Genomic DNA, 288,358 nt, shown 5'->3' on the forward strand with positions numbered 1-288,358 from the left:
TCTTTGTAGGTCAGCCGAAACCGGATTTCTCCAGATGCTGGCAGAGGCGATCCCTGAAAAGGCCGTCAGCTATTGTCTTGGCAGATCACTGAAACACAAAAACCTGTTGGGCATTCACAATACTATTAGCTATTAATTGGGAGCCTTCTTCAATCGTCCCGCATGGATCCACTGTGGAAAGAGATCAGTTAGCACAGCCGTGCGGGTTACAGCAACTACCTCTGCGGGCTCACTGTAGGGTGTTTCCCCCAAGGGGGTGTTCAATTTTGCAAACTTTTTGACCAGAACCCGATCCCCAACCTCAAAAGGGTGTGTGTTTTCTTTTGGAATGGGTGGCTTTTTTGAATTGACACGTGTCCAATATTCATCCAATGCCCTGACGAGACCCGCAGAGTACTCACTGAGGTGCACATCGAGGTCGCTCGTTCCCACAGCCTGCATCCCCCGGCGCCAGGGTAAGGGAAACAGCCGTCCCATAACTACTTCGTACGGCGAGAGGTGATCGAGGGCAGTTTGTGACGTCATACACATGTCAGCGAGCACTAGAGGTAAGACCTGCAGCCAGTTCTTGGAACCGGTATCCTGCATGGCTTTTCGGATTTTTCCCTTAATCGTACGGTTAGCTCTTTCCACGATCCCTGAAGACTGTGGGTGGTATGGAATATGGAAGCGCCAATTTATTTTCAGTTCTCTGCACAGCAACTGAGTCACTTTAGCTGTGAAAGGCGTTCCTTTACCTGAATCGATTCCTACAGGGAGACCATACCGTGGGATAATTTCGTCTGTCAATTTTAACACCACTGTCCGAGCATCTTCCTTGCTGCAGGGAAAAGCTTCTATCCAGCGTGAAAATTTGTCAACCATGACCAAAAGGTATTTGAACGGTCCCTGTTTTGGCATGTGGGTGAAATCTACCTGCCATTCTTGGAAAGGCGTGTCGGGCGTAGGAAGGTGCTGATGTACCGCGCCTGGTTTAGATAGATTATTCTGGGCGCACGTCAAACATTTATCCAAGATTTTGTGTACGTCTTTGTGCAAATTATTGATACAAAATGTTTTTTCCAGATCCTCTACTACCCCTCTTCGGCCGCGATGAGTGGGACCATGAAATTCGCGGACGAGGAAAGGGATGCAGTGTCGTGGCAAACAGAGACGGCCCTGCGCATCAATCCAGAAACCATCTTTTTCCTGTGCCTGTTGGGAATCCCAAAACTGGTTATCTGAGACGGAGGCGGAAGCCTGCACAGTTTTTAGATCTATGTCGGGCAAAATGGCACTGACCATATGACTGGTAGAGACGAGAGCCATATTTAAAAAAGGTGGAAGCGGAAGAGAGGCCGCAGCCTGTTTGGCGGTACGATCGGCTAAGGAATTTCCCCTTATCTCAAACGTATCCCCGGTGGAGTGTGCGCGCGTCTTGACTATAGCTAATGTTTTGGGCAGATGACACGCCGTGATCAAGCCCTGAACCAAGGATGAATGAGAGATAGGTTTTCCATCAGCTGCTGTGAAACCACGGGATTCCCAGATGCGCCCAAAATCATGCGCCACGCCAAAGGCGTAACGAGAGTCAGTGTAAATAGTGACATCTAAGTCTTGAGCTAGGATGCATGCGCGCATTAGGGCATACAACTCGGCAGCCTGTGCTGAGGAAAAAGGAAGGGAGTAGGCCTCAACTATTTCATCAGGCAGGCGGCATACGGCATAACCACAGAGGAACACACCGTCGGACGGTTTAGAACATGAGCCGTCGACAAACAGAGAATCACCAGACACAAGAGGAGTGGAACGCAAATCAGGACGAATACTAGTGTCATGTAGAATAGTAGACAGACAATCATGAGAGTCGACAGGTTCGCAATCGTCCTGAGCGTTGAGAAAGCGTTGAAGAGCATGAGCAACAGAGTCAAGAGAAGAGGTAGGCTTAATCGTGAGGTTCTCAGTAGCCAATAAAATGGTCTCGTAACCAGAACGGCGTTGGGAGGACATGTGTTGTGTGTTAAGATTGCGGAGAATCTGAGAGACCTGATGGGACGAGTGAAGAATGAGAGGGTGTGAGAGAACGATTTTTTCTGCATCTGTGACCATCAGCGCACAAGCGGCCACAGCCCGTAGACAAGCAGGCAAACCCTGTGCCACAGTGTCAAGAGTTTTAGAGAGAAACGCACAAGGCCGCATACCTCCCCCATGTTCCTGGGCCAGGACCACTGAAGCGGTTCCGGCCTGGTGAGAGACGTAGAGATGGAAGGGCAGTTCATAGTTAGGCAGGCCCAGGGCGGGAGCAGCGCAGAGGGCCTGTTTGAGCACAGCAAAGGCAGACAGCATCTCTTCAGTCCAGACCAGCGGCTGAGTGAGAGGATCATTGTGACGCAGCGCAGAGCGGAGGCACTTATCATAGATAGAACAGTCAGGGATCCATTGTCTGCAATAGTTGATGAGGCCAAGAAACGACATCAGAGCATGCTTTGTGGCCGGGCGTTGCGTGTCCAGAATGACCTTGATGCGGTCCTGGGTAAGCTTCCTAGAGCCCTGAGAGAGTTCATGACCAAGGTAACAGACAGTAGACAGACAGTATTGCAGTTTAGTGCGTGATACCTTGAAACCCTTGGATGCCAGCAGCAGTAAGAGGGCATTCGTCGCCTCCTGGCAGAGAGTTTGGCTCTCGGCGGACACCAGCAGATCGTCCGCATACTGGAGGACCATGGAACCCGGGGGAAGGCAGAGGTTGTCAAGTGCGTTTCTGACCACGGCCGCAAAGACCGCGGGGGAGTCAATGAAACCCTGTGGCAGCCTTGTCCACGTGTACTGCTGGCCCCTGTGTGTGAAAGCGAACAGAGGCTGGGTGCGTGATTCAACTGGGACACTAAAAAAGGCTGAGCAAAGGTCAACAACAGAGAAATGTGTGTGATGGTGTGGGATAGAAGCCATAAGGGAAGGAACATCCGGCACCAGCGGCGCCACAGGGACGATAAGTTCATTTATTTTCCGGAGATCCTGAGTGAACCTCCAGGTGCCATCAGGTTTGGGCACTGGATTGACGGGTGTATTGTAAGAGCTTACACACGGAACCACGACGCCCTGCTGTAAAAGGGAGGAGAGAACAGAGTCAATACCATTCATTTTGGCCGGTGAGAGAGCATACTGTTTAATGTATACTGGGTTAAGGTGTTTAACAGTAGCTTCATAAGGTGCGCAGGTGACACAGCCTACATCGTTCTTGTGCTCTGCCCACAGAGAGGAAGGGAGAGAATCTAGGGAGGAGGGAAGAGACACAGACACACAGGCAGAGTTAAAAATATTATGAGGCACTTTCAGGCTAGATAGAGCCACAACATCCGGGGGGGAGTCATCAGCTGTTTGTACAGTCATGCATGAGCCACTAAAAGAGATACAGAAACCAAGAGAGCTCATGAGATCGCGACCCAAGAGGTTGAAGGGGCATTCAGGCATGAAAACAAAAGAGTGAGAGAAACAGAGTGAGGAGTCAGAGGGACACGACACAGACAGAAGCGGAGTGAATTTGGAAGCGAAGGGAACCCCATCAATTCCCACAGAGTTAGCAGACCGTGAAGAAAGGGGACCCTCATAATCTTTCCCCATGGAGGACAGGGTAGCCCCTGTGTCCAGTAGAAATGAGTATTCCACCCCATCTACATTTAAAACCACAATGGGAAGGTCCTCATTATCAGGGGAATGGAAAGAGAGGTGCAACATAGAAACGGTCGGGGGTTCCATGCTCTGCGGGCACCCCTATTGTCGCGATTGGTAGGGGGCCTGTCCACCATTAGGAGGGCCACGATAAGGCTCCACTACCTGCTCCTGATACTGCAAGCCCCGTGAACCTTCGACTGCACCCCTATCCCGCCCTTGTTCGTCCCGCTGCTTCTTGTGACATTCCCTTATCCAATGACCTTCTTTTCCACAATAATGACACCTGCCTTTCTTCCTTCGAATCTGGCCCCCAGCCGGGCCCTCACGCCTTCCTCCACCCCGCCTCTGATCAGAAACCTGATGCGGGGCGACAGACAAACAAGCCTTATTAATTTTAACATCCAGAAGACCATCTCCTTCCAACGTGCGCAGCTTTTCTCCGGCAGCGCGGACGGTTAAATTATTCCTGTCACTCCAATGGTGTTTTAACACACCCTGGATCTCGGGGCGGCAGTTGACCAAAAAGGTTGACAAGAAGAGAGGGTTAGCACCGTCTCTATTTAGGTCCAATCCTCCCAGATGTTGCCATACTTCACAAAAACGGTTCCAAAACACAGAGGTGGACTCATTCCGTTCCTGTTTACAATTCGTCACTTGTGAAAGATCTCGATTTGCCTGTTTAAGTGACAGTAGATACGCAGTCAATTCCTTACGCAACCTGTCGAGTGCCCCCTCATTGTCCTTCCAGAAAAAGGTGGAAATCACTCGCCTAACCTTTTTCTTCCTTTCACCCTCTCTCACTTCAGGTTCGGTAATTTCTTCTAGGTTGATTACCTTGTCATTATCCGTGCTCAAAACCTGGACGGCTTCCAGGAGACGCTCTTCATCATACATATCGCCTAATTTGCTCTGAAGGATAAAATGGTAGTCTGCCCCTGTCAATTGGCAATTCCGAGATGCCTTAACTAGCATATCCACAAAGAGGAGAGGCTTATCCGGGGAGGGCAACAGACTAATAATATCCCTTAGGGCAGAGGGCGATGGGGGAGTTATGTCGATGCCGTTACGCTTAGCCACCCAGACGCATGCAGTATTGACTGGTGGCGGAGGGCGCGATCCCCCGTCCGGACCTACATCATCAGGGTTATCCCAATCATCGTCCCCTTCCTCCCCTTCCTCCTCCTCATCGTCGTCGTTTTCCGCAGCACCATTCTTCCCCGACCCTCTAGAGTTTTTCTTACTGGAAGTCGATTTTACACTAGCCTTCTTTTTCTCAGTCCCTGTATCTGCTCCGGGCTCTACGGAAATCCTCATCTCAGCTAGAGAAGGATAGAGCGACGGGACAGGCGCAGGTTGAGGGTTAAAGCTAGTGCTCGTGGGCAGTGTCTTTTTACCCTCGTCTGTATAGGGCGGTGGGCCAATGGGAGAATCTGGAAGGGAATTAGAACTAGTGCAATATGGTGTTTTAGTTTTAGATCTAGGTTTAGGGATGGCTTTTAGCACAGGCCCAGGTGTATATATCTTTTTTAGTTGATCCCACACCTCCTTCATTCCATACCATTTTTCATAGCTTTCTCGCATATAAGGATAATCCCAGTCAGGGTCGCCCTGCCCTTCATAAATCATACGGTGGGCAGAGGCTAAGTATCCAGGATCAAAGGTCCCACTACGGGGATAGGGCGGGATCTGAGGATTTGCCTCAGTCCATCCCCCGAGGTTGTCCAGGTATGGGACAACATAATAGGTTAAACCACAGCGTTGCATCCAGTCTTTGGGCGTTTCGCCTAGTGCTGGCTTAGGGAACGAGCTGCCCATAATTAAAATACCCTTATTTTGATAAGGCCACAAGAGACACAGAGGAGCATACGACAAAACCTTAATTTGTATAGCGCGCTCTGCCCAGTACCATTACTGGGGTTCCACTCTCCCCTCTAAGGGGCTACTCGACGTCCAATGATACTGCCAACCAGGTAGTCAATCAAATCTTGTCTTACCTGATCAGGAGTATCACGTCGGGGTCACCAAATTGTAAGAAACGGGACTTCTTACGGCCCGTCTGTGTCCTGATGTGTCAATGTCATAGGAGCGCTCCGGAGCATAGAGGAACAAACCACACGAGTGAAATCAAATCTGGTTTATTCGAAGCAATGCTCAGAAGGGGAAGAACAGAGGTTACATTTTTATAGGCGACAGGATACAGATGTCGCAAATATCACATAGCTGGGTTTAGCCTTATATGGAAAGGTTTTGAGCATTCTATATATTGTGCAATAGGTTACTTATGACACTGTCAGCTGGATTGGGCTAGCACTTCCTCCAGCAAAACAGGAACAGTTGTGCAGACATAGTTGTCAGCAAGTTCATCAAAAGGTTACAGCAGTTAAAAAAAAGGTTAGTACACAGGCTCGAGAACATAGCAGCTTATGCATATATTCTAACAAGCAGCTTTTAGCTACTTTGCAGTACAGCTATGGAACCAACTCCCAGAGGACATCAAAAATGCTCCTGCTGTTGGCAGCTTCAAATCTAGGTTAAAGACCAAGCTGTTTTCAGATGCTTTCTGCTAAATTATTAATATTGTCATCTCTATATGTTTTAAACTCTTTACTTTTACAGTCTCTGCATGTTTTAAATTTTACTTAACTTTTATTCTATTTTATTCTGATGTTTTTTTTAATTGAACTTTTACTTCATTTTATTATTTTATTTCTACTATTGTTTAATTCTTATTACTTTTCTTCCCCATTTATTTTATGTAATTTTATTTTCTATTGCTTACTGTTTTGCTTTTACTTCTGTAAAGCACATTGAACTGCCACTGTGTATGAAATGTGCTATATAAATAAACTTGCCTTGCCTTGCCTTGCCTTGCACCATTGTATATGTCTAGCTTTTCAGCTGACTCACTCCCACACATGTGCACACACATGCATTCTGGTCTGGAGAGTTCCTTTTTTCTGCTCTCCCCCTCCTTTTATGCTTCATCCCTATAACACACACACACACACACACACACACACACATTAATTGAACAACTTAGCCACTTACCTTCCCCAACCCTGCCCTCGATTCACAAACTGCTGCTTGGCCACGCCCCTGCTGCCACATATATATATAGCTCTACAACTGCAACATTTTTCAAGTTGAAGCTTCCTTACCTTTTCAGTAAACAGGTCTCAAGTCGAATCCCCTTAGACAGCTAGAACCATTCCCCACCAAAACAGGTGGTATAAATAGGCTAGCAGAGCTAAGCCACACTGTCTTTCACAGATAGAAAAGACACCAGAATATGTTTTAGTTTTTTGGCATCAGTATCTCATTTGCTGTTAAATGTCCAGTAGTTGTAAGAATATATAAATACACAGAATAGCATGAAGAAGTAGGGATGGGGCTGACTTCTTTCTTGCCTAGACTGTAGATTCATGCAGCCGATCAGTGACCGTCATAGCAGGTTATTGCAAAGATTGAAATGCCGCTTGATTTGAGCTGCATTTGAACCTGTGTTACTGACACATCCATAGTGCATCATCAGCAGTGATTGAGAAGGCACATGTGCAATACAGCTATGTGGATTATTTTCTCTATAATCGTTTTCCTGACCAAATGTCTGTAAGTAGACACACTGTCCAATCAAAGTACAAAAAAGGTTTGCAACTTTTCTGTTTAGCACAGTTGGTATTCAAAGGAAACTCAACAGAAATCACAAATGTCTGTCTGGTTTTAAGTATGTGTGTAATAGTTTGCCCCATTCTTATTGTCAGTCCGAATTGTTTCATTGTGGAGCTATTAAAAGTGGTTTGGGGTTTTTTTGTTTGTTTGTTTGTTTGTTTGTTTTGGGGGGTGTTTTTTTTATTCTCCCATCTAATATCATAACCATTGGTTACCTTTTTGAAGAAATATTCAAGTTTTTTTTATTTTTAAGAATGTAGCAGCAACATCTTCCTAACAACCAAATAACCTGCATGTTACATAATGGAGATGTCAACTGTGCACATCATTTCATGAGCAAAGTTAGCTAACTAGACATAACATTCTACCACTCTGAAGACTGGCGGTATGAAGCATTTACATCAAAAGCATTCTGGTTTGCTGAGATAAATGGCTATATGTTACATTTTGTCATGTTTTTGATCGTCAGATCCACCAACTGCTGTTGTATAGAAGAAGAGGTCGGTGAAATCACCATTTATTTGAACACACACACACCTTTTACTTTTTTTCTAGCCTTCAGCACTATTAGTTGCATGATTCAGGATGTTGGTATCCCCCATTTTGTCCCCTCCTCATCACATTTCCCAGGCATATTCTGGCTCCAATGCTTTGGGGATGGATGGTGTTTTGCTCAGTGGTTCACACCATTTAATTAGAAATGCGTTCTACATGGCCAATGCAATAAACCAAGTCATCAAACATCCTTTGTCTCATTGCTTATGCACTGAATTAAAATGACTAGCAGTAAGCACTACGTGAATCAGAACAGATGACTCAGTATGAAATACCCTTTATGCCACAATGAACTGATTTTTTTAAAAAGTAACTCTGAAATAAAGATTCTCACAAAATATGTACAAAAATGCATATTTTAAATCATGAAGGTCATCTAATTATGAAATACATTTTATTCATTTTTCAACAATGCAGTTTTTTTATTTACTTCCTGCTGATATTGATTTCCAAACACCATTTTTTTTTCCTGAAGTCTTGTTACTTGTTTTCTCTCTAATTTAAAACCAACCCTGTTTAATACTCATTCTTTTCACAATGGTTTTATAATGAATTGCTTGCATGTTTGCTCTCATAAACCATTCTATTTGTCCATGAGTAATGCTCTGTGCTAGTGACTATATTTCTAGTAAAATGTGAATGTGGAAGGATAGCTATTTATCATCACCTTGAAAATGTCACTGGATAAGGTTGAGCACGTGATTCACAAAACTTTATTGCTGGAGCAGTGTAGAGCTTTAGCCTAATAAAAACATTTATTGTAGTATAAGCAACAGAAATGACTACCATTACTACCATCCATGAACATTTCAGAAGAGAAGGAGAGGCAATAGGATGACAGGAGGACATTGTTTTTATGAGTAACTACATGATCCTGGTTGGGGTTTTGATGGATCCGGAGCTTCCCTTGGGGCACAAGGTAGCAACACTGGATGGGATGTCAGTCATTTGCAAGGCATCACACATCCACATAGTCACACTTTTATTTTAGACAATCTATGTTCCAGCATGTTTGTGGGAGGTAGTAGAAAGCTGGAGAACTTGGAGGAGATCTACTGGGAGAATATGTGAAACTACTACTGCATAGTTAATAACCATAGCTCAGAATCAAACCAGAGACTTTGGAGCTAGGTTTGTATTATAATGATTTTATCATCCGGAAGTCATTTCATATTGATACAATGTTCAGTGGCTTTTACTTTATATTATATTATATTATATTATATTATATTATATTATATTATATTATATTATATTATATTATATTATATTATATTACTGGGTGGCATGGTAGTGTAGTGTTTAGCACTGTCCCCTCACAGCAAGAAGTTTCTGGGTTCGAGCCCAGTGGCCAACGGGGGCCTTTCTGTATGGAGTTTGCATGTTCTCCCCGTGTCTGCATGGGTTTCCTATAGGTGGTTTCCCCCACATTTCAAATACATGTGGTTAGGTTAACATGGGGTGGCCTTGGGCTGAAGTACCCTTGAGCAAAGTACCTAACCCCCAACTACTCCCCGGGCACTATAGTATAGCTGCCCACTGCTCTGGGTATGTGTATGTGCTCATTGCTCACTTGTATGTGTGCATGCGTGTGTTCACTGCTTCAGATGGGTTAAATGCAGAGGAGGAACTTCACTGTGCTTGAGTGTGCATGTGGCAAATAAAGGCTTCTTCTATTCTATTCTATTCTATTCTATTCTCTTGCAATCCTGGAGGACAGGATAAGCGGCTACAGCTAACGGATGGATGGATGGATGGATGGATTATATTATCAGTTCTCCCATAGGACCACTGCAATTTCACATCAAAGGTATCATTCAAAATGAACAAACAAAAACACAAAAAGAGGAGCATTCTTTTTTGCCACAATAAAACAGGAGAGAAGCCAATAAGCATGCATATCTGGAATGATTTGTGGAAGTGTTTTGAACTCTCTGATATTCACTAATCCTTCCTGAAAGCCCCACCTCCTTCCCCCAGTTTCACATTATGTTGTGTTACTGGCATTTAGCAAATTATCTTATCCAGAGCAACATACAACATACCCAGAGCAGCCTGGTGAGCAGTTGGGGGTTAGATGCCTTGCTCAGCCATTCTTATTAGTCCAGGGAATCAAACCACTTCGCTTTTGGTCCCAAAACTGCTTCTCTAACCATTAAGCCATGGCTTCCCTCAAATACTCTTGACTGGATTCAACAGATACCTCAATTTCTCTCAAGGTAAATGCCAAATGTTTTAATATGAAATAAAATCTATAAGGGTATGTTCAACTTAGCTGAGACCATCAATGACGGTGTAGCTCACTCCAGCTCCATCTAGTCCAGAAGAAATGATCGAAAGTGGGCCACCTTGCACAATAAATGTTGCAAGCTATATACACTATATACAAGCTATATATAGAAGCTCTATACACCCTAGGAATACCCACCTACAGTATTTGCCAGAAAGAATCCAAAACAGCCAGGAATTGACAGAGAAGTGATTTTTGTTGAACTGCTCATTAAAGTGCATATCACGGGTAAATTCAGGAGCAAGATCAATGTAATTTTCCTATTTTATATTAAACTTTGGTCAAATATCTGTAACATTCTGCATTCTCTGCAATTTTTTTACCTTGCGCAATACCAGAAGAATTCAGCTGAAATCAAGCCATTTGAGGCGAATTGGTCTGCCTCTGAAAAAACTTGGCATTTGAATTTCCTGGCAAACATTGATTTTCATGACGTCATCTGTGGGACGCCTCCCTCTGAATCCTATGTCAGCGCTGGTTTGTTTATGAGAAAACAACCTGGTGGTTTTCTGCAAATTTCTTCAATGTTATCACGTAATTATTAAAATGGTTAACAGATGTATCATTAACCATTGGTTAACCATTGGTGTTGTAGCAACACCAATCTTGATGGGATTAGTATTCATCATTTTCCAAAAGACCGGACAATGAGAGAGAAATGGGAGCCCTTGGTCTACACAGGCTGTGCACTGAAACCGTGCAAAGCTCGCGCAGCCTGCTAGCGCTTCCCTAGATCACACCACAAATCTGGCTCCAGACTCCCTTGGGATTTTCCCAGATGCATTTTGTTATTTTATTTTTTTCTGCTGTAGACAGATGGCCTTGTTCAAAATTACCCTTCTGGATAAGTGTGTAAAGGGACATACTTTCTCATATATATATATATATATATATATATATATATATATATATATATATATATATCTCGTCTCGTCTCGTCTTCTTCCGCTTTATCCGGGACCGGGTCGCGGAGGCAGCAGTCTAAGCAGGGAAGCCCAAACTTCCCTTTCCCCAGACACCTCGGCCAGCTCCTCGGGAAGAACACCGAGGCGTTCCCAGGCCAGCCGAGAGACATAGTCCCTCCAGCGTGTCCTGGGTCTTCCCCGGGGCCTCCTCCCGGGGGGACATGCCTGGAACACCTCCCCAGGGAGGCGTCCAGGAGGCATCCGAAAAAGATGCCCGAGCCACCTCAGCTGATTCCTCTCGATGTGGAGCAGCAGCGGCTCTACTCCGAGCTCCTCCCGAGTGACTGTGCTTCTCACCCTATCTCTAAGGGAGCGCCCAGCCACCCTGCGAAGGAAACTCATTTCGGCCGCTTGTATCCGCGATCTTGTCCTTTCGGTCATTACCCAAAGCTCATGACCATAGGTGAGAGTCGGAACGTAGATCGACCGGTAAATTGAGAGCTTCGTCTTTTGGCTCAGCTCCTTCTTCACCACAACGGACCGGTAAAGCGACCGCATCACTGCGGAGGCTGCACCGATCCGCCTGTCGATCTCACGCTCCATCCTTCCCTCACTCGTGAACAAGATCCCGAGATACTTAAACTCCTCCACTTGAGGCAGAACTTCTCCACCAACCTGGAGAGGGCAAGCCACCCTTTTCCGGTCGAGAACCATGGCCTCGGACTTGGAGGTGCTGATTCTCATCCCAGCCGCTTCACACTCGACTGCAAACCGCCCCAGTGCATGCTGAAGGTCCTGGTTTGAAGAAGCCAACAGGACAACATCATCCGCAAAAAGCAGAGATGAAATCCTGTGGTTCCCAAACAGGATTCCTTCTGGCCCCTGGCTGCGCCTAGAAATTCTGTCCATAAAAATTATGAACAGAACCGGTGACAAAGGGCAGCCCTGCCGGAGTCCAACATGCACTGGGAACAGGTCTGACTTACTGCCGGCAATGCGAACCAGACTCCTGCTCCGTTCGTACAGGGACCGGACAGCCCTTAGCAAAGAGCCCCGAACCCCATACTCCCGAAGCACCCCCCACAGAATACTACGGGGGACACGGTCGAATGCCTTCTCCAGATCCACAAAGCACATGTGGACTGGTTGGGCAAACTCCCATGAACCCTCGAGCACCCTATGAAGGGTATAGAGCTGGTCCAGTGTTCCGCGACCAGGACGAAAACCGCATTGTTCCTCCTGGATCCGAGGTTCGACTATTGGTCGAATTCTCCTCTCCAGTACCCTGGAGTAAACCTTCCCTGGGAGGCTGAGAAGTGTGATTCCCCTATAATTGGGGCACACTCTCCGGTCCCCTTTCTTAAAAAGAGGGACCACCACCCCAGTCTGCCACTCCAGAGGCACTGTCCCTGACCGCCACGCGATGTTGCAGAGGTGTGTCAACCAAGACAGCCCCACAACATCCAGAGACTTGAGATACTCAGGGCGGATCTCATCCACCCCCGGTGCCTTGCCACCGAGGAGCTTGCAAACCACCTCAGTGACTTCGGCTTGGGTAATGGACGAGTCCACCTCTGAGTCATCAGCCTCAGTCTCCTCAGTGGAAGACATGACGGTGGGATTGAGGAGATCCTCAAAGTATTCCTTCCACCGCCCGACAATGTCCCCAGTCGAGGTCAACAGCTCCCCACCCGCACTGTAAACAGTGATAGCAGAGTACTGCTTCCCCCTCCTGAGGCGCCGGACGGTTTGCCAGAATTTCTTCGAGGCCGACCGATAGTCCTTCTCCATGGCCTCCCCGAACTCCTCCCAGTTCCGAGTTTTTGCCTCCGCAACTGCCCGAGCTGCAGCACGCCTGGCCTGCCGATACCCGTCAGCTGCCTCGGGAGTCCTGGAGGTTAACATGGCCCGATAGGACTCCTTCTTCAGCTTGACGGCATCCTTTACTTCTGGTGTCCACCACCGGGTTCGGGGATTGCCGCCACGACAGGCACCGGAGACCTTGCGGCCACAGCTCCGAACAGCTGCGTCCACAATGGAGGTAGAGAACATGGTCCACTCAGACTCAATGTCCCCCACCTCCCTCGGAAGCTGGGAAAAGCTCTCCCGGAGGTGGGAGTTAAAGACCTCCCCGACAGAGTGCTCGGCCAGACGTTCCCAGCAGACCCTCACCATACGTTTGGGCCTGCCAGGTCTGTCCAGCTTCCTCCTCCGCCAGTGGATCCAACTCACCACCAGGTGGTGATCAGTTGACAGCTCAGCCCCTCTCTTCACCCGAGTGTCCAAGACATAGGGCCGGAGATCAGATGAAACGACTACAAAGTCTATCATTGACCTCCGACCTAAGGTGTCCTGGTGCCACGTGCACTTATGGACACCCCTATGCTCGAACATGGTGTTCGTTATGGACAAACCGTGACTAGCACAGAAGTCCAATAACAAAACACCACTCGGGTTCAGATCGGGGAGGCCGTTCCTCCCAACCACGCCCCTCCAGGTGTCACTGTCATCTCCCACGTGAGCATTGAAGTCCCCCAGTAACACAATGGAGTCCCCAGTCTGAGCACTCCTCTGTACCTCTCCCAGGGACTCCAAGAAGGCCGGATACTCTATACTGCTATTTGGGCCATAGGCACAAACAACAGCAAGAGCCCTCTCCCCAATCCGAAGGCGCAGCGAGGCGACCCTCTCGTTCACTGGGGTAAACTCCAACACATGGCGGCTGAGCTGGGGAGCTATAAGCAAGCCCACACCAGCCCGCCGCCGCTCACCACGGGCGACTCCAGAGAAGTGGAGAGTCCAGCCCCTCTCGAGGAGCTGGGTTCCAGAGCCCAAGCTGTGCGTGGAGGTGAGCCCGACTATCTCTAGCCGGTACCTCTCAACCTCCCGCACAAGCTCAGGCTCTTTCCCCCCCAGCGAAGTGACATTCCATGTCCCAACAGCCAGCCGCTGTGTCCGGGGATCAGGTCGTCGAGGCCCCTGCCTTCGACTGCCACCCAATCCACATTGCACCAGTCCCCTACTGCTACCTCTGTGGGTGGTGAACCCACAGGAGGTCGGGCCCACGTCACCTCTTCGGGCTGAGCCCGGCCGGGCCCCATGGGCAAAGGCCCGGCCACCAAGCGCTCGCATACGAGCCCCAACCCCGGGCCTGGCTCCAGGGTGGGGCCCCGGCTGCGTCCTACCGGGCGACGTCACGGTCCTCGGATTTTTCTCCATAGGGGTTTTGGTGAACTGCTCTTAGTCTGGCCTGTCACCTAGGACCTGTCTGCCTTGGGAAACCCTGACAGGGGCATAATGCCCCCGACAACATAGCTCCTAGGATCATTCAAGCACACAAACCCCTCCACCACAATAAGGTGGCAGTTCAAGGAGGGGATATATATATATATATATATATATATATATATATATATATATATATATATATATATATATAAAACACGAAATTGGTCCAGAATATGCACTTTAAGGCTTAATTAGTCCATAACTTCATTAATAATTGTAATTAAGCAAATCTGGGTAGAAGTTACATGCACCCCAGGCAGACCTACCTTTCTGCCAAAAAGAATAAAAATCGGTGAAGTGAGAGAGAAGAAGCGATTTTCGTGAAATGTGGACGACTTCAGATGGACAACACATGATGGCATAAGCTTATCACCTGTCGGCCGGATGAGCTAACAAGTCAGACCCTCCAGGATTTCGTGATGTTGCGATTTGCAACTTCAATGCAAATTCAACCAATCCCTGCAAATTCAGGGCGCTGTTGCAATTATATCCAATCACCGCAACTTTCCCGCAAATTTGACCAATCGTTGGCATCGTCTTGAGGTGACGTCGACAAACTACCTTCCGCCTTACTTCCAGTGTTGCCAGATTGGGCGGTTTCCCGCCCAGTTGGGGGGAGTTTCAAGTGCATTTTGGCGGGTTTTGAATATATTTTGGGATGGAAAACGTCAGCAGTATCTGGCAACACTGCTTACTTCCGTGTTTCCGTTCAAGAGAAGCAGCATGTGCGAGTCAGTGTTTATGTAGGCTTAAATTCTGTTAAGGCCAATTTATGCTGACAACCCAGTCCTCGCAGATGGCGTCGCAGATGGCGTCTGCGAAGCCCACCCCCTTCGCAGACGCTCTGCGCGCACCTCCCAAAAATTGTGACCACCGCAGACAGCCTCGCAGACAGCGTCGCAGACAAGAGGGCTCTGATTGGTCCACTCTACATCCGCTGTACACACACTTCCGCTTCCCTACTTTCCCAGTTTGGTTTGTTTTTCACGACCGTCATTTTTAAAAACACAAGCAAAGATGGAGCAGCACGAAGAGCGGTTGATCGAGGAAGTGAGGAAGTACGTACATCTATACGACTCCAGTTCTAGTCATTATAAGTAACCGGAGGATAAACACTCCACTAACCACACCCACCAACTACTCCTAGCGATTTCGCGACTTCGCGCCCCCTTGCGTTGTGGCGGTGAATAACATCGCGCACGCCTATTACTCCCCGCTCAACGATAAATTACAACTGTCTGCGAAAAGCTGTCTGCGAAAGCCTTGTCGTAAGAGCATGCAGAGGCCATTACTGAAAGTGTGTTGTGTTTACAGTGAAGGACTGTGTGCACTTTACATTATTTTTTTTTACTTAATACAATAAATTAATGGATGCCAACATTTTTGCCAAAATGGTATTTTATTTTCCATTGTTTAGGCAGCTTCAGCATCATACTGTGAGATTCTGTTCAAATTGTTTTTTTTCTTCTATGAAGCCTGAGCCATTTATTTTATTAGTTTATAATTATTGTTTAATTTAGTCTTCAGGAGAGACTGCCTGCACACAGTACTAGTATTAATAGTTCTTTTTTTCTTAGATGAAAGCTGAGGCATTTATATTATATTTTAAGGTAACTAACTTCATGTTGTGCTGTGAGGTTCTGTGCACTTTAACTTTTGAACCAACAGGTGCATTTGGATAAGTAAAGCCTATTTTTCTGCATTTTTGTAGTCCTGGTAATCTTTTATATTGGTAAAGTTGTTTATAGGACCATTTCTCAGTGTGCTTTGTTTTTTTTTAATCAATAGTTTTTCAGCAATAACTTAATATTTAACATATCACTCAATTTTAATCACAAGAAGAGAAAATTACAACAATTTCTCGCAACTTTCACTTCCTCCTGCAATGTAATCGCAACAAAAACCTAAAAAACACTGCAACTTTCATCACAATTTTTTGGAAAACCCCCCGCAACATCAGACATTTTAGCCCACAACAATCACAAAAAAGGCCCGCAAAATCCTGGGGGGACTGACAAGTACATGGTTACCACTAGTTAACTCTATTTATTTGGGATGCCACTGAAAATCATTGGTCTGAAAATGTGTGGTTTTTTTTAAATGTCATGAAGACTTAATTGACCGTAGGTGTGAATGTGAGTGTGAATGGTTGTCTGTGTCTATGTGTCAGCCCTGTGATGACCTGGCGACTTGTCCATGGTGTACCCCGCCTTTCGCCCGTAGTCAACTGGGATAGGCTCCAGCTTGCCTGCGACCCTGTAGATAAAGCGGCAAGAGATAATGAGATGAGATGAGACGAGACATGAAGACTTTGACCTGAAAAGATTCAACTTGCCTTCAACAAAGTCTCCGATCTAACACATTACAAATCATCTTAATGGTAATGAAAATTAAACAGTAATTAAATATACTGGGTTTTTCTGCTCTTCAGCACTCAGACAAGTTCAAACACTTATAGCAGCAGATCAAAAGCAAAAATGTCAGCCATGTGGACATTAGACAACCTATTTGGAAAAGGATTCAATATTAGATTATGCAGTCATATTATCACACCCTCACATGTTCTCCTTAAACCTGACATAGTGGAAATGCTAATTTTCCTGTCCTTTTCTAGATGATCAGTTCCAAATGATAAAACCATTAATTATGATATTTTATTGGTAAATTGTGAGCAGGGAAAAATATATATCATACAAGCCTAGCTGGAGGTGTGAGGTGGCAACACTACAGTGCTCAGCGTAAATGAGTACACCCCCTTTGAAAAGTAACATTTTAAACAATATCTCAGTGAACACAAACAATTTCCAAAATGTTGAAAAGACAAAGTTTAATATAGCATCTGTTTAACTTATAACGTGAAAGTAAGGTTAATAATATAAACTTAGATTACACATTTTTCAGTTTTACTCAAATTAGGGTGGTGCAAAAATGAGTACACCCCACAACAAAAACTACTACATCTAGTATTTTGTATGGCCTCCATGATTTTTAATGACAGCACCAAGTCTTCTAGGCATGGCGACATTTTGCAACATCGGTCTTTTTCCATTCTTCAACAATGACCTCTTTTAGTGACTGGATGCTGGATGGAGAGTGATGCTCAATTGTCTCTTCAGAATTGCCCAAAGAAAATAATTTCTTTATACCACAAAGGTGAAGGCTACAAGAAGATCAGCAAAGCTTTACTTATCAATCAGAATACTGTAGCAAAGTGGTACAAAAATTGAAGAAAGATGGAACTGTAACCATCTCACAGAGACGTCCAGGTCGTCCACGGAAGTTAACACCTCGACAGGAGCGTCTTCTGATGAGAAGGGTTGAAGAAAATCGGCATGCAAGTTCACTGCAGTTATCTAAAGAAGTAGAAAGCCAAACTGGGGTGACTATTTCCTGTGACGGAATACGGCGTACACTGCAGAGGAATGGCATGCATGGATGCCGTCCACGAAAGAAGCCTCTCCTAAAGCCCAGGCACAAAAAAGCCTGCCTAGAATTTGCCAGGGCCCATGCTGACAAAGATGAAGACTACTGGGACTCTATATTCTGGAATGATGAGACCAAGATAAATGTTTTTGGAACTGATGGCTTCAAAACTGTATGGTATCACAAAGGTGAGGAATACAACGAAAAATGCATGGTGCCTACAGTGAAACATGGTGGTGGTAGTGTCCTTATGTGAGGCTGCATGAGTGCTGCTGGTGTTGGGGAGCTGCATTTCATTGGTGGCATCATGAATTCACAGATGTATTGCTCTATACTGAAAGAGAAGATGCTACCATCACTCCATGCCCTTCGTCGTCGTTCACTTTTTCAACATGACAATGATCCTAAACACACATCTAAGGCCACTGTTGGATTTCTAAAGAACAGGGTGAAAGTGATTCAGTGGCCAAGCACGTCTCCTGATCTGAACCCATTCAAACACCTATGGGGAATTCTGAAGAGACAAGTTGAGCATCACTCTCCATCCAGCATCCAGTCATTACAGAGGTCATTGTTGAAGAATGGAAAAAGATTGATGTTGCAAAATGTTGCCAACTTGTTCATTCCATGCCTAGAAGAATTGATGCCATCTGTGACAGTTTGTATGGGTGGGTGGAGCACAGAAGGACAGCAGGTCAGAACTGAGTTCACAAAACTCTTTATTTTCACTTTTCAGAGCAAACTTTGACTCTCCCAGCCACACACGCACGCACACACACAAGTCGTCTGGTTGGGGAGAGAGCTCCCTCTGCTCTCGCTCTCTCTCCTTAAATAGGGCGCGGTCACTGGGGAAGACACACAAACACATTAATTAACATCAGGTGCAGTGATTCTGCCACTTACCTTCCCTGACTCCGCCCTTCGGTCACAGACCGATGCTTGACCACGCCCCCGCTGCCACATACCCCCACCGCCCGACTCAGGCTGGGCGGCCATCCGGCCTACAGCCGACTCCCCCCCCCCCCCCCCCCCCCCCTTGACGGGAGAGGAAGTCTGCCATGACCATCTGCGCCCCCGGCCTGTGGATCACCTTGAAGTTAAAGGGTTGGAGTGCCAGATACCAACGGGTGATCCGTGCGTTGGCATCCTTCATGTGGTGGAGCCACTGGAGGGGCACGTGGCCCGAACAGAGGGTGAAAGGGCATCCCAGCAGGTAGTAACAGAGGGCGAGGACCGCCCACTTGATCGCCAGGCACTCTTTCTCAATGGTGCTGTAGCGCCCCTCACGCACCGACAGCTTCCTACTGATATACAGTACTGGGCGATACTCCCCCTCCACCTCCTGGGACAAAACAGCCCCCAGCCCTCTGTCTGACGTTATGTCTGTAACATAAAGGGGAGAGAAAAGTCAGGGGAGTGTAAAAGTGGCCCCCCACACAGTGCAGCCTTTACCTCAGAAAAAGCCCGCTGGCATTGCTCCATCCACTGGACTGGATCTGGTGCCCCCTTTTTAGTGAGATCAGTCAGTGTGCTGGTGACGTCCGAATAATTAGGTATAAACCTATGATAATAGCCAAAATAGCCAGCCCCAGGAACTGTCTCACCCCCTTTTTGGTCTTGGGCCTCGGGCAGGCCACAATTGCTGCTGTCTTGTTAATTTGGGGACGCACCTGCCCATTGCCCAAGTGGAAGCCCAGATACCGTACTTCCACCCGCCCAATCGCACACTTCTTCGGGTTGGCTGTGAGACCCGCTCGCCTCAGCGACCTAAGGATGGCCCTCAGATGTTGGAGGTGCCTCGGCCAGTCATTACTATAGATAATGATGTAGGCGGCTGCATAGGTGGCGTGGGGGCGGAGGACCCTATCCATCAGCCGCTGAAACGTAGCGGGTGCCCCAAACAGCCCAAAAGGAAGTGTGACAAATTGGTGTAAGCCGAACGGTGTGGAAAAGGCCATTTTTTCTCGGGATAATGGAGTCAAGGGGATCTGCCAATAACCCTTTGTTAAATCCAGTGTCGAGTAAAAGCAAGCCGTGCCTAGTCGATCGAGCAACTCATCAATATGAGGCATTGGGTATGCGTTGAATTTAGACACCGTGTTGACTTTTCTATAGTCTACACAGAACCAGACCGACCCGTCGGCCTTGGGTACCAAGACCACCGGGCTGCTCCAGTCACTGTGGGACTCCTCGACGATGCCCATTTCAAGCATGGCCTCGAGTTCTTCCCGAACCACTTTTTTCTTGTGTTCGGGTAACCTGTAAGGGCGGCTACGCACTACCACCCCCGGGGGCGTCTCAATGTGGTGCTCTATGAGGTTGGTGCGGCCAGTCAAGGGTGAGAACACGTCCGAAAACTTGGTCTGCAACTGGGCAACCTCCGCGAGTTGGGTCAGGGAGAGGTGGTCTCCACAGGGGACTGGAGAGGTACGTGATGCCAATGTTCCCTTTTGAACCTCCGGCCCCAGCTCCGCCTTCTCCGGAACCACCGACACCAACACCACGGGGACCTCCTCATTCCAGAGTTTGAGCAGATTGAGGTGGTAAATCTGTAGCACCCCACCCCTATCCGTTCGCCTCACCTCATAGTCAACGTCCCCGACTCGCCGTGTGACCTCAAAGGGTCCTTGCCACTTGGCGACCAATTTGGAGCTCGATGTGGGCAACAGTACGAGTACTTTATCTCCCGGTGCGAACTCCCTAAGGCGCGTACCCTTGTCGTACAAGGGGGTTTGTCATTCTTGGGCCTGCCGCAAATTCTCCTGAGTTAGGTGTTTGAGTGTGTGGAGTTTTGCGTGCAGGTCAATAACGTATTGGATTTCATTTTTACTTGGTGAAGGTCCCTCCTCCCAATTTTCCCACAGCACATCTAGAATGCCGCGAGGCTTACGCCCATATAACAATTCAAATGGGGAGAACCCCGTGGAGGCTTGTGGGACCTCTCGCACTGCAAATAGCAAGGGTTCGAGCCATTTATCCCAATTACGTGCATCCTCACTTACGAATTTTTTAATCATGTTCTTGAGGGTGCGATTGAACCATTCAACTAAACTGCCCGTTTGTGGGTGATGCATGCTGGTGCGGATCGGCTTAATACCCAACAACCCATACGGTTCGTTCAGTGTACGTGACATAAACGAGGTGCCTTGGTCAGTCAGAATCTCTTTCGGGATTCCAACTCGGGAGATGACACGGAAGAGTGCTTCCGCAATACTGTGTGCTGAGATTATTGCGAATAGGCACCGCTTCCGGGTATCGCGTTGCATAGTCCACCAGAACTAATATAAAGCGGTACCCTCGTGTTGACCGATCTAATGGCCCGACGAGATCCATCCCAATTCTTTCGAACGGGGTCTCGATTAATGGGAGAGGGCGCAAAGGCGCTTTTGGAATGGCCGCTGGATTTACTGACTGGCATTCGCGGCACACCGTACGCCACTTACAGACATCGCCGCGAATCCTTGGCCAATAAAATCGGGCCATTATTCGGGCTAGTGTTTTATCCTGCCCTAAGTGTCCAGCCATGGGATTAAAGTGAGCCGCCTGGAATACCAATTCCCGGCGGCTTTTTGGAATTAAAAGCTGCATGACTCGCTCTTTAGTTTGAGTGTCCTGCGTCACTCGGTATAATCTATCCTTCATAATTGCGAAGTAGGGGAAGGACAGGGTGGCGTTTGGCTGGAGCGTTTGACCATCGATTACTCTCACTTGGTCAAACGCATGCCACAGAGTCTCGTCTCGCAACTGCTCTAATGAAAAATCCGCAAGGGATTCCCCAATAGAGAGAGGAGGAGCCGGCGGCTCCTCACTCTGACGCGGAGATGATGTAGACGGCTCTGTGACAGCTGCTCCCGCCAATGCGACACCGGGACCTCCCCTTGTTAAACTATGGCAGGACCCACTCTTCACTAGATGACTCATTAACTCCCCAAATCCCGGCCAATCTGTCCCCAAAATTATCGAGTGGGTAAGGCGAGGATTAACCGCCACCTTTACTATAAATTTTTCCCCTCGAAAAAGAATGTGGACCGACACTAGAGGGTAGTTGTGAACATCCCCGTGCACACACAACACCTTCACCAATTGTACTCCCCCCAATGCCTTGTTTTGCACCAGGCTTTGGTGGATTGAGGTCTGATTACAACCAGAATCCATCAACGCCTGATATGTATCCCCTTGGATACTCACCGGTATGCGATACACTCCGGCCCAATCGAGGGTGGCTCCTGGTGCGTCGGGGATCCGAACCACCACGTCCACCTCCATTACCAAGCACTGCTGTTGGAGGTGGCCCGGCTCCCCGCAGCGCCAGCAAACCGGCCCGGGCTTCCTCTCTGCACTAGTGCTCTGGGGCTCACTCACCTGGGGGGGGCGGGGGGAGACAGACACAGAAGGGAGCAACGGGAGGGCACTGCAGGTGCGGCAGGCCGGCTGGGGTGGAGCCGGCCCCCGCCTCCGCGGTGGGAGAATGGGGCGAGGACGAGACACAGGAGGAGGGGGAGAGAGAGAGGAGAGAAGAGGTTGTCTGCTGTCCTGCCATTGGAACAGCCGCCAAATGGTCCTCCGCCAGCTCGATTGCCTCATCCAGCAACGCCGGGCGGTGTCACTGGACCCACTCTGCGGTTCCTGCTGGTAAACGTGCAATGAACTGCTCCAGTACCACCTGGTCGATGAGTCCCTCGGCGTCGCGGTTGTCGGCCCTCAACCACTGCCAGCAGGCGTCCCGGAGTTGCTGACCAAATGCGAACGGCCGGCCAACTTCCTCCAAGCACAAAGCGCGGAAGTGCTGACGTTGTTGCTCGGGGGTGCACCCCACATGCTGGAGGACGGCCCGGCGAAGGTCCGCATAGGCCAGCCGGAGGTCGGCGGGGAGCTGTAGCGCGGCCAGCTGCGCCTCTCCCGTTAGCAGGGGGAGGAGGCGCACCGCGCGCTGTTCCACCGGCCACCCCGAGGTCTCTGCTATCTGCTCAAAGAGCGTGAGGAAGGCCTTGGGGTCGTCCTGCGGGCCCATCTTTGTTAGGGTGAGGGGGGACGGGCCCATGGCAGTGGAGTTGGTGGACCCTGCCGACGCTAGGAGGTGCCGGAACACCCGACGAGCTTCCTGTTGCGCCAGTACCAGGGCCTCAAACCGTTGTTCTTGCTCCTTGTTCCCTTGTTCTTGTTCTTGCTCCAGGTCTGCGAAGGGGGAGGACTCCATGGGGCTGTTCTCTTCTGTGCTCGGATTCCCGGGTTTCGGCACCACTGTGACAGTTCGTATGGGTGGGTGGAGCACAGAAGGACGGCAAGCCAGAACTGAGTTCACAAAACTCTTTTTATTTTCACTTTTCAGTGCAAACTTTGACTCTCCCAGCCACACATGCACGCACGCACACACACAAGTCGTCTGGTTGGGGAGAGAGCTCCCTCTGCTCTCCTCTCTCTCCTTAAATAGGGCGCGGTCACTGGGGAAGACACACAAACACATTAATTAACATCAGGTGCAGTGATTCTGCCACTTACCTTCCCTGACTCCGCCCTCCGGTCACAGACTGACGCTTGACCACGCCCCCGCTGCCACACCGTCATTAAAAATCATGGAGGCCATACAAAGTACTAGATGTAGTAGTTTTTGTTGTGGGGTGTACTCATTTTTGCACCACCTTAATTTGAGTAAAACTGAAAAATGTGTAATCTAAATTTATATTATTAACCTTACTTTCACGTTATAAGTTAAACAGATGTTATATTAAACTTTGTCTTTTCATCATTTTGGAAATTGTTTGTGTTCATTGAGATATTGTTTAAAATGTTACTTTTCAAAGGGGGTGTACTCATTTACGCTGAGCACTGTACCTGCTGAGACACCATGCCATCCCAGTTCGAGTGAAACATATTTATGTTTTCTTAAAGTAGCCACTGATCTCCGACGAGTTTTCATAGGCTATCACACATATAGGCAAATAATGTTTCAAGTAAACACAAGATCAATACACAAAGCCACACATCAGCAAACATCAACATGAAGCCTGTTGCATGACTAATATTACAATACAATACTGACACCTTGTGGCGATAATCTATAAGAACGTTTGAGAAGAAACCTATATTTTGTATGAATGACAGATTCTGCCAAAAAAAATTGAACTGAGAAGAATACATTTCACGATAAACCTAACAAATACACACACACACACACACACACACACACACAGAGTGGTGCTTGAAAGTTTGTGAACCCTTTAGAATTTTCTATATTTCTGCATAAATATGACCTAAAACATCATCACAAATCCTAAAAGTAGACAAAGAGAACCCAGTTAAACAAATGAGACAAAAATATTATACTTGGCCATTTATTTATTGAGGAAAATTATCCAATATTACATATCTGTGAGTGGCAAAAATATGTGAACCTTTGCTTTCAGTATCTGGTGTGACCCCCTTGTGTAGCAATAACTGCAACTAAACATTTCCGGTAACTGTTGGTCAGTCCTGCACACTGGCTTGGAGGTATTTTAGCCCATTCCTCTGTACAGAACAGCTTCAACTCTGGGATGTTGTTGGGTTTCCTCACATGAACTGCTCACTTCAGGTCCTTCCACAACATTTCGATTGGATTAAGATCAGGACTTTGACTTGGCCATTCCAAAACATTAACTTTATTCTTCTTTAACCATTCTTTGGTAGAACAACTTGTGTGCTTAGGGTTGTTGTCTTGCTGCATGACCCACCTTCTCTTGAGATTCAGTTCATGGACAGATGTCCTGACATTTTCCTTTAGAATTTGCTGGTATAATTCAGAATTTATTGCTCCATCAATGATGGCAAGCTCCCTAAGCCAGGACGTGATCCCCTATTAGCTTCCTCATATCGTCCAATCTCACTGCTACCTGCAGAAACCAAGATCTTGGGGAAGATTCTTGCAGATAGACTGAAGAAGTTTATATGTAGTATTGTGCACCCAGATCAGACTGGCTTTATGCCAGGGAGGCAATTACATTTTAACCTGCGCCGCCTTTTCAATATTATGTACAGTAAACACCCCACAGAGGCAGCCATCATCTCTCTAGATGCACAATGTGCGTTTGACCAAGTGGGATGGCCCTACATGCATGAGACTTTAGAACAATTTGGGTTTGGAACTACGTTCAGACAGTGGATACAGATAATCTACGCTCAACCCTCAGCTTCCGTTATAACCAACCAGACAGCCTCTCTTCCATTCTCAATATACAAGGGAACCCGACAGGGATGCCCCCTGTCACCATTTCTTTTTGCCATTCTCATAGAGCCGCTAGCTATCAGTATTAGACATGACGCCAACATAGCTCCTATAGTTGTCAGTGGAACTAAACACCACCTTTCCCTATATGCCGATGACATGCTTTTGTACATCTCTATGCCACAGACGTCAATTCCACCACTTTTGCAATTGGGTCTTTCTCTGGATTTACAGTAAACCTTGATAAAAGTGAATTGATGCCTATCACAGATCACTACAGTAAAGAGTTTTTTGAAAGTATTCTCTTCAAAAAAGCTTATACTAGTTTTACTTACCTGGGTATTGTTGTCACAAAAAAACCAAATGATTTAATGAAAATCAATTGGCAGAAGTGAACTGATAAACTTAAACAAAACATAGATTTCTGGAAATCTCTCCCTATCTCTTTGGTTGGGAGAATCAATGCAATTAAAATGGTTGTGTTGCCTCAATTCCTTTTCTTTTTCCAAGGTATCCCATTTTATATTCCTCAATCATATTTTAAGCAGCTTGATTCGATAATAACACCCTTCATATGGAGCTATAAAACAGTGCGCATAGCAAAAAAGCATTTGTGTAAACCCAAACAGGAGGGAGGTTTTGGCCTTCCTTTTTTCAAACTTTATCACTGGGCCACTACACTTTCCACTATAGCTTGGTGGAAAAGTTGCCTCCCAGATAGCTCAGAGGATTGCCCAGCCTGGTTAACACTGGAGCGCTCTTTATGCAAGGGCACCTCACTCCCTGCCCTGTTAAACAGCCCTGCCAAAGTCAACAAAGCATTATTCAGTGGTAGTTCCATCATAGCTGATACCTTGAAAATATGGAGTCACATTAAACGGTACATAAAAGCACCTAGCACTTATTTGGACAGCCCAATATGCAATAATCATGCCTTCACCCCTGGCAGGACCGATGCGGTTTTTGCAATGTGGCTAGAGAAAGGGATAAGTGACTTGAATTCTCTGTATATAGATGGCATTTTTGCCTCTTTTGCTCAGCTTCAAAGCTTGTATAGCATTCCAGCGTCTAATCTCTTTAGATACTTTCAAATACGTGAATTCACAAAGAAACATATACCCAGTTTCCACATCAAACCCTGCCATGAAACCCTAAACACAATCAACAGATTCAACCCCCTTGATAAAGGGGCAGTCTCATATTTCTATCACTCTCTACTAAAGATGACTCCCAAAGAATCCTCTACCCATAGACAGGCATGGGCTGATGAGTTAAATGAAGAGATAGAAGTGTTCTGGGAACAATGTTTAGAAAATATAAATGATTGCTCAGTTAATGTCAGACATAACCTGATACAATTCAAGACATTGCATCGTCTGTATTACTGTAAGACCAAAATCCATAAGTTTGACCCATTAACATCACCACTTTGTAACAGATGTAAAATTACCGATGGAACACTTGCCCATACTCTTTGGTCTTGTATTAAGCTGTCATCTTACTGGTCTGATATTTTCCAATGCTTTTCTAAAGCCTTTAAGAAGACATTTAAACCAGACCCACTGGTTGCCATCTTGGGAGGGACAGGGGCTCTTCTTTTGACTAACACATTTGAGGCTCAAGCTGTCTCTTTAGGGATGGTTGTGGCGAAGAAAATGATCCTGCAGATGTGGAAAAGTGACTTTGCACCAAGCTACGAAATGTGGCTAAGGGAAATGGGGAATGTGTTGAGCCTGGAGAAGATCAGATATCACAACATGGACAAAATGAAATACTATCATAAGATCTGGGACCCTCTACTGCCCTACATAAGAGGAAAAGACTGACTCCTGTACTGCAAGACCTGAATGCCTCCCATGCTCGGTATTGACATACTCTACATCAATGACTGTGATAAATGTTTGTCAATATGTGCTATGTTCTGTTTATAAGAAAAATAAAAAATATCTCCCATCTCATCTCATTATCTCTAGCCGCTTTATCCTTCTACAGGGTCGCAGGCAAGCTGGAGCCTATCCCAGCTGACTACAGGCAAAAGGCAGGGTACACCCTGGACAAGTCGCCAGGTCATCACAGGGCTGACACATAGACACAGACAACCATTCACACTCACATTCACACCTACGGTCAATTTAGAGTCACCAGTTAACCTAACCTGCATGTCTTTGGACTGTGGGGGAAACCGGAGCACCCGGAGGAAACCCACGCGGACACGGGGAGAACATGCAAACTCTACACAGAAAGGCCCTCGCCGGCCCCGGGGCTCGAACCCAGAACCTTCTTGCTGTGAGGTGACAGCGCTAACCACTACACCACCGTGCCGCCCAATAAAAAATATATATTAAAAAAAAAAATGATGGCAAGCTGTCCTGGCCCAGATGCAGCAAAACAGGCCCAAACCATGATACTACCACCACCATGTTTCACAGATGGGATGTCACCCAGGAAGGAAATGCGATTTTGATGGAACTCGCACTTCTCGGCCTTGACGTAGAGGTGATTTTCAAGAAGACATTGTAGAACTGTTCTGATGTGCTTTCGGTGGCTCTCCTCATCAGGGGAGTAGATCAGGATGTCATCTATATAAGCGATGGCATACTTGCCCAGCATGTCCCATAAAACGTCATTAATCAGACCTTGGAACACGCTGGGCACTGAAGAAAGACCATACGGCATTACCCAGTATTCAAAATGGCTGGTGGTAGTGCTGAATGCGGTCTTCCACCCATTGCCTTCTTTGATCCTGATCAGGTTGTAAGCACTTCGCAGATCCAGTTTTGAGAATATCTTGGCAGATCTCAACTGTTCAAGGGCTGCAGGAACAAGAGGAAGAGGATATGGTTACTTGACAGAAACTTGGTTCAGGCCTCTATAATCAGTGCAGGGCTGAAGTCCACTTCCCCGTTTCTCGATGAAGAAGAAGCCCGCAGAAGCTGGAGATTTGGATGGCTGGATGCATCCCTGCTTCAGTGCCTCCTGAATGTATTCTTTCATGGCGGCGTGTTCTTTCTGGGACAAGGGATATATGCATCCCTGAGATGGTGATATGCCAGACAGTAGGTCTATAGCACAGTCATAGGGTCGGTGTGGTGGTAATCCGCAAGCTTGCTGAAGGTCTTCCCTTGCTGAAGACCTTGTATAGGTCCATGTAACACTCTGGAACCTTGTCCAAGGAGTCTGGTTGAGGGCTGTCCACAGAAATGGAGAAGAGTTTGACTTCCAGGCATGAAATGCAATTTTGAAAGCAGGTAGAAGACCATTGGAGGATTTCTTTGTTCTGCCATGATATCAATGGATCATGGATCTGAAGCCACGGGTAGCCAAGAATAAGATTGTGATTTACTGTGGTGGTGACATAAAGGGAGATATGCTCCGAATGGAGAATTCCCACCTGAATATGAATAGGTGCAGTCCGTGTGGTGATGAGGCCGTCTCCTATGGGTCCTCCATCGATGGTCCTGATGTTAAGCACGCTTTGTAGAAGGGTTGTGAGCAGGTTGAATTTCTGCACAACCGCACTGCTGATAAAGTTTCCTTCAGCCCCTGAATCAGTGAAAGCACAGAGGGTGTGCATGGTGTCTGTGAGCTTTAATAATACAGGAACCTTAAAGGACTTAGAATTACATTTTCTCACCGGACTCGCTGTGTGTGTAGCATTTTCTGCTGGAGCCTTACGGAGAGGACGAATGGGACAGTTGTTTAGTTGATGTTCTGAATCCCCACAGTAGAAACATACCCTCTCCCTTCTCTTCCTCTCGCACTCGGAACGAGAGAGCCTTGTATGTGAAACTTCCATGTGCGCACGGTCATCAGAAGTAGAGTTAAGTTTAGTGCTTTCCTGAATGGAGGGTCTGTGAGCCATCAGATGATCCAGGAGAATAGCCAGATCGATAAGAGAGTCCAAGGTGAGCTGTTCATCATGGCAGGTGAGTTCACTCAGAACTGCGGGGCGTAGACCTTGGCGAAAAACAGCCTTCAAGGCGGGTTCGTTCCATCCACTGGCTGCCACTAATGTTCTGAAGTCAAGTGCATATTCAGCCACACTACGGGAACCTTGTGAAATGGTTAGCAGACTCTGCCCGATTTTAATTCCTGCTGGTTCATGGTTAAAAACCCTTTTAAACATGGCTAGGAACTGCTCATAAGAAGGTGTCTGTTCCTGTTCCTGGTTCCAAATCATGCTGGCCCAGTGCAGCGCTTTACCTGTGAGAAAGGAAATAAACTTAGCAATTTTGTGCTTATCAGAAAGGTTAGGCATGGTAGCGAAATACATGGAGCACTGAAGCAAGAAACCTTTGCAATCAGCAGCGTCTCCAGTGAATCTCTCCGGAGGCGGAAGTTGTAGCACGGAGCTGGGAAGGGACTCAGGGCGCGGTAGGAGGGCCTGCAACATCATGGTTGCTAGCTGTGACATACAGGTGTTGAGATCTGCTAGCATCTGTTGATGTTCTCCCAGTAGGCGTGCCTGAGCATTCAAAGCTGTCTGCTTCGCCTCTTCTGCTACATCCATAATGGCGAAGTATCCTGTCAGAGTGCAGGCACTTACGGATGTAGGCACAGAGGAGAGCGGGGAAGATGACGGTTGACAAAGCCAAAATGATAGACAGAAGCGAGGTCAGGAAACAAGTGAGGGTTGGGCGATCGGCGAACAATGTAGAATGGGCGAGACAAAAAGCATAATAGAAATAAGCAAGCAAAGGTCAGAAACTAGAGAGTCAAACAGAGAATACAAGGCTTGGTATGTACTGGGCAAACAGAATGATACTTCACACTGGAGTGTTGTGTGAGAGTGGTTTAAATAGGTGGAGTGCTGATTGGGGAATGCATAATAGCTGTAATTAATACTTAGGTAACAGAGGGCTCTGTGGTTCTTGGGGATTGTAGTTCTGAGTGTCCATGTTTGTAGTTTGTGTGTTGTCAGCAGATTTACTGACATTATGATCATAACATTTAACTTCCTCAGCATGTTTAGAGGGAACAATCCATTTCTGTGCCAACATCCATCAAATATGCTCAGACGGTTTCTGAATTAAATGTTCTTTACATCACAACTTTCCATAATTCTGAGTGGTTTAACAACTCCACTTGACATCTGCAAACCCATATGTAAATAAATAAAGCTGAAGTACAAGCTAAGTAGAGCTGACACTGATTTTTCCCCAAAAAACAAAAATAAGCTATATTTACAATTTAAAATCCAGTGGCACATCACTTTCACTTTTCCGTCCAATAACAAGAGATCATCTGCATTGTTAACTGTAAATTAGGCTAATTACAACAATTGCTATGAGTCAATGAAGTGTTTTAGGCACCAGAGTTGGCAGAAGCTCATCACTACCACTAATTGCATAGTTTAACTAAAAGTACCATTTGTATATAAACAAATTTCAACATAGAACACGGAAATATTTAAATATAAATCAGTTTGGGTTCATAGTAGTTGGTACTACAGTATTTACCTGGAGAATGGAGGAGATAGGGGACATTAGGCCCCCTATGAGATGAGATTTCACTGCGTTCAGTTATCAAGCATTCCGATTGGCTGTTGAGTAATCTGCAATAATGTCTGAGCTGAAAACCCTACAGGACCTAATGTCCCTGTAGGGTATTCAGCTCAGACGTTATTGCAGATTACTCAACAGTCAATCAGAATGCTTGATAACTGAACGCAGTGAAATCTCATCTCATTATCTCTAGCAGGGACGCAGATAGGATTTTTGAACTGGGGGGGACTGAGCTGTCAGCAAATGATTCCATTTTGTGTGTGTGTGTGTGTGTGTGTGTGTGTGTGTGTGTGTGTGTGTGTATATATATATATATATATATATATATATACACACACACACACAGACTACCGTTCAAAAGTTTGGGGGCACTTTGAAATGTCCTTATTTTTGAAAGAAAAGCACTGTTCTTTTCAATGAAGATCGCTTTAAACTAATCAGAAATACACTCTATACATTGCTAATGTGGTAAATGACTATTCTAGCTGCAAATGTCTGGTTTTTGGTGCAATATCTACATAGGTGTATAGAGGCCCATTTCCAGCAACTATCACTCCAGTGTTCTAATGGTACAATGTGTTTGCTCATTGCCTCAGAAGGCTAATGGATGATTAGAAAACCCTTGTACAATCATGTTAGCACAGCTGAAAACAGTTTAGCTCTTTAGAGAAGCTATAAAACTGACCTTCCTTTGAGCAGATTGAGTTTCTGGAGCTTCACATTTGTGGGGTCGATTAAATGCTCAAAATGGCCAGAAAAATGTCTTGACTATATTTTCTATTCATTTTACAACTTATGGTGGTAAATAAAAGTCTGACTTTTCATGGAAAACACAAAATTGTCTGGGTGACCCCAAACTTTTGAACAGTAGTGTGTATACATGTTATTTCACCTCCCTCACTGCCATCACCAGGAACTACCTGCAGGCCAGGACAATGATAACATTTTAACATAGCCTATGGAAATCCAAAGTTTACACATTATCATCACGCAGAGAAATTGCAAAACTGCAAAACTAGTTTTAAAACCGCTAAGTTCCAACTGTTAAACATAACGAGAGGCTGGGCTATGTGTGTGTAAAGTGTAAACCAGTGCATCCTGACTTTCTAACTATGCCTGTGTGTTGCGTGAGCGGCAGTCAGTCAACAACTCTTCGCAAAGTTTCCTTATGAAACAATATGCTCGCTGAAATTATGGCAGGGAACGCCAGATTAAACATTAAAACTGCCTTCTGAGCACTGTATCTACAGGCTACCACCGAAAGAAGGAGGCTACCACCGAAAGAAGGAGGCTACCAGAAAGGCATCTCTACTCCATACGATTTTACTTTCACTACGACATTACTTTGAACAGACTATCAAAAAATTGCAAGGTGATATGATAAAGTAAGGCACAGTTTACTTACAGTCGTTTTTTTTTTTTTGAAAAAACGATGCAATTGTTTTCTGCCTTTTGGCACCCTTCATCATGCCGTGTTGGGGTCCTGAACTAGGAGGAGCTGTCCCCGATATGCCTGTCAAACTTGTTGTGGGTAACCATAGCAACCAAGCTCGAGCTCGCAATCTGTGCAGTCTGCGCAGTTGCAACTATGTATGTACTGCTGTGCACCTCAATAAACCGAATGGTAATTAGTCTTTTGATTTTTACATGAGGTTTGCCTTATGCAAAGAAAGACAGCATAGACATTTTTTCCTCCCTATAAGTGGGGGGGGGACCGAACGAGGTGAATTTAAATCTGGGTGGGACGAATCCCCCCCGTCCCCCCCTCTATCTGCGCCCGTGATCTCTAGCCACTTTATCCTGTTCTACAGGGTCGCAGGCAAGCTGGAGCCTATCCCAGCTGACTACAGGCGAAAGGCGGGGTACACCCTGGACAAGTCGCCAGGTCATCACAGAGGTGACACATAGACACAGACAACCATTCACACTCACACCTACGGTCAATTTAGAGTCACCAGTTAACCTAACCTGCATGTCTTTGGACTGTGGGGGAAACCAGAGCACCCGGAGTGTACCCAAAGCAGCCCTGGGAGCAGTTGGGGGTTAGGTGCCTTGCTCAAGGGAACTTCAGCCATTCCTGCTGGACCAGGGAATCAAACTGGCACCCTCTAACCATTAGGCAATGCCTTCCCAGGGTTCCCGCTGGTGCTTGTCACCCTTATCATTGACAAACATAATCCATCAGTGACAAAGAGAAAATTACTCACAGTCGTCACAGTGACAAATGTATTTGTCATCTTTATCATAAGTCATCTTTTATAGAAATCCCTCCACAAATCCCTTTGTTTGCTGAAATCTAACCCCAGTAAAGAGATGGCAGGAAGCCAGAGTGTAAACAATGATCATGTACTTGTGACCAATAAAAATCGACTATACATAATGACCAAATGAGCGCCAAGCTTTTGACTAATCACAGTGCGTCTTAATCAGCTTGTTGAGGTGGTGTAATTATCTCTGCGTGAACCAAACAATGGTGCAGTCTAAGCTGACGAAGTTTTTTGGGTGAGCTTCTTCAAGCAATGAAGATGATTTAAGGGCCGAAACAGCCACAGGGAAGGCACACTCAGAGCCCCGACCATCCCCGAACACATCGGACAGTGTCATTAATACAGGGGTTAGTTACAAAAACCAAAAAAACAAAGTGAAAGTACTGTCAGCCAGCAAGTGACTGAAGTGCTCTATGTTTCGAGTGACATGGCGTGTTGAGTTCCCGTGGCTAACATGGTGGCGTCAGGCCCCATCACTCAGGGCTATAGCCCCTGCGTATTTTCACCCTCAAAAAAAAAGGTAAGAGATTAATAGAAAACAACTGACTTGAATGTCATCTGGGATTTGGAATGTTGTAATATAATAATTTAGTTTAGAATTGGTGTCTTTGTGGTCTGAAAGGAGAGATATATGAGTGATAAATTATATTTTTTATTAAACTGGTGATGGGCGGCACAGTGGTGTAGTGGTTAGCGCTGCCGCCTCACAGCAAGAAGGTCCGGGTTCGAGCCCCATGGCCGGCGAGGGCCTTTCTGTGCGGAGTTTGCATGTTCTCCCCGTGTCTGCGTGGGTTTCCTCCGGGTGCTCCGGTTTCCCCCACAGTCCGAAGACATGCAGGTTAGGTTAACTGGTGACTCTAAATTGACTGTAGGTATGAATGGTTGTCTGTGTCTATGTGTCAGCCCTGTGATGACCTGGCGACTTGTCCAGGGTGTACCCCGCCTTTCGCCCGTAGTCAGCTGGGATAGGCTCCAGCTTGCCTGTGACCCTGTAGAACAGGATAAAGCGGCTTGAGATAATGAGATGAGATTAAACTGATGATAAATTTTACTAGTGATATTTAAATCAATTGACACATACTTCAGTTTCCTGAGACGTGATGGGTGTTGATAATAATAATAATGAGACAGAAACTGAAGTGAAATACATAAATTTAAAAAGAGCAGTGCAAAAATCACTAATAAAGATGTCATAACTGTTGAATGTGTGTGGGTGATAATATTATCTTGGAAAGTTAGATATAACTTCCCCAACCTATTGATGCCGACTTGTCCAGGGTGTACCCTGCCTCTTGCCCATAGTCAGCTGGGATAGGCTCCAGCTTGCCTGCAACCCTGTAGAACAGGATAAGCGGCTACAGATAATGGATGGATGGAACCTATCAATGCTAATCTCCCTTAAAAATATAAGCCCCAGGAAAACCTGACTTAGCCCCTGCGCTTTTCAATAGCTAGAATAGCTGTCTGCAGTTTGCGTACCGGGCAGGTGTTGGTGTGGAAGACGCCATCCTCTACCTGCTACACCGAGCCCACTCACATCTGGATAAGGGAAATGGCACAGTGAGAATCCTCTTCTTGGACTTCTCGAGTGCCTTCAACACTATCCAGCCCCTATTGCTTCAGGTCAAACTGAACAGGATGCAAGTGGACCCCTGCCTGGTCACCTGGATCTCCAGCTACCTCACTGACAGGGCACAGTACGTCAGGCTGAAGGACATCATGTCTGACACTGTGATTAGCAGCACCAGAGCACCCCAGGGCACGGTGCTGGCCCCTCTTCTCTTCACTCTGTACACTGCAGACTTCTGCTACAACTTGGAGCTGTGTCATATTCAGAAGTTTGCCGATGACACATTCATCATTGGGTGTATCAGTGATGACAGAGAGGAGGAGTATAGGAGCCTGGTGAGAGACTTTGCTGTGTGGTGCAACATGAACCATCTGTAGCTCAACACCTCGAAGACCAAGGAGCTGGTCATTGACTTTGGAAGGTCCAGACCAAGGTCATGACCAGTTCTGATCGAGGGAGTCGAGGTGGAGGCTGTGAATTCCTACAAGTACCTCGGGCTGTGGCTGGACAGCAAGCTGGACTGGACTTGCAACACCAAACACTTATACAGGAAGGGACAGAGTAGGCTATACTTCCTTAGGAGGCTGCGGTCCTTTAACATCTGCAGGAAACTCCTGTGGATGTTCTATCAGTCCGTGGTCGCCAGTGTCCTGTTTTACACCGTGGGGGCAGCACATCCAAGAAGGACACATCCAGGCTGGACAAACTGATCAGGTGGGCCAGCTCTGTGGTCAGCATGAAGCTGGACTCTCTGGTGATGGTGGCAGAGAAGAGGTCTATGGACAAACTACTGAACATCATGGACGATGCCAGTCACACTCTGCACACCGTCATCAGCAACCAGAGGAGCCTGTTCAGTGACAGAATGCTCCTTCCCAAGTGCAGGACGAACAGACTCAAACTAAAGAGGTTTATTTTAGCTTGATGGTGCTCAGGGTGCCCAAAATCAAGTCTTTCTTATTAGACGCTGGAGTGGAGCCCAAATTTTATTCAGTGTCTTTCAAAAGTATTCATCCCCCTTGGTGTTTGTCTTGTTTTGTTGCATTACAAGCTGGAATTAAAATGGATTTTTGGAGGGTTAGCACCATTAGATTTACAGAATATGCCTATCACTTTAAAGGTGAAAAGTGTTGTTTTATTGTGACAATTACAAACAATAATTAAGATGAAAAAACAGAAATCTGGAGTATGCATAGGTATTCACCCCCCAAAGTCAATACTTTGTAGAGCCACCTTTTGCTGCAATTACAACTGCAAGTCTCTTGGGGTCTCTATTAGCTTAGCACATCTAGCTACTGGGATTTTTGCCCCTTCCTCAAGGCAAAACTGCTTCAACTCCTTCAAGTTACATGGGTTGCGTTGGTGTACAGCAATCTTCAAGTTATGCCACAGATTCTCAACTGGATTGAGGTCTGGACTTTAATTAGGCCACTCCAATATATTTAAATGTTTCCATTTAAACCACTCCAGTGTAGCTTTAGCAGTATGTTTAGGGTCATTGTCCTGCTGGAACGTGAACCTTCGTCCCAGTCTCAAACCTCTGGCCGACTCAAACAGGATTTCCTCCAGAATTGCCCTGTTTTTAGTGCTAGCCATCTTTCCTTCAGTCCTGACCAGCTTTCCTGTCCCTGCAGATGAAAAATATCCCCACAGCACGATACTGCCACCACCATGCTTTACTGTAGGAATGGTGTTCCCAGGGTGTTGGTTTTGCACCACACATGGCATTTCCCATGATGGCCAAAAAAATCAATTTTAGTCTCATTTGACCAGAGAATTTTCTTCCATGTGTTTGAGGATTCTGCCACATGCTGTTGGGCAAACTCCAAACATGTTTTCTTAAGCAATGACTTTTTTCTGGCCACTCTTCCATAAAGCCCTGCTCTGTGGACTGTATGGCTTAAAGTGATCATATAGACAGATACTCCCATCTCCACTGTGAATCTTTGCAGCTCCTTTAGTGTTATCTATGTTGCATCTCTGATTAATGCCCTCCTTGCCCGGTCTGCGAGTTATGGTGGGCGGCCTTCTCTTGTCAGGTTTGTAGTGGTGCCATATTCTTTCCATTTTGCTCTAACGGATTTAATGGTGGGGGCGGCACAGTGGTGTAGTGGTTAGCACTGTCCGCCTCACAGCAAGAAGGTCCTGGGTTTGAGCCCAGCGGCTGATGAGGGCCTTTCTGTGTGGAGTTTGTGTGTTCTCCCCGTGTCTGCGTGGGTTTCCTCCGGGTGCTCTGGTTTCTCCCACAGTCCAAAGACTTGCAGGTTAGGCGAATTGGTGGCTCTAAATTGACCCTAGGTGTGAATGTGAGTGTGAATGGTTGTTTGTCTCTGTGGTGTATTAATGACGAGATGGTTGCAAGCATTTAACACCTTTACTGATAACTTGCATAACTGATACAACATGCCATGCTGGTAATGGCTCTCGTTCTCTGGCGCATCTGTCTAGGCATGCGCATATCACATGAACACACATGAAACTACGGTGAGCCCATAAGCTCAATATACCACATCACCTCCCCCTTTACTTTAAGGTTAGCTTAATGTATTATTCTAACCAAACACTGTAACATAAAATATATCATTACTATGCGCATTAAGATTAGAAATGTCAACATTACCCATACTGCATAATAAAGTTAACTGAATGCTTAACTGAATAAACTGAATGCTTTAACTATAACTTTTACTAAACATCAGCACTCAGTCTCTTATCACCACACTCAGTCCTGGTAACTTTGAGGCACTTTTGGGGTACGCTGGGAGTGCCTCAGGGTCACCGCTACAGGATCAGACGGCTCAGCTGGCTCTGACAGTTCAGGTGCTGGGGATGCTCTGAAACTGCTCTCCATTGGCCCGGTCTCCTCAGCTATTTCCTCAGGTTGCTGATCTGGAAGCCCCGCAGAATGACAAGGTCTCAGCTGGTCTCCATGGCGCCGGTATTCTTGATCCGTCGCTTCACCGCGGACCTTGTATGACACAGGCCCTGACTGCTGGGTGATGACTCCTGGGATCCACCTTGGGGTTTCGCCAGCAGTGTTTCGCAGGTAGACTTGCTCCTCGACGTCGAACTGTCTGTCCAACGCCTTTCTGTCATGTCCTTCCTTCTGCAGATACTGCTTTCTCCTCACCATTTCTTGGATGTTTGGTTTCAAAAAGTCCAGTCTGGTTCTGACATGTCTTTTCAAAAACACATCAGCAGGCGTCTCACCTGTTGTGCTGTTGGGAGTGGTGCGATACTGTAGCAGGACATGAGAGATTTTGTCTTCAATGCTCGAATCTTCTCTCGCCAGCTTTTTCATGCCAGCCTTGAACGTTGAGACGTATCTCTCGGCTAGGCCATTTGTGGCTGGGTGCCTCGGGGCACCGGTCGTGTGGAGGATTCCATTTCTCCTCGCGAACTGCTGGAACTCATCAGACATAAAGGTTGTTGCATTGTCTGTGACAATCTGTTCAGGGACTCCATATGATGCGAACAGTCTCTTTAGTCTGGTGATGGTTGCAGTGGAGGTTATTTGTGTCATTTTGTAAACCTCCAGCCATTTTGAGAATGTGTCAACTACAATCATGAACATGTGGCCCATGAAAGGCCCTTCCAAACATCTCCTGGAAATTCCCAGGGATGCAGTGGCACGTGGCATGGCATGCTTTGCTCTAGCTGGCACGTTTCACATCCTTTGCACACTTTCTCAATGTCCATATCAATATGTGGCCACCAGACATATTGCCGTGCGATTGCCTTCATTTTCACAATGCCAGGGTACCCACTGTGGATTTCTTTAAGCATGGCAGCTCTGAGCTTAGTTGGTGCAATCACTCTCGTGCCCCACAGCACACACCCCTGCTCCACAGAGAGTTCAGCACGCTTTTTGTGGTATACTTTCAGTTCTTCAGGAATTTCCTTTGGCCACCCTTCCATGATGAATCTGTGCAGCCTTGACAGCTCTGTGTCAGTTCTCATTACCTTGGCAATCTGCTTTGCAGTCAGCAGCACGCCCTCTAGGTGTTCACATATCAGTGCACCGACGTAGGTGGAGATTGCCTCTGTTCCCGCATCCTTGGTCTCTGACAGCAGCACACGAGACAACCCATCAGCATTGCCATGCTTCTCTGACTGACCGTAAACAATGTGGTAGTTGTATGCCGACAGTACGATGGCCCACCTCTGGATCCGGGCTGCTGCCATTGTGGGGAGCCCTTTGTGTTCTCCGAACAAAGTCAATAATGGCCTATGGTCTGTGACCAGGTTGAATTGACGTCCCCAGAGGTATTGGTGAAACTTCTTAACACCATACACAAGGCTTAAGGCCTCTTTCTCAATTTGCGAATACTTCTTCTCTGCTGGAGAGAGTGTACATGAAGCATAAGCTATTGGATGCTCTTCTCCATCTGGTGTTGTGTGTTGGATTACAGCTCCAATGCCATAAGCTGAAGTGTCACAGGCAAGGGTCAACGGCAGGCTCGGATCATAATGTACTAACACTTTGTCACTTGTCAGGAGCTCTTTACATTTGTTGAACGTGTCTTGCTCGGCTTTCTTCCATTTCCATGCGACTTGTTCTTTCAGCAGTCTGTAAAGTGACACTAACACAGTGCTTTGCTGTGGCACAAAACAGCCATAGTAGTTCACTAGGCCTAGGAAAGCCCGTAGGTCTTTGACGTTTGTGGGTGTGGGTGCATCGTGTATTGCTCTCACCTTGTCTTCAGATGGGTACACCCCCTTTTCATCCAGGACATGGCCCAGGTATTCGATTTGGGTCTTTCCGAACTCGCACTTTGACTTTTTCACTCTGAGTCCGTTCTCTTGCAAGCGTTGCAGGACTCTGTCGAGGTTCTTCAGATGTTCTGCCTCATCTCTTCCCATTATGAGCAGGTCATCGAGGTAAACAACCACGTTCAGGTCCTTCATCAGACTCTCCATCACTCTCTGGAAAATGCTGACGGCAGAGTTAATGCCAAAGCAAAGATGATTATACACAAACAAGCCCTTGTGAGTGTTGATTGTTGTGTATTTTTTTGATTCTTCATCAAGGAACACTTGTTGGTAAGCTGAGGCTAGGTCTATTTTTGAAAACAACTTTCCACCACTTAGTGTTACCAGCACTTCTTCAATGCACGGTAGTGGGTATATGTCTGTGTTGGTTGCCTGGTTCACCGTCACCTTGTAGTCACCGCACAAACGAATCGTGCCATCTCGCTTGACCACAGGAACGACAGGAGCGGCCCACTCACTGTGCTTCACTGGACTGATGATGTTTCCTTTTCCAGTCGCTGTAGTTCCTCTTCGACTCTTGCTTTCATTGCAAACGGCAAGGGCCGGCTTTTGTGGAACTTGGGCGTGGCATCGGGTTTGACAGAAATTGTTGCTTTAATTTCCTTTAATGTTCCCAACTCCTCTTTGAAGACTTGACTGTACTTTTCTAGCACCTCAGGAATTGACTTGGGCGCTGAGGGCTGTTTTGCGTTTTCACTGACCATTTTAATTGTTTTCCAGTCCAACTTAATGCTTTCAAGCCAGTTCCTACCACAGAGTGCAGGTCCATTGCCTTTCACTATGATTAATGGTAAGTCAGCAGTCTGATCTCCATAAGCAACTTTTGCCACGAACTGCCCTCTGACTGGAATGGCCTGGCCAGTGTAGGTCTTCAGTGTGACGTTGCTGCCCCCTAGTGGCACATCCGCGAACGACTCTTTGTACATTGCCTCAGATATTATGCTAACTGCGGCTCCAGTGTCAATTTCCATTCGAACATTTCTTTGGTTTACGGCAAAGTTCGCTTTGAATGCCTGTTTGTCTGTTTCATTTACACAGAACACTTCCTCCTCTTCTTCTGCTTGCACATAACTTGCCACTCTTTGCTGATTTTTATTTTGCTTCCCTTTCTTCTCCCTCCTGGCAGCCTGCCCCCCCCCCCGCATGCTTTCTGGATATGGCCAACTTTGTCACATTTATGGCATTTAGCGCTTTTAAAGTAGCAGTCACTTGTGCTATGATTCTTCCCTTTGCATCTATAGCACGCTGTCTATGCTGACTGAGAAGACTTTTGTTTTTCAGTTACCTTGTGAACAGACGATGTAGACGGTGGCTCGCTTTGCCTTAGCTGTCGTGTGTCTCGGTGGGCTGCTTCCATGTTGAGACCGATCTCCTGGGCTCTGGAAAATGTTAGCTCATCCATGGAAAGCATCTTGCGTTGTCACGCTTCATCATGAATTCCACTGACAAAGCCGTCTCGGAGAGCCTCGTCCAGTCTATCCCCGAAATCACATCTTGCAGCTAGCTGTTTCAGTTCAGCAGCAAATTGAGCTACCGTGGCACCATTTTTCTGAACATATCGTCAGAATCTGAATCGTTCAGCTATGACCAGTGGCTTAGGTTCATAGTAATCTGACAGAATTTCCACGATCTCATCAAAAGTCTTGTCTTTAGGTTTCAGAGGCTGAACTAAATTTCGTAGCAGTCCGTATGTAGAAGCACCAACAGAGCTTAGCAGAGTAGCTACCTGTTTTCCATCCTCGACATCATGTGCTTCAAAAAAAGTTCCATTCACTCGACGTAGGCTGTCCACTGTTTATTTCCGGGATTGAACTTGTCCGGTTTAGGAAAGTTTGCCATCTTCACTGCTCACTACAGTTAGGCTACTTCGTTTTACCTCGTCGCCAATTATGTGGTGTATTAATGATGAGATGGTTGCACGCATTTAACACCTTTACTGATAACTTGCATAACTGATACAACATGCCATGCTGGTAATGGCTCGCGTTCTCTGGCGCATCTGTCTAGGCATGCGCATATCACATGAACACACATGAAACTACGGTGAGCCCATAAGCTCAATATACCACAGTCTCTATGCATTAGCCCTAGAATGACCTAGCAACTTGTCCAGGGTGTACCCTGCCTCTCGCCCATAGTCAGCTGGGATAGGCTCCAGCTTGCCCTGTACAGGATGAGTGGCTACAGATAATGGATAGATGGATTTCATGGTGCTCCCTGGGATATTCAAATCATAGGATATTTTTTAATAACCCAACCCTGATCCATATTTCGTCTCTGACATATTTGAAGTGCTCCTTGGTTTTCATGTTCCTTGCCTAGTAGTGTTGCAGAGTCAGGCCCTGTGTCCGAAATCACTCACTTTCATTCGCCATTTTGTAGTGCTGTCCAAATGTATAGTGAGAATTATTACACCCTATATAGTGCACTCAATGTATCCCACAATGCACCATGAAAAGTAATGTACAACTGATAGTCACTAACCAAGCAATGTATACCATCATGCATCGCAGTCACGCTGAAAAAAAAAAGTGTGTTGGGGTCAATGGATGGAGGAAGAAACACATTATAAATGGACATTCAAGTACAATTAAAAAGAGTAGGAGAATAGAAAATAAGCTAAAATAGAATAAGACAGATAAAATACAAGAATAAAAGTTACAGTGCAGAGTGAGGAATTAATCAAAAGCCTCAAATTTAATTTAATAAAAGGCAGCAGCAAAGAAGAAAGTATTCAGCCTTGATTTAAAAGAACTGAAAAATGCAACAGACACAAAGTACCTTGCATTTATTAATGTGGGAAATACGCTTGGTATAATATGTATTTATCACACAAATACATGCACGTATTTATTACTTTGAAAACCTACCAGCTGACTGATCTGACACAATTTAATTGTGCAACGGTAATGACGTAAATAATGGCGCAGTGGAGTAGTGTCCGGAAGTGTTTTTTGTTTCCATTTTACCAATGAGCTCACTATATAGTCTTCTATATTAGTAATTCCCTATAAAGTGAGTAGGGAGTAGTGAACGAGTGAATGATTTCAGACATAGGGACGGTCCTTCCAGAACAGGTTGATCTACACAGATATCATGTGACAGATCATGTGACACTTTGATTGCACACAGGTGGAGCTTAATCAGCTGTGACTTATGAAGTGAATTGGTTGGACCAGCTCTTATTTAGGGGTTTCATACGAAAGGGGGTGAATACCTATGCACACGCCAGATTTCTGTTTTTTCCATCTTAATTATTGTTTGTATCACAATAAAACAATTTTTACCTTTAAAGTGATAGGCATGTTGTGTAAATTATGGCGCTAACCTCCCAAAAATCCATTTTAAACCCCCATTTGTGTTTGTCGTGTTTTGTTGCTTGTAATGCAACAAAACGGGACAAACACAAAGGGGGATGAATACTTTTGCAAGACACTGTATGTAATGGAGAGGCCTAGCTGTATCTGTATAAATATTTGAATTGTGCCCGTTTGGTTGGTATAAAGCTGTATTAAGCCCACTTTGATAAGTCGGTAAATAAGAAAAAAAATAGGTACAGACTAAGAAAAAGTGAAGAATACTTATTTGATATTATTTTTCAAGGGAAAAAAACTGGAGAATAATTTTCAGAACCCAGACTTCCCCATATTTTAAACCATATAATTAAAAAAACAAAAAGGTGTGCAGCCTCATGCCCCCCCCCCCCCCCCCCCCATTATTGTTCATTTGTTAAAGATAGCATGTAAATCATATATAAATCATGATGTTTATAAAACACAATGGGGTGTTTTATTCCTCTTGTACCACAGAAATTTGTTAATGATTACACTTTTTTAACTTATTAATGAACAACACACTGTGCTTTTTATCCATTTATATTTTCATTTAATGTTGTGGAACGTCCGCAAGACAAGTTAGTTTGTTGTCACTTACATTGTATTGATTGATTGATTTATTCGGTATAAACATGTAAAAATTTTACATAAATAAATATATGATATATTGACATAATCATACCAGGATAACACAATAAAGCGCACAGCGCTTGTTTCCATTGTGGTCTTTGGGTCAAGTGACTAGCATGTAACAAGTGACTAAAAATGAAAATAGAATATTATACAAATTGTTAAAATAAATTAAACAAAATAAAGAGTATAAAATCAAAATGACTAGTAATATACATAAGGACTGTGTTCCTGGTTAATAAGTTCACTGAATAAAAACTGTTTGACTAGCAACTTGAAGAGAGACCTGCTTTGTGTACATTGAATATGAGATGGAAGCTCATTCCAGGCTAAAGTACCGGTATAAAAAAAGAGGTGTTACCAAAAGATTTGACATGAGGAACATGGAGAGAAGAGGTGTTGGATCTTGTATCAATGCCGTGAATATTACGGGTAAGGGTAAGGGACTGAGAAAGATAAGAAGGGGCGTTTCCATTAACAATTTTATGTACTAAATTTAATTTAAGTTGTTTAATACGAAGTTCCACCGGCAACATCCTAACCAGGCAAAATTCATCAGCTCCAACATGGCTCCTTGACGGTGCATTCAAAAGGTATCTAATGATTTTGTTCTGAGAAATCTGTAACCGAGACCTATGTTTCTTGGTTAATCCAGAATACCATGATGCACTGGCATAGTCATAGTGACTTTGGATTAAGGCTGACACAAGCAGCTTTTTAGTTTCAAGGTTGACATTTTTAGTCTGTCTATACAGAAACTTTAGTTTAGCATTGGATTTCTTAACTATTTTATCCACAATGCATTCCCCAGCCAGGGATTGGTCCAATTCGACCCCCAAATACTTAACACTGGATTGACATGTCAAAGTACTGCCAGCACATTGCACCTGAATGGAACTAATTTTGTTGAGTTTTCTCTTAGATCCGAAGAGAATTGACTCCGTTTTGCCAAGATGTAAGGAGAGCTTATTGTCAATCAGCCATTCCCTGATTGACTCTAACTCCCTTGATAATCTATGTTGAATTTCCTCCGGATTGCTGCCTGGTACAATTATTGCCGAGTCATCTGCATAAAGCAGAAGTTCATACTTAACAGCTGAGGAAATGTCATTAACATAGATGAGGAAAAGTAAAGGGCCTAATATTGATCCTTGTGGCACTCCACAAGTAATTTTAGAAGCCCTTGACATTGTGCCACCTATTTCCACAACTTGTTGGCGCTCACTCAAGTAGGAATTAAACCAATTGATGGCAGATCTATGAAGACCGATTGCTTCTAATTTATGTAGAAGTATTTGATGGTTAACTGTATCAAAGGCTTTCTGCAGGTCAAGGAGCACCATACCTACAGTGGTGCTTGAAAGTTTGTGAACCCTTTAGAATTTTCTATATTTCAACATAAATATGACCTAAAACATCATCAGATTTTCACACAAGTCCTAAAAGTAGATAAAGAGAACCCAGTTAAACAAATGAGACAAAAATATTATACTTGGTCATTTATTTATTGAGGAAAATTATCCAATATTGCATATCTGTGAGTGACAAAAGTATGTGAACCTTTGCTTTCAGTATCTGGTGTGACCCCCTTGTGCAGCAATAACTGCAACTAAACGTTTCCGGTAACTGTTGATCAGTCCTGCACACCGGCTTGGAGGAATTTTAGCCCATTCCTCCATACAGAACAGCTTCAACTCTGGGATGTTGGTGGGTTTCCTCACATGAACTGCTCGCTTCAGGTCCTTCCACAGCATTTCGATTGGATTAAGGTCAGGACTTTGACTTGGCCATTCCAAAACATTAACTTTATTCTTCTTTAACCATTTTTTGGTAGAATGACTTGTGTGCTTAGGGTCGTTGTCTTGCTGCATGACCCACCTTCTCTTGAGATTCAGTTCATGGACAGATGTCCTGACATTTTCCTTTAGAATTTGCTGGTATAATTCAGAATTCATTGTTCCATCAATGATGGCAAGCCATCCTGGCCCAGATGCAGCAAAACAGGCCCAAACCATGATACTACCACCACCATGTTTCACAGATGGGATAAGGTTCTTGTGCTAGAATGCAGTGTTTTCCTTTCTCCAAACATAACATTTCTCATTTAAACCAAAAAGTTCTAATTTGGTCTCATCCATCCACAAAACACTTTCCAATAACCTTCTGGCTTGTCCACATGATCTTTAGCAAACTGAAGATGAGCAGCAATGTTCTTTTTGGAAAGCAGTGGCTTTCTCCTTGCAACCCTGCCATGCACACCATTTGTTGTTCAGTGTTCTCCTGATGGTGGACTCATGAACATTAACATTAGCCAATGTGAGAGAGGCCTTCAGTTGCTTAGAAGTTACCCTGGGGTCCTTTGTGACCTTGCCGACTATCACACGCCTTGCTCTTGGAGTGATCTTTGTTGGTCGACCACTCCTGGCGAGGGTAACAATGGTCTTGATTTTCCTCCATTTGTACACAATCTGTCTGACTGTGGATTGGTGGAGTCCAAACTCTTTAGAGATGCTTTTGTATCCTTTTCCAGCCTGATGAGCATCAACAATGCTTTTTCTGAGGTCCTCAGAAATCTCCTTTGTTCGTGCCATGACACACTTCCACAAACATGTGTTGTGAAGATCAGATTTTGATAGATCCCTGTTCTTTAAATAAAACAGGGTGCCCACTCACGCCTGATTGTCATCCCATTGATTGCCAACACCGGACTCTAATTTCACCTTCAAATTACCTGCTAATCCTAAAGGTTCACATACTTTTGCCACTCACAGATATGTAATATTGGATCATTTTCCTCACTAAATAAATGACCAAGTATAATATTTTTGTCTCATTTGTTTAAATGGGTTCTCTTTATCTACTTTTAGGACTTGTGTGAAAATCTGATGATGTTTTAGGTCATATTTATGCAGAAATATAGAAAATTCTAAAGGGTTCACAAACTTTCAAGCGCCACTGTACATAATTGCCTTTGTCCTATTCCAACTTGATAAAGTCTGTAAGATGTACCAAGCAGGTGTCAGTTGAATGTGATGTCCAAAAACCGGATTGAAACTCAAATAGGAGTTTGTGGTTGGAGAGATATAGATCTAGTTGATTGTAGACTATCCTCTCAAATAATTTTGAGATGGTGCTCAGAATAGAGACTGGTCGGTAGTTGCCGGGTTCTAATTTGCTGTTCTTTTTATGGATAGGCGTCACCCTTGCTAATTTAAGATCATCCGGAATAATACCAGAAGTGAAGGACAAATTTACAATATGTGCAAGGGGAGACGCAATGAGCTTGGCACCATCTTTAAGAAACTTGGGGGATAATTGATCCAATCCAGTTGCCTTGCTCGAATTTAGATTGGACAAAATCCTGCATACTTCTTCCTCCGTGACCTCGGCTAAGCGGAAACTGTTACCCTGCAGATTAAAGGAACTGTAGAACTGATGGATATATGACAGACCGAATCTCTCAGTACAAGGAGGGAGTTTATTCACAAGACTAGAAGATACAGTGGTAAAAAAAATATTGAACTTGTCTGACACCTTTTGTTTGTCAAAACAGATTTCATTGTCTATATTTAGACCAATATTACCAGGCTTAGTTTTACTTTGAGAAGTTGTACCAAGACCTTTAAGTATTTGCCACAGTTTCTTCGGTTGCTGTTTGTATTCGTTGATCTTATTATTGATGTACTCTGATTTAGCCACCTTTTTCTTTTGATGCACCTGGTTATGAAGATAAACATATTTATCATAAAAACTATGGTCTTTACTTGTCTTAAATTTACGGAAGGCAAGATTCCGTTCGCTGATGAGATGCATGATCTCACCAGTCATCCAGGGCGCAGTGTTAGGCTTGACACGTACATTTTTCAGCGGAGCAATAGCATCAACAATAGACAGAAATTTACATTTAAAGATACACCAGGCATTACACACTGAGTCACAATCATAAACATCTTGCCAGTTAACTTCTTGAAGTTTATATTCTAAAACTTCTTTTGAATAGTTTTTATGTGATCTCACCTTAACACAGTTATGCCGGTTAACAGGTACCTTTCTGATTTTACGAGTACAATACACTAGCATGTGGTCACTCACACAAAAATTTAAAACACCGCTGTTTTTGATTTTGATTGGGTCAGACACAATGATAAGGTCAAGTATTGTAGATGTAGTCTTAGTGATATGAGTAGGATTGGTGATGAGTTGAGACATACTAAACAAGGACATAAAATGTTGAAGATCTTGACATAAGACATTCATTCTATCCTTAATTTGAGTACAGTCAACATTAAAATCATCAAGCAAAATACACTCACAACTGGAGAAGTTATCACAATCCATACAGGATCTTTGAAGACAGTTAAAGAATTCCAGTTGTTTTGGCAGTCTGTAACACACACCCACCAGGATAGGCTTCGTCTTGGGGATATACAGTTCCGTCCACACAATCTCTAGATTGTCACTGATGTCACATCTAGGATTGAACACGATGTCACCGCGGATGTACATGCAGACTCCACCACCATTGCGGGTCCGATCGCGACGAACAATCAGGTAGCCCGTGATTTCCAACTCGGAATCGGTGACGAAATCGTCCAACCATGTCTCTGTGATACCGATGACTGTTACCTTCGTGTTGGCCGCGAATACCCTCAATTCGTCCAGCTTCGGGAGCAGGCTACGAGCGTTCAGGTGGACAAAGTTCAAACCTTTTGATCTCAGGCAATCAAAGTCAGCGTTCTCGTATGATCCTTGAGCCATTGTAGATTTTGTCCTGTTGTTGGTCACTTCCGGGCCCGGATGCGTGTGTACGTCACCGGACAGGAGAATCATCAACGTAAAGAAGTATCTCATCGCGTTTGTTGTTGTTATGGCGGTTTGTTTACGTTTTGCGCGGTCACTGCTGCAAGTTGCACTTCCGCCCAGCATTAGCGTCCATGTCAACCAGCGTTTCGATAGAGAAATCGCCGCAATCCTGTCTTGTGTGCACTTAAAAATCTTCTCTGAGCCATCTATATACCCTCTTACACATTGTAGCTACTATAAATAGTTAGTAACTTGTCTTTTTTATTCCGCCATCAATATATAAAAATCCACAGCACAGTGGTTAAACGTGGTTAGAAATCTTTAGCAGTTTGAACTGAACTGAAACAACAAAGCACAGTTTGTACCTCTAAACATTTCTAAGCATATGTAGTAGTGTTGCCAATATTTTCCCACTAAAACAAAATAGACACACATCGAAAAATACAACGTATTGACTTAACATCCCTATTATTTAATGATGGGTAATATAAATATTATAACATAAACAGAAGGAAAACAACAAAAAAAAAACCTACAAAGAAAGGGTTACAGTCGAGACTTCCTTGTTCCTGCCACGTGACACGCCTCGGCTCCCCATAGGTGGATTGCTTGGTCGGTATTCCTCCGCGTTGTGGAGAGAAAATGGCGGCGCGTGGCGGTTTTCAGCAAGCGGCATCTGGAGGCGGCGGTGGCGGTATGGGACCAGGACCTCCGGTACCGGGTGGAGGAGGACCAGGAATGGCTCCTGGAACGCCTGCAGGAAGGATGGGACCTACAGGGCCGCAGAATCCAATGTATCGTTCACCGATGCCTGGGCCTGGATACCCGGTAAGAGCGAGAACAAAGAGGGCTGGACAGGCGGGTCATGGCAGAGTCCCAAATGCCTCCGTGCGACCTACATTAATTTGATCCATGACGTATAAAATTATGGTATTCTACAGTGCAGTGGACTATAAGTTTGACAGGAAACCATTCGGTATTCAGCCGAAGATTCAGTTTTGTAGCCAGCGAGCTAACTGATGAGCTAGTTAGCACTGCAGTATGCTTATTATTATTATTATTATTATTATTATTATTATTGCTATGGTTTTGCTTTTCAGTTGTTTTGTTTTCTTACTGCTGAATAATAATAGCAAAAAGACAATATAAATTCGACTTTGAAAAAGTTTAAATAAAACATGAAATAATAGATATATATGGTTGGCTATATATACTGTTGCATAGAACTGTAGTTTTTTTAAAAGTTATATTTACTTGCTCATTCTCTACAATAACGTTCAATAACGTTTTATTTATATATATATATATATATATATATATATATATATATATATATATATATATATAAATATAAAACGTTATTGTAGAGAATGAGCAAGTAAATATAACTTCTGGTGCCGTCCCAGGTGGCAGCTTGCCAGAGTCACTCTTTGTTGTCTAGTGTGTGTCTTTTTACTTTTTCTTTAGATTTGAGTATTTATAACCTATAGCTGTAACTACGTTTTTGGTCTTAGTGGTACGATGTGGTTTCACATGTTCTTTTTCATTTTAATTGCTTGTGGAGTACTTTTACCCTGTCGGATCCCTGTCCTGGCAGAGATGCACCAGGGCTCTATTGTTTACACCAGGGATCAGCTGATGAGCCTCCGAAAAAGCAGCGTGGCTGGTGAGAGACCTGAAATCCCCAAGGAGCCAAGGAAGAAATACCGGGGCTGCAGAGACAGGAGGAGATGATGGCTAAGGAAGAGGAGATACTGACCGTATCTTCCCTCTATTGTTATGGGGAACGCAAGATCACTGGTGAATAAAATGGATGAGTTAACATCACTTACAAAGAGCAAGAGTGTGCTTCACTGAGACATAGCTGCATGAGAACATACTGGACTCCTATTGTGAGTTTAGCCAGCTTTCAATTGGTGCAGGCGGACAAGGGTTGCAGCCAGAGCGGCAAGAAGAAAGGAGCGGATGTCGCTGTCTATGTGAACAAGTAGTGGTGCAACCCTGGACACATTACAGTGAAAGATTGCGTGTGCAGCCTGGACATTGAACTGTTAGCAGTACGTCTCCATCCATATTACTTGCCCAGAGAGTTTTCCCAGGCCATTGTTATTGTTTACGTTCCCCCCACAGCTGATGCGTCGTGGGCTTCTGACGTCATCAACACTGTGACTGAGAGACTTCAGACCCTGCACCCCAGTGCCTTCATAGCAATCTCGGGAGATTTTAACCATGCAACCCTGACAACATCCCTGCCCGCTTTCAAACAGTTTTTTGACTGTAAGACCAGAGATGATAAAACACTAGACCTGCTGTATGCTAATGAAGCATAGAGCTCTGAAACTCTCCCTCCCCTGGGCAGATAAAATCACAACCTAGTCTATCTCAAGCCCCTCTATATACCTGGAGTCCAAAGGCAACCAGTGATCACTAGAACTGTCCGGATGTGGTCACAGGAAGCTGAGGTGACTTTACAGGGCTGTTTTGAGGCGACTGACTGGGGCTTTCTCTGTAATGTGCATGAGGGGGACATAGATGGACTTACTGACTGCATAACAGACTATAGACCCTTCCCACTGACGTCACCGGAAACCGTAAGTAAACAGACCCTGCGCCATATTGGAAGACCAACAAACTCGTGATCAGGGGGAAATAACGGCAGCGCGCAGAATTTAAACCCACGAGGCACTTGATTCATCATAAACCTACAATGGTAAACTTTTGTGCTGTGTTAGGGTGTTCCAACAAAGCTGATGGGAAAGGTGAAAAGAAGTCGTTCTTCAGAATACCAGCTGTGATTGAGACACAAGGGGAGCAAACTAAGGAGCTTTCTGCCAGGAGACAGAGAATAAGTGCATTACTGAGTGTCTGTGAGCAAAGGAGAGCCTGAACGTTGCAATCTCCCTATTGGCTGTTTGTAAAAATGTATCAATTGTTGCCCTTCATCGCGGACTCGAGAGACGAGACCTGACGAGTTAGTTCGTTGGTAGCAGAACAAAATGTCTGGACACAAATCGGGTTTTTAGAAAAGGAAAGAAAATAAACGCAGGGTCGAAAATACAAAAAAGGAGGCAGAAAATGCAAAATGAGTTTTAAGGTAGGACAAATGGTTACTTTTCTGAGGCAGCCCGCCGTGGCTGCAGGCTTTCAGTTGTCATTGAATGGTTACTTTTCTGAGGTAGCCCGCCGTGGCTGCCTGCAGGCTTATTTATTATAGCCCATTTAGTTAAAATAGTTGATCTAAAATGTTTATAGTTATAGTTATGTGATGGTTGTCCTCAGTGTTCGAACTATGCCGATATTTTCGGGGGGTCCCTTTTTTTTCCCTGGGGGGTGCTTGCGCTCGTCTCGGAGCGCGGATCTCCAAACACATGAGAAGCCTATCTTACGCACATCACGCGGACTCCACACGCGCATCGCATCTGAAGTCATAACTCATCAGGGGAAATCGTGTCCGCATTGGCATGTTCAAAAAAACAACCTCGCGTCAACAATGATACCACACGCAAGAAAAAAAAGTCAGGCTACTCAACAACCAACCTGGCAGCAGCAGTCGTTGTCATATCGGTTTATTTTATCTTTGATGTAAACACAACACTTCAGATATGCAAATGCTTCCCGTTACACACGATTGCTATGTCAATAAACATCATTTTGCCAATATTTTAGAGACCCCCCCCCCCCCCCCCAACATTTCCCAAATCATGTTTTCAAGGGATCTCATGTCTGTTTCAGGGGATCTCGGATCCCCTGAGTACCCCCGTAGTTCGAACACTGGTTGTCCTGATTTAGACTTTTTTTTGGGGGGGGGGTTGCGCGATGTTGCACCCGGGTCCAGATTAGGGCAGAACCGGCCCTGGCTACATTTCAGGTGTAGTTTGTTTTATGTATGTATGTACTTGCATAGATGTGTACTTGGTCTTCCAATATGGCGACTACCGAAATCTCGCGGCGTGGTGACGTCATGCGGGATCCCTCTATATTAATTTTTGCACGGACAGTATTGTCCCCACCAAGACTGTATGCTGTTTTCCCAATAATAAACCCCCCTCACCATCATTTACCCCACTCACTGACTCTCCTGGCCATTCACCTCAGCCCTCCTCCAACCCTCTTCCATCAGGACTCCAGAACGCCTCTCCAATCAACATCATAGTGGAGGAGGTGAGAAGGCAGCTCGGTCATCTCCACCCAGGTAAGGCTGCAGGCCCGAACAGCCTTAGGCCCTGTCCACACGGCAACGGATTCAGGTGAATCCGATACAATTGTTTATCGTTTTGGCCTGGCGTCCACACGGCACCGGCGTTTTGGGTGCCCCAAAACGCAATCTTTTGAGAACGGGTTCCAGAGTGGAAAGATCTGGCAACATTGCCGTTGTGAAGTCGTCTGGATGAGTAGAACGGATTTGTTTACGATGACGTCACAACCACATGACTGTGAGTGCTTCATGCCGGGTAGAAGTGTAACGAACTCAATGCGAGTTGTCAACAAATCCTATAACTTGGTTCATGAAACGCGCTTACAAAATATTTTCACTGTGAATATTTATTGTGTAATGGTGCAGAGAGAGAGAGAGAGAGAATAATAGTCAATCCCGCCAGCAAAAATAGAGAAAAAAAGGAGCGATCTCACCTCTTCAGATGTTGGTTTAAGTCCTACAATACATTCCTCAAAAAGGGTGTAGAACAACAAATTAATCCATCAACGTGTAGCATTCAATTTATTCCGGACCATTAAAGACGCCGCCTTTCGCGTAGAATCATACGTCATCCTCGCCGCCATATTGGATGGGTCAAAGCGGAGAATAAAGATGCCTCGTTCATGTGCTGCGTTTAACTGTACCAACAGGTTTGCCGTCCAAACGAGATCACATGGGATTACCTTTCACAGGTGAGACTGGAAAAATACTTTTCATTGTATTTGGTCATTATCATGTAATTTTACAAACAGATTTTTCTGACTTTGTGGCTAATATGAAGTCTCGTGCATAATAGTTTATGCGCATGCATCCTTACTACTTCTATTGTTCTGGTGTCTCCGAAGGGACCGTCTTACAGCGCCCCTAGAGGTGTGGCATGTGTATTGCATCGTTTTCAGCAAGGGTTGCGTTGCCATATGGACCTGATATTTTACTGATCGTTGCCCATTTGGACGCGATTTTTTTTTTTAAAATAACATCTCGTTGCCGTTGTCATATGGATGTAGCCTTAGAGTGCTGAAAGGATGTGCTACTCAGCTGTGTGGGGTTTTTCAGCACATATTCAGCCTGAGCAGGATGATTGTCCTGGCCCTTTGGAAAACATCATGCCTTGTTCCTGTGCCCAAAAAGAAACATCCAAGCAGATACAATGACTACAGACCAGTGGTTCTGAATTCATGTCATGAAGTCACTGGAGAGGCTGGTTTTGAAGCACCTCCATTCAGTAGTAGAACCATCACTGGATCCCCTGCAGTTCGCCTACCAGCCCCATATTGGAATGGACAACACCATCGTCTTTTTTTTTTTTTGCTGCACATGGCTTATACCCATCAAGGGGAGACAGGCAGGATTGTGAGAGTCATGTTTTTTTTTTTTATTTTTATTTTTTTTTAAAACTTCCAGTGCTTTTAACACAAAACCTGCCCTGCTTAGTGATAAGCTGCTGAAGATGCAGGTGGATGCTCCTGTAGTGGCCTGGATCACCAACTACCTCACAGGAAGGTATGTGAGGCTGGAAAACATGTTGGACCTTATAGTGGGCAGCATGGGGGTACCTCAGGGGACGGTCCTGTCTCCTTTCCTGTTCACACACTATACTTCTGACTTCAGATTCTGCTCACAGTCCTGCCACTTGCAGAAGTTTTTGGATGACTCTGCCTTTGTGGGCTGTATCAGCAGGGAACAGGAGGCTGTTCCCTGCTGATACAGGGATGTGGTGGACAGGTTTGTGGAGTGGTGCAGACTAAACCACCTGCAACTCAACGTTGCTAAGACAAAGGCGTTGGTGGTGGACTTTAGGAAGCAAAGGGCCAGTCTGAGCCCAGTCAACATCGAGAGAACAGAGGTGGACATTAGAGGAATACAGGTACGTCCATATAGACAAACTGGACTGGACAAAAAACACAACTGCACTATACAATAACAGTCAGAGCCACCTGTTTTTCCTTAGACTCAGATCTTTTAATGTCTGCAGAACCATGCTGCAGATATTTTATCACTCCGTGGTGGCCAGCATCATTGTCTACGCTGTGGTGTGCTGGGGCAGCAGGGTGAAAGTAGCTGATGCTAACAGACTCAACAAGCTCATCGGGAAAGCTGGGTTTGTCCTGGGAGTGGAACTGGAATCATTGGTGGTGTCCGAGAGGAGTATGCTGAGGAAATTTTCTCAATATTATGGACAATCCTTCCCACCCCTGCATGACACAGTGTCACATCTGAGCACTTTCAGTGGGAGACTGAGGCCTTCAAAGAGCACCACCGAATGCCACAGTGGCCATCAGATTGTAGAACTCCTCTTCCCCCTTTTGCAGGATGGACAGCTGATCAATCAAGACAATAATACCTATATCATGTGCAGTATTCTGAGTAGTTATATACAATGATGTTTTTCACAACTGTGTGTGTGAGATATATATACACACATAGGGATGTCCCGATCAGGTTTTTTTGCCCTCCGATCCGATACCGATCATTTGATTTTGAGTATCTGCCGATACCGAGTCCCGATCCGAAACTTCTTATAATCCATAAAAAATAATAAAGACGAGGAAAGAAATGGATCCAGGATGTTCCTCATTTTTTTTTTTTTTTTTTTTATTTAACACCTTATTTTAACATCCAACAACTCCGTTAGCAAACAGAGCACTTACGTGAGGTAGTTTGAACAATAAATAAATTAAAAACATAACCTTAAAATACCTGGCAGGAATGTAAACAAATTTAAAAAAAAAAAAAAACCTGCCACAGTGCCAGTAATTTGCTTTTAAGAACGCATCTCACAGTGGTATACAGTAATTTCAATTAAGGAAATGAACGTTTTTCTTGATGAAAACAAGCATTTCTACCCTTTCAGGTTTGAGCCTGTTTTTGTCATCCAACACGTTTGCAACAGCACTAAAAACTCGCTGTATTGTGTCGGGTGTTTGTTTTTCAGGTGCCGTATCAGGTTTGTTGTATTAAATGCGGCCCTTTCCTGTCCACCCCTTGAAATTCCAACTTTACATATTTCACAGTTTGCTATGGCAATGTTGTCATCAACTTTGAAATACTGCCACACCGCAGACATGCTTTGCTTTCCGCTTCGAACTGCTTCCGTGTTCAACTTTGCCGGCAACGGGCAGCCAATAACCAATAGCGTCTCTGCTACAAAGTGACGTCATGCCGCACGTGTTGAGGTTGCGGTGTTGAGACAAGAGGTCTGGTCTCACTCTGTGCCAACGTATAGCTATTGATGTGTTAAAAATGAGAATATATTATATAGATATATATCCGATCCCTGATCGGGAGGTAATGCCCGATTCCGATCGAGTCTGAAACCACGTGATCGGGCCCGATTTCCGATCACGTGATCGGATCGGGACATCCCTATATATACAGTCCATGAAAAAGCCGTGAAAAAGTCGGCATCTGCGCCTTTAGTTTGTGTGGAGAGATATGATCTGCAATAACATGCATTGTTGGCTACAGACCGAAACATACTTTCAGAATGCACTGGCCAAGGCAGGACTAAACTCGATGTGCCTTCTAATAATAATTTAAAAAAAAAACAGAATAGTAATTTGTAAGCTAAAAAGCCTGTGTCTACACTTCTTTCTTTCGCCGAGTGGCAGCTGTTTTCAACTGGGGCGGGACATGACTGAATGGGTGTTTCTGATTTGTCAGCTGTCGTCCTTACACCGCATGGCATGGCCCAAGCGTTTACAACACAGAATTCCAGGTTCTCTGCTCCAAAATCTGCAGCTTCAAAACGATATATATAATATAATTTTTTTTTTTTTTTTTTCACCGACAACCCAAAAAAAATTAACCGGTTGACGTTGATTCGGTCAACCACCGGTCAAACGGTCATTGGTTAACATCCCTAGTTAAAGGTGCAAAAAAGGAACAGCTGGAGGACCAAATTGCAACTCATTAGGTCAATTGGCAATAGGTCATTTAACATGACTGGGTATAAAAAGAGCATCTTGGAGTGGCAGCTGCTCTCAGAAGTAGAGATGGGAAGAGGATCACCAATCCCCCTAATTCTGCGCCGACAAATAGTGGAGCAATATCAGGAAGGAGTTCGAGAGTGTAAAATTGCAAAGAGTTTGAACATATCATCTACAGTGCATAATACAGCGCTCGACATTAACGGTTGTCCGCTTGTCCGTGACAAGTGATCCTTTATGTCGGACAAGTTCATCGTCTCAGTTACTTGTCCGATTGGGCAAGTGCCAAAATACACCAATATTCGGGTTACATATCAAATTTATCAGTTTATTCACGATTTCCGAAGCATCTCACTCGACATATTGTTTTGATGACTCGCCGGATGTTTCTCTTCGGAAAGAGTGATGTGTGCATGCGCAATATTCCGCTTGCGAAACCGGCCAATACCGCTTCGTGTATTTGAGCTGAAAAGTAAACGGTTGTTTACCAGACCCTCCAGGATTTCGCGATGTTGCGATTTGCAACATCAACACAAATTCAACCAATCCCCATGAATTCAGGGTGGTGTTACAATTATATCCAATCCCCGCAACTTTCCCGCAAATTTGACCAATCGTTGATGACGTCAACAAACTACCTTTCGCCGTACTTCCGTGTATACGTTCAAGAGAAGTAGCATGTGCAGGTCAGTGTTTATATAGGCTCAAATTCTGTTACTGAAAGTGTGTTATGTTTACAGTGAAGGACTGTGTGCACTTAACATTATTTTTTACTTAATACAAGAAATTAATGGCTGCCAACATTTTTGCCAAAATGGTATTTTATTTTCCATTGTTTAGGCAGCTTCAGCATCATACTGAGAGATTCTGTTCAAATTGTTTTTTTTTCTTCTATGAAGCCTGAGCCGTTTAATTTAGTCTTCAGGAGAGGCTGCCTGCACACAGTACTAGTATTACGTTCTTTTTTGTTGTTTTTTTCTTTCATGAAAGCTGAGGTATTTTATATTTTAAGGTAACTTCCTGTTGTGCTGTGAGGTTCTATGCACTTCAACTTTTGAACCAGCAGGTGCATTTGGATAAGTAAAGCCTATTTTTCTGCATTTTTGTAGTCCTGGTAATCTTTTATATTGGTTAAGTTGTTTATAGGACCGTTTCTCAGTGTCTCTTGTTTTTTTAATCAATAGTTTTTCAGTAATAACTTACTCAATTTTAATCACAAAAAGAGAAAATCGCAACAATTTCTCGCAACTTTCACTTCCTCCCGCAATGTAATCGCAACAAAAACCTAAAAAACACCACAACCTTCATTGCAACCATTAAATACCATACAGGAGCCACACTGAATAATTAAACAATTATTAATCAGTGGAGGATATATATTAAAAATGAAAAAAATATATAACTTAAATTTTCTGGTTTTCAATTTCTCATAAATAATGATTGATTGGAGTCCAATTTTTTTTTTCTGCAGTGAATAGATTTGTGTTGAAGTAATTCTGGTGAAATTTAGTTTATTACAAACTTTTTTTTTTCTTCTCTCAAATTTTCCTTTGGACAAGTCAACTTCACATTCGGGCAAGTACATTTCCTTTCAACTTGCCTGACAGGACAAGTGGTTTCAAAAGTTAATATAGAGCCCTGTAATATCATCAAAAGATTCAGAGAATCTGGAAGAATCTCTGTGCGTAAGGGTCGAGGCCGGAAAACCATACTGGGTGCCCGTGATCTTCGGGCCCTTAGACAGCACTGCATCACATACAGGCATGCTTCTGTATTGGAAATCACAAAATGGGCTCAGGAATATTTCCAGAGAACATTATCTCTGAACACAATTCACTGTGCCATCCACTGTTGCCAGCTAAAACTCTATAGTTCAAAGACGAAGCCGTATCTAAACATGATCCAGAAGCGCAGACGTCTTCTCTGGGCCAAGGCTCATTTAAAATGGACTGTGGCAAAGTGGAAAACTGTTCTGTGGTCAGACGAATCAAAATTTGAAGTTCTTTATGGAAATCAGGGACGCCGTGTCATTCGGACTAAAGAGGAGAAGGACGACCCGAGTTATCAGCGCTCAGTTCAGAAGCCCACATCTCTGATGGTATGGGGTTGCATTAGTGCGCGTGGCATGGGCAGCTTACACATCTGGAAAGACACCATCAATGCTGAAAGGTATATCCAGGTTCTAGAGCAACATATGCTCCCATCCAGACGACGTCTCTTTCAGGGAAGACCTTGCATTTTCCAACATGACACTGCCAAACCACATGCTGTATCAGTTACAGCATCATGGCTGCATAGAAGAAGGGTCTGGGTACTGAACTGGCCAGCCTGCAGTCCAGATCTAGTTCTTCAGCACATCAAGGACCACCTCCCCCCAGACTTCGACCCCTACCAGTTTGCATATCGCACAAACAGATCCACAGAGGACGCCATCGCCGTAGCTCTCCAATCTGCGCTAAATCACCTGGAGCAGCAGCAGAGCTACGTCCGCATACTCTTTGTGGATTACAGTTCAGCTTTTAATACAATAATCCTGGACATCCTTATTAGAAAACCGGACACTCTCAGCCTCCCCGCTCTCACATGTGCCTGGTTAAAGGACTTTCTTACTAACCGGCCCCAGACTGTGAGACTTGGCCCCCACTTCTCCACCCACACGTTGAGCACCGGCTCTCCACAGGGCTGTGTGCTGAGCCCCCTCCTGTACTGCCTCTACACCCATGACTGTAGTCCGACTCACAACAACCTCATCGTCAAGTTTGCTGATGACACCACAGTGGTCGGACTCATCTCAAAGGGAGATGAGGCAGCCTACAGAGAGGAAGTCCTGAAGTTGGCAGCCTGATGTTCAGAAAATAACCTTGCTCTGAACACCAAGAAAACCAAAGAGCTCATTGTTGACTTCAGGAAGCACAGCACCGACCTAGCCCCCCTCTACATCAACAACGTGTATGTGGAGAGGGTCCACACCTTCTGGTTTCTCGGCGTCCTCATCTCTGCCGACATCTCCTGGTCAGCAAATGTTACAGCAGCCATTAAGAAGGCTCAGCAGTGGCTACACTTCCTGAGAGTCCTCAGGAAGTACAACTTAAGCTCCAACCTGCTGCTGACCTTCTACCGCTCATCCATCGAGAGCATACTGACGTACTGTAATACAGTATGGTACGGCAGCTGCACTGCTGTAGACAGGGAGAGGCTCCAGAGGGTAGTTAAGGCAGCACAGATCATCAATGGCTGCCCTCTCCCCTCCCTGATGGACATTTACACCTCCCGTTGCCTTAGCAGAGCTAAGAATATTATCAAGGACAACTCCCACCCTGGCTTTGATCTGTTCGACCTGTTGCCCTCAGGAAGGCGCTACAGGTGCATCAGGACAAAGACAAATAAATTAAATAGCTTCTTTCCAAAAGCTATAACTGCCCTGAACTCGGATATGTTCTGACTTTTATTTTACTAATTTATAAACGTGCAGTACTTTTATAAGGTGACTCACTATGTAATACTTTTATAATGTGCAATACCACACTCCATAATGTGAAACGTAACACATACACCTCAGGACTGTGCACCTTACACACAGCACATATACCTCAAGTCTGTTCACTAGGACTGGGTATCACCAGATACCTCACGATACGATACTATGGTGATATTTTGCCCACGATAATGATATCACGGTACAGCGATTCTGCGATAATCGATATATTGCAAGAAATTTCAACCACATCACGATATCTGTGTCACTGAAGAAAATCAGAATTTATTGACCACTGTAAAATTACATTTCACATACATAACTACACACTCTTGCCAGACATATATTTGTCTCTATTCCACTGCTGGCAAAACCAAGAGTTGCTTCACTACAACATACAGAAAATTCCCATTTCTGTGCTAGTATTATCAACTTTTCTGTAAGCATGGACACATCAGTGCTGCTTAACAAGCAGAATCAAATTGTTTTATGAAAACTTAAAACTTGCACTGCAGACTGCACATACATTTCAGTGCTAACACTAATATCAATTTGTTCTTTGTAAACTTGAGAACATATACCTGAGAACATTTAACTTGTGCTTATTTTGCAGGAACAACACACTGTCTGAAACACATTGAAAAGTGCAGTGGGCATCTTAGGCCAAGTTTACATTAGACCGTATCTGTCTCGTTTTCTTCGCGGATGCACTGTCCGTTTACATTAAAACGCCGGGAAACGGGAATCCGCCAGGGTCCACGTATTCAATCCAGATCGTGTCTGATCCGGTGCTGTGTAAACATTGAGGATACGCTGTGCTGAGCTCTAGCTGGCGTCGTCATTGGACAACGTCACTGTGACATCCACCTTCCTGATTCGCTGGCGTTGGTCATGTGACGCGACTGCTGAAAAACGGCGCGGACTTCCGCCTTGTATCACCTTTCATTAAAGAGTATAAAAGTATGAAAATACTGCAAATACTGATGCAAATACTGCCCATTGTGTAGTTATGATGGTCTTTAGGCCTGCCATCCTTCCACTTGCAAGTGGTAAGTGACTTGCGCACAGCGGCTCAGTCCCAAATCACTGCTTGTGCACTACACTCGCGCGCTCTGTGAGCTGCGCAGGGCCGGAGTGCGCACCCTCCAGAGGGCACTCGCTGTTCAGGGCGGAGTGATTTGGAGCGCAGCCGCTGAGGAGGAAGCGCTGAGCTGCACTGACACATTTCACCTTGCGTGCCGAATTAGTCATGTGATTAGCGTATCCGTGTATTGGCGTTGCTGTGTGCACGCTAATCGTTTTTAAAAACGTTAATCTGATGATCCGCTGATACGGTCTAATGTAAACCCCACCTTAGTCTCCCTGAGCACATATGAAACAAAGTGCAGTGTGGGTCAGTGTCCACACACTGAAACTGAACTGAAACCTCAGTGAATCATGTTTCTTCTGAACTTAGAGTAAATACTCAAAATAAAATGCAGTGTCTCTCACACACTAAAATTGAAAATGCAAGATAAAGTGCAGCTTCTTGCCTTTGGCCTTAAATGACAAAATTAAGTTCACAGTTACAGTAAGTCACACATCACTGAAGTAGACGGGAGGACTTTGGCGCTGTCCAGTGTAGTTTGCTTCGTGTCGGGTTTCAGCGGCTCCAGCTGAGCTAATATGTCGGGGTGGTGTCGTGCTAAGTAAGTTCGCAAGTTTGTTGTGTTACCTGAATATCTAATTGGAGCGAAACAGGTTTTGCAGAGTGCATACTCTTTGTCCGGTTTGTAGCGATTTCCATCGCATGCACAACATTCCGGACGAGATAGCGAGACCAGCGGGGTCTCCGTGGATTGTTATCGGAGGCAAAGCGAAGGAGGCGGCGCCGGGAGCGGAAGCAAAAGCGAGGCTGCAGGCAGAGCCGGCCTGTTGACTAAGCTCAGAAAACAGCCACTCAAATCTCCACTACCAAGCCTCTATCTCTCCAACGCCAGATCGATGGTAAACAAGACGGACGATTTGGAATTACAGCTGGAATTACCTTATTGTATTCTATAATCGGCTGGTCAGTGCTATACTCAATACTTAAGTGACTTACCCATCCAATGAGGATTATTTTCTTGTTTACAAGATGCCACATCCGAGTCGCTGACAAATCCTGAATTTCTGTAAAGATAACTGTCCAGAGATTTATAAGCACGCAGTGCTTCACCACTGAACAGCGAGGGGAAAGTTAATGACGTAATTATACACGTCTGGGTATTCCACCTCTGGCAGTTCAATATCCACTGACACGGTCGTGAAAACTACGTCCGGTAAGCCATAAGGGTCACTAATCTGTAGATCGTTTATTTTAGACACATAGTTTTCTGTTCATTAGAAAAATGAGCCGTGTAGTCCATCGGTTGAAATTGATCCATTCTGTACACGAGTGCAGCAGTATTCAGCTGTTTTTTACCGACAAGATGGCGGCTGTTAACTTTCCGGTCACGTGACTGCAAGATCTCTATAGTGACAATAAAAGCATTCTATTCTATCTATCTAAAACCTCTCGGAGACCCTGAAAATGCACCCGAGAGCATCTATTTTCAAAAAAATTTCCGGGGAAGCATGCCCCCGGACCCCCCTAGTTTCGCTTTGCACCTTTGGTGCTTGCTTTCACACCATTTGCCACTCAATTGTCTGTGTATTATCATGCCAGAAATTAGGGCTTTAATTTTTTGGGGGGGAAAACGCTGCACGTCAGTCGTGTGCACTGAAACTGAGCTATAGGGGCTTGACCCCAGGTGTGTCCAGGGGACTTCATAACGCCCTCATGTGTCATTGAGACTCCTGCCTGGTATATAGTTTCACCTATCCGTGTCAAAATTTGGTAGGTGTTTGGAGTGCCCCGAGATGAACAAATTTGCATGGTTCATTGCATCAGCCATACTCAACAGGAAGTGAGATTTTTGGTTTTGTGTGTTTTGATGTTACGTTTTAACGAACTCCTCCGAGGCAGTTTGTTGGATTCATGCCATATTTGTTACACATCATGTCAAGATGTTGCTGATGTTAAATTGCGAAGGGATTTGCGATATCTTGCAAGATGCTGAAATGGTGAATCAATAAATTTGTTACGCCATGCAAAGAGGAAGTGAGTCATAAACTCACCATTTGAGCCTGATATGGCTCAAATTTCACAGATTATAGGATATTGTAGTTCTGAAGATATCCACATGTCCAAAGACGCTTTCGGGTATAATGCCATCATTTGGACATGGATAGTAATAACTCCATTGCCAAAACGTTACGTTTTGTTGTACTCTTCCTAGGCGTTTTTGTTGGATTCATGCCATATTTGGTATACGTCATCTCAAGATGTTGCTGATTTTAAATTGCAAAGGGATTGGGCAGTTTTGTTTTTGGCACTTTTTTTTTTCTCTCTTTCTGTAATTACAGATTTGATACCTTGGAACTATTTGAAAACTCAGGACATTTTGTGAAAATAAGGCAAAAGTTTTCTCACATTATTTGCTTTGGGTGAGGCTAAAAGACAACATGGCGCCCCTTAACATTTTGGATTCAAATTTATAGCTTTGGATGCCCCAGCATTTATCCAATGTTCATGAGTTTTGGAGGGCACATTGTCTTCACTAAGGCAAACATATTTCCCATTGGCTTGTGTTTGCTCTGCCTAACAGGAAGTTGGCTATTTTGGAATCTGTGATGTTTTAACTTATTTTTTGCATACTTTTTCGCACTTCTACATACAGTGGGGCAAAAAAGTATTTAGTCAGCCACCAATTGTGCAAGTTCTCCCACTTAAAAAGATGAGAGGCCTGTAATTTTCATCATAGGTACACTTCAACTATGGCAGACAGAATGGGAGGAAAGAATCCAGGAATCACATTGTAGGATTTTTAATGAATTAATTGGTAAATTCCTCGGTAAAATAAGTATTTGGTCACCTACAAACAAGCAAGATTTCTGGCTCTCACAGACCTGTAACAACTTCTTTAAGAGGCTCCTCTGTCCTCCACTCGTTGCCTGTATTAATGGCACCTGTTTGAACTTATCAGTATAAAAGACGCCTGTCCACAACCTCAAACAGTCACACTCCAAACTCCACTATGGCCAAGACCAAAGAGCTGGCAAAGGACACCAGAAACAAAATTGTAGACCTGCACCAGGCTGGGAAGACTGAATCTGCAATGGAGCACTTGCATGTGACGTCACAGCCGATCCAGATTGTGACAGACGCCATCTTGTCGGTCAAACGCCATATTCCGCCTTCTTCTACTTCTGGTTCTACTTCTACCTTTTCTTCTGGAAAACCCTACTATATACAATTCTACTACAACAACTGCAGCTACAAGCTCTCTCTACCTGTGCACGGTTTTTATGTTTTTTGTGTGTATTTTTGCGTGTTGTTCGTCTGTACCGGACTTCAATATCCACTACAACCGTATGGACTTATTGGACATTGGTTTCCAGCAGAAAATGACGGTTTGTAGCGGTTTTCCATCGCATGCACAACATTCCGGACGAGATAGCGAGACCAGCGGGGTCTCCGTGGATTGTTATCGGAAGCAAAAGCGAGGCTGCAGAGCCGGCCTGTTGACTAGGCTCAGAAAACAGCCACTCAAACCTCCACTACTAAGCCTCTACCTCTCCAATGCCAGATCCATGTAAACAAGACGGACGATTTGGAGTTACAGCTGGAATTACCTTATTCTATTCTATAATCGGCTGGTCAGTGCTATACTCAATACTTAAGTGACTTACCCATCCAATGAGGATTCTTGTTTACAAGATGCCACATCTGAGTCGCTGACAAATCCTGAATTTCTGTAAAGATGACTGTCCAGAGATTTATAGGCACGCAGTGCTTCACCACTGAACAGCGAGGGAAAGTTAATGAGGTAATTATACACGTCTGGGTATTCCGCTGGCAGTTCAAAATCCGGTCGTGAAAACTCCGTCCGGTAAGCCATAAGGGTCACTAATCTGTAGATCGTTTATTTTAGACATATATCTAGTTATCTGTTCATTAGAAAAATGAGCCGTGTAGTCCGTCGGTTGAAATTGATCCATTCTGTACACGAGTGCAGCAGTATTCAGCGGTGTTTTTGACCGACAAGATGGCGGTTGTGTACTTTCCGGTCACGTGACTGCAAGATCTCTATAGGTAAGCAGCTTGGTGTGAAGAAATCAACTGTGGGAGTAGGGCTGTGCAATATGGGAAAAAATGAATATCCCGATACATTTTCTTCATTTCACGATATACGATATATATCTCGATATATTTAAATCTCCTCTAAAGGACCCCATGAAATCTAACTTTTACTCTTTATTGTTTTCACTACAGTCCCTGCAGATTTAATAACATTCTTGGTTAACTTTACAGGTGGTTTTCAACAACACATTTTAAATTTTCATGTTAGTGATTAATCACAATTGAGTTGAAATAAGACTATTTTTATTCAACAAAGATGTGACACAAACTGCAAAAACAATCTTGAAAATTGCAACAAAGGGGCAATACAATACAGAGCTGCTCAGAGCTCAAATCAATAAAGTGCAAGCTCAACACTGAGAGACATTTAGCCTAAATAAGAAAAGTGCTCATTCATTAAATTATTTTAAAAAATAGATCTCCAAGCTATTAACCTGACTACTGAGAACAACTGGAACATTCACAATAGAGAGAGAGATTGAGGGAGAGAAGAGAGAGATCTGCAAAACATAATTTTCTTCTTTGCACACTTTTGAACTGAATGTTTTCTGGCTCTGCATCTCAGATGTGTATAATTCCGGTATTGCCTTCTCTGTAAAATGTCTGTGACCAGGCAACTCATGTTTGGGATCGAGTGTGTTTAGTAATTTTTGGAAGCCTGGTTTTTCCACTATACTAACTGGGATCATGTCTTTGGCAATGAAGTTAGTGATCGCATCCGTTATAGCTCTCCATCTCTGACTCGTTTTCTCATATGGGGTGGCTTTGGAGAACGAGGCCGCTATGGTCATTTGTTTAGCTTGTGGGGGGTTTTAGCTCGTGGGCAAGTAGTTCGGAGTTTAAGAGACTCTTCATACTGTACCGGGTGAGTTTCAGGTGATGGAATATATTTGTAGTGCTGCTGCCTTTTGTGATGACAGTTTTTTTTTTTTTTTTTTGCACACTTTTTACAAACTGGCATTTGCTGTTCCACGTCCTCCTCGCGATATCCAAAAAATGCCAGTTGACTGACCCCTTACTAGTTCTTTTAGGAAGTAATTTGTCGCTGAAATTGCCAGAGCTTACACGGTAGCCTATGCAACACCAGCGATTGCACGAACTGAGTCAGCGCTGTAAACCGGAACCAGGAAATCTTCCCGCCGGCAGTGTTGCCAGATACTGCTAACGTTTTCCAGCTCAAAATATGTTCAAAACCTGCCAAAATGCACTTAAAACCGCCCAATCTGGCAACACAACTAGAAAATCTTCCCGGAAGTTCCTTTCAGCACCGAGATGTCGCCTGGGATTGGTTGGCGAGTGCGTGACGTTATTGTTTTCTTTACCCTTAGGCAGCCTTTCACGTTACTGCCTGACGGACAGGGAGAAAACCACCGGGAAAGGTTTTAAACAAACACGAAACAAACGCAAGTCGGAAGATGACCATAAAATACTCGATAGTTACGATATAATAATTTTATGTATCGCGCACAGAATTTTCGCGATATATCGAGTATATTCGATATATCGCACAGCCCTATGTGGGAGCAATTATTAGAAAATGGAACACATACAAGACCACTGATAATCTCCCTCAATCTGGGGCTCCACGCAAGATCTCACCCCATGGGGTCAAAATGATCACAAGAACGGTGAGCAAAAATCCCAGAACCACATGGGGGGACCTAGTGAATGACCTGCAGAGAGCTGGGACCAAAGTAACAAAGGCTACCATCAGTAACACACTATGCCGCCAGGGACTCAAATTCTGCAGTGCCAGACGTGTCCCCCTGCTTAAGCCAGTACATGTCCAGGCCCATCTGAAGTTTACTAGAGAGCATTTGGATGATCCAGAAGAGGACTGGGAGAATGTCAGATAAAACCAAAATAGAACTTTTTGGTAAAAACTCAACTTGTGTTTGGAGGAGAAAGAATGCCGAGTTGCATCCAAAGAACACCATACCTACTGTGAAGCATGGGGGTGGAAACATCATGCTTTGGGGCTGTTTTTCTGCAAAGGGACCAGGATGACTGATCCATGTAAAGGAAAGAATGAATGGGGCCATGTATCGTGAGATTTTGAGTGAAAACCTCCTTCCATCAGCAAGGGCATTGAAGATGAAATGTGGCTGGGTCTTTCAGCATGACAATGATCCCAAACACACCACCCGGGCAATGAAGGAGTGGCTTCGTAAGAAGCATTTCAAGGTCCTGGAGTGGCCTAGCCAGTCTCCAGATCTCAACCCCATAGAAAATCTTTGGAGGGAGTTGAGAGTCCGTGTTGCCCAGCGACAGCCCCAAAACATCACTGCTCTAGAGGAGATCTGCATGGAGGAATGGGCCAAAATATCAGCAACAGTGTGTGAAAACCTTGTGAAGACTTACAGAAAATGTTTGATCTCTGTCATTGCCAACAAAGGGTATATAACAAAGTATTGAGATTAAACTTTTTGTTATTGACCAAATACTTATTTTCCACCATAATTTGCAAATAAATTCTTTAAAAATCAGACAATGTGATTTTTCTGGATTTTTTTTTCTCATTTTGTCTCTCATAGTTGAGGTATATCTATGATGAAAATTACAGGCCTCTCTCATCTTTTTAAGTGGGAGAACTTGCACAATTGGTGACTGACTAAATACTTTTTTGCCCCACTGTAGTTAATCAGTTTTCATTGAAAGTTGGTAGGTACAAACTTCAGACATATGGGATGATAAATTAAGAAGGAATAACTCACACGAGAACATAATGGCAACCAGTGTTGGATGGAATGTGGATATTCAAATTTTCCCACCCTATTTTGAGGGGCTTATGATGGCTAAAAACGCATGGAATCTTCCTCTGACATTTTGTTCTGGGATATCTTTTTGAGATGATATTGTAAGTTAGCCTAGGTTGGCCTCATGAACTACATGGTGCCCCTGTTTCAAATTTTTTTAACTTTGGTTCCTACACAGCTCATTCGATGTTAATGAGTTTTGGAGGGAGCATTGTCCTCACCATGGCAGAGGAGTTTGCGCATGGAGGGGGAAAAAAAAAATAACGAGGAAAAATATGCTGAAAACAATAGGCCTCGAGTGTGAGGGCCCTTTATTGCCATTACTTGCTATATTTATAATTGGGACTGATTCACTGGCATGTATCTGCCTTCAGTTACACATCATAAACAAATTTCACTTGTAGAAGAATAGAAAACCATGTGTCTGTGTTTTGAAATTAAAATCTAAATCGGAAATGCCACCCTAATTTGCAAGGAAAAGAGTGTTGTGTAGAAAAGGATCTGGGCCTAAACCAGGGATGTCAACTTTTTTTTTTTTTTCAAAGGTGGCAGGTTAGAGCTCATCAGAATACAAGGGCTGCTCATGAAGACCTGAATTTCATTCTGAATTTCAGTGTAGCTTCTCAAGTCTGCTGCCACCACCAGGTGAAAGGAAGAATAACAGCTTGACATTTCCTCTCATATCATTACATAGAGAATATTATATGTTGGCGCAAGGATATGAAGTTTATCTTCGAGTGGTGAATCAATATTTCACAAGTATGTGAACCAAATAAGTGAAGTATTTTTCAACACAAGATGATAAACTTCATATCTTCCTGTCTCTGTGTAATGTTCTTTATACAGACACATCCACAAAATATACAAGTTAATTGTGGAAGCTGCCCGGATGTGGGTGGAGCACGGAAGTACAGCAGGCTGTTTGTTTTAGTGTTGTGCTGAAAAGCCAAATACTTTCCCCAACTGGGACGGTCACTCAGACGCACACGCACACCGTCGTATTCTGGTCCCAGTCTCTCCTCCTCTACTGTCTTGCTCCTTTTATGGAGTGCTGTCACTGCAAGAGACACACATTGACAACAGGTGTAGCGATTTGGCCACTCACCTTCCCTGACTCCGCCCTCCATTCACAAACCAGTGCTTGGCCACGCCCCCACTGCCACATAACCCCACCGCCCGACTCAGGCTGTGGAGCCGTCCAGCCTGCAGCGCCCCCCCCCCCCCCCCCCCCCCAAACGGGACAGGAAGTCCACCACCACCACCACCATCTGTGCCCCTGGCCTGTGGACCACCTCGAATTTGAACGGCTGGACGGAGAGATACCAACGGGTGATCCGCGTATTGGCATCCTTCATGCAGTGGAGCCACTGGAGAGGCACGTGGTCCGAACAGAGGGTGAAAGGGCGTCCCAGTAGGTAGTACTGGAGGGCGAGGACCACCCACTTGATAGCCAGGCACTCTTTCTCTATTGTGCTGTACTTTGCTTTAAGCATTTGACAACTTTCGGCTAACGTACAGCACGGGACATTCCCCCCCCCCCCCCCCCCCCCCCCCCACCTTCTGGGATAGAACGGCCCCGAGCCCCCTGTCCAATGCGTCTGCCTGTAAAACGAAGGGGAGAGAAAAGTCAGGGGATGGTAAAAGTGCCCCCACCACCACCACCCACCCACTGCATGCCTAGACATAATGGTCAAGATTGACAGCGTCTAGTACTGGAAGATGATGATAATGGTGCAGCCTTTTACCCTAGAGAAAGCCTGTTGGCATTGCTCCATCCACTGGACTGGATCTGGTGCTCCCTTTTTAGTGAGATCAGTCAGCAGGCTGGTGAAGTCCAAATAATTAGGAATGAACCTACAGTAGTAGCCAGCCCCAGGAACTATCTCGCCCCCCTTTTTGGTCTTGGGCAGGCTGCAATCGCTGCAGTCTTGTTAATTTGGGGATGCACCTGCCCATGACCCAAGTGGAAACCCAGACGCCATACTTCTACCTGCCTAATTGCATACTTTTTCGGGCTAGCTGTGAGATCTGCACGTCTGAGCAACTTTAGGACGGCCATAAGGTGTTCGAGGTGCTGTGGCCGTGTAGGCGACGTGAGGATGGAGAACCCTGTCCATGAGCCGCTGGAACGTCGCGGGAGCCCCAAACAACCCAAAAAGAAGTGTGATGAATTGGTGTAACCCAAAAGGTGTGGAAAAGGCTATTTTCTCTTGGGATAGAGGAGTCAAGTTAAATCCAGTGTTGAGTAAAAACGAGCAGTGCCTAATTGATCGAGCAGCTCGTCAATGCAAAGCATTGAGTATGCATTGAATTTAGATACCGTGTTAACCTTTTTCTATAGTCCACACAGAACCGGACCAACCTTGGGAACCAGGACCACTGGGTCTTGGGAACTAGGACCACCGGGCTGCTCCGGTCACCGTGGGACTCCTCGATTATGCCTTTATCGAGCATGGCCTTGAGTTCATCCTGGACCACTCCCCCCCCCCGTATGTGTGTTTGGGCAGACGGTAAGGGTGGCTATGCACTACCACCCCTGGGGGCGTCTCAATGTGGTGTTCTATGAGGTGGGTGCAGCTGGGCAGGGGCGAAAACGCGTCAGAAAATTCCTTCTACAACTGGGCCACCTCCATGAGTTGGGCCAGGGAGAGGTGGTCTCCACAAGGGAGCGGGGTGGTGGGAGATGTCAATTGGTGGGTTTTTTTTTTTTTTTTGGTACCTCTGGCCCCAGCTCTGCCTTCTCCGGGACTACTGACACCAACGCCACGGGGACCTCCTCGTTCCAGCATTTTAACAGATTGAGGTGGTAAATTTGCAATGCCCCACCCCTGTCCATTTGCCTCACCTCATAGCGTCCCCGATTTGCCATGTGACCTTGAAGGGCCCTTGCCACTTGGCGATTAATTTGGAGCTCGACGTGGGCAATAATACGAGCATGGTGTTTCCCAGTGTGAACACTCTAAGGCGTGTGCCTCTGTCATGCAGTCGGACTTGACATTCTTGTGCCTGCCACAAATTCTCCTGGGTTAAGTGCGTGTGTGTGAAGTTTGGCGTGCAGGTCGAGAACGTATTGAATTTCGTTCTTACTAGGTGAAGGTTCCTCCTCCCAATTTTCACGTAGCACATCCAAAATGCCATGCGGCTTACGCCCATATAATAATTTGAATGGTGAAAAACCCGTGGAGGCTTGTGGGACCTCTTGTATTGCAAATAACAGAGGCTCGAGCCATTTATCCCAATTACGTGCATCCTCATTTACGAACTTCCTAATTGTTTGAGCGTTTGATTAAAACGCTCCACTAAGCCATCTGTTTGTGGGTGATAGACACTCATGCAGATAGACTTAATCCCCAATAGCCCATCCAGTTTGTGTAGTGTGCGTGACAATGTCGTGCCTTGGTCCATCAGGATTTCTTTTGGAATCCCGACTTGGGATATAATACAGAAGAGCACTTCTACAATACTGCGTGTGGAGAGGCACTGCTTCTGGATATTGCATTGCATAGTCCACCAGGACTAAAATAAAGCAATCTTCCCCGTGCTGACCGATTTAATGGCCCGACGAGGTTCATCCCAATTCTTTCAAAAGGGCTCGCGATCAGAGGGAGGGGGCGCAAAGGCACTTTTGGAGTGGTTGTGGGTACTAATTGGTATTCATGGCACGCCACACACCGCCGACGGACATCTCCACGAATCCCTGGCCAGTTGATTATTTGGGCTAGTGTTTTATCCTGCCCCAAGTATCTGGCTATGGGATTAAAGTGAGCCGCATGGAATACGAGTTCCCTGCCGCTCTTTGGAATTAATAACTGTGTTTATCCTCACCGGTCAGTAGGGGAAGGAGGCGCGCTGCTCAACCGGCCAACCCCACACTTCAGCTGCTTGCTCAAAGAGCGCGAGGAAGGCTTCTGGATCGTCGTGCGGACCCATTTTTGTTCGGGTGAGGTTGGGGAGGGTCCACTGCAGTGGCGTCGAGGACCCCGCCGACGCGAGTAGGTGCCGGAATGCCTGGCGATCTTCTTGTTGGGCCAGCATCAAGGCTTTGAAGCGTTGTTGCTGCTCCTTTCGGAGGGTGATCAGTGCTTGATGCTGGTTCTGCCATGCCGAGGGCCTGGATGAGGTCTTTGTAGGGCGAGGACTCCATGGGGGGGGCTCCCTTCTGCACTCCCGGGTTTCAGCACCACTGTCGAAGCTGCCCGGATGTGTATGGAGCACAGAAGTACGGTAGACTGTTAGCGTTCAGATTTTTTTTTTGGGGGGGGGGTTAGCACATTTTCCTAATTGGGACAGTCTCGCACGCTCGCTCGCTCGCTCTCTCACTCACACACCATTGTGTTCTGGTTCTAGTCTCTCCTCCTCTGCTCTCTTATGGTGATGATACACGGGGCAACTTTTTGGGCAATGTTGCCGAGCAATGTTGCTGGGCAATTGCGTTTTGACTCTTTTTTCTATTGAGATTGGGCAACATTGCTTCTTTCTGAATGGTTTTGATAATCTCTGGCAACTTTTTGAGATAAGCCAATCAGAACGCGAGTATCGAGTCATGTGACCTCCGGTGAGGTTCGGATCAGAAATTTCAAACAAATATGGCGGCCGCTCAGTGTCAGTGGAGTGAAGAGATGGAGAGACTCCTCATCTGTTTTTACGCCGGTAAGTTATTTTAATATTCTATATGGAGGAATTTACTTCACCAAAGCTCTAAAAAACAACAGACAGCTTGATTAAATGGTCACAGCAAAAATTAAGACATCGATTTTTTTTTTTTTTTTTTTTTTTTTAAGCTAACTGTAAACTGCCGTTGCTAACTGTTGTTGCCCTGAAAAGTTGCCCTGTGTCTCACCTAGTTGCCCGTTGCCAGCAACTTTGCTCGGCAACATTGCCCAAAAAGTTGCCCCGTGTATCATCACCATTACTCCTTTTATGGAGCGCCATCACTGCAAGAGACACACACACATTGACAACAAGTGTAGCAATTTGGCCACTCACCTTCCCCGACTCTGCCCTTCATTCACAAACCGATGCTTGGCCACACCCCTGCTGCCACATTAATCAAAAGAATTTTAATTTTGAACTGGTTCACCATTTTGAGTGTGCATCCAATCAGCGGGAAAACGCTGTGACAGACGTCATCAGGGTGAAATATCAGGAACTATGCATACAGGATACTTTTTCGATGGAATAAAAGCATGTGTTCTATTGTTTTCTAGTAGGTTTCATTTATTTGGCTTGACAGCATGCAATATTGTTAGCATATCGCTTATCCTACATGTAATGAAAAAAATGTCATGGCGCCCCTCGAGGCAGACGTGTTTGCTCGCTCCACTCTTGAATGCCGGCTTTTTTTTCTTTTTTGTGTGTTTTCTGTTTTTTTCCGCCATGCACAAATGTCATGCACTGCTAACACAGACAGGCACTGCTGGACATCGCTAACACACAGCCATTTGGAATTTACTGGTTTTATACCACTGGAGCTACAACTCTTTTTTTTTTTTTTTTTTCCCTTTTTTTTTCTTTTTCTCTCGCAACCACCGGAAGGCCCTGAAGCACCAGGCCCGAGTGAGCATGCTGACCCCAGGGGAGTGCTCCAGAGACAGCGCCGCAAGGGGGGGCTTCATGCTAGGCTAAAAGTTTGCGTTAGCTGACCGTTACCCAGCCTCCTGCTAGCCAATGTGCGGTCTCTAGAAAACAAACTGGACAAATTAAGAGCCAGAATCACAGCTCCGCGGGAAATAATAGAGTGCTACACTCTAATTTTCACCAAGACCTGGCTCTCGGACAAAATCTCAGAATGCGCCATTCAGCTACAGACTCTCTTCCCCCTTTAGCCTCCGGTAAGGCTAAAGGGGGAGGTGTGTGTGTGTGTGTGTTTTAACAACTCTTGGTGTGGAGATATACAGACTGTGTTTATTAGCACTGTTCACCAGATGTGGAGCTGTTATTGCTGAAATGCCACCCCTATTATCTCCCAAGGGAATTCACTACTATGTTTTTGGCCACCGTTTACATCCCCCTCCGCAAGCTAACTCCACGATGACATCAGCGTGTTAGAGACAGCTCATCCCAACGCTGTTTTTATCATTGTTGGTGACTCTTTAATCAGTGCAATTTACGGACTGTGTTCCCTAAATGTTATCAACATGTGGACATCCCCACCCGTGATAAGAACACACTGGACCACGTTTACAGCAACATACGCGGTGCATACAGGGCCGCCCCCCCCACCCCCACTTCGGACACTCGGACCACATCTTTGTTCCTGTATCCAGCCTACAGACAAAGACTAAAACAACACATCCTGTCACCAAACAAGTCACACTCTGGAGCCCAGAGACTGAGAACACCCTTCAGGACTGTTTTGCTTGGACGGACTGGGATGTGTTTAAAACTGCAGCCACTTTGGAGGACTCTTCTGTCAGTATACAGGACTGTGCTGAGTATGTGACTGGGTACATCAGCACATGTGTCTGTAATATCATGCCCACCATACAGATCAGGAAGTTCCCCAACCAAAAGCTCTGGGTAAACAGTCAGGTACGACGCATGCTGTGTGCTCGCTCTCTTGTGTTTAGATCAGGCAATGAGAGTACAAAGCGGCAAAGTATGGACTGAGGAAGGCTATTACAGCGGCAAAGAGGCAGTACAGAGAGAAGCTGGATGGCTTCTATTCTACTGCTGACCCCGGACAGATGTAGCAAGGCCTGCAGCTCATCACAGACTACAGGACCAGCACCATCAGCTCCACAGACAGCCTGCTGGATGACCTCAACACTTTTTCTGCACCTGCTTTGAGACTTCCAGCTACAGCACAGAGAGGAGGCACACACACACACACACACACACACCTGGACCATCCAACCCCCTCCCCCCCACCAACAGTCTTATCAGGCTAGGTACACAAAGCTCTGAGGAGGATCAACCCCAGGAAGGCTGCGGGACCAGACAACGTCCCTGGGCGTTATTGGCACATACACCCTCAGAGTATGTGCCAATGAGCTGCCTGTCTTCTTCACCATCTTCAATCTTTCCCTCAGCCAGAGCACTGTTCCCTCCTGCTTCAAGACCACAACCATCGTCCCTCTTCCAAAGAAGAGCCCGCCCACCTGCCTGAATGAGTACAGGCCAATAGCACTCACTCCAATCATCTCAAAGTGCTTTGAGAGAGTGGTACTGGCCCACATTTAGAACAGCATACCGGAAACCCTGGACCCCCTGCAGTATGCCTACAGGCCCAACAGGTCCACCTCAGATGCCATCGCTGCTGCCCTCTATTATGCCCTCTCTCACCTGGAAAACAAAGACTCTTACATCAGGATGCTCTTTGTTGACTACAGCTCTGCCTTCAACACGGTCATCCCCCACAAACTCATCTGTAAACTGTCCACACTTGGTTTGCACCACACCTTCTGTGACTGGCTCATCAACTTCCTGACGGGCAGGCTCCAGACTGTCCGGATTGGTAATAGGACTTCATCCAGCATCATCACAAACATTGGCACCCCACAGGAATGTGTCCTCAGCCCCATCCTCTACACCAGGGGTATTCAACTAAAATTTAAAGAGGTCCAGTTGGAGAATTTCTTGAAGCAAAGGTCCGGAAGATCATTATGTCTAACTATTTAATGTGGCATATATTTAAGTAGCCTGGTAGTTGTATCAATATCTGCATGTATTCAATATCCGACTGTCTAATCAAATGAATTCAGGACAATTCGAAAACTTTCTGACAATATTTTGTCAAGTAACATAGAACTGAACATGTGTATGATTGCCGATATGTATAATGTTCTCTCGTTTACTAAATAAAAGTAGGGCTGCATTTCAAAATAAGAGAAAATAAAATGTGAAAATTGTGCATGTTCAAATGAAGTGCTTAACTTCAGAAAAATAAAATAAAGGGAGGAAAGGCCTGAATGCCCCCTTTTCTGTTTCACATCTTGACTCAACAGTCTCAACCAATTTTACAGACAATAAATCTCAACACATCTTGGCAAATGAACAGTTTTAGAGGTTCTTTCATCCCCTCTTATATTCAACTCCCCCACTTTTTTGCTCAGTGAGAAAATTAAGCTCTAGCTTGCTTACTTAGAAACTTTAATGTCCTTAATAAGGCAATTTGTCTTACAGCACAACACAAGACGAGACACCAACCACCATCATATCTAACATCCCAACACAAACACACGTAAAACACAAACACACCACGTCCATTGCACCAGCTAAAAAAAAAAGCTTGTCCTGCCAGGATTTTAAACCTGGGCTTGAATGGAGTCAGGGCCATTCTCATACACATGTGGAGGTGCTCATTGGTGAGCCTGTAACGATATTTAGTTTTGATTATGTTCATTGTGGAGAAAGCTGCCTCGTGGTTGTGTGTGGGGAGCCAAACATGGTCAAAATATATAGGGCTACTTACCTCAGACCTGGGAAAGCTGTCTCAGGCACCATTTGGAGCCAGAAAGTAGAAGGGTCAGTTCTTACAAAATGCTCTTTCAGGGCCACATCTGCTTGGAGATCAACCAGTTGCATCTGCAGAGGCCCAGCATTTACCCATTTAAAGTGCTGTCACTTCCTTTGAGAACCCCCTGATATGTGATGAGAAATGGGTTCTGAATGAACATGGTGAGCTGCTGTCCAAAGCTGAAGCTGCCATAATGGTTGCTGAAGTTTACAATCAGCTTATCAATAAAGTCAGCAAAAGAAGACACATCTCTGTCCCTGAACCTGTTCCTGCACTGCTGGGAAGTGTGCACAGTCTCCCTGCAGGTCTTCCTTGAACACCAAGTTTCCTCTGAAAGGAGCAGACAGCTGTCATCAATTCACAAATTGAATTGTCCTTGCCCTGTAGCCTCAAATTCAGTTCATTCAGATATGAAGTGATCTCAACCAAAAAGGCCACGTTGTCCATCTGTTTCTCATTTTCTAAAAAGAGAGAAAACTGTGTTGCCTTCTGACTTCTTATGTCTGTGAAGATTCTCAGTAATCCAGGTCATAGTAACTGGGTGGTAAGAGAGCAACTGGACTTGCTTGAAGATTCTTGAAAACATTTCACCTCTCATACAAAAGGCTTCTTCAGTTCTGTCTGACTAGTAGGGAGTATCAGGTATTTATTCTCTCATGGATGAAAAGCTCATCTAAGGTGTCGTCATCCTGTTGGTGTGGGTCACTGGGGGCTGGATGTGAACAGCCTCGAGAGTCGTTAGAGTGATCAATGGATTGCCCGTTAAGGTGATCAATGGAATGCCGATTCTCTCTGTCCTCCTGTGAGTCACTGAAAACAGCTGGGTTTTGGTGTGCATTCAGTTGTCTGGGAAGTGTGCCAAGGACTGCATTGTAGGTGGCTGATAAATGATGTCTTAGACCCCCACCTCTGTTCAGTGATGGCCGTTCCAGGTTGACAAAAATGGCTTCTTTAACTCCTCGTTCATACCAACGAGCCTCTCTGGCTAAAATGCGTACGTTGCAATCCTGAAAAGAGTGTCCTTTGTTGTTAAGATGAAGGTAGACAGCAGAGTCCTGGCCTGAGGAACTGGCTCTCCTGTGTTGAGCCATATGCCTGTGAAGCGGTTGTTTTGTTTCCCCAATATACGAGTCCGTGCATTCCTCACTGCACTGAATTGCATACACTACATTATCCTGTTTGTGTCTGGCTATTCTGTCCTTAGGGTGGACCAGTTTCTGCTTCAGGGTGTTACTGGGTCTGAACTGTACCGGAATGTTGTTTTGTGGAAGATCCTCCTGAGTTTCTCAGATAGACCAGAAATGTAGGGAATGACAATGTTCTTGCGTTTGTTCCTGTTATCCTCGTTGTCTGTTATGTTCCTTTTTCTGCTCTTGAAAAAGACCAGTTGGGATATCCGCAGTTCTGAAGTGCTTTCTTGTTGTGATTCTGCTCCTTCTCTTTTCCCTCTACTGTTGTAGGGATGTTCTGAGCCCTGTGTTGCAAGGTCCTAATGACCCCCAATTTGTGTTCCAGTGGGTGGTGAGAGTCGAAGAGTAGGTACTGGTCTGTGTGTGTGGGTTTCCGGTAGACTTCAATGCTAAGGCTTCTGTTTTGTCTAATGTGTACATCACAATCTAAGAAGGCTAGATTATTCCCACTGACGTCCTCCCGAGTGAAATTGATGTTGATATCTACTGCATTGATGTGCTTAGAGAAGGCTTCCACTTCATGGGTTTTGATTTTAACCCAGGTGTCATCCACATATCTGAACCAGTGGCTGGGAGCAACTCCTGATGCAGTAGATATCAACATCAGTTTCACTCGGGAGGACGTCAGTGGGAATAATCTAGGATTGTGATAATCTTGGATTGTGATGTACACATTAGACAAGACATTAGCCTTAGCATCGAGGTCTACCAGAAACCCACACACACAGACCAGTACCTACTCTTCGACTCTCACCACCCACTGGAACACAAATTGGGGGTCATTAGGACCTTGCAACACAGGGCTCAGAATATCCCTACAACGATAGAGGGAAAAGAGAAGGAGCAGAATCGCATCAAGAAAGCACTTCAGAACTGTGGGTATCCCAACTGGTCTTTTTCAAGAGCAGAAAAAGGAACATAACGGACAACGAGGATAACAGGAACAAACGCAAGAACATTTGTCATTCCCTACATTTCTGGTCTATCTGAGAAACTCAGGAGGATCTTCTACAAACACAACATTCCGGTACAGTTCAGACCCAGTAACACCCTGAAGCAGAAACTGGTCCACCCTAAGGACAGAATAGCCAGACACAAACAGGATAATGTAGTGTATGCAATTCAGTGCAGTGAGGAATGCACAAACTCGTATATTGGGGAAACAAAACAACCGCTTCACAGGCGTATGGCTCAACACAGGAGAGCCAATTCCTCAGGCCAGGACTCTGCTGTCTACCTTCATCTTAACAACAAAGGACACTCATTTCAGGATTGCAACGTACGCATTTTAGCCAGAGAGGCTCGTTGGTATGAGCGAGGAGTTAAAGAAGCCATTTTTGTCAACCTGGAACGGCCATCACTGAACAGAGGTTGGGTTCTAAGACATCATTTATCAGCCACCTACAATGCAGTCCTTGGCACACTTCCCAGACAACTGAATGCACACCAAAACCCAGCTGTTTTCAGTGACTCACAGGAGGACAGAGAGAATCGGCATTCCATTGATCACCTTGACGGGCAATCCATTGATCACTCTAACGACTCTCGAGGCCGTTCACATCCAGCCCCCAGTGACCCACACCAACAGGATGACTCAATGACACATTAGATGCGCTTTTCATCCGTGAGAGGATAAATACCTGATACTCCCTACTAGTCAGACAGAACTGAAGAAGCCTTTCGGATGAGAGGTGAAACATTTTCAAGAATCTTCAAGCAAGTCCAGTTGCTCTTTTACCACCCACAACTTCTGACTTCTTAGCTCTGCCAAAAAAGATGCTACTTCCCTCCTAATGGACCAAAAGCATGCTAACATTCTGCCTTTGCTGAGCCATCTCACCTTGTTGTGCAGCAAAAGATCATCAGCATTGGCATCAACTTCTCTGAGGAATTCCCTAAGCATGCTATGCTGGTAGGGGGAGGATGCCCTGAGAAAATTGATCATTTTCATCATTGTATTCATCACCTCAGCATGCTCATCTGACAGGGAGGCACAGAGGACGGATTGATGAATGATGCAATGGTAAGCTATGAGCTCGGGATTGTCCTCTTTCAGTCTTGTTACAGCTCCTTTCTCTCTCCTTATCATAGCAGGGGTCCACCTGTGGTTATTGAAACCACTTTTTTTGGCACTATTCCTCTCTTTGTTAACATCTCCTTAATGGCCAGATAGATGTCTTCTCCTCTTGTACTGGTCTGAAGGGGAGTGATACCTAACAGGTCTTCACAGAATGCTTTCTGGTCTGTGTTGAAAAACCTGACATACGCTAACAGCTGAGCACTGTCGCACATGTCAGTGGACTCATCCACAGCTAAGCCTACACATGGTGCCTTGTGCATGGCTTCATCTAGCTGGGTTAGCACATCCTGAGTCAATATTTCACTTTTCTTTGTGGCAGATGATGCGGACATGGGTATTTGCTTTTATTTTATCACAAAGCTCTTGCTTTTGTTTTCCCTCAAGTAGTGTTTCAGCTACTGCACTCATGCATTCTTTGACAACCCCTCCATCGGTAAATGGCTTTTTGTGTTGACCCAAAATCCAAGCAACTCTGAGGGAACACTCATGAGCACGTTGTTGGGCAGTGATTGTGTGGCTCAGGATCCTGGTGGACTGGTCTTATTGGACTCTGAGACTACTTATTTTCTGTGATCTCACTTCAGATTTGAGTGGGTATGTTTGTTCAAAGCCTTTGTTTTGTCTCATAATGGCGTTTCACATTGGCACTTTTAATAAGTGCCACGGTTTCTGAACATATGAGACACACTGGTTTAGTGCTCCCAGAAGGAAGTATGAACAGAAATGAGTCTGTCTATTCTGGATTAAATGCTCCATTTTCGCTGTCCGCTTTTTTTTTTTTTGGAGAGCGCCATTTGTTCCTTATTTTTCTTCTCCCTTTCTCCGTCTCACTCGTCTTTTTCCTCAACTTTCTCCGGCTCAGTCATCTGTATCTTTCCCTTTGTTTTCTACATGTATCGCTGTCTTTCTTTTTCTTTCTACCATCTTTTCATGTGTAACTTGCCTCTAACTCTCTCATCTGTCTGCACTGTAGAGTCGCAGTTACCGCCTGGAATGTTGCAGACTTGATTGGCTGAGTTTTATCACATTGAATGGCTTAACTCGCATGTCTGTGCGTTTCCTCATCCACTAAACCACTACCGTAAAGACTACAAAAGCTGCGCCGGGTTAAAATAGAAGCGACCCGTCAGGTTTTAAATCATAACCTTCTGTTTTGGTTGTAGGTCTGGGTCCGTATGGGACAGCTTCTGGGTCCGGACCCGGACCACCTGTTAGTGACCCCTGCTCTACACTCTGTTCACCCATGACTGTGTCGCCTCCCACAAGGACATCATCCTGAAGTTCGCGGACGACACCGTAGTGATCGGACGCATCATTGGCGATGACGAAATGGCCTACAGGAGGGTGGTGGCCAGTCTGGTATCACTGTGTGAGGACAACAACCTCACCCTCAACACGGACAAGATGATAGTGGACGTGAGAAAGGAGAGGAGACCTCATTGGCCACTGTTCATCCGGGAGCTTGAGGTGGAGAGGGTGGGCAGCTTCAAATACCTGGGTGTTCACATCAGTGAGGACCTCACATGGACACTTAACACCACACAGCTGGTTAGGAAGGCTCAACAGTGGCTGTACTTTGTGAGGAAGTTTGGTATGTCACCCAAGATCCTCAGCAACTTCTACAGCTGCATGTTTGAGAGCATCCTGACCAACTGCATCACTGTGTGGTACAGCAGCACTACAGCAGTGGACCGGTGAAGACTGCTGAGAGGATCACCAAAACTCCACTGCCCTCTCTGCAGAGCATCTACTACCGCAGAGTCCACAGGAGAGCTGCCTCCATCCTCAAAGACCCCACCCACCCCCAGCATGGACTATTCACGCTCCTACCCTCAGACCGGAGGTGCAGAATTGTGAAATATCAGCCTAAAGAACTCTCTTTCCCACTGCCATCAGACTCCTGAACAGCTGACAGGAGTCTAACCATGGATTACCTCCCTGTAAATTGTCCTTGACTGTTTACATCTGTTTACATTTATTTGCACATTACTGCCCTTATTGCTGCTGTTCCTTGACTGTTTATATCTGGTTACATTGTTTGCACATTTGTATATTACTGCCCTTCTGCTGCTACATCTGATCATTGCCTTATTTTTGTATTACACTACCTATTTTGCACTACATTTAACTTTATTTTGTACTATACTGGGTGTTTTTGTTGCTTTTGCTTTTCTTTGCTTTTATTTTTGCACTATATTGCCTTTACTTTGTATTACTACTTCCACCTCTTTATTTATTTGTAACTGGCATTCATGGTGGACAGCAAATTAAGAATTTCATTGTGCAAGTGGACATGTCCTTTCTGTGCACACTTTGAACTTGAATTTGTAATGTCCCTCTACCCAATGCAGAATGAGCGTTGAATGTTTTTTGATATTGCATGGTTAACATGACATCACATGTCTGAGCTGATGCAAATATCCAGTGAGAATTTTCTGCTGTGCAGATGTATTTCTTTGTTTGCCGGTGGCACCCGCAGTAAACGCAGTGAATTGAAAATGCTGTAAGATGCGTATTGCACAAAAAACTTCCATGTTAGTGAGAGATTGTGACAATTCATCAACAATCTTTTTATAAAATCTATAATTGTTCCATTGAATGTGTACGTATAATAATATTGGCTGGCTTTTTTTGTGGTATATCAGATATATACACTACCGTTCAAAAGTTTGGGGTCACCCAGACACTTCTGTTTTCTCCATGAAAAGTCACACTTTTATTTACCTCCATAAGTTGTAAAATGAATAGAAAATATAGTCAAGACATTTTTCTGGCCATTTTGAGCATTTAATCGACCCCACAAATGTGAAGCTCCAGAAACTCAATCTGCTCAAAGGAAGGTCAGTTTTATAGCTTCTCTAAAGAGCTAAACTGTTTTCAGCTGTGCAAACATGATTGTACAAGGGTTTTCTAATCATCCATTAGCCTTCTGAGGCAATGAGCAAACACATTGTACCATTAGAACACTGGAGTGATAGTTGCTGGAAATGGGCCTCTATACACCTATGTAGAGATTGCACCAAAAACCAGACATTTGCAGCTAGAATAGTCATTTACCACATTAGCAATGTATAGAGTGTATTTCTGATTAGTTAAAAGTGATCTTCATTGAAAAGAACAGTGCTTTTCTTTCAAAAATAAGGAAATTTCAAAGTGACCCCAAACTTTTGAACAGTAGTGTACCATTCAGCTAGCATGATATTGAACTTGTCTTCGACTCATTCAGTATCATGCCTGAATGGACTACATCTGATATACCACTCAGTGCCAACCAACATTATTTAAATATGTCCCTCAGATCTGTGATGTATTTCATATGAAAAATGTTTTTCAACACAAGAAGATAAACTTCACATTCTCAAGCCAATGTGTGATTTTTCTTTTTATTATATAGACACAAAAAGTACCCAAATTTGTCAAAACAATTCACTGATTTCCTCACGAGTGAGGATATTGAAAAATATTTCATGGTTGTAGTTTGTATTTAAAAATACAAGTGCTGTATTTCCCACTAAAACACTCGTGTCTACGTAATGTATTCGAATAGAGAAGCCATGAAAAATAGGGTTAGTTAATGTCTGTGGGTTGCATTGGCCCCAAGGCCTGAACTCTGTCTTGAATGGGGACCCAAATCAAACAGATATTTGTATTTTCCTCCAAATTATTTGATGTTTAATTTGCATGTTTTTGTTTTTAAGCTGCAACATTGAGGATAATTGCCTGCAAGTTATGGAAGTCTATGTCAGGTAAAACCAGTTTGGAAGTACTTCTGAGGAGCACTCACAACAGCCCTCTGAAAACCTGGAATGTGTCTGGTGCTCCAAAGCAGTATATGATCAGAAAATAGGTGAAATAGCATTTTACTTTGAACAAGAAAAATGACCAAGTAGAAAACTTGACGCAGCCATGGTGAAGTAATACTATGGTGCTGTTCAATTCTCAAATCTATTCAGAAGGAAGTGTTTATGGAAGGAATCTCTAGGACTTTGGTTTTTACAGCTTCTTGTTCTTATTCATGAGAAAGGGAAAAAAAGATTGGTGAAAGAACATGTTTATAGCAGTTATAACACAAGCTAACTTGTTCATGGATGTTCCACGGCATTAAATGGAACAACTACATCAGTGTGATAAGTTGTTCTTTAATTGATACACTACAGTGCTTTGCCTATATTTAGGAGGAACAACACTTCATGAAGTCCTGTGATAGGAAAATCAACTTTATGGAGTTAACAGCAACTTTGTTTCATTTCAGACTGCAGCACACAGTGTTATTGATTTATTGTCCTATTATAATCATCTTTGTTTTTGTCTACATACAGCAATAACCTTTTACTGTGCTATTTTAATTGCTGAGCTCCCACACAAGCTAGTTAGTTTTTTTTAATGATTATTTGTAAGATGCTAAAGTGTAATAAAAGTATGTGATAAATGTAATGCTCATTTTAGCATTTTGTTTTGAGCCAAGCTAACTTCAGGACTTTCTTGTTCTGGCTCATTGGCCTTCAAACATTTTTGTTGTTTACTTGTAAGCAAAAGTATAAAACGGGTATGTGATGATTCACCCAATTCACGATTTGATTTTCCCGCAATGTTTTTGAGAAAGTTAAATGTAAAAATTTTATTACCAAAAAAATCAATATATGTTTTCCTATTTTTTTAAATTGACTTAAATATTCCCTTTAAGTTAAAAAAAAAGTTTTTGCTTCACTTTCTTAATAACCAGCAATAATGATTTACACATTTGTAAAGGTTGGAGTAAAATATAGTATATTAACTAAAATAATCCTTTTATTAAAAATAAAAATTACAAATGGTCATTTCATAAACTTTTATGAACATTTGTATTACCTCCATTTGTTTCTCTCTTGAACTTTTAACAATCTGTAAAAAGAGAGCTCTGATTTCTAGTTAAATCTATTTGTACAATCACACAACACCTCTTTCCCATTTTATATCCCCCCCCCCCCCCCCCCCCCCATGGCATTAGAACTGTTACTTCCACTGAGGGTGAAGCCACACGCATTCCTGCTATTATGTTATTGTGCCCTCTAGGGCTGGGTATCACAGTCAATTTCCTAGATCGATTCGATTTCGATTCTTAGGGTTTTAAATTGATTAATCACGATTCGATTCGATCTGAATCAATTCAATCTGCTCTTAAATGATGAAAATATCTCCATACAATACGTTGCAAAATACACGTCTTTATTTTGTAAATTTGACAGTTCACACGTAACTGTAAACAAAACTGTCTTATCTTCCTGTAATTAAAAAAGTGCAAATAAAAGTGCAAATGTAAAAAGTGCAAATGAACGTTGCAGCAAATTGTATTGTTTAAGTGAAAAAATATTAACAAAAATATTAAAAGTATTAATATTAACAAAACGAAGACAGTAAATTTAAACTGTCACACTTAAGAGACAGAGATTCTTGTTGAGGAAAAGGAGCTCATTGACGTGTTCTGGGGTGATGCAGCTCCTTTTGGCGGTGACAATATCACCCGCAGTGGAAAACACCCTCTCCGATAGGACTGCGTTGACAGCAATGTCCAGGTGTCACACGTGATAGCGACTCTGTTTGCTGACTGCATTTTCATTCATATCGCGTCTTTCACAGATGTATACATCATGGGTATCACAGTTTCAGTCAGATGTTTACGTTGCACCATAACGTAGTGTGGTTCGAGTACCTGAATGAGCTGCCTGAATCCTTCATTTTCCACTACCGAGTATGGGCGTAAATCTCTGCAAACAAAAGATGCGATGGCCTCTGTTATCTTTAGGGCCTGCGGAGACTCTGATGGTAATGCTAGCAGGTCCTTCAGTTTCTTTTGTTTTGCTCCGGGCAGCTTGTTGATGGAAGCTAAGGTTAGCGTAGTGTGGTACCTTGTCAGGTGGTTTCTGAGGTTTGTAGTATTCCTACAATAACTGAGCTCTGCTTGGCATATCTTGCAAACTACCTTGGTTTTATCAAGCTCTTCGTCCTTTGTCGTTTTAAATTTGAAATGATTCCACGTCAGATTTCATTTGAGACGGCTTGCCGAGTGGTGTTTTCCCTGCCTCAGCCATGGCTCTGGCCTCAGCCATTTTGTGTGCGTGCTTGAACGTCATGACGTGCAGCTGCGTCATCACGCACGAGATGGCTGAGGGAGGAAAATCACACAACACACGAGATTGTGTTGTGGGGAAAAAAAAAAAACTCGATCTCATGCCCTGTGAATCGATAGTGCGAAATTTAAATGAAATCGATCCAAAATCGATTAAATTGCCTTTTTTTTTTTTTTTTTACCCAGCCCTAGTGCCCTCTGCTATCCAAATTATGCAATTACCGCCAGAAAAAATGAAGAAATTATGCAGCCTGATAACGGTGGCTTTTTTTTTTTTTTTTAATTTCATCGATTTGAAGTGCCAAATTTTGTATCATTTATCTTCACACGATATATCATGACATGCTTTATATAAAGCATGTCATTTTTTTCCCCATCTCATTTTCAGCTCTGTAGTGACTTTTCGAGATGTATGGTTTTAACTTTTATACTCATACAGTGGCAAGTAAGTGAACCCTTTGGAATTACCTGCATTTATGAATACATTTCTTAAAATATGGTCTGATCTTTAAGTTACAATAATGAGCAAACATGATCTGTTTTAAAATGCAGTTATAATCTTTCATGTCTCTATTGAACACATCCATTAAATATTCATAGTGCTGGTGGAAAAAGTAATGCCGCTTTTCCACTACAAACGCGGCTGAGCCGTGCCGGGCTGAGCGGGGCTGTTGGAGTTGCATTTCGACTACAACCGCGCTGAACCGTGCTGGCTGGAAGTAGGTGGACACATTGGGTGGAGTTAGCGAAAGTGGGTGGACGTCACATGATGTCGTTAAGCAGCGCAAACAGTGACATCAGTGACAGTGGCGGAACAAGTCAGAGCCGGGCCGGGGGCGGGGCAAATGACCGGGCCCTTTATTAAAGCTTATCATAACATCATTTTAGGCTACAAAATGTCCGCAACTGCGGTGTTTACCAATTTCAACACTACCGGGTGCAACTATGTTATTTAGTACATCAAGTCCTTCAAACGAACATGTAACTCAGAAACAAAAAACATTAGGATACTGTACATGGCTCATAATAAAACATCAATAGCCTACTGCGCACATTATTTGAAGGGCATACGAATGAGCGCTCAGAGGTTGCAACGGTGACAGGAAGAGTCAGAAATAAAAGGAGGGCGGTGCAAACCTCACTGAATGCACTGTGTTTACCAATTTCAACACTACAGGGTGCAACTATGTTATTTTGTACATTAAGTCCTTCAAACGAACATGTAACTCAGAAACAAAAAAACATTAGGTGACATACTGTACATGGCTCATAATAAAACATCAATAGCCTACTGCGCGCATTATTTGAAGGGCATACGACGAGCCTTGCGCTCCGCGAACTCGTCCACGATGCTCTGTATGTCACTGATTCAGTGATCTTTTAAGCGGTAGTCTCACGACCCGGAGAGTAAACAATAAACATGGAGGACATGGAGTCGTTAGTGTTGCTGGTCTTGGTGCTGTGGCTTGTTGTCACCGACAACGCGGACAGATACTGGCAAGAGCGTATAGATGAGGCGAGGCGCATAAGGCTTCAGAAATTCTCGTAATTCGTAATTATTCTCCTTCCGGGTTTGCGGTGTTTACAGATCCCAGCGCGCTCGCGGGGCGTGTGTGGGCATGTGAGGACACTCCTCCTCACCAATCAGTGCACAGGGGAGTGTCTGCTCACGCCCCCAACCTCACTCGGCACGGCTTGGCTCGCTTCAGCCCCACTCCAAAACGGTGCGAGTTTTAGGGGCTAAGCAGGGCTGAAACGAGCTGAGTCGTGCTGGTTTTTGGTAGTCGAAACGCGAGCCGTGTCGGGCTGAAGTGAGCTGAAGCGAGCTGAAGTGAGCTGAAAAAGGGTAGTGGAAAAGGGCCATAAGTGAACTCTTGAATTTTATAACTGGTCAAGCCTCCTTTGGCAGCAATAACTTCAAGCAGGTGCTTCCGTTAACCTCGGATCAGACCAGCACAATGCTCAGGAGGAATTTTGGACCATCCTTCTTTATAGAATTGCTTCAGCTCAGCCATAATCTTGGCGTGTCTGGTGTGAATGGCTCTCTATTGGGTTAAGGTCTGGGCTCTGACTGGGCCACTCCAAAAGGTGGATTTTCCTTTTTATAAACCATTCTGTCATGGATTTACTTCAATGTTTAAGGTCATTGTCCTGCTGCATGTCCAACTTTTACTGAGCTTCACCTGGCAGACAGCCGCCCTGACTTTATCCTGTAGGATACTTTGATCAACTTGGGAATTCGTTTTCACATCACTGATGACTCTCCAGGCCTTGAGGCAGCAAAGCCACCCTAAATCATGATGCTCCATTGTACTTCACCACTGGGGTGAAGTTTTCATATGCACACTTTTTTGCCATATGTACTGCTATGTATTCTTGCTGAGTAATTCAAACTTTGTTTCATCAGTCCACAAAATGTTTTCCCAGTCATGTTGTGGAGTGTCATGTTGCTTTTTGGAAAACATCAGACACTCAAAAATGCTTTTTTGGAGAGTAGCAGTTTCATCTATGGTGTCCTGCCGTGGACACTCTGCCTGTTCGATGTTTTGCGTATGATAGACTCATGAACAGTTACAATGATATCTTCCAATCTTTGTTATTCTAGAGTTCTTCTTTACCTTATTGAGGATTTTGTGTTGAGCCTTTGGCGTAATCTTTGCTTGGAACCCACTTCTAGAGAGATTAGCCACAGTACAAAATCATCTCATTTATCTAACTATGGACTGATGAATATCTAAACTCTTTTTGAGATTACTTTATAACCCATTCCTGCTTTATGCAAATCAACAATTTTTGATCTTGGATCTTCTGAATCTCTCTTGTGATGCATGGTTCCCATCAGCAGATGCTTCTTGTGAAAAGCAAACTCAAAATTGAATGTTGAAGTATCTCTAACCCATATCTCCAAACTTTTTTTTTCATTGATTTGGACTCCAGGTTTGCTAACTTCTGACTTCAACAAAATTTAGCATTTGTTGAAGTCATTAGCTTTGGGGTTCACTTACTTTTTCCAACATACACTGTGACTGTTTGCTGTATAAAGTATGGATGAGAACAAAGCAATAATTTGTGTTATTAGTTGACAGATTGTTCATTATTGTAACTTGGATGAAGACAATATTTTAAGATAAATGTATACAAAAATGCAGGTCATTCCAAAGGGTTCACTTACTTTTTCTTGCCACTGTATGCAACTAGGCTCCATTTTTTCTTCCCCTCTCCTCTATCACTAGTTTATCCTGCTAATTCCTGTCATGCGACAGCTACCAAATAGAGATCTTGCAGTCACGTGACCGGAAAGTACACAACCGCCATCTTGTCGGTCAAAAACACCGCTGAATACTGCTGCACTCGTGTACAGAATGGATCAATTTCAACCAACGGACTACACGGCTCATTTTTCTAATGAACAGATAACTAGATATATGTCTAAAATAAACGATCTACAGATTAGTGACCCTTATGGCTTACCGGACGGAGTTTTCACGACCGGATTTTGAACTGCCAGCGGAATACCCGGACGTGTATAATTACCTCATTAACTTTCCCTCGCTGTTCAGTGATGAAGCACTGCGTGCCTATAAATCTCTGGACAGTTATCTTTACAGAAATTCAGGATTTGTCAGCGACTCAGATGTGGCATCTTGTAAACAAGAATCCTCATTGGATGGGTAAGTCACTTAAGTATTGAGTATAGCACTGACCAGCCGATTATAGAATAGAATAAGGTAATTCCAGCTGTAATTCCAAATCGTCCGTGTTGTTTACATGGATCTGGCGTTGGAGAGAGAGAAGCTTAGCAGTGGAGGTTTGAGTGGCTGTTTTCTGAGCTTAGTCAACAGGCCGGCTCTGCCTGCAGCCTCGCTTTTGCTTCCGCTCCTGGCGCCGCCTCCTTCGCTTTGCCTCCGATAACAATCCACGGAGACCCCGCTGGTCTCGCTATCTCGTCCGGAATGTTTTTTTTTTTTTTTTTCTCGTCCGGAATGTTGTGCATGCGATGGAAATCGCTACAAACCGTCATTTTCTGCTGGAACCCAATGTCCAGTAAGTCCATACGGTTGTAGTGGATATTGAAGTCCGGTACAGACGAACAACACGCAAAAATACACACAAAAAACATAAAAAACGTGCACAGGTAGGGAGAGCTTGTAGCCGCAGCCGTTGTAGTAGAATTGTATATAGTAGGGTTTTCCAGAAGAAAAGGCAGAAGTAGAACCAGAAGTAGAAGGCGGAAATATGGCGTTTGACCGACAAGATGGTGTCTCACAATCTGGATCGGCTGTGACGTCACATGCAAGTGCTCCATAGGGAAGGTTAATACATGCTTCCTCTGAGACATATGTATAGCCAGCTAACTGCATCTTTTCAAACTGCTGCTCATGCTGCATCACAGGGCAGTGCAAAACACACTGGGGATAGAGCTATTTACCCTCTTCTGCATACATGAGTTCACATATGCTCATGATTGGCTAGTGCTGCTGCGATTGGCAAAAAGTGTAAGCCATCTCTCCTAACCAGAAAGCATGGTCAATATGATCCCAGCCACAGATGGTCAGGATTCAAACTTCTGATGTACCAGTGATTTGAGCAAATGCCGGCTTTTTTTTTTTTTTTTTTTGAGCGCACGCGCAAGCTCACAGGTTTTGTGATTAACTTCTGGCATTTGACTGCTTTTAGTACAGTCATGTTTAGTAAGCACGTCTAAACAAGCACCTCAGTCGTCCTACACTGTAGACACTAACTGAATAATTTTGTGCTCCTGCAGTCTGATTGGTAACTAGCAGGCTGTCAGTTTGCAAAAGACCCATGAACAGAGTAGAACGATTCCATGAACTGTTGAGGAAAGTATGAAAGGATATTAGTCACTCTTCATCACACAGGGACACTTTTTTTCTCTAAAGCCATGTTCTGTGCTTTTCTCTCTGTGGCCTTGACGACTTTCACAGAATGTGCGTGTACTCGTACGTCAATGTGTTCAGCATGTCCATGGTCTCCATGCTCGCTTTGAGCTTCAAGATCAAGTTCACACTGTGCTGTGAACAGTGTCCGTCTCTGTGGGAAAAATGAGTTTTGTCATGTAACACCAAATATACAGCCTTGTTTGTTTCACTGCAGTTACAAAACCTATTTGAGTTGATGGAATGCTGTTATATTGTACAGCAGTACTCTGAGAGATGCATGTTCAGGTCGGGTAGAATGTGATTTAAGTTCTGTGTACCAGTACTTGGCCTACACATCAGGTGGAGTGAAGTGTGTGTGTGTGTGTGTGTGTGTGTGTTGCAGCTGGATAGTTGGTTTCTCAGCTAGTGTGAGAGACAGTATGCAGGTGCTTTACCGCTTGTGTATGCAGACAATTTTACTATTTTAAATTGTACTTTAATGTCCATTTATAAGGTGTTTCTTCCTCCATCTATTCATCCCCAACACATTACATCATTGCCATTTTCATGCCACAGCTTATAAATTTGTGATGTCCGTTGTCATAAGGAAAAACAGAACTACTGCTATACTCAATCTAAAAATACTTAATGGTCCTTATGAAAAACAGCTTTTACAGCTCCGTGAAAATGCGCAACCGCAATGCATGATGGTATATATTGCTTGGTTAGTGACCATCAGTTATACATTACTTTTCACGATGCATTGTGGGATACTAGGAGTCCACGATATAGAAAAGCCATGTTAAACATGTGGTCTGAAAGGCGAAGCCGCTTGTTTGAGTTCCTGGCTCATGGCTTGGTGAGTATCAGGAAAATTATTATTGTTATTGATTTGGAGTCCTTTTGTGTGGCAGTGGCCACTACATTTCACCATCACCTATACATGTTATGGTTATGTCAGTAATACTGCATTTTTGTTTGTGTGGCAAATCATTTTATGCATGTGAGGCAGAATCCAACAGTCTACACTACAAAATGTACATCCATGCAAGGTTACAGCTACACTATTATACAAAGTACTTATTCTGCTAGACTGATGGGTATCAGCAGGGTTTAAACTTGGCGGTTGCACGGTCGCCAGTGGCGACTAAAAACTGACCAGGGTGACTAAAAGTTGAGGTTTGGTCGCCCAAAGGGTGACTATGATTTGAGAAATATGAAAAAAAAAATTACAATAAAAATTAAATAAAATGTTCCTTCCTTGGAGTACCTTTTCTTTTCTTTGCTTTCCTTTCATTAACTCCAAGTTCATGAGTTCTAATAAAAGTTTAAAGTGCAAAATTCAAATCCATTCGTGAGTTTTAAGATCGCTCCACGAAATCCACTGCTGTGTCCGAAATCACTCGCTTCACGACATAGTGGACTATATAGTGAATTTGCCATTTTGTAGTGTGGTCCGAATGTATAGTGAGAATTATTACACCCTATATCGTGGACTCCTAGTATCCCACAATGCATTGTGAAAAGTAATGTACAACTGATGGTCACTAACCAAGCAATATATACCATCATGCATTGTGGTTGCGCATTTTCACGGAGCTGTAAAAGCTGTTTTTCATAAGGACCATTAAGTATTTTTAGATTGAGTATAGCAGTAGTTCTGTTTTTCCTTATGACAACGGACATCACAAATTTATAAGCTGTGGCATGAAAATGGCAATGATGTAATGTGTTGGGGATGAATAGATGGAGGAAGAAACACCTTATAAATGGACATTAAAGTACAATTTAAAATAGTAAGAGAATAGGAAAAAAAAGCTAAAATGGAATAAGACAGATGAAATACAAGAATAAAATTTACAGTGCAGAGCAAGGAATTAATCAAAAGCCTCAAATTTTATTTAATAAAGGGCAGTGGCAACGAAGAAAGTATTCAGCTTTGATTAAAATAACTGAAAGATGCAGCAGATACAAAGTACTTTGTATTTATTAATGTAGGAAATACGCTCAGTATATGTATTGATCACAAAGAATAAACTAAACTGGCCAACACGCATATTTTTATTTTGAAAACCCACCAGCCAACTGATCTAGCACGTTTTAATTGTGCAACAGTAATGACGTAAATAACGGTGCAGCAGAGTAGTGTCAAAGGTTTGGTTTTATTTTTTTTAACTATTTATTTTACCAATGAGCTCACTATATAATCCTTTTAAATAGAATTCCCCAGATAGTGCGTAGTGAATGAGTGTGTGATTTCGGACACAGCACGCAACTTTCCCGATCTCTGACTTTTCCCATGATTCATTACTGCGTCATAGTGGAAGCCGGGAGCTTTCTCCTGATTCACTGTGTTGACGCTTGTAGCTAACGCTAACTGCAAGATAGTTAAGCTCAAGGATGACTAAAAGATGGTTACATGGGTCCAATTTTCTGATGTGCTCTGGGCATAATATGATCAAAGTGCCCCATCCGTCTACCTTCATGGAATGGATAAACGACAAAGCTGACATCGTCGTTTAGTTTATTCTTTGTGAGGGTGTTGATGGCGAGGAGCTAAGGAACTACAAAAGCACGGTGGCGTACAATTATCTACACAGTAATACAATTGGCAAAATTATGTATAAAAGAGAAGGCGAGTTTGTTTGCGCTGAGGTTGAGCTGAGCCAGAGCACGCAAAAAAAAAGGGAAATCCTGTAGTTATGCAGCGGCTATCTTCTGGAAGGTAGGCTATATCAGAGTAGAGTGATTTGTATTATTGTATTGGTTTACTAATAATGTCGTGTTTCTAGGCCATTATTAAAAAATGTTCTGTTTCCGGTCCACCGGCCGGGTGAGTGCCGTTTGTGCGGGTGAAATTTTTTTTTTAACGCTGGTTTTCCAACATTTTTTTTCGGGTTCGTAAATCTAAAATCGAACTTGACATTTACGCATTCCCAGGGCTTTCCACTAAGGCTCATACTAGCCAGCCATGACAAATAAGTAGCCAGCCCGGGGGGGGTGTTTGAGAGAGAGAGCAGCCCCTCCCCTCTCTGCTCCCTGAGTGGAGCTCGGCGCCTTGGTAACGGTGGTCAGGTGCAGGGAAGAGACACAATATGACAAGCAAAGAGCGCTTTTTCTCAGAGTTCCCTCTCCTCGAACAACGGTGATTTACACGGAAACGAAAGGAGCTATTCACAAAATTCTTTCACATTGAGTGCTACAAGGCTCCCATGAACACACTGATGTAATTTTTTTGTCCCTAGTGTAAAAAATGTGGACAATAGAGCGAGTTAAAAACAAGTGACTTTTCTGATCTTGCAGACAAAGCGCTCCCACTTTTATAATGGGAGTCTATGGGGCAGCGCGCCTGTCCTCTCCTCACTTTCAGGCTTCTCATTCAAAAACCGTAAGTCCTATCGTTCAGGTAGACACATTGTGTGAATCAAGACAAGTGTGACTACAACTTTTGAGAAAATTGTGTGTAGAGTGAAAATTGTGGCTGAAAACACAGTTTAAATGAGAAAGTTTGAGCTTTTTTTTCAGGCTGCCTGCACTCTAAATTCCTGAGCCCCACTGGTGTGTAACGCAATAGACACCCATTATAAAGTCTGAATTTCTCCAGATTTGCTCATGGTGTTTGATCTGTGACTGATCAAAAAGTATAGAACCCAGCAAAAAAGTTGAATGCCAGATCCACACAGGAGAAGTTTGTCTACATTTTAAAGTTTGAATCGTCTCTAGGTGAAAGCATGGCAGAGCAGCGGATGTTTGAAAAACATTGAAAATGTGCGATTTTTTTCAGTTAATTCCATAGAAAATAAATGGGGAAATTTTGTGTGATTTTTTTTTTTTTCGCGACTATGTCGCGAAAAAAATCGTAGAATGCTGAACAAAGTAATAGCATAGCGAGTCCGATCAAGCCGCATGTTTTGATGTATTGTTTGTCTGTGTGCGATGTACGGTTATTGGTTTATTCGAAATCGAAATTTGTACGGAAGATGAAAAACGGAAGAACAAGAGTTTGCTGTGCTTTGCACTGCAAACTATTGACTCCCTATATGGGAGTCAATAGTTTGCAATGCATAGCACTGCATCACTAATAGTAAACTCCTGTGCTTAATGTTCCCAGGATTAAATGTATTTTCCACAGACCATTTATTTATTCACTTTACTCAAATACAAAGTAAAATGGCAGTAAATCATCTTTCTTTTCTTGCGTATTGCATCATGAGGCGTTCCTGGCTTGTAAATCTCTTATTTTCGGTGCATGACACATTCACGCAACTGAGCATGCTATGAATTAACGACGACAACGGTCTGCAGTGGTGGCTACACAAACACTCAGCGAACATTTCTCCATTTGTGTATGCAAATACACTCCAACGACTCAGTTTGGTTTCATTTACAACCAACGGTGTCTTTTGATGCCAGCACGTAATTGAACGAGAGAAGACTGGTTTACCGGAGACAAAATAAGCATTATCTCTGCTTCTGTTCCCTCCGATGTCGCCTCCGACAGCCCTGACACACTACTGCCTCCGCCGAGTGCGCGCTCGCACACTCACACCGCATGTAGGGGCCGCGGATGAGTTACTCTCCCTTGATCAACGAAGTCGGCGGGGAATTTGTGGTTATTATCGGTACAAACAGCGCGAATCACAACTTAAATGAGTGCGGTTCAGTTTGACATTATTGTCAGTCCGTTAGATAAACATTTAATTTTATTAAAATCGAAAATTAATATTTATAGCCTGTGGGCTACAAAAATAATAGTCATTAAAGTAGCCGGCTGGACTTAATTGTGTAGTCGGCTGTATGGCCGGCAGCTGGCGCTTGTGGAAAGCCCTGTCGAATCAGCTCCGCGCATGCGCCGTGCGGCACAAAAAAATGGCAGCTACCATGAAGGAAGGAGATCCGGAGTTTTCAAGCATTTGCTTAAGTGTGAAATCACAAAATGCTATTCTAGCGAACAACAAAATAGTAAAGATTCAGAAAAACAAATCATTCAGTGATCATTTTAATAGTGTAATTTCATCCGAACTAGGCCTAACGGTCGACTTAGAACTACAAAAAGTCCGTGTGTCGGACATTTTAAGTACCTTTGTAAAAGTTTTGCAAATGTTGCAGTCAGCATTTAAAATGCTAACTTAAAGTTTTTGTACAAGTTTCAGTTGATTAAACTGTCATTTTATTAAATGTGTCTGCTTTTGTAATAAAAAAGTACTGAAAGAAAAAGCAAACACAGCATTGCGATTTCTTACCCATCCATTAAAAAAAAAAAAAATCCCTCCCTCCCTACTGAAAATTGTTTTGCTCACCCGGTGGGCAGGAAACGGATTTTTTTTTAAGGATGGCCCTATGTTGTAAGTAACTTTGGACAAAAGTGTCTGCCAAATATTATAACTATATTAACCATAAGCATCTAGCTCTAGTCTAACAGAACTCTACCAACTTACTGTACCGTGATGTGTCTTGTATCGGCTCAAGAAGCAAAAGCTAAGAGAGAAGCATAGGCTAACAATTTTAATGCAAATGCTGTCAAACTTGGGAAACAATAAACACACCATACTTAAATAATTCCTTGTCTATGTATTTGTTCAAGCTCCTTCAACTTAACTACCCTGATCATTCCAGATATTGGATGGTATTTGTAGACTATTTGTTTACACTAGTACTTCAGCACTGGTTGCTCTTGGATTCTCTTGGCTACATGCACTTATTGTTAAGCACTTTGAATAAAAACATCAGCTAAATGACTAATGTAGTGTAATGTTTGAATAATGTTCAATATCTAAATACAACCCCGATTCCAAAAAAGTTGGGACAAAGTACAAATTGTAAATAACGGAATGCAATAATTTACAAATCTCAAAAACTGATATTGTATTCACAATAGAACATAGACAACATATCAAATGTTGAAAGTGAGACATTTTGAAATTTCATGCCAAATATTGGCTCATTTGAAATTTCATGACAGCAACACATCTCAAAAAAGTTGGGACGGGGCAATAAGAGGCTGGAAAAGTTAAAGGTACAAAAAAAGGAACAGCTGGAGGACCAAATTGCAACTCCATTAGGTCAATTGGCAATAGGCCATTAACATGACTGGGTATAAAAAGAGCATCTTGGAGTGGCAGTGGCTCTCAGAAGTAAAGCTGGGAAGAGGATCACCAATCCCCCTAATTCTGTGCCGACAAATAGTGGAGCAATATCAGAAAGGAGTTCGACAGTGTAAAATTGCAAAGAGTTTGAACATATCATCTACAGTGCATAATATCATCAAAAGATTCAGAGAATCTGGAAGAATCTCTGTGCGTAAGGGTCAAGGCCGGAAAAACCACATTGGGTGCCTGTGATCTTCGGGCTCTTAGACGGCACTGCATCACATACAGGCATGCTTCTGTATTGGAAATCACAAAATGGGCTCAGGAATATTTCCAGAGAACATTATCTGTGAACACGATTCACCATGCCATCCGCCGTTACCAGCTAAAACTCTATAGTTCAAAGAAGAAGCCGTATCTAAACATGATCCAGAAGCGCAGACGTCTTCTCTGGGCCAAGGCTCATTTAAAATGGACTGTGGCAAAGTGGAAAACTGTTCTGTGGTCAGACGAATCAAAATTTGAAGTTCTTTATGGAAATCAGGGACGCCGTGTCATTCGGACTAAAGAGGAGATGGACGACCCAAGTTATCAGCGCTCAGTTCAGAAGCCTGCATCTCTGATGGTATGGGGTTGCATTAGTGTGTGTGGCATGGGCAGCTTACACATCTGGAAAGACACCATCAATGCTGAAAGGTATATCCAGGTTCTAGAGCAACATATGCTCCCATCCAGACGACGTCTCTTTCAGGGAAGACCTTGCATTTTCCAGCATGACAATGCCAAACCACATACTGCATCAATTACAGCATCATGGCTGCGTAGAAGAAGGGTCCGAGTACTGAACTGGCCAGCCTGCAGTCCTGATCTTTCACCCATAGAAAACATTTGGCGCATCATAAAACGGAAGATACGACAAAAAAGACCCAAGACAGTTGAGCAACTAGAATCCTACATTAGACAAGAATGGGTTAACATTCCTATCCCTAAACTTGAGCAATTGTCCAGTGTTGTTTTTGATGACGATGGCACTGATTTCGTTAATGCACCTTTTTTCATGACTAAAACGAGACAGTGACGAGCTAAACATCACTCTTTGATCACGAAAATATGACGAGACGTATCTGTTGTTTTCGTAGACGAGACGAAAACGTTAGTGGGTTGGCTATAGGACTATCAAAATGCATGGCGTTTCCTCCAACGGCACGTGCAACCTGTCTGCCAAATGCTGAAAATATCAGCAATGCACTGCATCCTGTCCTTGTTTGGTCACGCCCACCACCAGGCATGTCCGGGCACAGTTCATGGACCATGGCGGCGGCAAGGCCAGCACAAGGGCTTGGTGAGCGGAAAAGACATGGTGATTTATGGACAGACTTTACAAATAATCCAGCAGAAAATAAAACAGAATGCCTTGTAGTGGGAGACAGAGGTACACGCTGTGGCTATAAACTACGTGGCAAGAATATGACCGACCTCAAGAGCCATCTAAAGGCTCACCATGCTGCTATTTCTGCGGTGGTAAGTTAAAGTTACAAGAAGTCCTTAACAGATCATGTATACGTTTGCTAGCTTTGGTTAATGTCACTCAACAATCGGTATGTGATGAATTTCCTATGACGTTTTCCAAAACACCGTGACCTGGCGAAAATGAATGGGACCACTAGCTTCATGCTAAAGTTGGCTTGGTTAAGCTAACTTAAATTCAATTAACATGTCATGAGTAAAACTTGTCCTGCAGGGATTATTGGTGGGACAGCAACTAAATGCTTTGTCATATATTGACCCATATTTGAGTTACTGTGAAACATACGGGGGGAAATGTAGCTTTTCAGACCTGTTGCTGTGCCTTAATATGTCTAAATGAGCAGCAGCACACCTGGCTACTCTAACATTAGCAGCATGTTTAGCCATCATATTTACATTAATGGACAGCGTGATCATCTTCTAGTTATATGTTCATTATGACATGTTTGTGCTCTATCAGCGCATTGCGACATGTTAAACGGAGGCAGAAACACGAGTCTGTGAACAATGGAGTATGCACACTAGACAGCGTTTATGTAGACAGACATCCTAATTCTCCCGGAAGTTCCGGGAGTCTCCCGCATATTGATAGTGGCTCCCTGATGCCTGCAAATTGGATAATATCTCCCGGAATCTAGAGCAAGTGAGCAAGAGCGTGCACGCAAAACATTAATGTCTGCATTGCGCATATGACCGAGTGCGCGAAGGAGAGCGAGAGAGACTGCATGTGTGCCTGTTCATGTAGCGCAGCGGTTCCCAAACTTTTTTGGCCGTGCACCCCCTTCTATATCCAACCAGGTTGACGTTCCCCCAGTTTCAAAAAACACATGCTTTCTTATAAAGGCAGCATCTTTAATCGTGCTAAAATGATAAGAAACATCGTTTGCCACACCTGCAGGAAACCACAAAAGTGAAAAAAAAAAAACACCAAAGCTTTCTAAGGCAGCACATTGTGCTCGAATGAGAACATCGAATCACATTAACATAATATGCGCGCTCGTATTTGAATTAGATAGAATTTGATTGAAATGTAACAGTTTTAAAACGTTGCAACACGGTAAATGCGCAAATTCATTACAAAGGGAGATCACATCGAGGCATGTAGTCTACCAGCCAGATATGGGGAAAATATATGACTTTCATCCGTGTTTAAAACACTAGCAACACAACCCTGTCATTAAAGTTATGAAAATGAATTGAGAATGAATTTAATTTGCAAAAAAGTTAACATATAATAACAGTAAAAATAGCAATGATAATTATGAACATATGCATTTTAAAGAGATACAACAATTAAGGAGCATATCAGGAATAGATAAAGAGGAGGATCCATCTGATTGTGAAGTGCAGCGCTGGCGGCTCAGTCTGCAGCACGCGAGAGAGAGAGAGACAGACAGACGGTGGGTGGGTTCCTCCCTATCTGTTGGGGTTTCTCCTCCTTCATCCCTGATTTGTGGTGGCACATTTAGTTTTGCCGATTTCAACCAGTTGAGCATCGCGAAGGAATGAATGAAGCCACAAACTACTGCAGAACCGTTACGGCGTAGAAGAGTTAAAAATCGCCATTACATTTTTTTATCTTGCGCACCCCCTAGTGGCAGCTCGCGCACCCCCTAGTGGCAGCTCGCGCACCCCCGGGGGTGCGCGCACCACACTTTGGGAACCGCTGATGTAGCACATGCTAGACAAAGAGCATCCTGATTGGTTTACAGACATCCAAACTCATTTCAGGGAGGTGTCGTGTCTCTCTCTCTCACACACACACACACACACACGATGGGGAAAAAGTCATGCGTCACGACACCTCCCTGAAATGAGTTTCTGCAGGTTGGGATGTCTGCAGTGTTGCCAGATTGGGCGGTTTTGAATTCTATTTTGCGGGCAAAAAATGGCTTGGGCTGGTTGACAAAAATTGGGCGGGTTTGACGTTAGTTCGGCGGGTTTTTATCAGATGTTTATAAATATTTCGCACCAACGTTCTGTGTGAGAATGCAGCCAGAGACACTTATATAGCCTTAGAAGGACTTTGATCCAGCACATTCTATGTACTATCTACGTCCACTAGTCTACATCCAATCCATATTAAACACTTCTGTGACCCAATCAGAGATCGTGGGCATCACATGACACAGAGTGCAGTTAGTGAATGACGGCTAGTCAAGATGCCAAAGTGGGCAAAATACAAAAAAAAAAAAGTACAGAAAGGAGTGGGAATGCACTAAGAATGACGCAATCCATTCTCCATTTTCTCTTCTCATGTTACATTCAGCCATGCATCGTAGCCTAACTTTTTTTTTTTTAAATTGAAGTATATAAAACGATACAATCTAACAAATCCACAAAAATCAGGATAACAGATGAAGAAAATACATGGATGTAGACGAAAAAAATTAAGCAGAATAACTAGGCCTATAAAATTAATAAAACAGGATAAATAAAAAGATAAATAAATAAAAAATAAATAAACTCAGCAATGCAGATGTTAGATATGCATTGTAGCCTAACATGGCCTACATAATAATATGCATGTGTGTCACCTACTGGTGCATGTAGGATTCAGAACACAGCAGATGATTGCAAAGTTATAATCTGATTCAACCATACGTAGCCTAGTACCAGACAGCAGATTTTTCACTTCCAGCACTGACAGTCTCATGTTGCCATTTAGAAGTTGTTTGCATTGTTCGATTTACAAATAGTATACTGGTCTTTAGCTGCATGTTTTTACTTTACAAGAAATAGCATCAAGTACATTTTACATTTTGGGTGGTTTTAAGTGCATTTAGGTGGGTTTTGAACATATTTTGGGCTGGAAAACGTCAGCAGTATCTGGCAACACTGGATGTCTGTGTAGAGAGCATGCACACTAGGCAGCGTTTATGTAGAGAGCATGCACACGACAGCGTTTATGTAGAGAGTATGTTATGCACAACCTGTCAACCTCGATTACAGTTTCCTATCTCTGCATTGGCCTAATTTAATGTTTTAAAGTAATTATTTTTTCGACTAAAATTAATGACTAAAACCCTTTGTTTTCGTCGACTAAAACTAGACCAAAACAATCAAGGATAGAATTGACTAAAATGTGACTAAAACTAATAAGCATTTTGTCCAAAAGACTAAGACTAAAACTAAATCAAAAATGGCTGCCAAAAACATCACTGAACTTGTCTCCTCAGTCCCCAGACGTTTACAGACTGTTGTAAAGAGTCTGTAACTTCAGTGCTTGGCCACCAAGCACTGAAGTTAATTTTTAGCCCTGGTATCAGGACTGGGCGATATGATTTAAATACCATGATGTGATATTTTAAGGCTGTTTCAGTGATGCGATGTATGTCCAGTGTCTTGCAAAAGTATTCATCCCCCTTGGTATTTGTCCTGTTTTGTTGCATTACAAGCTGAAATTAAAAGGGGATGTCTCATAGTGGTAAACATGGCCTTGTCCCAACTTTTTTGAGATGTGTTGTTGTCATGAAATTTAAAATAACCTAATTTTTCTCTTTAAATGATACATTTTCTCAGTTTAAACATTTGATATGTCATCTATGTTCTATTCTGAATAAAATATGGAATTTTGAAACTTCCACATCATTGCATTCCGTTTTTATTTACAATTTGTACTTTATCCCAACTTTTTTTGGAATCGGAGTTGTAATTAAGAATTAATGTTGTTGATTTAATCCATTTCTGGGCGCATAAGTTAAACACCATGGGGTTGAACTTATTAAAAATGGTTTAAATTTTTTTTTGCGTTCAACTAGAGGAAATTTAAGGTCCATTTTTATTTTGGCCTGGGCCACTAAGAATTCAGGGATACTGGCCTGAGTGGCCAACAAGCACTGAAGTTAATTTTTAGCCCTGGTATCAGGACTGGGTGATATGATTTAAATACCATGATGTGATATTTTAAGGCTGTTTCAGTGATGCAATGTATGTCCAGTGTCTTGCAAAAGTATTCATCCCCCTTGGTATTTGTCCTGTTTTGTTGCATTACAAGCTGAAATTAAAATGGATTTTTTTTGGGGGGTAGCACCATTTGATTTACACAACATACCTGCCACTTTAAAGGTGCACTTTTTTAAATTGTGACACACAATTAAGATGAAAAACAGAAATCTGGAGTGTGCACAGGTATTCACCCCCTTTTGTTTGAAACCTCTAAATAAAAGCTGGTCCAACCAGTTCACTTCATAAGTCCACCTGTGTGTAATCAGTGTCACATGATGTCTGTATAAATCAACCTGTTCTGGAAGGACCCTGACTCTGCAACACTACTAAGCAAGCAACATGAAAACCAAGGCGCACTCTAAACAGGTCAGAGACAAAGTTGTGAAGTATACTGTAGATCAGTGTTAGTTTATTTAAAAAAAAAAAACTTAGAATATCCCAGGGAGCACTCTTACAGTAATGCTTTTCTGGCTGAGGACTACAGTTGACTTGCTAACTTTAGGACTGTAGTTGTCAAGAACAGTTTTGCACTCAAGTTTCCATCAATGAAGAGTTTATAACATCAACGAAACTGACTTCATGTTAACACTGTTAATATTAGTCATGCTGTCTGTTGTTGCCCAAATGAGGATGGGTTCCCTTTTGAGTCTGGTTCCTCTCGAGGTTTCTTCCTCATGTTGTCTGAGGGAGTTTTTCCTTGCCACCGTCGCCACAGGCTTGCTCATTGGGGATAGATTAGGGATAAAATTAGCTCATGTTTTAAGTCGTTCAAATTTTGTAAAGCTGCTTTGTGACAATGTTTATTGTTAAAAGCGCTATACAAATAAACTTGACATTAAATCCATTATAGCAAAATGGAAAGAATTTGCACCAGTACAAACCTGCCAAGAGAAGGCCACCCACCAAAACACTCAGACCAGGCAAAGAGGGCATTAATCAGAGATGCAACAAAGACGCCAAAGATAACACTGAAGGTGCTGCAAAGATCCACAGCGGAGATGGGAGTATCTGCTCATAGGACCACTAAGTTGTACACTCCACAGAGCGGGGCTTTATGGAAGAGTGGCCAGAAAAAGCCATTGCTTAAGAAAACACAATTGAAGTTTGCCCAACAGTATGTGGCAGACTCCCCAAACACATGGAAGAAGATTGTCTGGTCAAATGAGACTAAAATTGATCTTTTTTTTTTAAGCCATCATGGGAAATGCCATGTGTGGCGCAAACCCAACATCCAATAGCCAACGGTCATGAGTTCTGTAGGTCACCAACCTCATAACGATCCTTCACTAACTTTTCTACCAAGTTAGAGAACAAAAGAAATGCCTTGTCCAATAAAAAAAAAGCTGAAACGCCATTGGTCTTGAATTTCTTTTCCTAGTATCCTATTGATTTGCTTTTCACTTATAGTCTCCTATTTGGTTAGTTTTCTGAGGCTTTATCTCTTCTGATTGGCTTCCTGTCACTATCGAGTTTAGCTTTTGTGCCTGAACTTGGGGTGTGATTACGTTTGACGCATCTAAGCTATCCAAGTTTGTCATTTTACTTATCAAAGTATTGGTGCAATTGATTTATATTGATCCATCGTTGCAGCCCTACAGCAATGGTCCTATTCCTTTTTTATTCGATGTGTATCTTGAACACCAGAAGACAGGGATCCCAGACGTCCGCTATTTAGCGGAATTCCGCAATTTTTCTAGCCAAAGTGGTGTTTTTTTTTTTTTTAAATCTCTTGTATATCCGTAAAAAATATGTTTGTTTAAGTAAAATGACCAGCAGAATATGTTCTGATTTGGTTTGCTTGTTTAGCGATGTTTTTGTCAGCTTCGTTTGTTCTCGTTGATATTCGGGAACACTCGGAAGTTAAATTGATGTAAATACCGCGAGACTGTACGCCAGGCCTATTCAATTGGCGGCCCGCGGCCCAGATGCGGCCGACGTGATGCTTCACCTTTAAAAGTAAAATACCATTCACCAGTCTCCAAAACTTAATATATGTATTTTAATTTACCGAATATCAATAAATAGATGATGTTATAATAGTTATTTTGCACTTTTATTATTTCCCAGCTACTGTTAACTCAGTAAAATGCAAATAGTTAGCAAATATGCTGTGGCAGCGGGGGCGTGGTCAAGCACCGGTCTGTGACAGGAGGGCGGAGTCAGGGAAGGTACAGTAAGTGGCAGAATCACTGCACCTGTCGTTAATTCATGTGTTTAAGGAGGGAGAGAGAGCGAGCAGAGGGAGCTCTCTCCACAACTAGACGACTGATGTGTGCGCGTGTCTGAGTGTGTATGAGAGAGTGCAGATATACGCTGAAAAGCTAAATGAAAGCGAGTTTTGTCCTGCCGTCCTTCTGTGCTCCACCCACCTACACGAACTGTCACAGTGGTGCCGAAACCCGGGACGAGCACACCACTGTGACAGTTCGTGTAGGTGGGTGGAGCACAGAAGGACAACAGGACAGAACTCAGTTCACAAAACTCGCTTTTATTTAGCTTTTCAGCGTATATCTGCACTCTCTCTCACGCACTCAGCCACACGCACACACATCAGCCGTCTAGTTGTGGAGAGAGCTCCCTCTGCTCGCTCTCTCTCTCCTTAAACACATGAATTAACGACAGGTGTAGTGATTCTGTCACTTACACAGCAAATTCCTCAGTGTTTAACACTTTCAGAGTTAATTTGGGTCCAATTGGACCTATATAAACACACTGGGTGTTAATTCAACACTGGGGATTTTGCTGTGTACCTTCCCTGACTCCGCCCTCCTGTCACAGACCGGCGCTTGACCACGCCCCCGCTGCCACATATGCATTCTCAATCAACGTGTCGCGATTGCATTGACATCTTATGAACCAAACATCACAGATCTTGTGAAAAACAAGAAATGTCACTTCTCTCACTAAAGTCAACGGCAGCTGTGGGCTAAAGCTGTGTTCTGTTTAGTATCAGTAGTCTGACAAGCATATCAATAAGAAATGTTGAGATAAATGTTCTATTTTTTTGTTTCTTTGTTTTAAATAAAGGAGATGGGAAAGAGAGTTGTGTGCATTTTGAATATTCAATGTTAAGTTGAAGGCTAAAAATGAAATATAATATAATAGACCTTGTAGGCTACTTGAAAACTGAAAAATTACCACTTGTTCGTGACCACGGAAAATTTGTGGCCCACCTCAAGTTCTTGGATTCGAAATGTGGCCCAAATGGAAAACTAATTGAATAGCCCTGCTGAACGAGAAAACAATATGGCTGCGCCCATTTGCTAGAAAATGTGTTTTAACTCCGTTCGTGCTTTTGTTTTTAATGCGTTAAACTTAATTCAATATGTCGTGGAAAAAAGATATCGTCCATAAGAGATAGCGGAACAGTGTCCGGGTTAGAAGTATATTCTTCAAAGCTACATTTTCATCTAATTTTTATAAATAACAATTTTTTTGCCACTTATGTCATTGATTACGAAATATGGCATCAAATAGATACACATTATTGTTAAATTCTGTTGCTTTTCTATGTTAAATCTATGTAAAAAATGTGTTCTATAGCATCTTTTAAATGTTAAAATCTCAACAGCTTCAGGGGGCTTGCAGCCCCCTTGACCCCTGCTGATAGTTTCTTACATTCCTCTATTTTTTTTTTTCAATTACTGCTGGGATCCCTGAGAAGACTGATTTGTCTGCTGTTGAATTGGCTAACTGTGACCCTACCTTTGTGTACACACAGAGACCCGGGATGCCCCCAGCAAATCGGATGACTCCTCAAGGCCCCCCCATGGGTCCTCCAGGCTACGGTGCTAGTCCAGTACCTCGCCCTGGAATGCCAGTCATGGACCCGTCTCGTAAGAGACCTGCACCACCTCAGATTCCACAGCAGGTCCAGCAACAGAACCGCAACCAACAGTAAGTATTTGAAAATCAGAAAATGTGTAACTGTACAACTACTCCATGTCCAGATCAAAAAAACTTTTTCTCCTCTTTTAGTGCCAAGAAGAAGAAGATGGCTGACAAAATTCTACCTCAGAGAGTAAGTGGCTTTTTTCCCAAATTGAGTAAAGGTGAACTGGTTCTTTTTTTTTAAAAAATAAATAAATAAAAAACAGCTGCTATTGCATTGAAGTACTGAACCGTTTACATGGTGTGCAAATAGGCCATGCCTCTTTTAGAATGGTCTGACGGGCACAGTGTCCTACATTATTGACTTGTTTGATGTTTCTAAATAATAGCCCACTAAAGAGACAAGCGCATGATGCATCTGCCTGTCTATGAAGAGATGTTTATTCAGTCCTGATCTTGTACAACATTTTTTAATTTTTTTTTTAAATCTCTTCAAGTCAAATACAACACAATCCTGTAACTTTGGGTCAGTCTGATTTTCCTGTTTCCCTGCAGATCAGAGAACTAGTCCCAGAGTCTCAGGCTTACATGGACCTGCTGGCCTTTGAGAGGAAGCTGGATCAAACCATCATGCGCAAGAGACTCGATATTCAGGAGGCACTGAAGAGACCCATCAAGGTTAAACATCATTACTTGTCTTCAGTTAAAAACAGAACTTGGAATTTAATAGTAGAATGTGAAGTAGAAATGTATGAGAGAATGTCACAATGAACAAACTTCCGATATACAGGGTGTTTTCAAAAGGTTTGATATTGGAGATGTAAATATCCAAGAAACTACATAGTCTAGGCAGATGAAACCAAACAGGCTTAATGTTGAGCAATATAACATTTATTCCTCAAAATCTGAATGAGAAATTCAAAGGTATGTGGATTCCATGAATGATTTCACAAATTTTCAATATGCTCGCTGCCTGAGACACGGCACGCGTCAAGTCGGTAGTCCAGCTCCTGCCAAACATGCTGCAGCATGTCTTTGGTAACAGTCTTTTCTGGTAATAGTGCATTTTTAGAGAATTCTCTCATAAATGCACGCTATACAGTCTTGTTGGATTGTTTTTGAGTGTACTGTAACACACAACACCTTTTCCAGTGAATGGCATTTCTATACCTAAAAAGATGAAAACAAACATTACCCATAAAACTTTGACCTGTTTCCACACATGCTGTTAAAATTTGAGGTCAATTGAACGAGAATTGGCCAAGTTATTAGATTGTGAAATGATATATAAAAAATTGTTAAACATCCTATATGATGTGTTATATATATATTTGTATTGGCATTGGGAAGAAAGTAAGTCTGCTTGGCTAGAGCAGGGTTCCCCAGCGAGGAAATTATGGTGACTTTGCAGCGGGTTAATGAGATTTTGAACATGGAAATGTCAATAACAACATATTAAGCTAAATTTTACCAATATATGCTTTTTAAAGTAAAAAAAAAATTGACACCATTAATACTGTAATGTTTTTGTTGTAACCTTGTAAGTCAAATTGGATGGAATATGATTTGAAATACTTTTGGTTCATTCTTAGAATGTGAGAGATGATTGTAAATTATGGTGTAAGCTAGCTCTTTTAATATTGGACTTGTGTGCATGGACACTGAGGCCGAACCACAAGTATGTGTTATGTTTAAAGCAGCTTTCTAAATCTATGGTTACACTACAGCTTGCGATGCTTTGCATTGGGTTATCGATGAAAATGAGGCATTTTGGTGGTGATGCATGGCAATATACAGGTGAGCTAAAAGTTGTGGTCACAGCCGGTGAACACTTGACTATAATGCCTTCACGCGCTTGAATCTGGTACAGCTCGAGTGGTCATGTGTGCTCATTGAGTGTGTTGTGCACGCTCTTGGGACCCAGTCATTGTGGAAAACACCTGATGATTTGAGCACAGTCAGCACACGCATATAAGGGTGCTGTTTTCAGAGGCTTGGCGAAGTATTATCATTATCACTTCATTCTCATCTCATTATCTCTAGCCGCTTTATCCTTCTACAGGGTCGCAGGCAAGCTGGAGCCTATCCCAGCTGACTACGGGCGAAAGTCATTATCACTTGCCTCACATTTTATTTTTGTAAATATCATGCCTCCTAATAAATGCTCTTCCTGTACTTACATCCATCTACTGCTGCATACCTGACAAAATACTTGCAAAGTCTCTGTGAAAACAGCATGCGTGTGCTGATTGCACTCAAATCAGCATCAGGTGTTTCCCATAACAACAAGGTCCCAAGCGCACGCACATCGCGGTCCGAAGGATCCCCAAATGTAAATACACTTAAGTCTCTATATTGAACCGCTGTGTTGATGAGGCTCCCGCAAGCATCGGGGACATGGATTCTAGACAAATGCATCTCAAAAGGCTCGACGAAGGTTGCCCGAGCTTCAGGAAGTGAAGTGAGTATTCTGTGAGTATTCACTGCTTAGTTTGCTGATGAAAACATCACCACCAAATGTCAATGCATGCATCGACATTTTTTGTGATGTTTTTGGCCAATCATGAGATGGAGACACACCAAAAAACAACTTGCAAAGCTCGGAGAACAATCGCCGTGAATTACACAGTTGGTGGTGATGCTAGCAATTTTTCAATGCCAAGTATTCGCAAACCCATCACGAGCTGTAGTGTGACCAGGGCCTGATGACGTTTGGATGCAAAATATGAAAACTTAGCCATAACGCCAAGCAAGGCAAAGTTGCCTAGAGCAACAAAAGGTGGTAAATGAGTGAAATGACTCTCTTAACATTACTTGAGGTGAAGTTGTTCAGCTGATGTAAAAGGTTGGGGACTGCTGGGCTAGAGCAATAGACATTCAGACTTTCTCAAGAGTTTGTGTAGTAAGGAGAATTACAGAGTTGCTTTTTGTGCTGCTTTTGAACACCTAAGTGACCTTGTTCTAAGTGGAGTTCAGTGCTAGTGATTCATTTCTTCTGTTCATAAAAACACTATTGAGTGTTAAATAAGATGCATTACATATAAATGATTGACCTCTGCCTAGTTTAACAGTTTTTTAGGCTAAGGGGTAATAACTAAAATGTTGATTTAAATACAGTAAATGAGCTAAATAGTGTAATTCAGTCATTAGGTGTAATTAAGTACATAAATGGGTCTCATCCAGTGCTTTATGTAATTGAGTAGTAAGGTGGGAAATTGGAAAGAATTTTCTACTGAAATTACTGAGGGACAAGTCCATGTTTGTGCTAAACTGTGTGTGTGTGTACACCATCTCTGAGTGAAAATCAGATTAGTGGATGGATAAGTGAAATCATTTAGACATTAAAATGGTTGAATTGTGTTCTTTACCCAGCAAAAACGAAAGCTACGAATTTTTATCTCCAACACTTTCAACCCTGCCAAGCCTGACGCTGAGGATGGCGAGGGAACTGTAGCTTCATGGGAGCTGCGAGTGGAAGGCCGGCTGCTCGAGGACGTAAGTATTGACGTATCTTCTCGTATTGTAGACATCCTGGGATTATAACGAGCACCTTGGTGAAGGGATACTGCCTTTTTGGTTATTTTAGTTCTAAAGACATTTTGTTCATAATGGAATAGTGTGGGCCTGCAGTATAACAGATACACAGTTGGACATCAGCTTTGCCAGAGAATTGCTGTATCTTGGAAACCACACATGTACATAAACCATCTCCGTAGACAATGGGGGAAAGACCAGACAATGTTTTTCCAGTCTTCAGTTGTCTAGCATTAGTGAGCATGTACCCAGTGTATCCTCAAATTCATGTTCTTGAAGAATAGAACCTGATGTGGTCTTTCGCTGCTGTATCCAATCTGCCTCATGCTTTTCTGCTCACCACCATTGTAAAGAGTGATCGAGTTACTCTGGCCTTCCTGTCAGCTTGACCCAGTCTGGCCATTCTCCTCTGACCTTTACCATAAACAAGACATTTCTACGAGCACAACAGCAGCTCACTAAATGTTTGGTTTGTTTGTTTTTTGCACCATTCAGTGCAAATTTTAGAGCTGCTTGTGCATTAAAATTCCAAGACCTCAGCAGTTTCTGAAATACTCAACCCAGCTCATGTGGCACCAGCAACCAAATCACAGTCAAAGTCATTCCTGTTAACTGAAGTTCCTGATGTGTATCTGCATGATTTTAAGCTTGGTGCTACAATACAATTCTCAAACTTTTGAAAAATCCTTAGGTTTGTAAATCTGGCACCTTGCTTGATTTAAAGTATTAGGTCAAAAGAGTCCTAAGAGTATTTTTAAATCACATTTCTGTGTGTATACTTTTCCATATCAAACTGTTTTAATATTTTAATGAAAAAGGTGCTTATGTTGTCCATGATACTTGGTAAGAATTTATGCTCAAAGTTAAAACGTAGCATCTTAATCATTGGCACTCGGATGTCACATTTTTGCCTTGGATTTTAGTCTTGAAATTGGGCACGTAATGACTCTAAATCTCATTAGAAATTTATGACCATTTGAATCAAATTTTAAAAATGAAATAAAAATCGGCTGTGTCATCTTAGTTTTTCCTACTGGTAATTGTGTTGTCTAGACACCGGAGGGTGCAATAATTAACAATTATTCACAGAAGGTGAAGTGAATATCCGTGAATAATAACAAAGACAAAGTCAAGGTTATTTTTCACCGATATTCACTGAGCCTGAGGCAGATACTTTTAGTATTGTTTAGTTACAGAGGCGATATTTTAAAAAAAATAATTTTTAAAAATAATTTTTCAGTCTTCAAAAGCAGCATGCAAATGCAATAATGGCTTGGTGCAGACTTGTCACTTACAGTTAGGTCCATATATATTTGGACACTGACACAAATTTGCTTTTTTTACCTGTTTACTGAAACATATTCAAGTTATAGTTATATAATGGACATGGGCATAAAGTCCAGACTTTCAGCTTTCATTTGAGGGTATCCACATTAAAACTGGATGAAGGGTTTAGGAGTTTCAGCTTCTTAACATGTGCCACCCTGTTTTTAAAGGGACCAAAAGTAATTGGACAATTGACTCAAATGCTATTTCATGGACAGGGCAATTCCTTCGTTATGTCATTCTCAATTAAGCAGATAAAAGGCCTGAAGTTGATTTGAGGTGTGGTGCTTGCATTTGGAAGATTTTGCTGTGAAGAAAACATACAGTCAAAGGAGCTCTCCATGCAGGTGAAACAAGCCATCCTTAAGTTGCGAAAACAGAAAAAAAACCATCCGAGAAATTGCTACAATATTAGGAGTGGCAAAATCTACAGTTTGGTACATCCTGAGAAAGAAAGAAAGAAAGAAAGAAAGCACTGGTGAACTCATCAATGCAAAAAGACCTGGACGCCCACAGAAGACAACAGTGGTGGATGATCGCAGAATAATTTCCATGGTGAAGAGAAACCCCTTCACAACAGCCAACCAAGTGAACAACACTCTCCAGGAAGTAGGCGTATCAATATCCAAATCTACCATAAAGAGAAGACTGCATGAAAGTAAATACAGGGGGTTCACTGCATGGTGCAAGCCACTCATAAGCCTCAAGAATAAAAAGGCTAGATTGGACTTTGCTAAAAAACATCTAAAAAAGCCAGCACAGTTCTAGAAGAACATTCTTTGGACAGATGAAACCAAGATCAACCTCTGCCAGAATGATGGAAAGAAAAAAGTATGGCGAAGACATGGTACAGCTCATGATCCAAAGCATACCACATCTGTAAAACACGGTGTGATGGCTTGGGCATGCATGGCTGCCAGTGGCACTGGGTCACTAGTGTTTATTGACAGGACAGAAGCAGCCGGGTGAATTCTGAGGTATTCAGAGACATACTGTGTGCTCAAATCCAGCCAAATGCAGCCAAACTGATTGGTCGGCGTTTCATAATACAGATGGACAATGACCCAAAACATAAAGCCAAAGCAACCCAGGAGTTTATTAAAACAAAGAAGTGGAATATTCTTGAATGGCCAAGTCAGTCACCTGATCTCAACCCAATTGAGCATGCATTTCTCTTGTTAAAGATTAAACTTCAGACAGAAAAGGCCCACAAACAAACAGCAACTGAAAACCGCTGCAGTAAAGGCCTGGCAGAGCATTAAAAAGGAGGAAACGCAGCGTCTGGTGATGTCCATGAGTTCAAGACTTCAGGCAGTCATTGCCAACAAAGGGTTTTCAACCAAGTATTAGAAATGAACATTTTATTTACAATTATTTAATTTGTCCAATTACTTTTGAGCCCCTGAAATGAAGGGATTGTGCTTAAAAAATGCTTTAGTTCCTCACATTTTTATGCAATCATTTTGTTCAACCCACTGAATTAAAACTGAAAGTCTGAACTTCAACTGCATCTGAATTGTTTTGTTCAAAATTCATTGTGGTAATGTACAGAACCAAAATTAGAAAAATGTTGTCCCTGTCCAAATATTTATGGACCTAACTGTATCTACACCAAGTCACAGAAAATACTTAGTTTTGAAATGGATAAAATAAATCCCAATTCCACCTTACCTTTGGATAGTTTTAGACCAAACTTCGTAGCATTTTTAGTGCTTTTAAGAACAGTGTTTTCTTTGGTAATTTGTAATTCTTCCTCACTTATGGTGACAAAGCAATTGGCTGCCGTTTTGCCGAGTCACTCAAGGTGATTTGGTCAAGAAATTCAGACTTTCTCGATAATCAGCACACGTGATTTTATATAATCACTTCGTATTTATACTAATGTACGATAGCTCAGGGGTTCTCAACCTTTTTCTACTTTAAGGCTGTTTACACTTGTAATAAGTCGGGGCCCATTAAAAAGATCCCCAATTATTTTGGCATATCTATTCTGTTAGAATCTAATGATCTATTGTAAAGTGTATTAATGGAATGCAACATCACTCCCTGTTACAGATGGGAGCCCAGGAATTAAATAAATGCAATAAACTTTTTTTTTTTTTTTTAATATAAACTGTATGGATGTGCCAACATAAAACTATGCATGCCGGGCATTCTCAGTCAAAAGGGATTAATGATCCAAAAGTGGAGTCTGGTCAATTAACAGAAGAACTTCTTGCCATGTTTGTGTACAGCAAACAAGCAAGTTATTAAAACCAAGAAGTACACTCAAATAGATAGATATAGAAACCACTCAATGGGATAGATCCTTACACCCTAACAAAGAAGGATTTTTCCTATGAAAGAAAAATTTACTAGCTAAATTTGACATTTAGTAGAATAAATTTTGATCCTATTGTAGCTGTAACTAAAGACAATAGTTATGCATACTATTAATTAACTTAATGTGAAGATAACAGATAACAGATTTTAAGGTTTTTTGGGTTTTTTTTTTTAAAGATTGTGTATATTTTTAGTCTTTTGTATTTTATAATTATTTCTTTCTATACATGCATGACTCCACCAGCTCTACTGATCAGCTTATCGTGTTTTAAATAAAGTCATTCATTCATTCATTCATTATGAGTTGGAAAATTATCCACCTGTTGAGTTCCCTGAAATCTCAAACTACCTGGTGCTGCAGACATCATTCTACATGGGGACACATATATGAAAACCTGGAAGAGCATGGAGGCGTACAACTTTTTATATGTGGCTAGGTTCAAGATCTGGGGATTGGGACACTACAAGATTGGATTGGATTGTTTACTCCCATGTAAGGAGGCATTTCTGAGCTTTTTGTATGCGTCTTTGCGATGGTTTCTAGGACGCTACAGGTTTTAGTATCCGGTGTAAACAAACCCTGCGGTCTCAAAAGTAGCCGGCCACCGGCGGCAAATCGCCATCTGTGGCTTGTTATGCCGCCGGCTATTGTCAGTCGAGTCACAAAATTTAATATTAAATATTTCTGACGGCAAAAAAAGTTGTGAACGTAAATTACATCCACTATGTCATGTATGTCCGTTGCCGCGTCAACTTTGTTTTCATCCTCGACATGAGTGCAGCCATTACTGCTCCTTGTGCCATATGTACGGTAAGCCGTACTCTGATTGGCTTAGAGTGTTCCATGGACTGTGAATGGTTCATACCATCATGTGACTCACAAATGGCGACGAAGAGAGTTGCAAGCGGCTCCATGCTGGATGCGTGGCTAAAAAGCTCTAGAGGGAAAGGTAAGTACGCTTTGAACGCAAATTTATTCTGTCATTGTTTTGATATAGAAAAATAAATACGTCTTAGTCCACCGTTTCTCAGCCTTGCGACATTATAATCGCAGATCGTAAAGTTGACTCTGCGTTTGACAGCTGCTCGAAAAAACAAACTGCGTGCGTAACAACGCTAATCAAGCTTTAAGCTAGACGACCCGCCTCAAATACCCGTCCCGGGTAAATGTTATCCCAATTTTAGATGACCTGTTCCAAACCATCCCGCCCCATGAAAAATTCGTACTTGCGTCTCTCTCTCTCTCTCATATATATATATATATATATATATATATATATATATATATATATATACACTCATAATATTTTTTGTGCCTAACCCGCACTAAATAACTAGATTTATATAATTTCTATTCAGTAGGCCCCTACATGATTAGGTTGATGAGATTTGGATAAAAGTTATTTTCAATAGAAATGCTGAGACTGTCAATGAGTGCTGCTAGCTGCTGTTTTTTAATAACTATGAAGTCAGCTGATGAAGTACATGTAGCTGCATTTTATGTAACAGTTTATTGACTGCCAAAAAAATTAACATTTTAATTATAATTGAAGTTGTTTTGTTCATCTGTATTCAAGATTTCACCATATTCTTCAATAGTATTAGAGAATCTGGAGAAACTTGTCACCTTAGCTTAGTCAAAGTGCACATCAGACTTAAAATTATTATATCATCCATATGTGGATTTCAATTCAAACAATTTTGTTTGTTTGCAAATATTTCTGAAATTTGATAAAATGACTGAGGTATGGTTTCATATTTCAAGTTTCCAAATAGTATTGATTACCCTTTATTTTCACTGTTAAAAGTTACCAGAGGCCACCATTTCTCAGTGCATTTCATAAAATTTTCCGTGCCAAAAAGGGGGGCGCACCCCCCTTTGAAACCCCCCCCTGTACGCTTTGCGTGCATTATGTCTGCCACTGGCAGACATTTTACCATTTTGCACCCTGATGTAAATTATTTGTACCCTGCTATTCTCCCAAACTTTGAAGCCCCTGCAAACCACAGCTGTTTGATTCTCAATCCTCCCTGCTCTTCCAGCAGGCATCACAGATCCATATAATTTACCCACAAACAGATTTATTTATTCTGCCCACTGCATGCTCTCTCTCTCGGTGTGTTTGTGTGCGCGCACACAGGTTAAATGTAGAGGACAAATGTGACAAAAATAAAGACTTGTTCTTAATTTACCCACAAATAATAGATTAGGGATAAAATTAGCTCATGTTTTAAATCATTCAAATTCTGTAAAGCTGGTTTGCGACAATGTTTTTTGTTAAAAGCGCTATACAAATAAACTTGACTTGACAAATGTATTTATTCCACTTGAAAAGTGTTTGGCAAACCAAACTTGAAGAAAAATTTGCAGCCCACTAGATGGCACTTTGCGGCCCACTAATGAGCCTCGGCCCAGTGGTTGAGAAACACCGCAATAGCGGGAATGCATGTGACTTCACCCTAGGTGGAAGTAACACAGCTCTCATGTCACAAAAATGCACAAAAAACAGATTGAAAATGGGAAAGAGCTGTTGTGTGATTGTACAAGAAATCGGAGCTCTTGCTTTCTACAGACTGCTGAAGCTGAAGAAAAATGGAAGTAGTACAAATGTTTATAAGTTTATTTAGAAAAAGCTAATTTGTTATTAAAGGTAGACTGCCTTTCAGATTTTTAGTGTAAGTCATAAATGTGGCCCTAAAAGAAAATGGCCCCTGCTATTTTTTTTTTTTGCTGCTTCAACATGACCCAATTCAAGATGCTGTGTCATGCATCACATGGTGGGCTTTCCCCGTTCACGCAAGGCATTGTGGGATATACAGTGCCATGAGAAAGTTTGGGCACCCCGTCTGAGGTTGTACAATAATTGACTCTGTCTCCACAGAAAAACACCCTAGTGGCATGTCCTTCCTTTGCCCATCAGAGCCAAGTGCTGGGTTGTTTTGCAGACACTGATTTTAATTATTGGTGTATTCCTTTGTATGAAATTAAATCAAATGTGAAAAATAGGCTGTGCAAAAGTATGGGAACCCTTGACATTTTGTTGCTTTGAAAACCTGTAACTAATCATCACAGAGTAATTGAAAACATCAAGTTGGTTAAGTGAGCTCATTAAGCCTTGAACTTAATAGGCAGGTGCATCCAATCATGACAAAGGCTATTTAAGGTGGCCAAATGCCAGTTCTCTTTCTCTTTGACTGTCCTCTGAAGAGCTGCAAGATGGGGGCCTCAAAACAACTTTCTCATGACCTCAAAACGAAGATTATAGAGCAGTATGGACTAGGGGAAGGCTACAAAAAACTTTCCAAAAGATTTCAGCTGTCAGTGTCTACCGTGAGGAACATTGTAAGAAAATGGAAAGCCACAGGCACAGTCCTTGTCAAGGCCAGAAGTGGTAGGCCAAGAAAAATTTCAGGGAGGCAAAGACGAAGGATGCTGAGAATTGTTAAAAACAACCCACAGACCACCACCAGAGACTTGCAAAGGGATCTAGCTGCAGATGGGGTCACTGTGCATAGGGCAACAATACAGCGCAATTTGCATGAGGAAAGACTGTACGGGAGAGTGATGAGGAAGAAGCCCTTTCTTCGCAGTCGCCACAAATTGAGTCGCTTGAACTATGCAAAAGCACATTTGGACAAGCCAGTATCCTTTTGGAATAAGATCTTGTGGACTGACGAAACAAAAATCGAGTTATTTGGTCACAACAAGAGGCAATACACATGGCGTAAAAAGAACACAGAATTCCAAGAGAAACATCTGCTACCCACAGTGAAATTTGGTGGAGGTTCCATCATGCTGTGGGGCTGTGTGGTGAGTACTGGTACTGGGAACCTTGTTAAAGTTGACGGTCGCATGGATTCCACTCAATACCAGCAGATTCTTGAGGATAATGTGCTAGAGTCTGTAACAAAGTTGAAGTTGCGCCGGGGATGGATGTTTCAACAAGACAATGACCCGAAACATTGCTCAAAATCCACTCGGGCATACATGCAGAGGAACAAGTACAATGTCTTGGAATGGCCATCCCAGTCCCCAGATTTGAATATCATTGAAAATCTGTGGGATGAATTGAAGCAAGCTGTCCATGCTCGTAGACCTTCAAACCTCAAGGAATTAGAGATGTTTTGCAAGGAGGAGTGGGCCAAGATGCCTTCGTCCAAGATCCATACACTCATTGGTGGCTATAGAAAGCGTCTAGAGGCTGTAATTTTTGCAAAAGGAGGCTCCACTAAATATTGATGGAATGTTTCTGTTAGGGTGCCCAAATTTATGCACGGGCCTATTTTTGTTTTGCTGCATATTGCACTTTTTCTGTTAGCCCAATAAACTTCTCTTCAATGCTGAAATATGTCTGTGTCTTTTATTTATTTCATATGTCAAGACTAAGTTGTAGAATCAAACACCCAATTATATATGAATGAAAAATACTGGGATTTGTCAAGGGTGCCCAAACTTTCTCATGGCACTGTAAATTTGAAACAGGAGAGAACAATGGAGGACAGGAGTGTGCAAATGAAATGAGAGACCGACTGCAGTAACAGAAAGCAAGAAGAAAAGATGTTATTTCGCGAATGAAAGGAAACGCAGGACTAATCTAATAAATATCGGCGGTCAGGGAGCGCCTCTGTGTGATTGACTGTTCGTTTAGTGACAGAATGATGTAACTGTCAGTGCATGGTCAAGATAAATCTGTAGATGGCAGTAATGCAACACTGTGGATGCCAGCTGCCATAAAACCCAAAAGAAGGTAAATCTGTGCATCCACATATGGACTTCCTCTGTCTGCTTGACTGCGCGAAGCTAGTGATTTCATGCACATTATTTGTTAGGGATTCCCATCACCTTAAATAATTTCCCAGCCACAGAATGGCCTGATATTGTGTGAAATATTACAGAACTAAACATGTATCACAGTGACCAAATTTCAGAGGGAACTAAATTTCGCCGATTTTTATGAAATCGTAAGGCTGTCTAGCTTTAACTTTTCATTTTTAATAAAAGGGATATTTAATATTTTACTCCAACCTTTACAAATGTGGGTAAATAATTGTTCTTTAAGAAAATTAAATGTTTTTTTTGTTAACAAAAGTAACAAAAGTTACTTTTGTTAAAAGTTGATAAAGACTTCTAATTTTTCATTTAATATTTTTTTTCCAAAAAATATGTGAAAAATCAAATTGCAACCCCAATATCATGAATTGAGTCAAATTGTGAATTGGGTGAATTGTTACATGCTTACCTGAAACTGTGTTTAGCTTAGGAAAATTCTTCTCTGGAGAAGTCAAGCGTGGACTTTGTAGACAAGTGTTAAATAGACCCAGCAAATCCCATTTTTTTGCTGTAAAAGCATAATAGGTATATAAGGCTATTTTAAGATCTTTCCTTATCTGTCCAATTAATTTCTTTCAGACTGCTGTATCTAAATACGAAGCCACCAAGCAGAAGAGGAAATTTTCCTCTTTCTTCAAGTCCTTAGTGATTGAATTGGACAAAGACCTGTATGGGCCTGACAATCATTTGGTAGAGGTAAGGCACTTTGCCTTTGATGGCCATCAGTCATTTAATAGAGGCTGCGCTACGTTTGTGTATAATTGTTGTTGATTTGTTTGCACAGTGGCACAGAACACCCACTACTCAGGAGACTGACGGCTTTCAGGTGAAAAGGCCTGGAGACGTGGGAGTACGCTGTACTGTCCTCCTCATGCTCGATTACCAGGTAAACCAAATGCTATAGATGGGCTGTGAATGTATTTGTTATATAAGTATTTCAGGCTTCCTTAGTGCAGAAAAACCTGCAAATACAATGATGCACCAAAAACCAGAACAATAGGTTGTGTGTGTATAATACATAAAGTGATGTGATTATTAGTCAAAATATAATATAATAAGTATTATTTCAAAATATAAGTATTATTTCAATTGTATTTGGAATTAGAAACAATGAAAAAAAATATTATTCTGATGCACAAAAACATCCTTCCTCAAATATTTTGGAGAGAAATCTTTTCTTGGAACCTGAAGAAGTGATTGCAGAGATCTTTGTTTCTATAGGCACACTATAAGATTTTCTTTTCCAAACTGGCTCAAATCTCTAGAAACTACCAGGTGTCACTATAATCAAATAACCCGACTGCAAGTGGACTCAATAAGGAAAAGGCACCAATATTAATAGTCTGTCACTTATAATTTGCGTCTTGAGGCAGCAACCAGTAGTGATGTGTTCTGTTTCAGCGATCTTATCCTGTGCCCTCTGCAGCCTCCTCAGTTTAAGCTGGACCCCAGACTGGCACGCATGCTGGGCATCCATACCCAGACCAGACCCGTTATCATCCAGGCTCTGTGGCAGTATGTGAAGACGCACAAGCTGCAGGACCCACATGAGCGTGAGTTCATCAACTGCGACAAATACCTCCAGCAGGTAAGGATGAGAGAGAGAGAGAACCTCAGCGTAAATAAAACGTTTGTGTGTACAGCTGGGCACAAGTTAGTAAGATGTGGCTTGCTTGCTTTATTTATTTATTTATTTATTTATTTATTGAGTGTCATGAGCAGGGCTCTGTAGGATTGTGTATTACAAATGATACATTTTTTTAACTCCTCGATTTGCGTCTTGTTTATTTGTCGAGCTGGCTAAGCTGCTTTAAATTTGGCGCGCGTGACACATTCCACCCTTGCATGATATTTCAAAATGTGCATTAATTTATGGAATCTGCTCAGGTTCTTCAAAAGTTTGTGGACACCAATCACACCCATATATGGACCTTCAGTGCGCTTCTTTTTTTTTTTTTTTTTTTGCTTGTTTTTGTATTTCTTTCTTGCTGGTTTGTGCACCATCGGTTCTGCAAACATCCAGTACACCCGCCAGACACTTTTAGCCATCGGTGACCAACACCAGATATCTGTTTCGAGCGACTTTCTCTTCACGCATAACATCCCAGATGACATCCCAGACCGCCAGGCTCTCCGTGGATTGTTATCAGGTCTAGGAGGCGGCGCAGACAGAGGAGGGGGAGGAACCAGAAGCGGGGCTGCAGGTCCAGTGCTATGCTAAGGCTAAGAAAACAACCACATAAGCCACCTCTACCGAGCCTGTATCTCTCCAATGTTAGATCCCTGGTACATAAAACGGATGATCTGGAATTACAACTCGCTGGAAATCACTTTGTTTGGGACTGCTGTGTTCTAATCATCACAGAAACCTGGCTTCATCCGGAAATACCCGATGCTAGCTTGCAGCTAGCAGGCTGCACTCTGCTTCGCTGGGATAGAAATGAGAACTCCGGTAAGAGTAGAGGAGGGGGGCTCTGTATTTACGTGCATGACAATTGGTGTAACAACGGAACAATTATAGATAAACACTGTTCCCCAGACCTCGAGTACATGTCTGTAAGATGCCAGCCTTTTTTTCTACCGAGAGAGCTCACTGTGGTGATTGTCACAGCTGTGTACATTCCACCTGACGCCAGTGTAAACACGGCGCTCTGTCTCCTGCTGAACACCGTTAACAAACAGCAGCGGGCCCACCCTGACGGTGTTCACATAATAGCAGGAGACTTTAATAAGGCCAACTTGAAGACTGTACTGCCGAAGTTTTACCAACATGTTAAGTGTTCTACTAGAGGGGAGAACACTCTGGATCATGTTTACTCCAACATCAAGCATGCGTACAGAGCCATACCCCTCCCCCACCTTGGCCAGTCAGACCATCTTTCCCTCCTGCTCTCCCCAGCCTACACCCCCCTCAGACGCAGAGCCAGGCCCACCACAAGGACTATCACAACCTGGCCTGACAATGCACTCTCCAAACTACAGGACTGCTTTAAACAGACAGATTGGGACTTATTTGAACACCAGGAGCTGGAGACATTCACAGGAACGGTGCTGGACTATATCAAGTTCTGCATCGGAAATGTGAAGGTGGATAAAAACATCCGGGTCTTCCCAAACCAGAAACCCTGGATGACCAGCCAGGTCCGCTCACTCCTCAGGGCTCGCGATGCTGCCTTCAGGTCAGGTGATAGAGCTCTGTACAGAGCTGCTCGAGCTGATCTGAAGAGAGGAATAAATAAAGCCAAGGTGGACCACAGGCTGCGCATAGAATCCCGCCTGTCCAGCAACAACACACGGGAGGTGTGGCAGGGTATTCAGGACATCACAAACTTCAGAGACTGTGATGCGCCAACAGGAGACTGGAGTGTGCCGCTAGCAGAGGAGCTAAATCGCTTCTTTGCTCGCATTGAAACATCTCAGCAGCACTCATCTGCTCCTGCCCTGCCCCCACCACCACACAGTTCCTACACCACTCCTTTCACTGTACAGGAGCACGATGTCAGACGGGTGCTCCTGGCAGTGAACCCCAAGAAAGCTGCCGGCCGGCCCAGATGGTGTACCTGGTAAGGTGCTCAGAGCGTGCACCCACCAGCTCGCCCCTACCTTCACCAGGATCTTTAACCTCTCCCTGGCTCAGGCAGTCATCCTGCCCTGCCTAAAATCTGCAACAATAATCCCAGTGCCGAAGAAGTCTCCCGTCACCAGCCTCAATGATTACAGTCCTGTGGCCCTCACCCCGGTAATCATGAAGTGCTTTGAAAGACTAGTTCTTCAGCACATCAAGGACCACCTCCCCCCAGACTTCGACCCCTACCAGTTCGCATATCGCACAAACAGATCCACAGAGGACGCCATCGCTGTAGTTCTCCACTCTGCGCTAAATCACCTGGAGCAGCAGCAGAGCTACGTCCGCATACTCTTTGTGGATTACAGTTCAGCTTTTAATACAATAATCCCGGACATCCTTATTAGAAAACTGGACACTCTCAGCCTCCCCGCTCTCACATGTGCCTGGTTAAAGGACTTTCTTACTAACCGGCCCCAGACTGTGAGACTTGGCCCCCACTTCTCCTCCATCTGCACGTTGAGCACCGACTGTGAACCACTACTGTAGTTCGACCCACAACAACAACCTCATCGTCAAGTTTGCTGACGACACCACAGTGGTCGGACTCATCTCAAAGGGAGACGAGGCAGCCTACAGAGAGGAGGTCCTGAAGTTGGCAGCCTGGTGTTCAGAAAATAAGCTAGCTCTGAACAGCAAGAAAACCAAAGAGCTCATTGTTGACTTCAGGAAGCACAGCACCGACCTAGCTCCCCTCTACATCAACGACGTGTATGTGGAGAGGGTCCACACCTTCCGGTTTCTCGGCGTCCTCATCTCCGCCGACATTTCCTGGTCAGTAAACATCAGCAGTCATTAAGAAAGCTCAGCAGCGGCTACACTTCCTGAGAGTCCTCAGGAAGTACAACCTAAACTCCAACCTGCTGCTGACCTTCTACCGCTCATCCATCGAGAGCCTGCTGACGTACTGTATCACAGTACGGTATGGCAGCTGCACTGCTGTAGACAGGGAGAGGCTCCAGAGGGGTAGTTAAGGCAGCACAGAAGATCATTAGCTGCCCTCTCCCCTCCCTGATGGACATTTACACCTCCCGCTGCCTTAGCAGAGCTAAAAACATTATCAAGGACAGCTCCCACCCTGGCTTTGATCTGTTCAACCTGTTGCCCTCAGGGAGGCGCTACAGGTGCATCAGGACAAAGACAAACTGATTCAAAAACAGCTTCTTTCCAAAAGCCATAACCGCCCTGAACTTGGATATGCTCTGACTTTATAGTCTATTTATTTTACTATGTAACTCTCCTTGTGCAGTACTTTATAAGGGACTCTCTCTGTGCAATACTTTTATAATGTGTAATACCTCACTCCATAATGTGAAAAACAACACATTCACCTCACCTCAGGACTGTGCACCTTACATACAGCACATGCACCTCAGGACTGTGCACCTTACACACAACACATACACCTCAGGACTGTGCACCTTACACACACCAAGTCTGTGCACCTACCTTACCTTGCAATACTTCATAAATGTGTAATATTTTATTTTATAATGTGAATCTCTCGTGCAATAATTTATAATGTGACTCTGCAATAATTTATATGTGCAATGAGCAATACCTCACTCCATAATGTGTAACACAACCCGTACACCTCAGGACTGTGCACCTTACACCCCCCCTTCCTCTCTCTCGCTCTCTCTCTCACTCTACACACTGTTTTGCACTGTTATTGGAGATGCTTTAATCTCATTGTACATGTGTATAGTGACAAAGGCATTCTATTCTATTCCCTAAACTGCTGCCACAAAATTGGAAGCACAATTGTATAGGTGTCCACAAACCTTTGGTCATAGTATATGTGGACCATCTGCCATACAAATCCCTTTGTTTTGGTTGTTATGACAGAAACAATAATGTATAAGAACCAGTGTATTAATGTATAATAGTGTATAATGTATAAGAACCAGTGCAACCTTGGGGAGCAGGGAACAAAGAAATACTGTAGGTGACATTTGATGCTTAGCATCACTGTTAACAAATAAAACAATAAAGACTAAACACTAAGAATCCTGAACTTTAATATGAACATGTTTTTAAAAAAATTAAAAACACTGGTTATTCCCTGCAGATCTTTGAGACTCAGAGAATGAAGTTTTCTGAGATTCCTCAGCGGCTGCATGCCCTGCTGATGCCTCCTGAGCCGATCATCATTAATCATGTCATAAGGTAGAACTCTGTTATGAATCTGTTTTGCATGCAGTACCTCTAAGAGATCCACTCATTCATTATGTGCTGCTCCTGTTCAACCCATCACCAGCGTGGACCCGAATGACCAAAAGAAGACCGCCTGCTATGATATTGACGTTGAAGTGGATGATACACTTAAGACCCAGATGAACTCTTTTCTGCTGTCCACTGCCAGTCAGCAGGAGATTGCAGGCTTGGATAATAAGGTATGCCAAAACTATTTAGTGCCTTTTTGGTTTTAATTAAGAGCCAACGAATGCTTATATTGATTCATAGGTATGGAGTGAGACTACTAATTTACTTGCATTTAAAGGTGACCTATTATACCACTTTTCCATAAGTTGAGACAATTCCCTGAGGTCTTAATGAAATGTCTGCATGCCTCAACGTTAACTTTTGATATTTGCAGGGCAAATGGCCTCTCAAAATTTTTGCCCCCCTTGAATTTCCTTTTGCCCTAAAATCTTGCAGTATTTTAGCAAGTTTTCAAGTACACAGTTCAAGGCAATACTGATGTTTTCTAGGGGTATCATGGAGTTATTTAGACAAAAGTTAATGTTTAAAAAAAAAATTATTTTATAAAATAAACTGACTAGGTTTTATTTCAGAGTTTGTGGGTTGTTAGGCTCCAGATACCCAAATGTGCCACTTCTTCGGTGCACAAGCACCGAAGAAGTGAGTTTTTCATAATATGTCCCGGATCCGGATAAGCGGTAGAAAATGGATGGATGTCCCCTTTAAAGCTGGCTAAGAATGCAAGCAAAACTTGTACTGTTCATTACAAACATTAACAAACGCTAAACCTAAACGATTAGCTTTTTTTGGCTTTTTATATGGAGGATGGCCTCAAAAAAAGTTGAGTCTTTTACTCAAAGTGTTGGGAAGGTCATCATGACTCTACATGATGCAATAATTATTATTATACATACGGGATACTTTGTCAATAGAATAAAAACATGTATTCTATTCCCTTTTAGCAGGTTTCATTCATTTGGTTTGCTAGCATGCAATATTGTTAGCATATTGCTTATCCTTTGTGTATTACATCACTCTACCCAATGGAGAATGATCATTGAATATGGTTTATGATATTGCATGGTTGTCAAGACAACATGACGTCACACGTCATAGATGGAAAACTGCTGCACTAGTGAGCGACTGAGACAATTTGTGAACAAACGTGGCCACCAGGTTTGCTTTGATAAATGTGGAAGATTTTGAGAGAATTTTGAAAGAGAAAGATGCGTTGAACACCCGAAAGGAATGTGTATGTATAATAACCTCATTCTCATTATCTCTAGCTGCTTTATCCTGTTCTACAGGGTCGCAGGCAAGCTGGAGCCTATCCCAGCTGACTACGGGCGAAAGGCGGGGTACACCCTGGACAAGTCGCCAGGTCATCACAGGGCTGACACATAGACACATTTACACTGACATTCACGGTCAATTTAGAGTCACCGGTTAACCTAACCTGCATGTCTTTGGACTGTGGGGGAAACCAGAGCACCTGGAGGAAACCCATGCAGACACGGGGAGAACATGCAAACTCCGCACAGAAAGGCCCTCGCCGGCCACGGGGCTTGAACCCAGACCTTCTTGCTGTGAGGCGGCAGCGCTAACCACTACACCACCGTGCCGCCCTTTGTATAATAATAATATAATAATAATGGCTTTTTTGTGTGTTATATCAGCTATATTCCATTCAGCTAGCTTGATATTGAGCGAGTCAAAGACGAGTTCAATATCATGCTAGCTGAATGGAATACATTTGATATACCACTCAATATCAGCCAATATTATTTAATTAGAGCAGTGGTAATGCATTATAATTAATAAATAAATTATAATTATGATCGTTCACGTCAAATTATTTCTAAAGCACTTTCTCATGCTTATTTGCAGTAAGTAACTGAAGGTAGATGTTAGTTTTCAACAATCTGAAATTATTGAACCTCATCCTTTTTCGGTTTGCATTCTTCAGTGGTTTTTGTTCTGTGTTCTTTCAAACTGTTCTGTGCACTTGTGATTTAAGGGACCACAGGGAATTGACACATGTACATAAGTATTAAAAAAGGTTTAAAGATTTGAACACCCTTCAAAGAGGGTTATGCAATACTACTTTTTCCTTTGATTAAGCTTAACAAATGTTCCATGTTTGATGTGGTGTCTTGTTGCAGATACACCAACTTTCTTATTTATACCCCAAGGATGTTTGCACTCGCTCCATGAGCGGGGGGGGGACAGCTGATGAATGTGCTCTGTGTGACATCACTGGTCCTTTAAAATTACTCAGGGCTCTGTGGTTTAACCACGTGGCCCATGGACTGTGAGTCACTTTATTGGTGATTATAGGTCACAGTTAGTGGTTTGCCATCATCTCAAACTAATAAACACATTAAAAGGTAATGTTGTGTTTGAGCACATGCAGGCAAAATGGTACTATTGTGAAATACTTTTGCTTGCATAATTACCTTTGTTCATAGGGCTAAGAGTTAGTTGTATGCAATTGGAAAGAAATGTCAACAGATGAGTATGTACATCATCAGCATTATATTAATTTGTATACAATGACCCGGCATCTCTCCTGCTGCTGTAGTTATTAAATGAAAAAAATGACACCATGTTTTGTAACTATCTGTTGTAATCATGAAGGGTCTCAGTAGATTGTTAGCTAGACAGGCTTTTTTTCTCCTGGAGGATTCTACAGATTTGGACAGATTAAGTCTTGTTTGTTCATTGGAGAATCCAGAACATTTTTTGGAGCTGCTTTCCTCAGTTGTGAGGGATGTTTTTCTTTTCACATTGCAACCCATTGTTTTTTCGATTTGTTTCCAGATGTTCCCTTTGACCTGATTTCATCAGTAGTCAGTCAGCTGGCAGAGATTTCACTGCTTCCGCCATTCAGTGTTAGTCTTTCACCTTTGTCAGTTTGCATGTAGGCATGTTTTATGGCATGTGTTAATATTAACTGCTATTGTGTTAATTGCTCAGCGGTTTATTAGATCGGTATTGTATTTAAAATGACAACTTTGAAGAGAAGCCTGGTTGACATCAGTTTCTGTTGTCTGTATAATTTGCAATCATATCATATTGGATTTCAGTCACATTGTAAAATGAAAGATTCTGAAGAAGGTCAGACACTTTCATGAACCCTTGGGCAGAGAATTGGAGACTGAAAACACGGGGTCGTTTCACACATGTAGCATTCAGCCCATTTGAATCCAATCTTGGACCAAAACAACTAGTCCGAGTGCGTCTAAGTAAGGCTGTGTTCCAAGTTTGATAGCAGTAATTATACGAGTCGATCCTAAATCTAACCAGCTGCAGGGCATGACCTGAACATGCTGTGTGTTTTGTACACAAGATTGTAGATCTCATCTCATTATCTCTAGCCGCTTTATCCTGTTCTACAGGGTCGCAGGCAAGTTGGAGCCTATCCCAGCTGACTACGGGCGAAAGGTGGGGTACACCCTGGACAAGTCGCCAGGTCATCACAGGGCTGACAGACACATTCACACCTACGGTCAATTTAGAGTTACCAGTTAACCTAACCTGCATGTCTTTGGACTGTGGGGGAAACAAGAGCACCCAGAGGAAACCCACGTGGACACGGGGAGAACATGCAAACTCCGCACAGAAAGGCTCTTGCCGGCCACGGGGCTCGAACCTGGACCTTCTTGCTGTGAGGCAACAGCGCTAACCACTACACCACCGTGCCGCCCAAGATTGTAGATGTAAGTTGTAATACTGAGCCACAGGAGCAGCACTATAGCACTGCAGAAATGCGATGTGTTCTGGATATTTGGAATAACAAACAAAGAGAAAATAAGCTGTGGATGCTAAAGAAAAATGTTTTAAACTCGTAATTTATATAATTATGTATTCGTTTACTGAGTGCCAGCTTTGTGTGTTCTATGCTTGCATGATTTTATTTCTACTCACACTGAGAGTACCTAAGGGGTGTGTGTCCCCCCCCCTTCATTGCTATATTTTTGACCAGTGAAAGAGTTTAAGTACATTTTCAAGGGTACACAGCAATTAACCAACATACTTTGTTGCTTTTTGGTTTATTTAACCCTTTGGTGACTGACCCCTTGAAAATGGTTCCTCCAGGAATGATGACGTTTCAGTTGTCAAGACAACGGAAAAACTAAAATACAAGAGCATTTTGTTTTGTGCACAAGAGCATTGTGACGTATCTTTCTGTTTTTGTATTTTAGTTTTTCCGTTGTCTTGACAACTGAAAAGTCATCGTTCCTGGAGGAACCATTTTAAAGGGGTCAGTCACCAAAGTTAATTATGTGCTGTGTGTGTTGGGGGGGAATGGATGGTGTAGATGGAGGCTGACAAATTTAACTATTTGCAAGGTGGGATTGGTAATGTACATTTGCATCACCTCTTGATTTGAGGCAGTGACAAACCTGCATTATTTGTAGGATATTGTCAAACTCATCACTGGATCACTCTTTTCGTCAAGTGCGCAGTTCCAACCAGTATTAATAAAGTAACCACTCCTTCCAGACAAAGGTCTCCACTCTGTTAGCATGGTCAGTGACTGTAACTGGAACATGAGAGAGAGTCAAGATCAACTCTCTGAAGTTCAGTCTAGTCTGTTTTTGTTCTTTATTCTTGAATCCCCATGGAGTATGTATGTTTATGTACTGAAGGTTTACAGCATTGTTTGTGTTCCTGTACATCCTGTTCCTTTGAAATATGACCAAAAAGATTTCAAAGTGTTTCATAGTGCATCTTTGGTGAGTAGCACAGCTTCCAAATGCCTTTGTTTGCATATAGTTTCTGGCATTGGGCCTTTTTCCCTTGTGTAGGACAATGCTGAGATGCAGTTCATTTTTAATCTTAAATGCACATTATATCAATGGTATATTCATATTGTGGTGTACAATACTAATTGAAAGTCACTTCATGTCTTAAAGTAATGATGGATGTTGTTTCTTAGTTGAGTGGTTCTTGGCATTATGGATTACTACAGTTGTGGAATAGGGCTATTTACTGTATTTTTATTATTTTACTGTTTGATCTCATGCATTAAGAAGGCAAGAAATTGCATGAATTAACTTTTGATGAGGCACAACTGTTAATTGAAAAGCATTCCAGGTGACTACCTCATGAAGCTGGTTGAGATAATGCCAGTAGTGTGCTATCAAGGTAAATGGTGGATACATTGAAGAATCTAAAAGATGAAACATTTTTTCCTGTTTTTTTGTTTGTTTGTTTACCACAATTCCATATATGTTGCATGTGTTATTTCATAGTTTTGATGTCTTCAGTATTGTTCTACAATGTATAAAATGGTCAACATACAGAAAAACCTATGTATGTATGAGTAGGGGTGTCCAAACTTTTGGTTTGCACTATATATGGTACTACTTCTTTTGGCTGTTCCCTCCCGTTTGGGGTTGCCATAGTGGATCTGTTCCGCATATTTGATTTGGCATAGTTTTTACACTGGATGCCCTTCCCGATGCAACCCTCCCCAATCTATTTGGGCTTGGGACCGGCAGTAAGTGTGCTCTGGCTTGTGCCACCCCAGTGGCTGGATGTTTTTAAGTAATCTGCATGTCTTTTGGAATGTGAGGGAAACCAGAGCACCCAGAGGAAACCCACACAGACACGGGGAGAACATGCAAACTCCACTCAGAAAGGCCTTTGTCGGCCGTGAGATTCGAACCCAGAACCTTCTTGCTATGAGGTGATTGTACTAACCACTGCACCACTGTGCTGTACGAGATATATGGAATATTAATGTTATGGTCACGTCAAATTAGCATTTGTTCATTTCAGAAGGTTACGTAGACGTTTTTGGGCAGTGTTGGTGCACATAACTGAGTTCTGGGCAGTCTGAAAATCATGGTGGGTGGAATTGCTGAATGAAGTGGTAATGGTCTTGGAATGGAATTCCTCTTTTTTTTTTTTTTTTTAAGGAAAAAAAAATTACATCATTTTCAGTCCTGAATTTGGGGCTTGGTAATGATTGATCTAAAGCTTGGAGACTGGTGTTGTAACCATGCCCTAATGACCCTGTCTAGTTCATTGGCATTTTGCAACTTGTGCACTTAAGCAACTAAACTGGAGAGACCCTCTAAAAATGAACTTGTACTTTTAATGAACTTTTGCATTCATGGAAAACATTCACTTGAATTGTTCTATACTGTTTTCCTGTGACTAACATTTATGGCTCAGTTCTGTTGCATATAATGGAAGACTCAGCATTTAGACTAATGGTGTACTTTGTGTACATTTTTTTTTACTTCTCACGGAATTTTTTTTCCATTGTTTTGTTCCCTTTGACCTAGTTTTGTCACTAGTTTTAGCTTGTTGTGATCTCATTATTTTATTGCCCTTAATTTACCATTCATTGTTTTTTACACATTGAAATTTTGACTTTTGACCTTTTTCATCTGTGTTGGCATCACCTTTAGATTCATGAGACTATCGAGACCATCAATCAGCTGAAGACTCAGAGGGAGTTCATGTTGAGCTTTGCCCGTGATCCTCAGGGCTTTATCAATGACTGGCTGCAGTCCCAGTGCAGGGACCTCAAGGTAAAATACACTTGAAAATCGGCCACAAAGCTTCATGTTTTGTTTTGATGGAGTAATACTCTGCAAGTGTATCTGAAGTTCAATCGCCAGTTATAAACCTTGCACTCTTGCTGGGTTTGACTTGAAGTTTTCCATGCTTTCCTCATTCAGCAAGATTAGTGATGGATTGTTGAACCTTCACCCCAGGCCTCCATCAATGTCTGTTTGGGCCACTCGGTGGTTTCTTGGTGGTGGGCCAGTGCCTGGGTGACTGGACTAATAATTACATTAAGGGGGGTATGCATGAGCAGGACTCCTGATCAGGGGTTGTGAATGTTGCTGACTTTACGTACATAAGTGCAAATGTCCAAAAAAAAAAAGCTGGAAGTGTGTAACAGCTTAGTTCATCCAGTTTGGATGAGTCCAGTTCAAGCACAATGGAGTTAAACAAGATTTGTTTTTGATCAACTGATGGAAACAAATGAACCCTGAGCAAAATAACTGTAGGAAGAATGGATTGGGAACTGAGGGAACCACAAATCAACCCAAGGGTTGGGTTGAGATACAGCGAACACTAGTTACAGTGTACAGGAAAAATGGTCTGTTGTTATCTTGGGCACTTTGAGTACCTGAATTTCCCACGATATGGACAGGTTTGATCTTGCAGCAACTCTGTATAGGTGTTTGTGCTTTTCAAAAGGCTTAATGCTGGAAAGTCTTTGGACACTCTGAAATGATCTGGGGTAGGTTTCCTGATAATGTTGCACTTTAGGGCTAAAGAGCAAGTTTAAAGGCACTCTTAAGCAACAAACTTTCTTTGTATGTGGTTTTCCCAAACTCACTTGTAAGGAGGAGTCGTAAGGGCAGCTTGGCTAAGAGTTTCTTTGCAATGCGTGTCCCTGATATGGACATTAGTAGCTGCTTAAGGCCTTTGCTGAAGGCATTAATAGTTGCTAAATCCAGTCGATGAGGACACATGGTATCTATGTTGGGGGGGGTATTTATTTTTTAACCAGTGAAATAAAGTGTTAATATATTGTATCATTGTTGAGCATTACATATATACTATGGTAATTAAGAATTGAAACTATTTTACATTTTTGGAGAATTATTATTATTTTAATTTTTTTATTCCAAGCGTGTTTTTTTAATTTAATGAACGAACGTTCAGACAAAAGAATGAGAAAATAATAAGCAATTCAGTAAATGTGTTCCCCATGCCGCTCATTTCACTAAAAGAACTAGTAAGGGGTCAGTCATCTGGCATTTTTTTGGATATCGCGAGGAGGACATGGAACAGCAAATGCCAATTTGTAAAGTGTGCAAAAAAAAGTATCAAAATACTCGGGTCTTGAAATAAATGCACATTAGTCATGAACAATGGTAACTACTCTCTGTGTTATTTTTGACAGAAGTAAAATTCATACATGAAGAAATTTTGGCGAGTTGATTTTCTGTTTGGCTAGTTACTTTGGAAGATAACTAGTCTGGCTGGCTGGCGAAAAAATATATGAATTTCGAGCCCTGTGTGTGTGTGTACACACACACACACACACACACACACATATATATATATATATATATATATATATATATATATATATACACATGAGGGGTGTATGAAAAGTTTTAAGCATCAGAAAAACTAAAAGGGATAAGGGATTTTTGATGATTTATTTTTCGACATAGTCCCCCTCAAGGGCTGAGCACTTGCTCCAACGGTGCTGAAGCGCTTTTATCCCGGTGTAGAAGAAGTCCTTTGTTTGGGACTCAAGAAACCCCTCGACTGCAGCTATGACGTCATCATCACTGGCAAAATGGCAACCAGCCAAGACTTTTTTCATTTGGGGGAACAGATGGAAGTCGGAGGGGGCCAGGTCTGGCGAATAAGGTGGATGAGGAACAAGTTTGAATCCACAATCGTGAATTATTGCCATGGCAACCAATGAGGTGTGGGCTGGTGCATTGTCTTGGTGGAAGAGGATTCCTCTTGTGAGCATTCCTGGCCTTTTTTCTTTGATTGCTTCCCGTAGGCGCTTCACTTGTCCAGAATAATGCTGTCCAGTCATTGTGTGGCCCTTCTCAAGGTATTTGACCAGTATGACACCCTGGGAATCCCAGAAAACTGAAGCCATGACCTTGCCAGCTGAAGGAACGACCTTGGCCTTCTTTGGAGTCGGAGATGACGTGTGCTTCCACTGCTTTGATTGTTCTTTGGTTTCGGGTTGGTAGTGATGAACCCAGCTTTCATCCATAGTGATGAATCGAGCAAGGAAATTGTCTTCATCAGCTTCAAACAGTTCAAGATTGCTCGTGGACACAGTGCACCTGGTGTGTTTCTGTTCAGGTGTCAAAAGATGAGGGACCCACCTTGCAGAAACCTTTGAGAATCCCAGTTCTTTGGTCAAAATTTTGTCTGCTCGCTCAATGGATATCCCAAGTCTCTCTGCTATCTGACGACATGATATCCGACGATCTTGCATGACCATCTGCAGAGCAAGGTCAAGGTTATCCTTGGTTGTTGCAGTTGGGGGTCTTCCTGACCTTGGGTCATCTTCAACACTGTCTCTGCCACGCTTGAAATCTCTGATCCAACGTGTGACTGTAGCATATGAAGGGGCACTCTCGGCTAATGTTCTCACCATGTCTTCACGAATTTCTGAGGCAGTCATGCCTTTCAAATGCAGGTACTTAATGACTGCACGATTTTCTGTTTTCTCCATTTTTCACTAAATCGTTGGCCCTCGCTTATTCAAAAATCTGCAGAAAAAATAAACATGTTAGAATCTCAAAAATTGGCAGGAATACTTACAAAGGTCTGTACTTTCAAAAAATCATAGGTTTGATCATGCACCAACGCTGCTTCTACGTGATGCTTAATATATACAGTGTGTGTGTGTTTATTTATATATATATATATATATATATATATATATACACACACACACACACACACACACACACACACACACAGTGGTGCTTGAAAGTTTGTGAACCCTTTAGAATTTTCTATATTTCTGCATAAATAAAACATCATCAGATTTTCACACAAGTCCTAAAAGTAAATAAAGAGAACCCAGTTAAACAAATGAGACAAAAATATTATACTTGGTCATTTATTTATTGAGGAAAATGATCCAATATTACATATCTGTGAGTGGCAAAAGTATGTGAACCTCTAGGATTAGCAGTTAATTTGAAGGTGAAATTAGAGTCAGGTGTTTTCAATCAATGGGATGACAATCAGGTGTGAGTGGGCACCCTGTTTTATTTAAAGAACAGGGATCTATCAAAGTCTGATCTTCACAACACATGTTTGTGGAAGTGTATCATGGCACGAACAAAGGAGATTTCTGAGGACCTCAGAAAAATGATCATTGATGCTCATCAGGCTGTAAAAGGTTACAAAAGCATCTCTAAAGAGTTTGGACTCCACCAATCCACAGTCAGACAGATTGTGTACAAATGGAGGAAATTCAAGACCATTGTTACCCTCCCCAGGAGTGGTCAACCAACAAAGATCACTCCAAGAGCAAGGCGTGTAATAGTCAGTGAGGTCACAAAGGATCCCAGGGTAACTTCTAAGCAACTGAAGGCCTTTCTCACATTGGCTAATGTTAATGTTCATGAGTCCACCATCAGGAGAACACTGAACAACAATAGTGTGCATGGCAGGGTTGCAAGGAGAAAGCCACTGCTCTCCAAAAAGAACATTGCTGCTCGTCTGCAGTTTGCTAAAGGTCATGTGGACAAGTCAGAAGGCTATTGGAAAAATGTTTTGTGGACAGATGAGACCAAAATGGAAATTTTGGTTTAAATGAGAAGCGTTATGTTTGGAGGAAGGAAAACACTGTATTCCAGCATAAGAACCTTATCCTATCTGTGAAACATGGTGGTGGTAGTGTCATGGTTTGGGCCTGTTTTGCTGCATCTGGGCCAGGATGGCTTGCCATCATTGATGGAACAATGAATTCTGAATTATACCAGCGAATTCTAAAGGAAAATGTCAGGACATCTGTCCATGAACTGAATCTCAAGAGAAGGTGGGTCATGCAGCAAGACAACGACCCTAAACACACAAGTCGTTCTACCAAAGAATGGTTAAAGAAGAATAAAGTTAATGTTTTGGAATGGCTAAGTCAAAGTCTTGACCTTAATCCAATCGAAATGTGGAAGGACCTGAAGCGAGCAGTTCATGTGAGGAAACCCACCAACATCCCAGAGTTGAAGCTGTTCTGTACGGAGGAATGGGCTAAAATTCCTCCAAGCCAGTGTGCAGGACTGATCAACAGTTACCAGAAACGTTTAGTTGCAGTTATTGCTGCACAAGGGTGTCACATCAGATACTGAAAGCAAAGGTTCACATACTTTTGCCACTCACAGATATGTAATATTGGATCATTTTCCTCAATAAATAAATGACCAAGTATAATATTTTTGTCTCATTTGTTTAACTGGGTTCTCTTTATCTACTTTTAGGACTTGTGTGAAAATCTGATGATGTTTTAGGTCATATTTATGCAGAAATATAGAAAATTCTAAAGGGTTCACAAACTTTCAAGCACCACTGTGTGTGTATGTATGTATGTATATATATATATATATATATATATATATATATATATATATATATATACACAAATACAACCCCGATTCCAAAAAAGTTGGGACAAAGTACAAATTGTAAATAAAAATGGAATGCAATGATGTGGAAGTTTCAAAATTCCATATTTTATTCATAATAGAACGTAGATGACATATCAAATGTTTAAACTGAGAAAATGTATCATTTAAAGAGAAAAATTAGGTGATTTTAAATTTCATGACAACAACACATCTCAAAAAAGTTGGGACAAGGCCATGTTTCCCACTGTGAGACATCCCCTTTTCTCTTTACAACAGTCTGTAAACATCTGGGGACTGAGGAGACAAGTTGCTCAAGTTTAGGGATAGGAATGTTAACCCATTCTTGTCTAATGTAGGATTCTAGTTGCTCAACTGTCTTAGGTCTTTTTTGTCGCATCTTCTGTTTTATGATGCGCCAAATGTTTTCTATGGGTGAAAGATCTGGACTGCAGGCTGGCCAGTTCAGTACCCGGACCCTTCTTCTACGCAGCCATGATGCTGTAATTGATGCAGTATGTGGTTTGCCATTGTCATGTTGGAAAATGCAAGGTCTTCCCTGAAAGAGATGTCGTCTGGATGGGAGCATATGTTGCTCTAGAACCTGGATATACCTTTCAGCATTGATGGTGTCTTTCCAGATGTGTAAGCTGCCCATGCCACACGCACTAATGCAACCCCATACCATCAGAGATGCAGGCTTCTGAACTGAGCGCTGATAACAACTTGGGTCGTCCTTCTCCTCTTTAGTCCCTGATTTCCATAAAGAACTTCAAATTTTGATTCGTCTGACCACAGAACAGTTTTCCACTTTGCCACAGTCCATTTTAAATGAGCCTTGGCCCAGAGAAGACGTCTGCGCTTCTGGATCATGTTTAGATATGGCTTCTTCTTTGAACTATAGAGTTTTAGCTGGCAATGGTGGATGGCACGGTGAATTGTGTTCACAGACAATGTTCTCTGGAAATATTCCTGAGCCTATTTTGTGATTTCCAATACAGAAGCATGCCTGTATGTGATGCAGTGCCGTCTAAAGGCCCAAAGATCACGGGCACCCAGTGTGGTTTTCCGGCTTTGACCCTTACGCACAGAGATTCTTCCAGATTCTCTGAATCTTTTGATGATATTATGCACTGTAGATGATATGTTCAAACTCTTTGCAATTTTACACTGTCGAACTCCTTTCTGATATTGCTCCACTATTTGTCGGCACAGAATTAGGGGGATTGGTGATCCTCTTCCCATCTTTACTTCTGAGAGCCGCTGCCACTCCAAGATGCTCTTTTTATACCCAGTCATGTTAATGACCTATTGCCAATTGACCTAATGAGTTGCAATTTGGTCCTCCAGCTGTTCCTTTTTTGTACCTTTAACTTTTCCAGCCTTTTATTGCCCCTGTCCCAACTTTTTTGAGATGTGTTGCTGTCATGAAATTTCAAATGAGCCAATATTTGTCATGAAATTTCAAAATGTCTCGCTTTCGACATTCGATATGTTGTCTATGTTCTATTGTGAATACAATATCAGTTTTTGAGATTTGTAAATTATTGCATTCCATTTTTATTTACCATTTGTACTTTGTCCCAACTTTTTTGGAATCGGGTGTGTGTGTGTGTGTGTGTGTGTGTGTATATATATATCAGCTGGATAGTACAGTGGTAATGCTCACTGACTACGACGCGGGAGATCAGGGTTCGAATCCCGGTCGGGGCAAAACATCATCCAGTAAGGGTCCTTAGGCAAGACCCCTCATGATATATCAGCCTACCTCAGGAATGAGTGAAGACATAACTGATAGTCATACCGGCTCAGACGTCGCCCGGGTCAACAAGGTCTGCGTCAGTTGCTAGGGAACCAGGGCAAACTGATGAGAAATGGGCTAACAAGACATCGATGGACGAGGACAGAAAATGCGGTTTGCTGGAATGCTACTATACAAGCAATCAGAGAGAGGGGATACATGCAGCAAATGTGGGACCATTGGATACTTCGAAACCCACAATCTAGGCTAACAAAGAAACAGCCAACATCCGTAATCGAAATCTACTATCACAACTAGAGATTAATGAAATACAACGATGCTACGGCAAGGGGGAGCGGAGATATCATCATCATCCCCACAACCAGAGATTGGGTACCAAGCCCCAACAGCTAACAGCCTCAACACAGGAAGGACCTGAGAAGGAAGATCGTGACCCCCGACGAATACCGAAGCTTGCCAAGTACCTCCAGAAGATCTACTAGTAGATGTGAATGCTGCTCTGAAGACAATCTCCACAAGAACCATCACTGAGACCAACAAGCTGATACACAGTACAGCAACAGTAATCATGGAGATGCTTGGACACAAGGTGGGCTCGGGACATAACAAACAGTATCCACCATGGAAGAGACGATTAGAGGCCAAGATAAAGGCAGCACAGAGAGAAGTTAGCCAGCTAGCTAAACTACAGAAAGGGAACATGGTGAATAAAGGGGCACCCAGGAACCACTCACTCTCCATACCAGAGGCACTCGAAACTGCCAAACAGCGACTAACAGCTCTGGCCACCCAGTTGAAGAGATACACCAAGGAGGGAGAGGCCAGGAGAATAAACAAGCTGTTCTCCACTGAACCAGCCAAGGTGTACTCTCAGTGGCAGGGGAACAACAACCGGTCAGACCCACCAAGAGCTGAGGTGGAAAAATACTGGAAAGACATATGGGAAAGAAAGGCATCACACAACACCGATGCCCAATGGTTAGTGGACCTAAGAGCTGACCACAGCAACCTCCCAGAACAAGAACCAGTAACCATCTCAATGGCAGACATCCAAGAAAGAGTGTCAAAGATGAAGAGCTGGACAGCACCAGGCCCCGATATGATCCATACGTACTGGCTGAAGAAGCTAACTGCACTCCATGAACGCCTAGCAGCACAGATGAACCAGCTGCTGAGGGATGGGACCCACCCAGAATGGCTAACCCAAGGCAGGACAGTCCTAATCATGAAGGACCCCCAGAAGGGACCCATCCCATCCAACTACTGGCCAATTACCTGTCTCTGCACAACATGGAAGGCCCTGTCAGGCATCATTGCGGCAAAAATGAGTAAGCATGTGGCTCAATACATGAGCGAGGCACAGAAAGGAATTGGCAGTAACACCAGAGGAGCCAAGCACCAGCTACTGGTCGATAGAACAGTCGCCCGAGACTGTAAGAAGAGACAGACCAACCTGTGCACTGCCTGGATTGACTACAAGAAAGCCTACGACTCAATGCCACACACATGGATACTGGAATGTCTGGAACTGTATAAGATCAACAGGAACCTAAGGACCTTCATCCAGAACTCAGTGGAAATGTGGAAGACAACCCTAGAGGCCAACTCAAAACCCATTGCCCAAGTCAACATCAAGTGTGGCATATACCAAGGAGATGCACTATCACCACTGCTGTTCTGCATAGGCCTGAACCCCCTCAGTCGGATCATCACGAAGAGCGGCTGCGGGTACCATCAGCCACCTGCTCTACATGGATGACATCAAGCTGTATGCCAGGAACGAACGAGAAATAGACTTGCTGATCCACACCACCCGGATCTACAGCGATGACCTAGGGATGTCATTCGGATTGGACAAGTGTGGCCGGATGGTCTCAAAGAGAGGCAAGATGATCCGGACTGAGGGGATTGACCTACCAGAGGACAACATAGGTGATATCCAAGACAGCGACAAGTACCTTGGCATCCCACAGGCTAATGGAAACCATGAAGAGGCCACAAGGAAGTCAACCACAGCCAAATACCTCCAGAGAGTAAGGCAGGTCCTGAAAAGTCAGCTGAATGGTAAGAACAAGGTCCAAGCCATCAACATGCGCTACCAGTCATCAGATACCCCACTGGTATCATAAACTGGCCAAAGGAGGAGATAGAAGCCACAGATATCAAGACTAGAAAGCTCCTCACCATGCATGGAGGGTTCCACCCCAAGTCCAGCACCCTGAGACTATACACTAACGGGGGCGTGTCTACGGGGGGGGGCAGTGCCCACCCTGAGATAAGCCTTGCCCACCCTGATAAATTGGTTGCCCATCCTATAAAAAACGCCTGTGAATATCATCACAATATGCGCGATTTTGCTCGGAGGTGGCGTCTTGTGTTCTCCTTTAAATCCATTTTGCACTCTACTGCTTTCTCATTGGCCATTTCGAAAGGGAAGGGGAAGGGGGGGTGCCCTGCCCACCCTATATATAAAAAAGCTGCGTGCGTGCTCGCTCTACGTACATGCGGTAGTAGCAAAGTCAATGTTAGTGTGTACGGCAGTACTGTAGATTCCGAGTTAATAGTTAACAGTAATACATTGCTTACTTTCCCTTCTGATAGTCATGCATAGGTTTCTCATTAAAAAGCAGACACCCTCACCCCCCCGTGCCCAGCACTTCCTCCGATACTGAGGACGTTTCTCAGCCCAGCACCTCTGCCCTCAACCAAAGTTGCCTCAACACCGTGCTAAGCGCTGCATCTTTGTCGGTGGATGCTAACATCGTACGTGTCTCTGTTCCCGTTGACGCTAGCACCTCTGCTACAACAGATATTACCGATAAAGATGCATTGCTCTGCACAAACGTTACAGACATACAGTCTTCCGTTCCCCTTGATTTAAACACGGATAGCCCATCTCAGCCCATTCTAAAAATGTATCAAAAACGCCTTTTTGGCCAAACCTACCGGTCATTTAGTGCAGGCTGGTTTCAGTCACGGCCATGGTTGGAATATTCAGTCTTGCAAGATGCCAGCTTTTGCTTTGCCTGTCGCAAATTTAGTTTAAATTCGGACAACATATTCACCAAACGTGGGTACACTAATTGGAAAAAGGCTCTGGAAAAAGACGGTGGCTTTAACAAGCACACTTCCAGCCTTGTGCACATTAGGGCGATGTCCGCCTGGCAGGAGTGTCAACGCCGTGGAGAGACAGGAGAAAGTATCGTTCACCTTCTCGGTCAAACTCAGATTGAAAAGAACAGATACTATGTGAAAAGTGTAGGTGAAGTCATACAATTCTTCGCAGTAAATGAACTGGCTTTTCGGGGGCACACTCACGGGGCTGAGAATGAGGAAGGGCTTTTAATCCGGCTGTTCGAGTATACACTCCTCAAAGATCAAAAACTGAAGGATATCTCAAAATGCATCCCCGAAAATGCTAAATACACGTCTAACACCATCCAAAATGAGATAATTGAAACTCTGGCAAAAATGGTTCTAAAAGAAATCAAAAGGAAATATGATGAGGCTGACACCCCTGGCATGAGCATCAAGTGTGATGGCACCAGGGACCGCTGTAACATTGAGAACCTGTCAATAATAATTCGATTTGTCCGGAATTCCATTCCAGAGGAACATTTAATTGGCTTAGTTGAATTGGACCAGCTTAATGCTGAATATATGTGCAATCAAATCCTTTCACATTTGTCTGATCTGGGTTACAGTGCAAATAATTTGGTCTCCCAATGCTATGATGGTGCTTCTGTTATGTCAGGAGTGAGGGGTGGTGTCCAGGCCTTGCTACAGAGCAAAGTTGGCAAAGACATCCCTTATGTCCACTGTTACAATCACCAACTACATCTGGCAGTGGTACATGCAATGCAGTCTGAGCCTCTAGCAAAGAAGTTCTTTGACTGGTCTGGTGCAATGAACACATTTTGTCACAGACATTATGTTGTACATAGATATGACACCCCCCACACTGAAAAGACTCCTTGAAATCCGATGGGCCAGTCATCATGATGTCACAAAATCAATTGTTGACAATGAGGATGCCATCAGGCAGCTTCTGTCTGAGGTAGCAGATGATAACACTGCTCCTTTTGACCTCTGTACAGAAGCGTGTGGTCTTCTGACCCAGCTGAACTGCCTGAACTTCTTTGACACTGGTAGATTTCTCCTTCGTGTGCTTGGTGCGCTGAAGCCAGCCAATTCAATTCTCCAGTCACAAACAGTAGATTTATGCACTGCAGGAGAGGTGGTGGCAGCCTCACTGAGTACACTGAAGGAGTTATGTTGCGACTCCTTCTGGGAGGAGCATTTCTCTCACTGTGGAAGCACTCCTAATCCACCTAAAAGGAGACGGACAGTTAACTCCCAGCTTGATGGTAGCATTATTTTGTCAAGTATAGGGCATGGTGACTCCAACAACCTAGCAAGTGCTCCTAATCAGGCATTTAAAAGGGCTATGTACAACATTCTTGACAGAGCTATTGTGGAAATGGAGACAAGGTTCTGTCAAAAAAATGTTGACTTAATGAAGGCGACATCATTCCTCCTGCCCAAATCTGTGTCTTTTCTTGACCCCTCTCTCCTACAGCCACTTCAAGTGCTTGCAGGCCAGGAACTTAATGATGTGGGCTTACAAAATGAAATTGCTGTGGCAAAAACACTGTTAGTCAATAATCTAAGCACAGATGCTAACCTCTCTGAAGTGTGCAAATGCATCCAGCAGTACAAGGAGGCCTTCCCCATGCTGCATAAACTGTATGTCACTGCACATCATTGGTGTGTCATCAGCTGCATGTGAAAGCTCTTTTTCTACTCTGACTCGCATTCTCACACCTCTCCGAAGAACAATGCTGCATTCAAGGAAGACACATTTAGTCATTCTGGCACATGAAAAACAAATAACAAAGAATTTGGATATGAATGAATTTGTTTTAGAATTTTCCAAATCTAACCGCAGACTAATACTGTAGATATTCCAGGTTATACACTAGAAACTGATCACTTATCTAACTAGACTGAGAGCAATTTTCCACTATTCTTGTTCTCTAGTTGGTATAGTTCTTTAATACACCTATATTGCAGCCTATAAGTTCTGTTTGTATTCATAAAAAAGGGAAAAAATATTGATATAAAAATGTTCCATTGCTTCTATTAATCACACAAGTCCATGTAATGACAGGTCCTTTCCTTTTATCACTAGATGCAGATATGGTGCATAATGAAGCCCAACCTTTTTTTCATGTGTCTGTTTTTTTCATGTTTGACCCTCTGAATGTTTGTGTGTGAGTATGGATCTCAACTTACACTACATTCCAAATTATTATGCAAATGACTTTTTTCACTGATTTTCCTGAAGAGTCAATAGAAATGACAATCGTCCTAATTTTCAAGTCATCAACCGTCAGTGTACAAATCAACTGTTTTTGAATGAACAATGCTAACTGTATTTTTTTAAATTAAAAAAAACTAAAAATGGACTGTTCCAAATTATTACGCAAAATAGAGTTTCAAAAGATTTTTGTTCTTGTAAAGAACTAAAAATGGCCATTTGTGAAATTGGAAGCATTAGTAGGTGATAATTACTGGAATCAAAACCTAGTTCAATCAAAACATCTTATAGTTCAAATTGCATTACTGGATTTGTAGCAGATTCAGAGCCCAGTGGGGCTACCCAACTCCCTGGGGTCAAGCAGATGATGATGGTGAGGACGATGATGATAAAAAGTAGCAAATGTCACAAGAGCAATAAACAAAACCTCTTCCAAGCAGTGCAGATTTCCCACCATTATCTTATTTTATCCACTTTGCTTCAACCAATCACCAGCAACTATCATTTAGGAAATCTTTGTCCTATTAATTTGCTCATACCCGTCTGAATGCGCTATTAATCATGGGAAACACATCTGATCACGAAAATGGGGGACTTATACACACATACATACACTACAATAAGAAATGTAATTTGTTGCCCCCCCAAATAAACCAAATGCCCACCCAAGCATGACATCCTGGCAATGCCTCTGTACACTAAGTGGAAAGAGGGAGGCCGAGGGCTAGTGAGCGTCAAGACCACGGTCCAGGATGAAACATCGAAAATCCGAGAATACGTCAGAAAGATGGCCCCAAAGGATGAACTGCTAAGTGAATGTCTCAGGCAGCAGAACCCTGATGAGAGTGCAGAGAAGGAGGAGGAACAGACAACCTGGAGGGACAAACCCCTACATGGCATGTACCACCATCAGATAGAGGAAGTGGCTGATATCAAGAAATCCTACCAGTGGCTGGATAATGCAGGACTGACAGACAGCACAGAGGCACTAATCATGGCAGCACAAGAACAGGCCATAAGCACAAGAGCCATAGAGGCCAGGATCTACCAGAGTAGATCAGACCCAAGATGCAGACTGTGCAAAGAAGCCCCTGAAACAGTCCAGCACATAGTAGCAGGGTGTAAGATGCTAGCTGGATCAGCGTACATGGAGAGGCACAACCAAGTGGCTGGGATAGTATACAGGAACATCTGCAACCAGTATGGAATAGAAGTACCCAAGTCCCAATGGGCCATACCACAGAAGGTGGCTGAGAACAACAGGGACAAGGTTCTGTGGGACTTCAGCTTCCAGACTGACAAACAGATCCTGGCTAACCGACCGGACATAGTGGTGGTGGACAAAGAGCAGAAGAGGGTGGTGGTGATAGATGTGGCGATCCCAGCTGACGCCAACATCAGGAAGAAGGAACATGAGAAACTTGAGAAGTATCAAGGGTTGAAAGAGCAGCTGGAACGGATGTGGAAGGTCAAGGGTTGCGTGGTCCCCGTGGTAGTGGGGGCACTTAGGGCAGTAACCCCCAAACTGGGAGAGTGGCTCCAGCAAATCCCAGGAACAACATCTGAAGCCTCAGTCCAGAAGAGTGCAGTCCTAGGAACATCGAAGATACTGCGCAGAACCCTCAAACTCCCAGGCCTCTGGTAGAGGACCCGAGCTTGAGGATGACATGGATACACACACACACACCCCGCCGGGGGTGAGAAGGAGATTTTTTTTTTTTTATGTATGTATATATGTGTGTGTGTGTGTGTGTGTGTGTGTGTGTGTGTAGCATGTCTCAGTGACCGTTTAAGGCAGAATTTCTGAGGCGGTAGAGCTTGACATTCCCAGATCATACTTTGTCAACTCGACCTCCTTCGGTACACACAGATCAAAACCTGTGTGTGTGTGTCGCTCATGCACACACAATGTTGGACATGCAGAAATTTGTCTCATTTATGACACTAAATGAGAGAATCACTTGCTCAATGGAGTTAAATTTGATTAAAATGTTGTGATATCAGTGTGACATTACATTACATTATTCATACATGATTCCATAACATTGAAATATATTCAGAATGTTTTGCTTATATTTATTCGATAATTAACTCAATGTTCTTGCAATGTACAAGAAAAATTATTTAACACCGGCAGCAGATTCAACACCAGTTTCTGCCTGTGAGACTGTGAGAATCCTTCGGCGGCGCATGCGCCTTCTCTGTATTCGGCTGCAAGCAAGACGCTCTTTGTTTTGAAAGCGTGATCCGGATCCTTCGGAAGTTAAGAGTGAACTAAAGGACTACTTTGGCTACGAAGTTGGGGAAAACCATGTTATCTTAACGATGGTTCTTAAGCAGTAATTTAAAGACGCTCTTAGCCTTTGAGAGGTTTTGGGGAAACCCACCCCTGTGCAGTTAATGTTTACTGTAAGTTCCCACCTCCAGTTCCACTGCAATCACATGTTATAAGAGTTGCAAGGATTTAGATTTTGTTGTTTTGTTTGGGGATTGAGATTTGTTATTGGGGATCTTGCTACTCACTGGAAATTAAACTAACCAGTAACTGGATTTCCCATGATCTTCCTATCCTATGTAGACCATGACCGATGTGGTAGGAAACCCTGAAGAAGAAAGAAGAGCAGAGTTCTATTTCCAGCCTTGGGCTCAAGAGGCCGTATGTCGCTACTTCTACTCCAAGGTAAGGCTTGTTGATTCCCTTTTCTAGTCATCTTTTTTTTTTAAAAGGAACAGATCATTATCCATGCCTTCTCATCCTCAAACCACACCCAAATAGCCACTACAGGAGCGCTCATTTTCAGATTCAGAATAGTTGCCTTAAGCTTTTTGCTCCTAATTTACAGAAGCATGGTCGTGGTGATTTTCATGGTGTCAGCCGTTTTGAAAACTTTTAATTGTCTTCGGCTACAGAGAACAGGCTGTGATTTCAGAGTGCAAAAAGTCCCACATTTCTTTTGCGTTTTTTGTATTCCAGATATTAACAACACACTGCATCTGCGTTAAAGCTTACCAATAAAGCTGATGTCAGGGAATGTCCAGGGACCCTTAGCAGACCCAGAAAGTATTCCCTTGTGATGTGTCCTAACATCCTGAGAATCTTTGCCTTGAAAACAAGTTTTCTTATGGTGTTATTTTCTCAGTGTGTCATCTGTTGTGCCAATATGATGTGTCTTTCGTGATGAAACTTTGGTATCCAAATGGCCAAGGCCTTGGTTGCTGAACATGGATAAGACAATGCTACTTTTCATAACATGCAATACATATTTATTTTTAGCTTTTCCCTCCTCATCTTTGAACTGGGATCTTTGTACCTTTGCATCAGACATGGTTAAAAAAAAATCGCCTTATAGGAGAATGGATTTATTTTGAGGATTCAGCAAGGGGTTTTTTATGTATAGTGATGGATATAAATATAAAGTGAGGCTTTATACTGGCTGTAGCTGTAGATTAAACTGGCTGCAGCTTGTGGGGTTGATGGTCTTTCTATTAGGGTCAGAATCAAGAGAGTATGGAGACAAAAGTATTTATCCAACAAATTTTCTTCAGGGTGTGAGGGGTCTTCCCCCCCCAAATAAATTGTCTAAAGTGTTCCTTGGATGCAAGTGCTGTGTGATTGAATACAGTGTTATAATTCAGAATTATAATTTTCCAGTTCAAGAGGTAGCATCTGTGTAAAATTGGTGTTTATTCAGGCAGGACTACATTTTAGGCCTTGGGTTAGTCAAGAAACAGTGGGTGTAAATTTTCTCGAGGTGAAAAGGTTTGAATGTATCCAATTCAAACTGAAATACAATTAAAAGGGCAGTTGGTAGAGTGCATACCTCTACCAAACCACATATTAACAAAAAAAAATCAAATCACTTGATCCTAGGATGATACTAAAGCTGTACACCAAATTTCATTAAAATCAGCTCACTACATTTTTGAGTAATGAATGAATGAATGAATGAATGAACCCTTTATTATCACTGTTTCCAGTGAAATTCACCATCAACCTGTCCTTACAGAGGGAGAACAGGACAGGAAGACAGGGATAAAAGAAAAAGAAACACAGTAGTAAGATGAGGAAAAAAAGAACCCCCCCACCCCCACCCCCACTATGCTCCTATCAGGAGTTATGCTGGGAACAGACAAAAATAAATAAAATCCTGGATCCACATTCATATCCAGATTTGCATCAAAATCTAATCAGTTATTCCTTGGCCCATGGCCCACCTTTCCTCAATTTCATGAAAATCCCTTTACTACTATTTGAGTTACATTAGGAATATACAAATAAATGGAGGCGAAAACAACCTTCTCCAACAAAGTTGGTGTAGGTAATCATTGGGTTGCACCTGTAACAGATTACTCCATCTCTTCATGGAGTGCAGTTTGAAGAAAAATCTCCTCAAGCTCCTCTCTCCTCATTGAGGGGGACGGTTTCTTCTATTTATTTAAATACGTATAACCTTTGTTCAGGCTCTTCTACTGTGTTTAAAACAGTTTGGGAGACTGATCTGGGAGAGGCAATTCCAGATGAGGTTTGGGAGGAGATTTTAAAGAGTGCACACAGGTCTTCGATCTGTCCTAGGCATAGTTTTATGCAATGTCGGATCCTATATTCATAGCTGCCAACTACTACGAATAAATCGTATTTACTACGAATAAATCGTATTTATTACGATTTGTCGTTTTGATTACGAAAGTACGAATTTACTACAATAAAATACGATTTTGCCAATTTTCATGGGTCATTTTCAAAGTCTATCACCGGTGGGATTCGTATTTGAACCCGTTGTCTTTCAAACTGTCTCTGTGCGTATAGGCCAACGCTCTGACCAATCAGCGCAACAGTCACTGTGACGTAGTCAGAGCGACAGAAAGCAGTGGGGGAGGGTAAACCATAGACATATAAACATAGACGCCGCATTCTGCGTAGAATCATACGTCATCCTCGCCGCCATATTGGATGTGGCAAAGTGGAGATTCTTCAACCGTCTCTGGTATAGCGTCTAGACAGTAGCCGAGAATAAAGATGCCTCATTCATGTGCTGCGTTTAACTGTACCAACGGGTTTACCGTTCAAATGAGATCACATGGGATTACCTTTCACAGGTGAGACTGGAAAAATACTTTTCAATACTGTTCCTTCAGTCTTCAGTTTCCCAGCTCATCTCCACCGGGTAGGTGTATAGTTATAAGCAGTGAGAATTAGATAATACAGTGCCACACTATGATGAACGTTTTTGAACGTATGATGAATGTTTTTAGCCTTTCTGAATGTGAAGGAATCAGTGATGTATCTTGTTTTGGTATGACGTTAGAACCTGGCCGAACTCAGTTTGGCGGTCATTCAGCTCACTTTATTCAACGAGAGTAGGTCTGTGTGGTGACTCAATAAATAAAACAGTAAATTTTTATTTTCATTCACTATTTCCAGTTTTTCCACTATTTCCATCATTTATCATATTCAGTCTTGTACAGTGGTGCTTGAAAGTTTGTGAACCCTTTAGAATTTTCTATATTTCTGCATAAATATGACTTAAAATATCATCAGATTTTCACACGAGTCCTAAAAGTAGATAAAGAGAACCCAGTTAAACAAATGAGACAAAAATATTATACTTGGTCATTTATTTATTGAGGAAAATGATCCCATATTACATATCTGTGAGTGGCAAAAGTATGTGAACCTTTGCTTTCAGTATCTGGTGTGACCCCCTTGTGCAGCAATAACTGCAACTAAACGTTTCCGGTAACTGTTGATCAGTCCTGCACACCGGCTTGGAGGAATTTTAGCCCATTCCTCCGTACAGAACAGCTTCAACTCTGGGATATTGGTGAGTTTCCTCACATGAACTGCTCACTTCAGGTACTTCCACAACATTTCGATTGGATTAAGGTCAGGACTTTGACTTGGCCATTCCAAAACATTCACTTTATTCTTCTTTAACCATTCTTTGGTAGAACGACTTGTGTGCTTAAGGTCGTTGTCTTGCTGCATGACCCACCTTCTCTTGAGATTCAGTTCATGGACAGATGTCCTGACATTTTCCTTTAGAATTCGCTGGTATAATTCAGAATTCATTGTTCCATCAATGATGGCAGCCGTCCTGGCCCAGATGCAGCAAAACAGGCCCAAACCATGATACTACCACCACCATGTTTCACAGATGGGATAAGGTTCTTATGCTGGAATGCAGTGTTTTCCTTTCTCCAAACACAATGCTTCTCATTTAAACCCAAAATTTCTATTTTAGTCTCATCCATCAACAAAACATTTTTCAAATAGCCTTCTGGCTTGTCCAAGTGATCTTTAGCAAACTGCAGATGAGCAGCAATGTTCTTTTTGGAGAGCAGTGGCTTTCTCCTTGCAACCCTGCTATGCACACCATTGTTGTTCAGTGTTCTTCTGATGGTGGACTCATGAACATTAACATTAGCCAATGTGAGGGAAGCCTTCAGTTGCTTAGAAGTTACCCTGAGGTCCTTTGTGACCGCGACGACTATTACATGCCTTGCTCTTGGAGTGATCTTTGTTGGTCGACCACTCCTGGGGAGGGTAACAGTGGTCTTGAATTTCCTCCATTTGTACACAGTCTGTCTGACTGTGGATTGGTGGAGTCCAAACTCTTTAGAGATGATTTTGTAACCTTTTCCAGCCTGATGAGCATCAACAACACTTTTTCTGAGGTCCTCAGAAATCTCCTTTGTTCGTGCCATGATACACTTCCACAAACATGTGTTGTGAAGATCAGACTTTGATAGATCCCTGTTCTTTAAATAAAACAGGGTGCCCACTCACACCTGATTGTCATCCCATTGATTGAAAACACCTGACTCTAATTTCACCTTCAAATTAACTGCTAATCCTAGAGGTTCACATACTTTTGCCACTCACAGATATGTAACATTGGATCATTTTCCTCAATAAATAAATGACCAGGTATAATAGTTTTGTCTCATTTATTTAACTGGGTTCTCTTTATCTACTTTTAGGACTTGTGTGAAAATCTGATGATGTTTTAGGTCATATTTATGCAGAAATATAGAAAATTCTAAAGGGTTCACAAACTTTCAAGCACCACTGTAGGTTGGTTATTGTGGCCTCAGGTTTTGGTAGCTTGCTACGGTATGCTGACTGATTAGCTTACCTGAGCTATCTATCGCGTATCTGTCGCTAGTTTGCAGTGTGCAGGGTATTTCGCACACTATTTATAACCATCACATTAAAAGTTATATATGTTGTTTTGATGCCTGTTTGTTTCCCAAATATATACGTGTGTGTCTTAATGGGTGAATAAAAGGCATCAAGTTAAATATTATTGTAGAAAGGGGCTTTATGAAGTTCAGTCCATTTACTTGCATTGGTTTACGGGGAAGATTTGCCACATCCAATATGGCGGACACTCTGACGTATCCCAGCAATGGGCCACCAGCTCAATGCGGCGTCTATGTTTATATGTCTATGGGGTAAACAAACGGCATGTGGAGAGGGACACCATTGGAGCGTCGAGTGTTTTGGTGAAGATTCAGCGATCATGGAATGAGCGGAGAGCCTCTTCCTGCTCATGTTTCAACGAAAACTCCTAATTCTTCTAAAACTGATTCCAAAGCGGAGTCAAACGAGCGCTGTTCAATAGCGCTTTCTCCAGCGTCGCGCAGCCTTGTCGTCACTCCTGCAAAAGCCCACCCAAAGAATCCAAACAAAAACCTTGCGTTGTGATTGGCGGGCACGATTTGATGCCCGGGGTGTGTTGTTGATTCTGTTCTGTTTGATTTGTAGTCATGTGAAGAAGCAAGTTGAAATTGACACTTTTTTGAGCTGTTTCACTTTGTGCCAAGGATGTTTTGAGACATTTTTATGTTTGGTGTTGATTACAAGAGGTTCCTTTTATGTTTGATCTGTGCCAAATTGCTTTGATGATATATGTATTCTAGTTCCAGGTAAATTTGTTTCCATTGTTGAAAAGAACTTTGCAAATTAATGTAAGATGATAGTTTAGTTTGTAGAATAAATTTTGTCAAACTATTTTGTTTTGGTGTGATTTTTCAGGGATAGTTTTGCTAGAAAGCTTTGGCGGCGACCCCCCACCAAGACTCAGTACCCAACCTTGTATTACTATTTACAATTTCGGAATGTTGGCAGCTATGTATATTGAGCTCACTACACTAAAGCTCAGCTTGCAAGGATATTTGATAGTGTCTCCTCTGTGCGAACGATGCTAATATGCCACAGCAAACTATTTACACGTTTTGGTGCTGCCCCTCCCTGAATGGATTCTGGGCTGAGATCTTTGATATGTTATCCAAGGGAACTGTAAGGGATATTGCTCCTAATGCCTTGACTGCCCTGTTTGGTGTGTGGCCTTTTCCACTTACTTTCTTCCCTGCTAAAAAGGACCTAATAGCATTCACAACTCTGCTGGCCAGGAGGTTGATACTGTTGAAATGGAAATCCCCAGTTCCACCTACCTATACAAACTGGTTCAAGGAGGTGCTTTATTTTCTTAAATTGGAAAAAAATTAGGCTGACCCTATCTGGTAATGCTGTCTCATTTGATAAGACCTGGAATCCCTATCTGTCCTATGTTAACAGCACAAGATGTCAGATCACTTTGAACTGTGCAATGCTGTGCTTTTGGTATATGGTATGTATCTATGCTTTTGTTGTGTGAGTGATTTTGATTTTTTTTTTATTTATTTGTTTGTACCTCTTAATATATTTGTTTATCTGGCAGGGGTAGGTGCTGTGGGGTGGGTGTTTGTTTTGTACGTTGCTGCTTGTTGAATTTCAACTACCATCTGTATCATTGTATGAAAGAGCTATGCGAAAATTTAATAAACAGAATGTTAAAATCTCCTCAAGCTTCACTTTGAAGATTTTTAAATAGGGATACTTGTTTCCTGAAATAACTGATGTACTTATTTCATTCCAGGTCCAGCAAAGGAGACAGGAGCTGGAGCAAGCACTGGGCATCCGGAACACATAAGCAGGAACGGACACCTAAGGGAACAGAAGAGGCAGTCTGCCGTCTTTGGTTCTTGATCAATGACACTAAATTACAGTTTATTTAATCACATTCCTGCTGTGGCTGGTAGGAGACAATGTTTGATGATCCTCCTCCTAAACCAGAAAGATCTCACCTGCTTTGGTTCCCTGAAAACCAAAATGACTCGTCGTCTTCTCTGTTCTGTGTCCTCTCATTATCTGGGGGGGGAATATAGATGCTTCTGCCTTTTTAACTTGTTCCAACTAGACTCAAATGTTGTTCCCGCAGTGGCTGTGATATGAAAAATCTTTCTTTCAGCCAAATGCTGTATAGGCTACTAATAGAAGTAAATAGTCTTCACTGGTATTTTGTTAGTCTGATAGGATGCATGAAAAACTCGAATGCTCAAGTGTGTTTGGGTACCAAAGGAGACCAAGGCCTTGGCTGCTGAACATGGATAAGACAATGATACTTTTCATAACATGCAATACATATTTAAGTCACAAGTGTAAGTGCAGTGTCTTATGTGCAGTGATGCCACAGTGCACCAAGAAGACATTCTAGTTGTCCAAGACGCCCCATGATGTTACAGCGTTCGGCTTTAATTTTGTACATTTTTAATACAGTCTCCTAAACTACATTGGCAAGATCACTGAAGAACTGGATGCTGTTTGAGGCAGATATTTTGAAAGAGATCTCTCTTTCTTTTGCCTTGTTTCTCCAGAACACAAAAAAAAATCAGATACAAAGCATATCTTGGCTGTTTGACCATGGTTTTTTTTTTTTTGTTAGCTTGCAAAGGAAGAAACAAACAATCTATTGAACTAGCTCAGTAATTGGACAAATGGCTTTCAGTATTGTTTTATTGAATGGTTGTATCACCACCTCCTAACAATGACTATATGTTGTGGCAGCATCTCTTAAAGTGCTGAATAGCTCAGTGGCCCACTAAGCTGGTTGATCGTTCTCGGTTTCTCATGACCGTACCATACATGAGGTTTGGCTTTGTGACCTTCCATGCTTTGTGTTGAGTTGTGAGATATTTAAACCTGACAGTACTCCATTACTGTATCATATAGAGTTAATTTCATTATCTATAAAAAGAAAAGTTCCTTTCATAAATGGGTGCTGCATCCATTGTTGTGGATTCCAAATTGTGGCTGACATAAAGGATAAATTGATGAAGTGTTTTGTGGGGCCAAGTTTAGTTTTGTTGGGTTTTTTTGTTTTGTTTGTTTGTGTTTTGTGGTTTTTTTCTCCTGCAAATGGTAGATATTTGTCTTTTTTATATTTTTATCATAATATGGACTGTATAAATATTGATTAGGCTTAGATTCATATTACAGAAGTAGTGTAGTACCTCAGCTCTACAAAGCTATGAAATGGTGAGCAGATGCTTTGAACTAGTCTACTGGCTTTAATTAAAATTGATATGACTGTCCATGCTCAGGTATTTTCTCCACTGTAGACATCTTTAAGCAGTTCTGACCGTGTCACTGGCCATAAATGAATAATTCAGTTTCATACACTCACACTTTCATGAAGGACACACTTTGAGCCATGGTTGTAATGGGCTTGAGTTAAGAGTTGCCAAATTTTCTGAAAGTTGAAGAAATGGTCATGTTTATGATTTTCAGACGCTCAATATTTAATCCTGTGTGCATCATTTCTTCATGACAAAAACTGTAATTTTTTTTCCTTTTATGGACCAAACTTGTTTGAATGTGTCAGCCTTACAATAAAGATGAACTTATATTAATGTTCATTGTATTGATTTCATAACCCTACATATTGTCACGTTCCAGTTGACAATAATATATATATATATATATATATATATATATATATATATATTTATTTATTTATTTATTTATTTTTATTTTTTTTTTTTTTTAAACTGATGTCTGATGTTTAAATGTACTGTGCAAGTCTTCAGTACCGTTATTTTTAGTACAAAAATTTTTAATGAATTCTGCATTATTGAGTCAGTAGGAAAACATTGTAGATTTAGAAGCATTACTTTTTCACAAAATAGGTTATTTGAAAAATGTTTGTCAGCAAAGAAAGCATCTTACATAAGGGACACTTCATACAAAAAGCAATGAAAACTGCTGGTTTTGCTGCAAAATTAAGAGCAAGTGGGACGTCAGTCTCTGGGGGGACAATGACCTGTGACTGGTTCTGTAAGATGCTCAGTAAAACCTACAGCTCATTTCGTTATAAAACTGCACACACGAACTACTATTTAAGAAAAAAAAAAGATGCAAACGGTTGTCACACCCTTTTGACTTTTGTTTAGTTTATTTCTGTTTACTGCACATTGGAGTATTTTTCTTTTAAGTAGAAAGAATAATTATTTTTAAAGGCATCTTTACAGCATTTATTTTGCATAGTACTGTACACATGGACATGCTGTTATAGAAAAATTATCAATGCTGAGGAGTTAACTCAGCTTTACGTTGGGTCATGTCACATCTCGCACCACTCCACCGTTGATTTATTTTCTTATAACAGCACACCCTTTTGTGTTCTCTCTTAGTGGTCATGTAGGAAATGATATTTGACTGTATAAAGGCTTAACCCTTTTATATTCCAAGTTAAATGTTGAAATTCTTCATCTTGTATATTTGGGTTGTCTTAAAATATGAAAGTTGTGAGATTTTGCATGTTTTATAGCTTAATGTGTAAAGGGTTGTGTATTTGGTATCCAAAATTGTCATGCAGGTGTTAAAGCCCTGCATTATAATTCTCAGTATTGCACGAGTGTATTCCTTATATGGCTTCATTTGTGTGGAAACACCTGCCTTTGGGATAGTAGGTTGGGGTTACCAGATTGGGGTAATTCAATTTCACATCACTCAAAAGTGGGATAAATTACATACAACTCAATAGTTGTGCATGGTAGAGACTGAGCTACATAATCTGGCAACACTGAGCTACTATTGGTCATGTTTTGGTGTTGGTGTATAATGCTACTATGAGCGTTTGTATTGAGCTACTGAGTGGTATAGTCGGTCAATCTGGCAACCCTGCATGGGCTATAAATACGTTCTGCAGTGGCGCTCCATGAGTGAGACGCCTAAAGCTGCTCCTCCAAGCAGCCTGGAAACTCCAACACTACGGAATGGCACCTAAGAAAGTCTGTCTTATCGGCTCCGGCAACTGGTGAGTGTGTGTGAGAGAGAGAGAGATCGATCTACATCAACATGTTTCTCTTCATGTCATTCTTTAGTTTAAATGGTGCCTCATATTACTGCAGCGGACAGCAGGATGAACATGGCTCTGTGACATTAGAAATAATGTGTACCTCAGTGCACAGAGATTTAGAAAGATCCGTGAACTGACGGTGCTTCCCCACAAACAAGAACCTGCTTATAAATAAAGCGGGATGGACGAGATTCAGAAGAATCGGTTCCTTTTGAACGATTCCTTTGAAATGCTGTAGTGATTCCATTTGATTCAGTTCGATTTAATTAGCAAGAGCAAATGAATTGTTCAGTGATTATAGCTATAACTACCTGTACAATACTGACTAATAGCCTGTGATTATTTGTCACAATTACCTAGCCAATTTTAAAATGACAAAAAAATAGCCTTTTGTTTGCTATTATACATTATAACTCAAATAGGACATGTTAAAAATGTATATTTTTAAAGGCTTGATTATAAACATAATTAGGCATCAATAAATGAAATCATATAAGGAGTTCATTAAAATCTTTGTTTAATTAAGCTCAAAACGTTTATTCAGTATAAGTTCAGCAGTTCAGCAGGGGGAGGTCCCCCTCCTGAATATACAAGACCATATATTACACATATTTAGACCTGTCGCGACATACCTGGGGATTTGTTATGTAAAAGTGACTAGTATTTGAATCATTACTTGTTAAAATGGACAATAAATACTTTAAAATCTGTTCATACAGTTCAGACTACTGAGCATGAAATTTTTTTTATCTCTAATTAATGAACTCTACTGTAAAATGTGGAGCACATAATAATGTATTCATGACTTGCTGCCCAACTTTTATTAGTTCTTCAAGCTCTGAACTGCAGTCACCTGATGCTCCCTAACACTTTAAGATATGAATTTATTAATAGTTATTAATTCATGCTCAATAGTTTTTGGAGGTTAAAATGTATATTGCACATTAGCACATTATACTAAAGCAATTATTAGTCACTTGGTCATTTTAATCCAACATATCTCGATTTATATAGCTATGTATGTATGAAGATGGATACATATAAAACAACTATTTCCAAGCAGCTAATTTGTGCTAAATTAAACAAATAGCAAGAGAAGAGTTAATTAAACTCTTATGTATACCTTAATACAGAATCAGGTGTTACCAAATAATGTTCAGTGTAAAAAGAAAAATGTGGAGTTTAATTTAATGCACAAGTCATTAAATGTTTCTACTGTTGTGATCTAACAGCTCAGCTCACCAGCATGACAGTTATTTAATTAATTACATTTAAAAGTAATCTCAAATGTTAACCATTTAAAACATGATTAACTATGTAGCCCTGTGTCATGTCATGACAGTTTACATTTATCTAGTGATTTCTATTAAATGGACTGAGGGTTACTGTGCAAGTCTAAAAGATGATCTACAAACCAAAGGAATCAAAGCTCACAATTCACTTTAACTGTTTGTTTGGAGGAATCGATTCAGGAAAGTGAGTCTGAGCATTACCCTTGAGTACAGTTGCTGAGTAATGCTCTGAGACAGAAGGCAAGACTGCACACTCTGTTTACAGATTACCCAGTTGACATATTTCCAAATACAGTGTCTTAAAAAGAAGGGGGGGAAGCTCATGTTGCTAGCGTTTCTTGACTCATATTTGCTGTTTCAAAGTATAGCTGCATTCTGTAGGAGATCAATGAGGTGGGATGTCAAAGTCTGTTGCTGTGTACAAAGAACAGACATTTTGTCTACCACAACACGCTCTAGATTGCACTGATTACACTTGAACATTAGCCTGGTTTATTTTCTTATATTTGGAACTTGTGTGTTTACACCAAATGAATATGGATAGAAATAGATCAAACTTGTAAATGTCTGGAAAGGCTGAATTAGGTAGCATTTCAATGGCATTGGAATGGGTTGTGTAATGTTTTCAGTGCAGTTTTGTTTGTTTGCGTGTATGACTTTAAGCAGGATTGTGCAAAACCTACCAACCCAATTTACCTGAAGCTTGGTGGAAGGGTGTACCATGGGCCAAAGAAGAACCCATTACATTTTGGAGCAGGTCTGAGTCACAGGGTGGATCCATGAAATTTTCACTTTCACTAATGTTGTGAGATACAGAGCCCTGCGATGACCTGGCAACTTGTCCAGGGTGTATCCTGCCTCTCACTCATAGTCAGCTGGGATAGGCTGCAGCTTGTCCATGACCCTGTACAGGATAAGCGGCTACAGATAACAGATGGATGCAAGATATAGCATTTGCCATACATCTTGAACCAAGTAGATGGCAGTAAAGATCAATAGTGACAAAACATAGGCAATGTAGAAATACGATGACTCCATATCATAATCCAAATTCATGGGAACCACTAATCCTCTGGGATACACACATGGGTGCGTAATTTTAATAGTTTTGGAGATCTAGACAAACATATAAAGTGGTTGTGATTGCAGATTTGTGTATCATAGAAGATTCGGTTATTGTCCTTGGCATAGGTCTGTGCTCTCTGTGTACCGTCTAGTTTATTTTTATCACTGGTGGAAATTACAACCCAGCATTATTAAAGCTATCATATTTCTTACTGAGTTATTATAGCCTGTTTGTCTGATGACTTGACTTGAATGACTTTAATTCAAACTTCAGTAACTCAGAAACCACTCGGTCGATAAACATTGTCAACTGGAATTTAATGTGTGCTATTGGTGGAAAGTTTAGAAGTAAAAACAAAAACCCTTCTATGGCTCCAATAAATATCCAAAACATTATTGAACATATTTCACATACAGTATGTTAATAAATAAATCTGTGCTGAAGGAGTCCATGGAATTTCTCCTTGAAATCAAGTCCCACATTATAGCATATCACATTTTCACACAGTCTTGTCTCGTCTCATCTCATCTCATTATCTCTAGCCGCTTGATCCTGTTCTACAGGGTTGCAGACAAGCTGGGGCCTATCCCAGCTGACTACGGGCGAAAGGAGGGGTACACCCTGGACAAGTCGCCAGGTCATCGCAGGGCAGACATATAGACACAGACAACCATTCACATTCACACCTACGGTCAATTTAGAGTCACCAGTTAACCTAACCTGCATGTCTTTGGACTGTGGGGGGAACCGGAGCACCCAGAGGAAACCCACGCGGACACGGGGAGAACATGCAAACTCCGCACAGAAAGGCCCTCGTCAGCCACGGGGCTCGAACCCAGACCTTCTTGCTGTGAGGCGACAGCGCTAACCACTACACCACCGTGCCGCCCCACACAGTCTTGTAATTCCGAAAATAAATTTCAACGTTAGAATAAAAAGTTATGTCTCCCATGATCCATGACAGTGCTGCTGAAACGGAGATAATGATTTAAACACTTTTGTGGTGCATCATGCATTGTGTGTGAAGAAATCCTGTTACTCTGGCCTTTCAAGGGTCAAGATCTTAGACATTTCTCATACATTATTTTTGCAAAACCTAGTAATAAAATATGAAATCTATCATTTGGCCAGTAGTCTTAAGGACAATGTTGTAAGTATGAATTTGCTAAGTTTGTTCTCAATACAGCACCTGACTTAGTTTTTGGCTGTTAGCTGGTTGTTAACCAATAAGCAGTGCATACAAGATGACATTCTTTACAACCCCAATTCCAAAAAAGTTGGGATAATGGCGCCATGCTGATGGCAGCCTGTTGCAGCAGCTATCGGTTTGTGTGGAGTTTTTAAATGTTTTAAGTTGTGTTTTGTGTTGCGTTTATTGTATTGCTGGTGTCTGTCTACTTGTCAAGATATTATGGTGTGACAGTTCGTATGAGTGGGCAGGCCAGAACTGAGTTCACAAAACTCTATTTTGCACTTTTCACAATTTACTCTCCCAGCCACGCACGCGCGCGCACACACACACACACACACACACACACACACAAGTCGTCTGGTTCGGGAGAGAGCTCTCCTCCTCTGCTCTCTCTCTCTTTAAATAGGGCACGGTCACTGGGGAAGACACACAAACACACGTTAATAGACATCAGGTGCAGTGATTCTGCCACTTACCTTCCCTGACTCCACCCTTCGGTCACAGACCGATGCTTGACCACGCCCCCGCTGCCACATACGCCCACCGCCCAACTCAGGCCGGGCGGCCATCCAGCCTGCAGCCGACTCCCCCCCCCTCCCTTGATGGGAGAGGAAGTCCACCACGACCATCTGTGCTCCCGGCCTGTGGATCACCTTGAAGTTAAAGGGTTGGAGTGCCAGATACCAACGGGTGATCTGCGCGTTGGCATCCTTCATGCGGTGGAGCCACTGGAGGGGCGCGTGGTCCAAACAGAGGGTGAAAGGGCATCCCAGCAGGTAGTAGCGGAGGGCGAGGACCACCCACTCGATGGCCAGGTGCTCTTTCTTGATGGTGCTGTAGCGCCCCTCACACACCAACAGCTTTCTACTGATATACAGCACTGGACGGTCCTCCCCCTCCACCTCCAGGGGCAAAACAGCCCCCAGCCCTCTGTCCGACGCATCCGTCTGCAACATAAAGGGGAGAGAAAAGTCAGGGGAGTGTAACAGTGGCCCCCCACACAGTGCAGCCTTCACCTCCGAGAAAGCCCGCTGGCATTGCTCTGTCCACTGGACCGGATCTGGTGCCCCCTTTTTAGTGAGATCAGTCAGCGGGCTGGTGATGTCCAAATAATTAGGTATAAACCTACGATAGTAGCCAGCCAGCCCCAGGAACTGTCTCACCCCCTTTTTGGTCTTGGGCCTCGGGCAGGCCGCAATTGCTGCTGTCTTGTTAATTTGGGGACGCACCTGCCTGTTGCCCAAGTGGAAGCCCAGATACCGTACTTCCACCCGCCCAATCGCACACTTCTTCAGGTTGGCTGTGAGCCCCGCTTGCCTCAGCGACTTAAGGATGGCCCTCAGATGTTGCAGGTGCCGCAGCCAGTCATTACTATAGGTAATGATGTCATCGAGGTATGCGGCCACATAGGTGTTGTGGGGGCGGAGACCCTATCCATCAGCTGCTGGAACGTAGCGGGTGCCCCAAACAGCCCAAAAGGAAGTGTGACAAACTGGTGTAAGCCAAACGGTGTGGAAAAGGCTGTTTTTTCTCGGGATAATGGAGTCAAGGGGATCTGCCAATAACGCTTTGTCAAATCCAGTGTCGAGTAAAAGTGAGCCTTGCCTAGTCGATCGAGCAACTCATCAATACGAGGCATTGGGTACGCGTCGGATTTAGACACCGCGTTGACTTTTCTATAGTCTACACAGAACCAGACCGACCCATCGGCCTTGGGTACCAAAACTACCGGGCTGGTCCAGTCACTGTGGGACTCCTTGACGATGCCCATTTCGAGCATGGCCTCGAGTTCTTCCTGAACCACTTTTTTCTTGTGTTTGGGTAGCCTGTAAGGGCGGCTGCGCACTACCACCCCCGGGGGCGTCTCAATGTGGTGGTCTATGAGGTTGGTGTGACCAGGCAGGGGCGAGAACACGTCCGAAAATTCGGTGTGCAACTGGGCAACCTCCGCGAGTTGGGTCGGGGAGGGGTCGGTCCCACAGGGGACCGGAGAGGTACACAATGCCAATGTTCCCTTTTGAACCTCCGGCCCCAGCTCCGCCTTCTCCGGAACCACCGACACCAACGCCACGGGGACCTCCTCATTCCAGAGTCTGAGCAGATTGAGGTGGTAAATCTGTAGTGCCCCACCCCTGTCCATTCGCCTCACCTTGTAGTCGACGTCCCTGACTCGCCGTGTGACCTCAAAGGGTCCTTGCCACTTGGCGATCAATTTGGAGCTCGATGTGGGCAACAGTACGAGTACTTTATCTCCCGGTGTGAACTCCCTAAGGCACATACCCCTGTCATACAGGCGGGTTTGCCGTTCTTGGGCCTGATGCAAATTCTCCTGGGTTAGGTGTGTGAGTGTGTGGAGTTTTGCGCGCAGGTCAATAACGTATTGAATTTCATTTTTACTTGCTGAAGGTCCCTCCTCCCAATTTTCTCGCAGCACATCTAGAATGCCGCGCGGCTTATGCCCATATAACAATTCAAATGGGGAGAACCCCGTGGAGGCTTGTGGGACCTCTCGCACTGCAAATAACAAGGGTTCGAGCCATTTATCCCAATTACGTGCGTCCTCACTTACGAATTTTTTTTATTATATTTTTGAGGGTGCGATTGAACCGTTCAACTAAACCGTCCGTTTGTGGGTGATAAACACTGGTGCAGATCGGCTTAATTTCTAATAACCCATACAGCTTGTTCAGTGTGCGTGACATAAACGTGGTGCCTTGATCAGTCAGAATTTCTTTGGGGATTCCAACTCGGGAGATGACGCGGAAGAGCGCTTCCGCAATACTGCGTGCTGAGATATTGTGAAGAGGCACTGCTTCCGGGTGTCGCGTTGCATAGTCCACCAGAACTAAAATAAAGCCATACCCTCGTGTTGACCGATCTAATTGCCCGACGAGATCCATCCCAATTCTTTCGAACGGGGTCTCTATTAATGGGAGGGGGCACAAAGGCGCTTTTGGAATGGCCGCTGGATTTACTAACTGGCATTCACGGCACGCTGTACACCACCTACGGACATCGCCGCGAATCCCTGGCCAGTAGATCCGGGCCATTATTCGGGCTAGTGTCTTATCCTGTCCTAAGTGTCCAGCCATGGGATTAAAGTGAGCCTCCTGGAATACCAATTCCCGGCGGCTCTTTGGAATCAAAAGCTGCGTGACTTGTTCTTTAGTCTGAGTGTCCTGTGTCACTCGGTATAATCTATCCTTCATAATAGAAAAATAGGGGAAGGACAGGGTGGCGTTTGGCTGGAGCGTTTGACCATCGATTACTCTCACTTGGTCAAATGCATGCCACAGAGTCTCGTCTCGCGACTGCTCTAATGGAAAATCCACGAAGGATTCCCCAATAGAAGGAGGGGCCTGCTGCTCCTCACTCTGTCGCGGAGATGACATAGACGGCTCTGTGACAGCTGCTCCTGCCAATGCGACACTGGGACCTCCCCCTGCTGAACTACGGCAGGACTCACGCTTCACTAAATGACTCATTAACTCCCCAAATCCCGGCCAATCAGTCCCCAAAATTATCGAGTGGGTAAGGCGAGGATTAACCGCCGCCTTCACTATAAATTTTTCCCCTCGAAAAAGAATGTGGACCAACACACTAAAGGGTAGTTGTGAACATCCCCATGCACACACAACACCTTCACCAACTGTGCTCCCCCAATGCCTCGTCTTGCACCAGGCTTTGGTGAATTGAGGTCTGATTACAGCCAGAGTCCACCAACGCCTGATATGTATCCCCTTGGACACTCACCGGTATGCGATACGCTCCGGCCGGCCCGGTCGAGGGCGGCTCCTGGCGCGTCGGGGATCCGAACCACTGCTGTTGGAGGTGGCCCGGCTCCCCGCAGCGCCAGCAAACCAGCCCGGGCTTCCTCTCTGCACCAGCGCTCTGGGGCTGACTCACCTGAGAGGGGGAAGAGACAGACACAGAAGGGGGAAACGGGAGGGCACCGCGGGCCGGCCGCGGTGGAGCCGGCCCCCGTCTCCGCGGTGGGGGAACGGGGCGAGGACGGGACACGGAAGGGGGGAGAGAGAGAGGGGAGATGAGGATGTCCGCTGTCCTGCCGTCGGAACAGCCGCCAGCTGGTCCTCCGCCAGCTCGATGGCCTGATCCAGCGACGCCGGGCGGTGGCACTGGACCCATTCTGCGGTCCCTTCCGGTAGACAGGCGATGAACTGCTCCAGTACCAACTGATCGATGATTCCCTCGGCGTCACGGTTGTCGACCTTCAACCACCCCCAGCAGGCGTCCCGGAGTTGCTGGCCAAACGCGAACGGCCAGCCGACTTCCTCCAGGCGCAGAGCGCGGAAGCGCTGTCGCTGCTGTTCGGGGGTGCGCCATCGCTGCTGTTCGGGGGTGCTCCCCACACGCTCGAGGACGGCCTGGCGGAGGTCCACGTAGACCAGCCGGCAGTCAGCAGGGAGCTGTAGCGCGGCCAGCTGCGCCTTGCCCATTAGCAGGGGGAGGAGGCGCGCCGCGCGCTCTTCCACCGGCCAGCCCGAGGCCTCTGCTACCTGCTCGAAGAGCGTCAGGAAAGCCTTGGGGTCGTCAGGCGGGCCCATCTTAGTTAGGGTGAGGGGGGGAAGGGCCCGCGGCGGTGGAGGTGGTGGACCCCGCCAACGCGAGGAGGTGCCGGAACGCCTGTCGATCTTCCTGCTGCGCCAACACCAGAGCCTCGAACTGTTGTTCTTGCTCCTTCCGGAGGGCGACTAGCGCCTGGTGCTGACTCTGCTGGGCCGTGGCGAGGGCGTGGACCAAGTCCGCGAAGGGGGAGGACTCCATGGGGCTGTTCTTTTCTGTGCTCTGATCCCGGGTTTCCGCACCACTGTATTCCCTCGTTCGTATGAGTGGGAGGAGCACAGAAGGACGGCAGGCCAGAACTGAGTTCACACAACTCTTTTATTTTGCACTTTTCAGTCACAATTTACTCTCCCAGCCACGCACGCACACACACACAAGTCGTCTGGTTCGGGAGAGAGCTCTGCTCTCGCTCTCTCTCTCTCTTTAAATAGGGCACGGTCACTGGGGAAGACACACGTTAATAGACATCAGGTGCAGTGATTCTGCCACTTACCTTCTCTGACTCTGCCCTCCGGTCACAGACCGATGCTTGACCACGCCCCCGCTGCCACATATGGATACTAAGTGGCTGATGCAACTTTTATACTTTTTCGTTGTTTTTTTAACTTGCACTGAGTCGGGTCATGTCAATGTGGGCAGTATTGTTTACCTGCGTGACCAGCTGATTGTGCTCTCCAAACCATCACTACTTCTGGGATTAAGACATCAAATCCCCAAGGATTTGAGAAGGAGACGTCGGGGGTGCAGTGCCGGTGTGTTACGAAGAGCCAGGAGAAGGCAATTTAAACCCTTTATTCCATCAATCGGCATGGGGAATGTGAGGTCATTGGCAAACAAGACTGATGAGCTTGGGGCATTGATAAGAACACAGCGGGAGTACCGTGAATGCAGCCTTATGTGTTTTACTGAGATGTGGCTGCAGGAGCATGTTCCGGACTCCAACATCTCTGTTCACGGTGAGAGCTGACCGGGATTGCAGGCTGAGTGCTAAGAAGAAAGGAGGGGGGGTTGCGGTGCTTGTGAACAACAGATGGTGTAATCCTGGCCATGTTACGGTGAAGGAGCGTGTCTGCAATCGGAACATCAAACTGTTAGCAGTGGGATTGCGTCCATTCTATTTGCCACCGGAATTCACTTGTGTCATAGTGGTCGTTGTTTACATTTCGCCTTCAGCTGACACCGACGTAGTATGTGACATCAACTCTGTCACTGCCAGACTACTCTCACAACATCCAAATACATTCATAGCAATTTCAGGGGATTTTAATCATGCTTCTGTCTCTGCAATGCTTCCAACGTTTAAACAATATGTGGATTGTCCCACCAGAGAAAATAAAACATTGGACTTATTATATGCAAATGTAAAGGATGCCTACAGTTCTACTGCCCTCCCCCCCCGGGCAGATCCAATCACAATCTGGTCTTGCTCACCCCCACCTACATACCCATTGTACAGCGGCAACCAGTGACCAAAAAGATTGTGCGGCGCTGGTCACCTGAAGCCACAGATCTTCTACAGGGGTGCTTTGAGGTCACAGATTGGAATATGCTCTGTGAGCCCCATGGAAATGACATTGACTCCATGACTGACTATATAACAGAGTACATCACCTTCTGTGTTGATAGCATAGTACCTACAAAGATGGTGAGGTGCTTTGCCAACAATAAACCTTGGGTCATGAGTGACCTGAAAGGACTGCTTTATAATAAAAAAAAAAAGAGTTTTCAGGGAGGGTGACTGAGAGACATTCAGGAGTGTGCAGAGGGAGCTGAAGGTGCAGCTGAGAGAGAGCAAGGAGGCATACAGGAGGAAGCTGGAAAGCAAACTTCAGCAGAACAACATGCGAGACGTGTGGAGTGGGATGAGGAACATCACTGGGTTTAAGGTGAAGGCGAGTCAAGCTGAGGGTGGCTGCAGCAGGGCCAATGAGCTGAACACGTTTTTCAACAGGTTCAGCGCGGTGCCCCGTCTATCTTCCCCGCCTCCCCTAGCTCTACAGGTCCCACTTTCTCTACTTCCACACAGGGGCGTCCCTCGCATGCCACCTCAGCAAATAGGACTGCTGACACCCATTGCTCCCCCCCACACCCCCCAGATTCCATCACCATAGCAGACAATGCTGCCCCCTCCTACTCCCTCTCCTGCTTTAGCCCTCCCACCTGTATGTCCGTCACCAGCAACCAGATGAAAAGGCAGCTGGTAAGACTCCACCTGAAGAAGGCTACAGGTCCAGATGGCATCAGCCCCAAGGTCCTGAAGCTGTGCTGGATTTTACAGCACCTATTGAATCTTAGCCTCGGGCAGGGGAAGGTGCCTGTGCTGTGGAAGACATCCTGCCTTGTTCCAGTCCCAAAGAAGCCTGCTCCATCGGCCCTTAATGACTATAGACCGGTTGCCTTGACATCACACATTATGAAAGTGTTGGTAAGACTGGTCTTGGCCCAACTAAGATCACAGGTGACCCCCTCCCTGGACCCCTTAGAGTTTGCCTACTGTCCTAAGGTGAGGGTGGAGGATGCCATCATTTACCTGCTCCAGAGAGCTCACTCTCACCTGGACAGAGCAGGCAGCACTGTGAGAATCATGTTTTTTTATTTCTCCAGTGTTTTTAACACAATCCAGCCTGTGCTGCTGGGTGAAAAGCTGCAGAGGATGCAGGTGGACACTGCCATCATCTCCTGGATTATGGACTACCTCACAGATAGGCCACAGTTTGTGCAGCTTGGGGGCTGTGTGTCTGAGCGGGTAGTCAGCAGTACAGGAGCACCTCAGGGGACTGTTTTATCCTCCTTCCTCTTCACATTCTACACCTCTGACTTTTGTTACAGCTCTGAGTCTTGCCATCTGCAGAAGTTCTCAGATGATTCTGCATTGGTGGGGTGTGTGGTGGGGAGGAAACATTGTACCGGCAACTGGTGGAACGCTTTGTGGAGTGGTGCGGTAACAACCACCTGTTCTTAAATGTAGCCAAGACCAAGGAGGTGGTGGTGGACTTTAGAAGGACCAGGGCTAAGCTAAACACCATTTCCATCTTGGGGGAATAGCTAGAGGTGGTAGAGAGGTATAAATATCTGGGGGTTTACATAGACAATAAACTGGACTGGAAGCACAATACCGAGGCTGTTTACAAGAAGGGTCAGAGTAGGCTCTATTTCTTGAGGAGACTTAGGCCTTTTAATGTGTGTACTAAGATGTTGCAAGTGTTTTTATCAGTCTGTGGTGGCAAGTGCAATTTTCTTTGTTGTCATCTGCTGAGGTAGCACTATCAGGGCCAGTGACGCTAATAGACTGAATAAGTTCATTAGAAAGGCAGGTTCTGTGCTGGGGACTACTCTAGAACCCCTAGAATTGGTGGTGGAAAGGAGGATGCTACAGAAATTGTTACACATTATGGACAATACCTCACATCCTCTATACAGTACACTGGCAAAGCAACAAAGTGTTTTTAGTGGGAGGCTTCGCCAACTCAATTGTAGTAAGGACAGATATAGGAGGACTTTTCTACCCACAGCAATAGCACTTTATAATGACTCCCCTCTGAGCAGAGAGAGAAGAATAATCTTTCAAGAATAATCTTGTAATCTTAAATCTTGAGATGCAATGCACTTAAGTCTCCCTGGTTGGGAGGGCTTCTTTCTATATGCATATTCTGGTTTATGGACTACTCTATTGCAATGTGTTGATTGTTTTATCAGGCAGTTACAGTCTCACTTTGGCATTTAGATGGGCATTATGCCTTGACAACTACCTCAGGGTACAGTGGTGCTTGAAAGTTTGTGAACCCTTTAGAATTTTCTGTATTTCTGCATAAATATCACCTAAAACAACATCAGATTTTCACACAAGTCCTAAAAGTAGATAAAGAGAACCCAGTTAAACAAATGAGACAAAATATTATACTTGGTCATTTATTAATTGAGGAAAATGATCCAATATTACATATCTGTGAGTGGCAGAAGTATGTGAACCTCTAGGATTAGCAGTTAATTTGAAAGTGAAATTAGAGTCAGGTGTTTTCAATGAATGGGATGACAATCAGGTGTGAGTGGGCACCCTGTTTTATTTAAAGAACAGGAATCTATCAAAGTCTGATCTTCACAACACATGTTTGTGGAAGTGTGTCATCAAAAAGCGTCACTGGGGGATAAAGCTGTCCAGTCCTACTTGTGGACTGAAGTGCCTGCTCTTTAGACTGGCCACAGGAATTTTCCTGCCTACATACTGAGCACCAGTAGTAGGAGTTGGTGGTGCCTACAGTTATAAATGGCCATTTTGCAGTCCATTCACTTTTGAATGTGGATCGGTAGGTGGCAGCTCCAGTTAAGGCCTTTTTTTTTCACCACTACCCTGACCTCTGCACTGTCTTCCTCGGTCACCCTGCCTTCTTCCATCACCCTGTCCTCTTCTGGCACTCCACCTTCTGCATTCACCTCCATTCTTTCTTCATCTTCCACTGTCTCTTTGTCCGCCTCCCCTGTTTCCTCTTCTGTCACTTCCTGCACATTCACTATCTCACCTGATGTCACAGTCTCCCTCTCAGTCTCTGACACATCAACTGACCTCCCTGCCTTTGTTTTCTGAACCTTGGCTTCCCAGAAGGAAAGGAGGCTCTTCTGTTTCTTCCCTGACATGCTAAAATAAATGACACAAACGATTAAAAAAATGAAAAATGCCTCTCTGTTCATGACAGCTCCTAGGTGACTTAACCAAAGTTATTCATTCTATAATCCCCAGAAAAACATCTTTGACTAAACGAACATTTAAATCGTCGTCAACACAGTATGCTATTTTAGCTGGTTTACATCTAGCTTGCTAGTTAGACAGTTATCTATGATAGCTTGGAATGGACAGGTTTTCGATACTGAACAAGGTGTAGACCAGAAATATTGGTCTATAGAGTAAAACTACAAAGTAACTAAGTAAATATTGATATAAATTATTACCTGATGGTCCTGAGTCCCGACAGTTCTCCAGTTCTTTCAATTCTCTCGTTTGCTCCAGGTTGTTATCTAGTTCTCTCACAATTTTGCAGGTGCAGCGCGCGCTTGTAGCTGAAACTCACGTCTCCCCGACAACAGAACAATCTATTTTCTGATTGGCTGATGCTGCTCCGAGCACAGGGGCGAGTTCAAGACACATGAAACGTTTCAACACAGTTGCAGAACGGTGCACGTTTCGGCCAATCAATAAGGAACAATTAGAAAAATGTAGCAAACCATTGCAGCGGTTGAACTCGCCCCAGGAGCGCTGTGACCTACGGCTGTGGCGTTTGTAGATAGCTTGAAGGAATTTCTGTGCGATTATTGGAGAAGCTCAGAGTGAGAAATGCCATGTGTGGCGTGTGAGCTTGTTGAAATGCGTGTGTCTCACTCTCAATGCATGAGGCTTGAGAGCCCTGCCTACGGTCAATTTAGAGTCACCAGTTAACCTAACCTGCATGTCTTTGGACTGTGGGGGAAACCGGAGCACTCGGAGGAAACCCACACGGACACGGGGAGAACATGCATACTCCGCACAGAAAGGCCCTCGTCAGCCACGGGGCTCGAACCTGGACCTTCTTGCTGTGAGGCGACAGCGCTAACCACGACACCGCTGTGCCGCCATATTGGATCATTTTCCTCAATTAATAAATGACCAAGTATAATATTTTTGTCTCATTTGTTTAGCTGGTTCTCTTTATTTTTAGAGCTTGTGTGAAAATCTGATGATGTTTTAGGTCATATTTATGCAGAAAAATAGAAAATTCTCAAGGGTTCACAAACTTTCAAGCACCACTGTATGTCTTGTGGGTGAAAACATTGTTTTGTCTGTGTCTGTGCTTGCTGTATGTTTTTAAGTTTGCTGAAACAATGGAATTTCCCTTTGGGATGATTAAAGATCTATCTATCTATCTATCTATCTATCTATCTATCTATCTATCTATCTATCTATCTATCTATCTATCTATCTATCTATCTATCTATCTATCTATCTATCTATCTATCTATCTATCTATCTATCTATCTATCTATCTATCTATCTATCTATCTATCTATCTATCTATCTATCTATCTATCTATCTATCTATCTATCTATCTATCTAGTAAATAAAACCAGAATGCAGTAATTTGCAAATCATAGAAACCCTATATTAAATTTAAAATAGTACAAAGACAACATATCAAATGTTGAAACTGAGAAGTGTTAGTTTTTTTTAAAGTATATGCTCATTTTGAATTTGATGTCGGCAATATGTTTCAGAAAAGTTGGGACAGAGGCAACAAAAGACTGAAAAAGTTGTGTAATGCAAAAAAAACTAATTTGGTTAATTGGCAACATCTTAGTAACATGATCGGGTATAAAAAGAGCATCCCAGAGAGACGGAGTCTCTCAGAAGTAAAGATGGGGAGGGGTTCACCGCTCTGTAAAACACTGCTTGGGCAAACAGTGCAAGACTTTAAGAATGACATTCCTCAATGTAAAATTGCAAAGAATTTGGTGATCACATCATCTATGGTACATAATATCATTAAAAGATTAAGAGAATCTGGAGAAATCTCTGTATGCAAGAGACAAGGCTGAAAACTGGCACTGGATGCCTGTGATCTTCAGGCCCTCAGGTGACACTGCATTAAAAGCAGACACGTGTCCATAGTGGAAATCATTGTATGGGCTCAGGAACACTTCAGAAAACCATCGTCTGTAAATACTGTTCATCATTGTATCCACAAATGCAAGTTAAAAACATATATAAACAATATCCAGAAACACCACCATGTTCTCTGGGCCAGAGGTTTTTTACAATGGACTGAGTTGAAGTGGAAAATTGTCCCGAGGTCAGATGACCATTGATAAATCAAATCCAAAAATCCATTTTAATTAGTGATGCAGTGCCTAGGCATGCATAACTATTGTTCTTCTGTGTGTTTCTTCTTATTATTATAGAAGGAGAGGAGTACCTAGAAATTGTCGTCGAATAACCCAATAACCGTACATCGCACACAGACAAACAATATATCAAAACGTGCTGCTCGATCGGACTCGCTATGCTATTACTTTGTTCATCAAAATACGATTTTTTCGCGACGTAGTTGCGAAAAAAATCGTCCAAATTTTCCCATTCATTTCTATGGAATTAATTGAAAAAGAACGCACATTTTCAACGTTTTTCAAACCTCCGCTGCTTTGGCATGCTTGCACCTAGAGACATGGTTCAAACTTTAAAATGTAGACAAACTTCTCCTCTGTGGATCTGTCATTCAACTTTTCTGCTAGGTTCTATACTTTTGGATCAGTCCCAGCTCAAACACCATGAGCAAATCTGGAGAAAATCAGGCTTTATAATGGGTGTCTATTGCGTTACACACCAGTGTGGCTCAGGAATTTTGAGTGTAGGCAGCCTGAAAAAAAAGCTCAAACTTTCTCATTTAAACTGTTTTCAGCCACAATTTTCACTCTACACACACAATTTTCTCAAAAGTAGTAGCCACACTTGTCCTGATTCACACAATGTGTCTACCTAAACAATGGGATTTACAGTTTTTGAATGAGATGCCTGAAAGTAAGGAGAGGACAGGCGCGCTGCCTCATAGACTCCCATTCAAATCCTGACAGCACTCTGACTGCAAATTCAGAAAAGTCACTCGTTTTTAACTCGCTCTAGTCAAGGGCGCAGATAGCACGGGGGACGGGGGGGACATGTCCCCCCCCTGATTTATAGTGACCCCCATCTGTCCCCCCCACCCACCATCCCTACCATACCACATAGGTATTAAAAGTGAGGATTAATGTTCTGTTAGTTAGACTAACTTACACTGCAGCACAAAGTTGAAATGGCAGCAGCAGCAGCCTTGTCAGTGATCAATCCACATTTTCCCCTTCTTGAATCGGTGTAGGCTGGAGCAGATCCTTGCAGAGTTGGGAAAGCAAGGTGTTCATTTTCCACGTAATTCTCGGTTAATAACACTGCGCAGCTCATCCATTTGATAGCAACGGTGTTTCTGCTACGACTAATGGTGCGTTCAGTTGTACTCGTAAGTTGGAAGTTTGAAGTCGGAAAAGCATTGAAATCCAGCATCTCCCAGCATAAACGTTGGGGTTTTCGTTTCATTTCATTAACTGGCCATTTTTTTCGAATTCCATGTTCCATGATGTACCAGTTTTTAAACTGGGAAGCGCTCAGTTCTGAGGTTATGTTGCTCGGAGCTCCAAGTTCCGACTTCCAATGTAAATGTAACGCACCGTCTTGACCCCGGGGTCCTAAGGGGAGCTGGGGACTTTGCCTGTTGCGGTAACCATAGTGATCATAAACAACTGTCTAATGACCGAGCTGGTGATCTTTCTGCCACATTAAGCCAGAGAAGAGGGGGAAAAAATCACAGCGTTTGTTTCAAGAACCAAAAGATGTAAATATCCTATGCCTGTTGCCTTTCCCAGATGTGACAAATACTTGTTTTGTAATGTTGAGTAGCTAGTCTGATAATAATAAGGAATTTGGACTTACCTGAAGTAGGCTAAATGTAAAATAACATCATTCTAGGCTGTAGGTGAATATCTTTTAATGTTGTTATTTTTATGTATAATGTTATTTTAGTAAGCAGCAACTGTTAACTGAAATTATGAGATTCAAGATGTTAACATTGTCCTCCTGGCCTGCAGGCAATCCCTGGTGGGGTCAACAATGAAAAAACAAAAAACAATTACAGCATTTTTTCAAAAACCGAGCAATGTTGACCAGGTAGGCCTTTGTCTACCAATGTTCATTCAGTTAGAAAACTCACAATTCGAATGTATATTGAAGCTTCAGTACACACACACACACACACACACATATATATATATATATATATATATATATATATATATATATATATATATATATATGAGTGATTCCACGCTTATGGGTACTGAAATGTGGACGTGAACTTATTCACCTAAAACCATTTCTTTTTTTACCATCAGGTCACAAAACATGTAATCTTTAATGAATGATATGTTAAAAGATAACTTTAATTTTCTGAGATGTAATAAAAACATATTTATATGCCAAAGTCAAGCCTATGAGTTCCAAAATGATGTCTGTTACATTACTTCTGTTACGATTGTCCATCTCGTGTCTGTTACAAATTAATTACAATCTAGCTATATACCATGTTAATCTTATTGAAAGAATGTGTATGTTTATTCTACTACACATGTTTATTAATTATATTTGCTAAAACATCACCTTCCTATGTTTCAAAAAGTAATTCTACATTGTTAAAATTGAGAATATATATGTCCACAACACTTCTGTTACATTCTGACTTTGGCATATAAATGTTTTTATTACATCTCAGAAAATTAAAGTTATCTTTTAACATATCATTCATTAAAGATTACATGTTTTGTGACCTGATGGTAAAAAAAAGAAATGGTTTTAGGTGAATTTTTAAAAATAAGTTCATGTCCCCATTTCAGTACCCATAAGCGTGGAATCACTCATATATAAAATGCATTTACACAAAATGGAATCATTTGCTGACAGCTCAGTCCCCCCCAGTTCAAAAATCCTATCTGCGCCCCTGGCTCTAGTGACCTCATTTTTTACACTACAGACAAAAAAAATTACATCAATGTGTTCAGGAGAGCCTTGTGGCGCTCACTATGAAAGAATTTTGTGAATATCTCCTTCCGTTTTTGTGTAAATCCCCATTGTTTGGAGCGAGCGCACTGAGGAAAAACTGCCCTTTCTGTGTGCTTTTCTGTCTCTGTGCTCAGTGCGCGGGTGGGGGAGGGGCTGCTCTCTCTCTCTCTCTCTCTCTCTCACACACACACACACACACACACATAAGGGAGGGGCTGCTCCCTCTCAGAGAGACACAGGCTTGTAGGATCATGGCAAGTCACACATTCACACAGTACAGCTCAGCTCTTCAGCTGTGACTGCTACGCGCACTGCATCACTCTTACAATTTCCCACAGGGGAATTGTCTCTAGTTTCATTTTGTTATGCAACAAAACAGGACAAACACCAAGGGGGATGAATATTTTTCCAAGACACTGTATGTGTATTAATGTAGTTTGGATTTCGGGGTAGTTAAAAAGGGGTGGGAAATTAAAAAATGTATTGTACTTCTTCCCACTCCTTTTTCGAACAATGTGCGGTGTATTGTAATGTCTTAGCTCTTTGTTATTTTATTTATTCTTTTTTTTGTCACTTTCTCGTTTTCTTTCTTTTGTATGTACAAATAGTTACGTACATTTTTATACATGTTCGAAATAAATAAATTCATTCAAAATATATAAGGACTCTCAGTTCACATGCTCAGTCTGAAGTACAGTGGTGCTTGAAAGTTTGTGAACCCTTTAGAATTTTCTATATTTCTGCATAAATATGACATCACATTTTCACACAAGTCCTAAAAGTAGATAAAGAGAACCCAGTTAAACAAATGAGACAAACATATTAGACTTGGTCATTTATTTATTGAGGAAAATTATCCAATATTACATATCTGTGAGTGGCAAAAGTATGTCAACCTCTAGGATTAGTAGTTAATTTGAAGGTGAAATTAGAGTCAGGTGTTTTCAATGAATGGGATGACAATCAGGTGTGAGTGGGCACCCTGTTTTATTTAAAGAACAGGAATCTATCAAAGTCTGATCTTCACAACACATGTTTGTGGAAGTGTGTCATCAAAAAGCGTTGTTGATGCTCATCAGCCTGGAAAAGGTTACAAAACCCTCTCTAAAGAGTTTGAACTCCACCAATCCACAGTCAGACAGATTGTGTACAAATGGAGGAAATTCAAGACCATTGTTACCCTCCCTAGGAGTGGTCGACCAACAAAGATCACTCCAAGAGCAAGGTGTGTAATAGATGGTGAGGTCCCAAAGGACCCCAGGGGAACTTCTAAGCAACTGAAGGCCTCTCTCACATTGGCTAATGTTAACGTTCATGAGTCCACCATCAGGAGAACACTGAACAACAATGGTGTGTATGGCAGGGTTGCAAGGAGAAAGCCACTGCTCTCCAAAAAGAACATTACTGCTGGTCTGCAGTATGCTGAAGATCATGTGGACAAGCCAGGAGGCTATTGGAAAAAATGTTTTGTGGACGGATGAGACCAAAATAGAACTTTTTGGTTTGAATCAGAATCAGAATTACTTTATTAATCCCCGGAGGGAAATTCAAATTTGCTACAAAGCTCCTGAATCAGAGAAGAAGTAAACATGTCTAAAAATAGAATATAAAATCATTTGAAAAAAGAATAAAAATAAATTTAAATAAGTTCAATAACTTTAAATAAAAGCACAATGAAGTGATTCTATATACATGATTCCTATATACATATACTGCACCTGAGTTAAGTATACAGTATACATGGTAAGACAGTGTTCCACAGTTATACAGTGACATTGTGCAGCTTGACTGCAACAGGTAGGAATGATTTCCTGTGTCTCTCAGTTGTGCAGCGTGGAAGAATCAGCCGTTTACTGAACGTGCTCCTGTGGCTGATCAGCTCCTCATGCAGAGGAGCTGATCAGCCACAGGATGTGTGGTTGTAGCCATCCTGCAGAAGAGTGGTGGTGGTGGGTTGGGGTCATGCCATCGAATCTGTTGAAGTACAGATTCAGCTCATTCTCCCTTTCCACATTGCCATCCACTAACACTGTTGGTTGGCTTGTAACCAGTAATGGTCTTCATTCCACTCCACACCTCTCATGTTGTTCTGTTGGAGTTTCCACTCCAACTTCCTCCTGTACTTTTCCTTGGCCTCCCTGATTGTTGCTCTCAGTTCACGCTGTACTCCTCACACCTCCTCCTTATTGCTGGCTCTGAAAGCCCTCTTCTTCTCATTGAAGAGGGCTTTGATGTGCTCCATTACCCACGGCTTGTTGTTGGGGTAACAGCTGACAGTCCTAGCTGGGACAATGGTGTCTACACAGAAGTTGATGTATCCCGTGATGCACTCTGTGAGCCCATCAATGTCGTCTCCGTGGGGCTCACACAGTGTCTGCCAGTCCATCACCTCAAAGCATCCCTGCAGTGTCTCGTTGGCCTCATCTGTCCATCTCCTCACCATTTTTGATGTGGTGGGCAGTCTCTTCACCAGAGGACAGTCTAAAATTGTCTGTCTTTATTTTGGACAGTGTCCTCTTCTCCAACACCACTGTCAGAGAGTCCAGTTCCTCGCCTACAACATGGCCGGCCTTCCTGATGATCTTATTGAGTCTGCTAGTGTCCTTCACCCTCAAGCCACTGCCCCAACAGACAACAGCGTACAGGATGGCACTGGCCACCACAGACTCCTAGAACATCCCCAGCATCATTTCAGCAGATGTTGAAGGACCTCAGCCTTCTCAGAAAATAAAGACAGCTCTGGCCCTTTTTGTATACAGTGTCCACGTTTTTGGACCAGTCCAGTTTATTATCCAAGTACACCCCCAGGTACTTGTATTCCTCCATCACGTCCACACTGACCCCTTGGATGTTAACAGGGCTCACCGGAGCCCTGATTCTCTTCAGATCAACCACCAGTTCTTTCATCTTTGTCACGTTGAGCTGTAGGTGGTTCTTCCTGCTCCACCTGACAAAGTTGTCCACCACTGTCCTGTACTCACTCTCATCACCACCAGTAATATGTCCAACCACTGCAGAGTCATCAGAAAATTTCTGGAGGTGGCAGGTCTCCGTGCAGTAGCTGAAATCAGTGGTGTAGAGAGTGAAAAGGAAAGGAGAAAGGACAGTCCTTTGCAGAGCCCTGGTGTTGCTGATCACTCTGTCTGACACACAGCACTGCAAACACACATACTGTGGTCTGCCAGTCAAATAATCCACAATCCAGGACACCAGTGGGGCATCCACCTGCATCGCTGTCACCCAGCAGGGCTGGCTGGCTGGTGTCAAAAGCACTGGAGAAATCAAAAAGCATGATCCTCACAGTGCTGGCTGGCTTGTCCAGGTGGCCGTAGACTTGATTGAGCAGGTAGATGATTGCGTTCTCTACTCCAAGACGGGGCTGGTAGGCGAACTGAAGGGGGTCAAGAAGTGGTTGGACCATAGGCCGGATCTGCTCCAGGATGAGTCTCTCTAGGGTCTTCATGATGTGTGATGTCAATGCCACGGGCCTTTACTCTTTGAGGTCACTGGGACATGGCTTCTTCGGTACAGGGATGAGGCATGATGTCTTCCACAGCACGGGGACCCTCTGAAGACCCAGGCTAATGTTGAAGACATGCTGAAGTACTCCACTTAGCTGGAGGGCGCAGGTCTTCAGGGCCCTGGGGCTAACACCATCCAGGCCTGCTAATTTTCCTGCATGGAGTCTCTTCAGCTGTCTTCTCACTTGCTCCTCGCTGATGATCGGTGTGGAAGTGATGGGTGGGGGAGGGATGAAGGTGTTTCTTGGGGGGTGCTCAGCCAGGGGGTCTGTTGAGGAGATGCGAGTGAGGTCCTGAAATGGGGATGAGGTTGGGCAAGAAGAGGTGGGGGAGGGGAGAGAATGTGAAGTGTGTGTGGTTGTAGCCATCCTGCAGAAGAGTGGTGGTGGTGGGTTGGGGTCATGCCATTGAATCTGTTGAAGTAAAGATTCAGCTCATTCGCCCTTTCCACATTGCCATCCACTCCTTCACTGTTGGTTGGCTTGTAACCAGTGATGGTCTTCATTCCACTCCACACCTCTCATGTTGTTCTGTTGGAGTTTCCACTCCAACTTCCTCCTGTACTTTTCCTTGGCCTCCCTGGTTGTTGCTCTCAGTTCACGCTGTACTCCTCGCACCTCCTCCTTATTGCCAGCTCTGAAAGCCCTCTTCTTCTCATTGAAGAGGGCTTTGATGTGCTCTATTACCCACGGCTTGTTGTTGGGGTAACAGCTGACAGTCCTAGCTGGGACAATGGTGTCTACACAGAAGTTGATGTATCCCGTGATGCACTCTGTGAGCCCATCAATGTCATCTCCGTGGGGCTCACAGAGTGTCTGCCAGTCCGTCACCTCGAAGCATCCCTGCAGTGTCTCGTTGGCCTCATCTGTCCATCTCCTCACCATCTTTGATGTGGTGGGCAGTCTCTTCACCAGAGGCACATAGCAGGGGGAGAGGTAAATCAGGTTGTGGTTTGACCTGCCCAGTGGGGGGGAGGGGGGAAGAGCTGTAAGCCTCTTTAACATTAGCATACATCAGGTCTATTGTTCTTCCCTCTCTGGTAGGACAGTTCACAAATTGTGTGAAAGTGGGAAGTGTTTTGTCCAAATTAACATGATTAAAGTCACTCGAGATAGCAATGAATGCACTCGGGTGTTGAGCCTGTTGTTAGTCCGCAAAGACGACACAGGTTTTAAACAAACTAGAAACTTTACTTAGCCATCATTCAACATTACAGCCATTCCATTCTCCTCGATATGAACGACTAACCCCTCGGTAAGCGCATGCGCAGTAACAGTTAACAAACTCCCCCTTTTTCTTTAAAGAAAAAAAACAAACTTAAGTATATTGCTGTTTAAAGAACGAAACTTCAAAAGAGCAAAGAAACATATACTGCCCTCATATATACAGTCCATCAAAGTCCATTGTTGTCTTGTTTTTTTTTGTTTTTTATTCTTTGAGGTGCCACACGCCTTCGCTGAGTGCCTTTAGGAGGAGGAGAGCTGACGTTCCTTTCTTTGTCAAGCAGTCAGCAAGCTGATCTTTAGTCGATGACCACATGATGTGTTGAATGACTCCTGACTGGATAAGCTCCTTGATATTGCTAATTTCAAGCCGTAGTCTCTTCTCTGTGACTGGTTTGGTTGACTTTACAGCATCCATCAGTGAGTGATTGTCAGTTACACATATTATTGGTAAGCCTCTGTGTTTGCAGTCACCTACAGTAAGTTCTGAGTAGAGTGTGGCCAGGAATACTGCATTGTCGATGCCGTCTGCAAGGGCCAGTGTTTCTCCTGCGAGAGTACTTCTCACAACTCTTCTTATTCTCTTTGACTGCCAGCATATAGGAGAGAATCTTCCATTCTCTCCCATGAGCATGATGAGATGACCGCCCTGAGTGCCACCATCAGGAAGGTTGCCCATTGACGAGTCACTGAACACGATTAGCTGTAGGGAGCTGTCTTTGCCTAGGTGCTGGAATTTCAAGGTCACGTCATCAGATTTGAGTTTCTGAATCAGTTTGTTTACTGTGTGCAGGGTTTGAACAGTAGCAGCTTTTGTACTAGATGCTAACATGGACACATCACACATTGCGTCTGGCCTTGTTTGTCTTGCCACCCACAGTATTTGGCCAATCTTTGATCTTAGCATGTCCATTTCTTGATCGGTTAGGGGAGCATCACGCTCAGCAGCTCTAGTTGGGGTCGCTGATATGGGCTGGAGATTTTTGATGTACATACTCTGCTGTACCTGTACCGTGTCATTCAGAGACGAAAACTGCATTCCAATATAGCTGAACGTATTGTGCTCTTCTCGTCCAACTTGGAAAGCTGCTTTTAACTGTGGTATGATTGTTGTGGAAAACCTTTCAGATCCTCCCCAGATGAAATCATCCACATGACAGCCGAGTACTCCCATAACATTGGAGGAGTCATCTAGCCAGTAGAAGACTGCTGGGTCAACTTGTGACACGACTGCTCCCAACTGATGCATTGTGTCCTTGACTTTATTGTACCAATAAAGAGAGGCATCTGCTAGTCCATAGAAACATTTCTTCAGTCTCCATAGAACACCTTGTCTCTGGGCCTCTGGTGGTGGACGAATGTAGATGTTTCGAGTCAATTCTTTGCTTTGCAAAAAGGCTGCTTTTATATCCATAGAATTTAATTGCCAATGTTTTTGACATATGACAGCCATGATCATTCTTAGTGACTCTGAGGCACATGTTGGAGAATCTTTTGGAAGTTCTTGAATGTGCATTTCCTCAAAGCCTCTGGCAACTAGTCTAGCTTTCGGTGCGACACCATCAGGGGTTTCTTTAAGTGTACACACCCACCTTGTGGAGATGCATTTCTGTCCTTCATCTTTAACCTCCTCAAAGACATCATTCTTTTTCCAGTTGCTTAACTCTGCTTGTTTTGCAGGATCAAAGATATCGTCATCGACCATCAGAATATCATCTGGACTGCTTTCCTCGCATAAAATGCTATGCTCATCTGGTGACGTTTGAACATTGTCCATTTCGCCCAGATTTACTGAGCTTGTGGAACCAGCAAGATCGCCAGATCCATTGAACTGCACATTGTACCAGTTTCTGTGTTTTCCAGTGGCCTTCCCTGCACGACCTAGAATTTTTCCTGTTAAAGTTTGTCCACTGTCTCTATCTGTATATGTCACTGTTTGTCCAGCTTTTAGTCGCAAATCTCCATGTGTTGTGACTGTTTCGTTCTGTACTGTGTCAGCATTTGGTCTGTTGTCAGGTGCAAGTGGAGTGGCTACAGCATGCTCTTCTGATTCAGGCAAGTCATCATGTGTATTGGTCTCTTCCCCACTGTCAGTGTCGTCATCCTCGTGGTTAAGTCCAGAATCTGGTAGTGTTTGTTTGTCATTCACCTCTTGCTGAATATCCATATCTTCCAGCACTGTTTGTTGAGCATCAGTCTTTCTCAGTCTGGTGTGATGCACACGAACATAGGTGCCCCCATGCCTTACAAAGACTACCACACCATCTTGGCCAATGACCACCCCTGGACCTTTCCACTGTGGGCAGTCAGCTCGTTTGTAGTATACTTTGTCCCCAGTCTCGTATCGATCATCACTGGCTCGCAGTTGTTTGCGAAGGGCTCGTTTGATCCTTTCAGAGCACTCTGCTTCTGTGAATGCTCGGCGCGCTGCATGCAAAGTTGTAATATGCTGAGCCATCCAGGTATTCATCGTAGTGCTTTCTAGTGCTGGTGGCTTATCAGTAAGAACTGATGGCAAGTTGGGATTTTGCCCAAAGACCAGTTGGTATGGACTGTAGCCATGCACATTGTGCAATGAGTTCTTTGCCATTAAGGCCCAGTCTAGAGCCATTGCCCAGCTGCATTCATTTTCTCTCTTCACTTTCAACAAGATGTCAGTCAGGGTGTGGTTGTGTCTTTCCAAAAGGCCGTTGCTCCAGGGGCTATAGGCTGCAGTGGTTTTGAGTTCAGTGTTGAATTTTTCAGCCATATCCCTCATTTCTTCATTGTTAAATTCACCACCATTGTCACTAAACAGCCTGTGTGGGGGTCCATGCACACTTATCCAGCAGTGGATGAGATGTTTCACGATGTCTTTGGGTTTCTTGGTGGTCACAATACTTCCTGCACTGAAACATGTGAAGTGATCTATGACATGGAGATACCACACTCCTGGTTCCAGCTCATGTAAATCCACTGCCACTGTCTCATTGTAGGTTGAAGCCATGGGTAAGCCTACTGCAGGCTTTGGCTTTGGCTTGCTGTAACGTATGCATGTGTCACATTTGCTCACAACGTCGTTAAGAATGGCAATGCAGTCATCATCATTGTTACCTGCACAGTCCAGTAATTTTTTGAGCTTTTCCACGGAGGCATGTCCAAATTGTTTGTGTAGTTTTAACAACACCTTCTGTTTTTCCTGTTTTGTCATATTCTCAGTCACTGCCAGAACTTCGTCATTCTGGATGTCAATCTCATCTGAATTATCATTTGCTTTTATGTTAACACAATAGTGACCTGAGGAGGTCAGCTCAAGTTTCACTGGCTGCTTGAACATTGTGGCTTTATCATTTTCAATGTCCAGGACTGCACCTGCTCTTTTCAGAGATGTTTTGCTCAAAAGCAAGGGAATGTCGACTGGCACAACTTCTGTTTCTATCTGGCATTTAGTCTGCCCAATCACTGCTGGAATTGTGACACGCTTTGTGGAATGAACAAGTCTACCATCTCCAAATCGGAATGCTTTGGCACTGTTTTGGGTCTCAAGTTTATCTCGCTTGCTCAGTCCATCAACATAGTTGTCAAGCCATTTTTCTCCACAAACCGTTCTGGTGCATGCAGTGTCAATGACAGCTGATCCTAAAGCTTCCACCATGAATATTTCTGTGTCAGACAATGTTACCTTTGACAACAACGTTATGTGGCATTCTTCCGTGTCTTCTGTGTGACTCTCAATACTTTCTGTCAGTTTTGCCTGTTCATTTTTGTGAGGACAGTCCTTTGCCCAGTGGTAAGTACTCTGACAGATTGCACATCACGATCTTCTTCCATATTTGTCTAATGGGTTGGACCCAGGCGGCGTCGTAATTTGACTTTGAGGACTCACTTTGTCTTTTTTTCCGGTAAATCTTGTGTAATACGCACAGTCAGGATCACTTGATGCACTAGCACAATCTGGCGGGGAATTGTCGCCAAATATCCGTTTCAGAGCAGATTTCATGTTACTGAATGTTAGGTCTGCGCAAGCAGTAAGAGCCAATTGTTTATCTTTAACAGTCAGTCCAGCAGTATCGAGTAGTTTAAATGCTAGAACAGCATCGGGAAGCTTCATTTTCAATTTACTCATTTTGTTGTATATCCGTTCGAATTCAATGATGTAATCCAGCATGCTAACGTTACCGTCCCTTTTGAGGTTGTCGAACTCCGTGTAGGCGTCATACTGACGGTCTTTTTCCTCTTTCAAGTAGACCGTGTCCAATTTCTGCAGAAGCGTTGTTAATCCATTGTCTTTGTTCAAGTCATCCGCGGGTATTTCAAGTGCTATGGTCCTTGCTCTCCCAGTTAGCGACAGTGCAACTGCTAGCGCTCGTTTCCTCTGGTCCAACTCGGTAACTAACTTCCAGATTTGGATCTCATTCTTCCAACTTTCATAAGACTTATTTTCATCAAAAAGTGGCGGCACTTTGTAGCTGTGTGCCGCCATCCTCTGCTACCAATGTTAGTCCGCAAAGACGACACAGGTTTTAAACAAACTAGAAACTTTACTTAGCCATCATTCAACATTACAGCCATTCCATTCTCCTCGATATGAACGACTAACCCCTCGGTAAGCGCATGCGCAGTAACAGTTAACACCTGTAGCCAGGCTATTGCAGAGTGAATAGTGTCACAAGCAGTGTTCGGATTTGCAGGGGGGGAACATAAACAGCCACCATGATGACATTAGAAAACTCCCTGGGCAGATAATATGGATGATGTCCGACAGCACACAGTTCAACATCCGGGTTGCAGATGTGCTCCTTCACGGTGATGTGAGCTGGGTTACACCACCGGTTGTTCACAAGAACGGCAAGCCCTCCCCCTTTGCGCTTACTGCTCCTGGCGCAGTCTCTGTCCACATGCAAGGTGTGGAAGCCCTTGATTGTAGCATTGTCATCAGGAACATCCTGGTGCAGCCATGTCTCCACGAAGCACGTTAAACTACACTCCCAATACTCCATCTGACTCTGGGCCAGTGCCGTCAGCTCGTCCACTTTATTCCCGAGGAACCTCACGTTCCTCATGATGATAGAGAGGAGATACAGCTTATAAGATTTTTCAATAAGCTTCCATTGTCTCAAAGCCACCCTCTTCCTCCATAGCTTCTTATTTCCTCTGCATCCTCTGTGTGTTTTTCGCCAAATTACCGCAGGGATCTCCTCCGGTCTTGTCGCGAGAGCGGCTGGCTTCAAGTCGATTAGCTGATCTCTGGTGTAAACAATGCAGCCGGCGTGGAGTTGTTGCGTTGCTGCGCTGAAAAAAAGTTTTGCGACTGCGAGCAAAAACACCAAAACTCTTGCAACCTTCATGGTGGCTTGATTACAGTGTTATGATTGAGGAGAAAAATAGCAAAAAAAGCAACGATAAGACAAGTAGGAAAAATAGAGAAAGGGATCAGGAGCGTTTGTCACAGGCTGCACATGAGCTGCACTCATTATAATGAGAAGTGTTATGTTTGGAGAAAGGAAAACACTGCATTCCAGTATAAGAACCTTATCCCATCTGTGAAACATGGTAGTGGTAGTATTATGGTTTGGGACTGTTTTACTGCATCAGGGCCAGGGTGGCTTGCCATCTGTGGCAGCGGGGGCGTGGTCAAGCACCGGTCTGTGACAGGAGGGCGGAGTCAGGGAAGGTAAGTGGCAGAATCACTACACCTGACGTCAATTAACCTGTGTTTGTGTGTCTTCCCAGTGACCACGCCCTATTTAAAGAGGGAGAGCAGAGAGCAAAGGAGCTCTTCCCGGAACCAGACGCCGAGTGTGTGTCTGTAAAATTATTCAAAGTTGTTAGACTGAAAAGTGTGACAATAAAACGGCTTATCAACCTGAGCTGTGTCCTGCCATCTTCTGTGCTCTGCCCATACATAAGAACTGCCACAGTGGTGCCGAAACCCGGGGTCTGGAGCGCAGAACGCCGAACCGCCCCATGGAGTCTTCCCCGTTCACTGACCTGGTCCACGCCCTCGCCACGGCCCAGCAAAGCCAGCACCAGGCGCTCGTCATGCTCCGTAAGGAGCAGGAGCAGCGCTTCGAGGCCCTGGTGTTGGCCCAGCAAGAGGACCGACAGGCGTTCCGGCACCTCCTCACGTTGGCGGGGACAATCGACGCTTCCACCGCGGGCCCGTCCCCCCTCACCCTGACAAAGATGGGCCCGCAGGATGACCCCGAGGCTTTCATCACGCTCTTTGAGCAAGTTGCGGAGACCTCGGGGTGGCCGATGGATCAGCGCGCGGCTCGCCTCCTCCCCCTGCTAACGGGGGAGGCGCAGCTGGCCGCGCTACAGCTCCCCGCCGACCGCCAGCTGGCCTACGCGGACCTTCGCCGGGCCATCCTCCAGCGTGTGGGGCGCACCGCCGAACAGCAGCGCTTCCGCGCTCTGCGCTTGGAGGAAGCCAGCCGCCCGTTCGCGTTTGGCCAGCAACTCCGGGACGCCTGCTGGCGGTGGCTGAGGTCCAACAACCGCAACGCCGAGGAGATCGTCGATCAGGTGGTGCTGGAGCAGTTCATCGCGCGCTTGCCCACAGGAACCGCGGAATGGGTCCAGTGCCATCTCCCGGCGTCGCTGGATCAGGCCATCAAGCTGGCGGAGGACCATTTGGCGACTGTTCCGGCGGCAGGACAGCAGACAGCCTCTTCTCTCCTCTTCTCTCTCTCTCTCTCTCTCTCTCCTTCTGTGTCCCGTCCTCGCCCCATTCCCCCACCGCGGAGGCGGGGGCCGGCACCACCCCAGCCGGCCCACCGCACCCGCGGTGCCCTCCCGTTTCGCCCTTCTGTGTCTGTCTCTCCCCCCCTCAGGTGAGTGAGCCCCAGAACACCGGTGCAGAGAGGAAGCCCGGGCCGGTTTGCTGGTGCTGCAGGGAACCGGGCCACCTCCAACAGCAGTGCACGGCAATGGAGGTGGGCGCGGTGGTCGGATCCCCGACATGCCAGAAGCCGCCCTCAATCGGGCCGGAGCGTATCGCATACCGGTGAGTATTCAAGGGGATACATATCAGGCGTTGGTGGATTCTGGTTGTAATCAGACCTCAATTCACCAAAGCCTGGTGCTAAATGAGGCATTGGGAGGGCACAGGGGGTGAAGGTGTTGTGTGTGTGCACGGGGATATTCACAGCTACCCTTTGGTGTCAGTCCACATTTTTTTCCGAGGGGAAAAATTTATAGTGAAGGCGACGGTTAATCCTCGCCTTACCCACTCTTTAATTTTGGGGACCGATTGGCCGGGATTTCAGGGTTTGATGACATGCTTAGTAGAGAGTGGGTCCTGCCATTTAGCAGGGGGAGGTCCCGGTGTCACTTTGGCGGGAGCAGCTGTCGCAGAGCCGTCTACATCATCTCCGCGTCAGAGTGAGGAGCCCCAGGCTCCTCCTCTCTCTCTCGGGGAAGCCCTCGCGGATTTCCCGTTAGAACAATCGCGAGACGAGACTCTGAAACATGCGTTTGACCAAGTGAGAGTAATCGATGGTCAAACGCTCCCGCCGAACGCCACCCCGTCCTTCCCCTATTTCTCTATTATGAAGGATAGGTTATACCGAGTGACGCAGGACACTCAGATGAAAGAGCAAATCACGCAGCTTTTAATTCCAAAGAGCCGCCGGGAATTGGTATTCCAGGCGGCTCACTTTAATCCCATGGCTGGACACCTAGGGCAGGACAAGACACTAGCCCGAATAATGGCCCGATTCTATTGGCCAGGGATTCGCGGCGACGTTCGTAGGTGGTGTACAGCGTGCCGCGAATGCCAATTAGTAAATCCAGCGGCCATTCCAAAAGCACCTTTGCGCCCTCTACCTTTAATCGAGACCCCGTTTGAAAGAGTTGGGATGGATCTCGTCAGGCCATTAGATCGGTCAACACGAGGGTACCGCTTTATATTAGTTCTAGTGGACTATGCAACGCGATACCCGGAAGCATTGCCTCTGTGCAATATCTCAGCACGCAGTATTGCAGAGGCACTCTTCCGCGTTATCTCCCGAGTTGGAATCCCGAAAGAGATTCTGACTGATCAAGGCACCACATTTATGTCACGGACACTGTGCGAACTGTATGGGTTATTGGGGATTAAGCCGATCCGCACCAGCATGTATCACCCACAAACGGACGGTTTAGTGGAACGATTCAATCGCACCCTCAAGAATATCATAAAAAAATTCGTAAGTGAGGACACACGTAATTGGGATAAGTGGCTCAAGCCCTTGTTGTTTTCAGTGCGAGAGGTCCCCCAAGCCTCCACGGGGTTCTCCCCATTCGAATTATTATATGGGCGTAAGCCGCGCAGCATTCTAGACGTGCTGCGGGAAAATTGGGAGGAGGGACCTTCACAAAGTAAGAACAAAATACAATACGTTATGGACCTGCACGCAAAACTCCACACGCTCACCCACCTAACCCAGGAGAATTTGCGGCAGGCCCAAGAACGGCAAGCCCGTCTGTACAACAAGGGTACGCGCCTTAGGGAGTTCACACCGGGAGATAAGGTACTCGTACTGTTGCCCACATCGAGCTCCAAATTGATCGTCAACTGGCAAGGACCCTTTGAGGTCACACGGCGAGTCGGGGACGTCGACTACGAGGTGAGGCGAACGGACAGGGGTGGGGCGCTACAAATTTATCACCTCAATCTGCTTAAACTCTGGAATGAGGAGGTCCCCGTGGCGTTGGTGTCGGTGGTTCCGGAGAAGGCGGAGCTGGGGCCGGAGGTTCAAAAAGGGGCATTGGCATCACGTACCTCTCTGGTCCCCTGTGGAGACCACCTCTCCCCGACCCAACTCATGGAGGTCGCCCAGTTGCAGACCGAATTTTCGGATGTGTTCTCACCCCTGCCCGGTTGCACTAACCTCATAGAGCACCACATAAAGACGCTCCCGGGGGTGGTAGTGCGTAGCCGCCTTTACAGGCTACCCGAACACAAAAAAAAGGTGGTTTGGGAAGAACTTGAGACCATGCTCGAAATGGGCATCGTCAAGGAGTCCCACAGTGACTGGAGCAGGTCTTGGTACCCAAGGCCGACGGGTCAGTCCGGTTCTGTGTGGACTATAGAAAAGTCAACGCGGTGTCTAAATTCGATGCGTACCCAATGCCTTGTATTGAGTTGCTCGATAAACTCGGCACTGCTCGCTTTTATTCGACGCTGGATTTGATGAAGGGATATTGGCAGATCCCCTTGACTCCACTATCCCGAGAAAAAACGGCCTTTTCCACACCGTTTGGTTTACACCAATTCGTCACCCTTCCGTTTGGGCTGTTTGGGGCGCCCGCTACGTTTCAGCGGCTGATGGACAGGGTCCTCCTCCCCCACGCCACTTATGCGGCCGCTTATCTAGATGATATCATCATCTATAGTAATGACCGGCCGAGGCACCTCGAACATCTGAAGGCCGTCCTTAGGTCACTGAGGCGAGCGGGGCTCACAGCCAACCCAAAGAAGTGTGCGATTGGGTGGGTGGAAGTACGGTATCTGGGCTTCCACTTGGGCAACAGGCAGGTGCATCCCCAAATTAATAAGATGACAGCAATTGCGGCCTGCCCGAGGCCCAAGACCAAAAAGGGGGTGAGACAGTTCCTGGGGCTGGCTGGCTATTACCGTAGGTTTATACCTAATTATTCGGACGTCACCAGCCCGCTGACTGATCTCACTAAAAAGGGGGCACCAGATCCGGTCCAGTGGACGGAGCAATGCCAGCGGGCTTTTTCTGAGGTAAAGGCTGCACTGTGTGGGGGGCCACTTTTACACTCCCCTGACTTTTCTCTCCCCTTTGTGTTGCAGACCGATGCGTCGGACAGAGGGCTGGGGGTGGTTTTGTCCCAGGAGGTGGAGGGGGAGGACCGCCCCGTCCTGTACATCAGTAGGAAGCTGTCGGTGCATGAGGGGCGCTACAGCACCATAGAAAAAGAGTGTCTGGCGATCAAGTGGGTGGTCCTTGCCCTCCGTTACTACCTGCTGGGGCGCCCTTTCACCCTCTGTTCGGACCACGCGCCCCTCCAGTGGCTCCACCGCATGAAAGATGCCAACGCGCGGATCACCCGTTGGTATCTGGCACTCCAACCCTTCACTTTTAAGGTGGTCCACAGGCCGGGGGTGCAGATGGTCGTGGCGGACTTCCTCTCCCGTCAAGGGGGGGGGGGGGGGGGGAGTCGGCTGCAGGCCGGATGGCCACCCGGCCTGAGTCGGGCGGTGGGGGTATGTGGCAGCGGGGGCGTGGTCAAGCGCCGGTCTGTGACAGGAGGGTGGAGTCAGGGAAGGTAAGTGGCAGAATCACTACACCTGACATCAATTAACCTGTGTTTTTGTGTCTTCCCAGTGACCGCGCCCTATTTAAAGAGGGAGAGCAGAGAGCAAAGGCGCTCTTCCCGGAACCAGACGCCGAGTGTGTGTGTCTGTAAAATTATTCAAAGTTGTAAAATTATTCAAAGTTGTTAGACTGAAAAGTGTGACAATAAAACGGTTTATCAACCTGAGCTCTGTCCTGCCGTCTTCTGTGCTCCGCCCATACATAAGAACTGCCACACCATCACTGATGGAACAATGAATTCTGAATTAAAGCAGCAAATTCTAAAGTAAAATGTCAGGACAACTGTCCATGAACTGAATCTCAAGAGAAGGTGGCTCATGCAGCAAGACAACGACCCTAAGCACACAAGTCGTTCTACCAAAGAATGGTTAAAGAAGAATAAAGTTAATGTTTTGGAATGGCCAAGTCAAAGTCCTGACCTTCATCCAATCGAAATGTTGTGGAAGGACCTGAAGCGAGCAGTTCATGTGAGGAAACCCACCAACATCCCAGAGTTGAAGCTATTTTGTATGGAGGAATGGGCTAAAATTCCTCCAAGCCAGTGTGCAGGACTGATCAACAGTTACCAGAAACATTTAGTTGCAGTTATTGCTGCACAAGGGGGTCACACCAGATACTGAAAGCAAAGGTTCACATACTTTTGCCACTCACAAATATGTAATATTGGATCATTTTCCTCAATAAATAAATGACCAAGTATTATAATTTTGTCTCATTTGTTTAACTGGGTTCTCTTTATCTACTTTTAGGACTTGTGTGAAAATCTGATGTTGTTTTAGGTCATATTTATGCAGAAATATAGGAAATTCTCAAGGGTTCACAAACTTTCAAGTACCACTGTAAACACTCAGTGTTCTCTTGCCTGACTTTACCAAGCCTTAATGTCTCACATGCTGTTTATCTGGTTACTGACATAGTTTTGTATTTTGATGTATGCTCTCTGTCTTCACCTGTGATATCCTGTTTGTGCTTCGCCTGACCATTGCCTGTTTATTGACACTGTCTTTCATCTATTATTTGGATTTGTCTGCCTTTTATAAACTTTCTCGTGCTGTTACATCCGTCTGTCGCCTGCAGTCCTGACAGATCGGCGCATCATCTGCAATGCCATGCTTGCTAATAATGCAGCCCAACCATTATATATACTGTGAGAAATGGTCAGGACCTAGCATAAACTCCTGGATGAACCTACATCTAACTTGAATATTTCCTAATGGAGCGACTGTTTGCAATAATGACATAAAAGATTTGTCACCATAGACTATTGACATCAAACAGAATAGCTACATAGTCAGGTTGCTCATGAACTATTCTGGTTAATATTGCAAAATCAACTGCTACGTTAACGAGTTAGAATGTCATGTAGCATAGACACAATACTGTTAGTTATTTTCAACAGTTCATTTTTACCAATGATTCTTTAGTACAGGGTGTTTCAAAAAATTTTATAGCATTTCACAGTCTCATAACTTTGCCAGTTTTTGTTCAATCAACCTCAAATTTTAACAGCATGTGTGGAAACAGATCAAATTTTTATGTTTAAATGTTTTTTCTTTTTATCTTTTTAGGTATAGAAATGCCATTCACTGGAAAAGAAAAGCCATTTTGTGCATGCTCGAACACAGTCGAACAAGACTGTGCAGTGTGCATTTATGAGAGAATTCTCTAAAAATGCACTGTTACCAAAGACATGCTACAGCGTGTTTGGCAGGAGCTGGACTACCGACTTGACGTGTGCCGTGTCTCAGGTGGCATGCATATTGAAAATTTATGAAATCGTTCATGGAATCCACATATCTTTTGAATTTCTCATTTAGATTCTGAGGAATAAATCTTATACTGCTCAACATTAAGCCTGTTTAGTTTCATTTGCCTAGACTATGTAGTTTCTGGGATATTTACATCTCAAATAATATCAAATTTTTTGAAACACTCTGTACAATGAAGTGGTTCTATATCATAAACAAATGAATTCACATTGTACAGTGGAAGAGCAATGAAACATTGTACACTTTATGGCCAAAAGTATGTGGACCATGACACCCAAATTTGCTTGTCAAACATCGTATTCCAAAGATATGGCATGAATATGGTTATGGTTTCCTCTGTGTTGCTATAACAGCCTCCTTTCCACTAGATTTTGGAATGGTACTTTGGGAAATATGTGCCCATTCAACCACAAGAACATTAGTGAGGTTGGGTGAGGAGGCTTAGCGTGCAGTCGGGGTTCCAGTTCATCCCAAAGGTGTTCAGTGGGGTTGAGGTCAGGGGTCTGTGCAGACCACTCGAGTTCTTCCACTCCAAACTTGGCAAACTATGTCTTCATGGACCTTGTTTTGTGCTTAGGGGCATTGTCATGGTGGAACAGGTTTGTGCTTCTTCATTCCAGTGAAGGGAAATCATAATGTTACAGTATACAAAGGCATTCTAGACAATTTTGTACTTCCAACTTCCATACTTTGTGTGTGTGTGTGTGTGTGTGTACAGTGTCTTGCAAAAGTATTCATCCCCCTTGGTGTTTGTCCTGTTTTGTTACATTACAAGCTGGAATTAAAATGGATTTTTTTTTTGGGGGGGGGGGGGGGTAGCACCATTTGATTTACACAACATGCCTACCACTTTAAAGGTGCAAATTGTTGTCGGGTTTTTTTTTTGTAATTGTGACACAAACAATAATTAACATGAAAAAACAGAAATCTGGAGTGTGCATAGGTATTCACCCCCTTTCAATCAATCAATCAATCAATCAATCAAGTTTATTTGTACAGCGCTTTTAACAATAAACATTGTCGCAAAGCAGCTTTACAGAATTTGAACGACTTAAAACATGAGCTAATTTTATCCCTAATCTATCCCCAATGAGCAAGCCTGTGGCGACGGTGGCAAGGAAAAACTCCCTCAGACGACATGAGGAAGAAACCTCGAGAGGAACCAGACTCAAAAGGGAACCCATCCTCATTTGGGCAACAACAGACAGCCTGACTATAATATTAACAGTTTTAACAGGTATAACCCTCAACTGTCCTCATGGGGCCGTCCTTCACAGGAGTGGGGCGATAAAACTCCGACCAGACACAGGGCACCAGGATGGATCAAGCAGGTCCGAGGGGCAGAAGAGGCCAGCATCTCAATCCCAGGATCAACATGTAACTCAGAGGGACAGATTGGGGGGGGGGAGAGAGAAAGAAAACATGTTGTTAGGTATGCCCTAAAGATGACAAGTATTAAATCTGTGTAGTAGGCTCGCAGAGACAAGAGTCTTTACATCAGGCATGACACACAATGGCATGTTAATATGGTAAAAGAATATATCATGACCTGCTCTGGCTGGATGCTAGATTGGGTGATGGGAGCACACTCCTCAGCAATGATGAGATGCAGATGGGACCCTTAGGCCTGGCCAAGACAATTCAGTTACATTTCACCGGGTCTGGGACATGCGACAGAATGTCTGACGGCCGATTCCCTGCAGGCTACGATAGCCAGTCGAGGTCCCCACCGTCTCCACCAAAAGATTTCCTGTTGACTCCATGTAACTCAGAGGGACAGATTTGGAGTGTGGGGGGGGGGGGGAGAAAGAAAACACAGGTGGTTAGGTATGCCCAATGTCACCTGAATAAGTAGGAACAGTATACATATTGCACCGAGTACAAGCAGGGACTCCGGCAACTAACTATGACAGCATAACTAAAAGGAGAGAGCCAGAAGGTAACACAGGCATGAGGGAGCCCCGGGACATAAAGCAGCCAGCCACTGCACCGTCAACAAACTCGAGTGAGCAAGCGAGTGGGGACTGACAGCATCCATACATCCCAGTTTACCAAAACACTCTATGTCTGAGGACCCTCCAGACCTACTCCTTTACCTCATAAACACCATTAACAAAAGGCTTGACTAAACAGATATGTTTTCAGCCTAGACTTAAATGCTGAGACTGTGTCTGATTCCCGAACATTACTTGGAAGGCTGTTCCATAACAGTGGGGCTTTGTAAGAAAAGGCTCTGCCCCCTGATGTAGCCTTCACTATACGAGGTACCAGCAGATAGCCTGCACCTTTTGATCTAAGTAGGCGTGGCGGGTCATAGAGGAGCAGAAGTTCACTCAGGTACTGTGGTGCGAGACCATTTAGTGCTTTAAAGGTCAATAGTAGTATTTTATAATCAATACGAAATTTGATTGGGAGCCAATGCAGTGTGGATAAGACAGGCGTGATGTGATCATATTTTCTAGTTCTAGTAAGGACTCTTGCTGCGGCATTTTGAACTAACTGGAGCTTGTTTATGCACTTATTGGAACATCCAGACAGTAAGGCATTACAATAATCCAACCTGGAGGTAACGAAAGCATGGACTAGTTTTTCTGCATCATGCAATGACATTAAATTTCTTATCTTTGCAATATTTCTGAGATGAAAGAAAGCTATCCGGGTGATGTTATCAATGTGAGTTTCGAATGAAAGACTGGGGTCAATAATCACTCCGAGGTCTTTTACTGCTGCACATGAAGAAACAGAAAGGCCATCCAGAGTTACTGTGTAATCAGAAAACTTACTTCTAGCTGTATGTGGTCCTAGCACAAGTACTTCAGTCTTGTCAGAGTTAAGCAGAAGGAAATTTATAAGCATCCAATGTCTAATGTCCTTAACACATTCCTCAATTTTATTAAGCTGGTGTGTCTCATCAGGTTTTGCAGAGACATACAACTGTGTGTCATCAGCATAACAGTGGAAACTAATACAATGTTTACGAATAATATCGCCCAGAGGTAACATATATAGAGAAAAAAGCAGTGGACCCAAGACAGAACCTTGTGGAACACCAAACTTTACCTCGGTACGTCTAGAAATATCACCATTTATATCAACATACTGATAACGATCAGTTAGATAAGACCTGAGCCAGGAGAGGGCCATTCCCTTAACTCCCACAACATTTTCTAGTCTATCCAGAAGAATGGAATGATCAATGGTATCAAATGCTGCACTAAGGTCAAGCAACACAAGTAGCGAGACACAGCCCTGATCAGACGCCAACAGTAGGTCGTTTACTACTTTAACGAGTGCTGTCTCTGTGCTATGATGAGGTCTAAATCCTGACTGATACATTTCATGGATGTTATTCCTATGTAAATATGAGCATAACTGCTGTGCCACAGCTTTTTCAAGGATCTTGGAGATAAAGGGGAGGTTTGATATTGGCCGATAATTGGACAGCTGACAGGGATCAAGGTCAGGTTTTTTAATCAGGGGTTTGATAACTGCTAGTTTAAAGGATTTGGGTACATAGCCAATCATAAGAGAAGAATTTATTATTTTTAGAAGCGGTTCAATTACTCCAGGCATTATCTGTTTGAATAGATGTGTCGGTAAGGGATCTAGTACGCAAGTTGAGGCTTTTGATGTAGAGATTAATGAAAGTAATTCAGTTTCTTTTAGGGGAGTAAAACATTCTAACTGATGATCTGATACATTTATATTGTTAACTACAAGGTCACTTTCATTGTCTAACCTTAAATTAGTAGTTTGAATTTTTTGTCGGATATTCTCAATTTTGTCATTAAAAAAATTCATGAAGTCGTTGCTACTACATACTGCAGGTGTGCATGTGTTGATAGTGGACTTATTCCTGGTTAATTTTGCTACAGTATTAAATAGGAATCTAGGATTATTTTTGTTATCTTCTATTAGGGAGGAGAGATATGTTGATCTCGCAGCACTAAGAGCTTTTCTGTACTTCAGGAAGCTCTCCTTCCACGCCAATTTGAACACTACCAATTTTGTTTGACGCCATTTACGTTCCAATTTTCGAGTGGTCTGTTTTAATGTGCGAGTGTCATCATTATACCAGGGTGCTAATTTTTTGTCTCTGACCATTTTCCTTTTTAGAGGAGCTACATTATCTAAAGTATGGCGGAATGTTGACTCTAAGCATTCAGTTGCCTGATCGAGTTCTGCAGGGGCTGACAGTGACCCAATCAAAGTTGACAGCTCTGGGAGATCATTTATAAAGCTCTGTGCAGTAGTTGACGTGAAAGTACGTTTAATACAGTAGCGTGGTGAGGTGCATATATTATTACTCAGACATATTTTGAATGAGATGAGACAATGATCTGAGATAACTTCAGACTGTGGAAGTATGACTATATTGTCTACGTTTAATCTGAATGTTAGTATTAGATCAAGGGTGTGACCACCATTATGGGTCGGTCCTATGACATTCTGCTTAATCCCGACTGAATCTAAGATGGACACAAACGCTGTTTTTAAAGGGTCTTCTGGGTTATCGAAGTGAATATTAAAATCTCCGACAACTAAAGCTTTGTCTAAGGAAATAACCAAATCTGAGATAAAATCTGCAAATTCAGAAAGAAACTCAGAATATGGCCCCGGGGGCCTGTAAATAATAAGCAATGGAATTAACTGGGTAGACTTATTTTTCGAGGCTACATACATTATATGAGTATGAAGAACTTCAAATGTATTAAATTTATAACCAGGTTTGTGTGTTACACCTAGATAATCGTTATAAATAACCGCGACGCCTCCTCCTCTGCCAGTTAGACGAGGCTGGTGTATATAACTGTATCCAGGAGGACTCGCTTCATTTAATGCTGTATATTCATTTGGCTTAATCCATGTTTCTGTTAAACACAGTACATTAAACTCCTGATCAGTAATGAGTTCATTAACCATTAGCGCTTTAGATGTAAGAGATCTAATATTTAATAGCCCCACCTTTAGATCAAAGGTGCTGGCAGCAGCAGTACAGTCAGTCTGATCTAATTTTATATTGATTAGGTTACTGGAACAAACTCTCTGAAAATTTCTACCTTTTTGTTGAGCTCGGGGAACAGACACAGTCTCGATGTAGTGGACCCTGAGTGACGACTCTGTGCAGCTAGCAGACAGTCGGTTTAGCCTGTTCGTCTGCTCCCTGGCCTTGGCTCTGGATTGTCAGAAATTAACTAGGCCTGTTCTGAGACTATGACCTATGCTGCAGGAAATGAGAGCAGCACCTTCCCGAGTGGGATGGATACCGTCCCGCCCTAACAGGCCAGCAGTGCCCTCAAAATTAGCCCAATTATCTATAAAGCCCACACTGTTTTCAGAGCACCACCTGGACAGCCAGCAGTTCAGCGACCATAACCTGCTGTAAGCTACATCGCCACGCCGCATTGGGATGGGGCCAGAGCATACTACAGCATCGGACATCGCCTTCGCTAATTTAAACACCTCTACAAAGTTACTCTTAGTAACCTCAGACTGACGAAGGCGTATATCATTAGCTCCTGCATGGATAACTATCTTTGAGAACCTGTGCTTGCCTAGGACCCTAAGATTACCTGCTATGTCCGGCGCCCTGGCTCCCGGTATACACCTGACTAAAGCTGCTGGTGCCCCTTTCACATGAAACCCCTAAATAAGAGCTGGTCCAACCAATGTGGCTTATGAAGTAAATAATTAGTTGAGTAAGATCCACCTGTGTGAAATCAAAGTGTCACATGATCTGTCATATGATGTCTGTATAAATCAGCCTGTTCTGGAAGGACCCTAACTTTGCAACACTACTAAGCAAGCAACATGAAAACTAAGGAGCACTCTAAACAGGTCAGAGACAAAGTTGTGAAGAAGTATCGATCAGAGATACAACAAAGGCACCAAAGATAACACTGAAGGGGCTACAAAGAGCCACAGCGGAGATGGGAGTATCTGTCCATAGTACCATTTTTAGCTGTACACGCCACAGAGCCGGGCTTTATGAAAAGTGGCCAGAAAAAAGACATTGCTGAAATAAATAAATAAATAAGAAAACATGTTTAGAGTTTGCCCAACAGCATGTGGCAGACTCCCCAAACACGTGGAAGAAGATTTTCTGGTCAGATGAGACTAAAATTAAACTTTTTGGCCATCATGGGAAATGCCATCCTCTTCAGGAGCTTAGATGTTGAGGTGGCTATAAACCCTCTATAGCCGACTTCTACCGGGAGGACCCTATAGCCAGCCTCGTGGTTCTGCCTCTGCTGCTAGGTCAGCATATTTCAGTCTCTTGTGTTTATATGCTTCATCAACCACAGCCTCCCATGGCACAGTTAACTCCAGAACGTATAGGGACTACTGTGAGGTTGACCATAGGATCATGTCCAGCCTGAGGTTAGCTGTGATTATCTCTGGTGGAAAAATGAGCCTTTGGCCTAGGTGTCATGCTTTGTATAACTTTGTATTTAGTTGGGTATTTCTCCACCTGGTGGTTGTTTATGGGTAACACACTCTTTCTTAATTTCTACTAGCTGTTTCTTTTCATTGGTTGTTTTAGTCATGTGATGCAGTCAAGTCATAGCCCAGGGAAAACAAAGAGGGAAACAAATTAGTTGACAAATTACATGTGACCAGAGTGCAGCCACAGCTATCTTACTTTCCATCCCTCATTTGTGTCCAGGAAAGCATCGCTTGTGAGTACATTTGCAATTTACAGCTAACTATAACAACATATAAGTGCTATATGGTGTATTTTTAGCATGTTACATTTGAATACCTAGTTTATATGCAGCATATGCTGAGACTACTAATGTTAACAAGCTATGAGCAAATACAGCTTCTCAGTTTAATAGTCATTTGATTGTTTTCGGTTGTATATATGTAAGCACTTCTCCTGTGTTTGTGTAAACTGGTGAATTTGGTGTACGTTATTTGCAAGCCATATACAGCTATTAACACATCACTGGAATGTGGCATTTGTAATATTGTAGCTGTTACCTGAATTATTTCATGTTGGGCATATATTATGTTACTTAAATTGCATCTAGTAATTATTGTTTTGTATAACTTCAGTTTTACAAAGAAATCTGTTCAAGAGAATGATGACAACAGTAAAGACATTTCAATCTTACTCCAGCCTCTGACTTTCTCTTGGAAGTTTGTTCGCTATCTGTCAATTCGTGTATAGATGCATACACGTTGAGGACAGAATAGTAAAAAAGCGCCTTTTCACACAGACACAAAAGCAACTGGAAAAAATAAGGCTGCAATTCATGATGTCACACACCAGTGAAGCTGGATTGGAACGATTGTCCACTGATGGTGGTGCCACAGTACAAGACCCTGCACATGAAGTTAGATCACAGTATTCCAATTCATCAGCCTCTTCAGCCTCTTCAGCTAGCAGAGCAGCAGCCAGGGCTCGTGCTAAAGCAGAAGCTGCACGTGCACGTGCCACCTTTGTTCAAAGAGAAGCTGATCTGAAGATAGAAGAGGCTCGTCTAGCAGCTGATTTAAAGGTCAGAGAATTGCACGCATAGCAAGGCAAGTTTATTTATATAGCACATTTCATACACAATGGCAGTTCAATGTGCTTTACAGAAGTAAAAACAAAAACAGTAAACAATAGAGAAATAAAACTACATAATTTTATTTTTATTCTAAAACAATTAATTAAAAGAATTAAAAGAAAATAAGAATTAAACAATAGTAGAAATAAAATAATAAAATGAAGTAGAAGTTCAAATAGGAGGAGAAAAAAAGAAACCAGCAGAATAGAATAAAGAATAAAATAGAATAAAGTTAAAATTAAAGTAAATTTAAAACATGCAGAGAAAGTAAAGATTATAAAAAATGTAAAGAAGACAATATTAATTATTTAACAGAAAGCATCTGAAAACAGCTTGGTCTTTAACCTAGATTTGAAACTGCCAACAGCAGGAGCATTTTTAATGTCCTCTGGCAATTGGTTCCATGGCTGTACTGCATAGTAGCTAAAAGCTGCTTCACCATACTTTGTTTTAACAACTGGTTTTAATAGTAAATTTTTCTGTTTTGATCTGGTAGATCTGATTGGGTTAGGCCGCTGCAACATATCAGAGAGGTAATTGGGCCCTGTACCATTTAGAGATTTGTATACCAGCAGCAATACTTTAAAGTCAATTCTGTAGCTTACTGGAAGCCAGTGAAGGAACCTTAGAATTGGAGTAATGTGCTCTGTTCTTTTTGTTCGTGTGAGAACCCTAGCCGCTGCATCTTGAACCAGTTGAAGTTGTTTGATGGTATTTTTTGGCAGGCCTGTGAAAAGGCCATTGCAGTAATCAACCCTACTAGAGATGAAGGCATGTATTAGTTTTTCCAGATCATTTTTTGACATAAGTCCTCTTAGTTTGGAAATGTTTTTTAGGTGATAAAATGCCGTTTTAGTGATTGCTTTCATGTGACTGTCAAAGTTTAGCTCGCTGTCAATGAAAACACCAAGATTTTTAACCATTTCTTTAGTTTTAATCCCTTTTGTGTCAATAATAGTGGTAATCCTGAGTCTTTCATCTTTTTTCCAAATAGAATTACTTCTGTTTTATCTGTGTTCAGCTGAAGAAAATTGTGACATCCAGCTATTGATTTGATCGATACACTGGTAGAGACATTCAAGGGGGGCATAATCATTAGGTGATAGAGCAAAATAAATTTGGGTGTCATCTGCATAGCAGTGATACAAAATTGAATTGTTCTTGATAATTTGCCCAAGTGGGAGCATATAAAGGTTGAAAAGTAATGGTCCAAGAATCGACCCCTGGGGGACACCACGGGTCAAGGACATTGACGTTGAGGAACAATTTCCCAGGGTAACAGAGAAGCTTCTAAGTATGAATTTAACCAATTGATAACTTTACCAGTCAATCCAACCCAGTGTTCAAGTCGATATAGCAGTATGTTGTGATCAACAGTATCAAAAGCTGCACTGAGGTCCAGTAATACCAGGACCGATGTTTTGCCTGCATCAGTATTAAGACGTATGTCATTTATAACTTTAATCAGCGCTGTTTCAGTGCTATGATTGGCACGAAATCCTGACTGAAAATTATCAAAACGTCTGTTTGCTATCAAGAAGGCAGTTAATTGATTGAAGACAATTTTTTCAAGGATTTTCCCAATGAATGGTAAATTTGATATTGGCCTGTAGTTATTTAATACTGAAAGATCCAGATTATTTTTTTAAGAAGGGGCTTTACAACGGCTTTTTTTAGGGACACAGGAACAACGCCAGTCTCCAGGGATGTATTTATAATTTGAAGCACATCTGTAATTATAAGATGAAGAACAGACTTAAAGTTGGTGGGCAGAATGTCCAATTCAGATGTTGAGGAACTGAGATTTTGTACAGTTTTTTCAAGAGTCTCATAATCAATGAAACAAAATTCTGACATTGTGTTGAAGTTATCTATCTGTATCATTGGTGATTGCAGTTTTTCAATTTTTTGCAACTGAGATATATTATGAGGAATATTCTACCATATTTTATCAATTTTACCTTTGAAAAAGGATGCAAACTCATTGCATTTATTAACTGAGAGAAGTTCAGGTGCTAATTGTGGTGGGGGATTAGTTAGCTTCTCTACTGTTGAAAATAGCACACGGGCATTGTTCATATTCCTGCTGATGATGTTGGAGAAGAAAGACTGTCTTGCTTTACGAATTTCATAATTATAATTACAAAGCATCTCTTTATGGATTTGATAATGAATGTGAAGTTTAGATTTGCGCCATTTTCTTTCAGTCTTTCTACATTCTCTCTTTAGCAGTGTAACAGCTGGGTACTGCTTCCATAGTGCTTTCTGCTCATCATTGACTCTTGATTTTGAATGGAGCAATATCATCCATAATTTGGGTCATATTTAAATTAAAAAATTCCAGTAAATCATCTACAGAGTCTGACATTTTGGTTGAGTTCTGAGAGAGAGCTTGCTCAAAGAGAGCACGTGTTGTCTTTTATGACTCTCCTACCTATAGTCGTTGAGCTGTTCTGAATGTGAGGAGACATAGAAACATCAAAGAAAACACAGAAATGATCGGATAAGGCCAGGTCAACAACAGTATTAGAAACAGTAAGACCCTTTGTGATGACGAGGTCAAGAGTATGACCACAAGAGTGGGTCGGCCCCTGTACATGTTGTACTAGGTTGAAGTTGTCAATAATTGCAAGTAGTTCTTTGGCATAAATGTTATCAGTATCTACATGCAAGTTAAAATCCCCAGATATAATAAGACAGTCAAACTCTAAGCAAATGACTGATAACAGTTCACCAAACTCTTCAAGAAAGACTTTGGCTGAATGTCTCGGAGGCCTATAAATAGTTAATAATATGTTAGGAGAGCATGTAACAAGTGCACATAAGTGTTCAAAGGACATAAAATCACCAAGTGAGGATTGTTTACATTGAAAAGAGACTTTGAATATATTTGCGATCCCTCCACCTTTCCCTTGTCGGGTAACATTCAAAAAATTAAAATTTGGGGGAGCTACTTCAATAAGGGTGGAAGCACTATTTGCTTGATCCAGCCAGGTTTCAGTTAGAAGCAAAAAATCAAGATTGTGTTTGCAAATAAGCTCATTAATTAAAAATGACTTGTTTAAAAGTGATCTAACATTCAGAAGAGCTAGCTTTACAGAAAGTCTAGAAGTAATATCTGCTTGTGCACTCTGATGCTGTTTTAAAACAGGAAGGAGATTAGATTGGTTCACCCCCAGGGTTAAATGTGCTCTATGTTTTCTGTTTCTTATCAACACAGGAATAGAGAGTGGCATAGGCACATTGGGTCCCAGCTGGTTTTCAACACTACACCCATTTGCAGGGACCCAGAGTACATCAAACAAGACTTTCTAAATGTTCCATTTGGTTTGAGGGTGAAAGGATTGGAGATGACGTATCTTTTGGATGGTGAAAGATTTGTAGCCAGCTGAAAGTCCTGGGCGAACTGGGTACACTGCTTGTTGCGACAGATTTGGGCTGGAAAAAGAGTGTGTAGCCATTGGGAGCAATTTTTTCATGCTATTTGGGAAATCCATCCGAGGGGAAGTGGAGTCATCTGTCTTTGAATGTTGGGAGTCTTGCAAGTCAGATGTCTGTGTCCTTGATGACGACTTGCAAAGATGATTGTTTAGGCTTTGTAACTATGTCAGTCTGCGACATCTTATCAACTGTCTTCCTCAGTGCTGGCTGAGAAAAGATTGCAAGTCTGTAATGGTCTACTAAGACTTTGGCTCCAATCCAGCTGAGTTCAGTGCTATTTGGCTTGTAAAATTCTCTGCGATTCCAGAAAAGGTTAAAATTGTCTATGAAGTTCATACCAAATGTGTTAGGACTAGGACTGTTTTGGCCTCTAGAGGCCGCTGTTATTTCCTTTTCGTGTCATGTTTATTTTGGCCTCTAGAGGCCGCCACTGTTCCTGTGTTTTGTGTTTTTGTTAATTGCCTGTTTGTCCTGATTATCTTCACCTGTGTCCTTAATTAGTTTGTGTATTTATACCCCTGAGTTCAGTCCTCTTGTCACGGAGTCTTTGTGCTGTTATGTTTATCTCCAGTTTCCTTTGTACTGTGTTCTTGGTTTTGCACTTTGCTTTCTTTTGGATTTAGTAGTGACTGTTTTTGGATCTTCTGAGCTTTTGCATTTTTGCCTTTTCCTTTTTGGACCTTAAACTTTTGATATTTTATTTTTCCCTTTGTCTTCCCAGTGTTAGATTATACTCTTTGTTGTTTTTTGTTTTGCCCTGTATATAGTGTATATAGTATAAATAAACCTTTTGATTCTTTTTCTATTTCCGCCTCACGCCTCTGCATTTGAGTCATCCCCCTGGTGGCCTAGTGGGGGTTTGCTGGATCATCACACCAACGAACCAGGTTCGAATCCCAGCAAAACCCTAACAGAAAGACTCCGTCATGACCGACTCAGCAGAGGCTACTTCAACTGTCTACCCGGCCAACCTTCAGGGAATTATGGCAGCTTTGACACGCTTCGGAGCGACCATGGACGCTCATGGACGGACGCTCACCAGCCAACGTGAGGCCCTTGCTCGCCACGAGGAACTGCTTCAGCAAATCGGGAAAACCCTGGCACAGCTGACATCTCTGCCTGCATCTCCTGATCCAGCTCCCGCTCCTGCTCCTGTGCCTCCTGCCATGCTGCCTTCTTCACCTCGCGAACCCAGCCTTCCTGCACCACAGAGGTACGACGGCAAGCACAGTGAGTGCCGAGAGTTCCTTACCCAGTGTCAACTCACCTTTGAGCTTCAGCCTACCACCTACACTATGGATCGCCGCAAGATTGCCTTTGTGATCACCTTATTAGCTGGTAAGGCGCGAGCCTGGGCTACTGCTATCTGGCAAAGACAGGGACCTGAGTGCCTTGATTTCCAGCGGTTCTCTGAAGAGATGCTTCGGGTCTTCGATCAGGCGGACATCAGTACCGATGCAGCCCGAAAGCTCATGTCCATCCGGCAAGGAGGAAGCATCGCAGATTACGCCATCTCGTTCCGAACGCTCGCAGCAGTAAGTGGATGGAACGAGACTGCCCTGGTGTCAGCCTTCCACCATGGTCTGTCTGACCCCATCAAGGACGGTCTGGCCTCTATTGGATGCCCAAGTGACCTCGAAACCCTCATCTCACATGCTATTCGTCTGGACAACAGGATGAGAGAACGCCACCAAGCCTTGAGCCCCCCCAGCCTCCCTACCTCTACCTGGAGACCGTCTACCTCCTTCAGTGACTGTCCAGAACCCATGCAAGTGGGTCGTACTCGCCTCTCCGCATCTGAGAGGGAGCGCAGAAGGAGGGACAAGTGCTGCATCTACTGTGGCAAGCCGGGTCATTTCCGAGCATCATGTCCCGAACTCTTGGGAAAAGGACTGCCCCGTCCAGCCGAGGGAGGGTTGTGACAGGGCCTACCCTCTCTCCCGGACTCCCTGGCCAAGGAATCTACATCCCGGTCTCCATCTCCTGGGGTGAGTCTGTCCACTCTTGTCAAGCTTTGTTAGACTCAGGGGCGGCTGGGAACTTTATGGATATTCACTTCACCCAAAGCATCAATATTCCTACTGCACCTCTTGAAGTCCCACTGTCTGTGTCTGCCCTCGATGGCCAAGCGTTAAGTGATAGAAGAGTCACCCAAGTTACTTCTCCAGTCTTCCTCCAGTCTCAAGGTCACAAGGAAGAAATATCCCTGCACCTGATTCCTTCACCTGAGTTCCCAGTCATTCTAGGCCTTCCTTGGCTTACTCGCCACAACCCTCGCATAGACTGGGTAACAAGCCAGGTTATGGAATGGGGCCCTGCATGCCATGCCTCTTGTCTGCTCTCTAGCTCTCCTGTGTCTCCTGCCGAGCCCCCTGATCTCACTGAGTTATCTCAAGTCCCCACAGAGTACTGGGATCTCAAGGAGGTATTCAGCAAGAGCAGGGCCGCCGTTCTTCCTCCGCACCGGGCCTACGACTGTGCCATCGACTTGCTCCCTGGGACTACCCCTCCTCGTGGCAGACTGTTTTCCCTCTCTCAGCCGGAACGCAAGGCCATGGAGGAATACCTCAAAGATGCTCTGGTCTCTGGGTTCATTCGACCCTCCACCTCACCTGCTGGAGCCGGCTTCTTCTTTGTCGGCAAGAAGGATGGGGGGCTCCGACCATGTATTGACTACAGGGGCCTGAACAAGATCACTGTGCGCAACCGATATCCCCTTCCGCTGATGTCCACTGCTTTCGACCTGCTCCAAGGCGCCACCGTCTTCACCAAGTTGGACCTACGGAACGCATACCACCTCATCCGTATCCGACAGGGAGACGAGTGGAAGACTGCCTTTAACACCCCGTCTGGGCACTACGAATACCAGGTGATGCCCTTTGGACTCACCAACGCACCAGCTGTTTTTCAGGCCCTAATCAATGACGTCTTAAGGGACATGATTAACCTGTACGTTTTTGTCTACCTCGACGACATCCTTATCTTTTCCAAGACCGTGCAGGAGCACCGCCACCATGTCCGCCAGGTTCTCCAGAGGCTGCTACAGAACAATCTGTTCGCCAAGGCCCAGAAATGCGAATTTCATGTTCCCGAGGTCTCCTTTCTGGGATTTATTGTACGGACAGGCCAGCTCCAAATGGACCCTGCCAAGACCCTGGCCGTCCGGGATTGGCCTACTCCCAAGTCCGTTAAGGAGGTTCAGCGGTTCTTAGGTTTCGCTAACTTCTACCGCAAGTTCATCAGGAACTTCAGTTCTGTGGCAGCACCCATGTCAGACCTCACCAAAAGGACAGGTGGATCTTATGTCTGGTCTCCTCAGGCGGAAAAGGCGTTCAAAGACCTCAAGGACCGCTTCTGCACGGCACCCATTCTGGTCCTCCCGGACACCTCCCAACCATTCATCGTGGAGGTGGACGCCTCGGACAGTGGTGTCGGCGCGGTGCTCTCTCAACGTTCAGAAGGAAAGCTGCACCCCTGCGCTTACTTCTCCCACCGCCTGAGTCCTGCGGAGTCCCGGTACGATGTGGGGGATCGAGAACTGCTAGCGGTCAAACTGGCCCTTGAGGAGTGGAGGCACTGGCTGGAGGGAACGCAACATCCATTCCTGGTTTGGACTGACCACAAGAACCTGGAGTACCTCCAGCAAGCCAAGAGACTGAACCCTCGACAGGCTAGGTGGGCCCTGTTTTTCAGTCGGTTTGACTTCACCCTCTCGTACCGCCCCGGCTCCAAGAACACCAAACCTGACGCACTGTCCAGGCTGTTCTCTGCCACTAATAGGGAGAATGAAGTTGGGCCTATTATCCCGGTGTCCCGGATTGTGGCCCCTGTCCGCTGGGGTATTGAGGAGGCTGTTCGACGAGCCCAACGCCAGGACCCCGGTCCTGGGACGGGGCCACCGGGCCTCTTGTATGTCCCACATCAAGCCCGGGCCAAGGTTCTCCAGTGGGGTCACTCTTCCCCTCTCACCGCCCACCCGGGAGCTCGAAGGACCCTGGACTTCCTGAAAAGATGCTTCTGGTGGTCTAACATGGAGAAGGAAGTAAGGTCATTTGTCCTGTCCTGTGAGGTTTGCACCAGAACCAAGAACCCACGACAGCGTCCCCAGGGTCTCCTGCATCCTCTGACCATTCCCCGGCGTCCCTGGTCCCACGTGGCAGTCGACTTCATCACGGGTCTCCCTGAGTCACAAGGTAACACGGTCATTTTGGTCATAGTTGACAGATTCTCCAAGGCCTGCCGCTTCATACCACTGTGCAAACTCCCCTCTGCTCTTGAAACAGCTAAACTTATGTTCAATCATGTCTTCCGAGTCTTTGGTCTTCCACAGGACATCGTCTCAGACCGAGGGCCCCAGTTCTCCTCCCGAGTGTGGCACGGGTTCTGCAAGGTCATCGGAGCCACTGCCAGCCTCTCCTCTGGGTTTCACCCACAGTCCAATGGTCAGACGGAGAGGCTCAACCAGGACCTGGAAACCACCCTGCGAGGCCTGGCTATGGATAACCCGACATCGTGGAGCACCTGGCTGCCATGGGCAGAGTACGCCCACAACACCCTGCAGTCATCGGCCACCAAGCTGTCGCCATTCCAGTGCCAATTCGGGTTCCAGCCACCTCTGTTCCCGGACCAGGAGGAGGACGCGGGGGTGCCCTCGGTCAACCAATATGTGAGACGGTGTCGCAAGACCTGGAGTAAGGTCAGGAAGACCCTCATACAGACCTCCAGAACCAACCAGACTCAGGCCAACCACCATAGAAGACCTGCACACACTTTCCGCCCTGGGCAGCGGGTTTGGCTGTCCACTAAGGACCTTCCGCTGCGGGTGGATAACCGCAAGCTTGCTCCTCGCTACATTTGCCCCTTCAAGGTGGTGAGCAGGGTGAACCCTGTCTCCTACCGGCTCCAGTTGCCCCGGACTCTGAGGATCAACCCCACTTTCCATGTTTCCCTGTTGCGGCCCGTACTGACGTCTACGTATGCCCCTGCCCCTAGGAACCCCCCACCCCCCCGCATCTTCCAGGGGCAGACTGTGTTCACTGTGCATCGCCTGCTTGACTCCCGCCGGGTCCGCGGCGGGTTGCAATATCTGGTGGACTGGGAGGGCTATGGTCCTGAGGAGCGCTGCTGGGTTCCTGCTCGGGATGTCCTTGATAAAGAACTATGTCGGGACTTCCATTCGGCCCATCCGGATCGCCCTGGGAACGTCAGGAGACGCTCCTGGGGGGGGGGTCCTGTTAGGACTAGGACTGTTTTGGCCTCTAGAGGCCGCTGTTATTTCCTTTTCATGTCATGTTTATTTTGGCCTCTAGAGGCCGCCACTGTTCCTGTGTTTTGTGTTTTTGTTAATTGCCTGTTTGTCCTGATTATCTTCACCTGTGTCCTTAATTAGTTTGTGTATTTATACCCCTGAGTTCAGTCCTCTTGTCACGGAGTCTTTGTGCTGTTATGTTTATCTCCAGTTTCCTTTGTACTGTGTTCTTGGTTTTGCACTTTGCTTTCTTTTGGATTTAGTAGTGACTGTTTTTGGATCTTCTGAGCTTTTGCATTTTTGCCTTTTCCTTTTTGGACCTTAAACTTTTGATATTTTATTTTTCCCTTTGTCTTCCCAGTGTTAGATTATACTCTTTGTTGTTTTTTGTTTTGCCCTGTATATAGTGTATATAGTATAAATAAACCTTTTGATTCTTTTTCTACTTCCACCTCACGCCTCTGCATTTGAGTCATCCCCCTGGTGGCCTAGTGGGGGTTTGCTGGATCATCACACCAACGAACCAGGTTCGAATCCCAGCAAAACCCTAACAAAATGAAAAACAAGTTTTTCCAAGCCAGGTGTTAAGACTGAAGAGTCGAGAAAAAGCAAAACTTCCTCTCGCTGGGAGTGGGCCACTGATAAAAGATTGAATTCCAGTCTTATAGAGCTCAGAAAAAAGTTTTCTGAAATCATCTTGGACAAACAGCTGTTCTCTGAAAACATCATTTGCTCCCACATGCACAACAATACGTTTAATAGCTTTATGCTCGGACATGAGCTTCAAAATGCTGTCTTTGGTGTCAGAGATGGATGCATTTGGAAGACAACAAATAATCATCCCATAACCTTTTAATTGTCTTACAGTGGAATCACCAAGAACAAGGGTTGTGGGATCAAGTGGTGTTACGAGCTGCTTTTTGCCTCTTCTCACAGCTCTTCGATCTTGGTGCGATCTCTTTTTACTATGTGTTTGTCCACTTGAAAAATCCTCTTCCACATCCCTGAGGCATTCAAATTTGTTCTGAAGCCTTATGGGCTGTGGATTTTCCATAGGATTGTAGATCCTATTGTAATTTGTAGAACGAGCTGGTGTTGAAGTAATTACTCTTCTGTTTTTATTTTTGGGCTTACCACCCATCATTTGCCAGTTTTCTGTACTCACATTTTGCCCAGCTTGATTGATGAATTCTTCCACTTGATCTGCAATGTCCTCGGTCTGTCGGAGTGCAATCTCTGCATTCTCAGCCACTGTTTCTGTACTCCTTTCCTGAGATATCGCTTTTAATTCATCCGTCTTTGGCAGAGCATTAGTCTTTGATTCCAGAATAGAAATCCTCTGTTCTAGTTCCATGCATTTTCTGCAGGATTTTTTGCTTCCTGGCATTTTGTATTAAAAACTAACTTATCTTATAAAGATGAAGAAAAAAAGTGGAAATTAAATTAAAATTAAATTAAAAGCTTATAAAGATGAAAAATAAAATAGAACAAAAATAGTGGAAATTCAGTGAGAAAGTAAAGTATAGAAATAAAGATCAAGAAAGCAGGAGCAAAGCAAAGAAGCATCCTACTCGCTTGAGTAGGAGGAGCACACATAGCAGCTGAGTTATTAGCATTGGAGCATGAGAAAGAGGTTGCAGCAGCCTTAGCAGAGGCTGAAGTTCTTGAGGCAGCAGCAGAGATTGGGATTGGACAGGGTAGTAGGAGTAACCATGACATAGTTTCTGTCGCCATTCAACGTACTTGTGACTATGTTGACCAATACTCCCAATCGCACCACGGTGGTGCAGAATTCCCCGTACATCAACCATATACACCGTCTCTACAGCCACTCAGCAAATCTGAAGTTCAACCAGATCTGACAGCCTTCCAGCCTTCACCCACGAACAATCCTCATGTAACAAAGCAGTTTGAGAGGACAACACAGACAGCTCGTCGCCAACCTCCTGACCCACTCCCCACTGGTAAGCTGCACACTTCCCCTTTGAACAGAGGCTCATTACAGCCATATACTGATGACAGGACTGGTATGGGTGATGTTGCAAGGTAACTGGCACGCCAAGAGCTTGTGAATTCTGGTCTCACAAAATTCAGTGATCGCCCAGAAAATTACTGGGTGTGGAAATCTTCATTCCTTAATGCTATTCGAGGACTATACTTGACTGCCAGTGAGGAGCTTGATATTTTAACAAGGTGTTTAGGACCTCAGTCTTCAGGATGTGTTATGAGGATCTGTTCAGTGCATGTTGCCAACCCTACCATAGGCTTAAAAATGGCCTGGGATCGCTTAGAAGAGTGCTATGTCTCCCCGGAAGTAATTGAGAAAGCTCTCTTTGAGAGGTTAGACAACATTTCTAAAATCAGTCACAAAGATCCTTTAAAGCTTAGGGAACTGGGCGATCTCTTAAGAGAGTTAGAATCTGCCAAATCTGAAGGCTACCTGCCTGGGCTCTCGTATCTGGACACTGCCAGAGGTGTCAACCCTATTGTTGAGAAGTTGCCACTAAGCCTTCAAGAGAGGTGGTTAGCCCAAGGCTCTCAATACAAAGAGCAGAATGGCGTCCCCTTCCCTCCATTCACATTCTTTACAAACTTTATATGTAGTGAAGCACGCAGAAGAAATGACCCAAGTTTTACTCTTTCAACAGTGCCCACAGCTTCAACAAACAGTCCCTGTAAGTTCTCCACAGATTCAACGAAGCCTGAACGATGGGAAAAGAAATCAGGTTATGTCAGAAGTCATGTCTCTGCCCACAAAACTGAAGTCGCATCGCATCAGCCAGTTTCTCAGTCAGACAGTGGAAACAGCAAACAGAGTGACATTGACAAACAATGTCTCATCCACCACAAACCTCACCCTCTAAAAAAGTGTAGAGGCTTTCAGAGCAAGCCACTCGAAGAGCATAAAGCATTTCTCAAAGAGAACGGTATCTGTTTTAAGTGTTGCTCTTCCACCATGCACCTGGCAAAGAATTGTAAGGCAGTCTTGAAGTGCAGGGAATGTGAGAGTAATAGTCACCTTGCAGCGCTTCACCCTGGACCACCCCCATGGAACATAACTGATCCCGCCTCAGAGCATGGCGGGGAGGGAGAAGGAGAGACACCCCAGCCAGCAGTCATGTCCAAGTGCACAGAAGTCTGTGATGAAGGTAAAGAGCCCAGATCCTGTTCTAAGATCTATCTGGTGAAGGTATATCCCAAGATACGCCCAGACCAAGCCACCAAGATCTACGTTATTCTAGATGACCAGAGTAACAGGTCCTTGGCTAGATCTGAATTCTTTGACTTCTTCCAAATTAGAGGATTAGATTCCCCATACATTCTTCGCACATGTGCAGGAGTCACTGAAACATCTGGGAGAAGAGCCATAGGGTTTATAGCAGAGTCATTGGATGGAATGACGAGTGTGATGCTTCCCACACTCATCGAGTGCAACCATATGCCAGACGACTGATCGGAAATTCCTACTCCAGTGGTTGCACAGCATCACCCTCACCTGAAGTCTATTGCTCACAGGATACCATACCTAGATCCAGAAGCACAGATGCTTCTACTTCTGGGACAAGACATCCTACAGGTTCATAAAGTCAGAGAGCAACGTAATGGTCCTCATAGTGCCCCCTATGCCCAAAGATTAGACCTAGGATGGGTTATTGTAGGTAATGTCTGTTTGGGCTCAGCTCATAAGCCAGTGGCTGTGTCTTCCTTCCGAACTAATGTGCTTGAAAATGGACGTCCATCTCTCCTCAGTCCATGCCCCAATCGTCTTCAAGTCAAGGAGAAGCTTAGCACTAAAACACAGCACTGCACTTCTCACCTTAGTCTTGCACATAACATCCCCGTCCACAATGCTAATAACCTCGGCAATGCAGTCTTTGAGAGAACCAAAGATGATGAAAAGGTTGGTCTCTCCATTTGAAGATAGGCTTTTTCTGGAGCTCATGGATAAAGAAATGTTTATAGATGACACGAACAGCTGGGTAGCGCCCCTTCCATTTCGATCCCCACGGCGACGGCTCCCGAACAATCGAGAGCAGTCTCTCAGTCGCCTCACCTCTCTTTGTTGCACCCTAGAAAGAAAGCCTGAGATGAAATCTCACTTTTTCAACTTCATGCAAAAGATTTTTGATAACAATCAGGCAGAGTTAGCATCCTCACTGCCAGAGGGAGATGAGCAATGGTACTTGCCCATCTTTGGTGTTTACCATCCTCAAAAGCCAAATCCGATCCGAGTCGTCTTCGACTCCAGTGCTCAGCATCATGGCATCTCTTTAAATGATGTTTTACTTACTGGCCCGGATCTGAACAACAGCTTACTGGGAGTTTTGTTGCGCTTCCAGAGAGAAGCAGTGGCTGTGATAGCAGACATTGAACAGATGTTTTACAGTGAGAGAAGATCATCGAGATTTTCTTCGCTTTCTCTGGTTCAGAGACAACAATCCCAACAAAGAGATTGTCGAGTATAGAATGAAGGTGCACATATTCGGCAACAGTCCATCACCTGCAGTAGCCATCTATGGGCTTCGCCGTGCAGCACAACATGGAGCAAGTGAATATGGCACGGATGCTAAACACTTTGTACGGCGTGACTTCTACGTTGATGATGGTCTTACGTCAGTTCAGTCAGCTGCTGATGCCATTAGCCTGCTGCAGAGGACACGAGATGCTTTCTGCTTCCAACCTACGTCTCCATAAGATCGCATCAAATGACCCTGTCGTTTTGGAAGCCTTCTTGCCAGAAGACCATGCAAAGGGTCTACAGAACTTGGACTTTGATAATTCAACAGTCATTCAGCGAAGCTTAGGGCTTAGTTGGAATCTGAAACATGACTCCTTCACCTTCAAAGTGGTAGCCACTGAGAAACCCTTCACACATAGAGGTGTTCTAGCCACCGTGAATAGTCTGTTTGACCCCCTTGGACTTGCTGCACCAGTCACTATTCAAGGGAAATCCCTGCTGCGAGAGTTGACCAGCAGTGAAACTCTTGACTGGGACAGCCCTCTTCCAGAGGAAAAGGAAGAGGAGTGGAGGATGTGGAAAGACTCCTTACAAGACCTGAGTGAGTTCACAATACCAAGAGCTTATACCACTGCCACCCTTACAACTGCTAAAAGGAAGGAGCTCCACATCATCTCAGATGCCTCTGTGAAGGCCATCGCTGCTGTAGCCTACCTGAAAGTCATCAGTTGTGATGGAGAGAGCCATGTGGGATTTGTCCTGGGAAAGGCAAAACTAGCACCTATGAATGCCCTCACTGTCCCAAGGTTAGAGCTGAGCGCAGCTGTATTGGCAGTGGAAATGGCAGAGCCGATAGAGAGCGAGTTGGACATTATTATAGACATGTTGCGATTCTATACAGATAGCAAGGTTGTCTTGGGGTACATGTATAACCAAACCAGACAGTTCTATGTTTACGTTTGCAACAGAATACAGAGAATTAGGAAGTCCACCAAACCCGAACAATGGCGCTACGTCTGTACTACCCAAAATCCAGCAGATCATGCTACTCGATCTGTATCTGCAGTTGAGCTAGCCAACATGACATGGCTCACAGGACCTCCATTCCTGTCCTTACCAGAAGATGTGCTTACTTCAGAGGAGGAGTCGTATGAACTTATTGATCCAGATTCTGACACTGAAGTACGTTCTTATGTCACTGCACTTTCTCTTCCGCCATCTGATCTGGGATCTCATCGCTTTGAGCGGTTCTCATCCTGGAAATCTCTGGTACAAGCCATAACATCTTTGATCCGCATTCTTCAGTCCCGAAGGAGTACAACCAAAGTGAAGCATAAGGACTGCGGAAGCAGTTATCAGTGCAAAGAGCCCCATACGGCAGAACAGCTGTCAAAGGCACAATCTCTCATAATCAAGTGTGTACAAAGAGAGACTTACAACAAAGAGTTTACCTGCTTGACTGCCGGCAAGGACATTGCAAAGGACAGTCCTCTAAGAAGGTTGAGCCCTTGTGTGGATGAAGACGGTCTTCTGAGAATAGGAGGTAGACTTGAACATAGCACACTCAACACAAAGGAAAAGTTTCCCTTCATCATTCCAGGCTATAGTCACCTTGCAAAGCTGCTCGTGAGGCATTACCATGAAAAGGTCAAACACCAAGGTTGTATTTTCACAGAAGGGTCTGTCCGCATGGCAGGATTCTGGATTATCGGAGCTAAGAAATGCATCAACAGTACTCTTCAGATGTGTTGTGTGCAAGAAACTTCGTGGGAGAACTGTTGAACAGAAGATGGCAGATTTACCCCCAGATTGTTTGAGTACTGAGCCACCTTTTACTTACGTGGGACTTGATGTGTTTGGTCCTTGGACAGTCACTACAAGACGAACCCGTGGGGGTCAAGCTAACAGCAAAAGGTGGGCTGTACTATTCACATGCATGAGCACACATGCAGTGCACATAGAACTCATTGAAGCAATGGATACATCGAGTTTTATTAATGCTTTACGACGATTCTTTGCTTTGTGAGGACCTGTTAAGCAAATCCGCTCTGACTGTGGAACTAACTTCACAGGTGCCTGCAAAGAGTTGCATATGTTCCTCACTGATCCTGAAGAGCCGAATGTGAGGAAGTACTTGGGTGAAGAAGGCTGCTCTTGGGTCTTTAACCCTCCTCATTCCTCCCACATGGGGGGAGTTTGGGAGCGAATGATTGGCATTTCCAGACGTATACTGGACTCTGCTCAAGCAAACCAGCTCTTCACGTCTAACTCATGAGGTGTTGTCTACTTTAATGGCAGAGGTCACTGCGATCATTAATGCCAGGCCCCTTGCACCTATCCCTTCAGACCCGGATTCGCCCTTCCTCTTGACCCCTGCTTCACTACTGGCACAAAAGGGGTGTATTCATCTTCCTCCTCCAGGGATCTTTGATAGCAAAGACCTCTATCGCCAACAGTGGAGACAGGTGCAGCATCTAGCTAACACCTTTTGTAATAGGAAGATACTCCCATCTCCACCTACACTTCAAAGTCGTAGCAAGTGGCAGAACTTGCGGCCTAACCTCAAGAAAGGTGACCTGGTTCTGCTTAAGGACAACCAGGCGAGAGGGAATGAGTGGCCCATGGCTCTGGTGACCAGGACATTCCCTGACCAAGATGGAAAAGTCAGAAAGGTCGAACTGAAGGCCACCAAATCTGGATCAGCAAAGACTTTAAGACCTGCCTCTGAGACAGTCTTTCTGAAAAGTGCTGAGGATACAGACTGAGTTGGTTGTTATTGTTAGACATGTTCTAGTTATTTAGATAATGGTATTTAATCAATACCAGGCGGGGAGTGTCATGCTTTGTATAACTTTGTATTTAGTTGGGTATTTCTCCACCTGGTGGTTGTTTATGGGTAACACTCTTTCTTAATTTCTACTAGCTGTTTCTTTTCATTGGTTGTTTTAGTCATGTGATGCAGTCAAGTCATAGCCCAGGGAAAACAAAGAGGGAAACCCTGTAGTTGACAAATTACATGTGACCAGAGTGCAGCCACAGCTATCTTACTTTCCATCCCTCATTTGTGTCCAGGAAAGCATCGCTTGTGAGTACATTTTGCAATTTACAACTAACTATAACAACATAAGTGCTATATGGTGTATTTTTAGCGTGTTACATTTGAATACCTAGTTTATATGCAGCATATGCTGAGACTACTAATGTTAAGCTATGAGCAAATACAGCTTCTCAGTTTAATAGTCATTTGATTGTTTTCGGTTGCATATATGTAAGCACTTCTCCTGTGTTTGTGTAAACTGGTGAATTTGATGTACGTTATTTGCAAGCCATATACAGCTATTAACACATCACTGGAATGTGGCATTTGTAATATTGTAGCTGTTACCTGAATTATTTCATGTTGGGCATATATTATGTTACTTAAATTGCATCTAGTAATTATTGTTTTGTATAACTTCAGTTTTACAAAGAAATCTGTTCAAGAGAATGATGACAACAGTAAAGACATTTCAATCTTACTCCAGCCTCTGACTTTCTCTTGGAAGTTTGTTCGCTATCTGTCAATTTGTGTATAGATGCATACACACGTTGAGGACAGAATACTAGGTCAGCCTGTATTTTTCCAGTCCCAGGCAACATCCAGGAGGGTCGACTGCATCCTTGCAGATGGTTTTCCAGGAAGTTGTCCAGCTTTCACAAAGGAGATGGTGTTTGAGAAACCGGACGTCGGGGGAGGGAGGGCATTGGTGGTGGATGTCCTTCGTTCCAAGGTAATGGCCAGTTATTGTCGGACCCTGTTGTGCCTCCAGGTGTAGCACCCTTGTGAGAAACTGATTTTGCAGCCAGTAAGGATATGCTGTAATGTTGCTGGGGTTTGGCAGAAGTGACATGATGATGGATCTTCTCCAACCCATTGGTGTAGATTCTTGGGTGTCGGAAGAACATCATAAGTGGCCCTGATGATGAAGCTGATTCGGCTTCCTTCCATCTCCCACAGATCTCTTCAGGTGAGTTTACGATGCTCAAGGTTCTCCCAGCTAGACCACTGGCTCTGTTTGGACTGTGAGACTGCATTCGCACATCTCTCTGCCTCCTCTTGCTGCCGGACCTCAGTGACAACCAGCTTCCTTCTTTCTATGGATGTAGCCTTGTACCAAGTTGGATGACTTGCTCCAAGACCAAATCCACCTCTTCCCTGCTCCACCTGACCCACAATGTCTCCATACCTGAGAGCCGATACTGCCTGCTGTACAGCATCAGATGGGGTCCACTTCCTCCCAGTTGCCAGCTTGGGAGCAGCTGCTCATATAGCAGCATCTTGCGACTCAGTCAGGGTCATGTCCAGCCTCACTTTGGTGTATTTGTACTCTTTGATGAGGCTCGAGACAGACAGGTCTAGAGCACCATGTCCATACAGGTTGAGATTGCTGAAGCAACGTGGGAGTCCAAGCCACTTCTTGATGTATGAGCTGATTCTCGACCTTGGTGATTGGAAATTTCATAGACTGTCAGAGGCCACGTCAGATGGGGGAACAACTCAAACTGCAGGCACCACAGTTTCAACTTTCCAGGAAAAGCGGTCTTGTCTATACTTGCAAGGCCTGTGATGGTGTCTTCCCTTAGTTGGTTGTTCTGGTCTGAGTCTTTGAGACTAAAGTTGTACCAGCGCCCTAAGCTCTTGACAGACTGCTCCAACACTGTTGGAATGGGTGTTTCGCCAAATGGAACCTCTGGTCCATGAGTCTTCCTTGGATGATGGATATGTTCCTTGCCTTGCTGGGTTTCAACTTCATCCTTGCCCAAGTTATGTTGGTGTGAAGCTTATTCAGCAGCCGCTTGTTACATGCAATGGTTGAGGTGAGGGTGGTCATATCATCCATATAGGTGTGAATGGGAGTTAGGCGCTGTCCAGACTGCAGACGTTCTCCTCCTACCACCCATTTGGATGCTTGAATGATTACTTCCATAGCCATGGTAAAGGCTAGGGGGGAGATGGTGCACCCTGCCATTATTCCCACTTCCAAAGGTTGCCATGTTGTCATAGAACATAATTAAAATTGATATAAGGTAATTATCAGGGGATGGGTTGTAGACGGAGCTAAGTGCAGAAGTTTGTTTTATTAATAATAGTAACAACAGGCAAATAATCCAAAAATAGCAGGCAAGATCATTAAACCTGAAACAAGCAGATGGTCAGGCGAGGCACAAACAGAGTATCCAAGGCACAGAATGAAACACAATCAGGAAACCAGTAGATCAAAAGAGAAGCACAGCTTGGTAAAGTGTCACTATGAATTCAATACTTCGCACTGAGTGTGCATGGACAAAGTCTTTACAGTGCCCTGAAAAAGTATTCATACCCCTTGAACTTTTTCACATTTTTCCACCTTACAACCACAAACTTAAAAGTTTTTTTTTAATTGAGATTTTATGTGATAGACCAACACAGAGTAGCACATAATTGTGAAATGAAAATGATAAATGGTCTTCAAAATTTTAAACAAATAAAAATCTGAAAAATGTGATGTGCATTAGTATTCAGCCCCCCTGCGTCAATACTTTGTAGAGCCACCTTTTGCTGCAATTACAGCTGCAAGTCTTGTGTGGTATGTCTCTACCAGCTTTGCACATCTAGACACTGAAATTTTTGCCCATTCTTCTTTGAAAAATAGCTCAAGCTCAGCCAGATTGGATGGAGAGCGTCTGTGAACAGCAATTTTCAAGTCTTGCCACAGATGCTCAATGGGATTTAGGTCTGGACTTTGACTGGGCCATTCTAACACATGAATATTCTTTGATCTAAACCATTCCATTGTAGCTCTGGCTGTATGTTTAGGGTCATTGTCTTGCTGGAAGGTGAATCTCCTTCCCAGTCTCAAGTCTTTTGCAGCCTCCAACAGGTTTTCTTCCAGGATTGCCTTATATTTAGCTCCATCCATCTTCCCATCAACTCGAACCAGCTTCCCTGTCCCTGCTGAAGAAAAGCATCCCCATAGCATGACCACCATGTTTCATAGTGGGGATGGTGTGTGCAGGGTGATGAGCAGTGTTAGTTTTCCGCCACACATAGCGCTTTGCATTTAGGCCAAAAAGTTCAACTTTGGTCTCATCTGACCAAAGCACCTTCTTCCACATGTTTGCGGTGTCCCCTGCATGGCTTCTGGCAAACTGCAAATGGGACTTCTTATGCCTGTCTTTCAACAATGGCTTTCTTCTTGCCACTCTTCCAAAAAGGCCAGATTTGTGGAGTGTACGACTTATAGTTGTCCTGTGCACAGATTCTCCCACCTGAGCTGTGGATTTCTGCAGCTCCTCCAGAGTGATCATGGGCCTCTTGGCTGCTTCTCTGACCAGTGCTCTCCTTGCTCGCTCTGTCAGTTTAGGTGGACGGCCATGTCTTGGTAGGTTTGCAGTTGTGCCATACTTTTTCCATTTTTGAATGATGGCTTGAACAGTGCTTCTTGAGATGTTCAGAGCTTGGGATATTTTTTTATAACCTAACCCTGCTTTAAACGTCTCCAGAACTTTATCCCTGACCTGTCTGGTTTGTTCTTCAGTGTTCTCTAGCAAACCACTGAGGCCTTCACAGAACAAGTGTATTTATGCTGAGAGTAAATTATACACAGTAGGACTCTATTAACTAATTAGATGACTTCTGAAGGCAATTGATTGCACTGGATTGTATTTAGAGGTATCAGAGTACAGGGGGCTGAATACTAATGCACACCACATTTTTCAGATTTTTATTTGTTTAAAATTTTGAAGACCATTTATCATTTTTGTTTCACTTCACAATTATGTGCTACTCTGTGTTGGTCTATCACATAAAATCTCAATAAAAAACTTTTAAGTTCATGGTTGTAAGGTGGAAAAATGTGAAAAAGTTCAAGGGGTATGAATACTTTTTCAAGGCACTGTATATAGGCATGCTGATGCATCTTAATCCTGTACAGATGTGCCTCGTTAATGGCGTGCGTGTGAGAGTCCGCTTGGCGCACGCAATCCGGAGCACGCCTGAGAATCCTGCTGGTGCACGCGCCAAAGCACGCAGGTCTGACAGTAATATTTATGAAAGTTGCATTGTCATATAATGCATTACCACATGACACACTACAGTGTAGTACATTGACCACAAAATACCTTATCAATAAATTGTTACTATTTTAGCAACTGCAATCTGAGCTTCTGCTCAGGACATTCAATGTGCATATAAGACAGTGAATATACACAGGTAAACCAAGGTAATGTAAGTGGCCACTTAAGACAGCGCTTAATATCAAGATAACTATAAACGAAGACTGCAAGAGTTGCATGTCTATAATACAAAGTTAATAACTGCAGTCTGAGCTCCTGAGTCTAATAGACTGCACTAACTATACAATAAGTCCTATAATAAGTCTTAGTTCCCAAGGGGATTTTGAGCAGATTTTCTTCAGAGCCGTTGCAAAAATCAACATCTCTCGCAGACCTATCCAGCTGCTGTTGTAAAAATCAAAGTGAGGCTCACACCCAAAACAGCACGTGTACCATGTACATACACAGGGTATAGTAAGTACAGGGATAATATACAATATAATATTATGCACCATAGAGGGTGAGAAATCTAAAGCCCCCTCCTGCTTGTATTCATTAATAGGGGACTGTTAATGAATACGAATAGTAGCTGGACAGCCGACGTGTGTGTGTGTGTGTGTGTGTGTGTGTGTGTGTGTGTGTGTGTGTGTATACATAGTAAGCCTGCTGCAGCATCTTATCATTTTGGCTTGTGAACGTGCGCATTCACGATACCAAAAACATAAAAGGATGATGCATAACCTTTACATGTAGTCTACAGTGCAATCCAGGAATACAGGAGATGCACAAAGTTCCCACACTCTGTTAAAATCCAACAGGACTCACCCAGCTTACTTTTTACTGCATTTGTGTCATGAGCAAAAAAACCTAAGCTAGGACCTACTATGAAATATAACTTTATACTACATGATGATTAATTTGGGTATTTTTTTAAACCTTATTAATTAAAAAATGGCAGGCATATCTCGATATCTGCAATACAATCGAGTCACAATTCCAAGTAGCCGTGGACTAAAACTATCTTTTTTTTTTTTTTGGATGGGGGGGGGTGCTAGGTGCCCCCCAAATCCATGCCAGCTTATTTCAATTTTGATTTCAAAAAATGTTTTGATGGTAAAGTACAGTCAAGCCGGAAAGTCTGCACACCCCTTTCACCTTCTCCATGTTTTATTACATAACAGACTTATGCTACAATAGATTGAGTTCATTTTTGCCACAAAATCTACACAAAATGGCCCATAATGACAAAGTGAAAGTAGGTTTTTAGACATTTGTGCTAATTATTAAAAATCAAAATGTAAAATATCATATGTACACAAGTGTGCACACCCTTTGATATGACACCCAAAAGTGAGCTGAGGTGCATTTTGTTTCCACTGATACTGCTCGAAATGTTTCTACAACTTAATAGGAGTCTACCTGTGGTAAATTCAATTGCTTGGACATGATTGGGGATTGCTAACACCTGCCTATATAAGGTCCTACAGTTGACAGTGCATGTTAAAGCAAACTCCAAACCCTGGGGTCAAAGGAATTATCTGCAGACCTCAGAAACAGGATTGTGTCAAGGTATAGATCTGGAGAAGTCTCGTCGTCTTCCGCTTTATCCAGGACCGGGTCGCAGAGGCAGCAGTCTAAGCCCAAACTTCCCTTTCCCCAGATACCTCGGCCAGCTCCTCGGGAAGAACACCGAGGCGTTCCCAGGCCAGCCGAGAGACATAGTCCCTCCAGCGTGTCCTGGGTCTTCCCCGGGACCTCCTCCGGGGAGGACATGCCTGGAACGCCTCCCCACGGAGGCGTCCAGGAGGCATCCGAAAAAGATGCCCAAGCCACCTCAGCTGATTCCTCTCGATGTGGAGGAGCAGCGGCTCTACTCCGAGCTCCTCCCGAGTGACTGTGCTTCTCACTCTATCTCTAAGGGAGCGCCCAGCCGCTCTGCGAAGGAAACTCATTTCGGCCGCTTGTATCCGCGATCTTATTTCGGTCATTACCCAAAGCTCATGACCATAGGTGAGAGTCGGAACGTAGATCGACCGGTAAATTGAGAGCTTCGCCTTTTGGCTCAGCTCCTTCTTCACCACGATGGACCGGTAAAGCGACCACATCACTGCGGAGGCTGCACCGATCCGCCTGTCGATCTCACGCTCCATCCTTCCCTCACTCGTGAACAAGATCCCGAGATACTTAAACTCCTCCACTTGAGGCAGGACTTCTCCACCAACCTGGAGAGGGCAAGCCACCCTTTTCCGGTCGAGAACCATGGCCTCGGACTTGGAGGTGCTGATTCTCATCCCAGCCGCTTCACACTCGACTGCAAACCGCCCCAGTGCATGCTGAAGGTCCTGGTTTGAAGAAGCCAACAGGACAACATCATCCGCAAAAAGCAGAGATGAAATCCTGTGGTTCCCAAACAGGATTCCTTCTGGCCCCTGGCTGCGCCTAGAAATTCTGTCTATAAAAATTATGAACAGAACTGGTGACAAAGGGCAGCCCTGCCAGAGTCCAACATGCACTGGGAACAGGTCTGACTTACTGCCGGCAATGCAAACCAGACTCCTGCTCCGTTCGTACAGGGACCGGACAGCCCTTAGCAAAGAGCCCCGAACCCCATACTCCTGAAGCACCCCCCACAGAATACCATGGGGGACACGGTCGAATGCCTTCTCCAGATCCACAAAGCACATGTGGACTGGTTGGGCAAACTCCCATGAACCCTCGAGCACCCTATGAAGGGTATAGAGCTGGTCCAGTGTTCCGCGACCAGGACAAAAACCGCATTGTTCCTCCTGGATCTGAGGTTCGACTATTGGTCGAATTCTCCTCTCCAGTACCCTGGAGTAAACCTTCCCTGGGAGGCTGAGAAATGTGATTCCCCTATAATTGGAGCACACTCTCCGGTCCCCTTTCTTAAAAAGAGGGACTACCACCCCAGTCTGCCACTCCAGAGGCCCTGTCCCCGACCGCCACGTGATGTTGCAGAGGCGTGTCAACCAAGATAGCCCCACAACATCCAGAGACTTGAGATACTCAGGGCGGATCTCATCCACCCCCGGTGCCTTGCCACCGAGGAGCTTGCAAACCACCTCAGTGACTTCGGCTTGGGTAATGGACGAGTCCACCTCTGAGTCATCAGCCTCAGTCTCCTCAGTGGAAGACATGACGGTGGGATTGAGGAGATCCTCAAAGTATTCCTTCCACCGCCCGACAATGTCCCCAGTCGAGGTCAACAGCTCCCCACCCGCACTGTAAACAGTGTTGGCAGAGTACTGCTTCCCCCTCCTGAGGCGCCGGACGGTTTGCCAGAATTTCTTCAAGGCTGACGGATAGTCCTTCTCCATGGCCTCCCCGAACTCCTCCCAGTTCTGAGTTTTTGCCTCCGCAACTGCCCGAGCTGCAGCACGCCTGGCCTGCCGATACCCGTCAGCTGCCTCAGGAGTCCTGGAGGTCAACATGGCCCGATAGGACTCCTTCAGCTTGACGGCATCCCTTACTTCTGGTGTCCACCACCAGGTTCGGGGATTGCCGCCACGACAGGCACCGGAGACCTTGCGGCCACAGCTCCGAACAGCTGTGTCCACAATGGAGGTAGGCATGGTCCACTCAGACTCAATGTTCCCCGCCTCCCTCGGAAGCTGGGAAAAGCTCTCCCGGAGGTGGGAGTTAAAGACCTCCCCAACAGAGTGCTTGGCCAGACGTTCCCAGCAGGCCCTCACCATACGTTTGGGCCTGCCAGGTCTGTCCAGCTTCCTCCGCCAGCGGATCCAACTCACCACCAGGTGGTGATCAGTTGACAGCTCAGCCCCTCTCTTCACCTGAGTGTCCAAGACATAGGGCCAGAGATCAGATGAAATGACTACAAAGTCTATCATTGACCTCCGACCTAAGGTGTCCTGGTGCCATGTGCACTTATGGACACCCCTATGCTCGAAAATGGTGTTCGTTATGGACAAACCGTGACTAGCACAGAAGTCCAATAACAAAACACCACTCGGGTTCAGATCAGGGAGGCTGTTCCTCCCAACCATGCCCCTCCAGGTGTCACTGTCGTCACCCACATGAGCATTGAAGTCCCCCAGTAGCACAATGGAGTCCCCAGCCTGAGCACCCCTCAGTACCTCTCCCAGGGACTCCAAGAAGGCCGGATACTGCTATTTGGCCCGTAGGCACAAACAGCAAGAGCCCTCTCCCCAATCCGAAGGCGCAGAGAGGCGACCCTCTCGTTCACTGGGGTAAACTCCAACACATAGCGGCTGAGCTGGGGCGCTATAAGCAAGCCCACACCAGCCCGCCGCCGCTCACCATGGGCGAATCCAGAGAAGTGGAGAGTCCAGCTCCTCTTGAGGAGCTGGGTTCCAGAGCCCAAGCTGTGTGTGGAGGTGAGCCCCACTATCTCTAGCCGGTACCTCTCAACCTCCCGCACAAGCTCAGGCTCTTTCCCCCCCAGCAAAGTGACATTCCATGTCCCAACAGCCAGCCGCTGTGTCCAGGGATCAAGTCATCGAGGCCCCTGCCTTTGACTGCCACCCAATCCACACTGCACCAGTCCCCTACTGCTACCTCTGGAGTGGTGAACCCACAGGAGGTCGGGCCCACGTCACCTCTTCAGGCTGAGCCCAGCCGGGCCCCATGGGCAAAGGTCCGGCCACCAAGCGCTCGCATACGAGCCCCGGGCCTGGCTCCGGGGTGGGGCCCCGGCTGCGTCATACCGGGTGACGTCACGGTCCTCGGTTTTTTTCTCCATAGGGGTTTTGGTGAACTGCTCTTGGTCTGGCCTGTCACCTAGGACCTGTCTGCCTTGGAAAACCCTGACAGGGGCATAATGCCCCCGATAACATAGCTCCTAGGATCATTCAAGCATACAAACCCCTCCACCACAATAAGGTGGCAGTTCTAGGAGGGGGATCTGGAGAAGGGTACAGAAAAATTGCTGCAGCTTTACAGGTCCAAAAGAGCACAGTGGCCACCATCATTCGTAAATGGAAGAAGTTTGGAACCACCAAGAATCTTCCTAGACCTGGCCAAACTGAGCAATCGTGGAAGACAGGCCTTGGCCAGGGAGGTGAGCAGGAACCCAAGGGTCACTCTGACAGAGCTCCAGCGTATCCTTGTGGAGATGGGAGAATCTTTCAGAAGATCAACTTGTTAGGGTTTTGCTGGGATTCAAACCTGGTTCGCTGGTGTGGTAATCCAGCAAACCTCCACTAGGCCACCAGGGAGATGACTCAAGTGCAGAGGCGTGAGGCGGAAGTAGAAAAGTGTCAAAGTTTATTTACAATATGTACAATCCAAGGGAAAAGACAAAGAATAATCCAAAGCTCAGAAGATAAACAGAAATAAAATATCCCAAGGTTCAAAGTCCAAAATCCAAATGAGAAAAGAGGCAAAAACTCAAACGCACAGAAGATCCAAAGGTCAAAACAAAATCCACAAAGTCCAAAAGAAAGAAGCAAAAACCAAGAATACAAAAACACAGGCAAGGTACATGGGACAGAGGAAACTAGCACTAACAGTATAGCATAGGAAAAAGACTCCGTGACAAGGGAACAAACAGAGGAGTATTTATACACAAAATAAATGGGAAACAAGTGAAGATAATGAAGACAAACAGGCAATCAACACAAACACAAAACACAGGAACAGTGGCGGCCTCTAGAGGCCAAAACAAACATAACAAAAGGAAATAATAGCGGCCTCTAGAGGCCAAAACAGTCCCAGTCCTAACAGGACCCCCCCCCCCCCCGGAGCATCTCCTGACGTTCCCAGGGCGATCCGGATGGGCCAAATGGAAGTCTCGACACAGTTCCTTATCTAATATGTCCTGAGCTGGGACTCAGCAGCGCTCCTCAGGGCCATAGCCCTCCCAGTCTACTAGATATTGAAGCCCGCCGCAGACCCGGCGGGAGTCAAGCAGGTGATGCACGGTGAACACAGTCTGACCCTGGAAGATGCGGGGGGGTTCCTAGGGGCAGGGGTATACGTGGACGTCAGTACGGGCCGCAACAGGGAAACATGGAATGTGGGGTTGATCCTCAGAGTCCGGGGCAACTGGAGCCGGTAGGCGACAGGGTTCACCCTGCGCACCACCTTGAAGGGGCCAATGTAGCGAGGAGCAAGCTTGCGGTTCTCCACCCGCAGCGGAAGGTCCTTAGTGGACAGCCAAACCCGCTGCCCAGGGCGGAAAGCATGGGCAGGTCTTCTATGGCGGTTGGCCTGAGTCTGGTTGGTTCTGGAGGTCTGGATGAGGGTCTTCCTGACCTTGCTCCAGGTCTTGCGACACCGTCTCACATATTGGTTGACCGAGGGCACCCCCGCGTCGTCCTCCTCGTCTGGGAACAGAGGTGGCTGGAACCCGAATTTTCACCGGGATGGCGACAGCTTGGTGGCCGATGACTGCAGGGTGTTGTGGGCATACTCTGCCCATGGCAGCCAGGTGCCCCATGATGTCGGGTTATCCATAGCCAGGCCTCGCAGGGTGGTTTCCAGGTCCTGGTTGAGCCTCTCCGTCTGGCCATTGGACTGTGGGTGAAACCCAGAGGAGAGGCTGGCAGTGGCTCCGATGACCTTGCAGAACCCGTGCCACACTCAGGAGGAGAACTGGGGCCCTCGGTCTGAGACGATGTCCTGCGGGAGACCAAAGACTCGGAAGACATGAGTGAATAATAGTTTAGCAGTGTCAAGGGCAGAAGGGAGTTTGCACAGTGGTAAAAAGTGGCAGGCCTTGGAGAATCTGTCAACTTTGACCAATATGACAGTGTTACCTTGTGACTCAGGGAGACCCGTGATGAAGTTGACTGCCACGTGGGACCAGGGATGCTGGGGAATGGTAAGAGGATGCAGGAGACCCTGGGGACGCTGTCGCGGGTTCTTGGTTCTGGTGCAGACCTCACAGGACAGGACAAATAACCTTTACTTCCTTCTCCATGTTAGGCCACCAGAAGCGTCTTTTCAGGAAGTCCAGGGTCCTCCGAGCTCCCGGGTGGGCGGTGAGAGGGGAAGAGTGACCCCACTGGAGAACCTTGGCCCGGGCTTGATGTGGGACGTACAAGAGGCCCGGTGGCTCCGTCCCAGGACCAGGGTCCTGGCGTTGGGCTCGTCGGACGGCCTCCTCAATACCCCAGCGGACAGGGGCCACAATCCGGGACACAGGGATAATAGGCCCGACTTCACTCTCCCTGTTAGTGGCAGAGAACAGCCTGGACAGTGCGTCAGGTTTGGTGTTCTTGGAGCCAGGGCAGTACGAGAGGGTGAAGTCAAACCGACTGAAAAACAGGGCCCACCTAGCCTGTCGTGGGTTCAGTCTCTTGGCTTGCTAGAGGTACTCCAGGTTCTTGTGGTCCGTCCAAACCAGGAATGGATGTTGCGCTCACTCCTCAAGGGCCAGTTTGACCGCTAGCAGTTCTCGATCCCCCACATCGTACCGGGACTCCGCAGGACTCAGGCAGTGGGAGAAGTAAGCGCAGGGGTGCAGCTTTCCTTCCGAATGTTGAGAGAGCACCGCGCCGACACCACTGTCCGAGGCGTCCACCTCCACGATGAATAGTTGGGAGGTGTCCGGGAGGACCAGAATGGGTACCGTGCAGAAGCGGTGCTTGAGGTCTTTGAACGCCTTTTCCGCCTGAGGAGACCAGACATAAGCTCCACCTGTCCCTTTGGTGAGGTCCGACATGGGTGCTGCTACAGAACTAAAGTTCCTGATAAACTTGCGGTAGAAGTTAGCAAATCCTAAGAACCGCTGAACCTCTTTGACGGACTTGGGAGTGGGCCAGTCCTGGACGGCCAGGGTCTTGGCTGGGTCCGTTTGGAGTTGGCCTGTCCATACAATAAAATCCAGAAAGGAGACCTCGGGAACATGAAATTTGCATTTCTGGGCCTTGGCGAACAGATTGTTCTGTAGCAGCCTCTGGCGAACCTGGCGGACATGGTGGCGGTGCTCCTGCACGGTCTTGGAAAAGATAAGGATGTCGTCGAGGTAGAGAAAAACATACAGGTTAATCATGTCCCTCAAGATGTCGTTGATTAGGGCCTGAAAAACAGCTGGTGCGTTGGTGAGTCCGAAGGGCATCACCTGGTATTCGTAGTGCCCAGAGGCAGTCTTCCACTCGTCTCCCTGTTGGATACGGATGAGGTGGTATGCGTTCCATAGGTCCAACTTGGTGAAGATGGTGGCACCTTGGAGCAGGTCGAATGCTGTGGACATCAGCGGAAGGGGATATCGGTTGTGCACAGTGATCTTGTTCAGGCCCCTGTAGTCAATACATGGTCAGAGCCCCCCCATCCTTCTTGCCGACAAAGAAGCCGGTACCAGCAGGTGAGGTGGAGGGTCGAATGAACCCAGAGACCAGGGCGTCTTTGAGGTATTCCTCCATGGCCTTGCGTTCTGGCTGAGAGAGGGAAAACAGTCTGCCACGAGGAGGGGTAGTCCCAGGGAGCAAGTCGATGGCGGAGGAAGAACGGCGGCCCTGCTCTTGCTGAATACCTCCTTCAAATCCCAGTACTCTGTGGGAACTTGAGATAGCTCGGTGAGATCAGGGGGCTCGGCAGGAGACACAGGAGAGCTAGAGAGCAGACAAGAGGCATGGCACGCAGGGCCCCATTCCACAACCTGGCTAGTGACCCAGTCTATACGAGGGTTGTGGCGGGTGAGCCAAGGAAGACCTAGAATAACTGGGAACTCAGGTGAAGGAATCAGGTGCAGGGATATTTCTTAAGACTGGAGAAGTAACTTGGGCGACTCTTCCATCACCTAACGCTTGGCCATCGAGGGCAGACACAGACAGTGGAACTTCAAGAGGCGCAGTCGGGACATTGATGATTTGGGCGAAGTGGATATCCATAAAGTTTCCAGCCGTCCCTGAGTCTAACAAGGCTTGACAAGTGGACGGACTCACCCCAGGAGATGGAGACCGGGATGTAGATTCCTTGGCCAGGGAGTCTGGGAGAGAGGGTAGGCCCCGTCACAACCCTCCCTCAGCTAGACGGGGCGGTCCTTTTCCCAAGAGCTCGGGACATGATGCTCGGAAGTGACCAGGCTTGCCACAGTAGATGCAGCACTTGTCCCTCCTTCTGCGCTCCCTCTCAGATGCGGAGAGGCGAGTATGGCCCACTTGCATGGGTTCTGGACAGTCACTGGAGGAGGTAGACGGGCTCCATGTTGAGGCAGTGAGGCCAGGGAGACTCGGGACTTGGCGGCGTTCTCTAATCTTGTTGTCCAGAAGAATGGCATGAGAAATCAGTGTTTCGAGGTCACTTGGGCATCCAATAGAGGCCAGGCCGTCTTTGATGGGGTCAGACAGACCATGGTGAAAGGCTGAAACCAGGGCAGCCTCATTCCATCCGCTGACTGCTGCGAGCGTCTGGAACGATATGGCGTAGTCTGCGACGCTTCCTCCTTGCCGGATGGACATGAGCTTTCTGGCAGCGTTGGTACTGATGTCCGCCTGGTCGAAGACCCGAAGCATCTCTTCAGTAAACAGTTCAAAATCAGAGCACTCGGGTCCCCGTTTCTGCCAGATAGCTGTTGTCCAACCTCGTGCCTTACCAGCTAACAAGGTTATCACAAAGGCGATCTTGTGACAATCCGTAGTGTAGGTGGTAGGCTGGAGCTCAAAGGTGAGTTGGCACTGGGTAAGGAACTCCCGGCACTCACCGTGCTTGCCGTCATACCTCTGTGGTGCAGGAAGGCTGGGTTCGCGAGGTGAAGGAGACAGTGTGGCAAGAGGCACTGGAGCAGGAACAGGAGCTGGAGCAGGATGAGGAGATGCAGGCAGAGGTGTCAGCTGTGCCAGGGTTTTCCCAATTTGCTGAAGCAGTACCTCGTGGCAAGCAAGGGCCTCACGTTGGTTTGTGAGTGTTCATCCATGAACGTCCATGGTCGCCCCGAAGCGTGTCAAAGCTGCCATAATTCCCTGAAGGTTGGCCGGGTAGACAGTTGAAGCAGCCTCTGCTGAGTTGGTCATGACGGAGTCTTTCTGTTAGGGTTTTGCTGGGATTCGAACCTGGTTCACTGGTGTGGTAATCCAGCAAACCCCCACTAGGCCACCAGGGAGATGACTCAAGTGCAGAGGCGTGAGGCGGAAGTAGAAAAGTATCAAAAAGTTTATTTACAATATGTACAATCCAAGGGAAAAAACAAAAAGAATAATCCATAGCTCAGAAGATAAACAGAAATAAAATATCCCAAGGTTCAAAGTCCAAAATCCAAATGAGAAAAGAATAGGCAAAAACTCAAATGCACAGAAGATCCAAAGGTCAAAACAAAATCCACAAAGTCCAAAAGAAAGAAGCAAAAACCAAGAATACAAAGACACAGGCAAGGTACATGGGACAGAGGGAACTAGCACTAACAGGAAAAAGACTCCGTGACAAGGGAACAAACAGAGGGGTATTTATACACAAAATAAATGGGAAACAGGTGAAGATAATGAAGACAAACAGGCAATCAACACAAACACAAAACACAGGAACAGTGGCGGCCTCTAGAGGCCAAAACAAACATAAGCAAAGGAAATAACAGCGGCCTCTAGAGGCCAAAACAGTCCCAGTCCTAACATAACTATCCAGGCAGCACTCCACAAATCAGGCCTTTATGGTAGAGTGGCCAGACTGAAGCCACTCCTTAGTAAAAGGCACATGACAACCCACTTGGAGTTTGCCAAAAGGCACCTAGAGGACTCTCAAACCATGAGAAACAAGATTCTCTGGTCTGATGGAACCAAAATTGAACTTTTTGGCCTGAATACCAAGCGTCACATCTGGAGGAAACCAGGCACCGCTCATCATCTGGCTAATGTCATCCCTACAGTGAAGCATGGCAGTGGTAGCATCATGATGTGGGGATGTTTTTCAACAGCGGGAACGGGGCGACTAGTCCTGAGAGATGGAAAGATGAATGCAGCTAAGTACACCAAGATCCTTGAAGAAAACCTGCTCCAGAGCGCTCTGGACCTCAGACTGGGGCAAAGGTTTACCTTCCAACATGACAACGACCCGAAGCACACAGCCAAGAGAATGAAGGAGTGACTTTGGAGAAAGTCTGTGACTGTCCTTGAGTGACCCAGCTAGAGCCCAGACCTGAATCCAACTAAACATCTGTGGAAGGAGCTGAAAATGGCTGTGTACTGATGCTCCCTATCCAACCTGACTGAGCTTGCAAGGATATGTCGAGGAATGGGCAAAAATGTCCAGAAACAAGTGTGCCAAGCTTGTAGCTTCTTTCCCAAGACGCCTTGAAGCTGTAATTGCTGCCAAAGGTGCATCAACCAAGTATTAGGCTAAGGGTGTGTACAGATATGTAACCCCTAAATAACCTGTTTTTGTCAGTAAAATAAAATTGCATATTTTCTAAAAACCTGCTTTCACTTTGTCATTATGGGCTATTTTGTGTAAAATTTTTTGACAAAAAATGAACTCAATCTATTGTAGAATAAGTCTGTAACGTAATAAAACATGGAGAAGGTGAAAGGGGTGTGCAGACTTTCCGACTTGACTGTATTTACCAGTTTGTAATGTTGCCATTCCTTTTCACAACACTTTAAGATGTTTAGGGACTGAAGACACCAATTGATGAAGTGTTTCAGGTGTTATTTTGTCCCATTCCTCCTGCAAGCAGGTCTTAAGGTATGCAACAGTACAGGGTTGTCTTTTTTTTCCGTTTCAAAATTCACCATACGTACTCTGGGGACAAAGGGGACAGGCACCCTCTTCTACAGCCATGCCTTTGTAATGTGTGCAGAATATGGTTTTGTATTGTCTTGCTGAAATATCCCTGGAAAACATGTCATCTTGAAGGCAGAACATATTGCTTCAAAGTCTCAATGTACTTTTCTGCATTCATACTGCCATCACAGAAGTGTAAGATACCTTTGCCAAGGGCATTGACACAACCCCATACCATTATAGACCCTGGTTTTTGGACCTGTTGCTGGTAACAGTCTGGATGGTCCTTATTGTCTTTTTGGTCTGGAGCACACGGTGTCCATTTCTTACAAAAAAAAGACATGGAATATTGATTGACCACAATACATATTTCCACTGGGTGATGGTCCACCCAGATGCCTCCGAGCCCAGAGAAGTCAACAGCGCTTCTGGACACCGTTAGTATAAGGCCTCCTTTTTGCACAGTAAAGTTTTAACTGCCATTTGTGGATGTACCTCTGTATTGTAGTGCTTGACAAAGGTTTGCCAAAGTAACCCTGAGCCCATGTGGTTATATCAGCTATAGATGAATGATGATTCTTGATGTAGTGCCATCTGAGGGATCAGAGATCATGGGTGTTTAGCTTAGGCTTGTGCCCTTACCCTTTCCCCACTGAAATTTCTCCAGATTCCTTGAATCGGTTAATGATATTATGCACCATAGAGGGTGAGAAATCCAAATCTCCTCCTGTCTTTTTTTGAGAAACACTGATTTTAAACATTTCAATAATTTTCTCAAGGATTTGTTGATATAAACTGGAGAGCCTCAGCCCATCTTTACTCCTCAAAGACATCCTTTCCTGGATACTGATTTTGTCCCAAATCATGATGACAGTCACCTGTTGGCATCACCTGTTTCAAATCACATTATTTAATTGTTTTACCTCATTACTAGCCCGAAATTGCCCCCATCCCAAGTTTTTTAGAATGTGTTGTAGGCCTGAAATGCAGGAATGGATGTACGAGTATATTGTCAGGGTGCAGGCACTTACAGATGCAGGCGTAGGGGAGAGCAGGTGTGTTGCAAACTGGAATCCAAATCGGCAAACTAAAGACATAGTCAAGGTCAGGCAAGGGTTGATCGATGTGCAAACAGTATTTCAGAGATTAGACGAGAATGTGAAGGCAAATAAACAACAGCAAGCAGGGTCAAAGTCACTGGTAGTCAGAAACAATAACTAAGGCTTGGTATGATCAGGCACGAGGACACAGAATGATACTTCACAACTGGAGTGAGTGTTTGCTGAGATTATATAGGAAGGTGATTACTGGGATGATGGGAAACAGGTGCACTTCCTAGAATTCAGGAGATGTGGCGCTTGGGGAAATGTAGTCCGGAGTGGCCATATTTGGAGGCTGTTCCAAACTCCGACTTTCAGCACTATTACTGACACATATTAACAAATAAAATGAAGTTGACCAGACAAAATATGAAATATCTTGGATTGATATTGTCTGCAGTGAAATAAGAGTCAAAATACATGTAGAAATCACTTCTTTCTGATTTCTTTGCATGTCCCTTACCATCCCAACTTTTTCTGATTTCAGGTTGTACAATGTCCTACTTCTCATTTAAAGTATATACAGCCCTGATCTGTCCACCAAAACTGGTCAGCTGGTGGTGCTAAAGACCAGACTGACATCAGTGGGGGTGATCTCCTAGTTCCCATTTAAAAGTTTTACATTAATCATTAGGTCTGCATTTTTGTTTATCCACAGGGGTTCTGCCATTGCCAAGATCGTGGGCAGCAACACTGCCAAGTATGCCACATTTGAGGATACGGTGAATATGTGGGTGTTTGAAGAAATGGTGAACGGACGCAAGCTCACAGAAATTATCAACGCTGAGCATGAGAATGTCAAATATCTGCCAGGACACAAACTGCCCCCTAATGTGGTATGACACATTGGCATGATGCTTCTTTTAAGGTCTGATTCAGAAAATACATGTCAGTTGAATAAAGAGCAAGTTAAAATCCAAGCATAGCTCCACGTTTTTATGGATAAAAGGTCTTTCTTTCTGGTCCACCAGTTGCTCTCAGGCAGTCCTTGGACTTTTTTTTTTGTCTCAAGCACATTTTTACATTCTAAATCATTATGTCTACATTTAAAGAAATGGGGCAATATTAAAGAATCAGTGGTATAATTGCTACCATTACATTATGGGAGACATGGAGAAATTGAATACCCTGCACAACATAACATTTTATCCCTTATCTATTGGAACTCATGTATACAGATTATGACATTTCATGCTCTTTTCCAAGTGCATTCTTCTTCTCGATCTTCTACAATTTCGCATGAGCAGCAGTTTAAAAAAAAAAAAGATTAAATTGGCTTTATATGTGTGGCGTATAAGTTGGTTTTTTTCCCCCTCAGATAAGATAATTAGCTAGTGGCTGGGAACAGGCTACAACTATACAACTTTAAAACTTGTATATGGGCAGCATAATAATTAAACCCATAATCTCAAAATAACAGCAAAGGACTGAAAAGTTTGTTAATTAATGTTTTATATATATATCTCATCTCATTATCTCTAGCCGCTTTATCCTGTTCTACAGGATCGCAGACAAGCTGGAGCCTATCCCAGCTGACTATGAGCGAAAGGCAGGGTACACCCTGGACAAGTCGCCAGGTCATTACAGGGCTGACACATAGACACAGACAACCGTTCACACTCACATTCACACCTACGGTCGATTTAGAGTCACCAGTTAACCTAACCTGCATATCTTTGGACTGTGGGGGAAACTGGAGCACCTGGAGGAAACCCACGCGGACATGGGGAGAACATGCAAACTCGGCACAGAAAGGCCCTCGTCGGCCACGGGGCTCGAACCCGGACCTTCTTGCTGTGAGGTGACAGTGCTTTTATATATATATATATATATATATATATATATATATATATATATATATATATATATATATATATATAACATTAATTAACAAACTTTTCAGTCCTTTGCTGTTATTTTGAGATTATGGGTTTAATTACTATGCCGGCCATTTTTAGTAAAATGACAGCCCTGGGCTAAAGTGATTTTCAGGTTAAATTTCCATTAATGTCCATTGATCTCACTTGTGTCTGGAAAAACACTTCACAGCTACTTCAGTTAGGTGAACTGTGTAAAAAAAAAAAAAAATCAAGTAAACTAAGTGGATTGTTCAGAAGTATAATTTATATTCCTGTATTATTACTATAGTATAATATCTCCTTTATCTATATTATTCCTCATTGGCATGCATTTATCTGGTAAATCTGTTCAATCTTGAGAGCAAACACCTTTGAACTACAGCACTTTGCTCATTGGGATAAACAGAATTCCTGAAGTTGTAAAGTTGTTCTCTTTTTCAGGTGGCTATTCCAGATCTGTTAGAAGCTGTGAACGGGGCAGATATTCTTATCTTTGTAATCCCACACCAGTTTGTAAAGAGAACTTGTGATACAATCAAAGGTCACATCAAGACGGATGCAGTGGGGATGTCCCTGATCAAGGCAAGCTCTCAGACTGCCATGTGGAATTTTAATATTTTCAGTTCTCTAAAGGCTTATTGTGTGGTACCTAAAACCAAATGTATATAGCATTTTGATACATTTAACGTGTGTGTGTGTATATATATATATATATATATATATATATATATATATATATATATATATATAAATTATTTTAGTTTTCAGTAATAGGTCTATAAAAAGGTTAAATATACAGAATTGTGCTGTCATCCAAAATGTAGTTGATTATGTACTGCACTTGGGTGCTGACCCAAAGTATTTTACATTGTACATGCCCAAACCTTTGTATCCTTCAAGCATCATTGTTATGCTACATTTTTCAGTACAGTAGAATGGATTTCCAGTGTTCATATATTTTTGTTTGTTTTTTGTTCGTTCATAGTCAACTTGACATCAGAGTACATTGGAATATACTCCAAAATACACCAAAAGAGCTGTCTTTTTTCATAATACAAATGGCAGATGAGCCAATCAACATTTGTGCAGGTCTTTTGAACTCTACATATTATCTGACACTCTCTGGAAGCTCTGCCCCCTTCCTCCAGTTTACTAGTAATGTTTTGGACCATGCTTGAAGTGCTTGAAAGGTGCACCAATGCATCAGCCGTGCTTTCTGTCCAGCTAAATGTAGAATATTTTGAGTTTGTTGAAAATAATCAAAAAACAGAACTTTTTGATGAAGACTGAACATTTACTTGGAGAGGGAAAAAAGGCCAACAGCAAAGTAAATCTGATGACATTTTTTGGGGGGGTAGTGGCATTGCCAGAGGTAACTAGTAAGTGGGGGAAAAAAGGTTTGAATATGTCTGCTCTCAGGAAACAAGTGATTGAGGTTGTCCAGGATCTCACAGTATTCAGTTACATTGTGAATTTTTTTTTATTCATTGCGTTTTTTTGTTTGGTTTTTTGTTTGGTTTTTTTTTGTTCTATTACATGCTCCAGGGTGTTGATGAGGGTCCAGATGGGCTGAAACTCATTTCCGATGTCATCAAGGAGAAACTGGGCATCACTATGACTGTGCTAATGGGAGCCAATCTGGCCAATGAGGTGGCTGATGGCAAATTCTGTGAGACCACAATTGGTAAGCGAGCAAGAAATATAGCCATTATTCAAAAAAATGCTTGAAAAATTGCCAAAATCACTGCGGTATGATGTGTATAAAACACTTCAGAATGTGATCTTATATGAAAATAATCAACTTCAATGTAGTAATGGCTACTATCAGACCACCCCAGCGTAGATTATTTTCCTATCACAGTACATCCTGACGTGTTTTATTCCTTACATGATATCTAGCTTGGTGTACTTGTACTTTTCATTATCTGTGCTAAATCATTCAGGCTGTAAAAGCAAAGAACATGGGCCACTGCTGAAGGAACTCATGCAGACAACAAACTTCCGGGTTACTGTCGTGGAAGAGTCGGATGTTGTAGAGATTTGTGGAGCTTTGAAGGTACCCTTGATTTGATTTACATGAACTGAGGCATTTAGCAAAACTACCTGTGCATGGTCTGATGTGAAGTAAACATGAGGCAAAAGACCAGACAAACAGAAAGTGATGGGTATGTGATTACCTTCCAGAACATTGTGGCAGTTGGTGCAGGTTTCTGCGATGGCATTGGCTTTGGTGATAACACCAAGGCAGCAGTAATCCGTTTGGGTCTGATGGAGATGATTGCATTTGCACGGATCTTCTGCACGGCCAGTACCGTCTCCCCCGCCACCTTCCTGGAGAGCTGTGGTGTCGCTGACCTCATCACCACCTGCTATGGAGGACGCAACCGTAAAATTGGTGAGGCTTTCGCTAAAACCGGCAAGGTCAGTCTTCTCTTCATTTGGTGCAAAGCTTCGAATTCTCGGTTACTTGAGTTGGATGTTGTCTGATGGGGAAAATATGTGCTCTTGCCATCTTCAGTCAATTGAAGAGCTGGAGAAGGAGTTGCTGAATGGGCAGAAGCTTCAGGGTCCAGCCACTGCAGCTGAAGTGAACCACATACTCAAGCACAAAAACATGATGGACAAGTAAGAGTTCATGTAACTGATCCAAAAGCAAAAACATTCATAGTGAAGCCACTGCCATGTGGGTTTCCACTGGGTTCTCTGGTTTCCTCCCACCTCCCAAAAACATGGCTATGCTAAATTGCCCCAAGTTGTGAATGAGTGTGTGAATGTCTCCATGGTGCTCTACAATGGACTGGTGTTCCATCCAGGGTGAAGTCAAGTCAAGTTTATTTGTATAGCGCTTTTAACAATAAACATTGTCGCAAAGCAGCTTTACACAATTTGAACGACTTAAAACATGAGCTAATTTTATCCCTAATCTGTCCCCAATGAGCAAGCCTGTGGCGACAGTGGCAAGGAAAAACTCCCTCACACGACATGAGGAAGAAACCTCAAGAGGAACCAGACTCAAAAGAGAACCCATCCTCATTTGGGCAACAACAGATAGCATGAGTATAACATTAACAGCTTTAACAAGAAGTCAGTTTTGTTGATGTTATAAACTTTTCATTGATGGAAACTTGAGTGCAAAACTGTTCATGACAACTGCAGTCCTAAAGTTAGCAAGTCAACTGTAGTCCTCAGCCATAAAAGCGTTACTGTAAGAGTCCAGAGCATCCTCCAAGTGTGACTTTCAACTGTCCTCATGGGGCCATCCTCCACAGGAGCGATACGATGAGGTCCTAACTTGGCTAGTCCTAACTTGGCTCGGTCTTGGGCATTGGTCTCACTAGGTAAGGTCTTGATCTCAGTTGCTTCTTCAAGAAAATATAGCCTCAATGGAGCACTTGCATGTGACGTCACAGCCGATCCAGATTGTGACAGACGCCATCTTGTCGGTCAAACGCCATATTCCGCCTTCTACTTCTACTTCTGGTTCTACTTCTGCTTTTACTTCTACCTTTTCTTCTGGAAAACCCTACTATATACAATTCTACTACAACGGCTGCGGCTACAAGCTCTCCCTACCTGTGCACGTTTTTTATGTTTTTTGTGTGTATTTTTGCGTGTTGTTCGTCTGTACCGGACTTCAATATCCACTACAACCGTATGGACTTACTGGACATTGGTTTCCAGCAGAAAATGACGGTTTGTAGCGATTTCCATCGCATGCACAACATTCCGGACGAGAAAAAAAAAAAACATTCCGGACGAGATAGCGAGACCAGCGGGGTCTCCGTGGATTGTTATCGGAAGCAAAGCGAAGGAGGCGGTGCCGGGGAGAGGAAGCAAAAGCAAGGCTGCAGGCAGAGCCGGCCTGTTGACTAAGCTCAGAAAACAGCCACTCAAACCTCCACTGCCAAGCCTCTACCTCTCCAACGCCAGATCCATGTAAACAAGACGGACGAGCTGGAATTACCTTATTCTATTCTATAATCGGCTGGTCAGTGCTATACTCAATACTTAAGTGACTTACCCGTCCAATGAGGATTCTTGTTTACAAGATGCCACATCTGAGTCGCTGACAAATCCTGAATTTCTGTAAAGATAACTGTCCAGAGATTTATAAGCACGCAGTGCTTCACCACTGAACAGCAAGGGAAAGTTAATGAGGTAATTATACACGTCCGGGTATTCCGCTGGCAGTTCAAAATCCGGTCGTGAAAACTCCGTCCGGTAAGCCATAAGGGTCACAAATCTGTAGATTGTTTATTTTAGACATATATCTAGTTATCTGTTCATTAGAAAAATGAGCCGTGTAGTCCGTCGGTTGAAATTGATCCATTCTGTACACGAGTGCAGCAGTATTCAGCGGTGTTTTTGACCGACAAGATGGTGGTTGTGTACTTTCCGGTCACGTGACTGCAAGATCTCTATACTGTATTGACCCATTACAACTAGTTGAAGTACAGGCTTGGCCTTGAAAAGGATTTGATTGTTTTTGGTCTCAATCTTGGGTGGCACGGTGGTGCAGTGGTTAGCACTGTCGCCTCACAGCAAGAAGGTTCTGGGTTCCAACCCAGTTCAAAGGGGGCCTTTCTGTGTGGAGTTTGCATGTTCTCCCTGTGTCAATGTGGGTTTCCTCCAGGTACTCCAGTTTCCCCCACAGTCCAAAGACATGCAATTACGTTAACTGGCTACTCAAAATTGCCCATAAGTGTGTGCACGCATTCGTGTGTGCGTGTGTGTGTGCGAGTACGCAGAAAGGAACCAGCCACCCTATTACTGCAATTCTGGCCAAGTCAACCAAACATGGTTTGCCTCAAGCCCGGATCAGGTTTGACAATGGTCTCAATCTTGACTCTGTCTTGCTTTCATTTGGACTTGATCTTGATTTGGCCTTAACCTTAAGAACTGATCTTGACTAGTCCTGGTTTTTGACTTGTCTTGGACATGACAATAACACCCTTAACTGCTGACTACTGAATAAAGTAGTTTTATGAATTTTGGTTTATTTATTTGCATGCAGTGTGAGAGTAAAACACTTAAAACGCAACAAATGGACTAATATATGAAAAAAGTGCCCTAACATTCCTAACTAAACTCAAGAGACAATTATTGCTTGGTTCAGGTAAACTAAGTTAAGAAGTAAGGAAGGATGTCTAGAAGGAGTGTAAACTGGATTTTAAGGGGTTATATAAAATATCTACTGTGTGCAATATTAGAATAAATATGAAATACATTGTTTCTTTTTAAAGGTGTAACTACTTTATCTTTCCTATGATATAATGCATTTGTAACTTATTTAACTATCCTGATGTTCAGTGTTCACACTTTTCCTATCTTCCTGCATACTTATTGTTGTTCCAGATTTCCTCTGTTCAACGCAGTGTATCAGATCTGCTTCCAGGGTCATCCAGTGAAAGAGTTCATCAGTTGCTTGCAGAATCACCCAGAACACATGTAATTCATTGACCAACCTGTAGTGTGATGTGGTTAGTGTAGCTAAAAAGCTACTACTAATCTAGTTGGGTAGATGGGGCTATCTTCACTGTGCCTATATTTCTTACTGAAGAAAGAAGAACCTGATCTACGGAGAGCTGATCTGAGGGTGTCCTTGCCAAACTTCATTTCAAAATGCCACACCTTGAAAAAGCCCTACGTCAACATTCTACCACTTGTAGATCACACTGTCGGTGTTGATAATTGTCAGATTTTAATTTAACCTAAGCATAAATGTTTTTTGTTTTCGTTTGTTTGTTTTGTAAACATGTCAGAGATATGTCCTAACTGTTTTCATGTAGCTGCTCTTGAGTAAGTAGACTGGCTTGTAACACTAGTGTATGCTCACAGAATCTAAAAGAGTGTGGATTAAAAGTGCCTTAAATGGTTTTTACCTGAATATTCATCCTGTCCAGACATTTTTCTGTTAAAAAGAAAACTCCCAAATAATTGTACACACAAACAATGAATACATACTGTTTTACAATCTGGTTTGTTTTTAATTCCATGTGTATGGCTCTAAACATGACATACTGTCATTTTCAAATAAATAGTTTACACTGAATCCTTTCTAGTATATGCATTGTTTATATAGGCATGCAATATAATGATGCAATTGAAAATTATAAACTCCTATACGAATCTGTAACTCCACAGCTTTGACTGGGTGCATGCACTCAGCCACACACTCCAAGCATGACATATGATTCTTGCACTGCATGCCTTCGGGTGTTATCCTAAGCTCTTCACCTTTAGCAGCTCCAAGCTTGATCCTTTGACCTTTATTAGGAACGACGAAGCACAGAAGCACTGTACATGTAGATGTTGTGCTGGAATAATAAGATTTCTTATACATTGATTCAAATTATACAGATTTCAAATTAACAAATGCATAATAATCTGTGAAGAATCATAGTTGCTATGTAGGAATAAAACTGCTTAATTGCAGATTTATTATTATTATCTTAGCTATGTGTCACATACATCTTTTGCACAAATGCAAAGTTTCCATTCCTTTGTTCTTGAACTTTTCCACATTTTGTAGCATTACAACTTGGAATTGAAATGTATTTGTTTGGAATTATATATCATTCTACACAAAATAGTGCTTAATATTGAAGGGGGGAAAATCGATTAACAATTTAAATTATCAAAAAAAAAGTTGTGCATGAATAGGTATTCACCCACATTAAAATAAGTAGTTGCAAATTGAAATAACTGCAGCTAGTTATCATGAGTCACAAAATGAGTTTCATGGAGTCAAAATTAAAAAAAAAAAAGTCTCACATAACCTCAATCTTAATACACCCAAGAGATCTTACAGCTATCAAAACAAGTGTGGCACAAAGTTCTGGAAAAGCAACAATCATCTCATCTCATTATCTCTAGCCGCTTTATCCTGTTCTACAGGGTCGCAGGCAAGCTGGAGCCTATCCCAGCTGACTACGGGTGAAAGGCGGGGTACACCCTGGACACGTCGCCAGGTCATCACAGGGCTGACACATAGACACAGACAACCATTCATACTCACATTCACACCTACGGTCAATTTAGAGTCACCAGTTAACCTAACCTGCATGTCTTTGGACTGTGGGGGAAACCGGAGCACCCGGAGGAAACCCACGCGGACACGTGGAGAATATGCAAACTCCACACAGAAAGGCCCTCGCCAGCCACAGAGCTCGAACCCGGACCTTCTTGCTGTGAGGTGACAGCGCTAACCACTACACCACCGTGCCGCCCTAGCAACAATCATATTTTGGTTATTAAAAACAGGTTGAACTATGAACATCTTTCAAAGCACCATAAAATCCAGTATTACCAAAGAATAGAATATAGCTCACCTGCAACTACGCTTCCAGGAGATCATGCATCAAAAGTTAGTGACCGGTTAAGGAGGGCATTAATCAGAGACATAACCAGGTTCATGACATATAATCCCAGTTAAAGGAAAACTCTGGGATTTTTTTTTTAACCTGTTCCCTATTTTCCCATCTCTTTGGGTCCACATTTTTACAAGGGACAAAAAAAGTTTGAAATCCCTCCTGTATTGGATTAGAATGCTATAACCAGTAACTCCAAAATGCCTATACAAGGGAATTCTATGTGGCAATCATCAGTGTCAAAGTAAACGGCTTGCATTCTCCATTGAAAGGCTCAATGTTATTATAAATGTCTGACAACATGGAAAGGATCCCTACAGAGATACACCTGTGCCTGTTTACATCAGTAACTGTTTAAAAAAAACAACAACACTGACTGTTTCTAGACTTTTTGCTTTATTCAATGTATGTAATCAGTTATCACATGGAGGCTGTTTTCTGATGCTTACAAAAGGGATCCTTTCCATGTTGTCAAACATTCATTCATATTGTCATTAGGCTTGGGTGGTATCCATTTTTTCATACCCCGGTATTAGGGTGCATCAGTTGCCCCCTAAAAATAAAAAGTTCCTCCGATCATGATGCATTTTTGTTTTTATGTTCCTTTTGGTAAGAAAACACACTGGGTGAAATATTTTGACAAAATTCAAAAGTTTAATGGTGGCACCAGGAGCTCAAAGTTATGGAAAAAGCTGCTATTTTATGACTTTTATGACAAAATTTCGATCACTTTTCATAAAACATTATGGCACCTTATAGAGTATACCAAATATCTTAGATACACATTTTTAGTACATATTCTAAATATATTATCAAGCACAGTTTGAGTTTTAGCTGTTCATTGAATAATTGTTCAACTACTTTTAAACAATACAAATATATTATGAATCACATTAATGCTTCTCAATCCCTTGCAAAGGTTCTTAACATGATCTCTGGGTCACAAGAAATCGAGTCCAACATTGTGATTCAAACCTTACGCGAAAACATAAAATAAGCGTTTTTTGGCAAAAAATGAACCTCATGGTGCCACCTTTGGACTTTTGAATATGGTCAAAAAAATTTACAGGATGTCTTTATTGATGAAAAGGAACACCCAAACAAAAATGCATCAGATTTTATGAAAGTGAGGGCAACTGATGCACCCTACCCAGTATGCCGGTATTTACGTTTTATATATATATATATATATATATATATATATATATATATATATATATATATATATATATTTACACACACACACACACACACACTATTGTAGGCTTTATTTCATATCTTCTTCACTTCTATAGTAATTTATGTTTCTTTGTTATTCTATTTTTTTGTTATATATTCTGTTTTAGATATTTGACATTATAAAACAAACAGTTGAAATGTTTAAAGACATTTATTTAAACTGCCAGGATGACATGTTTTTGAGCTCAGTGCCAAGCAATCAAGTAGGCCTATATTAATGTTGGAAATAAAAACACATTAATAAAAATAAGAAGTGCAAATGCCAACAAAGCTAGCAGAAAACAAAACATTGCATGTGAGTTCAAATCACATCTTTTGTAAATCAAAAGAAAATAATTTGCCTAATTCAAGCAATAACAGGTAGCTTTTTCCACTCAAACAGGCAAATAGGCTATACAAGTAATGAAATAAAGCTATTTTGGGCTGCTAGTAGGCTGTGCCCATTTAGAAGAAAATTAGGAATGCACTAAAAGCTTCTTTATGCAAAGCAAACGGGTTAGCATCCTTAGCTAAGTGATTGGAGAGAACTTGAAACATAATGCAATTCAGTGCAATAGCCAATCCAAGGCAGAAACAACAAACATGAACAGAAACCATACATGGGGCCCCATGCTCCCAATAGCCTAAATGAAAATAATTCAATAACTTAAATTTACATTTCTGGTAGTGGTAGGCCACAAGCAATTCTTAATTTCTGTCAGACATTCTTTGCTAAGAACACCAGCATATTTACTTTATCTACATATTTACTTTACAAGCGGAGGCCATCCACATCGGATCTGCTTTAATATAAACAGATCTTCGATTAAGGTACGTGAATCTTTTCATCATGGCACACCTTCAGCCTGTTCAGTGTGCTGAGGGCAGGATGTTTAGTCATTCTTCCTCCATCACTAGCGATAGCTTTATTATTACCTTTATTTGTGATAAGTGCAGATTAGTTAGCTCTCTGATGGAGAAGATTACAGTGTTAGAAGCGCGTGTCCAGGCTTTAGAGAAGGTTAGTGAGCGTAAGAACAGTGTAGTTTCTGTAGGGGAAAGTCTGGATGCCCTAGGTGGAGTTAGTAATCCCCCAAGTCCGGCATGAGAGCCCTTACAGTGGGGCGAATGGGTGACGGCTCGGCGGCATAAGCGTACAGCCAAAGCTACCGCTGAGTCTCACTCACGGGAGCACCACTCCTCTCCGCGTCACGTGTCGAACAGGTTTGCTCTCCTTAGTGATGCACCTGCTGAGAAACCTGAAAGAGCTCTGGTTATAGGGGACTCTATCATACAGCAAGTGAAATTAGCTCAGCCTTTAGGGGCACCAGCAGCTTTAGTCAGGTGTATACCAGGAGCCAAGTTGCCGGATATAGCAGGTAATCTTAGGGTCCTAGGCAAGCACAGGTTCTCAAAGATAGTTATCCATGCAGGAACTAATGATATATGCCTTCGTCAGTCTGAGGTTACTAAGAGTAACTTTGTAGAGGTGCTTAAATTAGCGAAGGCGATGTCCGATGCTGTAGCCCCATCCCAATGCGGCATGGCGATGTAGCTTAAAGCAGGTTATGGTCGCTGAACTGCTGGCTGTCCAGGTGGTGCTCTGAAAACAGTGTGGGCTTTATAGATAATTGGGCTAATTTTGAGGGCACTGCTGGCCTGTTAGGGCGGGACGGTATCCATCCCACTCGGGAAAGTGCTGCTCTCATTTCCTGCAGCATAGGTCATAGTCTCAGAACAGGCCTAGTTCATTTCTGACAATCCAGAGCCAACGCCAGGGAGCAGACGAACAGGTTAAACCGACTGTCTGCTAGCTGCACAGAGTCGTCACTCAGGGTCCACTACATCGAGACTGTGTCTGTTCCCTGAGCTCAACAAAAAGGTAGAAATTTTCAGAGAGTTTGCTCCAGTAACCTAATTAATATAAAATTAGATCATACTGACTGTACAGCTGCTGCTAGCGCCTTTGATCTAAAGGTGGGGCTATTAAATATTAAATCTCTTACATCTAAAGCACTAATGGTTAATGAACTCATTACTGATCAGGAGTTTAATGTACTTTGCTTAACTGAAACATGGATTAAGCCAAATGAATATATAGCATTAAATGAAGCGAGTCCTCCTGGATACAGTTATATACACCAGCCTCGTCAAACTGGCAGAGAAGGAGGCGTTGCAGTTATTTATAATGATTATCTAGGTGTAACACAAAAACCTGGTTATAAATTTAATACAGGCGGCACAGTGGTGTAGTGGTTAGCACTGTCGCCTCACAGCAAGAAGGTCCGGGTTCGAGCCCAGCGGCCAACGAGGGCCTTTCTGTGTGGAGTTTGCCTGTTCTCCCTGTGTCCACGTGGGTTTCCTCCGGGTGCTCCGGTTTCCCCCACACTCCAAAGACATGCAGGTTAGGTTAACTGGTGACTCTAAATTGACCGTGAGTGTGAATGGTTGTCTGTGTCTATGTGTCAGCCCTGTGATGACCTGGCGACTTGTCCAGGGTGTACCCCACCTTTCACCCGTAGTCAGCTGGGATAGGCTCCAGCTTGCCTGCGACCCTGTAGGACAGGATAAAAGCGGCTAGAGATAATGAGATGAGATGAGAAATTTAATACATTTGAAGTTCTTCATACTTATATAATGTATGTAGCCTCGAAAAATAAGTCTACCCAGTTAATTCTATTGCTTATTATTTACAGGCCCCCGGGGCCATATTCTGAGTTTCTTTCTGAATTTGCAGATTTTATCTCAGATCTGGTTATTTCCTTAGACAAAGCTTTAGTTGTCGGAGATTTTAATATTCACTTCGATAACCCAGAAGACCCTTTAAAAACAGCATTTGTGTCCATTTTAGATTCAGTAAGGATTAATCAGAATGTCATAGGACCGACCCATAATGGTGGTCACACCCTTGATCTAATACTAACATTCAGGTTAAACGTAGACAATATAGTCATACTTCCACAGTCTGAAGTTCTCAGATCATTATCTCATCTCATTCAAACTATGTCTGAGTAATAATATATGCACCTCACCATGCTACTGTATTAAACGTACATTCACATTAACTACTGCACAGAGCTTTATAAATGATCTCCCAGAGTTATCAACTTTGACTGGGTCACTGTCATCCCCTGCAGAACTTGATCAGGCAACTGAATGCTTAGAGTCAACATTCCGCCATACCTTAGATAATGTAGCTCCTCTAAAAAGGAAAAAATGGTCAAAGACAAAAAATTAGCACCCTGGTATAATGATGACACTCGCACATTAAAACAGACCACTCGAAAATTGGAACGTAAATGACGTCAAACAAAATTGGTAGTGTTCAAATTAGCGTGGAAGGAGAGCTTCCTGAAGTATAGAAAAGCTCTTACACTACGTTCAGACTGCAACCTGAAACGACCCATATCCGATTTGTTGTGAAATCCGATTTTTTTTGTTAGGCCGTTTACATTACCAATTATATGAGACTTGTATGCGATCTCCAATATGAATGGAAAACGACCCAAAAGTGTCCCACATGTGCAAATTGACATGTAATAAGCACATCTACGTAATACGTAAACAAAAAAAAAAGTGCACTCTTCAAGTTTGCAAGTAAAGCATGGAGATGAGGCGAGACCTGGCGATGTGGTTTTTGTGGCGGCGGCGGAACTCACACGATAATCTGATTAATGTGGGCAGCAGACTAATGAGACCGAAGGTGTCAAATTACTGGAAATTTCCAGAACAATCTTATAATCTTGTAATACAGGATGGTTTAAGTTATAAATCAGTTATAGAAACTGTTTTATTTAATCAGGCTAACAGATCAACATCCAGGTCCCTACCAAATCCACCATTAGCTTGATCAATTCTATAAAAGTCTATTTAAATTCTGAAAACTGTACAAATGTTGTTGTTTTCCACCAAAGAGGCGGGATTAGCCAACGCAGAATAGTGATGTTTGTCTCTTGTTGATGACGTGTAGGTCGCATGAATGCGACCTGTCCGGTCAGACTGCAGTCGCATGTGAAAATTACGGATATGCATCGGAATTAGGACCACATATCCAAGCGGCCTGGGTCACATGTGAAAAAAATCGGATCTGTGTCGTTCAGATTGTCAATAACAAATCGGATACAGGTCGCATATGGGCAAAAAAAATCGGATATGGGTCGTTTCAGGGTGCAGTCTGAACGTAGTCTTAGTGCTGCGAGATCAACATATCTCTCCTCCCTAATAAAAGATAACAAAAATAATCCTAGATTCCTATTTAATACTGTAGCAAAATTAACCAGGAATAAGTCCACTATAGACACATGCAGTATATAATAGTAACGATTTCATGAATTTTTTTAATGACAAAATTGAGAATATCCGACAAAAAATTCAAACTACTAATTTAAGGTCAGACAATGAAAGTGACCTTGTAATTAACTATATAACTCTATCGGATCATCAGTTAGAATGTTTTACTCCCCTTAAAGAAACTGAATTACTTTCATTAATCTCGGCATCAAAAGTCTCAACTTGTGTACTAGATCCCTTACCTACACATCTATTCCAACAGATAATACCTGAAGTAATTGAACCGCTTCTAAAAGTAAAAAATTCTTCTCTTATGATTGGCTATGTACCCAAATCCTTTAAACTAGCAGTTATCAAACCCCAGATTAAAAAAACCTGACCTTGATCCCTGTCAGCTGTCCAATTATCGGCCAATATCAAACCTCCCCTTTATCTCCAAGATCCTTGAAAAAGCTGTGGCACAACAGTTATGCTCATATTTACATAGGAATAACATCCATGAAATGTATCAGTCAGGATTTAGACCTAATCACAGCACAGAAACAGCTCTGGTTAAAGTAGTAAACGACCTACCGTTGGCGTCTGATCAGGGCTGTGTCTAGCTACTTGTGTTGCTTGACCTTCGTGCAGCATTTGATACCATTGATCATTCCATTCTTCTGGATAGACTAGAAAATGTTGTGGGAGTTAAGGGAACGGCCCTCTTCTGGCTCAGCTCTTATTTAACTGATCATTATCAGTATGTTGATATAAATGGTGATATTTCTAGACGTATTGAGGTAAAGTATGGTGTTCCACAAGGTTCTGTCTTGGGTCCACTGCTTTTTTCTCTATATATGTTACCTCTGGGTGATATTATTCGTAAACATTGTATTAGTTTCCACTGTTATGCTGATGACACACAGTTGTATGTTTCTGCAAAACCTGATGAGAGACACCAGCTTTATAGAATTGAGGAATGTGTTAAGGACATTAGACACTGGATGCTTATTAATTTCCTTCTGCTTAACTCTGACAAGACTGAAGTACTTGTACTAGGACCACATACAGCTAGAAGTAAGTTTTCTGATTACACAGTGACTCTGGATGGCCTTTCTGTTTCTTCACGTGCAGCAGTAAAAGACCTCGGAGTGATTATTGACCCCAGTCTTTCATTCGAAACTCACATTGATAACGTTACCTGGATAGCTTTCTTTCATCTCAGAAATATTGCAAAGATAAGAAATTTAATGTCATTACATGATGCGGAAAAACTAGTTCATGCTTTTGTTACCTCCAGGTTGGATTATTGTAATGCCTTACTGTCTGGATGTTCCAATAAGTGAATAAACAAGCTCCAGTTACTTCAAAATGCAGCAGCAAGAGTCCTTACTAGAACTAGAAAATATGACCACATCACGCCTGTCTTATCCACACTGCATTGGCTCCCAATCAAATTTCGTATTGATTATAAAATATTACTATTGACCTTTAAAGCACTAAATGGACCACAGTACCTGAGTGAACTTCTGCTCCTCTATGACCCGCCACGCCTACTTAGATCAAAAGGTGCAGGCTATCTGCTGGTACCTTGTATAGTGAAGGCTACATCAGGGGGCAGAGCCTTTTCCTACAAAGCTCCACAGTTATGGAACAGCCTTCCAAGTAATGTTTGGGAATCAGACACAGTCTCAGCATTTAAGTCTAGGCTGAAAACATCTGTTTAGTCAAGCCTTTTGTTAAATGGTGTTTATGAGGTAAAGGTGTAGATCTAGAGGGTCCTCAGACATAGTGTTTTGGTAAACTGGGATGTATGGATGCTGTCAGTCCCCACTTGCTTGCTCACTCGAGTTTGTTGATGGTGTAGTGGCTGGCTGCTTTATGTCCCGGGGCTCCCTCATGCCTGTGTTGCCTTCTGGCTCTCCCCTTTTAGTTATGCTGTCATAGTTAGTTGCCAGAGTCCCTGCTTGTACTCCATGCAATATGTATACTGTTCCTACTTATTCAGGTGACATTGGGCATACCTAACCACCTGTGTTTTCTTTCCCTCTCCGCCCCCCCCAAATCTGTTCCTCTGAGTTACATGGAGTCAAGGAAATCTTTTGGTAGAGAGGGTGGAGACCTCGACTGGCTATTGTAGCCTGCAGGGAATCGGCCGTCAGACATTCTGTCGCATGTCCCAGACCCGGTGAAATGTAACTGAATTGTCTTGGCCAGCCCCAAGGGGTCCCATCTGCATCCCATCATTGCTGAGGAGTGTGCTCCCATCACCCAATCAAGCATCCAGCCAGAGTAGGTCATGATATTTTTTAACCATATTAACATGCCATTGTTGTGTATTATGCCTGATGTCAAGACTCATCTCTGCGAGCCTACCACACCGATTTAATACTTGTCATTTTTAGGGCATACCTAACAACCTGTGTTTTCTCTCTCCCCCCCCCAATCTGTCCCTCTGAGTTACATGTTGGTCGTGGGATTGAGATGCTGGCCTCTTCTGCCCCTCGGACCTGCTTGATCCATCCTGGTGCCCTGTGTCTGGTTGGAGTTTTATCGCATCACTCCTGTGGAGGACGGCCCCATGAGGACAGCTGAGGGTTACACCTGGAGGATGCTCTGGACTCTTACAGTAATGCTTTCATGGCTGAGGACTACAGTTGACTTGCTAACTTTAGGACTGCAGTTGTCATGAACAGTTTTGCACTCAAGTTTCCATCAATGAAGAGTTACAACATCAACGAGACTGTCATGTTAAAACTGTTAATGTTATAGTCATGCTGTCTGTTGTTGCCCAAATGAGGATGGAGTTCCCTTTTGAGTCTGGTTCCTCTTGAGGTTTCTTCCTCATGTCGTCTGAGGGAGTTTTTCCTTGCCACTGTCACCACAGGCTTGCTCATTGGGGATAGATTAGGGACAAAATTAGCTCATGTTTTAAGTCGTTCAAATTCTGTAAAGCTGTTTTGCGACAATGTTTATTGTTAAAAGCGCTATAAAAATAAACTTGACTTTATCTGGCTTCAGTTGGCAATGCTGTGGTGTGACCGTATTTCCTGCTGTACTGAATATGCGCTCAGATGCAGCGCTTGTTGTGCATATGCAGACGTATTTGCGGGCAACTTTTGACATCATTGGCAAACGTGTTTCATTCAGTTTCCACCATTGAAGCAGGTTTTCTTCAGCATGGATTGTGTCCTCTTGCACATATACTGACAGTTCTGCCTGTGCACACTCTGCTCGGCTCACCTTTATCCTTCGGCAGGAAACCAAAATGCTCCCAGACAACAGCTGAGGCATTGGCCTTTTTGACTAATTCCACACCGCCATCATTTGCAGTCGCCATCCTCATGCACTGACTGGGCCAACTGTCACTGCTGCCTGTTGACCAAAGACCCTAGCATCTTTGCTGTTGAACTGCAAACTGCCATCTAGTGGCGTGCACGTGCTGTACCAGAGACGGTTGTATTATAAAATGAAACTAGACAGGGACACTCTAACGAGTGCAAACCCCACCTTTTCCCTATTAAAATACATTGGGGGAAAATTTCGAAGTTCTGCCATGACCTTGACCTTTGACCTCCAAAATTTAATGGTTTCCTTCCTGGGTGATTGGCAACACATGTACAAAATTTGGTCCAAATCGATCCATTGGTTCTTGAGATATCTTGCAGACATACAGACAGATACACATACACACACAGACTGACGCAGGTGAAAATAATAACCCCTCCGACTACTGTCGGCGGGGTTAATTACAGTCGTTTCGAGTAAGTTGGATAAAAATACAAATTATTTGACGGTATTAAAAAAATAATAATCGCCAGTATTTTGTCGTACTGTGGTACACGATATTTTTCACCATACCGCCCAAGCCTAATTGTCATAATCAGCTAAATATTGGAGTATTACTTTGGAAATAGACTTCTTCACCGATTCTGGATGATTTCTCCTTTCGTAGACATCAGAAAACAGCCCTGTGTGATAATCGACTACACGCACTGAAACTAATTTTCTACAATTTCTTTACAGTTATTGAGGTAAACAGACACAGGTGCATCTCTATAGGGATCCTTTCCATGTTGTCAGATACTTACGAGTCTGTCAAGGGAGAAAACAAGCGGTTTATTTCGATACAGATGACTGCCCCCTGGAATTCCATTGTACAGCCGTTTTTGCCAGTTATACAGTTCTAACTCCATACTAGATCGATTTCAATAATTTTTGTCCTGAGTAAAAATTTGGGCCCAAAGAGCTGTGAAAATGGGGCCCAGGTTTAAAATTTAAAGGAAAACTGTTTTTTTTAGGTCCATTTTAGTTCCAGGTGGTAGCCTGAGGAAAAAAAAAATTCAAGGGATGTGAACACTTATGCAAACCATTGTAAAGTGAAAAATAAAACTATGTGCCCAAACTATTTGAAACATGACATGTCTAAAAATGATGTGTAATATCATAGTATAATACCTGCACCTTTTGATCTAAGTAGGCATGGCGGGTCATAGAGGAGCAGAAGTTCACTCAGGTACTGTGGTGCGAGACCATTTAGTGCTTTAAAAGGTCAACAGTAGTATTTTATAATCAATCAAATTTCATATTGATTATAAAATACTACTATTGACCTTTAAAGCACTAAATGGTCTCGCACCACAGTACCTGAGTGAACTTCTGCTCCTCTATGACCCGCCACGCCTACTTAGATCAAAAGGTGCAGGCTATCTGCTAGTACCTCGTATAGTGAAGGCTACATCAGGGGGTAGAGCCTTTTCTTACAAAGCCCCACAGTTATGGAACAGCCTTCCAAGTAATGTTCGGGAATCAGACACAGTCTCAGCATTTAAGTCTAGGCTGAAAACATATCTGTTTAGTCAAGCCTTTTGTTAATGGTGTTTATGAGGTAAAGGAGTAGATCTGGAGGGTCCTCAGACATAGAGTGTTTTGGTAAACTGGGATGTATGGATGCTGTCAGTACCCACTCGCTTGCTCACTCGAGTTTGTTGACGGTGTAGTGGCTGGCTGCTTTATGTCCCGGGGCTCCCTCATGCCTGTTACCTTCTGGCTCTCTCCTTTTAGTTATGCTGTCATAGTTAGTTGCCGGAGTCCCTGCTTGTACTCGGTGCAATATGTATACTGCTCCTACTTATTCAGGTGACATTGGGCATACCTAACAACCTCTGTTTTCTTTCTCTCCCCCCCACCCCAAATCTGTCCCTCTGAGTTACATGGAGTCAACAGGAAATCTTTTGGTGGAGAGTGTGGAGACCTCGACTGGCTATCGTAGCCTGCAGGGAATCGGCCGTCAGACATTCTGTCGCATGTCCCAGACCCGGTGAAATGTAACTGAATTGTCTTGGCCAGCCCTAAGGGTCCCATCTGCATCTCATCATTGCTTAGGAGTGTGCTCCCATCACCCAATCAAGCATCCAGCCAGAGCAGGTCATGATATTTACCATATTAACATGCCATTGTTGTGTGTTATGCCTAATGTAAAGACTAGTCTCTGCAAGCCTACCACACGGATTTAATACTTGTCATTTTTAGGGCATACCTAACAACCTATGTTTTCTTTCTTTCTCTCTTCCCCCCCCAAATCTGTCCCTCTGAGTTACATGTTGATCCTGGGATTGAGATGCTGGCCTCTTCTGCCCCTCAGACCTGCTTGATCCATCCTGGTGCCCTGTGTCTGGTCGGAGTTTTATCACACCGCTCTTGACGGCCCCATGAGGACAGTTGAGGGTTATACCTGTTAAAACTGTTAATATTATAGTCAGGCTGTCTGTTGTTGCCCAAATGAGGATGGAGTTCCCTTTTGAGTCTGGTTCCTCTCGAGGTTTCTTCATGTCGTCTGAGGGAGTTTTTCCTTGCCACCGTTGCCACAGGCTTGCTCACTGGGGATAGATTAGGGATAAAATTAGCTCATGTTTTAAGTTGTTCAAATTCTGTAAAGCTGCTTTGTGACGATGTTCATTGTTAAAAGCGCTATACAAATAAACTTGATTTGATTAATATTCCAAAGAGAATCCTAACTACGTAACTATCTAGTTACTACTAGTGACTACAGTTTATAAGCTCCCTGTACAATGTTAGCAGGTTGCACATCTGGATAAATAAATTAAAACATAGCATAAAAGTGGATGGTCAGGTGTGAAATTGTGAGGATTATTTTGTGCTTCCTGTCCAAGCAGAACACAAAAAAGTGACGTTCCCACATTCCAGGATGACAACTGTAGTTGCATAGGGCCAAACCATTAGTGACTCTTTACAATCCCAGTTTGGAAGTTTTCACCGGCAGAAATATAAATATTTACTGTGAGCATAACTGTCCAACAGCTTGGTGAATAATCTGACATTTGATAATTGCAGAATATGAACCCCATGCATGGGCTGGTTTTCAGTATTTTTGCCAGTTAATAAAAATTGTATTGGTCATTGCCAATCCTCTGCCTCACATTGTGTATCAAAGCCATCTGACTGTAACCCTTCATGTAATCCTTCATAGGCTGCCCTTCTAGTGGCACTGTGATTAATATTGCTTTCTATCAGGCAAAGTCCGAGCTATAATTAAGGGTGTAGAAAGACCAGTGGACAGTAAGGACAACCCATTAGACTAATTCTGTTTTGTCTCAGAGATCAGTTTCATATGACATTAGTTATATATTACCCATATATTAATGATTTATTCTGGTGAAGATAAAGATCAGGCTGATCAGGTTGTGAGTTTTAGACAGATATTTTTAGCATGCAAGTCTCCAGGTCAGATAAAGGCAATCGGGTCAGAAAACCTCAGCAGAAAATTAACTGTGATATGTATCAAACATCCATTGTAGAAAAGTCACACAAACATCTCACCATGTAAATTTTACACGTGGAATTTCAGGGCATAAAATATCGAAATGCACCTTCATTTTTCTTTTCACATGATCACATAGTACTAATATAATCACATGTGGAAAAACTGATCACATGATATTTGCTGTTTCCATATAGGCTATTAACCTGAAATAAGATGAAAGCTTATATTTTACTCTACATTTATTTGGATAAGCATGTGTCACTTTACAACACACCCATTACTTTGATCACTGTAAAAAATTCAAGCTACCAATTTTACAACCCCAAGTCACAAAACTTGACACTGTATAAACTAAAAAATAAGTGTGAAGATTTGCAAATCATGGAAACCCTATATTTCATTGAAAATAGTACAAAGACAACTTATCAAATGTTGAAACTGAAAATTCTCCTTGTTTTTTGAAAAATATATGCTTAGTTTTCAGTGGCGTAGTGGTTAGCACTGTCACCTCACAGCAAGGTGGTTCTGGGTTCAAGCCCAGTGGCTGACAGGGGCCTTTGTGTGGAACTGGCATGTTCTCCCCGTGTCTGCATGGGTTTCCTCCAGGTGCTCTGGTTTCCCCCCCACAGTCCAAAGACATGCAGGTTAGGCTAATTGGTAGCTCTAAATTGACTGTAGGTGTGAATGGTTGTCTATGTCTCAGCCCTGCAATGACCTGGAAACTTGTCCAGGGTGTACCCCATCTCTCACCCATAGTCAGCTGAGATAGGCTCCAGTTTGTCCATGACCCTGCACAGGATAAGCGGTTACAGATAATGGACGGATATGCTCATTTTGAATTTGAGGTCAAAAAAATGTGTTTCAGAAAAGTTGGTACAGGGGCAACAAAAAACTGAAAAAGTTGGGTAATGGAAAAAAAAAAAAAGTGGTTAATTAGCAACATATATAAACACATCCCAGAGAGGCAGAGTCTCTCAGAAGTAAAGATGGGGAGGGGTTTACCACTCTGTGAAAGACTGAGTGGGCAAACAGTGCAACAATTTAAGAAATCACAATCTATGGTACATAATATTAAAAGAATCTGGAGAAATCTCTATGCAAGAGGCAAGGCTGAAAACTGACACTGGATGCCTGTGATCTTCAGGCCTTCAGGCGACACTGCATTAAAAGCAGACGTGTCTGTAGTGGAAATCACTGTATGGGCTCAGGAACACTTCAGAAAACCATCGTCTGAATACTGTTCATCACTGCATCCACAAATGCAAGTTAAGACCATATATAAACAAGATCTAAAACCAAAAGGCCTTCCTTCTTTCAGCAAGACAATGCCAAGCCTCTTTCTGCACATTAAAACTGCATGGCTCTGTAGTTTAAAAAATAAATAAATAAAAAAAAAGGAGTCCAGGTGCTAAACTGTCCTGCCTGCAGTCCACACCTGTCTCCTCTTTAAAAGATTTGTTTTAAATTGAAGCACAAAATATGACAAAGGAGACCCCGAACTGTTACGTAACTGAAATTGTACATTAGGCAAGAATGGGACAACATTTCACTTTCTAAACTACAGCAACTGGTCTCCTCAGTTCCCAAATGTTTATAGTGTTGTTAAAAGTAGAGATGATGCAACACGGTGGTAAACATGCCCCTGTCCCAACTTTTTTGAAATGTGTTGCCGACCTCAAATTCATAACCTGGTGACTTGTCCAGGGTGTACCCTGCCTCTTGCCCATAGTCAGCTGGGAGAGGCTCCAGCTTGCCTGTAGCCCTGTAGAACAGGATAAGTGGCTACAGATAACAAAAGTACTGGAGACCAGGGGTTTAAGCTGCAATATGTGAAAGGTGGGGTGAACACGTTGCATGGTGAGTGGTAAAGCCAGTCTGATGGAACATGGATTAATTACCTTGCTGATGAGGAAAGGTCCTAGGTACCTGGGAGCCAGCTTGCAGGAGACGGTTCTGAGTGGCAGGTGGAGAGCATGACTCGTTGCCCCACCCGGTAGGTGGGGGCCTTAGAGCAGCATTTTTCGGCCTGCCTCTTGGATGCTAGGGTGGAGCAAATGAGTCTTCTCTGGGCCATTGCCCATGCTCTCCTGCAGCAGCATATGAAGATCTGGGCTAAGGGTACAGTGACCTCCTCCTCCTGCCTAGGGAACAATGGTGGTTGGTACCTTAGTGAGCACTGGAATGGAGAGAGACCTGTGGCAGAGGAAGGGAGAGTGTTGTGCGAATTTGATCCAAGGTAGGTACTTGCTCCAAGAACTGGCATCCCTGGATGACATGCACCTGAGTGCAACTGCCAAAGCCTGGTTAGCCCATTCTGCCTGGCTGTTGGTGGAAGCCTGAGAAGAGACTACAGGTGGCCCCAAAGAGTTTGCAGAAGACTCTCCAGAACTGTGCAGTGAACTGAGGACCCCAGTCAGAAACTATGTTGGTAGGCAGACCATGTAAGCAGAAAACATGGTGGAGGAGTAGTTCTGCAGTCTCTTTGGCTGAGGAATGAAATGGGCAGTCTTGGAAAAACAAAGAGTCAATGACAGTGAAGATGCATGTATTGCCACCTGAGTTGGGGAGTCCTGTGGTGAAGTCCAGGGTCAATGAGGAGTCGGGAAGGGTCTTAGCAACCCGGCGGGGGGGGGGGGGGGGGGGGGGGTGTCGATTGGCTGTCTTGTTCCGGGCACGTGTCACAGGCTGCCACGAACTCCTGGACATCTTCCTTGATGGATGGCCACCAGAAGTGCTGTTGGATGAGCGCCAGGGTTTGAGCAGCTCCTGGGTGACAAGCCAACTTGGAGCCATGACCCCACTGCAGCACCTGGGTTCACACAGAACAGGGAACAAACAGGTAGTTAGGTGGTATGTTGCTTGAGATACCTTCACCGGGGTCCTGCTCCAGGGCCTTCTGCACGAGCATCTCGACCTCAAGAATGGTGGCTCCCACCAGGCAGTGTGGAGGAAGGATGGTCTCAGGTGGCTTGGACTCCTCTTGGTGGGAAGAGAACATCTTGGACAGGGCATCAGGTTTGCAGTTCTTGGAGCCTGGGTGGTAGGAGAGTGAAGTTGAACCAGAAGAGAGACCAACGGGGCTGATAGGAATTGAGACGCTTGGCAGACTTGAGGTACTCCAGGTTATGGTCGGTCCAGACTAGGAAGGGGAGATCTGATCCCTCAAGCCAGTGCCTCCACGCTTCCAAGGCTAGTTTGATGGCCAACAACTCTTGCTGATGTTGTAATTACATTCAGTAGGGGACAGCTGACAAGAGAAGGAGCAGGAGTGGACCTTATCGCTGGCCCTCTGGGAGAGAATTGCTCTGACCCCGGAAGCATCAACATCCATGATTAACTGTTTGGTTGGGTCAGGTATGGTGAGAATGGGTGCTGTGGTGAACTGTGCTTGAGCATGGAGAAGGATCTCTCTGCTTCCCCCCACTTGAACGAGGTCTTAAATCAAGGCAGTAAGAGGTCCGGCCACCATGCTGAAGTCGCGGATGAAGCGCATGTAGAAGTTAATGAATCCCAGGAAACGCTGGAGCTCTCGTTGCAAGGATGGGGTAGGCCAGTCAGTGACTGCCTCAAGCTTGAAGGGGTCCATCTGGATCCTAGCCAGGGAGATGAACCCCAGAAACGAGACAGAGCTCTGGTAGAATTTGCCCTTTTCTGCCTTGGCAAACAGCTTATTTTCTAGCAGGCGCTGGAAGACCTGCCAGACATGGCCCTGATGTTCCTCCAGGTACACAAAAATTAAGAATGTTAAGAAAGTCCCTTAGGATGTCGTTGACAAGTGCCTGGAAGACTGCAGGTGCATTGGTCAGGCTGAAAGGGACCACAAGGTACTTGTAGTGGCCAGTGGTGGTAAAGGCAGCCTTCCACTCATCCCCCTCCCTGAGCCTGATAAGATGGTAGGCATTGCCCAAGTCCAACCTGGTGAATGTCTTTGTTCCCTGGAGTAGTTCAAAGGCCATCATGAGCAGTAGGGGTAGAGGTTCTTGAAGGCATTGAGACCTCGATAGTCAATGCAGGGGCGGAGTGACTTGCCCTTTTCCATGAAGACAAATCCAACCCCTGCTGGGGACGAGGAAGGGTGGATGATCCCAGCTGCCCGAGACTCGGAGATATACTCGTCCATGGCTTGCCTTTCAACAGGAGAAAGAGAGTCACCCTTTGGGTGGCACCATCCCAGGCAGGAGGTCGATTCCAGTCATAGGGTCTGAAGAGGGAAGGACACTGCTTGGGTCTTGCTGAAAACAAGTCCAGGTATTCCAGAGGTACATGAGAGGGGTTGGGAAACTCGCTGGCTGAAGGTGGTTTGGCAAGAAGCAGAGTGGAGTTCAGGCAGGAAGCTAGGCAGGAATGGCTCCAGCCTAGGATGGTATTATCAGCCCAGTTTAGGTGGAGGTTGTGCTGTGTTAATCAGGGTAATCCTAGGATGATGGGTATGTGGGGGTTGTTCATGATGTGGAGTTGGATGGTTTCAGGAGTGGTTGCCGGAAATCCTCAGGGTGAGCGGGGCGGTAAGTAGGGGTGGGCGATATACATCGTCTGCGATAATATCATCATTGTTGTTTTAACTGTGTGCAAATTTATATTGAGTATTTAAATGACTTCGCCAAAAACAATGAAATGCATGGGGAAACTGTTCACGCTAATATACGGCGCAGCAGCGCTCCCCACAGCATGGCAGTATTCAGTCACACGATTAGTGGGCCTACGTGATCACATGACCTCTCGCCTCCACTTTGCAACAGGTCAGCAGCACATGGTGATGAGAAAATGCAGGCATCTCCAGTCCCTGAAGCTACTTCAGATGATTTAGTGCCAAGGGTCTACTTCTCTGGCATGGAAATGGCTTGGTTTTGAAGAAAAAAAAAAAAAAAAAACAGACATAGATCAAGAGACAGTCATATGCAAGATTTGTCAAAAATCAATCAACGTGAAACAGAGCTCCACAATGAATGTGTTTCACCACCTCCCAACCAATCATAGGAAGGAGTACGAAGAATGAGAAACTTCGAGACTCCGCTGCTCAAGAAAAACCAAGCACAAGCAGGCCACCTAGTCAGCATACCCAACAGACGCTTGCTGAATCATTCAGCAGAAAAGTGCCATGGGGGGTGGGGGTCAACGATGGCAAGACAAACACCATCACCAAGTTCATAGCCAAAGAGATGTTACCGATGCAGTTGGTGGAGGGACAAGAACTTGTGAATGTCTTAGATGCACGATAGTATGCTTAGTCGTAAATATTTCAGCGAAACTTCTCTCCCCACCCTGTACGATTCAACTCGCAAAGCTGTGATGAATGAAGTGCAAAAGGTGACACTTCGCAACAACCGATTTACGGTCAAGCAGAACATCGGAGCCATACCTCTCTCTGACCGTGCATTTCATTGACGAATCTTTGCTACTTCAGGGCTACTGTTTACAGTCATCCTATTTCCCAGATGACCACACAGGAGCCAACATTGCCCTTGGTCTGAAAGATGCATCATGGTTGTTGAGTGAAGAGGGCATGGTTTGCATAACCACCGACAGCGGTGCAAATGTCAGTGCACTCAGAACTAACTGGAAAAAGGTTACCATGCTTTGGTCACCGGCTTCATATCGCAATTGGTGAGTTATCATTTCAATATTCTTATCTACTGCAGTTGATATGAAATAGCAATGCAAGTGTCCTCAATGTCGAGAAAAGTGAAAATATGTACAACATTCTTATAATGTATATACATAAGAAAATAATGTATTTTTTTATAGGCCTAGGTTTGTTATTGGGCACTCACTAAACCTATATGAAATTAACTGCCATTTTAAACTGCGATGCATGGTATTAAGGTCAACATTCATGGCACTGAATGTTACATCATTACACTGTTAATTGGCTAATGATGTTCCATTTCAAATATTTTCCAGAGAGGAGCATGCGTGATACTAGGATAGACCGAGCCATTGGTGTCTACAAGAAGGTGGTTGAAACCTTTTCCAACAGCTTTAAATTGAGGAAAGCTCTGGATGATGCTCAAAATCAGCTGAAGCTCCCAGAGCATAAACTCACAGAATCACCAACAAGATGGGGCTCAAGACCAAGAGATTTACTGAGCAAAAGGCCATTCGTCATGTGCTAGGTGCAGACAAGACACACAGACATCTTATCCCAACATGGCAAGATGCTGATGTGCTAGAATCAGTGAGCAAGGCACTTAGTCCACTGCTCGAGTTTACAGATGCCCTTTCAGATGAGCAAGTAGTAACAATCTCCTACCTGAAACCCGCCCTGTCATTATTTAACTCTGAGGTCCTGGCAGTGAAGTCTGATGATACAGATCTCTCACACAAAAATAAATAAATAAATAAATAGAAACAAAACCCACACCATTCTGGATTACCCAAATACAAAATACAGAGATGACAATGTGGATGGCATTTTAAGTGTGGCATCCACACTTGATCCATGGTTTAAAAACAGTTACAATGATGATCAGATGATAGTCAATTTCCTCTGAACTTATGGCTATGGCAACTCGGGAAGAGAGCAATTCTCCAGGCACCTCAACTACCACAGCTCAAGGTGCCGCCGCTGAAAGTGGAACAGATGGTGGTGACACCAATGAACCAGCCAAAAAAAGATGAAGTCTTTCAGCATTTACTTCAAAAAACAAGTGAGAGGGGAGTCACAGGCTACTGCCATAGAAAAGGAGCTCAAGAGCTACCTTATGATACTGGAGGTGGACAGTGATGTCAATCCACTTGAATGGTGGAAAAAACGAGATAAATTTCCCCAGACTGGGAAAGTTAGCTAAAAAGTATCTGTGCATCACTGCCTCAAGCAGTCCTTCAGAGAGGGCATTCAGCACAGGAGGAAATATTGACATGTCACCAGGCTTCACTCAAGCCTGACAATGTGGACAGACTGGTGTTTTTGGCACATAATTTGAAGTGTAAAAAAAAAAAAAAAACCCCACACCTATTGGCCTAGAATGTTCAAAGCTCTGCAAAGTTCTGTCCTTAACTGTGATAATACTGGGTATTTTTACTACTTGAGGATTTTTTCTCTCTCAACATTGTATTTTGTTTACAAATCTTTCCATTTACTTGAGAAAACCTTTTTAGTAAAGGGTTTGTGATATTTTTGTACAATGCTGGACAGAACTTTAAGTTTAATAAGGCCATAAGCACTTGCTGCTGTTGATGTGCAATAATTCTCATGGATGCATGGAGCACTTTATTACAAGAGTTCAATATTTCTACATTGTAGTTCAATTAAGTTATTTTTGTTTAAAGACAATAAATGTTTTCCTTAAACATTGTGCCCATTATTGTAATCTCCAAGTAGGTATAACCGAATTCCAATCATATTTTTAAAAATAATCAACTAATTATTATTGTCAAAATAAAAAAATAAAAAATAAAAAGATTTTTTTTGCCCATATCACCCACCCCTAGCGGTAAGGTGGGTGATTGTGGTCAAGCCAGTGCCATTGAGTGCCAGGACTGTGAGAGGGACGTCGAGGGTGAGAACCGGAATCCACAGACACTTGGTGGTGGCGGAGCAGAACAGGTTCCTGTCTGTCCCAGAGTCAACGAGGGCCTGGAGATGGTAATGCTGGTTGTCATGGAGGACGATGATCGGGAGTAATGGTTGATCAGCAGGGGGCTGCTTCTGAGTGTTGCCCACCATGGCCCCTTGATTCACTGGTGGTCTCGTTCCCTTTAGCAGGCAAGCTCAGCAGATGTGTCCTCGCTAACCGCAACAGAAACAGGCCCCTGTGCTCCGCCGGCACGGCCATTCCTCCGCTGACACCCATACCCAGTCTACCTGCATGGGTCCTACAGACAAGGTGGGAGGTGCAGAGGAGGTGAAGCTGGGGTGGGTCTTTCTCTCTCTCTCTCTCCTCCATTGCTGGAACTAGACATCGATATGGTTGGCGAGATCCAGGAGACTGGAAAGGTCCGACGGCAGTTCCCACGATACCAGTTCATCCTTAATGGTGTTGGACAAGCCATGCAGGAACGTGTCAACCTGGGCACTCTCATTCCAACCGCACGATGCCGCCAACGTCCAGAACTTGATGGCGTAGTCTGAGGTAGACCAGGACCCCTGCCGCAGCTCCATGAGCTCTCTAGCCGCCTCCTGGCCTGACAGAGCGGTCGAAAGTTCATCTCATCTCCTCAGAGAAATCCTTGAAACAGGAACGAAAGGGTGCATCAGCATCCCAGACCACTGTTCCCCACTCTCTGGCCTTGCCGGTGAGGAGCATGATTGTATATGCCACCTGGGAACATTCTATGGGGAAGGCCAGAGGTAGGATCAAAGAGCATCGAGATAGGAATGATCTGCAAGTACCTGGTTCTCCATCAGAGGGCTGAGGCGCTGGAAGTCTGGGTTCGCAGAGAGGAGCTGAAGTAGGAGACGGCTGGGCAGGGGTAGGCACGGCTTGATAGCGCTGCATCTGTGTGGTGAGGAGGTTGAGTGAGTTGGACAGGGTGGCGAGGTTCTGGGTGATCTGCTGGAGGTCTTGCTGATTGGTCCCAAGGGGAGTCCCTTGCTGTTGGATGGCCATTCTCAGACGGGTGAGTTCTGCTGGATCCATGTTGGCCAGAACGTACTGTTAGGGGTGGTGGAGGTCTGGTGAGATAAGGATCCACAAGTAGAACAGACAGTAATCCAATAAATAAGGTGATTTTAATTCAGGGAAAAGGGTATGGCAAAAAGATAAACAGGACAAAAACAAATGGCAAAAATAGTCCAGATAAAAAGAGACAAAAAACTTGACAAACACGAGACAGACAAGGACAAAAATGCTAGAGCAAAAAAACCATGAACTAGAAAAAAAAAATAGCTGGAGTAAAAACCATGACACCCACTAAAGGCACAGAAACAGCTAGAATAGCAAAACGAGATGTTCTAGCAAAGTCAGGGTCTGAAAACAGCTTATTTATACACAGCAGAGAGAACCAGGAAGTGAAATGCAGGCTAGATGGAATTCCCGTCCCGGATCCAGATTAGCGCTGACCTGGGAGATAAGTAATCTCTGGAGTGGAAGTCCGGGGTGGAGCATGACAACTTCAGAGAGAGAGAGAGAAGGAGAGAGAGAGAGAGAGAGAGAGAGACTGGTGGGTAATCATTACAGGAGACAGACCAGTATTTCTACTCATCAGCTGCTGTTTTTAAAATTTCCACATGATGGCAGCACCAACAAACAGAGATACTGTATGGTTTTTACAGTTCGAGTTTGGATATTTTCTAGTTTGACGCTGGCAGAAATCTAATGTTTTGCTTAGGACACTTTGATCTAATATATAAATAAGAGAAAGAAACATATCTGTCCAAAGGTTAGCTGAATAATCAATCCATTAATTTTTACTTTACATTTTGAACAACTTTATGTTATTTATGTTTTATTCTAATTCATTTTTTCATCATATTCATCAAAGCCTTTGAAAGAAGGCCTAGATGTACAATAAATAGCTCCGTATGCTCATTAGCATGTATAAAATACTGAGTAAACCTATATATACAATATGCAAGGGATAAAACACATAGCGGCATACTGTTATAGGAAAAGAATCAACAATGCAAGCATGTGATGCAGGTCAGTGTGACACAGAGGTACTGTTACCAGCTCGAAGTTGATCGTTTTCCAATTATAGCAGTCTTATATGTTTTTTTCCTCTTACACCACAGTGATCTTCCAACAAAATCTTTTTTAAAATCTCTCTCAAAGCTAATAAGACATAAAACAAAACAGCTTATCATGTTAATGACAAAGTGAGGACTTTCCTGTGGTGGAAAACTTACTGACCGTTATAAAGAATTGACCCGTGGAGACTCTTTATATCAATGTTATATAAATTGCTCTATACAGAAAACTTCACCATATCAATGAGTGTTACTTTTTTATTTGTTAAACAAAAGCATATAATTTATTTCTGTGTATTTTGAATGTTATGAGTTCTTATAATAGAAACAGTAGCATTGTTATAACAAGCACATCTATATAAACCTGTGATTTACCTTGCAAACAGAAGTATGGTCAATGTTTACAGTATATATTGTTTAGAATATGGTAAAGGATGAGCATGTCACTTTTTTCCGTGTCTGTGTAGACCAGTGCCTGTGGTTTTGGCAGCAATGAACTCTCAAATGTGCATTCATCTTTGGAATGAAAAATGTATTCACTGTAATGTTGCTGTGATTTTCTGTGTAGTTATTATTATTATTATTATTATTATTATTATTATTATCTCATCTCATCTCATCTCATTATCTCTAGCCGCTTTATCCGTCTACAGGGTCGCAGGCAAGCTGGAGCCTATCCCAGCTGACTACGGGCGAAAGGCAGGGTACACCCTGGACAAGTCGCCAGGTCATCACAGGGCTGACACAGACACAGACAACCATTCACACTCACATTCACACCTACGGTCAATTTAGAGTCACCAGTTAACCTAACCTGCATGTCTTTGGACTGTGGGGGAAACCGGAGCACCCGGAGGAAACCCATGTGGACATGGGGAGAACATGCAAACTCCGCACAGAAAGGCCCTCGTCAGCCACGGGGCTCGAACCCGGACCTTCTTGCTGTGAGGCGACAGCGCTAGCCAATACTCCACCGTGCCACCCTATTATTATTATTATTATTATCTCATCTCATCTCATTATCTCTAGCCGCTTTATCCTTCTACAGGGTCGCAGGCAAGCTGGAGCCTATCCCAGCTGACTACGGGCGAAAGGTGGGGTACACCCTGGACAAGTCGCCAGGTCATCGCAGGGCTGACACATAGACACAGACAACCATTCACACTCACACCTACAGTCAATTTAGAGTCACCAGTTAACCTAACCTGCATGTCTTTGGACTGTGGGGGAAACCGGAGCACCCAGAGGAAACCCATGCGGACACGGGGAGAACATGCAAACTCGGCACAGAAAGGCCCTCGCCGGCCATGGGGCTCGAACCCGGACCTTCTTGCTGTGAGGCGACAGTGCTAACCACTACACCACTGTGCCGCCATTATTATTATTATTATTATTATTATTATTATTATTGCTGCTCTTGCTGAACTTCTGATAACACCCTCACTGACATTCTCGGCCACCTTAAGAACAGTTGTTCTTGTGTATTTTCTAACGTTGCATAACACATGAGTATCACAGTCACGGCCATAAATCTAAATGCAGAAGTAATTTCAGTCACTGTTCCTACTGAAACCTGAGCCATTTGAGCTGGACTTGTGACAGAAGCTCCTGCCATTCAAATCATGCCCTAATAATGAGCCCTTGTGCAGTCATTTTATCTAAAATCTTTATCTAAAATTGAGGCCCTACTCAGCAGTTTACACACACACACACACACACACACACACAGCTGAAGTTCATCATTCTAACCCATCTCCTCTGTTCATGTCCACAGCACAGAGAAACAGCCACTGAGCTCGATATAAAAATCTGGAGCGCTCATAGGCTCATCAGAGTGAAGCCATCTGACCGCTATCTTACCACTCATATCGCAGCACGGAACTGTCATTTAGGCTACTGGAAGCTACACAAAACTGGACAAATTATTTATGTAGTTGGTGAGAAAAATTACAAGAAAAATGCCTGCATGTGCAGCAGTGAACTGTACAAACCATCAAGTCAAAGATTGTGGACAGACATTTCACCTGTGAGGTCTCGGTTTTCCAAGATGGCGGCACGTACACACACAGCGGCTCCTCTCTGTCCTGACAGAACGGTGTTTTCGTGTTTTTTGTGTTTTAAAACAGCATGTATCTGTTCATCTTTGTTGCATCCATCAATCTTAAGGCACACATACTCCCGTGAGTTTCTGCTCGACATCCGCAGAACTATATTCACAGATATAAATCCAGTGGACGCAGAAGTACTATGCGACTACGGTTTGCTCCGGAGGCCTGCTCAACCACCAACCCCCACTCCTGCATCCAGCCCACAGTGGAGGTGCCACAAGCAGAACTTGCGGAAGCAGAAGAGGGGCAAGCGCGGAGGTATCCGGGCTAGGCTAGCGGCTAGCCCTCACCGGCCGGCTATCCCTACCATCACTCTGGCCAACGTACACTCGCTGGACAACAAGCTGGATTAAGTCCGCCTGCTCTGCTCATTTTCTAAGTCTGTGAGTGAGTGTTGTGTCCTCGTGTTTGTGGAAACATGGCTTAACGACAGCGTCCTGGACTGTGCCATTCAGCTAGCCCGGCTAACATGCTACCGGTCAGACAGAGCGCTAGTCGAGGGGGGGAAGACTCACAGCGGAGGACTCTGTGTTTACATCAGTGATGCCTGGTGCAGCGATGCTATTGTGGTCTGCAAACACTGCTCACCACTGGTGGAGTTTATAATTATTAAGTGCCGGCCATTCTACCTGCCGAGGGAATTTACAGCCATATTGCTGGTAGCAATATACATCCCTCCTGGCTCCAATAACAACAGGAGTGAAGCACTGAATGAACTCTATCAGCACATCAGTGAGCAGCAGACAGCCCACCTAGATGCTTTCCTCATCCTGGCTGGGGATTTCAGCCATGCAAACCCCAAGAGCGTGTTTCCAAAACTCTATGGACATATCAACTTTCCCACACGTGGAAACAATATTCTGGACAATGTTTACACCATGCATAAAGGCGCCTACAAAGCCCTACCCCTCCCCCACCTTGGGGCCTCAGATCACTCCACTGTTATGCTAATGCCAGCATACAGGCCGCTGGTGAAAGTCACCAAACCAGCTACAAAGCAGATACGTGTGTGGCCAGAGGGGTCCTCAGAGGCACTCCAGGACTGTTTTTTCACCACTGTCTGGAGCATGTTCAGACAGGCGGCCACCTACAACAACACCACAGATCTCCAGGAGTACACGGAGACCGTCACTGCCTACATGAGGAAGTGCATGGATGACATTACAGTCACCAGAACCTTCTCCATTCAGGCCAATCAGAAGCCATGGCTGACAGGGGAAGTCCACAGGCTCCTGAGGGCTCAGAACGCCGCCTTCAGAGCTGGGGATGAGGTGGGCCTGAGGACAGCTAGGGCCAACCTGTCACGAGGCATCAGGGTGGCCAAGAGACAGTATTCCAGGAACATTGCTGTCTACTTCAACGACAGCAGAGACACCAGGAACCTGTGGCAGGGGATTCAGACCATCACAGACTACAAGCCCTCACCGCAGACCTGTGATAACTCCACCTCTCTGCTGAATCAGTTGAATGACTTCTTCACTCGCTTTGAGGCAGACAACAGCACCACGGCACAGAAGACCCCACCACCTCCCGGCAACCAGGTGTTGACGCTGTCCCCAGACAGCGTGAGGAAAGCTCTCAGGACGACAAATGCATGGAAAGCCCCGGGTCCTGATAACATTCCTGGTCGTGTCCTGAGAGACTGTGTCGAGGAGCTCACAGATGTCTTTACAGACATCTTCAACATCTCGTTGAGCCAGGCTGTTGTCCCCACGTGCCTCAAAGCCACCACCATCATCCCGGTCCCGAAGAAGCCGTCTCCCTCCTGCTTCAATGACTACCGCCCTGTCGCACTCACTCCCATTCTCATGAAGTGCTTTGAGCGGCTAGTCATGCGGCATATCAAGTCTGCCCTCCCCCCTGCCCTGGACCCTTTCCAGTTTGCATATCAGTCCAACCGTTCAACCGATCTCCACTGCCCTCCACTCAGCCCTCACCCACCTGGAGACAAAAGACTCATATGTCAGAATGCTGTTCATAGACTTGAGCTCAGCATTCAACACAATCATTCCTCAGCAGCTCATTCATAAACTGGACCAGCTGGGACTCAACACCTCCCTGTGCAACTGGCTGCTGGACTTCCTGATGGGGAGACCACAGGCTGTATGGGTTGGCAGCAACTCCTCTAGCACCATCACACTGAACACGGGGGCCCCCCAAGGATGTGTGCTGAGCCCCCTCCTCTTCACTCTGCTGACCCACGACTGCACACCAACATCCAGCTCTAATCTCTTCATTAAGTTTGTTTGCGGATGACATGACTGTGGTGGGTCTCATCAACAATGGTGATGAGACAATCTACAGGAGTGAGGTGAGCTGCTTGGCCATGTGGTGCAAGGACAACAATCTCCGCCTGAATGTGGAGAAGACGAAGGAGATTGTTGTGGACTTCAGGAGAGCACACACCCAGCATGCTCCACTAACTATTGACGGTGTTGCAGTGGAGAGGGTGAGCAGCACCAAGTTTCTGGGTGTGCACATCTCTGAAGACCTGTCCTGGAGCAACAACACCGCATCACTGGCCAAAAAAGCCCAACAGTGTCTGTACTTCCTCCGCAAACTGAGGAGAGCAAGAGTCCCAGCCCCCATCATGCACACATCATGCACCATTGAGAACATCCTGACCAGCTGCATCACCGTGTGGTACGGTGCCTGCACCGTAGACTCTGCAGCGCATCATGAGAGCAGCTGAGAGGATCATTGGTGTCTCTCTCCCTTCTCTTATGGATATCTATAACTCCCGCCTCACCCGCAAAGCCATCAGGATTGCAGGTGAACCCACCACCCATCTCACAGCCTCTTCAGTCTGCTGCCGTTGGGGAGGAGACTGCGGAGTCTCCGGGCCAAAACCAGCAGGCTCAAGGACAGTTTCTTTCACCAGGCTGTCAGGAGGCTCAACTCCCTCCCTGTTCTGCCCCTCCTCCCCCCTCTGCCCCCTGCCACAGATTCTGCCCACACACCCCCCTGCCCCCCCTTCAGCATCTGACATGTCACCCTCACAGTTCCCCCCCAACACACACACACATACATACTCTCAACGTTCATTCACACACTGAACTCAGGGACTGCACACTTCACTTTACCTCGCTCATTTGCACTATTCCGCACTACCTCACCTTAACAGCTATTAGTTTATTGTTTATACTGCTGATTTCATGTTTACCTGCTATTAAACATGAAACTCCAATTTATATGTGTGTGTGTGTATATGTGTATGTATATGTGTGTGTGTGTGTGTGTATATATATATATATATATATATATATATATATATATATATATATATATATATATGAGTGTTTAGTCTATGTCTAGTTCTTATCTAAAGTGTTTATACTGTTTATATTGTTTATTTCAATTATTCTATTTTTATTTATTGCATTGCCTGTTTGCACCGTGGGTCAGAGAGGACTGAAATTTCATCTGTGCTGTATGTCGAGCATGTATAGCATATTTGACAATAAAGTTGATTTGACTTGACTAGTGTGTGATCATTTTTACACGTGTGTGCACAGTGCCATTCGCATGAACCCCCTATAGCATTTTATGATGGTTTGCAAGATCGAAAGAAAAAAATAGAAAATCTGTCTCATTATCTTGTCTGGGGCAGCACGGTGGTGTAGTGGTTAGCGCTGTTGCCTCACAGCAAGAAGGTCTGGGTTCGAGCCCCGTGGCCGCATGGGTTTCCTCCGGGTGCGCCGGTTTCCCCCACAGTCCAAAGACATGCAGGTTAGGTTAACTGGTGACTCTAAATTGACTGTGAGTGTGAATGGTTGTCTGTGTCTATGTGTCAGCCCTGTGATGACCTGGCAACTTGTCCAGGGCGTACCCCGCCTTTCGCCTGTAGTCAGCTGAGATAGGCTCCAGCTTGCCTGCGACCCTGTAGTACAGGATAAAGCGGCTCGAGATAATGAGATGAGATCATCTTGTCTGTTTTTGTTGAAAATCTGACATTGATATCCAGGATGAACACTGCCGCTGTGTCAGATTTTTGATGGAAATGTCCCAGACTAGATCAAAGCCAAAGTCAGACATGTTTGATATTGAATGTGAAAGCTCAATGGCTCAAATTCACAAAGAAAAATGAACTAAGTAAATTAGCCTCAGTAGCCTAAATAAAAGAAGGACCATAGCTTTAGGCAGAAATGGCAGTGAGGCAGAGGTGGAAAAACTGGATTGACAAAGTAAAAGTCCTGCTTAGGTTTTCCTTCTGCCTGTGCTCTCAACACAGGTGATTTCACCAATTAGCTCATCAACCTGGCTTAGGGGATGTAGTAATTAGGATCAGCTGGTTCATTGAATTGGCTAGAGCAAAAATGTGGCAGGGTTTTTACTTTCTGCACCTGGGTTTTTCCACCTCTGCAGTGAGGGATGCAAATAAAAAGAGATATGTTATTGTTCAAGTTTGTTCAGTAGTTATTTTCATTTACGTAAGGCTAAGCACAATTAACAATGTGCTTGTTAATGTGCAACACCTACACGTCACACCCACTTGCACTAATTGACAAAATGGTCATGACTGTCTGTTTTAACTCCTTGATTTGAGTTTAAATTGATTGCAAGTATATTGATAAGTACTCTTAAATCAGGGTTGGTCATATTTCCCGGTCAATGGCTTATTTCCCATACGGCGTCTGATATATGATTTCCTGTACAAAGTGCATGGGAGATGTTGATCATGTTTATATTTCACTGACAATGGATCAGGAAATATGACATAAATCAGGAAATTTTATATATATATATATATATATATATATATATATATATATATATATATATATATATATATATAGATATATATATATATATATATATATATATATATATATATATATATATATATATAAAAGAGTGAAGGTAATGAAAGGGAATTAAAAGTCAGGAAATACTTTTCTTGGGGCAAATTTGATCGGATACCACGGTTTAACACATAAGCCTCATGCGATGAGATGTGAGTGGTAAGATGGCGGCCAGATGGCTTCACTCGTCTCTACATCGAACTCTGTGGAAACAGCAGTGTGGGCTGTCTGTTAGCACACTGTCTCCCCCTAGAGGATTTCTCTCGCATTAAACTACCAGAGCAGAAGAAATGGAACACTTCCTCATTCTCATCACGTGTGCAAGGGTTGCCAGATGGAGTAATACCCCATTTAAGGATCTATTTTGAATCAAGTCAGAATGGAAACAGGCTTTGGGCTGATAAATATAAAGTGAACTCACTCACATTCATTAACTACTTATTAACCACTTATTAACTGGGGGAAGCCGCGGCCCGAAGGTTAGAGAAGCAACCTTGGGCTCAAAAGGTTGCCGGTTGCCAGAATGTGAGTTTAGTTGATCACACCAAATCACACTAAAATGTGATTTTAATTGAGTAGTAGAGCAGGTTAAGCAAACCATCGTGCACTTTGTGATATAAGCATGAAATTTGGCATGATTGTTGCTTATAGGTCACTTTTTCAGAAAAAAGTGCTAGCCACGAAAAAAATTAAATATGGCGGCCATTTTTCAAGATGGCCGCCAGACGCATCCTCGTTTCATGTTTTTGTTAAGAAAACACAGAGCAAATTGTTATATAAACATGAAATTTGGTAATAATGTTCTGTGTAGGTCATGTTATCAGTTAAAAGTGCTAGCCCTCCAGAAAATTCAATATGGCTGCCATTTTTCAAGATGGCCGCCAGACGCGTACCCATTTTGTGGCTTTGTTAAAAAGCCACAGTACATATTGTCATATGAACCTGAAATTTGGCAATAATGTTCTGTGTAGGTCATGTTTTCAGTTGAAAGTGCTAACAGACCAAAACATTCAATATGGCAGCCATTTTTCAAGATGGCTGCCAGACGCACATCCCCGTTGTGTGGTTGTGCTCATGTGTGCCCCTAAAATGGACTGCTATTGCCGGGATGGCAATGAGCTCTCATTGCTTACAAAATATCCCAAATGGCTTGCGAACCATACAGCCTCTGGCAGTCAAGTGTCCACCCTAGCCTTCCAGAGCCGGCAGGGGTGATTTTGCAGATAGAGGTGGTGCGAAAGGCAGGTATCTGGCGCCTCAAAACCAGTTGCTCTTGGCAGAAGAAACTGAGTAATGGCACTAATTGGAAGGGGATGAGGAGGACGAGTAATGGCACTTACTGGAACAGGACTATGAGGACGCCGAGTAATGGCATATCTTCTGGCAGTTCATAGGGCATAAGAAGAGAGTGTATGTCGCTCACTACCAGGGCACACTGGTGACAGACACTGCTGTGAAACTCAGCATGGGGTTCAATGTCAGCTAAACATTGAGTTAGTATCCCAAATGCAAGTGCTCGAAGGCTGGAATAGGGTGTACTCCACTGTGCAGTTGCCCTTGTGAGATTTTTAAGCAAGGAACAGTGACTGAACTTTGGGCCTAGCCATGCTGGCGATGGCAAAGTAATCCAAATTCAAATGGTCTACCAAACTTCACTTTGGACAGTGGTACATATCCATTCATAAATCAGAGCTGGCAAACCATTTTTATGGTAGGGGGCATTGTCTACCTAAAACTGTGTAAATGGGTGCTGGGGGAGGGGGGATAGCAGTTCAGGGATAAAAGATAGATCTCAGCAATGGATATTTTTGTCGATGTCATAGATTTGACCAAGTTATTTTTCACTGTTGAGCATTAGCACTATTTTCGTTCACTTGTTTTTCTCTGAAAGGCCTATGAGCATGCTGGAAAATCATGTGACCAATTCATTTGGGACTATTTGATGGAAGGATCAATCAGCAAGAAACAACTCTTGGAGCTTAGGAAAGATATGGGAATTTTCCCAAAAAAGCATTGGAATGTAAGGGTTTCACAAGATTATCCACTGTGAAAAATAGGCTTTTCATCATACCAGATTGGCTAATTGTGCAATCATTCTGTTTTTCTGCATGTAATTCAGTATTATAATGGCAATAAATCAAAAATGTTTCATTGAATTCATCTTTTGTACTTTGACACCAGAGCAAGACCACTAACGGGGGATTTTTTGGCGACCATCTTGAAAAAATGGCCGCCATATTGAATTTTTTGGGGGGCTAGCACTTTTAGCTGATTACATGACCTACACAGAACATTATTGCCAAATTTCATGTTCATATAATTTGCACTGTGTTTTTTTAGCAAAACCACAAAACAGGGACACGTCTGGCGGCCATCTTGAAAAAATGGCCACCATGTTGATTTTTTTCGTGGCTAGCACTTTTTTCTGAAAAAGTGACCTATCAGCAACAATCGTGACAAGTTTCATGCTTATATCACAAAGTGCACGATTTGCTCCACTAGAGTGAATGATCACTTTCTTTCCCCTTCCTCTTGAGCAAGGCAACTCACCCCCAACTGCTCCCTAGGTGCTGTAACCAAACTGCCCACTGCTCTGGGTATATGTGTGCTCATTGCTCACTTGTGCATGCATGTGGGTGTTCACTGCTTCAGATGGGTTAAATGCAGAGGAGGAATTTCACTGTGTTTGAGTGTACATGTGACAAATAAAGGCTTCTTCTTCTTCACCTAGTCAGGGTGGTGGTGGAGCCGGGTCCTTTCCCAGGACCAATGGCCGTGATACACCCTGTATACATCTTGGATTGGATGCTAGTTGATCACATGCACACTCATTCACACACTAGGGACACATTTATTCTCGCCGTTATCTTCCAGAAGGAAAGCAGAAAATCCAGAGGAAACCTACAAAGACAGGAGTTACAAAATATGGCCAAAAAAATTGTGTACACCTGACCATTACACTCATATGTGCTTTCTGAACAAACCATTCCAGATTTAGTCTTCCCTGGACTTGCTGTTATAATAACCTCCACTCTTCTGAAAATGTTTTCCACTATATTTGGAGATTTACTCATTCAGCTACAAGAGCATTAGTGAGGTCAGGCACTGCTGGGTGGGAAACCCTGGGGCACAGTCGGCATTCCAGTTCATCCCATCAATGATTAGCAGGGCTGAGGTCAGGGCTCTGTGCCAGCCACTTGATTTCTTCCACTCCAACCTTGACAAATCATGTCATTATGGAGCTTGCTTTGTGCACAGGTGTATTGTTATGCTCGAACAGGTTTGGGCTTCAGAGAAGGGAAACTGTAATGCTACAACATACATAGGATACTTAAGACATCTTATACAATTGAGTGCTTCCAACTCTGTGGCAACAGGTTGAGGAAGACCCATATATGAGTGTGATGGTCTGGTGTCCACAAATTTTTGACCATGTCATAGAAGTATAAGGCAGAAACACTACTCACTGCACCGCTGTGCCACCATTGTACTCAGTGCAATATGTATATTGTTCCTACTTATTTAGGTGACATTGGGCATACCTAAAAACCTGTGTTCTCTCTCTCTCTCTCTCTCTCTCTCTCCCCCGATCTGTCCCTTTGAGTTACATGTTGGTCCTGGGATCGAGATGCTGATCTCTTCTGCTCCTCAGACCTGCCTGATCCATCCTGGTGCCCTGTGTCTGGTTGGAGTCTCATCGCATTGCTCCTGTGGAGGACGGCCCCATGTGGACAGTTGAAAGTCACACTTGGAGGATGCTCTGGACACTTACAGTAATGCTTTTATGGCTGAGGACTACAGTTGACTTGCTGACTTTAGGACTGCAGTTGTCATGAACAGTTTTGCACTCAAGTTTACCATCAGTGAAGAGTTTATAACATCAACGAAACTGACTTCATGTTAAAACTGTTTATGTTATACTCATGTTGTCTGTTGTTGCCCAAATGAGGATGGGTTCCCTTTTGAGTCTGGTTCCTCTCGAGGTTTCTTCCTCATGTCATCTGAGGGAGTTTTTCCTTGCCACCGTCGCCACAGGCTTGCTCATTGGGGATAGATTAAGGATAGATTAGGGATAAAATTAGCTCATGTTTTAAGTCATTCAAATTGTGTAAAGCTGCTTTGCGACAATATTTATTGTTAAAAGCGCTATACAAATAATCTTGATTTGACTTGACTTGAATTGACTGAGTTCCCCAAATGTTTACCACAAGGATATAATGTCCACAACTTCCTACCATTTCAACCACATCAACGTGGAAGTTTATTTATTTAATGGCAAGACTACTGATTTGTTACTTTGGTGAAACTTTTGGTTTCACCTATCTTGGCTTTTTGGTTTCACCTATCTGAGAACTAAACTGTCCTATCTGAGAACTAAAAGAAATTAAATGTGGGTCATTTGTCACTATTGAAGCATAGCTCTGTCTACATGCATTACAGTAGCAATATTATGGTCTTGTAGCAAACTAGCCAGCTACAGCTTGTTTCACTTGGAAACATTTGGGGTAAAAAATATACAAGAGACTACAAGAGGCTGGACTTCCTTTTCAACCAACAGGGAATGAGTTCTTGAACTGGTTCCATTCAGGATTCTTTGAACATTTGTACCAACCGACCCATGCCTTCAACAGTTTTGAGTGGAACTGTTGTAATCAAAGATGCTTCATAAATGGAGGGTGTTGCACAACGCACAACAGGAGTAAACAGTAGTAGCAAGATGGCAATGTGCATCGATTCCCTGTCAGTGTTTGTTCTGTTATTACATATATTTGTTTTTGGTCCATTTTTTCTGAAGATGTATCCTTTTCCGTTGCATTCTCTATTGCTGTGCTCTGCATCTTTTCCAAACTAATGACACACCCACTGATGTCATCATGGTTTGTGCTGGAAAAACCAGCTATATTTTGGTTCTAACTGGGAACCAACTTTTCAGGTTCTGAACCAATTCATTTTTTATTCAAAATGCTCTGAACGGTTTAAAATTTGATACACCAACAAAAATGGAACCCGTTCCCTATTGGTCAAAAAGGGGTATCAGCAATACATGACAAGCCATGGACTGTAAAAATAATGGGAAAAGCCTCTGTGACACCACTCATAGGATTTCTGAAGAGCGGGTTTGAAGCTCAAATAAGGAGGCTACTGGCATTGCCATCTTGGCAGTGCCTGACTCTGCCTAACTCCAGGCTGGTCCATAAATGGAGAAGGGGCAGGGATAGTGAAACCTGGCTGCTGGAACAGTACGGCTGGAACATGCTTATGTTATGTTTATGGAGCGGTTTCTTTTAGTTTAGCCAGTAGCTTGTTGGCTAGCTTGCATAGCTAGCTTGTTAGCTTTGAGGTTAGTAGTAACCTCAAAGCTAACAAGCTAGCCATGCAAGCTAGCCAACAAGCTACTGGCTAAACTAAAAGAAACTGCTCCATAAAAAACAAAACAAAAAAACAGACCATAACTTCAATGGCTGGTTTACAAAACAAAACAAAACAACCTCACTGGCTCCATAAATTATTTCCATAAATCCATGACCTGTGGTGAATTTGGCTTGAGTTTTGAGGTAATGCCAGCTAGTGGCTTAAAAGATGACACTAACCCAGCTGTCACTCAAATCTGCCCTGTCCCAATTATGCTCAATATAATTTAAACTGTTGCCCCCCCCATACAGTTGTCATGAAGGGGGAAAATAGCTATAGAGACCCAAACCGTTTTTTGTACCAGGCTTGAAAACGTTTGTTTTCGCTGGAAAGTTGGACATTTTAACATGGGGGTCTATGGGAATTGACTCGCTTTTGGAACCAGCCTCAAGTGGCCATTAGAGGAACTGCGGATTTTAGCATTTCCGCATTGGCTTCACTTTTCAGCACCGGAGGTTGCCCCTTGTGACAAGCGAATCGCTTTATCTGTGTACGGCTCTTAAGTTCTGATTATTGTCGAAAATCATCCAATCTGGCAACCAGGCTGCAAAGATTCGCTCCGATCTGGCAACCCAGTATACGGGTGTGGAAAGCAGCTGTCGATGGAGCTTTACTTCAGTACACGTTTGCTGTTATCTGCAGTAATAGGGGGCGGCGAACAGTTACGTTAAACCCCCTCTGTATTTTTTTTTTTGTCTTTAGCTAGTTACTTTACATATCTTTCTCCAAGAACCAGGTATTTACATTTTATTTTTCCGTAACATGGCTGCTCTCTCAGCCTGGTTTTGGAGCGAGGACTTCTGGCTTCCTCACAACGTGAGCTGGGCGGACCTGGCGAATCCCGCGCCCGGGGTGGAGTACCCTCGAGCCGGGCACTTACTCAGTGCTTTCCCGATGGCCTTGGGCTTATTCGCTGTTAGGATATTTTTCGAAAGGTATGAAAGTTGTTTAAAGAAATAAAATCTTATGAAATGGTTGTCAAACCGGCTTGAAAAGGTATCCATGTAAAACAAGGGGGAGAAGGAGGGAAAAAGGGGGCGGTGCGCAACTAAGCTAACTAGCCATCTATGACTAGCCTACGTCAGTTTTGAGTTAGTGTATTAAAGTATCAGTCCGTCTCAGTGTATTGTTCTGACATACTATTAAGTGCGCTAGTACTGACAACCTGTAGGGTTTCGCCTCATCTTTAGTATAATATTTCAGCGTGCTATTTAGTTTGGCAGTATGCAGGTTAAGACACAGCTTCAGCGTTTCCTTTCAGATGAAAACGTTGACTTGCAGCTCCACAAATCTAAAGGAAGTGTTTGTGTGTTTTGAATTGATTTGTTGAGCTTAATCTTGGTTAGGTATTAATTGCTGTTGTGTGGAGTAAATGAATGAATAAATGGCTAAAGTCTTAAGGGAATGAGGAGGCATGCCATTCATACTCGGACATAAAAAAAAGATGTTTTCAGGTATATGTCATATTCACTATGCAGTTTGTGTGATGCTAATTGGTGGCTATGAGTTTCCATTACCTGTTAGGTTTACTAGCCAAATCCCTCATGAAAGAGGAAAAAATTGCGTATCAGCATGCCTTAGCTGCTTGTTTAGGTATGGTATATGAAGTAGACATTTGTGTATCTGACTTCTTTCCCTTTGAACCACTCCTCTAACAACTTTGAATGCTACTGAGACTTACAATTGAAAGCCTGCTCAAGAGTTGGGGGATGATTTGCTTGTCTTGTGATGTGTCTAAGAAGACTATAGTTTGTTGTCTCAAACTATGAGGACCCAAACACGCATGCAAAAATCTGTGTGGCCTGGAGCGACTGGCTACTAACTGCAAGTTGGTTATAAGACTCCACCACATTGTATTTTGTACTCAGAAATTATATTTTACATGGTGGTTTCTGTTTGCATAAATGTTTTGAATATGAACTTTTTCACCAGAGTATGTTTACCTGCCTGATTTTCGACTCTATACAAGATTAAAGTTCAAATCAGGATTGTTTCAGGATTCTAAATTGACATTGCAAACTGACTTTAATTTACAACAAAGTGTTAACGTTGCACAAAGCCGTGGGCGTCATTGTGAAAATGAGTCGTCTTTTTTTTTTTTTCCTGAAAGTATGGTCAGCTTATTATTCCGTAAAAGGGATGTTAAATGTTTACCTGTCTCTTATTGAAACCAGTGTTGACATTTTAAATAATAGGTCCCTCAGTGGTATGCCTTGCATAATGCTAAGAAAACTTTTCTTAAAGGAGATACACAGAGCCTTTATTTTTAAATAAATTTCTGAGCGGATAGTATCTCCATCCTTGACTCTAGTATGCTGCATAAATGGGAATAAACAATATATATTATTGAGAGTTAAAATTGACCGCAAAGTTGGCATTCGCGCTGCCCCGCTGAGCCAGCCAGCCCTGAGTGCGTGACATCATAGCAGGAACTGGTTTTAACGCTGAGGCCTTTTACAGCTATAGATAGTTTTCACTGACGTCACGGCATTCCGGGGAACGCCCCCCAGCTGCCATCTTGGAGGGCAAACAAAACGGACCATCACCACTACCAGCTACGTTATCTCGAACGAATTTATGAAGTTATACAGTCAGTTTTCTAAAATAAAGATCAATGTTGGCAAAATCAAGCAAACAGAAGTATATAGATACATTACACGACATCTCACGACAACGATATGCAGCCAAACTGGCCTTGATTGGGGGAATTGACCCCTACGAAGTGGACAAAGATGCATTTTCAAGTGACTATGCAGGGCTGCCAAAGCCTGAAACTGCCAAAGCCTGCTCCAAAGCCTGAAACTGACTTCATCAACCTTTAAAGGCTGTCTGATATATACAACTTTACAGCGCGCCTTTTGGCGGATGCCGCCTGAATCGCGCAGATCCGGGTTTTTTTTTTTTTAGGGGGGGTGTTGGGAGTGTGTCTGATTGTAATTTCAAAGTAAATTCTGTATTAAAATTACTAAATAAGCAAATCAGTTCCAGTCCATGAAACAGGAAGTATAAGGATGAGAAAAAACAGTTTAAATCGGGAAGCTGTGCACATTTGCGCAGTCCTGCACACCGCTCGGGCTGCACAAATGTGCGCAGCTTCCCGATTTAAACTGTTTTTTTCTCATCCTTATACTTTCTGTTTCATGAACTGTAACGGATTTGCTTATTTAGTCATTTTAATACAGAATTTACTTTGAAATTATAATCAGACACTCCAATGCCCCTCCCCCCCCCCAAAAAAAACCCCCCGGATCTGTGCGATTCAGGCGGCATCTGCCAAAAGGCGCGCTGTTTGTGTCCCAAACACAAATTAAATCATACAGAATAGACCTAAAATGTTTTTCAAAAATGACCCTTGCATGAGTGATGTGACAAGTGTCAAATAGAAACGTGACAAACGAGCGATATTAAGTGTACATTACAATGTAAACGTACACTCAGTGGTTCCAGTTAGGCATTCTCCAGAGATTGTTTACACGATGTTTTGGTTTCCAAAAACAAACTTAAACACAATTGATTGTTTATTTAAACAACTTGCCACTTATAAAATGATCGGAGCAGACTTTGCTGTGTTTGGAAGGCTGATAATCCTTGCGGTTGATTCTCGCAAGCCATAGATTTCTCCTTTGTATGCTGAGTTTGTTTGCTGCCTTCGTGCTCCCGTACAGTGGGAATTCCATAAAAGCTCCGCTTGACTTCTTCATCTGATCTATTACGACAGCCGTGAATACAACAGGTGTGCACCATTGCTAGCTTTAAATAGTAATGTAACTATAAATAATGTATATAAATGAATGTAACTCGCGTGCTACAATGTGTGCTCAGTGACCCGTATGGTAAGCTAGCCCTCCAAGATGGCCGCCACCAGGGAATCCCCGACTCTGTGACGTCATGTGAAAACTATCTATAGACCAAGTGACTTAGTCATATAAATAAAAATTAATGGTAAAAGGAAGAAATACCGTCTTTAGTTGAGTTGACTTGCTCAACTAAAACTGATTTGACTTCATTGATTGTGGGTTGACTCTCATTAAAACAGGATAGGTGTTATAACTTATGTAACATACATGTACATGCATGCGTTTTTCACTGATAAAACGTAAAAGGCTAATTAAATAATCAGATGAACTGAGACAATCACATTCTGAAGCAAATTAAATAATCTTATACTGGTAACTTAAATATACAATACAAGTTACATGTATTAATCTAAATGCAGATAAACAATGTTTTAAAATCCAAATGAGAGTCAGAGCTTACCCATCTGTGTTCTTGCTTCTTGAAGGCTGATTGTTTTTAAAGCAATCTGACTTTCAGTTGTTTGTTCAGTTCTCCATTCATTCACTACTTCTATGTAAGGGCGAGATGGCCGCAATATCCAGTTAGAAATAAAACGGCTGCTCCACTCATTCACGTTTTTCTTCATACTGTGTAGTTCGCCATTACTGCTGGGCTCAGGCAATTACTAAAACCCTGGACGGAATGGGATGTCACCGGTTTTAGCAACAACTGCGGGGAGGTTACTGCCCGAGCGATGTCCTGTCCCGGGTTTTAGCAACAACCCTCGGCTCACTCCGAGAGAACTGGTGCAACTGAACTCGCCTTCCTTTTTAAAAAAAAAAAACTTGTAGTTTTCATCTCATCTCATTATCTCTAGCCGCTTTATCCTGTTCTACAGGGTCGCAGGCAAGCTGGAGCCTATCCAAGCTGACTACTGGCAGAAGCCGGGGTACACCCTGGACAAGTCGCCAGGTCATCACAGGGCTGACACATGGACACAGACAACCATTCACATTTTATTTTCCTGTAATTGTTGGTACTGCACCCTCTTTCAATACGGGCTTATAGCCAACGCTCCTCAACAGATCAGAGGTCTCGTATGAGTCTTCAGTACAATGTGCAGAGGAGAGACCACTTCATTGCTGCCCAATGTGTCTGTGAACTTCTCGCAAAACCTGTCCAAATTTTTGCAGTTTGAACATTCTTGGACCATGAATGCAACGTAAATCTTGCTTCTGTCGTGTTGCTGCACCGGCCAAAAACACATCTACGTGGCATGGTGATAAATTAGCTCAAAATGGAGGATCAGAATTGTAGTCAGCTCTGTTTTTTTAATATAGTGGAAATGGCGATGAGACCAATAGACTTTGTGACGTTACGGACGTCAAGGTCATTCACTCAGACCGCTACCTATATGAATCACTTTAATCATAAAAACGACTATATTAGATATATTGTTAACGCCTAAAACTATTCCTGTGCCATTCTTGAGGTCTCAAGGCATTTATAAATGAAAGTGAGGCCATGGCTCTGCGTATATGCTTTAAGGAACGAGTTAGTGATACTGATGCTATCTTGCTCTTTTCTATTACAGTGGAGTCTTTTGATAGTTTCGAGTCCGGTTCCACTGGTTCTATAAAAGTCTCTCAGTGCAGAGTAGGTGCAGTATCTCAGTGCACCTTTAAAATATGTATAGTATGGGCTCTCTTGAGCCTAGCTGGGTGAGCCAGTCCCAACAAGATGTTAAGGAACTCTATGTAAATTAAAGTGCATAGTTGGAGGCGTTTTACTTTCAGTTTTAGTATATTGTCAGAGCTTGCATGCTCATGCCAATAATCATCACATACTCGGCTGGAAAAAAAAATGACCACACATGCAGCCTAAAAATTATCACATGCTCATGCCAGTAATCAGGTGTTCACCCTTATGTACTCGGTTCAAAAATCACTTAAGATTCAGCTTGGTGACTGCACGTACCATAATCTCACACCCACAGTCGTAATCGCGCCCTGTGTCCGAAATCTTTCCCTACTCACTATATAGTGAGGACGCCATTTTTGTAGTGCTGTCCGAAACGGTAGTAAGGATTATTACACCCTATATAGTGCGCTCAAAGTATCCCACAATGCATCATGAAAAGTAGTGTCACTAACCAAGCAATGTATCCCTTCATGCATTGCAGTTGCGCTGAAAGGAATCAAATTAAAAGTCTCATTTGATTTAATAAAAGGCAATGGCAAAGAAGAAAGTATTCAACCTTTAATTTAAAAGAACTGAAAGATGCAGGTACAGTGGTGCTTGAAAGTTTATGAGCCCTTTAGAATTTTATATATTTCTGCATAAATATGACCTAAAACATCAGATTTCCACACAAGTCCTAAAAGTAGATAAAGAGAACCCAGTTAAACGTGAGACAAAAATAATATACTTGGTCATTTATTTATTGAGGAAAATGATCCAATATTACATATCTGTGAGTGGCAAAAGTATGTGAACCTTTGCTTTCAGTATCTGGTGTGACCCCCTTGTGCAGCAATAACTGCAACTAAATGTTTCCGGTAACTGTTGATCAGTCCTGCACACTGGCTCGGAGGAATTTTAGCCCATTCCTCTGTAAAGAACAGCTTCAACTTTGGGATGTTGGCGGGTTTCCTCACATGAACTGCTCGCTTCAGGTCCTTCCACAACATTTCGATTGGATTAAGGTCAGGACTTTGACTTGGCCATTCCAAAACATTAACTTTCTTTAACCATTCTTTGGTAGAACGACTTGTGTGCTTAGGGTCGTTGTCTTGCTGCATGACCCACCTTCTCTTGAGATTCAGTTCAAAGACAAATGTCTTGACTTTTTCCTTTAGGATTTGTTGGTATAATTCAGAATTCATTGTTCCATCAATGATGGCAAGTCACCCTGGCCCAGATGCAGCAAAACAGGCACAAACCATGATACTACCACCACCATGTTTCACAGATGGGATAAGGTTCTTATGCTGGAATGCAGTGTTTTCTTTTCTCCAAACATGACGCTTCTCATTTAAACCAAAAAGTTCTATTTTGGTCTCCTCTGTCCACAAAACATTTTTCCAATAGCCTTCTGGCTTGTCCACGTGATCCTTTAGCAAACTGCAGATGGGCAGCAATGTTCTTTTTGGAGAGCAGTGGCTTTCTCCTTACAACCCTGCCATGCACACCCTTGTTGTTCAGTGTTCTCCTGATGGTGGACTCATGAACATTTAATATTAGCCAATGTGAGAGAAGCCTTCAGTTGCTTAGAAGTTACCCTGGGGTCCTTTGTGACCTCGCTGACTATTACACGCCTTGCTCTTGGCGTGATCTTCGTTGGTCGACCACTCTTGGGGAGGGTAACAATGGTCTTGAATTTCCTCCATTTGTACACAATCTGTCTAATTGTGGATTGGTGGAGTCCAAACGCTTTAGAGATGGGTTTGTAACCTTTTCCAGCCTGATGAGCATCAACAATGCTTTTTCTGAGGTCCTCAGAAATCTCCTTTGTTCGTGCCATGATACACTTCTACAAACGTGTTGTGAAGATCAGACTTTGATCCCTGTTCTTTAAATAAAACGGTGCCCACTCACACCTGATTGTCATCCAATTGATTGAACACACCTGACTCTAATTTCACCTTCAAATTAACTGCTAATCCTAGAGGTTCACATACTTTTGCCACACAGATATGTAATATTGGATAATTTTCCTCAATATATAAATGACCAAGTATATGTTTCTCATTTGTCTCAACTGGGTTCTCTTTATCTGCTGTAGGTACAGTCCCTTTTAAAAACTACATTTCCCATCAGCCAACTTCTGCGTTGACCTACGTCACGCGTGGGCGGGATCCCCAACATCACATCCACCATGAAGGCATAAGTAACGGAACACGTTTCCGCTTCCTCCTCTTTCCGTCTGGATACAAAGAGGATTCGCTCCACGAGCAAACCCAAAAAGACCTCTTTCTTGCAAGATCCACGATTTAGTGCGATTTCTTTCTTACCCTTGGCCAAGGTAGACTCCAAAGTCGCGCGATCTTTAACTCAAGTCGAGTTACAACCGGTTTTATTCGTATTAGAAGTGACGTCACGACTGCCGCCCAAAAGCAGTTTATTTCAAAGTTAAGAGAGCGGCTGGACCCTTTTTTAACAAAGCGCTGTGCACCTTGTTCTACAAAGATTTCCTTCCCACGAGCTACGAAGCGTCGGACCAAGAATTCTTTGTTTTCTAGTTTCTACAGAAGTCTCTATGGGCTCCTGTGAACTCAGCCTCTCCAAGAAATTCCCTGTGCTTCACGGAGATCTCCACAACGGTGAAAACTCCAAAAGTCTCGGGACATCTTTTCATAATCTCGTGTAAGACTGGCATTTTTGGGCATAATCAAAAAACCTAGTCTTAGGAATTAGCTTTTATTGAAGTAGTGTGAATTTAAACTCAGGAACGGTTTGTTTACACTGTAGACACGCAGCGTGTCGAATTGAATTAATTGTTCTATGTTCTCTCACTTGTTTAATAGATAGGCTGTGCATGCTTCTCTTTATTCCTCACTAACACTTTAATTTCTTTATCACACATTTTGACCTTATCAAGGTTTCAGTGGATTCATTACTGTTATAAGCTAGTGAATTTAGCCTACGGCTAATTTCTTTTGTCCCATTAGCATCCAAAGCTAAGTGTATAGAGATCTTGCAGTCACGTGACCGGAAAGTACACAGACGCCATCTTGTCGGGCAACAACACAGCTGAATACTGCTGCACTCGTGTACAGAATGGATCACTTTCAACCGACAGACTACACGGCTCATTTTTCTAATGCACAGATAATTAGATATACGTCTAAAATAAACGGTCTACAGATTTGTGACCCTTATGGCTTACCGGACGGAGTTTTCATGTCAGTGGATCTTGAACTGCCGGAGGTGGAATACCCAGACGTGCATAATTACCTAATCAACTTTCCTTCGCTGTTCAGTAGTGAAGCACTGCGTGCTTATAAATCTCTGGAGAGTTATCTCTACAGAAATTCAGGATTTGTCAGCCCCCCTAAGATGTGGCATCTTGTAAAGAAGAAAAAAACTATCGTCATTGGCCGGGTAAGTCACTTAACTGATGCTAGATATATCAGTAGTATCTAGCATAGCACTGACCAGCCGATTATGGTTGAATATTTTATATTATCAGTTAGATCAAGTATCAGTAGTCTATCACTATTACTGTATATATGGTAAACCTGCTTAATGAAATAAAAACGTATTTGTCCAGTTTAATTTCCTTAGTTTTTACCTTAATTAGCAATACTGATAAATCATAATTCTTAGAATTAAAGATGTGTGGGCATATTTATTTATAAGTCCTTATAAGGATTGATCCTTATATTTATAAGGATTTACTACTAAGACATTCTTATAAGTTCTTTACTGTTTTTTTTTCGTACCACACCGCTAAAGACCCAACCCTCTTTTCTCAGGCTCCCACTTCCCGGAATTTTTTTTATTAGAGCAAGTCATAAACTTATGCTGCAAATAACCACATGGATATACTGAAATAAATACATGACGAACCTGAGATGAAATGGTCACTGCACAGGCGCCAGTGATCGCTCCTTCCAGTCGGTACCCATGCCTTGTTCTTGTTGTTTGGATCAGCCCGGCCGATAGCAGCAATCCATTTTGCGCGCCTGTCAGGGTCCCGTGGCAGCCTATGAAACTTTCTTCCCGTTTTCTGACCTCTCCTGTTGTGGCATTTATATGCCATGCAAGTATCCGGCATTGTGGCACGGTAATTTTTGAATATTTCGGCAAAAAAAAAAAAAGAAAGTCAGCGTCGGAAAGGCGGCGGAAATATGGCGCTTGACCGCCAAGATGGCGTTTGTCTACAATCTGGAGCGGATGTGACGTCACATGCAAGTGCTCCATTGTCTTAGAAACACATGGCGGTCCTCCCCCCCCACACACCAACACACCTTAGCTAGCAACCCATGCTAGCCTTTCTTTTGCTAGGCCATAGGCCTTACCACGTGGTGGTCCTCCCCCCCACACACAAACACACCTTAGCTAGCATTCCTTTGTCTTAGCTAAACACAAGACTAATCTAGGCCTCCACACGTGGCCACATGCCTCACAAACCCACCTTAGCTAGCTTCCCTTTGTCTTAGCTTAGCCACACGAGGCTAATCTAGGCTTACACAAACACGTGGTCTCCAGGCCTCACCAGGCCTTTCACACACAAACACATGCTAGCTAGCATTCCTTTGTCTTAGTTAGCTACCAAAGCTAATTTTCCTTGCTTTACTTAGAAACACGTGGTCACAAGGCCTCACACACAAACGCATCTTAATTAGCACACAAAGCTAATCTTTTGTCTTCACTCTCTCTCTCACACACACACACACACACACACACACACACACACACACACACACCTCTCACTGTATATATTTCAACTGCCATTATCCATTTTTTATCTTTGTTATAATAAATTCATTTATTATTGAAACTGTTTGTGTTCCAATATCTTTGAAGTCCCCAATCTCCAAGAATTCAAAGGTGCATATGATTTATGTAATATGGTAAGTGATCATAATAATTTGGAATATACCATAATTTAGCTGTTTGGTAATTTATTATTAAGCACCAAAATTAATGGTATTAATAAATGAGACTGATTTTAATGATATGAGACTGATTCAATGAAAATGATTCAATGAGACTGATTCAATTTAATTATTAACCTTCAGATTTAATGAGATTGATCACTCAATTACCCAAATGCACCTACACTACTTTTAGGATTTGTGTGAAAATTAGGGATGGCGAAAACTTAAAAAAAAAAATCTTGACCGACCACCGAACCTCATTAGCCGGTTAAAGTCGGTTAACCTATGAGTTTAAACAGGGATGCAAACGGCGCGCCTTTTTCACGGCTCGTGCAGATCCGATTTTTTTTTTTTGGGGGGGGGCGTTGGAGTGTCTGAATAATTTAATCAGAGTAAATTCTGTATTAAAATTACTACATAAGCAAATGCCGTTACAGTCCATGAAAAAGCCGTGAAATCTGTGCCTTTAGTTTGTGTGGAGAGATATGATCTGCAATAACATGCATTGTTGGCTACAGACCGAAACATACTTTCAGAATGCACTGGCCAAGGCAGGACTAAACTCGATGTGCCTTCTCATAATAATTAAAAAAAAAAAAAAAAAACAGAATAGTAATTTGTAAGCTAAAAAGCCTGTGTCTACACTTTTTTTCTTTCGCCGAGTGGCAGCTGTGTTCAACTGGGGCGGGACATGACTGAATGGGTGTTTCTGATTTGTCAGCTGTCGTCCTTACACCGCATGGCATGGCCCAAGCGTTTACAACACAGAATTCCAGGTTCTCCGCTCCAAAATCGGCAGCTTCAAAACGATTGCTTTTTTTTTTTTCCCACCGACAACCAAAAAAAAATTAACCGGTTGACGTTGATTCGGTCAACAACTGGTCAAACGGTCATCGGTTAACATCCCTAGTGAAAATCTGATGTTTTTGGTCATTTATGCAGAAATATAGAAAATTCTAAAGGGTTCACAAACTTTCAAGCACCACTATACTTTGTATTTATTAATCTGGGAAATGCACTCAGTATAATGTGTATCACAAAAATACATGCATGTATTTATTATTTTGAAAACCCACCTGCCAACTTATCTGGCACATTTTAATTGTGCGACAGTAATGATGTAAATATCAGCCCATGGACAAGTATCTGCAAGCTTTTTTTTTTTTTTTTTCTTTTTTTTCTTCTCCATTTTGCCAATGAGCTCAATATATAGTAATTTCATATATAATGAGTAGGGAGTAGTGAAATGAGTGAGCGATTTCGACCACAGGGACAGACTAAGCCCAGCCGTCTCATGTTCGCAATAGTCATTGCTGCACTCGACCTGAAACCAGTCTGAACCAAAAAGCCTGCTTTTATGTAAGGCAGGATTTGTATAAAAAAATTTTTTTATAAATTTTTTTTAATTGTTCATGGATTTGGCTTTACTCTGGATAGTATCTGGACACAGAAGTAAATCTGGTAGGTAAAGATGATAAACTCTGAATCTATTTTTGAAGCTCAGAACTTGTTTAAACCTTTTTAATCAGTGTCTTGCTCAATCCCTCTCCACCCCTTTTTAACCCATGAGCAGCCAATTAACTCTGACTGTTAATCCAGCATGGTGTTCCTGTCCCCCCCCTTCCCCTGGGCTCCCTGTCACATGATGTTTATCACTGAGGACACCGGGTCCTTCTAGGATCTTGTCACCATGTTCAGGTTGCTCCCCTGCTGTGACTCAGCTCCGGATGTTTCAGTCTATGCCAGCTTATTTGATGGTCCAGTTAGCTTAGTTGGTCTAAAGGGGATTGATGTAGTTTTAGTTGGGTGACTGGGGACTGAGTGATGAGGAATGACCGTAGAAGCTCTAATACCCAGCTGGGGAGCTGCATTTCCCCTCAGACCCTAGCACTCAGCCAGTCCGTTCTTGCTCCCTCATTTATTTATTTATCTATCAGCAGTAACAACTTCACATTCACTAAGCCCTGAGTAGCAAAAAAAAATTCTGTCCATGGTCATGGTAGTGCCTGTTTCTGGGTCACTGATTGGCTGCATTAATTTAACTTCTCAAGGCGATCCGGTCAAAAATTCAGTCATGCTTTTTAAAAGCCTACACAAACATTCACACATGCAAACTCCTCACCTTTCGGCGAAATTCGCCGTTTTGGTCCCAAAATAGGTCACTTGTGTGAATCGTGTAGATCCGAAGAGTTTTTTTTTTTTGGGGGGGGTAGGCAGGCTACAACGCTATTGTTGCAAAACATTTCACTTACAAGGTTACAGCCAATCAAGATAAACAGTTACTAACACGCTTCTTTTCCATTGGAGTTCTGATCAGCTGGTGCACAACCCACTGCTGGTTGCCAGTCCTCGCTTACGAATATTCCACAGATTCAGACCGCAACGTCACCTTTTTATAGAGAGATCTGGCAACCTCATCTCGCGACTGAATCTGAATACCAATGGAACAGTTTCCAGCGCGCTCGGGGGTGAATAACCATGGGCGGATCTACCGGGGTGGCATATGCCACTCTAAAAGAAAGCCTTGCCACCCCTGCTGCTACCCCAGTTGGCAGCGACGAATTCAAAGAAAAATTACGGCCAATTTGACATTTACGTGCGCGAATTTCCAATGTCCGACTGTGGCGAATGCAGCACGAGATAACGCCAGAGATTGGTTGTTTTGGAAAATTGAGAGGCGTGAAGCGAGGGAGCCAGGAGTCGCGAGGAAAGGAGACACGGGAGGAAAGGGGTAAAAGCGGATTAACTAGCTATCAAAAAATGAAATTATAATGAATGAACAGTGCTAGCATAGTTGCGATGCTGATTTTGAGAGGATAAAAATCAGGTTGGAGAAGGTTATTTAGCTAACTATACATGTAAGGAAAAAAAAAAAAAAAGTGTGTTTCCGGTAACCCGACCGATCGAGAATTTCCGCGTCGAAATTGCCGACCGTAAAGTTTTTATTACAAATTTCCCTCGATATTTTAGTGCAAGTGGCGTTAGTTTGTCATAATTTTTTGTTTCAACGCATTCAAGTTGTGAAAGAAACGATAAAAAGTAAAATGTTTTGCCACTTCTGTCAGCCCTCCTGGCTGTAATGCAAATTGTTTCCTCTTCAGTATACAAGTGCACTTCCATGGCAGGGAAAAACACTACATTTTGCCGCCTATGTAGTCCCCTATTTATACAAATAGGAGTCATTCAGGATTCAGCCATGTTTTTGCTCCGTGTTTTTGCTCGACCCAAGTTCTACAGTAGGCTAGGCGAGGCCGTCTGCTTTTAATGGAAGTAGCCTAGCCTAGGACGTTAAACCATATTTTCACGTTATTTCTTGATAAGGTGTTTTCACATTATCACACGAAAATATCATGAAATAACGTGATAATTTCGTATCATGAAATTACGTGATATGTTATTACATGATAAATATATTGTAAAAACGTGATAACTCTGTTAACAATATCTTTTCACGTAATTACTTGAGTCTAAGCCAATTTTTTTTTTTTTTTGAGTGTGGCAGCAATACGCTTCCGCAGATCATAACTCGAACTCTTGCGATATTTTTTTATTCGTTTAAAGATTTAAAACACTTATTTTATGATATGTGGTATAAAGGATTCTGTGCCAAAATGCTATTTTGTAAGATGTTTACTTGTGTTAATTTTTTCGAACAAAATAAAACAAATTAAGAAAAAAAATTTCCTACCTACCGACCTTATTTTAGTATTTCATGTTACCTGAAACACACTTTTTTTTTTTTTTTTTTTTTTTGGCCTAATGTTAGCTAGGTCTGACATTAGTTTTGTGTAAAGTCGGCCACAAAAGTTAATATTGATTCACCGTCTGTCAAGGAAAACATTGCTATTGGCTGAAGCTTATGATTCAAATATTGAGGATCTTAAACATGAGTTACATCAGATGAGAGTACTAGACAGAAAAAAGGGGGAACAGGAGAGTCCTACCACTCTCATGGAGTTCACTGTTTTTGGACCCATACCAAGATGATGATGGTTTTTTTTTGAGTTGTTCAGGTTGTGTAAAATAGCGGTTGTCTTGCCTGTGAGCAGTGCATCCTGTGAACGAAGTTTTTCATCTCTCAGGCTCATAAAGACTTATTTGCGGTTGACTATGACAGAAAAGAGACTATCAAGTTTGGCTGTACTCAGCATTGAATCAAAGCGCACAAAAGCATTAGATCTTGATAAATTTGTGAAGCGTTTTGCTGAGCAACATGGAAATCGCCGCATTCAGCTGTTGTAGGCATGACAAGTTCATGTTATGCTCACTGGTGAGCCTTTACAAAGCGTGAGGAAAAAAACTATAAAATGTGACACTGGTGTAAATGGTTTAAATCATGCTGAACTTGAAGCAGTGTTATTGTTGTTTTTTAGTGTCTGTTCTTTTGCATATACAGTATAAAACTGTCCAGAAACGGTATAGACCTCATCTGAGAATGTGTGTTCTTCGTGAACAATAAAGGCATGAGATTAAGTTTATCTGTATGAGTTTGTAAATGGCAGCCCGTGCCCTTTTGTAGTGTGTACATACTATTTGTTGTCAAACTGTGATTAAATTCAGTATATATACATGTCTGTAATACGTTGCCACCCCTCAAAAATTCCTGCCCGCCTCTTGCCACCCCATAAATATTTTTCTAGATCCGCCCCTGATTTCACATAGGTGATGTCTTTAAGAAAATTGACAGACAGGGATTGGCCAGGTGTGTCCTCTGGGGTAGGTCTGTTAGATAGCACAGGCAGTAATATATACCTTTTTGTAAATAGCCCACTGTGTTGTACACAGGGGTGAAAATTAACTTCACAAAATATCAAACTTTACCGGCCACTGACAAATAAATGGTACAATTTACCGGCCACTCAACAGTAACTTATTAAGACATGTTTATGGAAAGTTATTTTGTACTGTATTAAATTCAAGATGTCACTGGTTGCAATTTTTTTTGTAACGTAGACTACGAAATGTACTTTTGCGCGCGTGCCGTGTCCCCGTGCATCCTTCTCACCTTTTTCACCCCTGACCAGTTTGCATGCCTGAACATTGTTCAGTTTATTAGGAGCATGTATTCACCTACACAATCATACAGTTCTCCAAACAGCAATCATGTGTCAGCAGCAGCATGCATAAAATCATTCAGCTATAAGTCTGAATTGCTTCACTTAATGAATATTCACATCAGTCATCAGAATGAGGGGAAAAAAATGATCTCGGTGACTTTGGCTGTGGCATGGTTATTGGTGCCAGATGGGCTGTTCTGAGTACTTCAGAAACTCCTGGGACATCCAGTAAGCAGCAGTTCTGAGGACAGATGAGAGAAGTCTGAGGAGAGTGGTTAGATAACCATGGTGAGCAGAAAAGGATCTCAGGATGTATGGAGATGAGACAACAGAAGACGACCATATTGAGTTCTAATTCAGACTGGGCAGTTTGGAAGATTGGCAAAACATCATCTGGTCTTTCAGTGAGACTGTACCCACTGTAGATACACATTTTCTTTGCTAATCGGAGTGGAACTCATGTGGTCAGTGAGTCTAAAGTCCTTCCCGCACCATATGGCGCATCAAGCGGCACCAATCTCCGTTTCTGTAGCCCTCGGCCTCTTGCCTATTACATAGCTAGGCTTACAGTGGGCGGCTGGTCCTC

General features: G+C 43.7%; 4 protein-coding genes across 6 annotated transcripts in view; 3 read left to right on the forward strand and 1 right to left on the reverse strand.

Moving 5' to 3' along the window:
- Nucleotides 1-6,244, reverse strand: part of LOC132874656 (uncharacterized) — an 8,105-nt gene extending 1,861 nt beyond the window's left edge. Inside the window, exons 1-2 of one of the 2 annotated variants that reach the window (XM_060911007.1) lie at nucleotides 5,646-6,244; nucleotides 1-88 (exon numbers count right to left, since the gene is read on the reverse strand). The exon at nucleotides 1-88 is cut by the window's left edge and continues 1,861 nt beyond it. The gene's annotated coding sequence lies outside the window, so the exon portion shown is untranslated. Of the gene's footprint in view, nucleotides 104-5,645 lie in introns of both variants that reach the window. The other variant, XM_060911006.1, reaches the window with a different exon arrangement.
- A 41,247-nt stretch (nucleotides 6,245-47,491) lies between these two features.
- On the forward strand, nucleotides 47,492-152,340 carry smarcd1 (SWI/SNF related, matrix associated, actin dependent regulator of chromatin, subfamily d, member 1). Of its 2 annotated transcripts, none has more exons than XM_060911005.1 (13): nucleotides 47,492-47,612; nucleotides 105,422-105,597; nucleotides 105,679-105,721; nucleotides 106,087-106,209; nucleotides 108,904-109,026; nucleotides 118,124-118,240; nucleotides 118,329-118,430; nucleotides 118,971-119,132; nucleotides 123,241-123,338; nucleotides 123,430-123,565; nucleotides 129,800-129,922; nucleotides 144,185-144,286; nucleotides 150,528-152,340. In XM_060911005.1, exons 2-13 carry the CDS (start codon nucleotides 105,431-105,433, stop codon nucleotides 150,579-150,581), a joined length of 1,350 nt encoding a protein of 449 aa, XP_060766988.1. In that variant the 5' UTR covers nucleotides 47,492-47,612; nucleotides 105,422-105,430; the 3' UTR covers nucleotides 150,582-152,340. The 2 variants fall into 2 exon arrangements, with proteins under 2 accessions (XP_060766988.1, XP_060766987.1); XM_060911004.1 differs by lacking the exon at nucleotides 47,492-47,612 and adding an exon at nucleotides 48,382-48,692.
- Nucleotides 152,341-153,645: 1,305 nt separating this feature from the next.
- On the forward strand, nucleotides 153,646-236,629 carry gpd1b (glycerol-3-phosphate dehydrogenase 1b). The gene is made up of 8 exons (XM_060910496.1): nucleotides 153,646-153,746; nucleotides 229,542-229,719; nucleotides 231,184-231,324; nucleotides 232,288-232,426; nucleotides 232,686-232,798; nucleotides 232,927-233,163; nucleotides 233,261-233,367; nucleotides 236,098-236,629. Exons 1-8 carry the CDS (start codon nucleotides 153,706-153,708, stop codon nucleotides 236,192-236,194), a joined length of 1,053 nt encoding a protein of 350 aa, XP_060766479.1. The 5' UTR covers nucleotides 153,646-153,705; the 3' UTR covers nucleotides 236,195-236,629.
- Nucleotides 236,630-272,810: 36,181 nt separating this feature from the next.
- cers5 (ceramide synthase 5) overlaps nucleotides 272,811-288,358 on the forward strand; it is a 132,876-nt gene continuing 117,328 nt past the window's right edge. The window contains exon 1 of the mRNA XM_060910614.1: nucleotides 272,811-273,268. Coding sequence (XP_060766597.1) covers nucleotides 273,096-273,268 — 173 coding nt within the window. The 5' untranslated portion in view covers nucleotides 272,811-273,095. The remainder of the gene's footprint in view (nucleotides 273,269-288,358) is intronic.

The sequence above is a fragment of the Neoarius graeffei genome, chromosome 26, assembly GCF_027579695.1.
Source record: "Neoarius graeffei isolate fNeoGra1 chromosome 26, fNeoGra1.pri, whole genome shotgun sequence".
NCBI lineage: Eukaryota > Metazoa > Chordata > Actinopteri > Siluriformes > Ariidae > Neoarius > Neoarius graeffei.

Excerpts from the sequence above, each read along its gene's own strand:
- gpd1b (XM_060910496.1), top strand. The coding sequence starts at position 153,706 with ATGGCACCTAAGAAAGTCTGTCTTATCGGCTCCGGCAACTG. Across the intron at positions 232,427-232,685 it reads ATTCTGTGAGACCACAATTG|GCTGTAAAAGCAAAGAACAT; the intron begins GTAAGCGAGCAA and ends TAAATCATTCAG. Across the intron at positions 233,368-236,097 it reads CACAAAAACATGATGGACAA|ATTTCCTCTGTTCAACGCAG; the intron begins GTAAGAGTTCAT and ends TTGTTGTTCCAG.
- smarcd1 (XM_060911004.1), top strand. The coding sequence starts at position 48,507 with ATGGCGGCGCGTGGCGGTTTTCAGCAAGCGGCATCTGGAGGCGGCGGT. Across the intron at positions 118,241-118,328 it reads CTGACAATCATTTGGTAGAG|TGGCACAGAACACCCACTAC; the intron begins GTAAGGCACTTT and ends TTGTTTGCACAG. Across the intron at positions 123,339-123,429 it reads ATCATTAATCATGTCATAAG|CGTGGACCCGAATGACCAAA; the intron begins GTAGAACTCTGT and ends ACCCATCACCAG.